The sequence below is a fragment of the Xyrauchen texanus genome, chromosome 32 (genome assembly GCF_025860055.1).
Source record: "Xyrauchen texanus isolate HMW12.3.18 chromosome 32, RBS_HiC_50CHRs, whole genome shotgun sequence".
In the NCBI taxonomy this organism is placed as follows: Eukaryota; Metazoa; Chordata; class Actinopteri; order Cypriniformes; family Catostomidae; genus Xyrauchen; species Xyrauchen texanus.
Genome location: NC_068307.1, coordinates 11,641,700 through 11,922,661, shown reverse-complemented (window position 1 = coordinate 11,922,661; position 280,962 = coordinate 11,641,700). Strand labels below are relative to the sequence as shown.

The window sequence follows — 280,962 nt, the reverse complement described above, 5'->3', positions numbered from 1 at the left end:
GCCCCAATATAAAAACCCATAGGAAAATCCAGAGGGAACCTATGGCAAATTCTCCTCTGGGTTTTTGAACTACAACCTGCGCAGGTCCCGTCTGTTGTTGCTCAAAGTCAGATAATCCCGCCCGGCAAATGATGCCATTGGTTGAGTAATGTTGTTGGGTGGGGTCTAAGCGGGACTCTCGAAACAAACACAGGAATTTTTATAGTGCCTTAAAATTTTAGAGAAAATGTATCTATGAGTGATTACTTATAATTGTCTCTGCATAAAAAGATGGGATAGAAGATAGTATTTAATGCTGAAAAAGTTACATAATTTAATGTAACTTTAAATTATGCTTTAAAATCATTAAGCCCAAAAATGCTGTCTAGGAAGGCCACTCACTGTTTTGAAACACAGCCTGTTACTGTACTTCACTCAGTCAAACTGCAGACAGATGCTAAACCAAGAACACAATACGAACCACAAGCAAAATAAGGTGCTTTTCAAACCGTTCGGCGACCAGTTCCGTTAGGAGTTCAATTAATTAAATAATGCTTTAGGTTACGCCATTAACTGACAAGGCAGCTGCCTACGTTTTCGGATGCAGCCATGGTGATACGTGCAGAGGGTTTGGGTCATTTGCTTCGCAACAGAGGCGGGCGCTGCCAGAGATTCTTTCAAATAATATTCAAATCTTGCAACTCAGCTCTCCCATAGGAGAGAGCGTAACAGCAACTAGCATGTTCGACAGTAAGCCACCATTTGCGGATATCAAACAAATGAATTGAGATAGCCGTAAACTGACACCTAACTATCGCAAAATTGTTGGCGTCACCTCTTATAAAACAGCGATTTTATCGTAGTAAACTCCATACATAGTTAATTCCAAAATTATTGTTTAGTGTACATATAGTTACGTATTGTCGGACAGGTGGTAAATTTACTAAGCAATTAGCTGTTTCCTCATTAAAGCAGATTATTCATCGCCTTGAAGCATCTCCTTCATTAACATCCATGAAAAAAGAACAGCCACTGGTCTCCTCGCCAGTGTGCCGCCGCGCAACGCTTTGTTTGCCTCCTTGAAGGCAATATTAAAAGGGTTCTGGCGCCGCTGCCTTTGTTTTACATGTGCGCGCCTTCCAATAAAGTTTTTTGACAAACGCCAGCCTTGGATACAGTTTTGGACAAATGGGTAGCATCACAGATGGTAAGAATTTCTTAGAGTTTTGGTAACTATATTTGTTCGTTTACTATGTGGCAAATCAGTACGATTTATTACATCGGTTCCTGACTCAATTTGTGTTTTTGTACACTAAAATGACTCATTACAAGTATGAAATCGAGTTAACATTATGAATCAAAGCTAGTTAGCCATGTGACGTGCTAACCAATAAAACTATGAAAAACAAGCGCTATATAAGTGCAGATCAAACACTAAAATGATTTCGCATATGACGCTTCGTTAACTTCATTACGTGATATTGAAAAATTAAGTATGATTTTGCAAGGCTTTTCTGATGTTCATTATTTAATTGACAATGTTTGGTTGCCAGTACTGCCATGTTTATTCGCTATTTGAATTTTTCTAAACTTTTACACGTCCATAACCTCTTTCATTAGGTTTTAAAAATTGAATAAGCATGTAGGATCTTTCAACATTGCTACTACATGTAGCTTAGCATATTAGCATTGCGTTAGTAACCTCAGGGCTGAACAGTAAGGGTTTTTTATTATTATTTTATTTATTTTTGTTCTGCTGTTCATATTTTTACCTGCCAACATCCACACTGGCCCCAACACAAAATATTTGCATTTTGTATGTGCCAGAATTATTAAAAAAAAAATTCTGGTGACAAAAATATACTACTTTTAAAATTTGCAATAGCTGGAAATTATACAGCTATTATGAACTGCTGGAAAACTGGTTTATGGTGCAAAACGGTACTTATTGGTTTATCATTCTCATAACTTAATACAAACACATATATAAAATCAACAAATGTAATAAGACGTGAGAACGCAGCACTTGCCCATTTTGGGCAGTGATTGTTCCATCAACTGGCTTGAAACTTTCTCACACTGGCTCGAGCCAGCGGGTCATCCTTATTGTTGAGCCCTGAACCTGCAACATCAATTGTTATTAAATTGATTCGTTAGTTAGGCTCAAGCAAGGACCAATTCCTACACTTATTACATTTGGCTCTCCCATTCTTTTTTCTTTTCATTTTGTGGATTTTCTCCCCAATTTGGAATGCCCAATTCCCAATGCACTCTAAATCCTTGTGGTGGCATGGTGACTTGCCTCAATCTGAGGGGCAGAGGATGAATCTCAGTTGCCTCCACTCCTGAGTCTGTCAATCCTCTCATCTTATCACGTGGCTTGTTGATTGCGTTACCGCGGAGACATAGCGCCTGTGGAGGCTTCACACTATTCTCTGTGGAACCAAGCACAACTCGCCCCACTGAGAGCGAGAACCACATTATAGCGACCATGAGGAGGTTAACCCAACGTAACTCTACACACCCTAGGAACCGGGCCAATTGGTTCATTAGGAAGCCTGATTGGAGTCACTCAGCAGAACTTGCGACTCCAGATGTGGTTGTCCGCGTCTTTACGTGCTGAGCTACCCAGGCCCCGTTGGCTCCCCCATTCTTGAATATTTGGTGACATTGATGATGCTCAATCATAATTCTCAAATGGTGTCATCTTAATTCCATTCAGTCTGTTGTGTATCTCTTCATAGATGAGGTTATTCGGAAGCGTCTTCTTATTGATGGAGATGGAGCTGGAGATGACAGACGCATTAATGTACTCATGAAGACATTCACCAAATGGTGCCACTCCAATGTCTCGCCAGACGAAGGGTAATTTAAATGTTAAGACCATCTGTGATCCGGCTTAATAGTAGATTTTAATTCAGATTGGCCCGTTGCCTAGTTTCACTTGGCTATTATTTGAGCAACAAAATTTATGAGCAATTATTTTCAGTAGTTTTAAATTTGTGTCTCTTGCATATCTTCATTTGAATATTGCTGCAGGTTTGTGCAGTATCAAAGGATGCTGACATCTTTAGCTCAGTGTGAATACTCCATGGGAAAGACTCTGCTTGTGTATGACATGAACCTGAAAGAAATGGAGAATTATGAAGAAATCTATGCAGATATTGGTAAAAATGTCCAGTTGTTTTGCTTGTTTTACTTTGTCATGTATTGTCACTAGGGATGCACCAATATAAACAATTTTGACCAATAACGATTTTGACATCAGATCAGTGTTTTTCTTAGGAATGCTTAAAAAATTTACAAAGAGGTACAAATGTGTTTCACTGTTCTAACACTAAAAATTTTACATTGAACATTTGATCTGTTAAACACATGACCGGCCAAAAATTTAAAGAGCGCTACAATGTAAGATGCATACAAGATAAAATAAAATAGACTACATATGATTGATAAGAAAAAGTTCTTGTAGTTTAAAATGCAGCCTTTTAAGGTTTAGTAATCGCAACAGACCAAATTGGAATTTAAATCTTAATTCAACAATCATGCAGCATTAATTAATATTATATAGATATCTCAGAAGTCAAGAGTCTGCTGGTTTCAAAGCATTTTGAATAGTTTCCCTCATCATGTATCCTATAGGTAAGTGCTGCTTTCACAGCTGTCACGTCTGTTTATGCCAGTTTTTCCGCATTAACGTGAAACTGAGAGAATTCAAATGAAGTATTACATGTTCTTAGGAGTGCTAACCCTTCTAAATATCGTGGCTTTTGTTATATCTGCATTGTGCATTTCAATTCACTAAGTTTTTACAAAGTGTGTTACAGATTAATTATAAATAAACCATCGGTTTTTCATATCAGCGTATTCATGCTTTTTACAGATATGCCGATAGTTTTAATTTGGTCAATAATTGGCTGATACTTCGGTGCATCCGTAATTGTTACTACTTGTTGACTTGTTTGCATAGCAAAATTCTCTTGTTTCCCAATATAGGGAAAAGTATTACATCAGCACATGAAAAGATTGTAGAGTGCAAAAAAGAAATCCTGAGAGCAAAAAGGATACGCAAAAATCGTCAAGGTGAGATGATCCCTAGATACAGTCATACAGCTCCTTTCATCACTGATTTCGGATTTCTATAACTCAAACTGTCTCATTTTTAGAGTATGATGCTTTGGCCAGAGTTATCAAACAACATCCAGACAGACATGAGACCTTAAAGTAAGTTTGCTTAAGCAATTTCTTGTTAGGTCATAGCACAGCTGCTGTAAACTGCTGTTATGTTTAAACACAGTTTCTTGTTATTAATTGATTGATCAAGCTTGCATAGCTGTTTTATTACTTATGTTTGTTTTCAAAATGTGAAGAGAGCACCAGAACATTATCAGGGGACTGAGGGGAGGTGCAAATAATGATCAATTCAAGTAAAGCTACAAATATAAAACGTATATGTATTTATTCAAAGGGAACTGAAAATGAATAGTAGTAATAATCAAATATTTCTTAGCTTATTAAGCCCTAGTTGTGCCTCCCATAAATTCATGCAAGTGCTCTGCTTCTGTAGGTGTATTTGCACTAGGTTTGCGTGGTATATCATTTCTAATGAAATATCACGATTACAACATCCTGTCGCTAATCCCTCTACCATACTACAGTATGTTGCTATTAGCAAAATTTTACAGGATGTGTAATTTTTTTAGATTAAATCAATGACAGTTTGGCAACTAAGATCATTTAAATCTCGAAATGGCCAAGTGTGATCATTAAACAGCAAAAGTATGTAATTTAATTAAATAATAAACAGTCTGCATGCGCTGTGAACATTAGAATGGACGAGAGGTGCAGCTGTGATCCCTGACAACTACCCCACACACATACACATATATATATATATATATATATATATATATATGTATATGTATAAGTATCTCACAAAAGTGAGTACACTCCTCACATTTTTGTAAATATTTGATACCTTTTCATGTGACAACACTGAAGAAATGACACTTTCCTACAATGTAAAGTAGTGAGTGTACAGCTTGTATAACAGTGTAAATTTGCTGTCCCCTCAAAATAACTCAACACACAGCCATTAATGTCTAAACCGCTGGCAACAAAAGTGAGTACACCCCTAAGTAAAAATGTCCAAATTGGGCCCAATTAGCCATTTTCCCTCCCCGGTGTCATGTGACTCGTTAGTGTTACAAGGTCTCAGGTGTGAATGGGGAGCAGGTGTGTTAAATTTGGTGTCATCGCTCTCACACTCCCTCATACTGGTCACTGGAAGTTCAACATGGCAAAGAACTCTCTGAAGATCTGAAAAAATAATTGTTGCTCTACATAAAGATGGCCTAGGCTATAAGAAGATTGCCAAGACCCTGACACTAAGCTACAGCATGGTGGCCAAGACCATACAGCGGTTTAACAGGACAGGTTCCACTCAGAACAGGCCTCGCCATGGTCAACCAAAGAAGTTGAGTGCATGTGCTCCGCGTCATATCCAGAGGTTGTCTTTGGGAAATAGACGTATGAGTGCTGCAGAGGTTGAAGGGGTGGGGGGTCAGCCTGTCAGTGCTCAGACAATACGTTGCACACTGCATCAAATTGGTCTGCATGACTATTGTCCCAGAAGGAAGCGTCTACTAAATATGATGCACAAGAAAGCCCGCAAACAGTTTGCTGAAGACAAGCAGACTAAGGATATGGATTACTGGAACCATGACCTGTGGTCTGATGAGACAAAGATAAACTTATTTGGTTCGGATGGTGTCAAGTGTGTGTGTGTGTGTGTGTGTGGCGGAAACCAGGTGTGGAGTACAAAGACAAGTGTGTGTGTCTTACCTACACTCAAGCATGGTGGTGGGAGTGTCATAGTCTGGGGCTGCATGAGTGCTGCCGGCACTGAAAAGCTACAGTTCATTGAGGGAACCATGAATGCCAACATGTACTGTGACATACTGAAGACGAGCATGATCCCCTCCCTTCGGAGACTGGGCCGCAGGGCAGTATTCCAGCATGATAACTACCCCAAACACACCTCTAAGATGACCACTGCCTTGCTAGTGAAGGTGATGGACTGGCCAAGCATGTCTCCAGACCTAAACCCTATTGAGTATCTGTGGGGCATCCTCAAATGGAAGGTGGAGGAGCACAAGGTCTCTAACATCCACCAGCTTCGTGATGTCATCATGGAGGAGTGGAAGAGGACTCCAGTGGCAACCTGTGAAGCTCTGTGAACTCCATTCTCAAGAGGGTTAAAGCAGTGCTTGAAAATAATTGTGGCCACACAAAATATTGACACTTTGGGCCCAATTTGGACATTTTCACTTAGGTGTGTACTCACTTTTGTTGCCAGCGGTTTAGACATTAATGGCTGTGTGTGTTATTTTGAGGGGACCGCAAATTTACACTGTTATACAAGCTGTACATTCACTACTTTACATTGTAGCAAAGTGTCATTTCTTCAGTGTTGTCACATGGAAAGATACAATCAAATATTTAAAAAATGTGAGGGGTGTACTCACTTTTGTGAGATACTGTATAGTGAAGTCAGAAGTTTACATACATTTTTTAACCACTTCACAGATTTCATATTAGCAAATTATACTTTCAAATTATAAAGTTGATTAGGACATCTACTTTGTGCATGACAACATGAGTCATTTTTCCAACAATTGTTTACAGACAGATTGTTTAACTTTTAATTGACTATCACAAATCTAGCCTGTCAGAACTTTATACACAATACGATAACTGATTATTTTTTTTTTTGTGGACCTCCGCAAGTCTGGTTTATCCTTTGGAGTAATTTCCAAACACCTTAAGGTACCACATTCATCTGTACAAACAATAGTATGCAAGTAATCACCACGGGACCATGCCATCATACCGCTCAGGAAGTAGACGTATTCTGTCTACTTGAGATTAACGTAGTTGGGTGCGAAATGTGCAGATCAATCCCAGGACAACAGCGAAGGACCTTTTGTAAGTAAAGTATCTATATCCACAGTAAAGTCCTATATAGACATAACCTGAAAGTCTGCACTGCAAGGAAGAAGCCACAGCTCCAAAACTGCCATTTAAAAGCCATACTACTGTTTGAAAGTGCACATGGGGACAAAGATCTTACTTTTTGTAGAAATGGCCTCTGGTCTGATGAAAAAAAAAATTAACTGTTTGGCCATAATGATTATCATTATGTTAGGAGGAAAAAGAGTGGGGATTGCAAGCCGAAGAACACCATCCCAACTGTGAAGCATGGGGGTGGCAGCAGCATTTTGTTGGGGGTGCTTTGCTGCAGGAGGGACTGGTGCACTTCCCAGAAAAGATGGCATCATGAGGAAGGAAAAATTATGTGGATATATTGAAGCAACATCTCAAGACATCAGCCATGAATTAAAGCTCGGTCGCACCTGGGTCTTCCAAATGGACAATAACCCCAAGCATACCTCCAAAGTTGTGGCAAATTGGCTTAAGGACAACAAAGTCAATGCATTGATGTGGCCATCGCAAAGCCTTTCTATCGGTCTGATAGGAAATCTGTGGGCAGAACTGAAAAAACATGTGCGAGCAAGGAGGCCTACAAACCTGACTCAGTTACACCAGTTCTGTCTGGAGGAATGGGCCAAAATTCCAGCAACTTATTGTGAGAAGCTTGTGGAAGGCTACCCAAAATGTTTGACCAAAGTTAAACAATTTAAAGGCAATGCTCCCAAATATGAATAAATTGTATGTAAACTTCTGACCCACTGGGAATGTGATGAAAGAAATAAAAGCTGAAATAAACAATTCTCTACTATTATTCTGACATTTCACATTCTTAAAATAAAGTAGTGATCCTAACTGACATTAGGCAGGGAATGTTTTCTAATATTTAAATGTCAGGAATTGTGAAAAACTGATGTATTTTGCTAAGGTGTATGTAAACTTCTGACTTCAACTGTAAGTTTTGTTAGAGGTGAGGCCCAAAACCCCTGTATTACTTGGTCCACTGTGTATTAGATCAATAGTTTATTGGCCCACCATCTTTTAAATTGCTATTGTGATCTTATTTCTGCAGACGGCTTGAGGCTTTAGACAAAGAGCTCCAACAGCTTTCACGGACCAAAGAGAATGTGGAGGACAAGGTGAGGGAAAAATGTATTTATTTTTTAAATGTATACTATGCCATAAACATCAATATTAACTCTAATCTCTCTCTTATCTGTCTTCAGTTGGAGCTTCGTAAGAAACAGTTCCATGTCCTTCTCACCACCATCCAGGAACTTCAGCAGACTTTAGAGAGTAAGTCCGAAAAAGACCTGTGCTGTTTTCCAAGGCAGGATAACAGAATGAGGCTAAGAGAAGCATATTAATACTGATCCTAGACTGTACTTCAGTTGCCAACTGTCCTTTTTAGTTCAAATCAGGTGTAGGCCTTTTGTTAACCAAGGCCTCTGCTGAATAAACAATCCCTCAGTGATACAGGATTTGTTTTACTTGAAAGTCTAATGGTAAATAGTATTGATCCACCGGTAGTCTAGTCTTGCAGAGCCAGACTTTATACTATTGGCATTAACTTTGGTCCACTTTGCAACTTTTTCTGGCTAGAACCACACACTTGGGCCAGAAGAAACCGTCTAGTCTCATGAAGTGACCAGCTACAGGTTTTGTTGTTACATACACTTTGGAGCATATAAATCTGAAATTGATGATGCCACAGTAATAGATGGCATGTAAAGACACTCAAAGCAGGGCTCCAGACTGCGACTAAAATGGTTGCAAAATAATTGATTGCAACAATTTAAAATCTAGTCACCATTGGTAACAGTCGGATTGTGTGCGTTCATATGCAGTTTCGTCAGATATCATACATATTTATTATTGAATTGTTATTGAATACATCTTTAGAGCACGCACCACCAATGTGTCTCGCGGCGCTTTTTGACCCATTCTGCGTGAGACAGTCATGTCCAAATTACTTTTGAACTGCGTCTTTTTCATGAATCACCCGAAAAGAACAGAGGGTATGAACTCTGGGGCTGTGTCTGAAACGTAGGCAGCTGCCTAATCAGTTAATGGTTTAACTGACAGCTGTTTTGAATGATTGGATCACTTAAGGAAACTGGTCTCTGAACCGTTTGAAAAGCACCTTATTTTCATCCCGCCTCTGTACACAGCCTCCGAAGACAGCATTTTCCTGGATTTGGATGCAGCTGCTTTTTTTTTTTTACACAGCCAGGAAAGTTATTTGACATAATATAATGGTGCTGTATGGTTTATGTATGTAATGCCCTCATGTGGACTAAGGAAACAACATTAATTTAAAAAAATTCAGCTGACTTTAAAATTAAAATATTGGAATTTTTAAAATATTTAAGGTAAAAATTAGAACTGTTTCTCTGCTCAATTCACAGCCCTACTAGTGACTAGCCAACTCTTGCTGTTTAAGTGTACATTTTGCATCAGACAGTTCTTGTGGGCAGCCCATGGGCATGCCGTCTGAGACTACCAGCTGTAGCTTGATGTCACAGCCCATGAATTCACAGCCATCCCAGTACTGCATGGTCTAAATTAATGTTTTCTAATTTTATTTTTTAGATGATGAGAAGATGGAAAATGATGATTCCCAGGAAAGCCAAATGGAAAGTGGAGACTAGGCATTTGTGTTTTTCCAGTTTTTCTGGTTTCGATTGTTTGGATGATATCTTATTATCCCGTTATTTGCCATGTGTTCCAAAACAGTCTTTTTTTTTTTTTCAAATTTTAATGTCATTTTATTTTGAAGTTTACAGTTGATTGTGTACAGTTTTACGATTGGCATGACACAATAAAGTTATTTTACAAACTGGATCTTTGGATTTAATTTAAGCACTGTCCTGCTTCGATAAGTCACCTCTAGCAGAGTGAAATAAATGTATACATTTAGGGTCAGATAACTAGCTTTAAACTTATTGTTAATGAACAGAATATGAAGGGAATTAATGATGTTCAACTTTGCCATTTCACTGAATTACATAGGCTTTGCCCCTTTAAACCAGCAGATGTCGCTGCTGTCACATAGTTTAACACGACTGACTGAAAGTACAAGATTATGAGACAAATGAGGCATTTGAAGGATTCTTTATCTTTCAAGGATGTTTTTAAAAATATATATATATGTAAAGGTTTCCAATTAATATCATTCATATACTCACCTTTACCATGAATAAGTTATTTCATGAATGAGTTTAGCCTCCATGTAATTTTATTTATCTATTGTCGGTCTGTGAAGGATTTTAATATATTTGATGGCAAGGGTTAAACACTAACAGGATGACATTTGCCCTTCCAAAATCACTGTTGTTGAAAGCAACTAAGAAAGCTAATAGAAATGGAAGAGATGGACATGTGTGAGGTATTTACAGTCAATTTTCATATTAATTTAATATAAAATCCTTTTTTATTTTTTTTTATTTTAATGTTCACCATAACGTGATTTTTAAATGGATAATTTATAGATAGTACTGGTTGTTAGAATACTGTTGGTTTATACATAATTATTCAATAACCTCCTGAGACCACGCATCCACATGTGTGGACATTACGTTCTGGCTTCACTATAGGCTATGCATATTACATTTCATATAAACCAACTGATCTCAGCTCAGAAGATTCTAGGCTGTCATTAAAGGGTTAATCTTTTGACACCTAGTCATGTGACAATACAACATGGCGCCGATCTCAGCTGAGTTTGTCTTTTTGTAAGAAACCTTTAAGTATTTACGTTGAAATCTTTTTGAGTCAGAGTCTATAGTTTCATCCGATATACCATTTTAATGATTTATCGCAAAATGGCATGCTGTTAAACACTATGACCCCATTGTGGACTTTATGCTCATTTTCTTAAAATATCCTATATTCACTGTGCATTATCACATTTTGAATCAATGGATTCATCCTAAAGCTGGGAAAATTTTGCTTTCAGAGGCTGCATATGGATTTAGGATGAAAATAAGGTGCATTTCAAGCTGTTCTGAGACCAGTGCAGACAGACAACACACTGGAGGATAAGTCAGTCCCTAATTAGGGAGCATCCTATAGCTTTCCTATGCACCCAAGTGCATTCACTCCTAACATCTGGTTAAAAGTTTAGTTTTAGGCTGCAGATGATGTTACAATTGTAATCGGTACATTGATTAGTCCTGCTGTCCACATATGTGGACATCTATTTTTAGTATTTCTTTTACTTTTTTTTTTTTTTTGCATGTTTCTTAGGGGCTACTAGTTACAAATCAAAAACAGAAATGGAAAATGTATAAATTATATAACTCATAAATTATTCAGACTATGTATTGCTCAAATCAACAGAAAGATGAAATCAAAAGAGACAGGCTGAATTTTTCATGTCAGCACCTCTTTTCTACATTATTTCACATAAAACTGATACAATGTTGGCCAGTTCTGCCATGTCAAAATAAGAACCAAATCTTCATTATCTGTTTCATTCAACACAAACCCTGTGTACAATATCCGATACTTCCACAAACAAATTGCAGCTAAGCTATGCTGCTCTGAATGCACAGCGATAGATGTAGAGAAGCGTATTAAGCATTCTGCCATATCCTATGTCTAATCCGAAGTCCCAGACGTCAGCTTGAGAGCTCAGGATCCCCGTGTTAAAATGTCTACAGCAGCCAAATAAGTCGTCCTGCCTGAACAAAATGCAGATTGGCTCTCAAGAAGACACATGGGAGCCTTATAACTCAGACTCAGAGATAAAGATTGAAAACTTTGTTTCTTCAGGTAAACAAAACTTTCCCAGCATACTCTCACTCGTTGTCATCTGGGATGCTTTTGCTCTTTGATGTTTGCCTGAGGTCGCCAGTGATAATGGGCCAATCATACACTTAAATGTCACAAGGTTCGGAAATGGAACACAGTTTCACTATGTGTCAGTGTTATGATGTTTTTCATTCAATGGAGAACATTATTTAGTCTGGGTGGACGTATGGGCAAATGCAAGATGCAGATTTTCTGCCATGCAATGTGCTGGGATAACTTAAAAACATCCTAATGTGCATGCTTTGAAAGCTGTTGTTAGTATGTGTTATAGCTACAAAGGAATTTGAAATTGTTACTATACTATACTACTTTTTCTATCCTAAATTTTAAGATTATGTTTCTAGGTCACAAATCAAATAAACACATTTGTGATGTTAACTACACTAAAATTGTTCTTTGGCTGAACTTCAGTTGTGGACAGTGGTTCCATGTGTTTGAAATTCGTTTTCTTAATTTAAAATTACTATGAAATCTCAACACAAACACTTTGTGTCGAAAGGGCCTAGTTGATTTGGGCACACCCAACAAAAATGTCAATGTAACAAAAATAAATATTTTATTTCTTTATGTACTAACAAAACATTAAATACTAAAAAGTGTCCCGCTTTATGTTCATCTTGCACAAAAACACAGAAAATAACACTTTATTTTAACATTTAATCACAATAACACCACAAAAATTATTTATGTTGTCCCAACTTAAATGGATTAAGTAAACTTCCTTTTTACAAATTTAATTGGATAGAATGCAATTAAGTTGTGCCAAAATGTTCTAGAATAGTGTTGCTTTAGTTTTAATTAAGTATATCGAACAAGCGGCAAAAATTATAATTTGTTTTGATGAATGTTAACTCCATACAAACAGTCAGATTTCCTTTGCTTCCATTAAGGCACACAATATGGTCTTCTGAACATTCTCAAATCAACTTCTGGGGTCCATGCCAGCTCATGTGCATGCTGTCTCTAAAGCAAAAGCTTGGCATATCAAATATTAAGAAATTATGACATTCATGTTGATTCTCCATCTCAACATTTCACGCAAATTGCTATGCTAACAATATAATTTGTAATGTTAAAATGGTAATACATTAGAATAAAATAGTTATTTTATTTCTATGGCTAGGTAAATGACCAAAGGTCACAAAACTAATCTATTTTGTGCCTGTGCTTCTTACTCCAAACACTATCTAACTCCGTCTTTCTCTCCAACTCTATGCACTTTAACTTTTTTCCCCAGTATGAATTTCCAATGCAACTCCAGGTGGTCATATTCTTCCTTTCTGAAAGATAGAGCTCTTCTCCCTGAGTGACTATAACATGCCATGACACATCTTTCCATTGCTATGGTAACGGCACTGAGGTGTACATGAAAATAAGTCAAACCAATTTGCTGTAACACAGAAATATTACATCAGGACTAGGTTAGAATGGCCCGCCATTGGCAATCCATTCACCCACTTGGGCATATTACACTATGTGAAGTACCCATGGTTTGCATGTCGCGAGCTGTGTATCAATTAACTTCTTCACCAACAGAGAATCATACATTAAAAGTGCATGAAAACCTCAATTGTAAATCTGGGATTCAAAATCTAAGTTAAATATGAAATAAGCAAAGCTTTAGGAGTTCAAACATGTTTAAATAAATCAAGTTTATGTGATAAAATGAATAAGAGATATTTAAGATTCTGCACTAGGTCACTAATCAAATAAGCAAATTTCTGACATTGATCATGCTAACTCTTTTGTACAAAAAGGTCAGACATCCTTGCTTCCACTGAAGCACACAAGCAGCTCTTTTGAACATTCTCAAATCCTGTTGGAATATCATGGATCATCAGAAAAATGCAAAATACAATCATTAGTCTCATACTTTTCGACCCCACTCAGAGCTTGCATGCTTATATAATATTTAAGATGGATATGGAATGGGTAGACAGATTTATCGTCCATATGGAGTGGTGTCAGCATGAGGCATGACTCAGGCTTCCATTAGGAACTTCATAAAAAACATGGCAGTGACATTTATTTTGGTGTGAAACAGAATAGGAACTGTCACCACATATCTTCTATAAGCAGCAAGGTTTGTGAGAAACAAGACATACAGTGCAGTTCAACATGGAAAAGGGAATATTGTATAAGAGACTGGTATATTGCACTCTGTATGAGCAGTTGTCTGCTACTGATCAATTTAGACCTGATTACTAACTTTTTACTACTGACACAGGCAGATTCCACTGTTTAGCTACCAAATCTGTTTAAATAATATAATAATAATGAATAATAATAGTTCCTAGAACAGAAAACTATAAAGTGTGTGGCATTCTACCATACCGCTCTGAATATTTCTTTAGAATATATGTATACAAGAGAAAGCAGCTCTATTGAAAATACTAAACCAGAACACTTGCGATCAACTTAATACATTTATGTTTGAAATAAGAGCATAATTATATTGTGTAAAGTCCAAGTGATATTCAACACAGTCATCAAAAATGATATGATCACATTGCTATGAAATAATCAAATTGATTCAGAGTTCTAATGGATGGTGTTCACTCAATGTAATTTTTACTGCATGCTCAATTAACTTATTTAAAATGATCTAATGCAACAAATATTTTTAGCATTTGGTCTCAACTTGATTTCATTGTGTACAATTCATCATTGTTGTTGATTACGGCATGCATTCATCGTGGCATTGTTGCGACAACCTTATGCAACTTCACAACATTTAATTCCATCCAGAGTTGCATGCATTTTTGGCCGAGATCTTGTTTGATGATGACAGAGTCTAACCACTCTGCAAAGTCTTCTCCAGCACATACAAAAGACTTTCAATGGTTGGGTTTAAGGTCAAGGCTCTGTGGTGGCCAATTAATGCTTCCTCATGCTCCCTGAACCACCCTTTCACAATTTGAGCCCAATGAATCTTAGCATTGTCGTCCTGGAATGTGCCCGTGCCATCAGGGAAGAATTGATGGGATAACCTGGTAATTCAGTACATTCAGGTAGTCAACTGACTTCATTTTATTGTTGCATAACTTTTGCTGAGCCTAGACCTGACCAATTGAAGCAACCCCAGATCATAACACTGCTTCCAGAGGCTTGTACAGTTGGCACTATGCTAATGAGGCATCGCATCATGAGCTTCCCTTCTTACCCGGATCACTTTGAAATAGGGTACATCTGGATTCATCTCCACAGTCCAATCTTTATACTCCCTAGCAAATTGAAGTTGTTTTTTTCCAATTATTCTCACTAACAAGTGGCATTCTTGTGAACACAGAGCTGTTAATCCCAATTCTGTAAGTTATCTTTGCATTGTGCATGTGGAAATGCTCTTACTTTCAATATTAAACATAGTCATGATTTCTACTGTCGATTTTTTACGAAACGACTTCAGGCATTTTAGTGATCTCTGATCACGATCATTCAAGATTTTTTTCCGACAGCATTTCTTCCACAAAGCTGATGGATCACCACTATCCTTCCAGGTTTTAATAATGCGTTGGACAGTTCTTAACACAATTCCAGTGATTTCAGCAATCTCCTTAGTTGTTTTCTTTGCTTGATGCAGGCCAATAATTGGCCCCTTCTGAAACACAGTAACATCTTTTCCACAATCACTGGATACATCTTCTGACATGGTTGTTTAAGAAATGAGAAGCTACACACTGCATCAGTTATGGTTAAAAGGATTGTTGCAGCTGAAACATATTAATCACTGCAATAATTATCCAATCATAGGCTCTTAAGTATCTGCTCATGTAAATCCAAACGGCAACTTTTGTTTTGGCCAGGCTGTGTATCTGTCAAGTTACAGGGATATTTTATATGTGGTGTTCAAAAAGATTACTTACAGCACCTTTAAGCATGGTGAACAAAATATAACTCAATGCTGAGTAAAGAGGAAACATCTAGACAAACGTGAAAACTCATTAAATCAATGAGTAGTCCGGTATGTTTAGTCCAGAGGAATGTATAATATCTTTATTGGCATTGCACAAAATGCATCAAAGCATACACACTCACTGATTGAAAATGCTAATATATCAAGACACATTGAAATGCAACGGCAATCAGAACAAGAACATTACTGGGGTGTTTTCTTCTTGTTTTATAGTATTTGTGTTTAATAAAAATCATGCATTTTAAATGAACCAGAAAATAGAAGTAAATATATATGACTGCTGGGAATGTAATCATGGATTGTATTTATTATAGTACAAGGATTAATACCTTGCATTTAAATCACCTTGTGATCATAAAGGCCTATGAATAGACAATATGACCCTTTTTGTAAGGAAAAAAAATAATTAATTATATGCAGTTTAAGTAAGGTTATTATGGCACAAATCCATGCAGTTCATCAAAACAGTTTAAACATTAGAAAGCCATATAAATGTGGACCACATATTTTAATTAACGCAATAGTGCAAACACAATGACCACTTGCATTACATTATTCAGGGGAACAAACAGTTGTCTAACATCTATACTAACAAAATAATTCAAAAGTATGTTTTCTGTAATACAGTGAGGGAAAAAAGTATTTGATCCCCTGCTGATAATGTATGTTTGCCCACTGACAAACAAATGATCAGTCTATAATTTTAATGGTAGGTTAATTTGAACAGTGAGAGACAGAATAACAACAAAATAAATCCAGAAAAATGCTTGTCAAAAATGTTATAAATTGAATTGCATTTTAATGAGGGAAATAAGTATTCGACCCCTCTGCAAAACATGACTTAGTACTTGGTGGCAAAACCCTTGTTGGCAATCACAGAGGTCAGACGTTTCTTGTAGTTGGCCACCAGGTTTGCACACGTCTCAGGAGGGATTTTGTCCCACTCCTCTTTGCAGATCTTCTCCAAGTCATTAAGGTTTCGAGGCTGACGTTTGGGAACTCGAACCTTCAGCTCCCTCCACAGATTTTCTATGGGATTAAGGTCTGGAGACTGGCTAGGCCACTCCAGGACCTTAATGTGCTTCTTCTTGAGCCACTCCTTTGTTGCCTTGGCTGTGTTTTTTGGGTCATTGTCATGCTGGAATACCCATCCACGACCCATTTTCAATGCCCTGGGTGAGGGAAGGAGGTTCTCACCCAAAATTTGACGGTACATGGCCCCGTCCATGATTGATGCGGTGAAATTGTCCGTTGTCCGGTGGGGATGGTGTTCTTGGGGTCATAGGCAGCATTCCTCCTCCTCCAAACATGGCGAGTTGAGTTGATGCCAAAGAGCTCGATTTTGGTCTCATCTGACCACAACACTTCCACCCAGTTCTCCTCTGAATCATTCAGATGTTCATTGGCAAACTTTAGATGGGCCTGTACATGTGATTTCTTGAGCAGGGGAACCTTGCGGGCACTGCAGGATTTCAGTCCTTCACGGCGTAGTGTGTTACCAATTGTTTTCTTGGTGACTATGGTTCTGGCTGCCTTGAGATCATTGACAAGATCCTCCCGTGTAGTTCTGGGCTGATTCCTCCGTTTTCATGATCATTGCAACTCCACGTGGTGAGATCTTGCATGGAGCCCCAGACCGAGGGAGATTGACAGTTCTTTTGTGTTTCTTCCATTTGCGAATAATCACACCAACTGTTGTCACCTTCTCACCAAGCTGCTTGGCGATGGTCTTGTAGCCCATTCCAGCCTTGTGTAGATCTACAATCTTGTCCCTGACATCCTTGGACAGCTCTTTGGTCTTGGCCATGGTGGAGAGTTTGGAATCTGATTGATTGATTGATTGATTGATTGATTGCTTCTGTGAACAGGTGTCTTTTATACAGGTTAGGAGCACACTGAGTGCTCCTACAGATGCTTTATACAGATTAGGATCACAGTGAGTGGATCTCACTGAGTGCTCCTAATCTCAGCTCGTTACCTGTATAAAAGACACCTGGGAGCCAGAAATCTCTGATTGAGAGGGGGTCAAATAATTGTTTCCCTCATTAAAATGCAATTAAATTTATAAAATATTTGACATGTGTTTTTCTGGATTTTTTTGGTCTCTCACTGTTCAAATTGTAATACCATTAAAATGATAGACTGATCATTTCATTGTCAGTGGGCAAACATACAAAATCAGCAGGGGATCAAATACTTTTTTTCCTCACTGTATACTCTAAATTACAAACACCAGTATTACTTCCTGTAGGTGATCATCATTATAGGACAGGTATGCTTAAGGTGCACTCAGCAATTCCTGAGAAACACTGTTAATATTCAAACTCAACTGCCAAAACAAACACACCCCTCCCTTCAGTGCTCCTTTGAGCACACAAATTAATTCCTATTACCTCTCAGAGGACTCTCCACTGCAGAAAAGCTCACCGATGTTGACGCAGCTCCTAGCCCTAGACTTATCATAATACATATTTTTTTTAGTTTATGAATTTTTTATAGTCGGACCTTTTTCTCTTGATCTGTTTCTCAGCCATTTGTCCTCCTTGGAGTTTAGAAAGTTCACATCAGCCAGATTTGCCCTCGTTCTTCTAATGAATTTCCCTCCCACTCTGCCCCTGATTGGCTGCAATAGTGTTGTGTGGATCAGTCCGATCCACTTTGTTTTTGCTCCATTTACAGAGCCAGGGCTGTGCACAAATACTAGATTTTTTTTCAGCCCACCCACAGAACGGAGAGCTAGCAGACTGTGAGGAGATAATTGCAGAATTTGACAAAAAGTGTATTGGATTAGAATTACTGACTGCACCCTTTAACTCTACTTGCACTTAGTTTCACTTTTGGATGTAATGACCTTAGTTCAGTAAACAGTGGTATTTCACAAACATTTAGAGACATGTAAATTAGAAAATTGTACAATGCCTCTGAGGATCCTTGTCATTAATATTTAAAAAACATATTATTCTAGACAAGCGATAGCCTTTACATATTTTGTTTAATCAGAAATAAAAGATGAATATTAATATATCTGTTAAATTCATTTTATCTTCCTCTTGTGCTAAATGTTGAATTTTGCCCTTAGAAATTGGTCCCTTCTGATTACACTTATTAGGCAGAGGGGGTTACTGATTGGTGTAGGAGATAGGCCCAGTTGAAGCATAATTTCCCACCTGGCTGTACTCTGATTGGCCGAAGTCCCCTGTTCCAGTAAAAGCAACTCCTGATTGGTCAAAGCTTCCCTGGTTGTAGACCTGTTGGTTGAAGGCAGTGCCCTGTTTTTCAGAGGACGAGACAGGATGCCTCGCTGCACCTCCCTTGTGCCATCCAGTCTCTTTAAACACAAACCAGATGTTTCCAGCCCAGAGCACAAAGTTTAAATACCCAAATACCTGTGAATGAATGGACACAAATGCTGTGGTGAACATTGCTGGGGAAGTTACTAAAATCCACTACCTCCACTGAAATTGTAATCAGACTAAACAAAAATTTTATTAGATTGTAATTCACTTGTAATCAATTACTTTAAAGATTACCTTACGGAAAAGTAATATTGATAACTATTTTACTTAGAGGTTACCATATAAACTCCTACAAACTTACAAAAATACAAATGTCTCACACAATAGTACTTTAACACTAAATGAACACAATAGCAAAAATATAAACTTTGCAATTGCACATGGCGGATCATGAAGGGCTGCACAGCCTCTGGGTTTGAAAGCTCTGAAAGTGTTTTTAAAGATTTCCTAAAATTAAAGCCTAATAACTAAAAAATAAATACAATTAAAAAAACATCTTGGTATCATTGTAAAGAAATCTTTTCATATTTTTTAATGATATAGATTAGGATACATTCTGAGACTCAGCCTAAAGCCCCATTCATACTGCCAGTGACTTTGTAGCTTGGTGTCACTAGACTACGATCTGTGTCACTATTGGGTGTTCCTACTATTTGACGCTGTAACGTTATTGGAAGACTGCACATCTGGCCATAGCTTTTGAAAATTGTATCAGGGATGAGACCTGGCTCGGCGATCCACTGAGTGAGACAGGGCCAAATCAAATCTGGCCAAATTTCTGAGATCATCCGATAAAGATCTCATTACGTGAGGCGAGGAGTAAAGGAAGTCTTCTTGGAAGAACCACAGCATTTTCTTATTGGACGAAGGATCCATGGAAGGCTTGGAGCAAGGAGCCGTGGAAGGCTTGGAGCAAGGATCCTTGGAAGGCTTGGAGCAAGGAGCCGTGGAAGGCTTGGAGCAAGGAGCCGTGGAAGGCTTGGAGCAAGGAGCCGTGCAAGGCTTGGAGAAAGGAGCTGTGGAAGACTGAATGAATCAAACTCACTCGGAATGCAGACCATTTCTGACATGCTTTTCCACGCTTTATTGTTTTATTGTGTGGTTACAAACAAATTATCTAGAACAGTAAAAATCCCTCACAATGCCGAAACTTGATGTCTTGCCTGCACTTGTCTCATTCTGCTAAGAGACAGATGAAATGAGCTCCGCTGTCTTCACTCTCATTGGAAGTCCCTTGCGAATTTCGCTCATCATTTGGATAATATTGAAATTTTCTAAACTTGTCTTGTCGCTCTCCAATGGCGACCTTTGTCCAATGGCCACGGCAGCTTGTGTCACCGGAAGTCGCTATGCTCTCAGTGAAAATAAATGGGATTGTGTTGCTGTCTCAAGCGATGTCACTGGCAGTGTGAACGGGCTTGTGAAACAGCTGAAAATCAAAACTGTTTTATTTTTCTTATTATTTTTCCTGATTTTGCATTATAACTCTCTGGGTGTAAATAAAGTGGCTCTAAAAATCTGCTTTTGGTTGGTTTCCAATCATGTCTACTGTACCTGAGAATAAAATTGTGTTGATACACAAAGCAATACAAATTATTTATCCTAGTGTACAAAAACCTCACCAAGTGTCCGAACAGCTCTCCAAACAAATAAAACATAATAATTGTACATAAGAACTAATTATGCATGCAAACACAACAATGACTAAAGGTTTGCATAACATGCAGACATAATTTTACTAATGAGATTTCACAGAATGAGTTTCCTTCTGTGCCATTTGAGTCATCATTGAGTCTGTGTCACTTGACGCCGTATCCTGGTGGCCACATGTAACAGTCACCAATCACATGTCTCTCTTCCCAAATATGGAAGATTCCGATCTGAAACCAATACGATTGGTTTAGCGTTTCATGGCACTACATCATTTTCGATGACGTCATCTGATCCAGGAAAGCTAATGTTTCCAGCCAGATTGCAAGATGGCAGATAGCCAGATGTTGTGTGCACATTGTGCTAAGTATGGATTGTCTAATGATCTATGCATCTAATTGCCTTGTGTGTGGGCTCATTTGAAAGATAATTGCCTCTAAGTAATGGTATGTGATATTTTATGTTGTATTTATTTTTAGTTATAAGTGACCATTTTCCCTCACGGGACCACTGGTGGGCCAAAAGTTAACAGAAACACAAAAAGACCCACATTTGAATGGAATAATGTCTTGAATCTATTCCACATAAAAATATTATTCTCTAAACAAGGAAGAAGTACTGTAATTTAAATTAAGTTAGTAATTGTAATCTGATTACAGTAATTTAGATTTAGAACATTACATTACTGACAGTACATTATTGAGTTTTACTACACGGCTCTATGGAATACTCAATGCTGTTTGGTGAATCGTACAATCTCTAGTGGTCTGATATTTCTTTATCTTTTTTTTTTTTTTGGCAAGTAGTCATGTAATTAAGTGGGATAATAAACAGTCCGACAATACATTTCTCAACACCAACAGGACCCTGACACTAACCGGAGGTGGATTTCAGCTGTTTCTTGAAACTCTGCAGTCTCTTCTCACATAAACATTTATTTATTATTTGGTAAGTAGCCATGTAATAAGCAGAATTATCTATAGTCAACTGGTCATTATGGTAAAATAAACCCCTTTATGATAAACCCTGTCAGGCTTATTTTGTGATAATGACCAACTGAGTGTAAAGTATCCCTTATGTAACGCATTACTTTCAGCACTGGTTATGAATACAAGAGATAGTTACCGTTTCATCCTAAAGTCTAATAAATGGAATTTCACACCTTCATTAATTATTACGATGCAAGAAAGGATGTTTTATGACATACAGCATAATGAGGTATAGAGATGATTTATTACCATTTCTTACCAGCAACACAAATAAAACAAACATGTGTGGCTAAAGTGGTAAAATCTTACCACAGACGTATTCAGACCAGACCATCTGGGTCCATATAATGTACTGCACTTGTTGGCCTGCACCTTACAAGCCGACAAGAGCAGAACCACCTCACCAGGATCAGTCGCTGCCTTTACATCTGAAAGACCTTTTGCCCAGGCAGATGAACTCACTAGCCACATAAATGAGAACACCACGGTCACTACAAAGTCCTGTGAAACATAAAGAAAGCACGAAAGTGTTACAAACATTTTCTGCAAATCTGAATTCTTGTTACTAATGAAAAGGTGAAGTGTGAAGATATGGCACCACCAACGACACCAAATGGAATTGCAAAAATAATTACTGTTCTCAACAGTTTTCCCCAACCTACCCCACCTGTTGTTTGTTTAGCGTAACTGATAGTCCCACCCCAAACTCATGCCATTGGATTCAATGTTTTTGTGTTGGGGTGGGCAGGAGTAATATTTGGTAAGTGGCACATAGCCAACATTTACACTTTTCAAGGGAAATCAACCTCCAAATGGCTCGCTTATAGTTGTCTCTGCATATTAATCTGGGATAAGGAGTATTTTAACATCAAACAATGAAACACTTCAAAATTAAACTATGTATGACAAAGTACAACTTTTTTTTTATGTCTTATGACTAGATTTAATGTGGGTATTTAATGAATAGAAGCTTGTTTTTTGTTCATCAGTCTTTCCCAAACCACAGTTTCCCTGAACATTCACTGGGCGCTGCCATGAGGATTCAGATTGCTGCTGGACTGTTTTCTGGTTCCGGTCTCCATTTAAAGCCATTTAAAAACTACCAAAACGAGTATTCAAGGCAGAGGACAACAACAATTTTAAGTGTTAATTGAAGTAAAAAATATAGTTCAGGCTCAACTTGTGCAGTTGTTAGCAGTCATTACAACTCGACGTAGTTAACGTATCAAGGTAATTAACCTGCCAGTCATCGCTTCATGTCATCTACCTACTCCTTAAACTTGGATGGGTGAGGCACTGTCAAAAGACAGTCATCATGCCTCTGTAAGTAATAGTTTTTTTTGCCAATTTATACAAATGTAATCTGCTAAACATTAAAATATCTGGTAAATAGCATACGCTGATGCGAGTTAATAAACTGGAGACTGGAAAATGAAAACAGGATTCTGGTATGAATCTTCAGCATTCAGGAAAAAGGTATCCGCAAGGCATTTGTGGACGTAGGTTGTCTAAAATAACAGCAGTGCTCACAATGAGAGGTCCACGGTTGTTCTCACGGTACTTATTCTGGAAAAAGATGTAGACCACAGTGGCCAACAGGGAGTAGAGGAAGGCGAAGACAGCAATGGTGACAAAGAATTCGGCGGAGGAGGAAAAGTCTCCGATCAGGTAGAGCCGCTCTTGCCTCCTACCTTCACACATTGGCACGTAAAATTCCACCCGGTTCAACCTGTTACATACCATACACAAAGATGTCATACAAACTATCACGAACATTCAGGCCAGCATAATGTTAAAGATTAGGCTGTTTCTGCATTTAATTAGGTAAATGGAATAGTTCACCCAAAAAGTTTAATTTTGTCATAATTTACTCAACCTTAATGTCATTCCAAACCCTTGTTTCAAGTCTTTTAAAGCATTTTGATACATTTATGTGAAGAACAGAACAAAATGTCTGTTCTGCTGAACACAACAAAGATTTTTAGAAGAATATCTCAGCTCTGTAGGTCCTTTCAATGCAAGTGAATGTGGCCAGAACACCAAAAGCTCCAATAAAGAGATATAGTCAGCATAAAATTATCCATAAGACTAGAGTTTAATCAATGTCTTCTGAAGCGATCCAGTTGGTTTTGGGTAAGAACAGACCAAAATATAACTCCTTTTTCAATCTCAGTTTGTGTTCAGCAGAAGAAAGAGGGCATCTGGGATTGCATGAAGGTGAGTAAATGATTTTTGAGTGAACTAACCCTTTAAGTTTTTGTATATGGTCTTGGTCACTGATATATATCATATGAAATACACTCACCTAAAGGATTATTAGGAACACCTGTTCAATTTCTCATTAATGCAATTATCTAATCAACCAATCACATGGCAGTTGCTTCAATGCATTTAGGGGTGTGGTGCTGGTCAAAACAATCTCCTGAACTCCAAACTGAATGTCAGAATGGGAAAGAAAGGTGATTTGAGCAATTTTGAGTGTGGCATGGTTGTTGGTGCCAGATGGGCCGGTCTGAGTATTTCATAATCTGCTCAGTTACTGGGATTTTCATGCACAACCAATTCTAGGGTTTACAAAGAATGGTGTGAAAAGGGAAAAACATCCAGTATGTGGCAGTCCTGTGGGCGAAAATGCCTTGTTGATGCTAGAGGTCAGAGGAGAATGGGCCGACTGATTCAAGCTGATAGAAGAGCAACTTTGCCTGAAATAACCACTTGTTACAACCAAGGTATGCAGCAAAGCATTTGTGAAGCCACAACACGCACAACCTTGAGGCGGATGGGCTACAACAGCAGAAGACCCCACCGGGTACCACTCATCTCCACTACAAATAGGAAAAAAGAGGCTACAATTTGCAAGAGCTCACCAAAATTGGACAGTTGAAGACTGGAAAAATGTTGCCTGGTCTGATGAGTCTCGATTTCTGTTGAGACATTCAGATGGTAGAGTCAGAATTTGGCGTAAACAGAATGAGAACATGGAGCCATCATGCCTTGTTACCACTGTGCAGGCTGGTGGTGGTGGTTTAATGGTGTGGGGGATGTTTTCTTGGCACACTTTAGGCCCCTTAGTGCCAATTGGGCATCGTTTAAATGCCACGGCCTACCTGAGCATTGTTTCTGACCATGTCCATCCCTTTATGGCCACCATGTACCCATCCTCTGATGGCTACTTCCAGCAGGATAATGCACCATGTCACAAAGCTCGAATCATTTCAAATTGGTTTCTTGAACATGACAATGAGTTCACTGTACTAAAATGGCCCCCACAGTCACCAGATCTCAACCCAATAGAGCATCTTTGGGATGTGGTGGAACTGGAGCTTCGTGCCCTGGATGTGCATCCCACAAATCTCCATCAACTGCAAGATGCTATCCTATCAATATGGGCCAACATTTCTAAAGAATGCTTTCAGCACCTTGTTGAATCAATGCCACGTAGAATTAAGGCAGTTCTGAAGGGGAAAGGGGGTCAAACACAGTATTAGTATGGTGTTCCTAATAATCCTTTAGGTGAGTGTATACTCATCATGGTTTGGAACAACATAAAAGTGAATAAATGATGACAGAATGTAAATTTTAGTGTGAACTATTCCTTTAAAACACAATGGCATTGAGTCTAAGTCAATACTGTGTATGTCTAGAGAGTGTAAAAGGGGTTTCTCCTTTCTTACCAATTTCAATCTGTATATTTTATATATAAATATATATTTTTTAAATACTGTCCAAGTTAAATTTATTTATGTCTAGTCCTGCTCTAACATCTATGAACTTGAAGCCCAGTGAATGCAGAATAAACTTGAGGGCTACTTCAAACCATCATGCTGGCCAGGACATCTTGTGTGTGCACTTGACTTTTTGGGGCAAAAGGCAATGCAAACAGCCTGTTCTTGCAAATTGTTGTACATACAATGTTCTATTAAATAATATTTGTCTGTCAAAAACAATAAAAACAGTTCTGATAGAGAATAATGCAGATTCATTAATGTGACATATTGTCCTCTTTTGCTTAAAGGAATATTATGGGTTCAATACAAGTTAAGTTACATAATATTGGGTTCCAGTGAGGCACTTACAGTGAAAGTGAATAGGGACCAAACTGTAAATGTTAAAATAACATGATTTTAGTGTGATAAAATCGCATACTGACTGACAATTGTGATAAATGTGATAAATAGACAATTTTACGACTTTGTTGCCATGACGATGCAATGTCAACAAGCCCTAAAACCCTAAAATGACTGTAAAAATTACGATTTAAAAAGATTTACAGCTCATATGATACATGAGTATTAACAGAAGAATTAAATACACTATATAAATGTTGTTTTGTAAGAAATAACCCTTTAAGGTTGTCGCAACAATGCCACAATGAATGCGTGCCGTAATATAAACTAGAGGTGGTCCAATGAAATATTAGTGTATGCAACTTTTGTTTTGGCCAGGCAGTGTAGGATCTAACATTTGATTGTATTTTAAATGACTAGCAATCGTTATGTCTTATATCATCATTGCCTATGTTTTATAAAACTATTTATTTAAAAACAACTGTTTTCAATAAGTCAAAACAACAGCGGAAGATATGCTACTTAACTGCTCTTAAGACATATTTTCGGATATTCATCTTACTCTTCCTTACGTTATTTATTTATTTTTTGAGGGCAGGGGGCGAGTTTTGTTGTCGTTAACAAAGATGATCACCTGTAACCATGGTTACTCCTCAAAACATCAGATTCATCCGCGGAGAAGAGCAGAGTCGATGCAAAACTCATGTAATTACAAAAATAATGTTCCTCCGCAAGCAACCTGCAGTTCCCTCTCGAGAGGTCTCTCCTATTGCGTAAGTAGCTTACGTTATGGGAAAACTCCGTTTCTCGAGAAATATTGAAGTCTTTATGTAAAACGCATTGCAGCTGCACAGCATACAGCAATGAGCGAGGCAGCTCGGTCATTGGCTGTGCTGTGGCAACTTGCTCGAACCAATGACGGGGCGACTCTGAACGCGCGACCAATGGACGCTTTTGATTTAAGTAAAAGAGCAATTTTTGAGGCGTTGTTCCAAATGCCTTTAACCTGCGCCTCGTGCAGAGGCCCTCTTCCTGACGGGGACCGTCACGTTATCTGCACTCGCTGCCTGGGACCTGACCACGCAGAAGCTGCTCTCATTCAGGGCGGATGCCGAGCTGCGTGCTCGCTTTGCCGCCTTCGCCGCAAACGAGCCTGCTTCCACCGTGCTGCAGTCTCCTCCATTCGAGCCGCGCAAGAAAAAGCGCCGCTCACAGAGGCTGCCAGAGCACGCGGAATTCAGTGACGTCATGCCGGGCCAGTCCCCGCGTGCTTCACCACTACCCAAGATCTCCCCGCCGCCAGTCCATTTCACGCAGGCGGACCAGCACCCCTCCAACAGAGCTGTGGGTCTCGTCTCGTTCGGCGCGTCAGGGGACGACGGTGAAAAGGATGAAAGCCTTTCTATTGATGCTGCATCCGACGACTGGCTGGGCTCGGCCTTCGACCCCGCGGCGTCGACATTAGAGGACACGAGCACGGGCACCAGCATGGACTCTGAGATCGTCCGCATCCTGTCCAAAGCCGTGGAAGACCTCGGGCTCGACTGGTCTTCTCCAGAAGAACCCGCCCACAGCCGGCTGGACGAGTGGTTCCTGCAGGGGCGCCGGCAGGCCCCTCGACAGAGACCCTCCCCTTTCTTCCCCGAAGTTCACGACGAACTCACAAAGTCGTGGAAAGCCCCGCACTCTGCTCGTCTGAAGCCTTCTTTCTCTTCCTCGCTCTCCTCAGTGGACGGCGCGAGAGAAAGAGGCTACGAGGGAACCCCGCCCCTCGAGGAGGCTGTGGCCAACCATCTGTGCCCACCCTCCACAGCTGGATGGAAAGCCAAAGCTTCTCATCCCTCGAAGCCCTGCCGATCTACCTCAGCTCTCGCCGGCCGCGCATACGCCGCCGCTGGCCAAGCTGCGTCAGCGCTTCATTCCATGGCTGTTCTACAAGTTTATCAGGCCAAACTTCTCCGCACCATGGACGAGTCGGGACCTTTCAAGGACCTGCGCAGCACTACTGACGTAGCCCTGCGAGCCACAAAGGCCACCGCCCAATCCATCGGCCAGGCCATGGCTAACCTGACTGTCCTTGAGCGCCATCTGTGGCTGACGCTAACAGAGATGAAGGACGCGGATAAGGCGCCATTTCTTGACGCGCCTATCGCTCCAAGCGGCCTGTTCGGACCGGCGGTAAAAGAGTTTGCTGAACGCTTCACTGAAGCTCGGAAGGATTCGCAGGCTATGCGTCACTTCCTGCCCAAGCGCTCCAGCTCGTCTCAGAGCCGCCAGAGACCGCCTCAGCAGCAGCAGCGAGCCAGGGCGGCGCCTCCCGTCTCCCAGCCAAAGAGCAGACCTGAAACGGACGCTCGACGCCGCTTGCATTCCGCTAACCGAAGGAAGCCGCCTGAGCAACGGGTCCTCGGCCCAAGATCGTGCTGAACCCGGAGCCTCGTAAGTCTTCCTAGCAATAGGAAGAAAAAGAGAGAGTGCGTGTCTCGCAAAAGCCGGACCACTCTCTCTAAAACGTGTGAAACATTACCAAATGTCTGTACAGCAGTCAATGGGCCAGTCACAGAACTCGCTCACCTGCAATCAAACGCCGTTTTAACGGCAACACACAGAAATCACAAAAAGAGTCATTTTCTGCCTGTGTCACTAAGGGGTCACGTGTCCATACTAAAGTGCGCATTCCCACGTATCAATACTGTCCAAACAGTGCCGAATACTTCCCCAGCTCCAGCTGGACGCACCATATATGTAGATCGTGTGCCTATTGTCATGTATGCACCACTACACGCAAGCACTGTTCCCACAGTTATAAACACTTCCCCAGTAAAAGCGGGAAATACTATAAAGGTAGCGCGCGTGCCTGCTGTCCTGCATGCACCCCTACACACAAACACTGTAGGCCTATGCATAGCCAAAAACCCCCCGCCGCGAGCGGGAGGCTTTATGAAAGTGGCACGTGTGCCTACTACGGTATATGCACCCCCACCCATAAGCACTGCCCATACAGTTTCAAACAGTTCTCTGTCTCATGCCGCAAGTGTAACAGGGACAGAAAGTGTACTGTTAAAACATATGTATTATTTATTATAATTCACACAAAATGTTTATTTTCATATATATCTGGTATACTTGCCTAAAGAATTAGCGTTTTTCCCCTTTAATTGCTGTGATGTCATCATGAGCCTACACAATTTACTGTTTTGTCTCCTCCTTTTCCTCTTGGCATTGTTAATGCACTGAAGAGAGCAATATAAGGGCGATTTACTTAGACGCTGCTCTTGTATGTTTTGTGTATCAGTAAACACAGTGAAACCGCCGCCTGTTGTCCCGTGTCTGTCTCCACAACGCTTCACAACGCAGACAAGTGTTTTCATAACTGGTGTCGCGAGCCACCGGTTACACAAGCATCACAGATGCGACGCGCGAGCCAAGAAACTCCCCGCTAAGAGCGGGAAGCTTTATGAAAGTGGCGCTCGTGCCTATTACAATGTATGCACCCCCACCCATAAACACTGTCGATACAGTTTCAAACATTTCTCTGTCTCATGCCGCAAGCATCACGGATGCGACGCGTGAGCCAAGAAACTCCCCGCTAAGAGCGGGAAGCTTTATGACAGTGGCGCGCGTGCCTATTACGATGTATGCACCCCCACCCGAAAACACTGTCCATACAGTTTCAAACATTTCTCCAGCTCATGCTGTGAGCATTTCGGAGATAGTGCGCGTGCCTGTAATCTCACACGCACCCCTGCACTCGGCACTCAACAAGGCTGCTCAGCGCGTGCCCGCGCCTCTGACAGCTGTAAGCTCAGTGTTAGCACAAGGCAATTTGCCGGTGGGGCCCATACGTCACTGCGACACGCTCCCAGCCAGCATTCAGCCCACATCTGTGCGAGCAAAAGCCTGGGAAAAAATCCCTGACATGCCGAAATGGGTTTTGAACATAATAAAACACGGTTACTCGCTTCAATTCGCTCGCAGACCACCCCGCTTTTCAGCGGTGGTCGAGACGAAAGTGAGGAGAGATGTGTCACATGTTCTACGCACCGAGGTGCTCAAACTAATAGAGAAGGGCGCTATAGAAACTGTTCCTCCCTCTATGAGCGAGGCAGGTTTTTACAGCCGCTATTTTCTCGTCCGAAAAGGGCGGTGGCCTCCGCCCCATCCTAGATCTCAGACATCTGAACAAAGCTTTAATGATTCAGCTCGTTCAGAATATTAACGACCAAACATATCCTCGCGCAAGTTCAGCCCGGGATTGGTTTCTATCAGTGGATTTGAAAGGCGCTTACTTTCACATTCGATAGCGCCTCATCACAGGCCTTTTCTGAGATTCGCTTTCGAGGGACAGTCATATCAGTACACAGTACTACCATTCGGCCTATCATTGGCCCCCCGTATATTCACGAAATGTTTGGACATAGCACTTTCCCCCCTGAGACAGCGGGGAGTGCGAATACTCGACGATTGGCTAATCATAGCACAATCAGAGAGTCAGTTAACGACGCACTGATCTTGGATTATCAGCCATCTAGAATGCCTGGGTCTGAGAATCAATTTTGCAAAGAGCGTGCTATCCCCCAGCCAGAATATCTCCTTTCTGGGAATAGTGCTGGACTCAGTGCAGATGACGGCGCGCCTCTCATTAGAGCTGCGCTCTCTGTCGACGCCTTGCAACATCATTCAGACCGGCGACGCTGCGCCCGTCAAACGATTTCAAAGGATGCTCGGTCTCATGGCCTCGGCATCAGCTGTACTCCAGCTAGGATTGTTGCACATGCGTCCTCTCCAACGCTGGCTCAAGAGCCGTGTCCCCACTCACGCGTGCCGCTCGGGCCACTTTTTAATCAGAGCAAATCACGGCTGTATAAAAGCCCTGATGCCCTGGAAAGCCATCGACTGGTATCGAACCGGCGTGAGTCTGGGCGTGAACACATGGAGAAAAATGATCACGACAGATGCCTCCAAAATAGGATGGGGGGCCCTTTACGAGGGCAGGCCTGTCTCCGGCTTTTGGTCAAACCCGGAAAAGCGCCTACATATAAACTGTCTGGAAATGAAAGCGGTCGCCTTGGCTCTCAGAGCCCTGCTTCCGTACCTGAAAAATGAACACGTCCTGGTCTGAACGGACAACATGACGGTATATTGTATATAAATCGCCAGGGTGGACTCTATGACCAGGGAGCTCATCTCATGGTCACAGCACCACTTGCGCTCGCTGAGAGCAGCACATGTGCCAGGCGTCCTGAACCAGGGAGCGGACATGCTGTCCAGAGACAAGGTTCTCCCAGGAGAATGGTCTCTCCACCCCTGGCCGGTTCAGTGGTTATGGCAAACCTTTGGCAAGGCGGAGGTCGACCTCTTAGCCTCCAGGGAAAATGCACACTGCCCCTTTTCTTCTCAAAGAGAACGGACGCTTCGCCCAAGTCTGGCCGAGCAGCCCCTTGTATGCTTTTCCCCGATCGCAATGCTACCTCAGGTCATCAGTCGGATCAGGGAAGTGAAATGTGCAGTGCTCCTGGTAGCCCCTCTCTGGAAAAACCAGGCGTGGTTTCCAGAACTGATGCAGATGATGCAATCTGCCCCATGGCCGATTCCGCTGAGGCTAGACCTCCTCAGGCAGGCCAACGGGATGATTCTTCATCCCCGCCCGATCTGTGGGCCCTCCATGCATGGCCCCTCAACGGGTTCCCGAGAACCTCTCCAGTGGAGTTTTGAGAACCATCACGAGGCGCTGAGCGCCCTCTACGAGACGCTTATATGCCCAAAAGTGGAAAGTGTTCAGTGACTGGTGTGATACCAAGAGCTTGAACCCCAAATCGTCGCGAGATACCAAGTGTACTCGCCTTTTTGCAAGAGCTGCTGGAGGCGGGCGCACACCCTCCACGCTCAAAGTCTATGTGGCTGCCATAGCGGTGTCACACAATCCTGATAAAGGACGTTCATTAGGGAAAAACGACCTAATCATTCATTTCCTAAGAGGCTAGGAGGATGAACCCCCTCGCCCCCTCGGTGCCAATCTGGGACCTGGCCCACGGTCCTGGACGCACTCAAGAGTGCCCGTTCGAACCTCTCCGAACCGTGCACCTTAAACAGCTCTCGCTCAAAACTGCGCTCTTGCTGGCGCTCACCTCAGTCAAGAGAGTGGGCGACCTGCACGCGCTGTCATCAAGCGCTGCTTGCCTGGAATTTGGACCTAACGACTGCAGAGTTGTCCTTAGGCCAAAGCACGGGTATATTCCTAAAGTGCTCTCCACACCCTTCAGAGTACAGGTGATATCTCTGGCAGCCTATCGTCCCCAGCGGACTGAAGCGGCGCTAATTTACTCTGCCGGTCAGGCGCTCAGAGTATATTTGGAACATTCTGCCTTGTTCAGACAGGCGGAACAATTATTCAGTATGCTTTGGCGGCCGCACTAAAGGTCTCGCAGTTTCAAAGCAAAGAATATCGCGCTGGATAGTGGATGCTATAGCGCTGGCTTATGAAGCCAAGGGCCTTCAATGCCCCTTAGGCGTCAGAGCTCACTATACGAGGAGCATGGCCTCCTCGTGGGTGTGGTCGAGTGGGATACCCATTGAAGATATTTGTGCGGCGGCAGGCTGGGCCTCGCCTTCGAAATTTATCAGGTTTTATAACCTACAGGTCCCCTCATTGCATTCCAACATTCTATCAGCCTGACTGTAGAATGGACTGGAGTATGTATATGCTGAGCATTATCTCCTCCCTTATAGGTCCGTCTCTGACTGACTTAGAGGATTTTTTATGCATATCAATACATAGAAAAATCAGTACATAAGTTATGTGCTTGTGTTTTTACAACGATCGCCCCACCATGGACCTCCTTGGGGCAAAGGCGCTCTGTATTTTCCCATTATATAGCTCGCCGTTGGCGGCTTGTTGGATAATCACTTTGCTTTAAGGCTCAGGCATCCGCCTCTGGCTTTATAGAGCTGAAGTCAGCACGCACGGCGTTTTGCATGGTGTTCCCATAGCGTAAGCTACTTACGCTAATAGGAGAGACCTCTCGAGAGGAGCGACTCGGTTACTAACGTAACCTCGGTTCCCTGAGAGGAGGGAACGAGTATTGCGTAAGCTGCCGTGCTTGTGCTTGGTCAGTTCGCTTCAGTCGATTGAACCTAAAGAACTCTCATATTGAGACCATATTGTTCTGTCATTCGTGGTCAGTTGTTCTGTAATGAAGCAGACAAGGAGTGAGGATCTAGATGCAGTTTTAATGGGAAAACAAAAGATGAACAGGATAACTCGGTGAAACAAAACAACACAGGGAACAAATAAAATATCCACGATGGGAAAACCAAAATATAAACAAGAGAAACATCCACGAAGGGCACGGGTAGGAACACATTCAGGAACACATTCAAGAATTGCATTACATTTAACAACTGACCACGAATGATAAAACAATAAGGTTTAAATACACAAAGGATAATGATTAAATGACACACAGGTGAGAACAACGAAGTGCTGTTGGCAGTGATGAGGGCAGAAAATTATGGGAAGTGTAGTCCGGGACAGATGACAAGGGAGAAACACAGGGCAGACAACAGTGAATCGTGACATAACTAATATAACTTTTGATTTAAAAAATCTATTAGTATTTCTAGAAATTAACATTAGCTTAGATTAATAAATGCAGTAAAAGTATTGTTCATTATTAGTTCATGCTAACTAATGTTGTGAACTAATGTTAACAAATGGAACCTTATTGTAAAGTTTTACCAAAATAATAATTATTAAACATGAAAAAGAAATATATATCTTAATATTAATCTATTGTGTCTAATTCATATAAAATTATATTTAAATATAATATATATATATATATATATATATATATATATATATATATATACATACATACATACACTGTATCCATACAGGATCATATTAAAGCATTCATAACATGATTGTAAATAACTAATGGGTCAATTTGTTGTAATTCACTTTTTAGATGTCAAAGTATATTTTATGATCAAGTTCTTGTTTTACCTTCTTTGCAGCTAATATCATTTTAGTGTAATTTAACATATTGCTATCTATACTGGACATATACTATACATAATGTACTAGGCAGGATAATAAGCAATTCTTATATGACAAGAATAGCAATAGAGGCAGTGGCATGAACCATCCACTTTGGCTATTGTATGAAGCTTTGATGAAAGTTACAATATAATCCACATGTTTGGTGTTTGAAAACATATAGTTGGAACCACTATAGAGGGTTATGGCCTACTATGGCTGCAATAAACCTGTGTCACAAGAAACATACATGTGTAAATCATGTTAAAACATTTGGAATACAGTCGATTGTGCTTATCAAGAGAAAAGACCTGTAACTGGCAGAATTAAAATATTCACAAGGACTCAAGAGAATGTGAAGCTAAAACCCTTATCACATTAGCACATGCTCACATGGGGATTAGAATACTGAATCAAAGCCAGATAATTAACTTTTGTTTTTTCTCTAATTATCTACCAGAAGTACTCAGGGAGCTTCAAGCTAGCCTTACCTGAATGGGTAGGCAAAGTTGATGCCAATGCTGAGGTTGCTGTCAGTCCGGTTGACGCAGTCCACGCTAACCCGCAGTTGCCCAGAGTAACCTCCACATGTTGCAAATGCAAAGATGGCAAAAAGCTGAGAAGAATTGGAGAATTGGTGTTTTTATTGATCACATAACATAATTATTATTGAGAATGAATAAACATTATTCCAAAGAAGAAGAAAAAAGTATTTATTCATCAACAAGTTGACTTTGAGATGACCTTTCTTTTCTTTTTTACTGTCACCAATACCAATATCAATCAATCACCTGTTGGATAGAGACAATTTTTCACAATTCAATCAATTCCTAATGGATAAAAAGTTCCACTCTACCTTTTTCCTATTAAATATCCAATTTCTCTTGGAAATATGTCACATTATGAAAGCAAAACTGTTTCATGTTAACTCTACGGTTAGAATAAGTGAAGGGTGATACTGTTTTCCAACCAGCTTAAAAGAACAGTTTCTAACTTTGGGTTCATCCCCTAATCACTTATTGGTTATTTAGATACTGGACCGGCTGCAGCATGTGAGACTGTAGTCAATTTTAATTAAGACGGTGCCTTTGTAAACAGCTGATTAATTCTCATCTGCTACTGCTGGAGGTGGAGGTCTGGAGGTGTTAACTTATCAGTGTCAAGCTCATATGCAAACACTGAGTCAAACTGTAATATCTGAACAGCATTCTTAATAGTGATCACACCAAGAGGTTTTCTCTGCCTCTTTATCACACATCTCATCTTCAACATTTTTCTCTTTTACACAATTTCTCCACAGCTACATCTCTACCTAACCCAATCCCCTTCTCTCTGTTTCCCACTATTTTTTTCTTTATATGTCCATTAAACAGTGCCGACTTTCTTAGGCCCTGGTTCTGTTGTGAAGGATAGCCTTATTTAGCCCAGAGGACATTTCTCTGATTGCAAAACTGATGTTGACTTGTACATTTTATTTAAGGGGGATGGTATAGTCAAATTCAATTAAATGGAACAATATATGTAAGAATGCATTTACACACAAAATTGTTCTGCTCATTTTCATGAATAAGGCCCAGTACATGTAAAAATAAAAATTAGAATGGGAAATCAAACATTTGGCCTTATTCATGAAACACAAGCTTTCATTTCACTGTGACAATTTATGTAAGAACATGAACAATGCCCATGGAATTCATACTTTGTGTGTGTCACGAATGAGGCCCATTATTTGTTAAATCTAAAGGTGAAGCGTGTAACTTCTGTTTCTTTAGGAACATAAAATGGAATTGCAAAAATAAGGACTGCTTTAAAATAGGTTTCTGAAACATTCTTGTCTTCTTTTCTTCCATTGGTAGTCCCGCACAATTTATTCAGTCTGAAATTAGATGAGAAAATTATGTGACTGTGGCATTTTTGTCATTTTTGTCATTTTAGTGCCTTTTTTACCAAAAACCAAAAAGCGCTTTACACTGTGTCCCATTCACCCATACACACACACATTCACACACCAATGGCGGCAGAGCTGCCATGCAAGACGCTAGCCTGCCATTGGGAGCAACTTGGGGTTCAGTGTCTTGTCCAAGGACATTTCGGCATGTAGAGTCATGTGGGCCGGGAATCGAACTGCCAACCCTGAGATTAGCGGCCGACCCGCTCTACCTCCTGAGCCACAGCCACCCCAAATATGAGATGGTTAAAGTAACCACATCATGTTGTGGTGCTTCTATAATACTTTTGGATCATGTCAACTTGCATGCTCTTCAGGACTCGTACCCTGCATGGTACTTTGCACTGCAAGTGCCTTGTGTGGCCAACTAACTATTCCTGAACACCAAAGGGGACCCATTTTGTCTATGTTTAATTATTTGTTGTATATAAACATGCAATAGACAGACGTCCTTGACCATTGTCATGTATCTCGAGCAGCTTTAAAAAGACACAGTGTCAAGCTACAACTCTGAAAAGAAGACCCCATTCTGTTGGTGTATGAAAGATAGATGTCTGACCATTTTGATGCAGTTCTGGACGATACTGTATGTGTGTGCATCTTGCTTTATGATTTGGATTATGTATGTGTTTTTTTCGGCTCATATTAGCATGGATTGCTTGTGAACCAGTTGTAATATGATTTAAACTTTACAAAGGAACTGTTATTGAAGGATGAGACAGTGAAAAACACTATTGGACCCAATCACAAAACCATAAGTATACAGTTTCATTCATGACTATTTCAAATGTCATGACTGTTTGATAGTTTATGGTGCTGCTGTGCTTGAGTGAACAGTTTAATGTATTTGAATGCAATGTGTTGGACGTGCGTTTTGTAAATCCTGAAATTTTGTTTTGTAATATTGTGGACCTTGTTCATTCTCTTCCAATTGAGTTTCAAATGTGGCTGTATTAGAGTGGCTGCACAATGTTAGCTAGTCATAACAGTGGGCGTTTACGTTGAAGTTTAAGGGAGCTGCTTAGACCAAAACCGAGTTTTTCAGACAGAGGGCCAGAGACAGGATGGAAAATTATCATATACTGTATTACTAAATTATGACTGTGTTGGTACAATAAATTTTACTAAAATTATCAGTGGACCTCAGGGAAGATAATACAATGATAAATGTCATGACCCCTTTAAACAAGCTGGTAAATGTAGCAAGTTAAGTAATCTAGACATTACTGTATGTACTTTTTACAAGTTATACACTATGGTAAAAGTGTTTTGATTCTATAAGATTGCATTGTGTGAGGAACAGATTGAAAAGTAAGAGTTCACGAACTGTTAATCTGCCATTTTTTTCTCGTGATTTGTGTAAAAGTGAATAAAGGTCATTGTTGTAGCATCCCTAGTGTTCATTTTACCAGGAAACTGTCATGATACGTACATCAAGCCATGTAAAAATAATTTTGCAAAAATGTAGGTAGAGTTATGTAATTCTATGAGTCAGTGTTGCTATGCCGAGCCTCTTAAAAAGAGCAACATTGAAAGTGCCACAGTTGAAACATTTTGGAAAAGTCAACCTATAAATGGCCTACATATATTTCTACACATTAAACTGGGATAGGAGAAATATTTTTAGCATAAAAATGACATAGTGAAGTTTACCAACAAAAACAAAACCTAAAGCAAGTTCCTCAGACTTCAGAAAACAGTTTGTTTCACTAAATCCACCCACTTTACTCATATAAAGTGCTCTTAATTAGTCCAATTTTGTATAGTTTCACAGCCTATTACTTTGAAACTCACTTTATTTGGGATACAGGTATGCATTTCAAGCATGATACCTGGAACTGTTAAAAGCCAGAATGTCACCATGGTAACCTAAAGGCAGATATGCAGTGAACTCCTTCAGCAGCATATCACTCTACAATAAATTCAACTACAGAAATCTCTTGGTTTTTAACCTAGTTTCTGAAACATCAAAAGGGTCACAATAGCATAGTCTGTAAGGGTGTAGGAAATCTGATCTATGAATGTCTACTCTCAGATACTTTGAGATATACTGGATGGCTATTCTCCTTTTTGCATAGCATATTCATTGATCATGAATATTGACTCATTTATAGGCTAACAGAGAAAGGCATCTCACTCATTCAGAATTTCAAATTCAATTTAGTAGAGTAGTAGTGCAATGTTAGCAGCTAAACAGTGTCTGGCACTGAAAAATATAATATTTAGGTGGGAGTGTCATACATGCTTCTGCTTTAGCAGTCTGGTATGTTGTTTTGGTATCAGTGATCCAAATTGCCTTGTGAATTCACCCTCTCTGGATAGCTTACATTTGCGGCTCTAAATAATTTAAATAATTTATTAGAATACAATCTGGATTCCAAAAAAGTCATGTTAACCTATACATTTTAGGTTTGAAACTGCTAAACTTACAAGAAAATTCACAGAATCTCACATCTTATTGAAGAAACATCTGTTATAGAATAGTTGTCAAACTGTCCACAACTATGTATCACCTATACCTGCTACAGATACATAAAGATTATAAAGCAAGGACTTACCGGTGCAAATATGACCATACACATTTAAAAGCAAAAGAGATGTCCAGCTTCAGAACACAAGTAATACTCTGTTCTCATTTAGATGCTCCAAAGAGTCAGAATAAAAGCAGCTTTTACGTTATCTTCTCTGTTCTAGCTTCTTGTCTTGTAGTGTGGATAGAGAAGGGTGAATGTGAGCTCAGCAGAGTGAGACAGAAGAGGGCTGGTGTTTCTGTGTGCTTCTCTAAGTATTACCCTATGCACACTCCTTTGCTCTGAGCACAGGGGCTGAAACTGCTTTGGAGTCACAAACACACATGCAAGCAGAGTTTAGCTGATGCATGGTCACAGGTGTCCATATATCAGATAATTAACGATGTTTTTGAACTTGGTTCATCCAATCGGAATTTAGAGATGGAATCTGTTTAATAATTGCCATTTTCCAATCCATACCATATGATTGTTTCTGATCATGTATAGTCATCGATAGCACAATATCAAAGGTTGCTGCAGTTCTGGGGGAAAATTGAATTGAAAGGAGTCAAGCAGGCATTTGTTTTAAACCTTCAGATCCCTCCTTTAGAAAATGGGGATTTATGCGTTATGGCTATGGAATGCATTGAAAAAGACAGAACCTTTATAATTACGCTGAAAACTGTTTTAGCCTAGTAAAAAGTAATATACCAAATTGTATTTAAAATAAATGTATTTCATGATATGTATACTACAAATACATTAACATATCTATGTACTAATTAAAAGTACCATGTAATTGCACTTATTTCATGCTCTTCAAATGTACACAGAGAAACTTTTACCACTACAAATGAAGATAGCTTTTACAGATGCAATTAGGGGAAAAATACATTAAGTTCAAATATAGCATACTTTAGAAAGGTACACTGGTTAGGTGCTTGTTTCCATCTTATGATTCTTCAACTTGTTTGAACAGTGTTAAAAGCAACTGTCATAATAATGTTCTCCAAGCGCAAAAAATATTAGTAATATGACTTTAATACTAATATCCATACTTTATTATAGATATTTTCCTAATAGTATACTGTATATTTTTAAATTACACCATGTCTGTTCTGAGAACTTTTAAAATAACTTTTACTGTTATCATACAGAGAACAAACTCTTTATTTGTCTATTATTATGTTTAAAAAGATTTAAATCTGCTTCCGCTGAGAGAGACTGGCTAAGTGCTTGTCATTATTATCAGTTCACACAAACCTGCTCAACAAAATGATATGCTGTCTGTTAAGCCATTGATGATGATACTACTGGAACACTGAATTGGTTCAACTGCGGGATCTTGTGTAAGGGTTTCTCCTCTTTATGTATATAGTAAAGTCTCAATTAGATATTTTTTGTTTGTTTCTGCATTCAACAACGTTACACAAGTACAGTATGCCTTGTGATTTATTCAATTTTTAAAGCGGCATATTGCATTCAACATTGAGTGACTTGATGAGGTAAGGGTTAAAGTAATTTCTTCATCACCAATAATAGTGTATAAAGCACTATTTGCTCATTAATCTACTTTGTCTAATGCAGCTAGTCTGTTCAATCTTGTCTTACTTTGAATTGACAAATTTCCCTCTTGAAAGAAAAATAAACACAAAACCAACAGAGAATGTAAAACTGTTAATTTGCCATATATATACTGTAACATCTGTTGATGTTTCTGCTTGGGGACTTATTATTGGCTGTTGTGTTTGCATAATTAATGAGGTAGGTCTGTGTAGATTTTGGTGATTGTTTGGGTTTGTTATTAAATAACATTTAAATGTAATTGGGGTTATAGTTATGTTTTGAGTTCAGCTTAATGTTAAATATGTCGTTTTTTGTTATGAAAAGGGATTATTATTTTTAGTTACCCTAGATGAGATTAGTGTTTATTTGATATAGATGTGATCCTGTAGCTGTTATAAGAAGATTAGACTTGACTGTGATATTTATCAGTGATTTTTATTGTTACCAGCAGAGATGTGCCATATCAATATATTTTTTATTAACCCAATAACAATTACTTAAAGTCCATCATCGATAACAATACCGATAGTTTTATTTAACAATTTTTTACAATATTTATTTTGTGATTTCTTGGGATGAAATAGCTAATTTAGAATATAATTTTTAGTCTGTAAAGTAGTTCAATGGAAAGGAGGAGGCGAGAACCGCCTTGTCAATATAAATAATATTTGAATGATAACCTTAAACAAAAGACAAAAACACACATGACGGACATGTTCGTAAACGATCTCTCTCTCCTGCACCACCGTCCGCAATCGGCCTTTATCCCTCTCGGAGGCTTAATTAACCTGATAAGGAACCGGTGTGTATAATCACAACCCGTCCCGCTCTCCGCCCTGTCACATAGTCATAATTCAATCCTACATTTTTAAAACATTTGAGAGCCTAAACAGAAAATTTTTAGACTTCTGTTTTGTTTACCCCTTCAAAAATTAACCATGGTTTATCTACAGTAACTATACCATGGTATTTAGTTCAAACCATAGTTCCCACACAATTGACCATGGTTACTATTACAATATTACTGTAGGAAAACATCATGGTTACTGTTGTAACCTCCGTTCCCCCGAGGGAAGGAACGAGAAGTTGTGTCAAATTAAGTCACACAAGGGGTCTTACTGGGAGGCCAAACATACCTCTGAACCTGAAGGCCAATGTCAAGTTGGCAGACATAATTTGCATGCCCCGCCCCGGACATACGGGTATGAAGGGAAGCGGGGCAGCGAGTGCCAGTCAGGATTTTGCACTGAGGAGCCAAAAATAAGGTACGGCCATTTACAGTGGTAGGTCTAGTGCTGTGGCAGGAGGGACATAACGTCTCGATCCTTCCCTCGGGGAACAGAGGTTACAACAGTAACCATGACATTCCCCTTCTGTCACTCACTCGACATTGTGTCGAATGAAGTGACACAAGGGGTCTCATATAAAAAACGCAATGCACTGACCGTGTTACGTGAACTGCCGAGACAGGTGTAAGCAGGCTACTGCATGCTAGAGGCAATTGTGTCGGCTGCACGTAGCCCTCCCCAACGCCCCAAAAGAGGTGTCACATACAGACCTTAGGTTCCCGGCACCCTTGAGGTGCTAAGGTGCTACATGACTTGCATGGGAGAACGGCGCACACCGGCTGTATAACCCAGGGAGTAAGGAAATCGCTCTTTATTGAGAATGTGGGTGCTGCAGCCCGAAGGCGGTGTGGCAAATGAAACAAGGATTATCCTCCCGGCCTTCCACCGGGGGACGGAGTGGTTTTGGTACCAGCTCTGGAGCAAATGTCTGACTGCCTGGGTCGCCCATCTCAGAAGCGCTTCGGAGCTTTCCTAGTCCTGTCCAGTCCAGCCTCTCACTCACGGTGCCCGGGAAAGCATAGCGGACATCTGTGCGTCAGCCTCAGACTGGGCGAGCAGACCCGAAGTTGGCAGCCCAGACATGTCATCAGCATCAGATGCCGCTGTGACGCTCTCCGATGCAGCGGCGATGTCGTCATCCAATTCTGGGGGCTCAAGGGAGAATGCCGAGCTCGGACGGAAGCAAGCTAGCGTGCCGGCGGGCGGGTGGTTCGTGGGATTTACCCGGCGAAACCGAGCCCGTCGTCATCCCCAAATCACCTTCATTGCCAGCCGGGTCATCCTCAATCCCGTGGGAAGAAAGAACGAAGTGGGGGGGCGGCTCAAATGGCTTTCTCTCGTGAGAAAAGAAAGCCGCGACCGCAATGTTGCCATGGCTATGTTCTCACACTGAGAACATGAACCATTCATACAACAGCAGTGCTTAGCGCCAGTAGAGGTGAGTGGAACAGTGGTGAACTCAGCTTGCTGTTGCACAACTGTTTGGCTCCGAAGAAAAATTCTGACTGGCACTCGCTACCCCGCTTCCCTTTAGACCTGTATGTCTGGGGCGGGGCATGCAATTTCTGTCTGCCAACTTGACATTGGCCTTTTCTCAGGTTCAGATTTACATTTGGCATTCCAGGAAGACCCCTTGTGTCACTGGGGTCACAACGTCGAGTGAGTGACAGAAGGGGAACTGTGGTTTCAACCCCCCCCAAATGTCACCATTAGATATGCTGTTATTTTAGTGTGAATTTTCTCTAGAAGCTGTTTGTCTGATTTACTATCATCACCTCTACATGATACTGATGCCTATAGTTTGAACGATTTTTCTGACAGTGCAAGCGCTTGCCTGCTTGTGTCTTTGTGCCTGTTTGTGTTAAAATGAGCGGAAGAAGAAATGAGTACCCATCCTGCACAAATATTTGCTAATATAGCCTAATCCTTTTTATTGCACTTTGAAGATTATTGTTCTTGTTTATGGAAACCAAATTATATCTCTAGTTAAAACATTTTTTTATAATCGCTATTTTTGTGTGAGGATCGGTATTTTTGATACAACATCAGTATCGAAAGTATCGATACTTTAGAATCGATCCGCCCATTCCTAATTAACAGTGGGTTAAGACTCACTATTAGAAATGGGCGATAGCACTTATTTTCTTTTTGATCCGAACCCAATAACTTTAAGTCCAATATCGTCGATACCAATACTGATACTTCTATTAAATAGATTTTTTTTTTGCAACAAAATGGGTCATTTAAAACATGTTTTAGTCATAATTTAAGTCATTATTTGTAATTTTTTTTTTTATTATTTGTGAGCCTTAACAAAAAATTATTAGACTTCTGTTTTGTTTACCCTTATAAAAATGAATCATGGTTTCACTACAGTAACTATAGTTTAACCATGGTTACTTCTACAATATTACTGGAGTAAAACCATGGTTTCAGCCCAAAAAACAAAAACAAAAAAAAACAAAGCATGGTTACTACAATATTACTTTTGTAAAACCATGGTTAACTATTTTATTTGACTATTTATTAACAACAATTGCCCACAATCTCATTATAAAAAATTTCACCTTTAGATATGTTGATATTTTAGTGTGAATTTACTCCAGAAGCTCTTTATCTTATTAGCTATCATTACCTGTACATGATACTGATCCCGAAGAAGAAATAGTTCCCATCCTGCACAAGTCTTTGCTAATATAGACTAATAATTTTTGTTTCAATTTGAAGCTTATGATTATTGTTCATGCTCATAGTAAACAAATAATAATATCCCTAATTAAAAAAGAATAATTTAAGAATTGCTATATTTTTGATACAACATCAGTAAAGTATCGATACTTTAGGATCGATCTGCCCATCCCTACTCACAATGCTTTTCCCAACATTCTTCCCAGTATTACCCATGCTATAATAATTTTAATGCAAGCAACAGAAGTACATGCAGTATATTAATGCCAGATGAAATTCAGTTGTGGTGTGGTTCAGCAGTATATTATCAGTATAACATTAATATATGTCCAGCACTCTTACAGTGTGATGGATTTGCAATTCTAATGTCACCAAAATAGATTATAACTTCACACTGAGTAAATTCTGTGTATGTCAAAAATTAAATACAAGGGTAGATATTTAAAGTGTACTAAAGTATACTTGAAATAGTTCCATTTTAACACAACCAAGTATACTGAACACATATTTAGTTGCACCACAGCATTGCTTTCGGGTAACTAAAGTAAAAAAAAAAAAAGGAGGAAATTAGTTGTTCCAATTTAGCAGACTTTATACCAATTTATAGCTTGCCAGCAATACACTTTAGAATACTGAAGCACACATGAATAAAGTGTGCTTAAGTATATCATTTTTTCACTAGGGTAGTAATATAGGAGATAGGAACTTCTAATGCCAGGAAATGAATTGGGTGATACCCAGACTTTCCTATGGCTGAAACAAATAAGATTCTTTATTACTGTAAAGCCTTGCATATCATATTTGATACATGATTTTCTAAAGCCTCCACCTCACCAACCTGATGATTACTTGGCTAAACAATTCTGTTGTATGAAATGTCCTATGTCTATTCCTGGTAAAAGTTTCAGTGCTCTTTTGGAAGTAGAAAACCTTGGTTGAGTTCCACATGGCATAATACCTATACCAGTGTTAATATTCAATACTAGGATGTCGATTTTTGAAGACCCTATTTTGACCAAATCCCAGATTTCTTTTAAGCTGATAAAGTGGGACACAGGGAAAATTATTCTCTTGAAAATGTCTACATCTACTTGAAATACATCTTTATATTTTCATATACACTTTCACATTATAACATTAAGTTAACTTATACTTTTTTATAACCTTAACAAGATTTACCTCATTTTCATTTTCTTAACCATTACTTTTCCCACCAGTGGTCATGAAATTAGTTCTGCCTCACATCCCAAAGTAAAATCACCAATTTAAAACCTCAAACAGATAAAGGGACAGTTGACACACAATTTTTAATTCTCTTATCATTTACTCAACCTCATGCTCCAACAAGCACATAATGGCAGGATAAAAGTTATCCATAAGTGGTTTAATCAATGTCTTCTGGAGTGATCTAATCTGTTTTGGGTGAGAACAGACCAAAATGTAACTCCTTTTTCACTGCACACCTTGCAATTGCAGTCTACTGAACAGATCATTATTTCAAGCTTGATTACACTTACGAGTGCTAGATGGTGCTGGGAAACACAAGCTTGAAATCATGATTGCCAAGGAGACAGCTAATGTCAAGATTTACAGTAAAAAAGGTCTTAAATATTGATCTGTTTCATATCACTTATGAAGACATGGATTTAATCACAGAGTCTTATGGATTACTTTTATCCTGCCTTTGTGTGCTTTTTGAACTTTAAAGTTTTGGCCCTTAAAATCACACATCTAGGATGGTATGAGGTGATGAGAGAATTAACATTTTTGGGTCAACTATACCTTTGATTGTTTACTCCCCAAAGATGAATTTAGTAATGATTTATAATAATTTAAGGAAATACATATGGATACAATGTGGATCAAGCTTAAATGTCTTTTGTCACATTACCCATATTCACCCTATATTATGAAATTTGCAACATTTACAATCCACATTAAACATGAAAACACCACTAGATAGAGGTGACACATGACTGCACTGAGAAATGTAAACGTGTTACAGGTTTACTGTGTTACACCAGAAAACGCTTGGCTTTGACGGTCAAAAAAAATACTAAAACTAAAATAAAAACTAACTAAAACTACAAAACACTGAGAAAACTAAAATTAAATTAAAACTAACAGACAAACTGTGAAAATAACGAAAACTAAAATACATTTGTCATATTATCATAATCATAATTTTATGTTAAATTATAATTAAATCATAATTTAATAGAAAAAATAAATAAAAACTAAATTAAAAATACAAAACTATAATAACTCAGACCCACACTACTCTTACTATTTAAAATAATAGTCAGAGTTGTATGTATTTCCAAACTTGAAATACCATTTCCATAATGTCAGTCTTCATACTGTGATGCATATGTCTTTTTGCTGTGAAATATTTTTCTGATTTTGAAATACAAGTAACAATCAGGTTTAAGTTGTTACTATTATTTAAAAATGAGTATTTCCTTAATTGAAGCAGCTTGTGCTTGGATAAACTTTTGTCCATTATTTTATAGAAAAAATCACATAAAAAATGTGTGTATCAAATATGATCCAATAGGCTTGTGAGGTATATCTCTCAATCATCATTCCATTCCATTTATGCCCACCACAATGAAAAATGCCAAGCTTTGAAAATACTGAAATATAATTTTGTAAGATATATTTAAAGTTGGAAGCATTGAGACCGCAAATTATAACATTAACACAAAGAAACCTCGGAACATGAATACACAGGATCAGGTTTGGGGAGTAACGGAATTCATGTAACAGGATTACATATTTAAAATACAAAATATTAGTAACTGTATTCCACTACAGTTACAATTTAAATAGTTGGTAATCAGAATAGTTACATTCAAAAAGCATTTTGATTACTGAAGTGATTACTTTTGCATTTAATTCAAATTTTTCTAATTGAATATTTAGTCTATTCAGTTGTAAAACATTTATCTGTACATATGATGCGTGGAACGTTTGAACAGCAGTGTAACCCTTTCTTATAAAGTGTTACATTCATATGAGCAGACAGAGGGCGCTTTTACACTGTTATGAGTGAAAAGGTGGATATGATGTCATTGAGGAAAAATAAGTGGCTGTGTACACTCTGTGGAGTTTTGAAATATGTTCGGAGCAGCAGATATAGTTAACCTTGTGTACATTTTCATGTGAGCATTTAGCTTGATGCTAAGATAAAATTCTATTTCTATCCTTTTACATGCATGTTACCAGCCCCGATTAAATTAAATGTTCGATCATACATATATACAGTATGTCTATTTTTTCTCTCTCTAGTAAGACCTTTGATATTAGGGCAAAGATATTTTGCAGTATATCTTTGCCCTAATATCAAAGGTCTTACTAGAGAGAGAGAGAAAAAAGACACACTGTATATATGTATGATCGAACATTTAATTTAATCGGGGCTGGTAACATGTATATTATTCTTAATGATAATTTTTGTTTTGTTTTCCTAAAATTAAAGCAAGATAAATTTACTTTGCATAAGATATTTAGGCTTTTTTCAGAATGTATTTTTAATATAGTGTATTTTGTCATTTTACTGGCAGCTTTCACTTGTTATTAACTTGTTTATTGTCAAAAAAAAAAAAATTCTGCGAGTGCTGAAGAAGTAATCTAAAGTATTCAGATTATGTTACTGACCTTGAGTAATCTAACTGAATACAAATTACATTTTACAGTATGCATTCTTTACCCAGAGTAAAGTATGAACAGTGTGAATTTTGAAACTATCAACTATTAATATAATTTTATACTGCTTGTCTGGCTTTATAGGGTTAAAAACATGTAACATCAGAGAGGGCTGATCTGAATAGTATTGGGATGTGAAAGTTCACCTTTATGTAAGGCAAAAGTTTCCGCCTTATTGTTAAGTGTTGTCTATGTTATGAAACTGTGTTAGATGACATGGAGAAAGTGTCAGAGTAAACTGTTAATGTCAGGTTAAGGTCTATTTCAGATGTATGGAAAATGACAGCCCTGCAAATAAACTACATGATTAATTACTGCAGGCAATAACTCTTTATAAGAGGCAGCACTGGCCAGCCAATATTGTAAAAACAATGATGCTTTCAAAAAGCTAACCAAATGCCTGTTCAATGCTTAGGTAACAACATTGTAAAGCTACTGAGGCCTATGTCTTATTCTCTGTGGGAATAAGAATAAGGGTCTCATGATGTGCATTATAAAACCTCAACACACCAGAATTGGTGCTGAATTCCACACACACAAAAGATGTTTAATCCCAGCGAAACTATCTGTTACTATGGGAGCTTTAAATTGACCTGCAAACTCCATAAATGTAATCCTAGCTAGGGCACTATTTTTCTGAAAATACATAAACTATCTGCTACTAAAGTTTGATTTGGCTTGCTGCCTTAAAGTCTTCTGTGGATTCATGATTTTATTTTTAGGGTTTTGGTGACAGATGTAGTAGGTAACAAATTAAAGTTAGATTTAAGTTTTCATATGCATTTTGTTATTTGTCACATTTTCTATAGATATAAGCGACATAAATTTACAGGTCCTACCTACTTGAATGGGGGAGGACCGAAACCTCCAAATTGGTTGGTCAAGATTACCATCACATAGCATATTTCAAATCAGGAGTAAAATCTGACAACAATGGTACCATACAGTAAATTTAGCTTCTTTTGCTTAGGACACGCTAACAAAACTTATTTTTCAGGCTAGTCCAGCTAATGCGCACATCAAGTTAATTGATCTAAAACGTAACCATCTCTTTTACCTGTACCTGGATTTCCTAGTCTTCCCAGTATACTTCCACATTTTACTCTTATCATTTAAACTCTTTACTATTTTTTTCATATTTATATTTTCTCTTCATCATTTGTTTTGCTTAACATAAGTTTTAAGTCATTAGACTCTTTGTGGTCATTAGATGCACTCCGTAACTTTTGTCTTTGTGTCATCTTGGACATACACTGACACCTAGTGGCTTGGATGCAGCATAATTTAAAATCAATAGTTTTCAGTTTCCGATGCCATGGCCCATTGTAGAAATGTAGAATTCACATTCAGCCATGATTACTTTAATCAATGAGTGAAAGTGTCAAATAACAGGAGGGTTAATTAGATTAAGCGAGTAGTTTTCGGCTGGTCTGGTGAATCTAACATGGCAGCCCCCATGTGCGGACCCTCTCCATGTAGAATAAATCAGCGATTATACGGTTTCTGGTGTGACTGGCGTCATGAGATCCTATATATATTGCAAAATTACAATTCATGTCTTTAGGAGTTAAAAAATTTAATGAGAAAAAATAAATAAATACTGAGTGCACCTTTAACACCCAGTCCAAAAGCTGAGTTCATATTATGACTATGGATTCATCCACACACCAAAAGGAGCCAAAGCAGGGAGTCTGTGCTGAGGCAATCAAATACAAATGTGTCTGACAGCAGGAGAAACACGCTTCTCTTTGTCAGAATCTTATGGAAAGGTGATAGAAACCCATGGGACAACTGGTGAGCAGTGCGTAGGTTCTCAACAGAAAGTAGAAAGCAGGGTTCTCTCACAGTGACCCATATGTTCACAGCACCTGTTGAGCTGGTAATGAGCAGAAGTTTTCCCTCTTTGTCTGTAACTGCCAGCATATTTCCACCCACTACAGTCTCTAACCAGAAGAGTAATGAGTCGAGTTACAAGTATGTCAGACAGAAACTGTGTCATGTTTCTATCTTCAGTGGAGGGTGTATGTGCACCTGGTGTTTGGGGGATTGCCTCACTTCAAATTTAAGATGAAGAGGTTCCACAGAAATAGAAGACTTTTTTTTTGTGAAAGATGGGGGTGCATTTAAATCCTGGTGATCGATCTGTAGGTCCTCAAATCCTTAGAGAAACTCAGATTCTCTAAATGTATTTAATTCAAAAGGACGTATAGAAAAAACCCTACCTCTGTTGGGATTAAAGGACATTCTAGTGGCTGTCCTTAAGGTGCACTCAGTAATTTTTTGTGTTTTTCAGTGTACACTGCAGAAATGAATTTGTTAGGTAACCTAAAAAAGTGATAGATGTGATAACAGCTTGTGGACATGTCATATGGATTACTATGTAATGTACTTTTTTATGCTTGTTCAAGCTTGAACACCCCAGTTACTATTCACTTTTGTTGTATGGAATAGAACAGCTTGGACATGCTGCTAAATATCTTCTTCATAGTGTTCCACAGAAAATAATAATAATTAAAAAAATGGTTTGGAGTAGATGATGAGAGAATTTTCATTGCTGTGATAAACTATCCCTACTCTGTCTTGGTTCTTGATGTGCAGACCACATACTGGATACATAAACACACATATATTTATCTTAATACATGAATCCCAAAAGATTTGCTATCGTGATGGCATCACGACTTATCTGTTGTTTTGCATTAAGTGTATGCTATTGTTTTACAGTTATTTCATTCAGACCAGTAGAGGATTACTCTAATGGTGCCCTCCGATATAATTTATAACTATATTTGATACTACATGATACTATAATTATATAGAGCTTTCATCTTAGACATACACAGGCTAATGTTTGGTTTAAAAAAAAAATAAAAAAAAATAATTACTTAATTGTAATGTGAACTTGAGCCACAGTTTAATATACAATTAAAATATTTTCTTTATGTAAATATGTCTTCTTCTCTAACTGTAGCCAGTGTTGTCTTCATGTTCCGTATTTGGTCTTTCAGCCTTGCTGTAAAAATAGGTAATAGCGTCATCTGGTGGTGGCACTAAGATGAGCCTACAAGTTGTCAATAAATACACCTTCAATTTATGCAACTGAACACAGACACTTGCATACAGATGGTGCAGAAAAGCTTAATGTGTCAATCAGACAGAGCTGGAAAGTAGCGGATTACAACTAATCTTGTTACAGAACTGGAGTACATTTATCAAATTTTTTAGGTATAAATAAATAATAGTACTTTTACTTGAGTTGATTTTTGAAGTACAAATATTGCATAATATTTAAGAATTTTTGGGAAGAATAACGTTATAAGCGCTAAATCTTTTTATAAGCTAAAATGCGCTGTGCACGGCACTATGGAAGCCCACAGGGCACAGCATCATGAGCACTGTCATAAGTGTCCTCTCTTCTCTAGCTACTCCAAGACTTTCTGCCCTGTCACTAGACAACTTGTTGTTAACACTTGCTACTACATTTCTAAAACAAACTTTTAAATACTTTAAAAAGATAACAATGCTAATAGTGATGGAAATGAAAAGGGACTGGGGCAAAAATGCCATAGAAATTGACAAAAATATCCCAGAAATTCAAAAGATTGGGGCAAAAATTGCCCACGCAATGAGTTTCCGTGTTTTATTAATAATATCTGATATAGTTACAGTTACATACATTGGGATCTTTTCCTCCCACATCAGTTCAGTATTGTACTCCTGTGTTAAATTCTGTTAGCCCCTCTTGTTCAAAATAAACTGCCCTAGCGGATAACACTCTTGCTCACGGTGCTGTACTGTACTTCCCTGCCCTCTGCTGCTGTTTATGTGTCTGAAAAGCCTCACCCGCTAGAGGCCAAAAGTGCACAAGGGATGGATTTTATATAAAGAATGTGTGAGAAATCACAAAACATAATGTAACCGAATGCTACAATTTACTTAATAATAATAATAATAATATCTCAATATGTTAAATAACCATAATGTTAATTAAGACTTTATTATTACAACTGTAATACAATAAAACAATCATATCTCTCACTAAACACTGTGTGAAATGTTTATTTTTGCCTTAAATTTTATTCAGTTGTAGGAGTTGATAACAGTTTGCTTAATAATCTCATTCCATATCTGGATAATTGCAGCAGTATCATGGCGGATAAATGTCCTCCTCTATGATATTGCATTATTTTAGTTTTGTACAGTACGTTAACTTAATAGCCAAAATACAGTACTGTGCAAAAGTGTTAGGCACATAAGATGTTTCACAAAATCCTTTGTCTTAAGATGGTTATTTATATCTTCAGCTTTAGTGTGTCAATAGGAAATATACATGTTACACTACCAAAAATTCCTTTTGCAAATATATAAGAACAGAAAAGAAGAACAGGGAACCCTGCAACAGATGGCATGACCCCAACAGAACCCCCCCACTGACCATCGAGTCAGTCTTGGATTGCCTGAAGAGATAGAAGAAATGGAGACAGCCTAAATAGATGCCAAGATGCTTGGAACATCCTATTTACCAACAAACAAGAAGGTCCAGGTGTACCTATGATAATTGGTTCTGTTTTGAAGGCAAAGGTGGTCACACCAAATATTGATTTAACTTGTTTTATGTTTACTGCACCTTGTATGACATTAATTGATATATGAAAACTATTTATGGCATGATTTTTGAAGACATCAGTTTTCACAAGTGCCTAAAACGTTTGCACAGTACTGTACTTGGACATACGGTAATGAGAATAAACCTGAAATAGGAATGTGCTTCAGTCACAATGCACATTATGTAGTTTAGAGATGATTTGGAGTCATTTAGAATATCACAAATGACTATTTCTATTTAAATAAATGTTGTATTCTTAAAATGCAGCAATGCAGGTCTTTAGCATTTAGAAGCTGCTTGTTTAGGACCTGTGAGGTGTCAGTTTCTCAAACTAGAGACTGTGGTTTACTTGTATTTTTGTTGTGCACCTGGCCACCCACTCCTCTCTCTATCCTGGTTAGAGATTCTTGTAATGCATGGAATAGCCTTCATCTCTCTAAAACAATAGTTTAGGAGCAAATAGAATTTCAGGAGATAAGTGTTTGTGAAAATTATTTTTTTGCCTTTTTTTTTGTTTAGTTTTTTTGTGCCTTTTTTAAAACCAAAATTTGACTTGCGAGTGAAAAGGAACTTAATACCTAAGCAAATGGGCAAAAAACCCACTGTATTGGGATTTACGTATGGTAGCGCAACCATTTTCAATTGTTCTAATAATACGAATTTCCTGAGTACCAAATTAGCACTTTAGAATGCTTTTGTAAGAAATAGGTACATATTTGCCATCACGGGTAAAGACATTTTTTTCCTTAAAACAATTATTTCAAATCTTAATAATTATTTGCAATTATTGATTTTGGCAGTATTTTTGATCAATTTAATGCATCCTTGGTGAAAGGAAGCATCAATGTCTTTCAAGAACAAATATGTCTTTGTGTTCTAAAAATGGAAGCATATATACTACAGATAATATCATTTTCATAAAGTAATTCGTAACATAATTACTTGAGACTTATTTACTAATATTTAAGTCATTCAAGTGAATTATTTCTTCAGTAGCAGTACTTTTACTAAATAATAATAAAAAAAAATCTGTACTCTTTCCACCACTGCAGTCAGAACACTAGAACTCCACTTTTGGCACTATGCATTAGTTCTGAAAAGTAGGCTGATATCACGCCACTTTACCACATCCTCCACATTTCATTATTAATAATAAAAACTATATATCCTTTCTTATGCTAAAATTAGAACTTTCCTGACCCATGACTTATATGTGAAATAAAACATATTTTATATCTAAAAAATAAACATTTTATTTTTCCATTATTTATCTTCTTCGTCTTATCTATGTACACATTTTGGTTGGTTTAAAGGTTTTTCTGTTATTATTATTATTTATTTTATCTTATTTATTAAAAATAAACTGTACTTCACCTGTACTTCTTGTCTTTATGTGACTTTTCATACATAGTTCGATCTGGGTAATATTTCACATCTTATTGAACATTTATCTAGACAAAAATCCACAGTTTTAGCACAATGTGTGGACTTTTCAGATGGTCCCTTACCCACTGTAGGCAAAATTGATTTCCGATTTCACACTGACACCATCTGACAGGTGACAACCCTAGAACACTTTTCCTGACTTAATGGGTGGTTCTTGGCCAATTTAAAATTCACAATTGTGAAATATCTGGCAAATCAAGATCTTGTTAATCACTAGAGTTAGCTTTATATAAAATCAATAGAAGTCTAGGCTATGTCCTCATTTACAGAAGATACTATAGTTAAGTAAACGTACTTGTGGTGGTTAACTTAGCTTTTAGAATTTAGCTAAATCTGACAAAACCTCCATTTGGGGATATCTTGGGATATGATGAAAGTTTTCTTTAAGGGGTAGGGTAAGGGTAAGTCCATTGTATTTATAGCCAGTGTTGGGTAAGATACTTAAAAATAGTAATCCACTACAAATTACATATTATTGATCTAAAAATTGTAATTATTATTTAAAATATTTAATTTTAATCAGATTACTTTTCTAATTACTTAATTGGGAAATCAATAACATTTTACAGGTTAATTTCTAAAACACTTTTCCGCTCTACAAATTCAAAATAGTGTGTATATTTCTTCCTTGTTCATTGTAACACACAAGCTATACACACAGCACCTCACATTTCTCCTTCACAATGACTCTGACAGGACGATAATTAATGTATTCTACATAAACAAATATATAAGAAATAAGCATAATCCTATAATGTACTTAAAAGAAAATAAATTAATTGAAAGTCAGCAACTGTAATTTTTCCATGCTTTATGGGGACTTTTAATAGACATAATGGTTTTTATTCTGTACAAACTATAGATTATATCCTCTAACCCTAACCCTAACCCTACCCCTAAACCTTACCCTAATAGAACTTTCTGCATTTTTACATTTTCAAAAAACATCATTTAATATGATTTTTAAGCTGTTTTCCTCATGGGGACCGACAAAATGTCCCCACAAGGTCAAATATTTCAGGTTTTACTATCTTTATGGGGTCATTTGGTCCCCACAAAGTGATAAATACATGCTCACACACACACACACATACACACATACACACACACACACAATTTCCCCAAAAACACTAGCTTCCAGCATGGTGAGAAGCTTTGGAGACCCAGCCCCTCTCCCCTCTTCTATTACAGCTGAGTTCTCCTCTCCATCCCTCCACTCTCAGTCTCTCTCTGTTTCAATCTTTCTCACACTCACACGCTGGTGTGACTATGAATGGTTGATTGTTACGAGGCCACAGCGTGTTTATCAAGCTTTTCCAGCTGTGTTCTGCAGGGCAAGGATGAAGAGAGCAGAGAGAAGAAGAGGAAGAGAAGATTACACCAAAACAGACAAACAGAACCACTGCCTTCACATTCACACAGCTCTATACTGAGCACAGAAAGAAAGAGAGAGAAACAGGAAAATAATGAAACAGTGAAAGGAAAAGGATTTGATTTATGGAGAAGAGGAAAATGAAGGACCTAATATAATTTTTAAAACAACAGCCTAAGGCATGGTGAAAAGAGGAAAAGATGGAACTAACAAAAAAGTATCACGGTACAACCATGGTTTTTTGGAAATGGTACCATTGTCGTGCAGTGGTTTTCTTTGAGGTACCTTTGAGTACCATGTAAATACCAAGGTACTAATCTTTGGTAACTACTTACAATAATGCAATGGTGTATATCGGGGTGTCAAAGACATGGCCAAATCTAAGGAAACCGATTGTGATGAGGAGTAGGGTGTGGAAAGGCCGTGATGGACCCCTGCCAGCACTGCCAGCACTGATCGGCGGGAGAGTGAGATAAGGGGCGGCCAGAGACGCCGGTTTGAGAGTGAGAAGCGCACGCGGCTGTGCTGCATGTTTGTATGTGTTGGTTTTAAGTTTATATCATTAAAATTTATGTTTATTGTTCAGCCAGTTCCTGGATGGGCAAGGATGAGGCAGGAACTGGCTGAACAGTAAACATAAACTTTAATGGTAAACTTACGGACCGGCCACGCCCTCCTCCTTGTCACACTGATCTATACCACAGTATGACATTTTTGTTAAAGTAAAATTCACCAAAGGTTAATTTCAGTTATATAGAACATTACATGTATTATCCTGAATAAGGATGTTTCTGTATGGCCCAAAATGTATATTTACAGTACCACAGTATTGCCATCTGATAATGTCACTGCACCATGTTAAAGCCACAGTCTTATTTGTAAGATGGGAAACAACTGAAACAGCTAGTGTAATAATTGCTTGTGGGTGTTCTTTGGGCTTTAATCCTAAAAAGACTGTAGGAATATTGAAATAAAACCCTCGGAAACTGACGAGTTCTTCTCTTAACCCTTCACCGTTCTTTTCTTTGCTCTTTTTTTCTTCTCTACTCTCCTTTACCAAACACCCCGTCATAATAAAAGTCCTCACAACAACATCCACTACAACACAGAATAGATACTGCTGAATTTACATCAAATATTCAAATACAACATCAGCATTCATCTTTCAACATAATCTGGTCAACTCTTACACCAGTATAGACCGCCTAATAGCTGTAAATTGACTAGAGCAATATTATCAAACTTTGTTTGCTCTTTAAAATTATCTTATTGGTTTTGTTCAATGAGGAAATCAATCAGAATGCACCTGCGTCCCATTAAGGCATCCACTCAACCACTATTCCAGCTCCCACAGCAACGGGCCAAAAACACACACCGAAGATTGGTACTGAGAGCCCTCAAGAGTAATGTATCTATTGACTTCTGTGCTTTCAGCCTGTATAGAACACGTCAACATCACTCCCTGTAACTGTAGCACTTCCTGAAAGTTTCAGGAAGGTGATTAAATCCTGTTCAATGCAAATCCATATATACATTCAAACACAAGTGCGTTATGCAAATTGTGCCCCCAACTATTCCATCCCCCATCCACTGCATTCATGCCATGCTTCATTCCAATGACTCCCAGTATGTGGGGAGTGCAAAAATATGTTTTGCACTTGTCTCAGCCAATCTTTACAATTATTTCTTCTTGAGATGTCAGGTTGGGCTAGCAACAGTGATTTTGTGTTAACCAGATAACCTGATGGATAAGTGCACTATGTTTGGTGGTTTTAAATACATCTGTTTTGGATTTAAAACTAATTCTTTTTCCATGTACATGAATGTGTGGAAAATGGTTAAGTTGCTATCCAAAACTTTTTAGACCTCTATGTTGTTGAAATGGAACAAAATGGAACATTGCATGGCCCTGTTGTTAACTGCTCCCAGTTGTTCTTGCAAACTATAAGATTATCTATGTTAAAATGACAGGACAATGCCACTAAGATTTTCTTATTGGTCGGTCCCAAAGCTCATTATCTTGCTGTATAAAGCACTCGGGCCTATAACAGCCAGTGTGTATCTGGGCACTCTTTGTATGCTTCCCTGATCATAAGTAGGCATAAAATCTCATTTAATTTTTAAGACACCATCCTACTTTTTCTCAGTTGGTATCTCCCTATGGAGTTGCCATATGACACCAATGTCATATGACATTATGAAGCCCCTCCCCCTGCCCTGAGGTGACTGTCACAGCGGTTAGTCAGACTCAGCCACCAGACCGGGATGCAATCCGACTGTATATTTGAGCATGCATTTGTGTGTATGTTTGTATGGAGGTAGGTTGTAGCTCATGATGTTGCTGGTGCTGCTGGCTTTTGCCAATTGTATCCTAAACGTGTCTTTTCTTTTCTTTAATAAAATCTTACAGTGAGACACTTAAAATGGAAGTAAATGGGGACAATTTTGAAAGGTTTAAAATGCAGAAATGTGAAGCTTATCATTTTATAAAAGCACTTACATTAAATATAAAATAAATTAATTGTCATTTTACAGTAGTTGTAGGATTTTTGCTGTTACGTCGTCATAGCTATGAACTTGTAAAATTTGGAAAAAAGTTCACAAAAAATGTTAGTAAGCAATTTGATCACACTTAAACAATTGTAAGTGCCTCACTGTAACCCAGATTTGTGAAGAAAAGTCAATATTAATATTTGTGTTATCAACATTATGCCTTGAATGCTGTCGTTTGAGCTTAAAGGTATGGTTCACCTAAAAATGAAAATTCTCTCATTATTTATTCACCCTCATGCAATTCCAGATGTGTATGACTTTCTTTATTCTGCAGAACACAAATATTTTCAGCTCTGTAGGTCCATACAATGCAAGTGAATGGTGGCCAAAACTTTGAAGGTCCAAAAAGCATATAAAGGCAGCATGAAATTAATCCGTATTACTCCAGTGGTTTTATCCATGTCTTCTGAAGAAATATGATAGGTGTTGGTGAAAAACAGATAAATATTTAAGACCCTTTTTATAATTAATGTCCACTTTCACTTTCACTTTCACATTCTTCTTTTTTATTATTAGGAAATTTACATTCTGCGGGCATGTCACCACCAACTGTACAGGGAGGAGAATTTATGGTAAAAAAAAGGGCTTAAATATGGATTTGTTTCTCATCCTTTAAACTACCACATTACCACATTATTCCTTTTATTTTAGTTAAATACTAAAGAACAAGGAACAAGGAATACATTAGGTAAAAAAACTGTGCTGTAATATGTTGTGATTCAGTGTAGCTCTCCAGTCTTTCCTCTGTTTTGTCTTATCCATGTAACAAAAAGATGGGCCATGAAACCATTGGCTCCTGTGAGTGCAGACTGGAGATCAGAAAATACAGTGAGACAGCCAACCTTTCACGGATGAATTTCTGCACATTGTGCACCAGCAGCCTAAGCGCATGTGCCCACAGCCAGTCAACCTTTTCTCAGTGAATTGAAAGAAATATGATCACCATGTAGTCAACCAACCATTCCTCTGTGAATATGTAAACCCGTGACTACACCTCACTGAGTCACACCTGCATATTCTCAGTGGTCTACCAAGTGTAATGTCAGTTCTGGAATTCAACTTAGAATTTTATAATGTCTAAATTAATATCTACCATCAGTCAACAACCCACTTATTGAGACAGGTAAAATATTAGATTTTCAAAAGGTATTCTAAATGTAGTTTAATAAGCTCACTGAGACAGATCTAACAGATCTAGAATCAAAGGTACCTTGCTCAAGGTTTGCCAAACAACCTTTATGTGTAATGTGTATTGTTTGAATGGGTGACACTTGTCTTTCAGAGCCATATCACTTCTACACCCCAATAATTGGTTAATTATCACAAATAATGGCTCTTGAGAGAAGAGAGAGAGAGAGAGAGAGAGAGAGAGAGAGAGAGAGAGAGAGAGAGAGAGAGAGAGAGAGAGAGAGAGAGAGCTGTGCAGGAATCACTGAGGGAAAAAACTAAGAGAAGTCATTTTGGCAGAGAGGGAACTAGAGGGGCAGAGACAAGCCAAAGACCTGCAAATAGTAAGAGAAATAAAGACAGAGAAAGGAGAGAGAAAAGCCACAGTGTGACCAAAAGTAATTAAGACTGCATGTTTCCCCAGAGATAAGATACTCGTTTTTGCAGAGGACACTTCAAATAGAGAGCAGGGAGATTAATTTTCTCAGGAGAAGATGCATCACTTTCCTTCAATTCAATTGCAATAATTATCCAAAATACAGTTGCCACTTATGCCTGCCTCACATTTGCATAGCTTAGGGCTGTTTATAGTTGCTGTTTTTATTTTTCACTATTTCGTCCATGCTTATAAAGGAAACAGAGTGTCTATTTGCAGCTCGGAAGCATCTGCCACACAGCAGAGATATTTGCACCCCAATAGTCTGATGGAACCACAGAAATATACCACAAATGAATCAATAGATGTTGCTGCAGTGATGAGGGGTGTAAAGACAGTGTGTGAATGCGTACTGTTGTCCTAATGACTGCGGTTCGAATCTGTGCTTTGTCCCATTCTTTTTTCTATCCAATTTCCTGTTTCCACTTAATATTTCCTTTAATACTGCTTATAATAGTTAAAAATGAATATATATGTTGATTTCATCACAATGACTTGGTCACGGTGAATGTCGAGGAGTGCAGAGAAGGGTTTGATCCGGAGGCAGGGTCTGTCTATCGCACTCGTTCCTGCGTAAAAGTATGGTTACTATAGTAAAACCAAAGTTATTTTTGGTAAGGTAAAGTTATGGTTAGGTTAAGGGGTAGAGGTTAATGTAGTGTTTCTGTGGGACTCTAAATATACACACTGCAGTGATGCCCATACTGTATGATAGTATTTAAATATTGGTGCAATTAGTATCTACCATTATTTGCACCAGGGTTGGGGTGCAAATAATATCTACCACTATATGCACTGGGTTGTAAATAGCAAACTGTATACTATTGTTTGCACCAGGGTCCAAATAGCATCTACCTAAAGAAAAAAAAGGGGTCTGGAAGAGCACTTGACCTTGTGCAGTTGCTGCAATAGGTGGCATTTGTGAAGCAAGAGCAATTGTTCCTATTGAACATAAACTATGACAATATGTGACATGCAGTAGGTAAATTTAGAACTACCGTTTTTTGAAGTAATTCATAAAAAATCTGCAACCTGCAAATTAAGTTACAAAAACACATTACTAATTTTAACATACTTCTATTCTATTCCATTCACAATTTCATCTGTAAGCCAGGCTGTACAAAGTCAAAATGCAGAAACATTGCCATTGTGGAGTCAAGCAGGTTTTACTGAGCTGACCTAGCACAGGGCACCTGTTGTACTTGACGCAGTAACATTCTACTAGTTTTTTTTTTTACACAAAGAAAAAAATATACCCGAGTAATAGCTAAGTATATGTCTTTGACATACATGTTACATGTAAACAGGTCTTGCTTATTTGCCGCGTTTCTGCTTATAACTTAGAGGAGGTGATTCTCTTTAAAATGAGCCCACACACAATGTAATCGGATGCATAGGTCTTTAGATAAAGCACACAAAGCACAATGTGCACGCAGCAGTTAATGTGCTATCTGGCTAAAACCTTTCCTGGATCAGATGACTTTACCGCAAATGATGTAGTGAGTTGCCCAGCATCATGGATTGCTAAACCAATTGTATTAGGATTCAGATTACTGCAAACTGAGGTGGAAGTCATCCAAATATGGGCAGAGAGGATTGTTCACTGTATACGATCACATGGCTAGCACTATATGACTGACTATGTGATGCTCAAATGACACAGAATGGAACTGAATGAGATCTTGTTACTCATGGCTGCATGCTTTGGAGAGAGAGAGAGAGCATACTTTTAGTCATTGTTGCATTTGCATGTGCAATTAGTTCTCATATACAGTTATTATGTTTTATTTGTCTGGAGCAGTTTTTGGACACTAGGATAAATTATTTATGTAATGCTATAACTTTTGATAGCTTTGTCATATCAACAAACAAATTGATACTCACCTACAAGTGACACTCACAAACTGCCTTATTTACAGGGGGTTATTAAAAATAATTAAAAAAAATAAATAAATAAAAAAAATATATATATATATATATATATATATATATATATATTTTTTATATAAAGTAGAACAGATCTAAACCAAAGCTCTCACTTTTACATATTTTCCAAAAAAATAATAAATAAAAGAAAGCAAAAAAGTTAATATTTAATGATCTCACTGGTAAGTCATGTATCTGTAATAATACATTTCCAGTTCTCTCAATGAAATACTTAGCTCAGAGGTCAGTTTTGGCGGTCATCTCATAATTTACTCAATAATACATTGACTAATTGTTTATGTTTGGCACTTAAATGTCAGTAAAAACAAAACCCCCGCAACGTGGTGACTGCTGTAGCATTATATAAACCCCAAGACTTCAGTCCCTGTTCATGGGATGTGCGTGCGTTAAATGATCATGGCAACAACGAAAGATCCAATATGACACTAACTTATGCGGAGTAATTTAAACGTTTAATATAAATCACAAGGTTGTACAAAGCGCATTCAGTACAGATATACAAGATTCCCATTCAACATGCCCCATGTAAACCTGATTCTTTGTGCGCGCGCGGATTAAGTGTCCAATTATAATGGCTTTATTGCATATATTTAGTCAAAACTGGCTACAGCACATGAGACACATGATAAATCAGATACACACCTGGACCAAGTTTAGTGAGCCAATCGAAATAATGGTGAAGGAAAGATAGTTAGAGACAGGTGAGAGGAAAAACGCGTGCTTTACGCACACTTACCCATTCCACAACACGAATAAATCCCAAAGGTAATTTAAACACTTGGAATGTCCCCAAAGATACAACCTGTAATAACAGACGAATATGTTCAAGCGCGCAATTTAATGTAGTTTGAAAGGTTTTATTAGATATATTTCTGTACAATTTGAAGATTTCTCTGCATTTCTGTAAGATATGATGCTGCACCAACAATAGGAACTAATTCTTACTTGGTTTGCGGTTTCCATTTTCTTGTTTGAGAGAAATTCGCTGGAGAGTCGGATAGGTCAAGACCAAAACAACGCTAAGTGAGTGATGTGCCAGCGTCTCAGGCGCAAAGCAAGGGAATCGGATGTAATCGCTCTTACATACGGAAAAAGCCGAGTGTCTTCGGCATTAATCGCTACTCCATACGGAAGGAGCCGGATATCATCGACATAAATCGCTCTTTGATATTTACAGAGACGAGTGTCTTCGGGAATAATCGGTCGTCAAAACGGAAAGAGCCGAGTATATTTGGCATTTGGAGACACTCTGGGGCTCCTTGGAGATTTACAGGGATTGGATTTAATAAAATGAACCGTGGCCATAATGTCTGTTTTTTTTTTGTTGTTGTTTTATTTTTTTATTGGATAATTATTATTTATTTGCACTATAAAATATAGTGTTTTTGACAATAGAATGGTTTGTTTTGCTGACTGGGCATCAATTATTATTTAAATTGTTTGAGAGAATTCGCAAATAAGTGGGACGAAGCCAGCTATTACTCTCAAAATCAGCACATAAGCAGTTTTTGTGTTGCAAAATAAATACATAATTAAAATATGCTTCATGTTTACTATGTTTGTGTTTTTTTTCTGTTTAACATGCAGATTTCATGTGTCCAGTGACATTTTCATAGGGCTCACTCAAGTGTGTGGAAACATAGTACAGAATCTAACTAATTTGTATTGCATAACCATGATCTCCTTCAACTCGACTGAGAAGGCTGGAGAGAGAATCAAGATAATAAAGTGAAAATATGCTTGAAGATGTAATGCATATTTTGACAGACCAGACTGAGAGCTGCATTTGAAGCTTTCGATTTGAAGTATATATATATATTTTTTTTTTTTTTTTAAAGAATAGTTACTTTAAATTAATAGATACTTTTTAATTAGCAAAACCATTCAGTGAAAAAGGAGATGGAAAAAGAAGTCAAGGGGAAAGGTAAGAAAGAAAGAAAGGAATAAGTGTAAATCTGCCCTTACAAAAATTAGGCTATACTGTGTGTACACTAAATGTCCATCCATTCTTGACGTATATTATATACAGCACTATACATTTTATACTGTAAACACTCTTCACAGTTTACCAAACGCACAAAGAAAAAAAAGCTGAAATGACAACAATTTCTTGTTTTAACACACAAACTTACCTAATTTCACTTAGATCATGTGCTGCTTAGAGGGACAGTCATTGAGAATATGAGGAGAAAAAAGACATGCGGAAGTTTGAATGTCAGAGTAAAGCCTACAGGGACAGGAACCCTAAACAGCTTTTTTTTTTATAAGACACTGTTCATTTAAAGTTTAGTGTGTGTTAGTGTTTGCATGTGTACTTGCATTTGTATTTGCCAAAATGTCCAAGGTCAAGTCTACCCCAATCACTGTCCTTTCAGTTATATGAGAAAGACCCTAAAGACACACACACACACACACACACACACACACACACACACACACACACACACACACACACACACACACACACACACACACACACTATAACACCTGATGCCATCTCAGCTGTAGCCCTTGCCATTCTTCAACACAAACAAAGGACTCTTGGAATCCGCAAAATAACATTTTATGAAATTGTGTTTCCATGTAACTGAAGTATAAACCTAACAACCTGAGTTCATCAGCACACTGACCTTATTACACACACAGACAGGTGTCCACACCATTGACACTTTTAGGTCTGAGACAGCAGAACACCCGTGTTCAGCTCCCTTAGAGGACAAACAAAAGAGAATTGGTTATTTTTCAAAGACAATTTGGCACACTCAATGCAACAGTTAGAATAAAACATACAGAATATTCCTTATAGGAGTGTATCATATGTACACACTTACAAGGACGTAACCACATATTCAGGATTGGGAGGGACCAAATGTAATAATTTAATAACAAACCATGGAAAACCCCCATATAAGTAGACCACCATTATAAATATTTTGGGGGACATGTCCCCCTCAATATCTATGGTGATTGCGGCCCTGCATACTAGTATATCACTAAATGCAATTACTAAGTAGATAGGAATTAATTTATTTTAGTTTATTTTATTTGTATTATACTCTAATAAAAAATGCATTATTCAGTGTGATTTATTATTATTATTATTAATAAAACAATTGTACTTAATTAATCGCGAATAATACTCGCGACAGTAATACGATTTTTCCGTAAACCATTAGAGCAATTTTAAGCTTAAAGTGCAACATCCGTCTGAATTTTTGAATTTTGTCTCAGTCAGCAGGGTGCTGTCAGCGCCGCTTCAGCTGTATTGGTAACACGGAGCTGTACATCTGATCAAAGACATCTGGAAGTAGCAGAGCGCAGTGTTCTTGAGATGGGTTTTGTAAAGTTTCAGACTACATGTATCTTCACAATGTCCTAAAAATACGCCGTTTGTGGCTAAAGATGCTGATAACCAGTATAACGGGATGCAGTAACAGTGGGAGCACCAAAAATGTTTGTCTGAAACATGTATATATGAAACACAAGAAAATGTCCAGACAGATTCATATAGGCTTTGGACTGTATGCCAGTGATAGCAATAATATATACAGTATATTATAATATATATATATATATATATATACATATACTGATGGGCAAAATTTTGCTCTTATGGAAAGAAATTGGTACTTTTATTCACCATAGTGGCATTCAGCTGGTCACAATTTATAGTCAGGACATTAATAATGTGAAAAATTATTATTACAATTTTCTTTTCTTTTCAGAACTTCTTAAACTACCTCAAAGAGTTCTCATCAAAAAATCCTCCACGTGCAACAATGACAGCTTTGCAGATCCTTTGCACTCTAGTGGTCAGTTTGTCCAGATACTCTTTTCACATTTTCACCCCATGCTTCTGGTAGCACTTGCCATAGATGTGGATGTCTTGTCGGGCACTTCTCACACACCTTACAGTCTAGCTGATTCACACAAAAGCTCAATGGGGTTAAGTTCCATAACACTCTTTTCCAATTATCTGTTGTCCAATATCTGTGTTTGTTTACCCACTTTTCTTTTTGTTTTTCTGTTTCAAACGTGGCTTTTTCTTTGCAATTCTTCCCATAAGGCCTGCACCTCTGAGTCTTCTCTTTACTGTTGAACATGAAACTGGTGTTGAGCGGGTAGAATTCAATGAAGCTGACAGCTGAGGTCATGTGAGGTGTCTATTTTTCAAACTAGAGACTCTGATGTACTTATCCTCTTATGTAGTTATACACCTGGCCTTACACATCTCTTTCTGTCCTTGTTAGAGCCAGTTGTCCTTTGTCTTAGAAGACTGTATTGTACACCTTTGTATGAAATTTCAAGCATTGTGTAGCCTTCATCCCTCAAAACAATGATTGACTGATGAGTTTATAGAGAAAGCTGTTTCTTTTTTTGCCAGTTTTGACCTAATATTGACCTTAGTACTTGCCAGTCTATTGTACACTGTGGCAACTCAAAAACAAACACAAAGACAATGTTAAGCTTCATTTAACAATCAAACAGCTTTCAACTGTGTTTGATATAATGGTTGATATAACTGTTTTTTACATCAGTAATGTCCTGACTAGACTTTGTGATCAGTTGAATGCCACTTTGGTGAATTAAAGTACCAATATCCTTCCGAAACAGCAAAATCTGTACATTATTCCACACTTTTGGCCACCAGTGTATATATATATATATATCAAAAGCCACGTTTTGTGTCATCTGATCAATGTTTTGCTGGTCTGGCAAAATAACGCAATGCCTTTAAGGTATCTGAAATAATTATATCATCAGATATCCATATTATTATATTTATTACATATTACATCTATAATTAGGCCTATTTTTATTTGTATTTATTTGGGGGCCTTTTTCATAAATATTGATATATGCAATTAACAAGTATTAAATAAAAGTAACCGATTACATGTAATTTGGATTACGTAATCAGATTATGAAATTCACGTGTGATTTGATTAAATTATATTTTAATATTCTCGTAATCAGACTAGACTACAGTTTCTTTTTATGGATTACATGATTACATATTAATAAGGCAATGGCAGTATATTGCTCATAATTTATTGATCAATATAATTTTTTCAAAGTTTTCACTCTAAATCAGCCTTCCTACGATATATGTTCTGTAACTCATCGAGAGTTTTTGGAAGAGAGGGAGAGGGTTGTGAAACTGCACACAGACCTGATACTATGGTTGCCATTTGGAAGATATTGCTTCTATGATCATTAAATTCGTAATGTTGCAATTGTTTTATGCACCTAAAATGAACTTGATGTCTTAGTGTAATGTTTAATGCACTTTCAAACAATTTTACAAGGAGCTGTTTTAGTGAGTTTTTTTGTTGTTGATAGCAATAAAGAATGGAATATATTTTCCTTCCTCTTTGTATTTCTATGTCAAAATGACACAAGATTATTCTACTCAAATGCAAGTGACATAAAATAAAAGAGTTAGGTTGGAAGTAATCCAAAAGTAATCCAAAAGTAATCGGGTTAGATTACCCTGGATACATTATGCAATTTTTTTTTATGTCATTTGTAATCAGTACTGGATTTCAATTCAGAAGTAATCTGCCCAGCACTGGCAATTAATTGTGAATAATTCTATTAAAAAATCTGCATATCATGTAATTAACTGCATATCATGTAATTAACTGCATATCATGTAATTATCTCTTAATTGATTGACAGCCCTAAATGTAAACAATACGTAATGCATTGTGGTGGTGGTGTAGTGGTCTAAGCACATAACTGGTAATCAGAAGGACAATGGTTCAAACCCCACAGCCACCACCATTGTGTCCTTGAGCAAGGCACTTAACTCCAGGTTGCTCCAGGGGGATTGTCCCTGTAATAAGGGCTCTGTAAGTTGCTTTGGATAAAAGTGTCTGCCAAATGCATAAATGTAAATGTAAACAATTCATAGACGATTTCCAGTAGTTTAGACTTTATAACACAAGGTGCCAGTTTCACAGTTTGTAACACAAATAGGCACAACAACAAAATAAACCTCTAATTAAGCCAAATTTTTGTATACCTCCTTCTAGTTACGCTTTTGATGGACATTTGCAATGTCCTCTGCTGATGTTAAATTTCTAGCAATAACATATATACTTACAATCATTTCAAGCATTCGTTGTATACTATGTCATGTAGATTGTGTTATGTAATACCCTTTTACTATGTTGCCATTCACCCTCAGGTTCAGCAGAATAAAATGTGAATATGTTGGCATAGTGCCACTGGTCAGTCCTAATTTATCTGCTTGAACAGAGGCTGTATGTGGCATGACTGGCATCTGGAGAAAGTGCTGCACAATAGAACAGACATAAGCCCCAGGAATCTGCACGCATGATGGAGCGACCTGGGGAACAATCAACATCCTTCTTTTTCACACTGCAGCACTCGCCAAGAAGTTATTATGGCAGTGGCCAAGACAGTCACTTAACCTGCACTGAGAGTCTGAGAGGCACAGCACAGCTCTCAGAACAAATACGACATGGTTGGATGTCATCATTGAGTTGTGTCAGCAGTTGCCATGTTGAATTAGCTTGTAACTCTTATGGTGATACTGGTTTTGTCTTCATGCAGACAGTGCACCTGAGAGGCAGAATGAAACATTACATGGATTTTCCTTGACTTGTTAAAGGAAGAACATTGTTTGGTTCTGTCCAAGCTTTGGCAATTTAGTTGAAATAGTTCACCCAAAAATGTACATTCTGTCACTGTTCACCCTAATGTCACTCCAAACTTGTATAACTTGTTTTCTTCCATGGATCACATAAGATACATTTTTAAAAGGTCTTCACAAGGTTTATTTCCCATAATACAGGAGAATAACTACTCCGGTCTGTCAAGCAGGACAAAGGACAGAAAACAAACAAATAAAAAACACAATAAAACCACAGTAAATGTAACCATATGACTCACTATTTTTCAGGTTTCCTAAGGTGATATGATCACTTTAAGTCAGTGTTCCATTTTTGGTTGAACGTTTCCTTTCGTGCTGACATAAAACCATGACATTTTTAATCATGGACCCATTCTACACAGTTTTCTTTAGCATGCAAGCGGACCGTGGTTCAAATCCTGACCCCTATATACACCTTTTGTGTATATTACACCTAAAATATTTTAATTAACTGCATCTAATCTTGAGAGCCAGTAATCACCATGCATTTTCATTTTATGGAAAATGAGCCTTGACATTTTGATAATAACTCTGTGTTCCACAGGGGAAAATCCTGAGGCACTTAACTCCAGGTTGCTCCGGGGGGATTGTCCCTGTAATAAGTGATCTGAAAGTCGCTTTGGATAGAAGTGTCTCCTAAATGCATAAATGTAAATGAAACACCCATGCATTAAAGGCAGGGGCATAGGAAACTTTATAACTGAGGGTGACCCCTCACTTTTATAAAAAAAAAAAAAAAAATTGTGGTTTGATTCTTTGGTTATGGCTGACTGGACCAATGTTTGAAATGTTTGACAGGAGTAATTCAATTAAATGAGAATTATTTTGTTTAATATGAAAATTGTTATATATACATGGTTTCTACGTTTTAGTTCTAATGATTAAAGTAATATCGTAAAAAAAATGCTGATGTTCCTTAAGAGTTCAGTTGATATGCTTTCATTCAAATGATATCACATATTCTTAAAAACATAAAACTAAATCTAAAATTCTTTAAAATTGTGGTATTGTGAAAAGAGGCAGATGAGAATTAGAATGTGTCACCCCCAGATTTCAGATAATTCCTACACCCCTGAAAGGGTTCAACCTAAAGCAAAATGTGAGAGACTGGAATTGTACTGGGTAAATGCATCATCCATCCTCTTATTCTGCATCACTAATCTGGCGGAAATAATCAGGATTAAAATTAGCATTCTGGGGGTGAAATGAGCATAAACGAGAGAAACCAAATGATTAGCAGTTACACAGACACAATTAATGTAACAGTGCAGCATGCTCACATGCAGGTGTTATTTGTTGATTTTAGATAAAATTGAATGCTGCTCATAAGCATGTCTACACAATGCAGCTGTCTACCATGACACAATATCTAATGAAAGGATGCAAACAGTCTTGTTGATGACATTTAGACAATTGCAAATGTCAGGCAGGTGTGACACAGTCATTCTCAAACATCCTTAGTTTTAGTGTTACCTCCACCCTTATCCTGTTATCAGTGGTCAGCAGAGGGCATCCCGAACATTTGAATCCATGACAACACGCTTACCAAATAGGTTGCTTAGCAACTAATCCAATGAGCATTGCAGCCAATCAGTAGCGACAATGTTAACCAATTATCTTATTGTAAAAATGCTTTCCTTCATGGCCTTTGCTCTGATCTGTGGCAACTGTGTCAACAATTTTGATTTTAAAATGCCTGAATGGCATTAAAGCAGAACAGCTAGCCTTGTTTTTGTTACCGGCAACAGAGACACTACAGTAGCAGCATAGTGAGTGAACTGTGATTCAGTGAATGGAATGTTTCTGTAGTTTGCTTAAAACAAAATGATTGGTATGGCATGCATAACTCTGATCCAAACGCTTTCTAGGATGATTAGTCCAGTGTGCCAGATAAGAGAACTGACACTGGCATTCACAATTTGTAAATAAATTTAATTGTCACAGGTTTTTGTGCAGTTTCTTAGTAAGGATATTGATACAGAGAATAATAAATGATATATTTTGTGTCTAGAGCTTAATGGAAGTACAGTAACATTTTATTATGTTGAGTTGTAACTTTAGACTTGCTGAAATGGATTCTTCTGGTTTGAAAGGTGAGAAATTAGAAGTGCACTTTTCAAAATCATCAGTATTGGGCACCTTTTCATTACAGGATCTGGTATATGCACTCTAAAAAACATCTCTGAAACTTTGATCAAACAATGTTTTCTTTTTATGAAAAGTATTTGGATAATTTGGGTGGAATATCACATTAAAACAGTGTGGGATTAGGCTATAAATTTCTTCAGAAATATGTTACACATGCTATAAGAGGTAATCACACTGTCAGAGATTGAATATCTATATATCTAATGAGCTTACAACAATTATGCTTTCTTCGGGTGTGTGTGTATATATATATATATATATATATATATATATATATATATACATACACACATATACACACACTGATGATCCAAAACATTATGACCACCTAGTCGTTTTTATTAACAACTTTAAAACTTGTTAATGTGCGTGCGTGCGTGCATGCACCCCCCAAAAGATTGTGATCGTTATGCCAACTCTACATGGGAATAACGACTAATGTGTGCTTAATAGGCACATAGTCTGTATAAATTACAACCTGTGGGCACTTTTGCCACATCCTTAAGCGAGTGTTGTTTCGCGGTTAAACGCTGCACATGCCGCGATGCCCTCTGTCGGTAGGGAATAGTAAAATGACCGCCAGAGCACTTCCGGTAGCTTCACCTACTGCTGGCAGTTTAGAATTCTATGAGCAATCCAGTTATATATATATATATACAGTGAGGAAAATAAGTATTTGAACACCCTGCTATTTTGCAAGTTCTCCCACTTAGAAATCATGGAGGGGTCTGAAATTGTCATCGTAGGTGCATGTCCACTGTGAGAGACATAATCTAAAAAAAAATCCAGAAATCACAATGTATGATTTTTTAACTATTTATTTGTATGAAACAGCTGCAAATAAGTATTTGAACACTTGAGAAAATCAATGTTAATATTTGGTACAGTAGCCTTTGTTTGCAATTACAGAGGTCAAACGCTTCCTGTAGTTTTTCACCAGGTTTGCACACACTGCAGGAGGGATTTTGGCCCACTCCTCCACACAGATCTTCTCTAGATCAGTCAGGTTTCTGGGCTGTCGCTGAGAAACACTGAGTTTGAGCTCCCTCCAAAGATTCTCTATTGGGTTTAGGTCTGGAGACTGGCTAGGCCACACCAGAACCTTGATATGCTTCTTACAGAGCCACTTCTTGGTTATCCTGGCTGTGTGCTTCGGGTCATTGTCATGTTGGAAGACCCAGCCTCGACCCATCTTCAATGCTCTAACTGAGGGAAGGAGGTTGTTCCCCAAAATCTCGCAATACATGGCCCCGGTCATCCTCTCCTTAATACAGTGCAGTCGCCCTGTCCCATGTGCAGAAAAACACCCCCAAAGCATGATGCTACCACCCCCATGCTTCACAGTAGGGATGGTGTTCTTGGGATGGTACTCATCATTCTTCTTCCTCCAAACACGGTTAGTGGAATTATGACCAAAAAGTTCTATTTTGGTCTCATCTGACCACATGACTTTCTCCCATGACTCCTCTGGATCATCCAGATGGTCATTGGCAAACTTAAGACGGGCCTTGACATGTGCTGGTTTAAGCAGGGGAACCTTCCGTGCCATGCATGATTTCAAACCATGACGCCTTAGTGTATTACCAACAGTAACCTTGGAAACGGTGGTCCCAGCTCTTTTCAGATCATTGACCAGCTCCTCCCGTGTAGTTCTGGGCTGATTTCTCACCTTTCTTAGGATCATTGAGACCCCACGAGGTGAGATCTTGCATGGAGCCCCAGTCCGAGGGAGATTGACAGTCATGTTTAGCTTCTTCCATTTTCTAATGATTGCTGCAACAGTGGACCTTTTTTCACCAAGCTGCTTGGCAATTTCCCCGTAGCCCTTTCCAGCCTTGTGGAGGTGTACAATTTTGTCTCTAGTGTCTTTGGACAGCTCTTTGGTCTTGGCCATGTTAGTAATTGGATTCTTACTGATTGTATGGGGTGGACAGGTGTCTTTATGCAGCTAACGACCTCAAACAGGTGTATCTAATTTACGATAATAAATGGAGTGGAGTTGGACATTTTAAAGGCAGACTAACAGGTCTTTGAGGGTCAGAATTCTAGCTGATAGACAGGTGTTCAAATACTTATTTGCAGCTGTATCATACAAATAAATTATTTAAAAATCATACATTGTGATTTCTGGATTTTTTTTTTTAGATTATGTCTCTCACTGTGGACATGCACCTACGATGACAATTTCAGACCCCTCCATGATTTCCAAGTGGGAGAACTTGCAAAATAGCAGGGTGTTCAAATACTTATTTTCCTCACTGTAGATCAGTGATTTGGACCCAAAATGTACACAATACCTAGCCTTGCTAGACAATTCTGAAAGTTGTGATTACTTTTATAACTGACAAATTAATGATTATAGCCTGATGTTCTTTTTAAAATATGTGTAGTGATTTGTAATCACTTATAACTTGTTACGTTTGAGCAGCGAGGAGAGAGGATCCAAATGCAGTTTAGACTTTTATTAAATGAACAAACGAATAAAGGAAAAACCCACAAGGGGGAAATAAACTTAAACGGAGAACCAGGGCAAACATAAACAGAGAACTAGGGCAGCAAACATTCATGCACATACATCAAACAACGATCGACAAGGACTGAACAAGAAACCAGGGTTTAAATACAAGAGGAACAAACAAGGGAATGAGGGACACCTGGAAGAAACAATCAAGGGAACACTAATCATAATAACAAACTACAAAGGACTACAAAAAACCAAACAGGAACCAGGGGCTAAACTAAACTTCAACATAAGAGCACAACATCAAAAGACACCAATGAACATGACAGAAACTAACAGGAAACAGGAAACAAGGACTAAACTGAACTTCAAAATAAAAGCACGAAGACAAAAGACACCAATGAACATGACAGAACCCCCCCCCCCCCTCAAAAGGATCGGATTCCAGACGATCCAAAAAAAAAAAAAAAGACAAAAAAGACCCACAAAGAAAAAACAAAATGAGGGCACCAGGGGCAAACAGACAGTTCAAGGGGGCACAAGGGGCACAGAGACAGTTCACGGGGGTACAAGGGGCACTGAGACAGTCCACGGGGGCAATTAGGCAGTCCAGGGAGGTGGAGAGGGTAGACAGGCAGACCAGGGAGGCCGAGAGGGCAGGCAAGCAGTCTATGGGGGTGTGTCAAGGGGCCGGGGTCAGGTGGCCTGGGGGACATCCACTGGGTAGGGACAAGCTTAGGAGGCCAGGGAGGCGTCCACAAGGCAAAGACCGGTTCAGGGGGCCTGGGAGGAGGAGTGGCCACCGGGGAAGCTGGTGGAGCCAAGGTGGACTTCTGAGGCGGAGCAGTCGTGGCCTTGGGTGGCGGCGCCGAAGGAGGCGAATCAGCGTTGGGCGGAGCCAAGGGAGGCGATGGCGGAGCTGGGGGAGCCACTGGAGGCGGAGCCGAGGGAGGTTCAGGAGGTGGAACTGAAGGAGGCTCTGAAGGCGGAGCCAAGGGAAGTTCAGGAGGTGCAGCTAAGGGTACCTCAGGAGGCGGAGCCGAGGATGGTGGCTCCGTAGGAGGCTTTAGAGGTGGAGACCTGGAAGACTCTGGAGGCGGAGCCGAGGGAGGTGGCGCCGTAGGAGGTTTCAGAGGCGGAGCCCTGGAAGGCTCTGGAGTCTCTGGGAGCAGAGCCGTAGGAGGCTCGGGAGGCGGAGCCGTAGGAGGCTCTGGGGGCAGAGCCCTGGGTGGCTCGAGAGGCTTGAGAGGCGGAGCCCTGGGAGGCTCGAGAGGCTTGAGGCGGAGCCCTGGGAGGCTCGAGAGGCGGAGCCCTGGGAGGCTCGAGAGGCGGAGCCCTGGGAGGCTCGAGAGGAGGAGCCCTGGAAGACTCGAGAGACTTGAGAGGCGGAGCCCTGGGAAGGCTCGGGAGGCGGAGCCCTGGGAAGCTCGGGAGGCGGAGCCCTGGGAAGCTCGGGAGGCGGAGCCCTGGGAAGCTCGGGAGGCGGAGCCCTGGGAAGCTCAGTGGGTACTGGCTCTTGGACGGTCATGGCCACTGGCGCTGGCTCTTGGACGGTCGAGGCCACAGGCGCTGGCTCAGGGACATCGGAGGCTACCGGCGCTGGCTCACTGACCTCTGAAGCGACAGGCGCTGGCTCACTGACCTCTGAAGCGACAGGCGCTGGCTCACTGACCTCTGAAGCGACAGGCGCTGGCTCACTGACCTCTGGGGCTAAGGGCTCTGGCTGGTTGACCGTGGCTGAAGAGGGCTCAGGCTCGCTGACCGTGGCTGACGAGGGCTCTGGCTCGCTGACCGTGGCTGACGAGGGCTCGCTGGCTGTGGAAGGTGTGGAGTAGCGAGCAGAAGCTTCTGCCCTCCTCCTCCTTCGGGCTGACGAGGTTGAGCGCGCTGGCGCAGGAGCAGAGGAAGCTGGGCACACCGGCTCTGGAGCGGACCAAGCTGGCGACGCTGGTTCGTGGATTAAGGCAGGCGTGGAGGTTGGCTTGCTGGCAGGTGGGGCAGGCGCGAAAGGACGAGCCATGGACGACTGGAGGGTCACCACTGCGGGAGGAGAGGCAGGGTCCTCCTCAACAACGCCCACAGTGAGTGACGAGCCGCAGACCAGCAAAGTCTCTGCCACGAATTCCAGGAGAGTCCAGCCGCGTCGCCGGTGGCAACCGCTCCTTAGCTTAACTGTTCAGATTGCCCCTGAAGAAAGCCACCAGGGAGGAGTCTGGGAAGTCCGCGACACTCACCAGCTCGAGGAAGTCGCGGATGTGGTCCTCCACAGGACGGTCCTCTTGTTTCAGGCAGAGGAGTCTGAAGTTCGCCTGTAGTACTGCTGGATCCATATGCGGTCGATCGTTCTGTTATGTTTGAGCAGCGAGGCAGACGAGGAGAGAGGATCCAAATGCAGTTTAGACTTTTATTAAATGAACAAACGAATAAACAAAGGAAAAACCCACAAGGGGAAAATAAACTTAAACAGAGAACCAGGGCAAACATAAACGGAGAACTAGGGCAGCAAACATTCATGCACATACATCAAACAACGATCGACAAGGACTGAACAAGAAACCAGGGTTTAAATACAAGAGGAACAAACAAGGGAATGAGGGACACCTGGAAGAAACAATCAAGGGAACACCAATCATAATAACAAACTACAAAGGTCTACAAAAAACCAAACAGGAACCAGGAAACAGGGGCTAAACTAAACTTCAACATAAGAGCACAACAACAAAAGACACCAATGAACATGACAGAAACCAAACAGGAAACAGGAACCAGGAAACAAGGACTAAACTGAACTTCAAAATAAAAGCACGAAGACAAAAGACACCAATGAACATGACATAACTGACATATTGATGATTATAATCTTTAATCTTGTGTTATTCATGTCATTTTTACTAATAATGGTAACTATTCAGGATAAAACACCTCATGTTTACTATCATTTAAATTCTTTCTGCATTTCAGGAATGTTTATGTTAATAATTTTTGGATATATTCAGTTGTATCCAAGATATAAAAGTTCATGATTAAACATGCACTATTATGAGCGGGAAGTTTGCAAGAATCCTCCACACAAAGGATTGTAAATCAACTGAAAAGGACAGACCAGTTGACCATGTGACTCTGAAAAGCCACTTCTGATTGGCTCAAGACACCTTTGGGGTGCAGACAATTTCAGTTCAAAAGTTTCCTACAAAGGAAGAAATTTTTGGTGTTGGCTGTCGTGGCTTGGAGCCTCTGTGTCATGTAGAGTCCAAGAAAACTCTGGACCTGAAGTCCCAAGGAATTTACTGAAAAATGTGTGCAGTGTGGCAGGGCACATTATCCTGGTGAAATAGGCCACTGCCATATGGGAATACCATTGCCATGAAGGGGTGTACCTGGTCTGCAATGATGTTTAGGTAGTTAGCACATCAAATTGACATCCACAGACCCAGGGTTTCCCAGCAGAACAATGCCTAGACCATCACGCTCCCTCCACCGGCTTGTCGTCTTCCCACAGTGCATCCTGGTTTCATCACTTTCACAGGTAAACAGCACACATGTACACGGTTGACTACGTTATGTAAAAGAAAATTGGACTTATCGGACCAGGCGACCACTGCTCCAAGGTCAAATTACAGATGCTCACATGCCCATTGGAGTCACGTAAACATTTAAAAAAACTAAATCAATTTTTGGTGTGACAACTCTATGCCTTTAAAACAGCACCAATTCTCCTTGGTATACATGCACACAGTTTTTCCAAAGTTGTTAGCAGATAAGTTGTTTCAAGCATCTTGGAAAACTTGCCACAGTTCTATGTATTTAGGCTCAATTGCTTTCATCTCTTCATGTCGTCATAACTAGACTGGACTACTGTAACTCTCTCATTGCAGACCTCCCTGCATGTGCAATTAGACCTCTCCAAATGATCCAGAATGCAGCAGCACGTCTGGTCTTTAATGAACCAAAGAGAGCACATGTTACACCACTCTTTGTCTCTATCCACTGGCTGCCTGTTGATGCACGTACTAAATTCAAGGCCCTGATGCTGGCATACAAAACAGTCACTGGGTCTGCTCCAGCATACCTAAAAACATTTATGCAGAACTACACGCCCACCAGAAGCCTGCGGTCGGCTAAGGAACGTCACCTTGTCGTACCAAAACAAAGAGGCACCAAAACACTTTCAGTTTCATCATACCACATTGACATTCCCAACTCCATCCGTGAAGCTGACTCACTCTCTGTCTTTAAAAAACTACTTAAATCACATCTTTTCCATGATCACTTAACCAGCCACTAAAAAAACAAAAACATTCTTGTTGCACTTTAATCTGTTTTGAATACTGTTCTGATGCCAGTGAAACATTGTATTATGGCACTTTTCATACCACTGTCTCCTTAAGATGATTTGCTTATGTTTTCCTCTTTTGAAAGTCACTTTGGATAAAAGCGTCTTCCAAATGAATAAATGTAAATGTAATTCCAGATTGATTCAATGATGTTGAGTTGAGATTCAGGTTCTGTCAGGGCCATATCCATCTGTTGATTGACTACTTGTTCTACTATATTCTATTTGCAAAAGGAATGTTTGTAAATCTAAAATGTATATTTCTTATTGACACTAAAGCATATACAGAAATGAAACATACAGCATATTGTGCCTAAAACTTCTGCACAGTACTAGGTTTTAAAGTTTTTTTTTTTAAAGCCTTCAGAGGATGTAAGTCTCTTTTAACAAACACATATGAAGCCTTGTCTTTCTGTTTAAATAGAAATAGTGTGACTATTTTGGTCTGTGACTGTGAACAAAATGGCATAATAGAAATATGCTGCACAGGATAAACAGAGCAAACTCTGCTCTGCAGTGACATCCTGCTCCACATAGAAGAAGAAAAAATAATAAAAAATAAATAGAAAATACCATGTCACTGAAATGTTTCTGGAGGCATAATTCACCTAAATACAATATCTGCGAAAACATGTTAAACAATTCAACTACCTCTAAGTGTAAGAGTTTAAACAGATTGAATATAAATTTAAGTATACATTTTTGCACTTACCATAACAAGATGTAGGGCAAAGTGAAGCCACAAAACGGTTTTCATTCTGGAATTTCACATTTCTTTTTTTGACATTCCATTCCTGATTTGCTATGACAGCTATGAAAGCTGTTGTTCAAAAGGGAACACCTCTATTTGTATCCAATTAAAAACTGAGAAAGAATCCAGACGTAGTGCCATGTTTTCAGCCACCACTGCATTTGGTGGATGTACTTCATTTACAAAACTTCTCAAAACTGCAAAAACTCATCATAAAAAGAAAGGGCAATGTTACATCTCAAGATGAAGAAGCTATATTTATTATCATATCTTTTCCTTTTTGCTTGTCTTTTTGTCATACAAAATATACATTTTGTAAATTTAAAAAAATGCAACAGGAAGGCTAAAATCTCAAAACAAAGTTCATAATTCAAAGTACAATTAATGAGTATTTACACAACAGAAAATGTGCCATGTAGGTGTAATTATTATTATATTAATGTACAATAACATTGGTTAAAAAAGAGGTAGGGTCAACAGCTTCATTTCAGATGATCAGATCAAACAGGAACTATGTCATTATGACACAACAATGTTCACTGTAATTAAACTGAATGCATGTCTCACTCAGCATCAGCATCAGCATAATATAGGTGTCAAACATAATGGAAGCTTGACAGAAAAAACATAAGGCAATGGCAAAAAATAGTAATCACTGAACAGTCATTCATATGTGAGTCACATAGAACATGAGTAAGGACTGGTAAAGGAGAGAAACTGAGAAGTGCTGCCAATACTAATTGTGGAAAAATAAAGAGAGGAAACGACTGTGCAAGAAAGAGTGACCGGCACTGAGGTCTAAGTGGTTTTTAAGGCACCATCAGCAGCTGTATGCAGACAAAATACTAGGACATCTATAACCAACTCCACAAAATAACTTTTTAACTATTCTCAAGAACATTCTTCCAATTGCTTTTTTATGCAGCATTAACGTCAGGTACAGGCTGATTAAAAAAAATAGGATGAGAACACAATCTGAACACAAAATCCTTAACACCTGATTTTGTTTTGGAAAAATGCTTAATTGCATTGATAATCTTTTATGTGCACCTGTGATTCAATTTAAAGTCAAAATCTATTTAAAGAACATTAAAACCCTAAAATAAAGTTAGACAGAGAGTGATTCCAAAAACAAAATAGTAAATGTATGCATTTGCAGAGTTTCCTTCATTTTCAATGTACTAAAGGAAATAGAACCACTGCCAAAACCCGGACTTTTGCATACTCATGAAACATATTTATGTTAAACAAAGCACTTACAAATATTTTTGGCATCACATAACAATGAGAAACTATTAATTTGAGGAAAAAATTTAAACAATCCAGTGACCCAATGCAAAAATTTAGGGGTCACCTCAAAGGTCTAAAAGTCAGATTTGATATCAAAAGATAGAGTTAAATCACAACACTGTGATCTGCAGTTCTAAGAATGACTGCTAGTGTTTTTGTGAACAAGTCAGTGGTTGGTCAGTAGGGGGCAGTGATGAGGACAGTGTGCATATTATGTGCGCTAATGCACACCATTCATGATGCGTTTTTGGTGAATATCCAGAGTAGTGTCATCATCTTGGTTGTGCTGGGCAGGGGTTATGTCCTCCTCCCAAAGCTGAGCAGCTTTACGGATTTCATCCAGAGTGTATTCCTGCAGTATGCTCCCATTTTCAAACACAGTGACCAACATGTCCTACAAGAGAAGATCAGATGATAGATAGTACTGATGATTACTCACCAACAAACTGGCACTGGCACGACAGATGATATTCAAATGCAGTAATTTCCATCATTTAACAAATTCAAAACAATTCAATAAGGAAAATTCAATACAAGTTCAATCGACAGCATTTGTGGCATAATATTGATTACCACAAAAAATTATTTCGATTAGTCCCAAAAAATCTGGGTTCCAGTGAGGCACTGAATGGGACCAATCAGTAAACATCAAAATACTCACTATTTCAAAAGTAACCCTAAACGACTTTAAAAATGCTTTACAGCTCAAATAATACATGCGTTTTAACAGAAGAATTACTGTAAGTGCTTTTATAAAATTATAAGCTTCACATTTCTGCCTTGAACCCCTCCAAAAATAGGCCCCATTCAGTTTGATTGTAAGAGCCTCACAGTAAACTTCTATTAAATGTTTTGTTTTTATTTAAATGGAAAAATACTCTGAGCTTTTTGGTTGGTCTCTACAGAATTCTTATTGTGTTTTTTTTTTTAATCATTTTGATGTCTTTATGATTATTCTAAAAAATAGCAAAAATAAAGAATGAGTAGGTATGTCCAAACTTTTGCCTGGTAGTGCACCTGCAATAGGATATAAGGATTTCACCACTGGATATGGAGGGTTGTAGATTTAAATGGCAGATTCAAACACTACAAGCACTGATATGCGCCACATTCCTTTATGCTATTAAGATGGACACCTTACATCAAGTAAATTACATATTAAGATTAGCAGCCAGATGTTACACAGAATAGAGACACAGTTTACCTCTTCTGGTTTGCCGGCTCCTCTTTCCACCGTCTCTATGAAGCCATCTGAGTTTCTTCTCAGAGAGAGTCGACCACGCTTGGATCCTTTAGATGGGTCGGTCACTGGCTGCTTATAAACATCCATCTATTGGGTGAATACAGGTAAAGTGTACAATATATTGTGTATTATATAATTTGAGATTACACTGATGTAGGTATCTGGATTATACTGAACTTTAAATCATGCCATTGACAAATTATAAGAAAGTGTCTCCCTTTACCTGTATTCACACTAGAATCACAAACACAGAGACACCAATAAACCGTTTACGCTTCTGATTTTGTTTCTCAAGTATTTGGATAATAGTTAGCCTGTTTTACATGACTTTTCTGATTACAAATAGGATTTTTGGAAAGAATAAAAATCAAACTCACGCCTTTGCCGTTAGTCTCCACATAGCTGCACTTGAAAGCACAGTTTAGTGTGTCTCTGTTGATTTTCTGCAGGAGAGCGCTTCCACAACCGAAGAACACATTCTCTACACTCCAGCCCTCATCGCTAAGTTTCTCCAGAATCTGCGCAACCAAAAAACAATACTGATCAAAATATAATCACTCTTTACCTGCTGTGATCAATAATATTGTTTATAAGGGAACAGTTAGTCATAAATAGTAGATCACTATTTAGTGGTACCACTTTACAATAAGGTGCCGTTCGTTAACATTAGTGAATGCATTAGGTATCATGAACTAACAATGAAAAATATATTTGTTGCAGCATTTATGAATCGTTGTTAATGTTAGTCAATAAAAATACAATTGTTCATTGTTATTTCAATGTGCATTAACTAATGTTAACATATACAACTTTAATAAAAAATTAATATATATATATATATATATATATATATATATATATATATATATAGAAATTATTAACATTAACCAAGATTAATAAATGCTATAAAACTATTGTTCATTGTTACACTTAATGAGCACTTTATTAGGAACACCTGTACACCTACTTATTGATGCAATTATCTAATTAGCCAATCATGTGGCATCAGTGCAATGCATAAAATCATGCAGATATGGGTCAGGAGCTTCAGTTAATGTTCATATCAACCACCAGAATGGGGAAAAAATGTGGCTGGTTTGAGTATTTCTGTAACTGTTGATTCCCTGGGATTTTCACGCACAACAGTATATATATATATATATATATTTTGATAGGCCCTCTCCTAAACTGTTGCCACACAGCTGAAAGCACACAATTTTCTAGAATGTCACTGTATGCCATTGCATTTGTTTAAGATTTTCCTTCATTGGAATTAAGGGCCTAGTCAAACTCGTTAGAGGTATCCACACCCTTTCTGTACTTCTTGCATTTCCAGTTAAACAAAACTAGCAATTATTTTTCTTTAATGTCACTATCTTGTTTTATGGTTTAGTTTACCTCATTAATCGAGTTCAGATCAATGCCATCCCCCTGGATAATGCGCAGGTATGGTGGGAGCACCTTGTAACCCACTGAGTTCAGAGAACTGCCAAAACACTCCTCCAAAATCCTTAGAACCTAAAATAAAGAAAGATAAAGACAAATGAGAGCGCAAGAAATAGAGTTATTCAATCTGAATTCCTTAATTAGTTTCAGCATAGCAACAAACTAATCTGAAAGCGATGCTATGCCACAGTATATGAAAAGAAAATCCATATCAAGGAGCCCTGGTCTCAAACAGGAATCAAAGCAACAGATGCAATCCAAATCCTTCAAGCCCTGTCAGCCACAAAGTAGTAGTGTTGGAGAATCATTCAAGCAAACCTTGTTTGAGTTCTAAGTCTTTACTTCACTATATAAAGCTCAATCACTGAAAAAGCTGCCTTAAGGTTTGTATCAAACAGCTCTAGACTTCAGTTATCTGGTATAGTAATACACACCTCAAGGAGGGTCTCAGCAGGGTCCCCGGAGTCCGGACGGATAATGAGAGTTGAATCCTCGCTCCTCTCCATCACCTTCTCTTTCAGCTTGTTCCCCCAGATGTGCTTACAAGCCTTAAAAATGTCATAGCTGTCGCTAACCACAGCTACAGGCCCAGAGGGGAACTGGTCCAGCAGACACTCAAATGCCTCCTTCTCTCTGCTCCTGCCCCAGGAGATGATGGTGCTACAGAAACATCAAAAATCAAAGAGTAACCAACTGTGGATGTGCATGAGAAATCGATTAGTCGAGTATCCATTTTGTGCATTTTTTCAAGCTTTCTTTTTGTTTATTATACTTTTTTGTGCTTTATTATCATGCACCAACACACTGATGTAATGATTGATGTATGCAGTCATGAAATCAGAGACCCTCTTCTCGAAATCCGAACACAAGTGGTCAAAAGAGATGCATAATAACAGGTGCAAATGGCGATGGCGCCATTTAATACGCATCTTAATACCAAGGATTAAACAGGCCACACACACACTCATAGAGTTACTCAAAACGGATGTACAAGGTTAAATTGATTTTCTTCTTTCTTTTTGTGTCAAAATGACTGACAGCATTTGGAAATATCCATCAGTTTAAAAGGATCGGAAATGATGAAGAATTATCGGTTAACACAATCCCTGGTGAAGTCAAGGTGACCCTCAAGGTGTGCTTTCAGGCGCATCCAAGAGTGGCAATATTTTATTATATTTGCAAGCATTCAACTTGAACTGGATCTGCTTTTATGGTGGAAATAATATACACGTGGTCTTATTGTGAAACGATAAAAGTGTGATAGTCCTTATATAGACAATTGTATAGAGTTTTTTTATGTGCATTACCCTAATGGAGGCATTCTTTTTAAATTAGTTTCTATGTAAGCTCCGGTTGATTGCATGTTTTTTTAATTGTTATTTTTAAATCATGATGTTTTTATTAAAGCATAGTGTTAATTTAAGTTTATTAAAGAAAAGTATGGGTTAATAAAGTTTGCTTATTTTGAAAAGGTGACGTAGAAGTATCATACTCACTATTTATAACTTACGGTACACTTTCAAATAATTGATTGCATGTTTTTAGAGTCCTCAACTACAAAAATTACTGGAAATACCATTCCCTTCAATGCAAGTAAGAATTGCTTAAAACACTAATTAGTGACCTGGAATTTCCGTACACTCCAACTCACTTTATTTAGATTGCAGGTGTACTGCGCTGATGTACTAAAAATGAATGGTTTAACTTTGCTAATTGACCATTGAAAAAGATCATTTGCAGCAAATGAGTCATTTACATCTAATGACAGATTGAGTTATAAAAAGCAGAGAGTGATTAATTTGTTCTGGATGATTGAGACCTGGAATATTGTTATGGGTACAAAAACCTTAATCTGAATTTAAGGAGAATTACATCATAGAAGTATTGTGATTTTAAATAACGAGTGCAGAGCTATATTGATGAAAGTGCAAAACAAACAGACAAAAGGCCCAACAGCTGCAAAATGAGCGTGTAGCTACTAATAGAACAAATTAGGACTAACAGAACAAATGCAAATTAGATTTGGATTGCCTGAAGGGAATACCAGTGCTTGCAAAGTAGAAATAAAATGGTGTTCAAGTTTAAGGTAAAATGGTAGAGAAAAGTGGTCAAATAGTAGTAAAACTCAGATCAAGACAGATATTGATCGTAATATCTAATATAGATAAATAGACAAAGGCAGCTTTTGTGCCTTTGCGGGCTTAAAATAAATGGAACATTCACAATTCATTATGTAAATAAGGACCAACTGCAATTCAGTATGGAAATATTAAGATGTAATATCTGTATCAATAAATCAAAATGGAAGATAGTCAAACTTTGATCTTAAATTTCTTAACAAGTATGGCTTTACACCCACAAAAATAGATACATATAGCACCTAAGGCTAGAATGATCTGCAAATCAAAGTTTGAACAAAGTATGTACATTAAGCAGTTTGAGATGAATTAATTGCAGATATTTAATACTTAGGGTTAGGGGTTTAGAAAAAACCTAATCAAAATGTTCATGGTATAAGAACAGCTTTAAATCAGAACACAGTCAACTTAGAATTTAACTAGTTATTTTTAACCAATTAAAAAAGTGCCCATTATGCATGTATGTGCTTTACCTGTGCTCTGCAGCAGGGATGGAGAATCCAGCCATAGGGCAGCCATAGTATCGCTGTGTCATGAGTACACCAGCTACTGTGTCTGTGCCGCTAAAATTCACCAGGTGAGCAGCTCCGCCAAGTGCTGCTGACTAGTATGTAAAGAGTGAGAAAGAACAAGAGAGAATTGCCTCAAAAACAGTAGTCATACAGTCATTGAACCTAAATGGCAAATCCATAGCTCCTGAAGTCTTTATTTAACAGTAACACAAAATATCAATGCATTTCCTGCACTCCATTTAGATTTTCACTCCATTAGACAATTCACATTAGTGGTATAATGATCCTGTTTTTTTTTTTTTGTGTAACTGAATAAAGGATAGTGGCTTTTAAGAAGCAAATCAAATGACCTTTGAAGTCACATGTGTCCATTCAAATGGGCAAAGAGCCATTTTATATATTCCCCTGATTTAAAGCTGAGTCTGTGTCTCAGATCATTCATTGCAGGGTCACAGTAATCGGGGGAATTGCTCTTTAGAGGTACTAGTCTGGGGAAAGCTGTTGCTCTGAAAAGCAAACATGTTTGATTCCAAGAAAAAATCTGAGATAGGAAAAGGGCTGTCAATACGTCTTTCTCCATTACAAGGTGAATATCTTTGTGTGGGTAATTTGTAGAGTCTATATCATTAATCTTTAATCGAAGAACTGATGAGATCTGGGCTTCATATTAAACCAGGGAAATTAGAACTGTATCAAACCCCTGTTGTTTTATGCAGAGAGGCTGTATTCTGTCACTGTAATTGCAGCAAGGGCCTAGGGATCACCTCCAGTAATTGTAGTACATTATCAGCGGCACAGCTCTACACATCATGATGATTAATTGATGGAGTGTTTATATGTTTTTGGCTGATCACACACACGCACACACACACACACACACACACACACACACACGCTCCAAAACTGATCCACATGCATAAAACCATAGCATGTTCAACAACTTTCATAATGTTATTCATGATGTTATATTTTGTTATCATATGAAATCACACTTCCATTCTTAAATCTAGGCATACAGCCAAAATACTGACAAGTACTAAGCACACTCTGAGACACGGGTTCTGGTCCTATACAAGGAACCAGGAAGTAATTTCCAAGAGGTGGCACTTATGCTCTAAAATGACCATTTTACGCCACTGACATTTAGGTTTAGGGTTGGGGTTTTGGTTGGGGTATAAAGAGAGGTTAAATTGGGATTTCGGAGGTGGGGAAACTCTATAATCAGCTTATGTTCGGACCATGGCGTGGTACAGAACCGGAATGCGCGTCTATACGGGATGCATGGTCTGGTGCCGCTCTAGAATATGTTGCCTCTTCCAGTGTCCGCAACTGACTAGAGTGAAGAATAATGAGCTTGAAATATTTTTGAACAACTACAAATCGCTAAACAGAGATGGAATGTGTAAAGAGGATCAAACAAAAACTGCATCGGATAATACAATAAATGGGATGGATTGACAAATAAGCATTTGTTTTCTTTTAACCCCTGGGTGTAAAGTTAATCAAATATAAATTCCTGTTGACTATTACATAATTTATAACAAAAATAAAACTTTTGAGCACACATGTGCACATAGGTTTAACAACACTTCCAGCTTGGGCCGCTGAAGGGCAGTCATTTGAATTTTGGTTAGCACAGACCCATTTCAGCAGCTGAACTTTCGAACTACCTCCACCGAATTCACAGTGTGATTAGTCTAATATGAAGATAGACCAGACCACAATTGAAAATGTCAGATTCAGCTGTGATCATTCACACTGTCATCCAATCAACAGAACTGTGTCATATGTGAGGGAAAATCAGATTTGGGTCATATTCAATTGCGGTATGAACATTGCCTAGAAGACAGTATGCTCACAAGCGAAGACCAGAAGGTAAGCATTTTCCAACCGCTTCATAAAGACTAAAACAGGATTCCATCTATCTCCATGTTTTACCCTGATCAGGAGAGAGTGATGATGGAGAGTGAGTGGGAACCCCAAGATTCAGAGACATTAAACTCTGCTTGGCATCATTAATCTCCTCTCGAAGCCATCATTAATCTAGTCAGCCATAACCTAAAAAATACACTATCAATATCCCACAGTCCCCAATGAAGATTCTGCAGTTCTGCACAGCATGGTTCACTGTTATCAGCTGCTAAGGAAGTAACGCTTCAGGCTTTTCTAGATCTCACACTGATTTTCCTTTCATTCCAATTCATCCAGTTGTTTCCAAAGAGCATTTCTTGTAATAGTTTTGCACATCATTTCCCGATAAATTCATGATTTGGAAACATCATAAAATCTCCAGTGATTAAATAGGCTTAAACAAACAATACCACAACATTACGATGACAATTTGCCAGGAAATTTCTCATACACCCAGATATAAAATCACCCTTGATTAGGATGACCAGATGGCCTGTTTTTAATGGCATAGTCCTATATTTGAGACTCTTTGGAAAAGAAAGCTTTATAGAAAGTATTAGGTATTAATTTAGATTTCCCGATTCAATTCAGATTCACAAGCTCACGATTCAATTCCAACTTGATATCGATTCATATGGGTATATTTTATTCAGTTATAATGTCTTTTGCTTACATGGAGGAAATTCTCTCCTAGCTAATCCTGTTATTTATACAGGAGTCCCTCAAACTAGGTACATTATGAAAATAGTAATTATATTTGATTAGTTTTTCCTAATTTTGGTCACATTTTAGCTTTTTAAAAATAAAAAATAAATGAATAAAATTCAATCAATAAATATGAGAAATATTTTTTTGCTACATGTTTATTGTTTAATTACATATTTGTACTTTTTACAGGTATTTACATTGATTTGTTGAACAAGTGTTAAAAACCGGTACAGTCTCTTTAAGAAAGCCAGCATTTCTGTAAAGTGCGTCTGTATATGAGCGCATGTTAACGAGAGACACTCTAACAGCTTTATCTCATATGTCCTACATGTGATTGGAATGAAATGTTTATTTTTTAAACAAATCCTGACTGTAAACAACAGAAAGGGTATTAAAAGAGACATTAATAAAAGACAAATGGGTTGCGCGGATCTCGTCTTTGGACACTCATTATAAAGAACAACCTTTACTCTGAAGTCAACAAGCAGTTAAAGGATCTCGCTGCTGAATACTGCACAACTATAGTACACAATCACAGGTAAGGGAAATCTAAACATTTTCCAGCCAGTTGCTAATATACCTTTTACTTGCAAAGCTCGAAATTTGGTTGCTAATGTGAGCAAATGCAATTTATTCTCATTGTAGTAGAGGGATGCGCATAGAGTAAGAGATCGATCTTGGGATTTAAGAATTGAAATCGAGATCATTCAAATGAAGAACGCAATGCATCGTAAAATGTGTTTTTACCCAGCCGTATAAATGGCAATTATATATATTCAAAACTTTTATATCATAGCTTTTGAACTAATGACCCATAAATAAAAGTCAAAGTTAATTTTCATTCTGTACCCTTATTCTTCTTAAAAATGTGGAGCTATCCAGAAAAGATTTGGAGCTACGGCTTCATCACACCAGGTCTAGAAACAACCCCAGTTATCACCTTGCATCCTCTACATTTGGACAATGTTTCTCTAGAGACTTGAAGGAATGAATAGCAAGTTCCCAATTTCATTACAGTAATACTGCTATACAATAATGCCAGATTACGGTTTACATTAGCTACAAAATCAAGTTCCAGAAGATGTGTTTTCTTACAGCCTTTGATATGATCTAAACCTTTGAGTTATTTTTTTATTGGATCTTAATTAAAAACATAAAATATTACTAATCGATCTGATCTCTGGGGTGTGGTCTATGAAAGCTGCGTCACCATCTCCAGTTTTAGATCAAGGCATACTTGTATAAAAGGTCACCACAGAGGGGTCGTGTCACACTTAATCAGTATCCAGTGGTCTCACGCTCACACACAGAAACACACAAAGGTCTCCTGCATTCAGCACGCCCAGCCAGACAGCAACAGACTCACAGCTTATCACAAGTCTCCCAACACCTGAACTCGCCACTGTGATATAGATGAATCCTGGCAGTGTTGACCTTTACATAGTGGACAGACTGATTCAAGAGCCAAACAGTCATCTTTACTAACACAACCCTTCAAATAGCATCACCCGATGACCCAAAACCCATCAGTGTGACAACCTCACTCACTTTAGCACCCCCAACATCTCGGCTTTTACCGGAGTTATATAGAAATTGAGAGCTGTCTGTATCATTTTCTTTTCTTATGCAAAAAAGGTCACATCTGATTAAATGGAATGGCCTAATCTCATAATGAATCTATTTTCCACTTTCACCAAAACATGTCAGATTTAATTTGCCTCAGAAGAACAGGTCTCCTTAAAAACCCACTGTCAGCTCATACTTTGATTTCAAAGCTCACTGCTTTTAATGGGTCTTCTTCGAAGTATGCCGTCAATGGCTATAAAAACGAGACATTCATATCATCGCATATAACTGTAATTTATAGGGCTGGGTAATATATAGATTTTTCGGTTCATTACGATCTTTGTTTGAATGATCTCGATATCAATTCTTAAATCCCAAGGTCGATCTTTCACTCTATATGGCAACCTTCTCTAAGGCAAGTAAATCACTCGCACAAACAACATATGCTATGCGATTAAAAATGTCTATGATTAGCCACTGGCTGGTAAATATTCAGATTTCACTCACCAGTGATTGAGAAGTATAGTGGAGAAGAAGTTATTAGCACAGAGGTCCTTTCACTGCATCAAAGTCTTTCTAACAAGTCAGTCCACTGTTGGCTATCGTTGGATCGCTCTCGGGAGGCTATTTCCAGTCATGTCAGTGCATATCCTATCCACTTGAATGGGTAAACACCGGAATCTCCAAAATGGTTTGTCAAGATTACGATCAAATGACATTTTTTAAATCAGCAATAACATCTGACAATAATGGAATCATAAATTGTGCATCTTTACCTCAGATAATGTTAAAAATGCCATTGTCCCGGCTTGTATATCTAATGCGCATGTGCGGTATCAAGTTGATTGACAGGTGATGTCTGTATCTAAAAGGTGATTTGTTCTTTAACTGTAAGGCGGGACTTCCTTTCTACATCCGTTGACCGATGGGCATTCCAATTTCTCCCATTTATTTTAATAGAAGTGGCCTGTCTTTGCTAAATAATCTCTGACTGCATTTTGAGGGTAAAAGCTTGGTTTGACTCGTTATGTGTGTCCAAAGACGAGATCCATGGATCCATATGTCATTGAATAATGTTTCTTTTAATACTCTTTTTATTTTCTTACAGTCAGTAGTTTATAAAAAAACATGGACGCACTAAAGAAATTACGCATGTCTTTTCCTGCATATGCGCTTACTGGCTGATGCTGGTAGTCTTAAAGAGACAGTACTGATTAAGCACTGTTTCTACATATTAATGTAAATACAAAAATATATCTGCAACATAATATATGCAATGTCAAGACAATAATTGATGGAATAGACAAAATGTGTCAAAAGCTAAAATGTGACCAATTTGATAAAAACCAATGATAAAATATTATTTGTAAATTCATATTTTCTTACTGTACCTAGAAGGGTTGTCTAGAAGGTTTCATTATAATTAAGAGCATTAGCTGCAAGATAATTTATTTTACATGTAAGCAAAATGGACATTTCATTTTGCTTACATATAAGAATCGAAAGCTTATGAAATGGAATTGAATTGGGAAATCTGTATCAATACCCAGCCCTAGTCATTTAAAAATCTTGAAACTCATAAGATTGTGTCTTTGTAAGTATAAAAATCACATAAAATCATACAAAAAATATATATTTTTTAAATATAACAGTCTTACAAAAAAGTAATATTGTGGCTGTAAAATCTTGGTACCATGACATATGCTATATTGCATGTTTAGTGTATTCATATACCATGGAATTTACATAATCAACTTTTTTTTAAATAATACAAATGGTATTACCATTATAGTAACATTGTGGTACTTGTTGGTGAGGGGAATGTTTTAAATATTGTACAAGAGTTACTAAATATGAGGAAGTGGAATTATTGATCCATCATACCTCTTGTGAGGACACCCCTCTGTAGCCGAAATCATGCAGCTTGATGTCCAGACCCTCCAGGTTCCCTGATGTGGCCTTCAGATGCTTGGCCAGAATCTTTTTGAACTCCCAGGAGATTGTTGCCACGGTGATTGGGTACCACATTTGAACCAGCATAGTCTGTGGGCACAGAGTGTACACACAGTCACATGTACGTCAGAGAGCAGACCAAATATGGCTCATGATTGCACTCAATTTCCATGGCACTGACAACAGAAAGCTCAATTTAATGACTATTTTACCCATTGATGTGTGGCCCTTTAAGGATGCAAGATAACACAACACAAGTAACATATCGAGTGATAGATATTTGTTTGCATGTTAAACAACACATGAATGATTACAAAAAATCAGAAAAGATTTGAAGAATTGTATATATTTATATTATCAGGATTTTTGATGGTCTTAACATCAAAACGTAAACAGATATGCACATAAGGCATGAACATATTGAATAAGCTGAGAATAATAATACAGCTGTTATATGCAAACAAAATTAGGCTAACAGACAAAATTCTAGGAGTGCTAAATGGGTTTAGGAGTGATCACACAGAAGCTCAATTGGGTTAAGATCTATAACACACTTTTTCAATTATCTGTCCAATGTCTGTGTTTCTTTGTCCACTCTAACCTTTTCTTTTTGATTTTCTGTTTCAAAAGTAGCTTTTTCTTTGCAATTCTTCCTATAAAGCCTGCACCCCTGAGTCTTCTCTTTACTGTTGTACATGAAACTGGTATTGAGCGGGTAGAATTCAATGAAGCCGTCAGCTGAGGTCATGTGAGGTGTCTATTTCTCAAACTAGAGACTGTATTTATTTATCCTCTTGTTTAGTTGTATTCGGCCTCCCACATCTCTTTCTGTCCTTGTTAGAGCCAGTTGTATTTTGTCTTTCAAGACTGTATTGTACATCTTTGTATGAAATATTCAGTTTTTTAGCAATTTCAAGCATTGTGTAGCCTTCATTCCTCATAACAATGATTGACTGATGGGTTTCTAGAGAAAGCTGTTTCTTGTTTTTTTTTTTACATAATAATGACCTTAAGATATGCCAGTCTATTGCATACTGTGACAACTCAAAAACAAACACAAAGACAATGTTAAGCTTAATTTAACTAACCAAATAGCTTTTAACTGTGCTTGATATAATGGCCAGTGATTTTCTAGTACCAAATTAGCAATTTAGCATGATTACTCAAGGATAAGGTGTTGGAGTGATTGCTGCTGGAAATGTGGCCTGTCTAGATTTGATCAGAAATTACTTTTTTCAAATAGTGATGGTTCTGTTTTTTACATCAGTAATGTCCTGACAAATCTTTGTGATAAGTTGAATGCCACTTTGGTGAATTCAAGTACCAATTTCCTTCCGAAACAGCAAAATCTGTACATTATTCCAAACTTTTGGCCACCAGTGTATATATTTATTAAATATGAATTGAAAAAGCAGCCAACAAGTTCCCAGCATGTATGGAAAGTCCATATCCATGGATCTTCAGACAGGCAGCAACACATATTTACAAGATGAAAAAATGTGAGGTTGCAAACTGCTGTTGCCTAGAGTCTGAAGGGCTGCAGGCCAGGTCAGTACTTAATGACCTCATGCCCTCACTGACCCCCACTGAATCACTCACAAACCTCAACATAATTGGTGAGCCAGAAGAAATCTGGATCCGTGTTCTCCACTGTGAAGAGAACGTTCCCTCTGGGAATAATCTTCCCCTCAGGAACCGCTTTGATACGGATTGGAAGGCGACCATCATATTTCTGACAACACAATTAGCAAAAGGAAGAAACCAGGTGGTTGTTATCATCCTATGCATTCATCTCTAGAACAAAGCAAGTAGACTTAAAAAACAACTTAACTTGGTGAAATATTTGCTTAAGAAAGTTTGACTTTGATAGGAACTCGTTATTGTACCTCTAAAACTTTCCGCCATCCCTCTTCATCGAACACTGACTGTTTAAAGTGCATCTGAAAAAAGGCTTTCGCCTCCTGTATCTTCTCCTCTGTGATGACTGGACCTGCAAGACATTTGTCATGAATATATGAGATCAGTGATTATATAATGAACAGAAACAAAAAATAGACTATCACTGTCTTGTGTTTTAGAGATCTGAACATTAAAGGTATATTCCGGGTTCAATACAAGTTACGTTCATTCAACAGCATTAGTGGCATAATGTTGATTTATACAAAAATGTATTATGACTTGCCAAACAATTTAGGTTACAGTGAGGCACATACAACAAAAGTGAATGGGGCCAATTTTTGGAGGGTTTAAAAGGCAGAAATGTGAAGCTTATAATTTTATAAAAGCACTTACAATAATTCTTCTATTAAAACTCATGTATTATTTGAGCTGTAAAGTTGTTTAAATAGTCATTTTTAAAGTCATTTTGGGGTTTATTGATATTACATTGTCATGGCAAGGAAGTTGTAAAATTGCATACAACTTTACACAGAAAAGGTTAAGAAGGTTTAGTGTGATTTTATCACACTAAAATCATGTTAACATGCATTGTTGATGTCTTATGGCTTTACTTTTGAAACAGTGAGTGTTTTAATGTTTAAAGATTGGCCCATTAACTTTCATTGCAAAAGTATTTTTGTGGTATTCAATATTATGCTACAAACGCTGTCGACTGAGCTTAACTTGTATTGAACCCGGAATATTCCTTTAAGCATGTGCTCTTTATAATTTACATTATTCTAAGCACAAGGCAGTTCAAACTGGCAGGCCAATATTAATACAGCAACAAGCACCTTTAGATAATGATTACACAAAGTTAGATCCTTGGGCTTCAAGTAGCACTCTCTCAGTGGTTACAAATGGCACCTCAAAGCTTGCAATTAATTCATTTCAGCAAAATGCTGTGCAATGCTATCTTTGTACTATTCCAAGTCAAAGGGGCAGCTTAAAAGGGAATTAACCTTATGTAACTGTTTGTCTGCAGTATGGTGGTTTTATGTATTTATTCTTAAGAATTTACTCTAACATAATGGATGGCTTCTGTTCATGGTCACTCGCTTTAAATATAAAAATAGCCAAATATAGGCTTAGACTTACATGGAAAAATATGGTGTTAAATCTTAAGCCTTACATTTTTAAAGTCTTGGAGCTTGATTTGAAAATCAACTGTCCTTGAAAGTAAACTAAAATCTGTTTTGGAAAAAGTGTTCCATTGCCCAACGTTAGTGATGTTATGTTAAAAAATGTGCTTGCCTTGTCGATGCCAAAAAACACACAAACACAAAAACAAACAGTATGTCAATGTTAGCCAAGTGGGGCTTCACAAAGGTTTGTGAAATAGGTTGCTGCACAATAATAAAAGTAACAGGACTTACCTGCTAGATATTTCTTCAGAAGATACTGGAGGCCAAAAAACACCACCTCACTGAACTGCGCCCCCTTTTTATGCCGGCACTCAAAATAGGAGTATACCTTACTGACATTAGGTGGGTATTGCTTGTAATGGGTAATCTGAAAAGGAGAGAGGAAGCTTTATTAGCACAATTGAATAAACTAGGCAATTATAAACTACACGGATATAGCAAAGTGACAGCTGGGGAGGGGTGAAACAGCACCTTGCTTTAGGAGTACAAACCTGTTATTATATTTTCGTAGATACAAATTCAATAATAAATAGCGACTACCCTTCGGTGCACTGTAGCATAAACAAAATGTACAAACACTGCCTTGAACCTGATAACGGATACTTTTGTCATGTCATTCATGGGGGGTATAATCAAAGGAGAACAATATGTATTTCCATTAGTTCTATTTCTGCTACTTTAAGGGAATCGTTCACCCAAAAATTAAACAAATAAATAAAAACATTCTCTCTTCATTTACTCAACCTATGACTTCCATGGAACACAAAAGAAGATTGACTGATGATAAAATTCTGTCTAACATCTAATTTTGTGTTCTACAGAAGAAAGTTATACAGGTTTGTAACAACACAAGGGTGAGTAAATGATGACAATATTCGTATATATACACATTTTTAAGTGGTTTGTGAGGAATAGATGGACATCAATGACTTCACCCACTGGTTTACTTGGTTTCCACTCCATACCACATTAGCCAAAACCTGATTTACCCGCAAAGCTGGCCACTTGTTACTTATTTAGATCTATAAAGGAAGAATTTCAATGGGTCACTAGAGGAATGTTGAATGCATTGTTCTGTTCCATGTGGTTGACATCAAAACTCTTTTGATATAATAAAAGTAATGCTACAGTTAAATAAAATAAAAAACACAAAAATACTGGTTTAGGAAGTCCCATGGGAACCTAAATGTAGATGTTTTCATGCATATTAATAGTTTTCCACTTTCCCACTTGCTGAGGTAAAGTTTTAAAAATCTACGACAAGAGCGCAAACTAAAAAGTATTTGAAGTTTACATAACAATAATACACTGACTGACCAAATTTTCTTTGCATACTCTAATATTGGGACCACCTTTAGCTTTGATTATGGCACGCATTCATCGTGGCATTATTTTGACAACCTTATGCAACGTCACAACATTTATTTCCATCCAGAGTTGCATTAATATTTGGCCGAGATCTTGTATTGTTGACAGGAGACTCCTTAACCACTCTTTCACATTTTGAGCCGATGAATCTTGGCATTGTCATCCTGGAATATACCCGTGCCATCAGGGAAGAAAAAATCCATTGATTGGAAAACCTAGTTATTCATTACATTCAAGTAGTCAGTTGACTTGATTTTATTGCCACAGAACTTTGCTGAGCCTAGACCTGACCAATTGAAGCAACCCAAGATCATAACAATGCTTCCAGAGGCTTGTACAGTTGGCACTATGCATGACGGGTGCATCGCTTCATGCGCCTCCCTTCTTACCCTGACAGGCCCATCACTTTTGAATAGGGTAAATCTGGACTCATTAGACCACATGACCCTTATCCATTGCTCCACAGTCCAATCTTTATACTCCCTAGCAAAATAAATTCATTTTTTTCAGATTAGTCTCACTAACAAGTGCCTTTCCTGTGGACACAAGAGCTGTTTAGTTCCAACCCTGTAAGTTTTAACCACATTGTGTGTGTGGAAATGCACTGAATATCACTATTAAACATAGCTGTGACTTATACTGTAATTTTTTATGATGTGACAACACCAAGTGTTTTAGTAATCTCTGATCACGATCATTCAAGATTTTTTTCGACCACATTTTTTTTCCACAAATGTAACGGTTCACCACTATCCTTCCCAAGTTTTAAAAATGCATTGGATAATTCTAGATCCAATTCCAGTGATTTCAGAAAATCTCCTTAGTTGATTATTTTGCTTGATGCATGCCAATAATTTACCCCTTCTGAAACACAGTAACAATGAGAAGCTACACACTGCATCAGTTAGAGTTAAAAGAATTGTTGCCAGCTGAAACTTTTAATCACTGCAATAATGATCCAATCATAGGCTCTTAAGTATCTACTCATTTAAATCCAAATGGCGACTTGTATGTTGTGATTATATCAGCACATGGGTCTCTTGAAAGATTTATCTCTAATCCAAATAAAGCTTTTGTTGAAGACATTTATTGAACCTCAGCCTTAGAGATCCAATCATGTGGAAAAACAGTGGTTTCCAATGCTCTGCAAATCCTGCAATACTATCCTACTAGCCTTCATTTTGTAAACTATTTAACAAATCATAATTTTTATTTTATAATTAGCATTTTAATTAGCAGTTGGACAATGGGACACTTCTAGCATATTAGTTTTGTCTTAAGCAGTTGTGCATTTATATCTTTTAACTATTTTATATATTTTTAACTGTGATTTCCTGTTAGTAACAACAGAAACAGATCAAATGCAGTTACTGGGGTAGGACATTTATGCATCAGCTGCAGCATAATTCATTTTTTAGCTGAACACTCTCAGAAACCAATCACTGCTTTGCTAAACATAATAAAGCTTTATGAACATCTATACGAATATTCTATATGATCATTAATGTTTTGTTTAATTGTTTATATTATTTGTACTGTACATTGTTTATATTGCAATTGTTATTTTGAGAGAGAGAGAGAGAGAGAGAGAGAGAGAGAGAGAGAGAGAGAGAGAGAGAGAATTACGAGTAGAATGACTGACTCCCTGCACGTACTTGGCGAAGCTACACGAGGTCACGGTTTCATACAGCATAAGCCCCGCCCCCAGCATTCGATAAATGAGGCATCATCACAACAACAAGAAGAATTCTCATTTATCGCAGTTCTCATATATCTGTAGGTTATTGCGGACCATGTTTTCATTTATATTCCAACGCACGAGGTGGAAGTTGGCTTTATCCGCACATACATGTCATGGCTTAACCAATAATGCTAGTGTCAGAAAGGCGAAAGTATGTTATGCGTTCATTGTGCTTCTGTTGTTGGACAAGGTCTAGGGCACGCAAGATGATTCTTACCTTATAAGAGTCCGTCGCTAGTAAAAAATTGTAATCCTGAACTGCCATCATCAAGGACAAATGAAAAACCAAACAGAGAAGCTCCGCTCTGGTTATTAGGTGATACGAACCGCGTGACACCGGGTCGGGGAATCGGTCTCAGTCACCTTCTTTTTAATACCTTTCGGGTATGCCTGGAGCAAATGTAGTGAAATACGACCACCTCAGTATCTTGTGTATATAAGAGTGCGCACGGATGGGTCGCATCGTACACTATCGGACACAGCGGGGTGGGAAGGGGGAGGAGTCAGAGCAGACGTTTCAAAATACGCGAGCTCACGTTCAATGACGAAAAATGGGGCGGAGATATACACATATGAAGTGCCTCAACGCTCTGAAACTTAAAAAGCACTGTGCAGCCTGTTGCTTTGAACGGCCAAAGTTTCGTTTTCTTGTAAAAGGTATTGAACTATGGACTACTGAGGATATCACTTCAAGAAGTCCCTTATGTAATACAAATGCTTTCAGTTTTGCTTTCAGATTCAGCGTTTGCAGCTTATCTGTCTTCACTTACATAAAACGTATTTTATATTAAGACTAGGAAGAGATTTAATACGACATGAAAATGGTTGATAATAATAACAACGTGACGAAAGAGATACATCCTTTAAATAGGAATTACTTCAGGATATCAGTCCAATTATAACACTGTTTAACTTTTTTTTTTTTTTTTTTGGTTCCTGGGTAAGGGTTATTTCCTAATTGCTTATGCCTCAAAAGTATAGAAAATGGCTATTATTCCCCACAAACTTTGCTTCTGTGACCAGGACAGTGATATTTTGAAATGTACCTATTTCCAATTATAAAAATGGGCTAATTTAGTCTTTTCGTTCACATAAAGTCTGAAAAAACAACATATGAATCCAAATGAACATGTATTTATACTAAAGTAATACAAAAATGACTAAAAAAAGAATCAGCCCCCAAATGTAGTCTCCCATCATGTTCTCGTTATACTGTCCTTGATGGACAGTTCAAAATCCAGTATATCCTGATAGAAGTGCTTGCCTTGCTCCTCCAATATGCTCCCATGTTCTCCTTGAATTTATCAAGATGAGAATCAAGGATATGGACTTTGAGGGATTTCAGAGGTGGAGCTGAGGAGAGAAACCCATTACTACCCCAACCAAAAAGACCTCAATTACTTGATTAGAGATCTTGGTCTCACCGTCTAGACTCAAGCAGTGGAACTTGTTGGATGAAAGTGTGCAAGTCGCAGATCAGAGGAAGCATCACCAACCTTTTCCCAATGTCTTCACGCGTCAAGATAGGCTCTGCTTCTGCCACAATGTGACCAGTCTGTTCGAGGCAATCAGAATCGCCTGTAACCAGAATGAGTGGTGCCTCTTCATTGACAGCTCATCCAGGAGCCTTAAAGCCATGCTGCTCCATAATTGTAACAAGTACCCATCTCTTCCCCTGGCTCACTCAGTGCACCTCAAAGAGGATTACAACAGCATGAAGACTTTGCTGGATGCATTGAAGTATGATGAGTAGGGCTGGGAGGTCATAGGAGACTTCAAAATGGTGGCATTCCTAATGGGTCTCCAAGGCGGTTTTCCCAAGTTTCCCTGCTATCTTTGACTTTGGGACAGCAAGGACACCAATGTGCACTACCACAGGCGGGACTGGCCACAGCGGACCGAGTTCTCTGTTGGGAGGAACAACGTCAAGTGGGAGCCACAGGTGGACCCCCAGAAGGTGCTGATGCCACCACTGCCCATCAAATTGGGCCTTATGAAACAATTTGTCAGAGCTCTAGATAAAGAGTTGGCAGCATTCAAGTACCTTCAAGACTTCTTCACCTATAAGCTGTCTGAGGCAAAGGTCAAAGCTGGTGTCTTCGTCAGACCACAGATAAAGAAGAACCAGGAGTGCAATGAATTCCCCAAGAAGCTCACTATTAAGGAGAAAGCGGCTTGGAACAGATTTGTTGCAATGGTTAGGGGCTTCCTGGGTAATCACAAGGCGGAAAACTATGTGGAAATGGTTGAGACTCTGGTGAAGAACTATGGCACAATGGGCTGTAGGATGTCCCTCAAAGTCCATATCCTTGTTGCTCATCTTGATAAATTCAAGGAGAACATGGGAGTGTACTCGGAGGAGCAAGGTGAGCGCTTCCGTTAGGATATACTGGACACTGAATGCTGCTACCAAGGACAGTATAACGACAACATGATGTAAGACTAAATTTGGGGGCTGATTCGTGAAAGTGATTTACTGTATAATCTCGATCTTTGTAGTCCTTTTTGTGTTACTTTTGTATAAATACATGTTAATTTGGATTCATATGTTGTTTTTTTCTGACTTTATGTGAACGAAAAGACACAAATTGGCTTGTTTTCTCATTGGAAATGTGAAATAATAGCAATTTTCTATACTTTTGAGGCATAAGCAATTAGGAAATAACACTTAATACCAAGGAGCAAAAACTGTGTTACATAGTGTAATCTAATCTCGTTCAATATCATAAAAGTGTACAAAAACAACCTTTGTCTGGGCATATTAATAATCAGTAGTCCTATGTGTGGCCAGTATCACTTTCGATTTCATATGTGTCCAAAAACAACATTTATCAGGCCATAGCTATAAGCGGTAGGCCTATATGTGGCTGCTTAACCATTTCGATATTACAAAACTGTCCAAAAACCACCTTTATTAGGTCATTGCTTTAATTGGTAAGCCTATATGTGGCCACTATCTCTTTCGATATCAAAAAGTGTCCAAAAATAACCTTTATCGGGGCATAGCTACAGTATAAGCGGTAGGCCTATATGCGACCACTAATCTCTTTCGATATCACAAAAGTGTCCAAAAACAACCTTTGGCATAGCTATAAGCGGTAGGCCTGTATACCTACCGCTATCACAAAAGTGTCCAAAAAGAACCTTTATCAGGGCATAGCTAAGCGGTAGGTAGCTGCTAATCTCGTTCGACATCATAAAGGTATCCAAAAACAACCTTTGTCGGCATAACCACAGTATAAGCCGTAGGCCTATATGTGGCCGCTATCTCTTTCGATATCACAAAAGTGTCCAAAAACAAACTTTGACATAGCTGTATGCGGTAGGCCTGTATGCAGCCGCTATCTCTTTCGATATCACAAACGTGTCCAAAAACAACCTTTATCAGGGCATAGCTAAGCGGTAGGCCTATATTAGGCACTAATCTCTTTCGATATCACAAAAGTGCCCAAAAACATCCTTTATCAAGGGATAGCTAAGCGATAGGTCTATATGCGGGCCTCTTAGGGCCCAGAGCCACCAGAGGGCAATGCAAAGCAAGGTCGGTTTTTTTTGTTTTTGTTATTTCTTTCTTTACTATTATTTTTTTAAATATACTAAAAGACAGGAGACCATTCGTGGTTGGGCCTTTTTTTGTCAAATTCAGTTTGACCAGAGGAAATCAAATTCCATTGAATAAATGAACCAATAAGATTCTGATATGATTGGTTATTATTATTAATATTATTATTATTAATACTACTATTATTATCTTTTTTTTATACTTTTATAGTTGTTTATTGTTCTGGCTATTACCGTTTTGCTATCAAAAGCGGCTGGTGTCACCCATTAGTTTCTAATTAAGGATGTCAATCCATACACAACGACGCAGCTGAAATCTTTGTAACAGGAAGCCATGTTGTGGATAAACTCCTAAACTAGGTTTTATATAGACTAAATTCTGATTTCAAAACTAAGAGTTGACTGTATAATTAATTAGGATTAATAACCGTCGATTAAATACGGAGAATCTCGATGTTCAAGAGAAACAGCTATAGTGGCTCTCGCGGAAACCACGTCAATGACCCCCTCCCCCTCCAGCGATATGATTCGCTTCAGTTCAGAACCATGGTCAGCTCTCAGCACGCGCTCTAGTGAAGTGGCCATTATCAGTACATTGTCAGTAACATTCGGCACTAAATTGAAAGACTGCTGGAGGAAACCTAAAAAAACCCCTAAGAAAACACGCAATAATTTATTTCGCTGGAAGACTACTGGCTGCTGGACAGATTTTCCACTCTCGTATAGGGTAAGTCACACTTTTATCTCGTTTTTAGATTGCAAACTGTGATGTGGACAATTCTACCATACTATTCCCTCCATGAAACGAGTCATAGATGGCCTTTGTTACTCAACACGCGACATATTTTCTCTTTTGGTGGTGGTATCAACAATAATTTATTTGATTCCAGAGAAGCAAGAACTTAGATAAAAATGTTGGACCCATCATCGAGCGAGGAGGAGGCGGATGAGGTTGTGGAAGAAGAGCGCAAAGTGGTGGCTGCGCCCAAAGCTGGTGGTCCTCGGGTGTCTCCAAGCAGGTCCAGCGAAAGCTCTGGTGGTTTACAGCCAAGCCGAAGCGCCAATGGCCGTCCAACGAGTCCGTGCCCCTCCGTCGCGATCGATAAGGAAAAGGATGATTTGGAAAAGCTGCAAAGGGAGGAAGAGGAGAGAAAGAAACGGCTCCAGCTTTATGTCTTTGTGATGCGCTGTATCGCCTACCCATTTAATGCGAAACAACCGACGGACATGGCGAGACGACAACAAAAGGTAAGACCACGGCGGAGAAGGGAAAAAGCACATGCAACAGATTGCATCTTAAAATAAGAATCGGTGGCCAACATGATTATAGCATATAGATGACATGGCAGATTTATGTCTAAAATATTAAAAGAACGACTGTGTGCGCAACATTCTCTGCACACTGTCAAATCAATCAGACATACTGAGAGAAATATGAGAGAGATGTTCACCAAAGGCCTTGAAAGTTGACCACAGAAACTACCAGTTGCTCCAATGCACTACCATGTTTGATGCATTTTCTAATACATTGTCTTTTCAATCACAATCACAGAGCTCATGTTCTCCTCTAGCTAAACCGCACTTTGTTGAAGAGAACAGTGGAAGCTCTTACACACACTGAAAATACATCTAATCTGATACTGAAGTTGTCTTGTTCTTTTTTAGAAGTGCACACTGTTAGAGGCTCATCCTACTCCACCCGTGAAATGATGCCCGTTAGGTGGCGCTTGAGTTAGGGGAGGAGAGCATCCAAATAACCTTTTCTATGGGGAGAGTTTGGGTTGTTTATCTCTACTTCATTTTTGTTATCCTCAGGAAAAGCAGTCCAAAACCTCCTCGATATGCTTTATGTCCCACATATTTAGTTAAATATATCAAGTTGCATAAATTCAGCATAGGTCTTTTGTTGTTCAGTGTAATTTAAACAGACCAGGCAAGTTGTCTTAAAGGGATAGTTCACCCCAAAAACAAAAATTATCTCATAATTTACTCACCCTCTTGCCATCACAGATGTGCATTACTTTCTTTCTTCTGCTGAATATAAACAATATTTATAGAAGAATAATTCAGCTCTATATGTTCATACAATGCAAGTGAATAGTGGCCAGAAATATGAAGGTCCAAAAAGCATATAAAGGCAGTAATCCATGTCTTCAGTAGCTATATAATAGGTGTAGGTAAGAATCAGGGGCCGGTTGTGCCAGCTGTGCGTAAGTTCAAACTTAGATTACTTGTGGCGTAAACGGGCAATAAGTCACAATTTATGCACTACTAAATATTTTAGGGTTGCACCATTAAACTTAGGTAGAACGTAACCATGCATATATACTAAATATTTACGGAAGCCTCGCCGGGTGTAACAGATGGAATAAAAAGCAGACTGATATTTTATGACATCAATGAGCTCATGTTTGCGTGACAGGCATCAATCCTTTCAACAAACATTATGATGTTGACATTTACGAGTTAGAGAGAGAAAAAATACACTTTTAAGCGGCTCTTCAGCAGGAAACTGATCTAGCGTTGCAGTTTTCAGGGTGTGTCACCCGGTGTCATGTTTCAACACATTCAAAATATGTATAGGATATTAAAATGAAAATGTTCTGTCTTTCCAGCCTGTTGTATTAGTATTTATTTAAAACCCCTCATTTATTTTGGATACAGTTCCTTTAATATTGTTATATACATAGGGCAAATATACTATTTATCAAATCTACTTTCATTACGTATCATATTTTAATGGAGATATAATTTATTTTAGCTGACAGTTACATGAGCAAACAAGGTTTGTTCATCAACTGTAACAAGATCAAATTGAAGTTCACACTTCTGTGTATAAATCTGAAGGCTGTTTATTGGATAAATACAAGTAAACGTCATAATATGCACTACGCATTACTTTAGGGAGAGCTTACAAACTACTAGTTAAGTCTTGCCTTAAGAACAGGTGGTGCAACCAAATTAAGCACTGACTTAGTTACAAACTAACTAGTAGTTACTAAGCCCTTAGTGTGAAATTTACGTCCTAACTTATGTTAGAACTTACACACAGCTGGTGCAACCCTACCCAGATATATTTTTAAGTCTTTATTTTATCCATAAATCTCCAATTTCACTTTTACTTACACATTCTTCTTCTTTTATTTCTGCATATCGCCACTAAATGATCAGAGAGGATAATTTATTGTAGATAAGGACTTAAATATTGATCTGTTTCTAACCCACACCTATCATATCGCTTCTGAAGGCATGGGTTTAACCACTGGATTCATATGGCTTTTTGGACCTTCAAAGGTCTTGCCACCATTCACTTGCATTGTATGGACCTACGGAGCTAAAATATTCTTCTAAAAATCTTTTTTTGTGTTCTGCAGAAGAAAGAAAGCATAAGTGTCAGTGTGTTATATAGCAACGAAAAGCATATTCTTTGCACTAAGTGCAAATAGAGTTAGATGCTATTTACACCCCAATGCAAGTAGTGGCAGATACTATTTTCACCCCTTATTCAATACTAACCTCTACACCTTAACCTAACCCTTACGTTCCCTTACAAAAAAATTAACCATAGTTTTACCACAGTAACATAGTATCACCATGGTTTTTTGTAGTAAAATCATAATAACCACCAAATGTGACATGGTTACTATGTTAACACCATATTACTGTAGTTACAACATTGTAAATTGCATTAAAACTATGGCTTCTGCAAACAAACGTGATTACTAGTAAAACCATGGTTAATTTTACTCAGATCAAACTTTAATAATTTAATATGGTTAATTTTACTTGGATCAAACTTCTCTATAAATTCCTCGAACTTTACCTTAAGAAATTACAATGAGGAAATCAAGCTTTATATACATTTGATTTATTATTAAATGTAGTATTAAAAAAAATTAAGAGTGCAGTCAGGAAAGAGGATGGTTAAAAGTGGGACAAAAGGCAGAATTGAACCCAGGTTGTCTGCATGAAAAAGCACATCCACATCGTTGTTATACCCCAAGTTACTTTTAGCAACACTAAGGGCGCTATTTGTCTTAAATTTCCATGTTACCACCAGACTATTGGAGTGCAAATAGCCACGATGTATGACAGGTGCTATTTTCACTTATAATAGTAATTCTGAAAAAAAATTATGGCAACATCCACATCACCCTCATTATATATGTATAAGAAGAGAAACCAGATTTGTTTAATGCTTTCATGGCTTTCAGGGGTTTCTACCAACAATGGTGAATGTATCCCTTGTGCAAATGACAATACTGCTGGGTACTTAAATCCTATGAGAAAAAAATACTAGATTGTTATTCAGGAATGATGAAATCACTTTTACTAGTTGATTATCTCTCATGGCAGAGTAGATTTCAAGGTGTTGCACACAAAACATGCCTCTGAATAAGAAGAATTAAAGTGTTTATTTAAAGCTTGTTACTTGTCAAATGTAAGACAAAATCATGTTTCTGAAAGCTCCCAAGCTCTTTAATCCCAAAAACTAACAATGAGGCAACTTGATGTTTGAGATCGAGACATTGTGGTTGAGACATTTGGGGTAGAATCAAAGGCAGAGCTCTGAAAGCACTAAGTTGTCTTTTATGTCAAGATCTTGAATTATTTATGAGTGTTCATAATATTAATGAGTGCCTTATTCAGAAACGTTTATCATATATAGTAGCTTGGAGGATTTATAATCCTAATGTGTGCATTTGCTGACCAAAACATAATATATAACTTGGATCCAGTTCTGCCTTGTTTTAAGACAGACTCACTGCAAGTTCAATCTGATACATTCTGTCTAAAAACAAGTCTGTCTGTTTTATTTGATAATGTCTTCTGGGGCTTGTTTGCTTGCTGCTATTGTCTTCAGAGACAGTGCCTTGGGACAATAAAAAGAGTCTCTGTGGGAAGTTATACTCCAGCCAGTATTGTGTCCTCACAGATTAGACTCATGTGACACAAAACACCAGGCGCCACCAGGTTTCCTTGGATATGCTATTGTTGTTTTGTTTTTGACTCACAGTTGTTCAGTCACACATGCACATATTTCCTTTTATTGTTATAATGGACCCTTTTCATAGACTGATGATGTGTTTCCCCCTTATTTAGCAGTGTAAATCTAGAAAATATTTCAGATTGTTTAATGTAAATCTGTAACATTATTCTTTGTGTTTTTAATCTGGCAATAATGAAAAAAGTCAACACTGCTGTGATGGGGTTTTAAGTATGGCTGCTGATGGAGCGACCGAAAATTTGGCATCTTTTTTTGGCATCCCAGGGACCCCCAAGCAAGGCAGAACTGTAACACTTTATAGTAACTTTCATTAATAGCTTTGGCAAAAGCTATCTCTTCTATTAGTATTTAGTAGTTAACACAATATGTATATGACATATACCACATAGCTATTTGTCAGTATACTTGAAGCAATAGTGCTGCTTCCTGCTGATTATGTGGTAATAAGTAATATTCTAGTGAATGAATGAAGAAGACCTGATTTAGAGACACATTTACATGCATTTACATGCATTTACATGCACTTTAAAAGTTTGATTTCAGTCTGACTTCAGTAATAATTCGTCTTTTTTAAATGTCACGTTAATGCTTTAGTCCTACTAAAATATAGTACCAGTTTTTGCAAAATTGAAATAACAGACCTACTGTAGATATTGTGATTGTAGCTTGGCTTTGTAGCGCATGTATACACGTTATTCGGAATATAATTGGCCTCGTTATGCGCATGCTCAATAAAAGGTGCCACGTGATGTGTATTTAACCCGGACGTTGAACACAACACAAAGCAGAACAGAAGAAGAGCAACAACAACACAAACGTCCCAGCATACCAAACATGATAAATGAGCCTCCAAAGAGCACTTAAAAGGGAGAACAATCATGATGGTGAAATACGAGATCATGACGCTGTGAGATCACTTCAAACAGAATGTCCAATAAAAGGTGAGTTCCAAATAAACTTTACTTTTGAGCCCCACACCGTTCAGCCCTCCAGTGTTCTCACAGTGTATGGTAAAGCCTTTGAAGATAATCAGACATAGCGATGGTCACTTTTGAATGCAATTGCGAATGCTAGAAATTTTCATTTTTGGACAGATCATTAGTCTGTAAGCCATTCATACCTGTGACACATTGATATCCCTCTAATTATACTTCCTTTGATCAGTATTCTACCCTACTCCTCTTATCTGCCTGTTATAGTAACACAAATATCATCCAACATCCATCTTTGCAGTAGCTACACATGTCTTTCTTTAAAATTTTGTGGACTTTTTTTTTTTTTTACAAATTCCATCATAAAATACAATAAAAGAGGGTAACAGGGGTATACTATGGCCAAGGTTAGCATGCTAGCATTAGCGGCATGAATGCATAATGTAAACATTACAAATACACATAATCTACTGCAAACCTCTTACTTTCAATTGTCACTGAGTGGTTGTAACAGCTCCTTTTACATAACTCATGTGGAATCCATTCATAGAATTGTGCAGAAAGCATGATTTGTATTGAATATGTAGTCTGAAGCAAATGACAGGTCCAGTGACAACAATTGATATACAAACAACAAACCAATAAAAACCAGCAATCGCTCAGAAAATACAGACAAGCCATATATATTTTTTTTAATCGTCTATTTATTCATGACATCTCTCCTCAGTCTTAAAATTATCATTAAGGTTTACACAGTGTGAGTGAAGCAAAGCAGTGCTCATGTAGGTAACACAATCCAGGAGCAAATTGCCTCATCTTCTGCCTTCGGACATCACCACAAGAACAACATAAAATATACATCTGATCTGCACCAAAATCAATGCGTAAAGAATGTTAGAAATGCACGTGGCTGTAAAGTTTTCCATGATGTTGTGGACCCCACAGCCACCACCATTGTGTCCTTGAGCAAGGCACTTAACTCCAGGTTGCTCCGGGGGGATTGTCCCTGTAATAAGTGCGACTGTAAGTCGCACTTATTTGGATAAAAGCGTCTGCCAAATGCATAAATGTAAATGTAAATGTTGTGCTTGTTGTGTGCATCTCGCTGATGACAAGCTATTTAGCTGACTTCTTCCATGCGCTACTATGACGCAAAAGGTCAACCAGAAACCATCTACGTAACCTCCTCATCTGACATCCTTTCTTTAGTTATTCGATTATGCATGGTGCCATGGATACTTGGATAGAGAGACAAAGATTGTAGCTCAACTATACACAAAAACCTGGATAATAACAGCCCATGTAAACGTTCTCAGTGCCTTTTAAACAGTGGCATTTGTATACATTTGCATCTTTGATTATCTATTATTACCAAAATATGAACTACCATACAATAGTTGCCATTTGTTTATTTAATTGGACAAGTGTGCTGATGTTTCTAATAACAGCTTTAGCTTCTTTTGGGCCTATTCTCATTTGCAGAGCAGAAATTAACCGAATAACTGCCTACATTGTGTCTAAAATATAAGCAGCTTGAAATACACCTCTTCTTTATACATCTGGTATATAAAAGCAATCGTAGCTATGCTAATATTCAGTATAACAACAGTAATGCTTATGTGAAATGGCTTTGTATTGATGTTGTTGTTGAAATTAAGTTCTTGTAATTATTGTCTTGGTCTATGCTTTAATTATAAAGCAGTGACACTCTGATTCACCCTGTCTTATAATATAAGCAAGTCTGCTATTTTTATTCATGTAGGATATGTGGAAACTCCTGGTGCTTGTTGCTGTCAGCTTCAAATATGGTAGTTTAGTCAGTTTGTTAGTCATGATGACAAGGCGCATGCTGTTGCATACTTATTGATCACTACGACCATGTCAGATGTCTTACAGTGCCCGCTGTCTCACACACAGACACCCACATCCTGACAGAAGAGCCTAATTAAGAAGGCTATTAACAATATCTTCTGCAATTTCTTCTCTCTCTCTCTCTCTCTCGCTCACTTTCTTTCTCATTCTCTGTTTCACACACACAGACAAACAAGAATACACACACATAGTTGTCACAACAGAATGACTAATCAGGAAAGGTAGTTACAGTGCACATCCAAAGTCCAGTCAATTATGCCACTAATGACTTTTGCATAAAATAAAAAATACAAAACAAAAACTCCACAAATAGAGATGTTAATTATGGCAACTTACAACTAAATGGAGCATTTATATTTATATTGCTGGCACAATATGTAGCATTTTGTAACTCCATTAACCTCAGAGCTAGATATGATGACCATTAGTGACTATGGCGGTACATTTATTGAGCTTGGGCATGCTACCTTAGTCTTACATATCACAGGTGGCATCTTCAAAGATGCTAGAAGAATCTAAATGATAAGCTTGTGGTGGAAGATGTTACAACACAATTGTTAGAGACATTGCAAATGCTGCTATCTGTGTAATTTGATGCCTTTACAAAAGTGCTGATTGAGTTAATGTATGACATCATTTACCACAATCTACTTTACAGAGAGAATATTAGCACCATGACAATAAATAGTATTATTTGTGAGGTGATAAGATGATCTGATCTGATCACAGTTTCTGTTAATCCTACTTGCATTTAATATAGCTACAAACATGATGTTTCGAGCAGAAAGTTATTTTAGTGGAATACATGTATTGAGCTTCTGATGTGTGTGCTTCTATCTGTGTCCCTACATGTTGAAATCAGCAACACTGAAGAATTTTGTACACGAACGTGTATTTGCTTTTTATTTTTTATTATTTCCGATCAGATGGTTATTTCTCTTTAAATCCACAGGTAACATTAAATTCACAGGTAAAGTTTAAACTCTTCTTTTATTAGGCTGTGCTCAGCTGCTGTGTGTGTGTTTGTGTTTGATAATGGGATTGAAATGGACAAATCTCAAAATGTTTTGGACACGTAACAGCTGTCTTTAGAGTTGGCCCATTTCAAACAGATTGCCTAAAACACACTTTAATATTACGATAATAAAATTAATTCACAAACTAGAGCCCGTTTATTAGGTTATATTTACTCTAATATATTTCAAATACATTTTTGGGGTTAAACACTTTTGACAGCATTTGTGACATGTTTATTACCACAAAAAGATAAATGCTATTCATGCTTTTGATATTTTTCAGATTGTACAAAATGCCTTCTGTAAGGGTTTTGTAATTGAAATATCAAGCAAATAATATTGTTGATTGAAAAGTGCATGGCATATGGATTTTCATAGATGGCTTATTTGCACAACAGACCATTCATGGCAAATGTGCTTTGAATAATTTCTATTGTGTTTATTAACATTATAATGATAGACAGTAAAGATGGGACAGGAAATGATGAAAGAGGTGGAATGAGATTGGGACAGAATAAAAGCAGGCCAGAAATAAACCTGCATTGCCCTTGTGAGCACCACAGTTCATCATGTCTAGAGCACATGTGTTAACGGCTGGAACACAACTCTGGAATGTACTGTATGTTCATTAAATTTACTTGTTAATTTATATTTGTTTTTGAAAAGTTTTGGTGCAAACTTCACTGAGTGAAAGCACCCAGCTTAAAAAAACTGCCACATTCATGCATACTTGCACATGCAGATTCAGCAACATTATCTGTTGACAGTAGCACTAATGAGCATACCGAATGCAAATACATGTGTATCAATGGTGATTTTATTTATTTGTATGGACAGGTGTGTGTGTGAGATGTACTTGAATAAAGTGTGTGATAGACCCCTTTGTGTGCTCTTTGAATCTTGGATTACACATCCATTTGCCTTCTCTGATCTGTTACATAAGAGCCTGTATACAGTATGTACAAGAGTTTGTTGTGTCTGTGAGAGAGGGGAAAGGTTCAAAGTTATACATTAACACATACTATAAATGGACAGCTGTGTGAATGTATGTTTGGCCAGGTGTTTGAGAGAGAGGTAGAGGATGAAGGGATGATAAATTACCAGACAGACATTGATAAATGTCAGAGATTGATAAATAAGAACTGTTGTTGGATTAAGAACAACATCCTTGCCAGATGTATTCATGTTAAGGGTGTCTCAAACGAGCACACCATTTGGATTCAGAGCTACATTATTATTTTGTTTATAGAATATCATCAATATCATTGCTTAGAATCTCAAATGTTGCCTTGGTCATTCTGAAATGCTGGAGCCAACAACATAGTCACACAGGAAGTCGGCATGTTGTGTTCTGAAAGACTCACTGACAAGCGACATCTCCCATCAGACATTTTTTGCATCGGCTCAAGCATGTTTACATTCCCTTGTGGTGCGCCGGAAGTGCATTGTGTCAGCAGCGTAGGAGAATTGGGTTTGCATCCCACGTTGAAACCAGGAAGTAATTGCATTTGCATAATCAGCGACAAGCGTGATTTGGAGGTTGCATTTTTCCTCCAAACATTACATTTTAATTCCACTTATGGTTAGGTTTATGTTGGGGATTTGGGTTTGGGGGGTACAGGTTGTAAAATATGAATTCCTCTTCACTGTGTGTTTATAGCTGAAAACAGCTCACTTTACAACTCGTTTTTGGCACCCCCCTTTGGACATTATGCCCAGAAAATTGAGCTCACATGTACCCATACTCCCAACAACACTTACCACTTTGGCCACTGGGGGCAATGTTTACAATTTAATTGTGCACAGACGTTGCAACACATTCTCACACCCCAACTCGTCACATATGGACGAAGCGTCCAGGACCCCTTGACGTCACTTCCAAATTCAATGATTTGTCTGGAGACAAAGGCTGTTATAAAATTATTGGCTATAATTATCCCCCATTACTGCATGACATGCTTTCGTTCCCAGATATAAGGAATCTGCCGCCGATCACAAGCAAACACTAGGTTTGAGAGAGAGTTTTGTCTGCACACTCTAAACTGCAAGTAATTAATCATATTGAATAAAAGAGCCTTAGTGAAAATAGCCTCTGCCTTAAAAAAATTATCCAACATAGATTGAAAATCGATTTCACTTTTATTTTAGTTAACGAAAAAAAAATTCCACTGCTTGTTTTCATCTTAGTAATCATTTTTAGAAGATAAAAACCTTGGTCTGGAATGCAGTGAGCACAGAGAAGCGGACAAATGCCCTTCTTGATGAGACATTAATGTAAACGCAATTGGTTTGGTCTGATCAAATTTGTGTTTGCATCAAAGTGTTGGACTTGAAGTGTACATGTAACCGAATTGAGCACTGTCTAGTAGGCTATGTCTTATAAAGTATATTAATCAAACAACAATAACAAAAAGGAAGAAACCACTCACTACTTTTGGCTGAATAACTTGAGTAGTTATAAAAGTATTAATGTAATAGAATAAAACAGTGACATTTTTTAATAATAATGTTATTTTTTTTATTAATACCGACCCCTGATAGAGAGAGTGTTCATTTGTATAATAAATTACTAGGAAAGTAGAGATGATAAAATACATTTGAATTATGAAGATAGTTATAAGCCTTTATAAAGATAGAAAAGTATCAACCTTTGCAGAGCAATACTTAAGGCAGAATATTCCACCAGTCACAAACATCAGAAAATTGTGCATCATGCATTAGAATGAGAACACAACTATTGCTGGGCTTAAAAGATACAAGAACTAAATCAATGTGGAACATTGTATCTCAAAAGGAGGACAGTGTGGCCCCCCATGAGCTACTTAAAGAAATAGTTCACTCAAAAATGAAAATTATCTTATTTACTCACCCTCATGCCATCTGTATATGACTTTATTTCTTCAGAACACACATTTTTAGAAGAATATTTCAGCTCTGTAGGCCCATACAATACAAGTGAATGGAAGTCAACATTTTAAAGCTCCACAAAGCATATAAATGCAGCATAAATGTAATCCATATGACTCCAGTGTTTAAATCCATGTCTTCAGAAGTGATATGATAGGTGTGGCTGAGAAAAAGAGAAATATTCACATTTATCTTTTATTATCCCATTTACAAGTACATTTTTGCTAGAAATTCTTCTCCCAGTAGATGGTGATATGCATGAAGAATGTGAATCACCAAAAACAAAATGAGAATGTGAAAGTTAAAGTAGAGATTGACTGAGCAGGGAGGAGAATTCATAGTAAAAATGTACATAAATATTGATCTGTTTCTCACCCAACCTAGCATATCTCTTCTGAAGACATGGATTTAACCACTGGAGTCACATGAATTAGGCTACTTTTATGCTGATTTATGTGATTTTTGGAGCTTAACATTTTTGGCACCCATTCACTTGCATTGTATGGACCAAAAGAGCTGATACATTCTTCTAAAAATCTTAATTTGTGTTCTGCTATAGAAAAATACACTTTTTGCCTTTCTGCATTGTTTTGAACAGGTTTTATGCACAACAATAACTCACTCAGTTGGCATTAAGGGAAATTTAGACCCTACACATAAACTGATTTTAATGTAATTGTTTCATACATTATGATATTGAAATATAACCTTTTCATCTTTTAATTTCTGTAATCATGTCGACCTTTTATTTATTTTCCCATTAGATTCATGTAGTAATACAGTATTATACATATAAAATACCTATATTTTTTATTCTTTCTGCAAACAGCCATAAAAGGGAATGTAAATTGTGTGCAAAATTTTTAAAATGCAGGATAGTGTTTTATTATAAAGGGGTATAGATTTTGCAACTCAGTACTCAATACACACTACTCATGAGTACTTTTAAATGAGCTACTCTTTTACACTTTTACAGCAGTTTTTAGGACAGGTACTTTTACTCTACTCATACTAAATGTTTTAAGATGTAACAGTACTTTTTCTTGAGTATTATTTTTCAGTACTCTTTCCACCACTGAATATCTGTACTCAGGGCCGTTTCTAGGCATAGGCGAACTAGGCTTCAAAGAGGAGGCCCCCCACCAGCAATAGGGATCTGCTAGTGAAACAACCCTGTCTGTTAGACTCATGTCTAACTGTTCTGACTATGCAATATTACTCTTTAAAGAACTGGCTTTCCAATCAACCATCAACACAGCCAGCATTGCTCATAAGCAGAAAACATCATCCAGAAGACATGAGAATAAAGAGTGAGACAGACAGGCAGAGACAGAGAGCAAGAACTCATGGGATATGAAAGCCATGTCTCTCTACCCCAGGCTCAGGGATCACTAATGGGACTCTGTTCTCAGAGCGAAACCACAGTCGGCCATTCCACGCAATCAACATGAGCCCAGTGGGCAACTGGGGAACACAACACACAACCACACATACAAATAGGCACATTCCATCATGAAGTCAAAAGGATGTGATAACAATGACAGGCAGTCTTATAGGTGCACACAACCGTAAATAAATTACACACACATGCAAATGCAGTCTTTAGCTGCAGTATGTACAGGCTAGTGCCCTCTGTTAGCATTGCAATAAGCTGTATGTAACAAGATTTGTAGTCCTGAGTTTATTTATTGTACCCGAAAGCTGATATTTAAATATGCCTTTTTTGAATTTGTTATTGTTTTAGATGTGCTTTCAAACAACAGCAAAACAGACTCAAATAGGAACAGATAACCTTTAACCCTCAATAAAATACTGGTTAAATATAGGTTAAAGTCAACATTAAATCAATATTGAACATATTTTCTTTCTTAAATTCCAGTTGGATCAAATGTTTTTTCCTAATTTAATATAACGTTGTATTGTAAATACGCCAGATCATGGAAGTAAAATGGGTTTCGAACTTTGTTTTATTTGAAATGTAAAAAATTGCAGGTCATTTGAAGTGAAAAATTCATTGATAGTAATTTGATGAAGCATTGCAGATTCACCTCAATGTAGAAGCATGTGACTTGTTTTAAAGGAATCTTCCAGGTTCAATACAGAAGAACACGCAAAATAAATGAAGGGAAAAAACATTCGAGGACACATTTTTGTTTGCTGTTTACAGAGAGAGTGAGATAATTCAAGACACTTATTTAATTAATATATTTTAGGTAGCAGTCAATTTTTTTGCATACCTATACATAAATAAATCGCTTACAGCACATTTATGCTCAATTGACAGCATTTGTGGCATAATGTTGATTACAACAAAAAATTATTTCTACTTGTCCCTAATTGAGGACACAGTGAGGCACTTACAATGGAAGTGAATGGGGCCAATATTTTTAGGATTTAAAACTCAGAAATGTGAAGCTTATAATTTTATAAAAGATATACATTAATTCTTCCGTTAAAACTTGTATATTATTTGAGCTGGAAAATTGTTTAAATAATCATTTTTACAGTCGATTTTGGGTTTAAGGGTTTGTTGACATTACATTGTCATGGCAAGAAAGTTGTAAAATTGTCTTTAACTTTACACAGGAAAGGGTAGTAAGCGATTTTATCACACTGAAGTCATGTTATCCTGCATATTGTTTATGTCTTGTGGCTATACTTTTGAAACAGTGAATATTGGCTCCATACACTTCCATTGTAAGTGCCTCATTGTAACCCAGATTGTTTTTTTAAGAGGAGGGGCAAGTCAAAATTCATTTTTGTGGTATTTAATATCATGCCACAAATACTGTTGATTAAGCTTAACTTGTATTGTATTAAAACATTTGAAGTGGCTGGTTTAAAGGTACAATATGTTATATATTTACTGAACTAAAGCATAAAATTATCATATTATGTTATCAGAGATTTAGGACACATGATAAGTTGACATACTGGCTTCTCTGAAAACAATGCTACAGCTAGTATATTCTACATTGAAATATCCATTCCAGGCCAGAATTTCTGTTTGTGTTTTGGCCTGTGTGATCCCACCCACCGGCCATTTCCCAATAGTATTTCGACACCCTGGGTTGCCAGATTTGAAATAAGTTAGCGGACAAACACAGCATGCTGCAGCTATGGAAGCCAGCAATACATCTAGCCAACATTGACATAGTTATAAAAAAATCCACATGAGCTGGTTTATAATTTGCAAACAATAAAAACATTGCAAAAGTATACATTAGCTGATCAACTTACAGTGTAAGTAACTTGTCGCATGCCATTGTCAGTTTGCTCGTTCCTGTTGCGTGTCCGCAACCTGGCAACCTGCATGAGCTTTCCGTCTAGGGAGGAGGGGACCGGGGAGATGTCTCTCTCCAATATTTAGAATTTGGACAGCAGTACCCATTTTAAACGCCTGATGTCAATGTTACATATTGCTCCTTTAAACTTCTGCCTGATCTTTATTCAGTGTATTTTTAGATCTACATAGCCGTAGATGCTGGAAACTGCATAATTTTTTTGCCCCTGTAATGTAATGCCTTATTGTACTGTAATGCTTGTGAGCCAAAAAATACAGTCTTGCTTTATCTAACCGAGCAACATATGGCAATCCTTTCTTCTCCCCAACAAGCTTTCTTTCTCTCATTATTCTCTCTGTCTCTCTCACTGGTAAACAGAAAAAACCTATGAACATGGGATGTTGACTATCCTGTCGAACAAAACCAAATCTGATTCTCTATTGAGCGTGAAGGGAAGGAGAGAGTCTGGTCTATGGAAAACAGCTCTTTGCGGGGCGCATGCTTTCTGTGGAAGAGCACTTGCTGAAATTATGCACTAGCAACATCCGCATTAAGAAGGTTATAAAGCGAATCAGCACTTTAATGGGAGGAAACACTGTGAGGACCAACAATTTATAGAGACCATGAGTCTTATGTGGCCTCCTAAATAGAAGACAACTCGATTTAAATTAGTAAAGTCCTTTCCACTATGAGTGGAGGGATTAGGTCAGCCCTAATGAGGTCTTTGGGAGTCAATCTTATCATCTTTTTTTGTGTTTTTATTTTACATCCCCACAGCATGTACCTTTTTAGATGGCTATACAAATATATATGCTTCCCTTCCCCCAATATATCCCCACCCCCTCTTGGGAGGCTGAAAACTCTGGATGCTAGCAAGGTTTTAGTGGCTTGATATGACACAGCTTTTGCTTCTATTATCTAGGATTCCAGTTAGCGAGTGTGTGAGCGTGTGTATTAGTAAATTACTACGCATGGATTCTGATGACAAGGCTCTGCGTTTTGTCAGTTTCTATAGTAACCATCAACAGGCAGGTGTGAGGTGGATCTGATGTTGTATGTGTGTAGCCAGTACCAATTTACTATTAGCAGATAGAAAGACTGGAAAACTAATTTGCACTGGAGATTACTACTTTATTTAGCTTCAGTGAATCTGACTTTGGAGTTCTTCAACAGATGTGTGACTAACATAGAGACAGAGAAAGGGAAGGATCTGAATTGAAAGAAGGAGCAATAGAGAGAGAGAGCGAGAGAGAGAGAGATTAGCCATAGTCATTAGCAATATGTATTACAGCCCGAGCACTCCAGCTGCAACAGTGTGTGCCAACAGCATTAAAATAGCTATAACACCACGCTTAACAAACACGATACCGTTAATCTTTACAGGGAGGAAATTAGCCATGTCCAAAGAATTAAAAGAGATGAATGGATAAATGGGAAAGAATGAGAGATGGAGAAACAGATAAAGTTGAAAGATTCATTAAAGATTTCTTAGTAGATTCTGCTCAATCATTAGTTACATGAGCATTTGTTTCTGAGAGTCTCCAGTGACAGGGTGTTCACTGATTATGTATGATTTACACCCTTGATATTCAACACTGATATAATTTACAATATGTCATATGAATATGCCAACTATGGTGTTGAAACCAAATCACATTACACCAACTCAGTTTACATTAAGGTAGATTTTATATTGAGGTTTGACATTCTGGACCTACACACAGAATGTGAATTGAAATACAATACATTCATGCATTTGGCACATGCTTCTAACCAAAAGATAAAAGCAGTAGTTTAAAGCTTTACATTTCAATCTGTTCTCAGAGAATCACGTAACTATACCTATATTTTTGCAAAATTATTTTTATGTGGCTCACTGTCAGTGTTGGGCAAGCTACTCAAGAAGCTTATTCCTAAGATGTTTATCAATGCCATGGTACAGCATAGTACAGTATAGCGCAATACAGTATACAGTATGGTGCAATATAACATGTACGTATGTGCATGTAATAACAAACAAGTAAATTCATACTATATATATATATATATATATATATATATATATATATATATATATATATATATATATAAACTACCTATACAACCCCATGTGTACAATATACAAAATCGACTATTTTTTATATTTAAACTACTACTACTACAAACACAAAACCATTTGAACATACAGTAATTTTTCTTTGAACAAATGTATGTCCAGATACTATTTATCTTATCCTGCAACTCTGTGTCTAGCTGTTGTATTTCTTTATGTACTGGAAGATTCTGTTCAGAGGCAAAATTCCTTGTGTATGTGAGCACATCTGGGCAATAACACTCCAATATCTGATGGTATCAGATGGTAATACCATGGTACTTTGATGTACAATGTGGCGGAAAAACCCGCTTGTAACGTATTGTAGCTGGCAATGACGAAGACGATGACGATGAAATGAAGAACCCAAGTGCAGTTTAATAATCAATGTGAAAACCAAAAACCCTAACTATAAACATGAATAAAACATAACATAAACTTGAAACATAAACATGAACTTGGTTGGCAAGGCTTAAACATGACATGAACTTGACAAGTGCTACACAAGCTAAAATCAACCAATGAACAGACCGAACTGTAAACAAGATAACAAGACAATAACAATGGAGCAATTACATAACAGAACTAATAAACTAAAACCAATGACAAACTAGAACTGATAATAACGTAATGAAACAATACACCAATGAAAACAAGACACATGAACATGAAGGGAAAACAGGACATCACATGACTAGGGAAAAATATGACATGAAACAGGAACTAGACTTTCAAAAAAAAAGACATGAAATCAAAACATGAACAAAAACACATCTAAACATGACACCGTTCTTCCCTCTCATCATCGTCTCCCTGCCTCTTAGGGTCATTCCTCAGCCAGGCTCACAATGGGATTGGGCTGGAGACGAAGAGAGGCGCAACTTTATGAGCCTCGTTTAGGCAGTAGATGATGAGGCACACCTGATGTGAGTGGAGCCTCATCAATGCTGCCATAAAAATGCAGAGGGAGAAACCTCCTTGGGGACCCGGCTTCTATCTCTTTTTGTGGACACACTGGTGCCCTAGCAGATCCAGGAGCAGAGCTGGGAGAGTACCGCCCAAATTAGATGCACGCCGGACCCGGCCCCCCAGACAGGCATGGATGCCGGGCAGTGTTGGGTGTAACTCATTACTTTGTACTGTAATTAAATTACTTTTTTCCTTGAAAAAATTAAGCAAGGCATTACTCTTTTTAGTAATTTAATTACAGTTACTTATGATGTTGCCTACTTGCGTTACATACTGTATAGACTTTAAAAAATGTCATTGAAAATCTAAATTTAATGTCTAATGATAACATTTGTTTTCTAATTCAACGCGGGCCCCTTTAAATGCATTGGCAATTTGCCTGTGCATGTGAGCTTGCGCCACTATGTTGAGAAATCATTTAAGTGAAAATACAAATGGCTGTTTTACTAAATCGAAATATCCCCATTACTAAGAGTTTGACAAATGTAGATCCGAAGCACAAGTACCTACTGAAGCACTTGACAATGCAACATAGATATGCACTTTTAAGAGGTCGGGGATCCTTTTTGTCCCAATTTGGAATGTCCGATTCCCAATTTTCTCTAAGTCCTCATGGTGGCGTAGTGACTTGCTTCAATCCGGGTGGTGGAGGACGAATCTCAGCTGCCTTCACGTCTGAGACCGTCAACCCATGCATCATGTGGCTTGTTGAGCACCTTGCCGCGGAGACCTAGCACGTGTGGAGACCAAACGCCATCCACTGTGGCATCTATGCACGACTCACCACGTGCCCAACCGAAAGCGAACCACATTATAGCAATCATGAGGAGGTTACCCCATGTGACTCTACCCTCCCTAGCAACCGGACCAATTTGGTTGCTTAGGAGACCTGACTGAAGTCACTCAGCATCAAGGGCGAGTCTAGCCCCTTTTTAGGGGTGCTTCAGCACCCCTAAAAATGAGCTCAGCACCCCTAAATCTTGGAGTAAGAAATGTTGTTATTCTAAAAATTTTGTTCGTCTTTGACAAGGTTAAATAATGTCCAAAACATACTCCGTAGTTTGTGGTTTAAAATGTATGTGTTAAGGATGAAAATGAAAACACCCCCGCTTAGCAAATGGTATCATCCTCTTCTCTTCTTCTACTTCTCCTCTGTACCTGCACCGCTGCTCAGGACGACCGTCATCCAGCGCGAAACACACGCAGAGTGAGGACCCGTTATGTAGTGTTGTGAATCAACTAAGTTGCTCCAAAGCTGTGTCTCACACTTCTTTCCTTTTACCTAGAGTTGTTCCGATTCAGAAACCATATCGGTGAGTACCGGAGTCACCTGAATCACCATGGTACACCTATAATAAGTGTTTATTTTCGGACTATTTTAGTACAGCGGGTCGCCGCCGCTGTGGAGTAGCACAGGACCTGGGTGACTCGTCCATAGTCATAAACGGAGAAAACGGAGCGTGAAACAAAAACAGCAGCGCGACAAATAAACTGCGTACCCGTGTAGTGTGTACGTGTGTCTCTGTTGTTAAAGTTTATCGTTAATTTGATACTCATTTTAACAATCGGGAGTCATGTAAACATGACATCACGTGCGTCTTTTCTGGTCAGTCGTCATGGAAACATGAAGCCCTGGCGTTTGGACCAGAGTGAATTGTTATTCATTCCTAGATTTATATCTGTTATTTTTCAGTTGTGGCTGACTATCAAACTAGACAATAAAAGAAAGTTTAATGTGTTTCTTTTGCTGTATTTATTCATTCCTCACACACAGAGGATTTAACCTGAACCAGGCTTAACTCCTGAACTCCTAGCATTACTCTCTCTCTCTCTCTCTCTGTGTGTGTGTGTGTGTGTGTGTGGCCTGCCAGTGAGCAATGGACATACGACAGTTCTTTAAAAGAAAAAAGACAGATTCAGGTGAGAGACTAGGGACAGTCCATAATGACCTAGGTCTTGTTTTTTGTTTTATTTGTTCTTCTGAAAAGTGTTAAGCTAAAGTAACAGATAATGCAAACCAGCTATCTGTTGTTGTATCAAATTACTTATCTAGGCAATGGTCCCCTGCTTTTATTTTCTTTATTTATTTCAAACCCACATTGGAGAATACAGCTTCTCTTGTGAAAGGAATTTGTGATTTAAAAAAGTTTCTAAGCCCAATAATAATAATAATAAAGACATTTAAAATGACACACCTCTGTGTGCCTTTTGATCATATCCTTAGAATCTGTAAATGGTCTCCATGACATTTTTGTGACATGACAAACTGACCTCAACTCTCCTGCCTACAATATATTTGTGTATGATTGTCAGTGCCAAGGGAAAGAGAGGGAGATGGAGAGGGAGATGGAGAAGGAGAGATGGAGAAAGGAAGGAGAGCATGCAGGAAGAACCAGGTGAGGAAACAACAATAAATTGACATATAGTGAATAGTGGCAAGCAAAACAGTAACTACTCATATTCCTATACTAACTAATTAGCATTAAGTAGCCTATATTACATTTACTTTTTGTAACATTATTTTACACCACATTTTTTCATAATAAAGGAGGAAAACAACAGGGAGAGTCCATAAGGGATGAGAGGGAATTACATTTTGTTGTCCAAGTACCTGTTACTTTGTTCAATGACAATAAAGTTGAATCTAATCTAACCAATCTGATGACTGTTGATACAAAAGGAGGCGTGTGGAGTTAACGGTCAGGAAAAGTAGCTGAGTGAAGAAGGTTTTGTGTTTGTTACAGGGGGCTGTCTGTGTGAACTCTCACAATTAAGCTGGTGCTCTGAAAAGGTCTAAAAAAAAAGAAAAAAAAAATCTGGATTTTGGAGTTAGTTGAACCAATGTTAAAATGATAAAGTTATTTTTCAATAGACATATTTTTAGTTTTTGTGTGAAAAGAGGGTGGGTGGTGGCAGTGGGGCTCATTGGGTGCTCAGCACCCCTAAAGCTCTGACCGTAGAATCACCCCTGCTCAGCATGCTCTGGGATTCGAACTCACGAACTCTAGGGGTGGTAGCCAGCATATATACCACTGAGTTTTACCCCTTTTGCACTGTGTTTTTAATGATTTCAGTTTTCTGATGTAATCATACGCTAGACGGACATCTTTGACTGCTGCGGTGCATCTTGCTGTTTCATTCAAGTCTTGCGCAGCACTGACGTATTTTAGACACCATGTCAAGTTAAAATGAGGTTCAATATTTAAAAATGCACCTCGAGACACCTGCGTTCTGCTTCATTTGTTGCGCTGCGTCTAGCTTGTTTTTAGCGCAGGCGTCATTAAGATTCGATGTTCTGAAGAAGTTTGGGTGTCAAAACAGTCTTCATGTGGCTGTTGCACCGCTACACATGATGGTAAAGTTTCAGTCCAAAAAAGTTTCAGTCTGTGATAAACGGTAGGCCAAAATTTATTCCTTTCTGCTCTGGTTTGCTGAGGGGCCTCTGTGCCTTGTTATAACTGTTTACTGTTACAATACTGTTATAAATGTTACCTACAAAGCTTACATGAAATACAGCCTTTTGTAACAAATGTACTTGCTGGGAGAATAAATTATAAATAGAGTGATCGATTTTGAGTAACAGATTTTATTAAACATTTAGGAACAGTTGAAGAACAGGTCAAGAATAATTTATTTTATGTTATAGGATATATATGAAAGAATGAAAATAATAATTTGATGTCTATCTATTTGATGTTATTTTATTGTCTATCTGATTAAAGTAAATAAGTGTTTTAGAAAAGTAATTAGTAATGAGTTGTTTAATTACATTTCATACAAAGTAATAAGCACAGCAATCTAATTACAATATAGAAGATGTAATTAGTTATTAATGACTTTTTTGGAGTAACTCACACAACATTGATGCCGGGCCACCTTCCCTTCACTCTCGCCGCGGCCAAGCTAAGCTGTCAAAGGAGCTGTCACCCCTCAAGCCACGGACCACGGAGGGGAGCGCAAGTGATCGCCAGATCCTGAATCCTGCAGTGGATTTTTTTCACAACAGTCTTTAGAGTTTACTCAGAATGGTGCCAAAAACAAAAAACATCCAGTTAGTGGCGGATCTGTTGATGAAAAGGCCTTGTTGATGAAAGAGATCAATGGAGAATGGCCAGACTGGTTCGAGCTCACAGAAGGACTACGATAACTCAGATATCCACTCTGTACAATTGTAGTGAGTAGAATAGCATCTCAGAATTTACAACACGTCGACGTTGAGGCGGATTGGGTACAATAGCAGAAGACCATGTCTGGTACTTTATTAGCACCATAATGTTCCCAATAAAATGCTAAGTGTATTGTTACCATATTTACATTGTATTAAAATTGTGCTTCAAAGTACTTTAGAGAATACTACCATAGTATTTTGATATATGGTTACAGATTCATTACAATTGTATATAAATGGTGCTTCAAGGTAATTGAAGCACCATGCATATAAAATAAACAAAAATACCTTTGTTTATTGTGTTGTAAAGTATTCAGTTAGTGTGTTGGTGAGTGAGAAACCACTCATAATGGTTCAGGTGATGCGCATGAGTCACTCTGATTGAATTACTAACTGATTCAGACCTCTTTACAATAATGTGTAAGCAATTCACTGTAAAGGACCATCTCAAATGTGTGGTTCAATTGTGAATCAAACAACTTTAGTTCTGTATGGTTATATAGAAGGTGAACCTGCAATTCTAGCCACAGAGGGAACAATTCAGCATGTCAACCAGTCCACCAGGAAAGATGGCTCATTAGACCATGTCACAGGACAGATCATTGTCTATGAGACCTGATTCTCAATTAGAGTTATGACTAAAAGCAGCTCATAACTCTCTATGAGAGCCTCAGAACCTCTTCTCTGGTGCGATTTGTCATGGTGACTGGGTTGGGTTTACGATGTCCGAGGCCCAGAGCAACCTACCAACCCGGAGCCCCATTTCAAAACTTTTGCTTAAAAAATTCCATACAATTTATTTAAAATCCTAATTTTTAAGCCATTGTAGCCAAGTATATTCAAAATGTTTAATGAAATAAAAATCTGGTTCCAGATAATGAATGCATGTTTTCCAGTTTTTTCGACAATACGGTGATAAAAAAATAATATTATCCTAGATTTATTTTCCCAGAACATCATGTCACCCATCAAGCAGTTTTTGCTGAGCTTTCCCCAACGACCGGGCCCCACGAAATTGCGTGGTTTGCGTGGTGGGTAAATCGCTAATGGACGTATAGAGAACATTATGATGAGAGTGTTTTGAAGATGCACTTTAATTGCTCTATATCAATGACCCATCCATTGTAATCACTACTGCAATTACCACGGGAGTAATGGAGCTAATGCAGCTGCCTCTCATAGTTATGAGGTCACACTGCTTAATAACCTGAAAGGGGGTAATGGGCATCCGTTTGTATTCCGTGACCACGGCAACATACTCTAAAAGGAGAAACACCTGGGATTTTTAAAAACACGCACACACACACACACACACACACACACACACACACACACACACACACACACACACACTGATCCCAATGCTGAAAGGAGTAACCATATGGTTTGGGACTCTGGGGGTGGACACACTAACATATCAAAGGCCTGCTTCTGTTTATCAGTCAGGTGTAATAAACAAAAGAAAATGAACTAAATTCAATACCTCGTTCAGTTAAATCAATGGTGAAATGAAAGGAAATTGTGTTTACATTGATCCTCTGCTTAACAGTTCACAGTGTGTGTGCTTGTATGCCAAAGAAACAGACAGAAAGACAAGAAACTGAAACATAAGCAAACTTTGAATAGCATGTCTGTATAAATGTAATAACAAATGTATCAACTTACCCATAAGTAGAACAATGGAACAAATGCCGTTTGATTGATACATATTATTTTTAAATGTTGTATCATGTTTGAGCTTTAATGCAACCACTCTGCTATCATTTCCATTGTTCTCTTTTTTTTGTTCTGTACCACTTATCTCAAGGTAACATGACTGACATTGTAGCTAACCTTCTATGTACCATGGAGGACCACAAGTCACCTATGTCTATTGTCAATATGTAACGTTGATCTGTTTTGCATTTATTTAATCAATGAGGTTGTTTAAAAAAAAACAAGAACCACGCTCATCTTTTATGTGCAAAATAACAAAACCATTGCTTAATCAAATCTGTTTTCTTAGTTAGCATAAGTTTTATCCCTCTAATTAGTTGTTACTCTAATTACTCTATAAAGCTCAGATTTTAAACTGAACGACTTAAAAATCCTTATGGCACGTAGGAAAACATTTTTATGAAGGAGAAGGATGCAGGATAAGCTCTATAATTTTCAATTCCTGATTCAGCCTCTTAATAATTTTTGTGTTGTTTATGTTAGTGAAGAGGAGAACACCTCAGTGTCATGGATAGAACATGAACACATGGTTAACAGGTTCTGTTAACAGAGCTCTGCAAACATTAGGAAAATTAGACGAGGCTTAACTGTTAAAAAGCCAAGCTTTCCAACACAAAGAGGATCTTTTTTATAGCCAAATGTCGCAATATATTGAGCAAAACACATTAGCAGATGCAGCACTTTGTGGGCAATCATGTTGGAATTCTGTAATCTAGATGCTTGCTTCACATTTCTTCCAATTCAAAGTCTCTATAGTGTTATAAAATGTGCATTGTCTCTTATTTTCAGTTGTCTAACGGTTTTATGTGTGTTCCTGGTTTACATTTGATCCGTTTCTGTAATTTGAAATGGGTAAGCGTTCTAATACTTACTAGCAAAAAGTCTGTTGAGTGGGGGTTGGCCTTTTTTGCAGATCGAAGGTCACATTCATCTCTACAAACTCTAATAATAACAAAGTCAAACTGATCTGTCAGAGTAAAAACAAGAAATGGATGACGCAAACAGAACATTGTTGCTGATTAATTCTGGTTCCAGGCTAGAACTAACAGATGCTATTAACATCTGGATGCTTTTTACTTTCATTTTTCATTCAAGTCACATAGAATGAAAATGTCTGTGAAACAAATAAATGATTTCCAACTTTCTGATGCCTACTCACTTATTTAAAGTCATATTTAAAGCATTTGAGCATTAAGCTTCTCTTCTCTTCTCTTCTCTTCTCTTCTCTTCTCTTCTCCTCTCCTCTCCTCTCCTCTCCTCTCCTCTCCTCTCTCTCTCTTCTCTTCTCTTCTCTTCTCTTCTCTTCTCTTCTCTTCTCCTCTCTTCTCCTCTCCTCTCCTCTCCTCTCCTCTCCTCTCTTCTCTTCTCTTCTCTTCTCTTCTCTTCTCTTCTCTAGATCAGTAAGCAGCAGCTTCAAACAGTGAAAGAACGTTTCCAGGCCTTCCTGAATGGAGATACTCAGATTGTAGCAGATGAAGCATTCATCAACGCTGTCCAAAGCTACTATGAGGTATGATGCAACAAGTCTGGGCTTACACTCCCAATGAATGTTAAGTGTCCTCAGAAGTAAGGTGCATAAGCCTTTCGGCACCACCACTGTTCCAGAACACATTTTCCTGCACAAATGCTTAAAGGTCCACAAACTACTGTATGTTTTGTTTCTGTTCCACTCTAGCTCTTGTCTTCCAAATAAGACAGTGATCTTGGACTTTATACACCATATAGTATGTAGAGGTCTGCAACCTGACCCACTTTTTCTTCTTTACAATGGCCGGCGTTCCTGTCGTTACATTATTGGGTTTAATTTGCATTGTAATTTATTGAATTACAATTGGACTTTTACGAGAATGGAAGTTCACACAGTTGTGAATGCTGACACAGACTGCCACTCAAGTCATCAATGCTGCAGCATCAAACTCTTTAAAGTGAAACACCTTCTTTGCTCCGCACAGTGGAAAAAAGTATAGTGTCATCACAAGGCTATCGTATGGCGAAGAGAGTGGCTGTGTCCGAAGTCGTTCACTCATTCACTCATTCACTAATTCCTATATAGTGAATGGCTATAACCTATATAGCAATAGCTATGAGTGCACTATTTCTCAGCAGTGAGTGAATGAAATGAGTGAGTGAATTCGGACGCTGGCGGATACACCGAGTGTCAGAGCTCTGGGGCTGTCTCAGAAACAACATCACATATGCACTTTTAAAATACTTGGGCCTTACTTGTTATTCTTATTAATTAATATATTAATAAAATAAATGTTCATTCTGTTTGTAATTTTTTATATATACTGTGTGTTAATATAAAGAGTAAACAAATTTTTTCAAATAAAGAGTACATTTTAAGATATTTCTGTATGTTTTGCCTCTCTATATGTTATTATGTTATTTTAATCAAGTAATGATTTGTCAAAAAGGAATTTAATACATTCAGCATGAAATGAAGAATTGCAGGAGTGAAGGAAGCAGAAAACACCCAGCTTGTACATCTTCCCTGCAGTGAATTGTGGGCAATTAACCGTTGTTGACTGTACATCAAATGTACAGAACTAGACGATACTGCCGTTCAAAACTAATGATCTAAATTCTTTCGACACTGAAAACTATAACTACACTGAAATAAGAATCCACACAGGACTTTAAAAGCTATGCAATGGCTAAAGTAGGCATTAATAAAGCATGATCTTGCTTTGAGTTATATTTCAGCTTTATATATAATGTCCTTGTGGGACATTTTCACGTTTTCACCAATAATTACTAGAAATGTTTCCAAACCTCTCTTCTTATTATCAAATTCCTCTAGGTCTGATAAGAGCCCTTAAAGGGATTGTTCACCCAAAAATGACCCAAATTAAAAAATTATAATTTTGGGGTGAACTATCCCTTTAAAGTGATAGCTCAGCCATAATTTAATATTTTGTCAAAATGTCCCTACCCTCATGTTGTTCCAAACCTGAGAGACCCTTTGTAATATGTGGAACACAAAATATGTTAGACTGAATGTTAGGGACTGACAGTCTCAGTCACCATTCACTTTCAAAATATGGAGAAAAAAAAAACATTCACTGAAAGTAAATAGTGACTCAGGCAAACATTCTGTCTAATATCTCCTTATTGTGTTGCAAGGAAGAAAGTAATACAGGTTTGGAACAACATGGTGGTGAATGATGACATTATTGCCAATAATACTAATTCTGTAATACATGATAAATGTGTATTATGTAATGGAATATAAGGGAGTTAACATCTATTATGCAATTTGTGAAAGTAACTAGTTACTCACTACTTGAGCACTCTTTAAATTGGATACTTTTTTACTCTTACTCAAGTAATTATTTATTTTAGTACTTTTACTTGAGTAATTATTTTTTTTTAAGTAATTGTACTTTTACTTGAGTACAGTTATTGGCTATTCTACCCACCTCTGACAGCTAGTCACAAAGATTTTATGCACAATTGTAACCTTCAGATTTACAATAAAAGCATGGATACATCTATAAATGAATGAAGGAATGATTGAATGTTACATTTAAATAGTGCTTTTCTGACACTACACTCAAAGTGCTTTACACAGTGAACAGGAGACTCTCCTCAACCACTACCAGTCGATAAAGGAATAGTTCATTTCTGTCATTATTTACTCGCCTGCATGTCATTTCAGACCAGTATGTCTTTCTTTTTTAAACTATAATGAACATCCCGGACTGTCTTTTCAACACAGTGGCAAATAATAGTGACTGATAAAGCTTATAAAATGAGTCCATGCAACTCATGCATTGTATTCCAAGTCTTCTGAAGACAAACAATATGTTTTGGTGAGAAACAACCCAAAATGTAAATAATTTATTTGTGAACATATTGACGTCTTTTGCACGTTTATTTATAGTTGCTTGTGTTTATGCAAGGACTAGCACTGAAAAATGCAAGTGGACTAGCGACCCACTGTGAACAAGCATTTCTCATAGCACTCATGACTGTGCAATGGACAGCAAGACCAGGATGTTTTAAAATGTCTCCTTTTGTGTTCAGCATAAGATTTTTTGGGTGAACTATGACTTTAAGAGTGTTGACTGGGGAACAAAACCTGATTAATATTACGCTTATTTTTAGACTAATCTTAATCAACTTTTTTTTTTTATATATATATAAAAAAGGACAGTAACCAACTTTCATATAATGAAGTAAAGTGCTGACAGAAAATTATTTTCCCCGCAGGTGGTATGACAACAGTAAAATCTAGCTGAAGCGAGAATTCAAGTTTGAATAGGTTATTACAGGAATATGAGGTTGAGGTTTTGTTCATGTAGTTGGTGCACCAAATATATATTTTTTCCCACTCAACAAACACATATACAACATGTGTTTAAACAATGAGAATACAGAACAGATGCGTGCAATAACACATTCTGTGTGAACGGCCCCTAACTCGTCCATTCACACGTGTCTGTGAGTGAAAGCGTGGGTGCAAAACACGTTCGGTAAGCTTGTTTATTCCTTCATTAATTACAAACCCTAACCCGACCCAAACCCGAAGTCCTACTTGAAAAACTTCACCAAACCCAGCCCGAAACCCATTGGGTTCTCGGGTCCCATTGGACCCGGTTCAGGTTGCAGACCTCTACATTCTATATGGTGTAAAAAGTCTTATTTGGAAGATAAGAGCTAGAGTGGAACAGAAACAAAACATACAGTAGTTTGTGGACCTTTAAGCATTTATGCAGGAAAATGTGTTCTGGAACAGTGGTGGTGCTGAAAGGCTTATGCACCTTATATCTGAGGACATCTAATCATACCCTCTGTCACTTTCATTAAAAAAATGCAGTTTAAAAGGGATTGTTTAGAAGTTATTAAGCTGTCTGCCTTAAGTTGATTTGATGAGAAGAGTAATCCATGTCTGTGTTTATGCTAAACATGTACAGTAGGCAAACGGGCAAAACAATCTTTAAAAAAAACTATAACAATGAAATAATTTTACACATATATTCACATATATCAATAAAACATAACTTCAGTGCTTGATGAAGAGAATATACCTTTTGCCTAATACTAATAGAAAGATACTAAGACTTTGCCTCTGTGAGAAATAAGTAATCGCAAAGTGACACATAACGGCCTTTAATGATTGTTAAGGTGAGATATTATCTTTTATGATCTAGAATAGGTGAATCAGGAATAAATTACTGGAAAGGCTTAGGTACTGGATGAAGAGGAGGCAGGGTGGTAATTTAATGAGGTAAAATTAATGAGCAAAATGCTTTTGTATTCAGTCACAGCCGAAGCCAGCATTTTCAATTCAATTAAATCATGATACTCTTATTGAATTTGTGCTAGATATTCCCTCTCTGTCAAATCATCTCCCCTGATTATCCAGGCACGTAAAGGGAATTGTGTCCAATGGAGAAAGAGACAGAGAGAGGGACGCATAGAGAGAGAAACACGAGAAACAATATTGAGAGGTCAATGGTGAGAGTATACAGAAAAAAGAGAGTAAGAATAAGATATTAAATTAAGATTAAACCTTAAACCCTTCATTTACAAGATGTTGGCAAGCTGCACTGCCAGTTGAATTCCCACCAAGTTTGTCTGAGTTATGATTCAGGCCTTGACAAAGATTGTCTTTATGATACGGAAAATATTTCCTGATGAAAAAAAAACTACATGTCAAGTGCCTCAATAACGATTTAACAAGGTTGTGTTGACCTTAAGCCAATACTTTTGAAACCAGAAAAATTGCTTTCTGGAGAACAGAGAGAAATAGCCTTGACTAGAGGAACTACACTGTTAAAAAATCCAGTTGTTTTTACAAAAAAAAATTTAAAAAAACTGGCAGCTGTGGTTGCCAGAATACTTATGTAAAAAATACAGTAAAAATGAAAACAACTTGTTTAAGACTGTTGTTTTTATGGTACGTTTTACAGTGCAGTACCATAATTTATATTATTAAATTATAAACTTAAGATATTAACCTTCTGAAACTGTACAAAATCTGCTTTTCAATTTATAATGTATTGTTAATCACTGTAGTAATTACAGAAGAACATGATGATATGAAGTTCATCAATAGTGGCGCTTCCTGGAGTAATGACCAATAAACATATAGAGATATTGCTCAATGTCACTCACACAATCACTTAACACCATTAGGGTAACATACAGTATGTGAAATTAAAATGATACAATAAACATTAACTAAAATACATAAAATCTAACACAGAACACCCCAATGTACGTAACTGATATTAAAAATAAAAAGAAACATAACTATTCCCATAAAATATAATGAAATGTAATGGGTCATGCATGGAATTCTGGGAAAGTTTTTTTACCAACATTTTACCATAAAAAAGTACATATCCTCTCTTGTTGAACATAATATAAATTTTAACCATTAATTATACGGGAAATACATTTTACAATAAAAATTACAGACATTTTTTACAGTGTAGCATTGGTGTCTAATACTCTGAGCACAACCTCCGTATTCGAATCACATCTATATACACAGATTCTATATACACTTGAAAGTTTGCTTGGTTTAATTAAGACATTATCCTTCTCCTCAACACTTTTGGAAACCCATGAATAATCTGATGCTGTTGTACAATGGAAGTGTTTTAAATTAATCTGATGTCAACAAAACCTAAAAATAATACAAATACATTGGGTTACAAAAGTTTGAGATCACCAAAAAGCCTCTATTTTGCATTTTACAAACTTAATATCAAATTCAAAGGGATAGTGCAGCCAAACATTTTTTTTTTTTTCTCATCATTTATTTACCCTCGTGCTAATAATAATTATTCATAAGATTTTGTAAGCCTAAATGTGAAAACTCTTGTGCCTGTGTTGGTACTGGAACTGTTGCTATGGTTACGGATGTTGGCCGTGTAGTGCTTAGCCAGGTGTTGCGGACTGAACATGAACTTTCAATTCACGTGAAACCGGGGCTACTACACACAAACTCCAAAATATAACAGAGGAATTCAATCTAACAGACTCAGATCCACCAAAAAAAGCGACTTAAATCGGCTGTTAGGGAGCATTTAAATGACTGACTGAAGACGACGGATGTAAATTATGCAGACAGAAGTCATAGAAATAAACATCCTGTAAATGGGACAGGATGCTCCACACTGCGTTCAACAATAAATGTAAATTTAAACCTGCTGTGAGTAATGTTCTCATTAATATGCATAGTCCACAGGTTTATTTGTAAGGTGTTGTGGACAGTAATTTTATAGAGTCTGTTGCCAATTCTTTATGTTGGAGTGTCTGACCTACAACGGATTGCTTTAATAAACTGTTGCTAAAGAAAAAAACCTTTGGATGCCTTGAGGCTGCATGTTGCACATCCACAATAATTTTACATTTACTCACTTTTGAAGCACTCTGATTACATTGAAGCACATCACTGAGCTTGGGATGCGCAGAAACATTGTCGTGCCCTAGATTGGAGCGTCTCTTAAATACCTCTTATTTCTTTTTTTTTGTGTATTTACCAGTATTCTTATTATAGAGCTGCCCTTAGCGTCCACATATCCCCCAAGACAAATGTCCACTAAGATGTTCAGTTGTGATATGGTATGCATTTTTTGCATCATTGCTGTTGTTTAAAGCTGCACTATGTAACATTGTGCTCTCTAGCGACATCTGTGGTTGAAACTGAAAATTGCGGAAGCATACATTACGTCAGTCGTGTTCTGGCACTGCTCTTCTGGTGGATGAATCTCCCAGTTTGAGCTTACCTGGACATCACCTGTGTGTGATCATGACTGGAGCCGTAGTCATAACATGCTATTTTCATGTTGATATTATGTTATACGATAAAAGATTTGAAACTGAAATATTACTTGCTGTGATTAAGATAAACAACACTCTTATTTACATATTTGAATGAATATTACACTTAAATCACATTTCTGACACTACACTCAAAGCACTTTTAAAAAGAGAACAGGGGCTCTACTCAGCAACCACCAGTAGATGTTAATATGATTATTCAAGTGTTTTATCTCCTATTAATGTTTGAATTGTTGTACTACAATTTTCAATTTAAGAGTTTAAACTTGTGATATGGCTCTCACAGCCCGGCCACACCCTCCTCCTCATCACACTCCTCCCCCGCCCAATTCAGGCACAATCTGGACTGACCAACATAGCCAGCGATTTCACGTTAAATCGAATCCAACATCTTAAAATATGAATTATTTTTAATTAGTATCATTTCAGTATCATTTTAATCAGTAGTTAATTGGGGTAAGGTAAGGTCATTATTTTGAAAATTGATTGTTGACGTACTCAATCAATAATGGCAATTTGTTTATTTTTAACCAAAAAAATCTTACATAGTGCAGCTTTAATAAAAAATTACAACATTTTGTTAAACGGTTTTACGATTACAAACCATTTAACAAATGTTTTTAATTTTTCCCGCGATTTTCCCGTGATTTCTTTCTCAGATGGTTATCTCACTGTTAAAAACTACACCATGGCATTCTTAAAGCGGACTTGGGTGCTGCTGTTAACAGGTTTAAGTGATCACAGACAAGTGCACCCAAGTTCGGAAAACAACGTTTACATCATCCAAACGAATCAAACTTTGTCGTCATTCGAACCTGGGTTAGGGTTAGGTTAAGTTTAGATGCTACCAAAAGCGCTAGTGTGAAAGCACCCTTATAGTAAAAAGGACTTAAATATTGATCTGTTTCTCTTCAATTTTCACTTTTTGTAAAGCTTTTGAAGATATGACTTACGGATTACTTTTATGCTGGCTATTTTGACCTTCAGATTTCTGACCACCATTCACTTGCTTTTAAAGTACCTTCAGAGCTAAATGTTCTCCTAAAAATCTTAATTTGTGTTCAGCAGATTAAATAAATTCATACACCTGGGATGGCATGATAGTGAGTAAATGATGAGAGAAGTTGAATTTTTGGGTGAACAATCCCTTTAATTACAAATTCTAATATCAGTTTAACAATTAAAAGTTAAAAGTTGAATTGAAAAATGTATATCAATTTCAGAATTTCTTAAAATATTTGGTATGTCCCCTTTTGCTTTAATGCCAGTACATACTCAAGATGGTTTTAGCGAAACCTAATGATCCATGTTAGCCCAGCGTGATTTGAGAATGCTCCAAAGAGCATTTTGTGTGCTTCAATTGAAGCAGGGTAATCTGACCTTTTGTACAATGGAGTTAACATGGTCAATGTCTCACATATGCTTACATTTGATTAGTGACCTAGAAATAGTGCAAACTTTTAATGCTTTCTTACCTGCGGATTTTAAATCCCTGATTTTTAGTGTGGTCTCAAACTTTTCAACACTAGTGCTTATAAATAAATGTATACGTTATTTCATATTCTGTATTAAAATGGTGCACGGGGAAAGATTTGACACCTTATTGTAACAAGATTTATGGTTGATCACAGGTGTTCCTCAAAAGTGACCGTGTGTGCCGCATGGTCCAAAGTGGTGGTTGCTCAGCCAATGACTCCCGTGAGGTCTTCAAGAAACACATAGAGAAGCGTGTTCGCAGCCTGCCTGAGATCGATGGCTTGAGTAAGGAAACGGTCCTCAGCTCGTGGATGGCCAAGTTCGACACAATCCACAGGGGCGAGGAAGACCCACGCAAGCACCAGCAGCGCATGACAGCCAGTGCTGCTTCAGAGCTTATTCTCAGCAAGGACCAGCTTTACGAGATGTTCCAACAGATTCTTGGCATTAAGAAGTTCGAACACCAGCTGCTGTACAATGCTTGTCAGGTAAGCAGTGGACATTTATGCAAGTCACTTCACTCTCATGGAAGCACAAACTACGTGTTTTAATAAGGTGTGACACAACAAGTTTTCTCAGATTAACATAGAAGAGATCGTAACTTGTCTCATCATGCTTGGTTCGGATACGGTGTTATGAGGATTTGCTACAGGATAAGGAATATATATATCTGATAATCTGAGTCTGGTTTTGGCTTTGTAATTGGATTTTTGCCATTTTAAAATGGATTTCTTGTTTTGGATGAAGAAGACTAAACCCAAAGTACCCAGCAAGAGTCCTGAAAGAAAGAGTAATTGCGTGTTCTTTTCAAATCACTTGAAACTGGTGTAGAAAGCATCTGTCAACACCTGTCGAACCTCTTATAGCAGGCTGAAGGAGAGTGACAGGGCCTTTGCTGAGGAGGTGAGCATTTAGCAAATCATCCTTCAGTTAGAAGAGCTTTCATTAGACCAGCTGCAGAACTGTGTACATGTTTCATACACAAATCAGAGGGCCACCCACATTGATACAGCTTCCTTGAAAATCCTGCCAAATCCAGAAATGTAGCCCTGTCCACACAGTAAATCACTTCGATACACAGAATGATGGCAAGAACGTCAAAATGACATGCTGCAGTCAGATTCAGCATAAGCTCCATGTAATGTGCGAGTTTTGTGGCAAAGCTATATTTACAGATTACCGCAATCATGAACAACTTGGAAATATTAGCCAATTGTGATCCTAGCCTGGGAAAGTCATGGAAATATCTATAGTTAATGTACAAATTTCTAAAAATATATTGCATTTTGTGAGTGCAATATCTTTATTCAGTAATGATGAACAATGGAAAAGTCATATAAATTCATTCATTAAAAGGTGTGGAAACCCTATATTTACAACGACAATAGAAAAAGTGGTGAAACAGTGACTCAGAGCAAGAAATGATGCTGAATAGAATAGTTGAGCACTGAAGTGGCTGCAGATGGAAGAACAGGCAATGAGTGGGTTCCAGAACAATAGAGAAAGACAGAAAAAGAGAAAGAAATCAAGGACAAAAAAGAGGGGCGCTGAACAATCATGTTTCTAGAGGGTAATCATAGTCTTATCTGTGTATTTAGCTCATAAGAACTACAAAATCTATAGATATTATAGTTTTATATGCTATATCAGTGTGGTAAAGTTAGTTTTATATTTGACATTTTTTTGACATTTGCGACAATACTCATAAAATCACATTTTTAATAGGTTTTCTTTGCCTAGCACAAAGCTGAATTAAAAAAAAAGAGATTTATTTTTCATATCAATTTTACAAGCCCTATAAATCAATTAAACAATCTAACCATTTGATATTATGACATCACAACAAATATCAAATGTTCTTAAAAATATCAGTTTCATGACATATGGCTGTTTGTGGAAATTACATTCTATATGTTTTCAAATATATATAGTGGTGTAAATGTTTGTAATATTCTAATTCCATTAAACTCAATGACTGTTTGAACTAGAGGCATGAAGCCAACTGTAAAACACTCCAAATATTATTCTTTGTCTAGCACAAACCTGTTTTTGGGCGTAAATGTTCAGTTCTATTTATACAGATTCAATATTCCATGTAAATCTATTAAACTCAGCGACTGTAGAATTATAATATCTGCATAAAATGACTGAATTGAAAGTTCAATTAACTTGGTTTTCAAGTAGAGTGAACTTAACTATTTCAGTTGAGTTAAGTACATGCAAGTAGACTTAACTCAGATTTGAATTTAAATATTGTTGTTTCTACTGTTGTACATTTTAATTGAAATTATTCAATTTTAGATCAAACTAAAGCACAGCTGAAATAAAGCTGATAACTGATTCTAGGTCAGTTATTAAATAATTCTTTACAAAAATGCATATATCAACTTCAGCTGCACATGCACAAAGAGAACTAAGATAGTGTGACCAGGGTCCAACTTCACCAAAGAGACATAGATCACTCTAATGGTGACATTATACCAAGCAACTATTTGCAACAAAGCATAAACAATACAACAAAAGTGCTAAAACATCTATGAATTCTTAATAAAAATTATTTAAATTCCCCAGTCTGTTCCCTCTGAACAAGGAAACATAATTCAAGCACCAAGGGATTGTGGGTATTCCCCGTAGCCTCAATTTTGAGTTAGTAACACTTCAAATCTTAAGTCTATGGATTTTTAAGTTTCAATGAACTTCATTATTTGATTTATGAGTCCAAAACGTGACATTCCAAGTAATAATTAGACAACTTTATTTTTACATTTATGAAAACTTAAAGAGTTTACAGTGCACATTAAAGCAGAAATATGCTATCAATCTTTGTTAAAAGGGTCCATATGCATTTCTGTTCTGCTGAAATTAAGATCAGGAAACACCTTCATGCTGAATTTAATACATTTTGACAATTCTGGGATTTGTGGCCAGCGAGAAGACAAAATCACCGGATCCGGAGGAGTTGGCTATTCATACGCTACTGTCCTATGTTTACATTGGAGCCAAGTAGGCCCATTTGAGCATGTGTCATCTTTATTATCTTTTTATTAGCCTTATGAATCCTACTTTTTATGTGGGAATGGTAACAACCTGGTAACCATAGCAACGTCAGACTCACCAGCCGGATCCTACCCTAAAATCAAACCCAACTGCACCACAGCCCTGTGGTTGCAAATGTTGGTGTATTGATTTCTGCTGTATTGTTCTATAGCTTTGGCTCTCTATAATTCTCACTACTAGTCTATGCAGGGTGGTTATATATTTTATTTGTCACAGAAGGTCATTATTTCTGTTTTTCCACTGAGACCTTTAAGTTCCTTCCTGCTTTTAAATTAAATCTTGTTGATAGGCAGAGTCTGTGTTAAACAGCCATGTGTTGACTGTGTGCGTGTGTGTGTGTGTCAATGTGTTTAACAGCATTCAGCATCAGTTCATTGGTTGCCTCCCAGGAAGTAGAAGTTTAATCCAATATATCGACTATTTCCTGAGGGCATTTCAGGATACAGGCTGTGGATGGCATGTGAATGACTTTAAAAATGACAATTAAAAATCGCTGCATCACAAATCAGTCTATCACTAACAAACAAGAACCTATAATTCTTTTCGAGCCCTGCAACTCCCTCAAAATGGCACTTTTGTGCATCTGGTGCTTATGAGGCCAGTTATTTCCCCCTGGGAGGTTTATACTATAAATATCTCAGTGTGTATATAAAGATACATTGCATACTGAAGTGACCCAAGTGATTAATTAAAGATTAAATCAAGTCAATTGACAGATTTGATTGTTAAAATGTGGCATTCTCAGTGACTTGCCAGCTAAGTTTATGATTCATGATGAACTCATGTACTGTTTGCCATGTAACAAGCTACTGTCATAATGCCGATATACAGTATACACACAACATGTTGTTAAAAGCTAGTTAATCTTCAAGTTAAACTTCTAGTCTTTTCATCACAACTACCCTAGGTAAAACACTTTATTACATTATAACATTTTTGTTTCCATCAATTTAACTTGTCACAATAATTAAAGTATGCAAAAAGTGCAATACACGATTTTTTTGCTGGTTGTCACTTTGTCACCACTTTCAAGGCAATAATTAAACTGAAGTTTTCCATTTTAATGGGTTGAAATGTTTTACAGTGAAGTCAGAGTATCCAGAACATCTGTTCACATACAGAGAGCAATGCATTAAATAATATAAATTTGAATTTAAGAAAGTAAATTTAAATGGAAAGAAATTGAAAGAACTTCTAAATAATATACTCGACTACTATGAGTGTAGTTTTTATAATACATTACATTTTTCTTCTGCAAAATGGTATTAATAAATGTTAAAAAAAATATATATTTATTCAATTTGTATTTAATCATTATATTTAATAAATCAACTATCATTTTATGGACAATGGAATTAATTATTACAAATAGGGATTTTGCGGTGGTTTATGGATAAATGAAATCTTTTTTAAAATGTTTTTAATGTCTTAATAATTTTTTGACAGTATTCAACAGTATAACAACTTCAGTTGCAGACAACTGATGTCTAATAAGTAAAAAGTGAATTTTACATTTTAGGTAAAAAGTTGTCAAAATCAATTTTGTTATTATTTTTATTTTGTCAAAAATCTTTTATTGGACTACTGAAATCCCTTTTATCACTCTTTCTTTGAATTGCAATTCAGTAATTTCCTCACTCTGTCATTTCCAATTCAAAATTACAATTCAATATTATTTTAAATTCCACTTTATGAACTGAAAGTGAGCTAGTTCTTAAAATGTTCCCAACTCTTATCTATTGTTCCTGCAATGGCAGTTATTGATTAACAAATGCATTTTATCCTGCAGTGATGACTATAATTGGAACTAATTGGATTTTAGCCATTTGCTCAGGATATACGTATTGTGTGGGCATCTTTACGTGGGAAGCTTTATTCTGTTGAATAAGATTTCTTATGATGGCTTTGGTTAATGAAAGCTCAATCTCATGTAATTGATATAAACAGCAATAACAAGAGAAGCAGCAAGGTGAATTGACTAGAATGTGTGCTCTTGATGATTTCTGTTTTTGTATGTAAACCACGCACACACGCATGCGCACACACACACATATGTTGGTGCAGCTATTATACACACATGTTGGTGCAGCTATCATTATAAGGACTCTCCATAGACATCATTATTTTTATACTGTACAAATTCTATCCCCTAACCCTACCCCTAAACCTAACCCTCACAAAAAACTTTCTGCACATTTACATTTTCAATAAAACATCATTTAATTTCATGTTGTTTTTTAAGCGATTTGAATTATGGGGACACTCGAAATTTCCTCAAAGCACATTTATAGCATAATACCCTTGTAATTTCCAGTTTGTAACCTAAAAAAAGTCTTCATAAACCACTTAAACCTGCCCACACACACACGCACGCACGCGCGCGCGCACACACACACACTTTAGCAAACGGTATCAATAGTTGTGTGCATTCATGACAGAGACACTCTATTCATTGCCAAAAGTCAACACAGAAATGGCTAAACAACTACAAAGCCTTTTCAAAGGCTATTCTTTAGACGCAGCTTAAATGAGCAGACGTTGGAAGTATGGTGCGGTGAGGACAGCTGTTACCACTCATTTACTGTCATCAAACCTCATTGAGTTATCTGTATTCTGTTAAATGCAGATAAAACAATGAGGTATGAAAGCTCTATACATAAAAGCCATGTATGTGTTTTTGTTTTTCTTTGCTGAATCCTTCTGCTCCTATGATATGTGTGCTTAATAGTCCGTGTTTGAAGTATGCAGCTGGATATGCACGGTTGAGGGTCTATGCGTGTTAAGCCGCTTGTTGTCTGACAGAAACCACCTCATCAGCCCTTGTATGACCTGAGGCAGTTGTCATGGAGACAGTAAACATGCAGGGTTTTAAACACTCTCTTGCACATCAGCTGTTCTTCCCATGAATACATTACAGATAGTAACCTTATAATTTACTCGCTTTCACTCTCTCTCTCTCCCCTACGGTCTCTTTGTCTTTCTTGTCAATCGCCTGAGCTGTCACTCTTAAAATTCTCTGTTGAGGTTTATACCGAGTATACAAACAAACAGCAGTTGTCCTCATCAGGAATGTTTTTCATTTTTCTCAGATGCAGAGGTACAATAATTTACATTTTAACCTTTTTAATTAGTAAATTGACTGAGCATTTTTATTAGGAACACCTGTACACCTACTTATTCATGCGATGATCTAATAAATCAATCGTGTGGCAGCAGTGTAATGCATAAAATCACTCAGATACGGGTCAGGAGCTTCAGCTAATGTTCATATCAGATTGGGGAAAAAAGTGTGATCTCAGTTATTTTGACCGTGGCATTGTTGGTGCCAGACGGACTGGTTTGAGTATATCTGTAAGTGCTGATCTACTGGATTTCATGCACACCAGTCTCTAGAGTTTACTCAGAATAGTGCCAAAAACAAATAACATCCAATGAGCAGCAGCTCTGCAGACAGGCATGCCTTGTTGATGAGAGAGGTTAACGGAGAAGGGACAGACTGGTTCGAGCTGACAGAGAGGCTACGGTAACTCTGATAACCACTCTGTACAATTGTAGTGAGCAGAATAGCATCTCAGTATGCACAACACATCGAACCTTGAGGTGCATGGGCTACAACAGCAGAAGACCACATCGGGCACTCAGCGTTTGCACCCCCAAGAGTACCCCTCATCGGGGAATCAAGATACAATTTTCATGCACATCATCAGGGATCGTTCTCGGCATACAGGGGTTGGTTATATCCATTAAATTAAGATCATGCTCTCACATTTCGTTGGTCGCTCCCATCGCTTGTTAAATTACAAAGCTTTCTTGACTACACATGTTTACATCAGTATTCAATTAAAGAGGCAATATTATATGTTGCTTTATCACAAACGTTTGAAATTCCAAGCTTAATTTCTCAGTTTCCGCATACATTTAATTTCTGCATACATTTCATTTTGTGCAAAGGTTGCACAAACAACATCACTCTTATCTAGGGCTGAACACAAAACATCTTTTGTCCTCCTGCAGGGGTATTGCACAAACAACGTTCAAACTTTGCTGGTGTATTGCACAGATGATGTCACCCTTACTGTAGGGCTCAAATGCAAAATGTTATTTTGTATCTTTCAGAGGCATTGCACAACCATGCCCACCTTTTCTCAATGGCTCATTCTAAGCTAAGGCATTTTCAAAAACATTGTTTACCTTTCCGAAAAGATATTGCACAAACAAGGCTCACCCATTCACAGGGGTTCTACAATTCTCATAAGTTAACCTACCCTTCTGCAGGGTATGGCACAATAGTAGTATGTTCTATAGTATCAGGCTTATGTTTATATCATATATTTATATTTCTTCTTCTTTCAGATTTTTCCCTCACCTTCTGAAGACCTGATTGTTGTCCTGAGCCTAATTATTTGGTTTTGTATTTTCTTTTTGGGAGCATAGGTTAAATTGGGTTCTAATTCCTTATTAGGTTAGCTCCGCTGCCCTGCTGTTATCGCCTCCGGCAAGATCTTACGGTTCAAGCAGTATCTGAGCACTGAACTGTAGGACGGGGCTTACACAAAATGATATAAGTATCTATTTGTTTGTATTAATTACAATAATCTCAAGTCTTTCTGATATAAATATAAGCATAAGCGTAGCTCTAGTAGGAAGATCTCGGATTTATCTATCAGGCATCTCCTTCAATCACAATACAGCCTCTGCTTTAAAAGCTTGCCAGCTGTAATAATACCAATAATCTCTTTTTATTAGAACTATCCATTTTAATCTTATTCCACAGATTCTTGATTTTGATTGGTTGACACCTTCCTAGGGTATTGATTAACTTTATTGAATTGATTTTGGGCTGTTTCTAAGCATGATGCATACTGTAATCTGTGGCAAAAGGAACAAAAAGCAAAAATGTATTCTGATAAAAACTTTTACATGTGGCAGCTGTGGTATAAACTGCATAAATGACTTGGGACGTGTGAATGACTGAGAATTCAATGCACACCCAAGGTGTACTTTTTAGACATTTCTGTTTTTTCTGTGTCACTGGAAGCTGAGAGGAAATATTAAATCCGTAAAAGCCAATTTTGGAAAGGGCCCCTGTTGACCATAGCAGTGATTCACTGTTGCTAGAGCAAGACCAGGGTCTATTAGGTGAAATGTACTGTAATGACATAATAGAGCTGATATGAAAGCAGTTCAGCCTCTGGTTTCTTGCACTCTGCCACATTAGGTTGTCTATATTAACCTGCAAATACGTGTTGGCCCCAGGTAGCCTTAGTGTGAGTGTATAATGATTTTATTAATTGGACCAAGAAGCCTCATGGCTCCCATAGCTCATGAAAAGAAATTATTTACAGATCTAGTGAATTAGATTAGCTGGACCCTGTTCTATAAGTGTGCATGTGTATGTGTGTCCATGTGTTGAACATTCAGACTCATCTGCGTAAAGACAGGTCAGTCTGCTCTCTGTTTCTCTCTTTGTCTCTGAACGATTTGCTGATTGCAGTTGTAAAGAGTTATTAACTAAGGAGATAGAAAGTCCTCTCCTTCCCTCTGTTGTCAGCGCTTGCACTGTTTTTCACCAGCTGAAATCTCTGTCCAGAGTAATGGGATTGAATTGGATAGTCGCCATAATAGAGCTACAGTAAATACTAACAATATAAAAAATTGCCAGGAAAGCTGCATAGCCAACAGGGATTATATTATGATTTTCTTCACCAAAGCCCCCAACAGAGTTTGCTCTATGGGTGACAGTCTTTCAACCAGTGTGCAATTGTTTTTCACAAGCACTGATCTTTGAAAAGTTTGATTATTTTCCCCCCAGAGAATCTGCATTATTATATAAAATAAAAACAGGAATATAGGTATTATATTGTTATTGAATATACTTTAGACATAGCCTAAACTTTAATACTGTCTTCCTATTGGTTTCTTGTAAATGGTTTCCATATAGCATCTATTGCCTTCCAAAAGCTTATTATATACTGTATTTCCTTTTATTGTTACCCTCTACTGTAAATCCATTACATTTTGTTTGGTTTTATGTAATATGTACTGTATCTAGTTAAGCAATATATAGTGATTGGTGCAAAAACATGAAAATGTATTCAAAATAAAAACACAAAATATCTCAGTTTAAATGTATAAAAATAAAATACCAAATACTGTGTGGAAAACAAATTATTAAATAAAATACAATATTTTGTATCTTGAAAAATTAGCCATTCAATTAAGTATCACTATTAGGTATTATATAAGAATATGTTTAAGTTATATAAAATAATATAAGAAGTATTAAATGTAAAAGGTTTTACACATTTGTAGTCACGTTGTGCAAAGATCTAGGCAGCAGATATTTTATAGTCTGTCATATGTCTTACAAACATACTTGTTGACTCCAAAGAGCAATACGCTTCTCATCCAAATGCAGTTCCAGTCGGCTTTTACAAGGTTATGTTTTAAAATGGACCAAAACTTAAAAAATTACATTGTGGTTATTTTTATCTGTCATTAGTTGCTTTTGCATTATTTCTGCATTGAAAAGTACCTGTTCTCACAGTCACGGAGCTCTCTCTTCCTGTCTTTTCTGGCGCAGTACAAAATACGTGATCGTGAAGATGGAGTAACTCTTCCTTGTGAAAGTGTGTGATAATTGTTTATTGATCCAGTTTACTGTCCTGAATTTAAAACGTTTTTGGTCATGAAGTTCGCCACTGTGACATCATTGTTTCCATTGACTGGTGGGTTCTAAGGCAACAGTTTACTTCTATAACGTTTCTGCAACATTATACTCGCCGTATAATGGGTTTTGGGCACAGCGTATAATAAATTGTATTAAAAACCTTTGATGTTTCACCAGTCTCAAAGCCCATGGCACGTGCTTGGTATAATGTGCTTTCTTGCCCATAGCCTTATTCCTCATGCTTCTATAATTGTCTTTATGCATGGATTCACCACATGCATTTTTGATATGAGCATGTAAGCCATTTTCCACTCTTTCATCACAGTAGAACTAGGCTAGTCAAGTTCCATTTGCCATTCACCTTGCTCAGTACCAGTATATATCACCTCTTATTAGCCACCTACTTTCTATTGATCAGTACCATATCCCTGGGCAGTCAGACAAGTTTTTCTCTCCTATAGCCAGAATAATTAGCTCTGTCATGATAGATATCGATAGTGTCCTGTTATCAGCCTCTATTCCTCTGGCTGGTTTTATTAGTCTGATGATTAAACTTGTGACCCTGTCTTAGACAATCTTTCCCTCTGAAAAGTAGGATGAAATTGCCATATTGATACAGTCATTCTTTCAGTTCTTAGGTGAATCATGTCAGAACCTATCAAATTTACCTGAAAATCCAAACTGCCTTGTGGCTGGGTGGTGTACGCTATAGTTATCTAAAGGGATAGTTCATTCAAAAATGTTCATTCTCTTCAGGCCATCGCAGATGTGTTTGACATTCTTTCTTCTGCAGAACACGAACGATGATTTTTAGAAGAATATCTCAGCTCTGTAGGTCCATACAATGCAAGTAAATGGTAGCCAGAACTTTAAAGATCCAAAAAGCAAATAAAGGCAGCATAATGTAATCCATATGACTCCAGTGGTTAAATTCATATCTTCTGAAGCGATTTTCTAGGTGTGGATGAGAAAAAGATGAACATTTAAGTTATTTATTACTATAAATTCTCTTCTCTGCCCAGTAGGTGGCAATATGCACCAAGAATGTGAATTGCCAAAAAAAAAAAAAAAGAAGAGGAATATTTAAGTGAGAGTGAAAGGAAATAAATATAGATTTTTTTTCTCACCCACACATATTATATGGCTTCTGAAGACATGAATTTAACCACAGGAGTCATATGGATTACTTTTATGCTGCCTTTATATAGTTTTTGGACCTTCAGTTTTCTGGCCACTATTTACTTGCATTGTGAGGACCTACAGAAATACTGAAATATTTTTCTGTAAATCTTCGTTTGTGTTCAACAGAAGAAAGTCATACACATCATGAATGGCATGAGGGTGAGTAAATGATAAGAGAATTTAAATTTTTGGGTGAACTGTCCCTTTAAAGTTTGAGTGCGTAAGTTTTGCAACACTAGAGCCACCAAACAGAACTGTAACCCTTTGCTGAGGCTGTACTGTTCTCAGATTCCAGAAAAGCCTTCCATTTGTCGGAAAAAACAGATCCCACCCATAAACTTACACCATTGGTTAAAGGGTGCTTAAACAAACAGGACATGTTTTCATAGTGCAATAGAGCCTCAGGATTGACACTTTTGGGGAAATAAACCTACAAATGGCTTACTTCTAGTAGTCTCTGCATATATTAGGCTAGGATAGGAGAAAGTATTTTAAAATAAGCTTTAAATGGCAGTTGATTATTCTCCAGTTTTTGAAGCTTGCAGTTGCAGTGATGTCTAACCATACAACACTGTATACATTTGCGTTCATTTTACAGAACTATTGTGGGTGTGATGGCTATATAACTTAGTGCCTTGAAATCAGAAAAACATTCAATCAGATGTCTAGCATTAAAGTTCACCCCCTGCTAGTTTTATACGCCTCCATCATGCAGTTTTGGACGCTAACCACCGCTACACCTACGATAATCAGCACTCCACTGAGTTGCCTCCATTCCAGAAGAACTAACTTCACCAAACACTGTAAATATTTAACTACCATGTTTTAAGAAGCACATTTAAACATTCTAAATGCACAGTAGCCCATGAGTTTATACTAAGGAGAGAAGGACTGTGTTGTCTGTTTGCTCTACTGTTGGATTGAAACTTACTAAAATACCTTGATATATTCCATGGTACTGAATAATGGTACTACCATGGCATTGTTTGGTATTTTTTGTCAGTGAAGTCGAGAATGGGATTATAAATTAGATTGTAGTATCAATCCTAGTTTACACATTATGTGTAAAAGAGGGTGTTCAGTTATTCATTGTAAAACACAGGCTTCCGCTAACAAACACGTTTCATGTCACTTTATGTTTCTTTTAAACTGTACTGTACCCACTGCACTTTCATAAAGCACAGTTTTTATGTCTTATTTTTTTAATTTTAATACATTGAATGGGACTTGTATACTGTTTGAATTTAAACACAGACTATACATTGAAGCTTAAAGGAATAGTTCACCCAAAAATGTCTTTCATTATTAATTTACCCTGATGCCATTCCAGATGTGTATGACTGTCTTTCTTGAGCAGAACACAAATTAAGATTTTTAAGAAGATAGAGCTCAGTCAGGTCCTTATATTAGAAGTACATGGGTGCCAGCACTTGGATGGTCGAAAAGTCACTTTTAGCCAGCATAAAAGTAATCTATGTGACTCCAGTTGATCTTTTGAAGCTAATCGATATGTATGTGTAAAACATTTTATTGATAATTAAAACGCTATTAACTTTTAAAAAGCACTTCCTGACAGCAGCTGACGTAAATGTGTCGGTTAGGTCACAATCGTGTTGGCTGACATGTCATTGGAGGGCTGCAAGGGGGCGCTAGAGGGTCTGCAGTAAATTTAAACAAATATGAATTATAAATATATATACATTTACTTGGGATCTTGTCCCAGCAATGAGGTTTTGCACTGAGGTTTTGCATACAAATATTAGCAAACACTGTACCGTAGTCGGATACGTTGTCAATCCACCAAGGCTGAATAAGGAAGAGAAATGTGAAAGCACTTGACTTGATTCCACCTCCAATCTGATTAGCTGCACATGTGTGCACGCTTCAAATGAACATAATAGGTTAACAACATAGTAACTGATATTGAAACATTGTTAATATTTCCAGTGTGATTGTACAGATTGATTGTTGCTCAACTTTTTCCATCATGGATGTCTAAACCCACTGAAGACCATAACTGGCTTTGGCATTCTATGCATGCCAATGAACAGTCTTAACTGTTATAAAATGTTAGTTATGTGACAGTTATGGGTTCTTCATATCATATCATATGGATAAATTGGAGAATCAAGCATCCACCGCTATTTTTACCATGATGACTCAGCTAGATAGCTAATTATTGCTTTGTTCTGTGACGTGCTTCAAGTGTACTGCATCTAAAGGCAACATTTGGCAAGTTATAATTTTGAAAAATTATAATAAAAAAAAAAAAAATTTTTTAATGTACTTTACATTTACACTATGTTGACACATTTTTTTTTTTATTGCACACCTGTAATGAAAATACTTTCATTTCTCTAACCAGATTGCCTGGCATTATAAATAAGAACATGCTTTTTGAATCATGTTGGAGTTACTGTTAAGTTGAGTACATTCAAAAGATGTCCTTAAGTTTATTTGTTATTTTATTTAAAAAAATTTTGCCATACAGTATCTTCCAGCCCTAATTTACCGGTACCTATTACTCACTCAACACTAGAACACACAGGCCAGAGTCTCTCTGCCTTGGCTGGCTTAGATTAGGCATATTAATTTAATTACACACGTCTTGTTACATGAAATATGACTGGCATCAGGGGATGGCAGTACAGTTTGTTTCCTATCTAGTGTTTCACAGTTATAAATATAATGGCTATTTGTTTGTTCCTCTTCTAAGGCCTTGCTTGGCAGAACCAGCTGTTTTATCCAGCCTATAATAGCCTCTTTAAAAAGTGTATGAAATGTGTTATGGTAGTTGGAAGCCATGCAGTCCCCTACCGAATGACGGACAGCTTATAACGAAGTCTTACATTATTACTTACTTACGATATCTTGTTTACATAATTTTTTCCTTTAAGGTCCAATCAGATTAATATATAAAGAGTTGAATACAAAGCTTCCCAGAACAATGAGCACATTGGCAGTTCCTTTCATGTTCACAGGTTTATCAAAGCAATGTCAACACAATGAGAAAGACAGCTGAGATGTGAGGCGTGTGTGTGAAAGTCTGAATGCTGATTCATCATTATCATTGACTGGCTCAGGCTACCAGAGCAGCAGGAGGAGAATCATGCTGTGCTGCTCAGTCTCAGTCAAGCTAATATCGCTGTTAGAATGCTTGTGGCCAGATTCAGAATGCCATTTAGGGAAAATAGTATCATTATTGCAGCATTACTGGAGCAGACATGTGTTATAATTTTCACATTTTATTTTTATAGTAGGTTCTGACGTGGTCTTCTGCTGTTGTAGCCCATCCGTCTCAAGGTTCGATGTGTTGTGCATTCTGAGATGCTATTCTGCTCACTATATTGGTAGAAGTAGCAGTAGGTGGTAATAGATAAGACATTCACAGTTGTATAGCATCATGCATTTAACATATCTTCAGTCACCTCTCCATTCCTACAGCTTGAACCACTGTAGTTGAAAAACCCACCTTACTGGGTTTTTACCTGGCTTATTGGAGAAACATGGACAGGGTTTTTCCAGTATTTTTCTGCGGCCGTCCAAGCTAAATATTCTTCTCAACTGACACACAAATGTTTCACGTGACCGTGACATGCGCTGTCTCTAGAGCTGTGATGTGCACGCGAATCCAGCAGGCTTTCCGATATTTGTGCTCCAAACAGGAGAGCTCAGAGCAGGATCACTCATGCTACTCAATCATTTTTGACTCAGGAAAACCTCAAATGGTGAACAAAATCTCCACAAAATGGGACGACTCCAAAAGGAGCTTGTTATTAAAACAGGTGCGGCATCTATGGTGTGGGTTCACAAAAGCCGACACAGAGCAGAAAATTTTTATCTGCAAACTGTTTCGCATGACAATTATCACTCGTAATACAAGTAATCTGTTTTACCACCTCAAAATGAAGCTCGCAAAAGAATATTATGATAGCCAAAAGATTAACTCCGCATTAATTCGGTCATTTATTTATTTAGCTAGAAGTGATATTTATTAGATACTTATTTTCTTCAAGATGTGTTTATTTTTGTTGGAATTTTATTTTATTTTTTACTTTTGTTTTGTTTTTCGCATTACTTTGAAAAGATACGTTTATTGAGCAAAGTTTATAATAATAATAATAATGATCAACAACATTTTAATCTGAAATGTGGCATACTGTTATATTTAGCATTTAGGTAAGGTTGATTTTTAAAAACATGTTGATTTTTATTTATTTATTTACTTTGACATGGTTTGTCATGTTCCAAATAAAGAGGAAGTAGTATTCATTTATAAAGTATTTAATTCACTGACTGAAATTCCAAAAGCAAACATTACAGTATGGTTATTTAATAAATACAAAAATTGTTGGAAGAACATGAGGGTGGGATATGATGATATAATATTAATTAAATGCTGAACTCTTTTAAAGATGCAGAAGATTTGGACGAATCTGTCAATTAGAAGAGAAGCTTGGAAACATTTTTCAAGTAATTCTTATGGAGAAAAACGTGAACAATGTCACACAGCCCCAAATTATATATAAAGTTTAATTATACACTGATGCAAGATCATGCTTTATTCATACAAAGCTGCCCGCATCTGTCAAATGCTGTGCACGTGCCAACATTGGACGTGCAGATATGCTCACAATCGCGAGAGGCAGGGCAAAACATTTGCACTGGATTTAAACAGTAGGCACTGATATGTCGCAGCATTGATATAAACATGAACATAGTAACTGAGGTCATGAAAGCCCACAGTTACAGATTCACGTTGTAAATGAATGAGTATCACCATGACACAGACAAGCCCACATTATCACTTACCTCACTGGGTTTTCTTAAGTTGGAGCTGCAATTTTAATCTTGAAATGTATCATTGTCTCAAATGTATCAATAAAATTAAGGCATTGTGTGTTTTTGCATGATTGCACGATTGCTTCTGAAGTTTTGAACGCGACTCGAGTGACAGCATGCAGATGTGAAGTTCCTCTGTCGTAAAAGTCTCATTCAAAAATCTCAATAAATTACATATTTATTAACACTTATTAAATTAAAACCAGTAATGGAACGACAGGGACGCTACCCATTGTCACAAAGTTTACTTGAGTAAGAGTGTGTACCCAACAAAAAACAAAAGTTACTCAAGTAAATGTAACAGAGTAAATATAGCATGTTACTACCCACCTCTGGCTACATACATGCATATTTTGCAGTTTTACATATTGTGTTAAATAGCACAGACCTTTGGTGAGCATACATTATTCTTTTTTTTTTTATATATATATATGTGTCAGGATCAGAAGTTCATGCATTAGATTCGAGAGCAGCACTCTCACAATGACATGATGACAAATGGCTGATGGACTTTGGCCTCTAATCTAATATCAGGCCAGTTAGACAGAGATAAAGAAGGCTTTTAAATGGACAGAGATGCATTTATATGAGATGGAGGCTTACAGTAAGCAATTTACCAAAGCAGACATTAACCATTGAAAACGACTTGGATGAGGTTTTAATGTTGGTTTACATTATATTTGTATTATATAGGTATAAAACACTCTACAGGCTATTATAATTGAAAATCAATGTTATGTCATGGTTGTTTAAGGCTCATGAGTTGCCATAAATAATAATAAACATGGATCTCCAGCAATTAGTAATTATTTTCACACACCACTTTCAACACTGATTTTACATTAGGGACATTTACATTTGATTTCATCAAATGTAAATGTCAGTATTTTTAACTTTAAATCAAAGTTCCTTTTAAGGTAAGTCAGTCCACTCGGCGGCCATCTTTTATGCCATTATATAAACTAACAGCATAAAAGTACAACTCCTATCAACTTGAATGATTAAAGACTGGAATCTCAAAAATGGTTGGTTAAGATTATGATCAAAGAACATCTTTCAAATCAGCAGTAAAATCTGACAAAAATGGTAGTATACATTGTGCTTCTTTAGCTCAGGTCACGTTTAAAGGTGCTACATGTAAGATTGACAACAAGCGTTTGAAATGGGTACTGCAGTCCAAATTCAAAATATTGGAGATTTGTCTGCCCTGCCCCAGACTCAAAGCTCATACGGGGTGCCAGAATGAGAACACGCAACAGGAACGAGTGAAACTGAAAATGTCAAGTGACGAGCTTTACACTAAGTTGGTCAGTGTAACACAGTTGAAGGATGGGCAAGGAGGAGGCGAGAACCGGCTTGTCAACATAAATTATATTTTAATGAGAAACTTAAACTCAAAAACACATAAACAAACACACATGACGGACATGTCCGTAATTCTCTCTCTCTCGAACCATCGTCACCGGCCGCCTTTATCCCTCGCGCGCCTCATCAGGCTGATTGGGGACCGGGCGCGCGATATTCCGACCGGCCCCGCCCCCCTCCGCTCCACAGTCAGCTAATGTATATGTTTACAATGTTTTTATTGTTTGCAAATTATAAACCGACTCGTGTTGATTTTTTCATGATCCAGTTTGTTTGCTGGCATCCATGGCTGCAGCACGCAGTGTTGTTTGCCTGCAAACTTATTCAAATCTGGCAACCCAGCTGTGTTGAAATAATATTGGTTAGCGAGAGGTGGGCAGGATCACAAAGGCCAAAACACAAACAGAAATTCCTGCCCGGAATGGAAACTACAAAGTAGAATATACTGGCTGTAGCATTGTTATCGGAGAAGCCAGTATTTCAACTTAGCATGTTTCCTAATTCTCTAATGACATATTATGGTCATTTTACGATTTAGTACAGAAAAATATTACATATAGCACCTTTAAAGAATGTTATTTTTCAGGCTGGTTTAACTATTGCCCAGGCACGTTGATTGTTGACTGACAGGCAATCTCTGTACTTAATTCAAAAGAGCTGATTGGCTCTTTTACCTGTAAAGCAGGAATTCCTTTTCTATATCCATTTAGCATTACAATTTCTCACATTCATTTATGGAATAGAAGTGGTCTGTCTCTGCTAAATTGTCTCTGAATAAAATTAATATTTTTTTTCCTGTAAAGTCAGCTTTGGTGATCTACTGGTGGCAATGGATGCATATATGAAACACTTTCTTTGCCAGCTTTGTCTGAATATGATCTATATCTCTCTTTTATGGACATTTAATAAACCGTTTTTCACGTATTCACAGTGAATGTGAGTACTGGAAGAAGCTGACCTTTTCAGCTCAACTGAGACATTTTTATGCTTTTTATTTTGTGTAATGGTGAAGGTCAGAAATGGGTTTCCTTGGCTGATCTTGTATCAGGAAAAAAGCTATTTGAATGTCATACAGTAAAATATTTGTGTTTACAGCTGGATAATCTTGATGAACAGGCTGCCCAGATCAGAAGAGAGCTGGATGGACGACTCCAAATGGCTGATCAGTTCACAAGAGTAAGTGTTATCCACCATCTCAATCAATTAGACATGGGGCTACAGGAAACCACTTTGGGTAAAACCATACTTTATAGGCTTATACACTGTAAATACTAATAGCAATCTCAAATTGTACAAAAATAGTTTACTCAACTTAAGCATACATTTTTACTATTACTAATTTTAATTAGGTTACCTTTACTCTCTTAAACCTAAAGTTGTCATTAATAAACACATTTAAGTGGAAAAAAAAGAACATTCCTTTAAATGTCACATTTTGGAATCGTAACTAAAATATATACATTCTTTAAACTTTGGCTTCAAGTACTACTACTAACTCAAAATTACCAAGTACAAAACTGCAGCTGCGTGGAATACCCATAAGCCTTTGTGCTTGAATAAATTAGGAATGTTTGGTCAAAACAAGGGAACTTATGTAGAAAAATAATAATTCTTATTTGAAAATGTATTTAGTTTCAATTTTTTTTGTTTTGTTGAAGCTGGTTGATAGCTGAGATTTTTGTGTACTGAGTATACCCAATGTGCCATATGCTAACCAAGTCTCCTGTCATAATTTCCCCTAACTGTTAGATGTGATAACTCCATTTAAATATTTATATATACAAAACACAATACTTTAATCACAGAGGAGTTAAGTTGACTTGTAACTAGTCAACGTTACTTAAACAAATTTGTTCAGTTTACTTGAATCGGTTTGCATGCTTGTTCTAAGATACTAAGTAACTTATTCGATGTTACAGTGTAGAGTATCCTAAGATTCAGAACACAATGCTTAAAGCAAGTTGTGTAGCTTCCCGAACTACAAGCTATTCAATAACAATAAGGATCCCAATTAGGGTGACAGCATTAATCTTGAACAGATAAATGTAGGCTACACTAAATACAAAAAGTCAATAACGTAGTGATCAATTTCAGCATTTAATTTTATATTTCACAACACAAAATATGTTTAATGACACACACTTTTACTCGTGCAGGGACTCAAAAGAATCAACACTGAATCATTTGGTATTGAATTAGCTCATTGGTCTTCAATGCGACACAGTTAAAAAACTGTTTTGTTGCTCTTGACCAAATTTTGGGGAAAAGTTGGTGCTGTCATGCTACTGAAAAACATAGTTAAGTTAGTAGCATTACTACTTTTAGTTAGCTAGTCTACAACACTGTGTATCCTATCCAGAAATGTACACTCTTCTATTTGTTTCTGTTGGCTGGTTGGTCTTAAAAATTGACTCAGTGTCTTTTTCTCTCTTTCACTTCTTGAATAGGCTGGCAAGTTTCCTAAGTTTGTGTCCAGGGACATGGAGGCCATGTATATTGAGGAGCTGAAGTCATCAGTGAACCTTCTGATGGCCAACCTGGAGAGCATGCCAGTATCTAAAGGAGGAGAGTTCAAACTGCAGAAGCTCAAGAGAGGCCACAATACTTCCATTATAGACATGGGCCAGGAAGATGAGAATCAGCTCTCCAAGTCTGACGTGGTTCTGTCTTTCACTCTGGAGGTACTTGTTCTTATTTAAGATAATCAGTTAGGGTCAGACCTTGTTACGCATTGGTAGAACATCTGACTCCTGATCAGAAAGTTGCATTTCAGCTATAAAACCAATTGTTCCAGTCCTTGATGCTTACATTTGTAAATACAGCATTCCAGCCATGCTAAAATCCACAATATAGTAACATTATGATACAAAAACCTCAACATATGACATGGGGTAACCTCCTCATGGTCACGATTCGTGGTTCTCACTCTCAGTGGGGGACATGGGAAGTTGTACGTGTCTCACGGAGAATGGCATGAGCCTCCACATGCTATGAGTCTCTGCGGTGTCATGCACAGTCACGTGACAAGATGTGCAGGCTGACTATCTCAGAAGCAGAGGCATCTGAGACTTGTCCTCTGCCATCCAGATTGAGGTGAGTAACCGCGCCACCATGAGGACCTAGTAAGCAGTGGGAATTGGGCATGCCAAATTGGGGAGAAAAGGAGCTAAAAAAAAATGGAAATGAGAATTTGTGTGAACAAATTAAGCAAACAAATGCTTCATCGCTCAGCCTTTTCTCCTTGTTGCGACACTCTTTTTGTAGGTAGCGATTTGAAAGAAACAGATTTGATCATCACTCCCAAACAATGTCCTGATGAAATAAGTAAAAAGATTTCAGTGTTTCCTTTTATCAGGTGAAACTTTAACCTGCACAGCTATTTCTTTAAAAATCTCATTACAACATGTTGTGTAGCACCATCTAATATTACAGATGACAAAACCATGTTGGTGAATTTGCAACATATTGCAGAGAGGCAATTGAATATGTCACCTTCTGTGCATGCCATTGGTTAGAAATTGGATAGACAAATTCTGAATTTGTGAACACCAGATAAGTCTGTATGTGCAGACAAGCCTTATTTAAAATCCTGAGTGGCACTGACAGCCTGCCATATAACCCCGCTTTAATCAAGTGACAGTATCTGAGACGAGATATTCCCTGAAGAGGAGGCCAATAAAACCATGTGATGTATTTTGTGTGTTAACAGCTCGTTCCCATTTCACTGATACCTTTGTGATGATGGCTTTATCTGACACATATCTCCCCCTGCTTGGCTGCTATGTGTGCAAGTCTGGATAAAAAAATCCATATTGGTAGATCTAACTTATATCTCTCAATTTTAATTAAAGGAGCAGTTCAACCAAAATAAAAGACAATATTAGAAAATAATTTAGTCACCCTCATGTTGTTTCAAACTCCTATGCTGTTATTTTATCCGTGGGACACAAAAGGATAATTTTTTGAAGAATCTTTAGTCATGTCATACAATAAAAGTTTATAGTGACCCTGGCTGTCATGCTCCATAAAAGTCAAAAGAAACCACCAAAAAATATAAAAGTACTCCATGCGACTTAGATATTTCAGGTCTTCTGAAGCTATGCAATATTTGTGAGGTACAGACCGACATTTAAGTTATTATTCACTGATAATCTTGCACATGATTCTTGTCAAGATTATTGGTGAACAATGACTTTGTTACTGACTAAGGACTATCCTATAGATTCAGAAGACTTGGATTATACAGCATACTGTAAACTGTCATTGTATGGCAAAAGCTGCATAAATAAATATAAATTTTGTGCTCTACTGAAAACAAATAGTACTGGCTTGGAACAAAACCAGTGTGTGTGAGTAAATAATGACAGAATTTACATTTTTGGATGAACTATTCCTTTAATGTGAATTTTTGTTTTACTTAAAGAGATAGTTTACTCATGTTTACCCTCATGTTGTTCCAAACCCACATTACTTGCTTTCTTCCATGAAAAGATGTTAAGTAGAATGTTAGCCTGTCACCCTTTCATTTTCATATCTTTTTTGCTTCCTCCATAAAATTAAATTTAAGGGTGTATTTTTACTGATGAAAAAAAAAGTCATACAGGTTTTGAACAACCTGAGGGTAAGAAAATGATGACAGAGTTATTATTTTAATACTCACACAACCCCTTTACTAATTATAACCTTCCACTTTATTAGTTTTTGGCATTATAGATCATTTGTGTAACATTCACTAAACAGTTTGCTTTGATATTTTCTTCCCTACATCCAACACTTATGTTGTTTGAAAGGTTATCTTTATAGATGTCTATTTGTTTTCCTCCAGGTGGTGATTATGGAGGTGCAGGGTCTGAAGTCTTTAGCAAAAAACCGAATTGTTTACTGCACCATGGAGGTGGAAGGGGGACAGAAACTGCAGACTGACCAGGCAGAGGCCTCCAAACCAACGTAGGTCATGTCGACCATATAAAAACATTGCAATACATTATGCTGTATCTTGCTTCCCTTGGTCTGATGTTAACACCCTAAACAAATGCTAGTTAAAGGAGGTTTCTTTTTTTTTTTTCGATGCAAAAGTTATATACCAACTTAATATGCAGAGAAAGCTAAGACATTTGTAGGTTGATTTCCCCAATGACACCATTTCACAGTGCCGGCACTACAGGGGGCATCGGGAGGCCATGCCCCCTCACTTTGATCACTGTGCCCTCTCACTTCAACCACATTGCAGTCTTGAACTGTTGCCCTCTTAGAAGTTCCAAATGCTCCCACACATATTTCATCATGGCGCCGACTCTGCTCTTACAGTCTAATTAGATCAGTGAATGTTCTGAACAAACCTAACACAAATACACAGTGGTTTGATTACTTGTCTTAATTGGCTTAACTGGCACAATTCATGGTATTCAAAGCTGAAAGAACTTAAATCCCATCAAATGGTGTTTGCTGAATCTGTGCATGTGTGTAATAGCTCATTACATGATACATTGATCTTATTATTGTGTAGACAATGGGCTCATTCTGTTTGTGGTGAGATGTAACGCTTATTGACGTAACAATTCTGGGTATGTAAACAGTTACGAAAACCATACACTGATTGCACTACTCAACTAGACTTACCTCATTCATTAGTTTGTGAGGAGCCTTTGAGTCATATTGCTGTAAGATAAAGCAGAATCAGTGGTTGACACACAAAAACACTGATATTTACTGTCTCTTCTGAACGTATACAGTACTCAGTTGCTCTTGCATTCACTCACACTCATTTCTCTTGGGCTTGCTGTAATGCTAAAATCCTGCCGGTTCACTCGGGTCACGTGTCACAGAAAAAACATTTCAGTTTTTTCTTTTGAATACATTTGCAAAGTTATCAAAAATATGGGTTTTGCTTTGTCATTATGGGGTATGTAGTGTAGATTGATGTGAAAAAAAAAAATAATTTAAAGCATTTTAGCATAAGGCTGCAACATAACAACATAACAAAATGTGAAAACATGAAGGGGTGTGAATACTTTTCTGAATGCACTGTCAGGGTTATTATAGTTTAGAATTTTATTTTATTTTTGTAGTCCTGTACTTTGGTTTTCAGTTTCAGTTTAGTTGTCTTTAGTTTTAATGGTGCATAAATAGTGTTTTTTAATTTATTTGTCATATTTGACAATTATATTTTGTTTGTTTTAAATTAGTTTCAGTATGGTTCCCCTTATTATATGCCTATGTCAGCCTGCCATGCCTTAACGCATGGGCAGGCTGAAGCTCAGGGGTCTAAAGCTCCCATGGGGCCCAGCTTGCGGCCGTGGGGACCATTTTCCCCTATTCATGTTTGCGGGAGGAGCACATTTAAACGTTTACAGCGGGAGACGCATTTGTTGACAAAGTAACAGTGTGCAACCATTAAAAGTTCATTAAAAGGGGGCCTCTGCGGACCAGCGAGCCCATGTGCCCAGAGTTACCTTAATGCACCCCTGATGTCCATTATAACAGCACCAAAAATGTATTCATCTGCCTGTGATGACATAAGTTTTTGATTGAGGCCATTTGAATCGAGATGCACTCATACAATATATGTGCCAATACTTGATTATTTAGATTAGAACAGCATCTGCTGATACTTATATCTCAACATGTCTTCCATATTTAAGAGTAACTGATCGCTGATGCAGTATAAACAAAACAGTGAAACAAAAAGCACATTACTAACTCACATTAACATTTTTAACTTACATTAACTGAATTCTGGATGATGAAGCTTGTCCATTTTTAGCTGAAGCAGCCTCCACTTTAGCTTGAACTAACTCATCATATTAAGAATACTGTACATTTATTGACTGAAAAGACATTATTTTATTTAGGCAACCTCTCCAGACCCGGTCGCTTCTCTTGTGAGATCTGGCAACATTGCAACTGTTATGTCACCCACCCTTAACACAGAGTACTGTCATTTTAAAAAGAACATTATTAACCGTTCTTTTATTTCGCTTTGAGGAACGCCAGAACCGGACTGAAAGAATGCGATTTCTTCTCAGAACAAACCGAATGAAAAACATTTAGTTTTTTAGTCCCTGCTTGGTAATAGCTTTTGTCGACAATAATAACCTTGATGTGTGTAGAGTTATGCGTTAGAGCGTGTTGGTTCTATTTTTGGATCTAGCAGTAGGTTTTAGCAACTTTATGGTGATTGATTGAATGCTGCCGTGACCTCTTGCACCTGCCTGTTGAGCCTGAGTTTTTAAAAAAAGAGAAAATGGCCGGGTTGTTGTCAGTAGGTCATTTGTAGGAGGTAAAATAAAACTCAGACTTTAATAGTACTTTGATGTACAATCTGATAGATCCAGTTGTAAAAAAATTAATATTTTTTATAAAAGCTTTACATTTAGTAAAAATGCAATGGAAACAACACATAAACTTGTATATGCTACAAACACAAGCCTCATCTGATTTGAAATGTATGCTCTGTTCTGTTACACCATGATACTTCACCTGATCTGTTGCACACTTTACATTAACAGAATAAAAATAAAGGCTTATTATATTGTATTATTGATTTTAAGATCCTGGTGGAGAGAGGTTATTTAGAAATTATGTTGCAATGGTCACAAGTGCTTAAGTAATTTTTAGTGTTTACAGCTTGAACTGACAGGCTCAAACATGAGAAATGAGAGTAGTGTTTAGGAAAACTGTTCTAAAAATCCTTCTCACACTGCATCATGAAATATTGATGTGCTTTTTCTGGAAATGTAAGCTCCTCTACTACCACCTACAGTCTCGATGGACACTAGCAGTACTGTGCAGTTTTTGAGACAGAAACTCATTTATATGCAAATGATTACATATGGCTCAATCTGTGGCAACACTGATATGGAAACCGCTGAAATGGGTTTGGTGGAATGCATTTCTACATATCCAGTGTCACTTTTAGGAGATCTGTTTAGGGATTCTCTTCATTTTTTGTAATTTTTTTTTATTATGTAGAATATTTTCTGTTTGAGAGTGTGGCGATCTATTCTGTTATGGCTAATCTGAGATGCCAGAAGTGTTAAGACTGAGACGTGTGCAGCCAATCATAGCACTCACTCTTATTGCCAGATTAGGAATATTTATGCCTTTCCTCTGGGCACCACACATTTAGCTCCCAGTTGAGATACATTCTACTAAAACTGCTAAAATAATACAGCCAGTTTCTAAACATTACAGCATAATATGATGTATGACTTAACTTTGCTTCATCTAACAAATATTTATTCTGTGATATATTATTCAGAAAATATAAGAAGTGAAAAGGCTCTTTGAACATTTGAGACAATCTGTGAGAATAGAAAATACTGGAGAAACTTTTGCTGTTATTAAATAAATGAGATTAAGAGCATTAAATACTCTCTTCGTCTGTTATATATAAGGTAATACCTTCAATCTTTTGTCTTGAAGTCAGGATTTACTCTTTCTTTTATTAGAATTGAAAATGTGAGTCAATAACAGTGAGATTGTACAGTCTTTATATGATTATGTTTGGCCTTGAAAACAGTAACCTACTGAAAATATGTGTCAGACACAGACCCAGTCTCTGAATGTCTTTGGTGTGAGAGCAGTAATGTTCTTCCACTGTTTGCAAATGGTCACAGAGTGATGACTCATTGAGCAAATGGAGAAAAACCAGTACGGAGCGTGTGTGAGTGTAAGAGAATTTGACACACATGCACCTTAATAGCAGGCTTAATAGCATTCTGAAAGACTCGCCTCACTATGTGGTGGATCAAGTTTAATTTATTCTCAAACACACACACACACACACACACACACACACACACACTTACAGCTTCCAGTCATATAACACTGTTAGTATCATCAAGCAGCTGTGTAGCACCAGGCGGAAGATTGTTTTTGTTTGCGATCCCTATCCCAAACCCTAACCTTAATTGAAAACTTTTAGCATTTTTAGAATTATAAATAAACATTATTTACTTATTTATTTAGTTATTTATATAACATTTGTACATATGTCCCAAAGAGAGGTTTTAAGACTGTAGATGGGTGGCCAAACAGAAAAAAAATATTATAACTGAATATTTGCACATGCTCACATACACATACACATACACATACACATACACATACACGTATAATACAAATTGTTGAAATATTATTTTTTTTTTTTTAACAAACCTTAAAAAAAAAATTCAATCATCATAACTGATGAAACTGATTTGGAAGAACATAATCTACTCTGCAACAGGTGGCTACTGATACTTCACTTTATACAGACACATACACACAAACAGATACACAGACTCAGAATCCATGTACCCAGAGACTCCCAAGCATTCTACAGGGAGACAGGCTCAGAGGGGGTTGCCATGGAGACACGTTTATTGTGCTCTCTTCCCACAGTGCACTGTGGCCAGATGATTACCCTCCTCATCTCAAGGGTTCACAGCACTCACAAATACCAGCAAACTCACATGCTTGCCCAGAGTAACACGAATCACAATGCTTTCGTTTGTACATACATCAAATGGGTCAACAACACACATCACACACACACACACACACACACACACACACACACACACACACACACACACACACACATGTTGTGTTTCCATGTTTTATGGGGACTTTCCATAGACATAATGGTTTTTATACTGTACAAACTTTATATTCTATCCCCTAAACCTAACCCTACCCCTAAACCTAACCCTCACAGAAAACTTTCTGCATTTTTACATTTTCAAAAAACATAATTTAGTATGATTTATAAGCTGTTTTCCTCATGGGGACCGACAAAATGTCCCCACAAGGTCAAAAATTTCGGGTTTTACTATCCTTATGGGGACATTTGGTCCCCACAAAGTGATAAATACACGCTCACACACACACACACACACACACACACACACACACACACACACACACACACACACACACAGTTCATTGTCACAAGCACAGCTACAAATCTATCAAAACCACAATACTTGTCCACATGGTTAAAGCTTTCTGCACAAAATATAATGGGTGATCCATTTAGTTATTTAGTGTAGAAACTGCACATTAGCTCAAAATCTACCCTCCTATAATGAGTATACCCGCTAAATGGAGATGAATGTGTGTACTGGAGAAACCCAAATGAACTGGGGTATTTAAGGAAATGGGTTGGATTGACCAGCAAACTACCATTATTTTTTGTTGGAGTAAATAACATGGTTACTTCAATATTACTATAGTAAAACCATGGTTATTTTTACCTGGATCAAACATTTCAATCATTTCCCCAAACTTCACTGTGACCAAACCACTGTTGAGGATATCAACCTTTATATTCATTTTGTATTTATTATGAAATAGCAAGAGTGGAGACAGAATGGGAAAAAGTGGGACAAAAATGTAATCAAAATTGGAAAAAAAAGCACATTCACACCGATGTTACACCCCAAGTCACTGCATCGACACTAGGGCCTCAGTTTGTCTTTAATGTCTGTGTTTCCACCAGACTATTGGAGTGCAGTTATACACCTTCTGTAGCAGGTGCTTTTTAAACCTAGTGCAAATATTCACACTGTATTATTTATTTTTTCTTCTTTGAATCCAAATTGCCTGAACACTGTTCCAGATCGTTCTGGCCCAAGTTCAACCTGACAGTCTGGTTAGCAGACTCTCAGGTAGAAGGATAAGATCTGATATAATTTAAACTCTCTCTCTCTCTCTCTCTCTCTCTCTCTCTCTCTCTCTCTCTCTCTCTCTCTCTCTCCTTTTCGTTAGTTGGGGGACTCAAGGAGACTTCACCACTACTCATCCTCTCCCAGCGGTAAAAGTGAAACTTTTCACTGAGAGTACAGGAGTACTTGCACTGGAGGACAAAGAATTGGGACGGGTAAGAAACCCACACACGCTTGCACAAGCACACACACATACATTTGATTTCCTATCATAGGGACTTTGGGGACATTCCATTGACTGCTGTTGTTTTCCTACTGAGCTAATTATATTTCTATCCCCTTATATGGTCCCCACTATGTAGGCAAAAACTGACCCATCATCACTTATACATCTCTTTTAACAGTGAGCACTGATCTGATCTCAGTTCTGCCGTTAGGAGGTGATCAGCTCTAAAAATTATTTTGTAAAGCTTTCCAAAATGTGCAGGCCCACTGTGTGTGTATAGCGGTTATAATAGATTTATCTATCCACTGAGTCAATGAAGCATAGAGCTGCTCTACCCCCCCCTCATCTCTCTCTCTCTCTCTCTTGCTCTAAAAAATAAGCCTGCAAAGAAATAAAATCAGAAAGATAAGTGGCTGATTTCGACTCTTATGCTAATGATAGATGAATTCAAAGTGTAGTGAGATATAAAGAGTGTAAATGGAATTTGATTTGCATTGAATAGGAGCACTGGTGGAAAAAGTTGTTACTGAAAGCTGCAGTGCCCCACTTTTTTACTTCCACCTTTTGAGATATGTAATCTACATTCAGTGGGGTCCAAAAGTCTGACACCACATTTAAAATATGGGATTCAAAATCAAATTGAAATGTGGAAATAAACCGGTTAAAAGTGTTATGATCTGGGTTCCAGTGAGGAATGGAAGTGAATGGGGCCAATCCGTAAATGTTAAAATACTTGCTATTTTAAAAGTATAGACACAATATGTGTGTTATATATGATTCTAGTGTGATACAATCACTTTCTAACCTTTTCTGGGTAAAGTTATAGACAATTTTACAACTTTTTTGCCATGAAGGTGTAATGTCAACAAACACTAAACCCCTATAATGTCTAAAAATTATGATTTAAACATCTTTACAGCTCAAACAATACACACATTTAAACAGAATAATTAATGTAGTGGTTTCATAAGATTATAATCTTAAAATTTCTGCCTTTAAACCCTCCAAACATTGGTCCCATTCACTTCCATTGTAAGTGCCTCACTCTAACATAAAAAAAAAAAAAAAAAAAAAGGAGGGGCAAGTCAAAATATATATTTTTTGTAACATTATGCTGTCGGAATATTCCTTTAAAAGCACCCTACTTTATCCAGTATGTTCTGTATTTATAATGTAAATTATGTACACTGTTTTCATTCATTGACAATCATAAGAATTGTGCTTATCTTTGATGCGATTTTAGGTTGTGTTACATCCAACACCTAACAGCCCCAAACAATGTGAGCTCCATAAGATGACTGTTGCCAAAGGTTGCCCAGATGACCTGAAGATTAAATTGGCTGTTCGTATGGACAAACCACAGAACATGAAACATTGTGGGTAAGTGACGTCTGTGTTCTACTGTCTCATTTTCTCTGGCATGCTGTTGCGATTTTCAAATGGTTCCAGAGCTCAGTCTGCTACTAGCATGGACAATGAACTGTACACTGGTCCATAACCTCCACTTTGTCAACTCTAACTCTGAATAGACTCTGCACAGACTCAAGACACTCAACTGTTCAAATAGTTACCTGTGTCATAACATCCTGTTTGCCTTATCAAACAAGTACTGTGATCCTTTGGCTCCATCTACTGGACAAAGTAACACATTTTTTTTAAGTGCAGAACTTGGCTGACATGCAATGAACCATTGAGACCTGAAAATTAGATCATCTGTACAACACTTTTGTATGAATTGTACAGTCTAAATGATATCAAACAAAATTGTTTGCAGGTAAACTTTGAAATAGATGGTATGTATTATTTATTTCAATGCCATTCATTGTTTTTTGAAACTGTTGTTGTAGAAATCACATGCATGTGTCCATTTTATTTATTTATTTGGCAGTTTTTCACTGTTTCTCCTGCTCCTGAAATTTGTGACATTGTATACAGTATGTTGTCACAGTACTGTGCAACTCACACATACTCACTAATGGGAAAATTCCCTTAAGAAGATTGAATTATTCCCTATGTATTTATTCAAAGATATTTATCAGCTGATACTGAGGCTGTTGCATAAACTACATTAAGTACTGTAATAATGTCAATTGAAATTGCTACGTTGTTAATCCTAAGGAATGTCTAATGCTGTTAGTCCTAGTCTGGGTGTTCTTTTTCTAAAAGTGCTAAAATGCAGAACACACAGTGGGGTCTGAATCCATATTTTGCCTTTTTTCATTTAATACAGTTTTTCATTTAAAATAAGCATAATCTGAATTAAAAGTTTAAATGCAAAAATCATATTTTGCACATCACTGATTAAAGGCATAGTTCACCCAAAAATGAAAATTCTCCCGTCATTTACTCATCCAAATGATGAGTAAATGATGATTTAGATTTTTAGAAGAATATTTCAGCTCTTTAGGCCCATGCAATGCAAAACAAAACAAAAACCACATAAATGCAGCATAAAAGTAAGACTCCAGTGGTTAAATCTATATTTTCAGTAGCAATATAAGGTGTGGGTGAGAAACAGATCAATATTTAAGTCCTCTTTTACGATCAGTCCACATTTTCAATTTCACATTCATCTTCTTTTGTGTTTGGCGAATTTCTCCATGCATTTCACCACCTACAGAATGTATAGTAAAAAAGTACTTAAATATTGATCTGTTTCTCACCCAAAGTGATTGCATCACTTCAGAAGACATATATTAAACCACTGGAGTCGTATGGATTACTTTAATGCTGCCTTTATGTTATGTTTTTATCTTCAAAGGTCAGATTACCAATCACTTGCATTAAAAGGGCCTTTTAAAAGGGAGATATTCTTCTAAAAATCTTAATTTGTGTTCAGCAGATGAAAGAAAATTATACTCGTCTGTGATGGCATGAGGGCGAGTAAATGATGAGAGAATTTTCAATTTTGGGTGAACTATCCCTTTAATGAAGAGAAAAAGTAGAAAGATGGAGGCAGAAAGAAAGAGAGCATAGGTTGAGATAGAGAGAACAAGATTCTTAGAGAAAACAAAAGTCAAAACAGCATGATGAATCATTGGTGCTCCAGTTTACCCAGAACAGATCCTCCTTTACCTGCAGCTCAATTTATTTATTTTTTAACCACAAGGGGGCACTATATCTACACCTGAAAAATCCTTAGTGTTCACATTCCTGTGATATTCCAACTCACTCTACTTGTTGAGGAAGACTAATATCTCCCTTTTGTTATATATATATTTGCATTATGTTCCGTAGCAGGGTATATATATATATATATTTTATATTTCTATTTATATATTTTATTAATTTTATATATCTATTTTATATATAAAATAGATATCTCAACCTTAATTAAATATGATATATTAAACTATTAATTAAAAGATATATAACAGACAAATAGATTTTTAAGTATACATAATATGCTCATAATATATATATGCAGTACTGTGCAAAAGTTTTAGACACTTGTGAAAAATGTTGCGTGGTGAGGATGTCTTCAAAAACAATGAAATAAATAGTTTTCATTTATCACTTAATGTATCACATACAAAGTCCAGTAAACATAAAAAAGCTAAATCAATATTCGGTGTGACCACCTTTGCCTTTAAAACAGCCACAATTCTCCTAGGTACAACTGGATAAAATGTTTCTAGGCTGTTGGCAGATAGGATGTTCCAAGCTTCTTGGAGAGTTCACCACAGTTCTTCTGTCCATTTAGGTTGTCTCAATTGCTTCTGTCTCTTTATGTAATCTCAGACTGACACAATGTTCAGTCGGGTACTTTGTGGGGGCCATGACATCTGTTGCAGGGCTCCCTGTTCTACTCTTTTCTATTTGCAAAGTAATGTTTGGTAGTATAACATGTATATTTCCTATTGACAAACTAAAGCTGAAGAATAAATAACCATCTTAAGACAAATATTTTTGTTAAGACTTTTGCACAATACTGTATATATAAATCTGCTTGTGTGTGTGTGTGTGTGTGTGTGTGTGTCTGTGGGCGGGTTTGGATAGTTTATGAGGAAATGTTTTTAGTATTATGCTATAATGTGGTTTATGAGGACATTTTAGTGGCCCCATAATTTGAATCCCTCAAAAAAAATATTTTTGTGAGGGTTAGGTTTAGGGGTAGGGGTTAGAATCTATAGTTCATACAGTATAAAAATCATTATGTCTATGGAGAGTCCTCATAAGGATAGCCGCACTACATATTTGTGTGTGTGTGGGCAGTTGTGGAGAGAGTGGAGTGTTTTCCATACCTGGGCAGTGTGCTTATGACCAGCTCTGGTTTGACAGCAGAGGTCTCACTCTGAATCAGTCAAGCGGCATTATCTTTTCATTGGTTGCGTATCGCTGTGTGGAAGCTACCTGGTTTGTCGCTCCGCACGAAGCTTCAGGTATTCTCGTCCACGGTCATTCCCTCCCTTCTCTATGCTTGCGAAACGTGGACTCCCTAATGGTCTTCCATCTTCGCCGGTTAGATACATTTAGGCTGGCCTCCTAAGATCCATTCTGGGTTTAATCAGGCTGGATTGTGTGAGGAGCTCACAAAACAGTGTCAAGATCGGCCTCTTTGGAGGAGGCTTGTGAAGGACGCTACTGGCCAGTTGGAGGAAGTCGCCCTCCAACAATGGTGCATCAGCCAGTCATCTCAGTCAGTCGACCCGTGTCACCTGTTGGATCTGTCCCGTGGCCTCCTGTCAACGGGCGTTCGACACTTCACGTGGCCTTAACGTGCACATATCCTGGTATAAGTGTCGTGGTGATGTCACCGCCACTTAGTGGCGAATGCCGGTTGTTGTTGTTGTTGTGTGTGTGTGTGTGTGTGTGTGATGTAAATACATACCTGAAATAATTTATCCAATATACAATTATACTGTGGATGAAAATCTAAAATAAAGGCAATAGTTGCATATTATCATTCAAATGAAGAAAAACACATCCAGCATGCTATATCTTGACACTATGATGCAACATCTGCTCTGTGTCTGTTCACAGATACCTCTGGACTGTTGGGAAAAACCTGTGGAAAAGATGGAAGAAGAGATTCTTTGTCTTGGTGCAGGTATGGGCTTTTTCATCTCAGTGTAATTTCTAATGGAGGCAGTTTCCTCCCCTACTTTTTCATAAATTGTTGCATTTCCATTTCCATTGTATGTGTAAAAATTGGTTCAGTGATGTAGACTAGATTCCTGGCTCTTTCTAGTATATCACTACAGCAGTGTGTGAGGTACTTCGATGGAGCCTTTTTTATTTCTGTCCTCATTGTGTGCACTTCAGTCAGCTCCTCTGTGGCGGGTTGTAACATGTCTGAGAGCTAAAAGTTGACAGGCGGCTTGACAAAGTAAAGGACCAGCACTCACAGCTAAAAGAGCCCACATCACACGCCCACCAGTCGCTCGCAGCTACGGCTACAGCAAGTGACAAACAACAGTCAATACATTGACATTATTTATTTACCTTAGTGTTTGTGTGCATGTGTGTCTGTGTGGTTGTGTGCATGTGTGTCTGTGTGGTTGTGTGCATGTGAGCGGAAAAACATTACGTGATTCCCTGTTTGTTAGAATCACAGAGGGTAAGAAAATATGCCAGAATGCGCTTTTCCTGTTTCTGATTTCTGTTTTGGTTTTTATTTGGCTATGCTGGTTTCACACTTTTTGTTTGTTTGTTTGTTTGTTTTTTCCTTTCACTTTTTGTTGTTCTTTCTACTGTTGTTTTTGTGTCAGATCTTGTGCAAGTATTCACACAAACATCAACACTTCCATCTGTCTCAGTCCTTGACTTGTAATTTTAAGTGTTTATGTAAACAAACGTATTTTCATATGACATCAGACATATTTTCCATCATATGCAAAACAACTTAATGGTATTTAAAATGCCCATAAACAATCAATAAAACTGAAGAATGTACAGCAAGACCTACTCTATGTATGGCTGTTTTCTTTGGTATTGCCAAAAGATACATTTTGTTTACTCTGAGACATCATTATTATACAATGCTTACTGAATAAATACAATGCCATTAACATCATATCAACCCATTTCTCAATATTAATATTAATATTGTGAATGAATTAATTTTGTTTGCGTGTATTCCTTATTGAATGACTAGAATTTTGAATGACCAGAATTTTGATTGACACTCAGAACAATTCTTTGTAAATGGCCCTGCATTTAATGTGGGGTTTGTGTTACAGGGTGAGTGTGAGTTTACTGTTGCATTATTCATAGATAATTACCACACCATGTAGACCATTTAGGGCTCCTGTTTGATGGAGGCTGGCATTGAAACAAGGTGTCATAAAGAGGTGTCTTTTCCAGTGGTGACACACTTCCCTGTGGTTCTGCCGTGCCTTTTATTTATTTATTTTTTGCAGTATCGCCTAGCTTTTATATATATATGAGGCTATTTGATGTATAACATGTCCATGAAGCTTTTAACATCTAAAATATAGATAATTTATTTTTTGAATGTTAAAATCTCATATGCCATCTTAATATGCCAATTATAAGTCAGTTATAAGTAAGACATTCTTAGATTAATCATGCATAAATTGTAACAATGTGTCCAGGGAAGATTCTAGGATTTTAAGCAATGACACTATAAAACAGTATGTGCATGTCTAATGTATTTCACTACATAGATAGTTGCATAGATAGTGTTTTGTTTTTCTAAACTGTGTTTACACCATTTAAGCTAGCCAGCTAAAATGTATTCAGAATATTGTCATTTTCTATAATAAACCCTTATAAAGAAATAAAAGTAATTAACACCATCTATAGAACCATAGACCCAGACAAACCATGTATTATTGTAACTGTCAATTTATATGGCAACATGTTTCATCTGTCCTAATTATATAACATGAATCCATTTTTAAACTTCTGTAGATTATATTATATCAAACACCACAAAAACCTAGTATTACAATAAATGGCACATTTTGCTTGGTCATTATTTAGTGCGGTGAATTAACTCCAGATGAATTTCCTCTGTCAGTCATTAGATCGTAACTCGAGATTTTTGAACCTGTTCAAAAGTTCAGATTTGTTCATTTTGGCATAATTCGCTCAGTGACCATTTTTGTTAATCACACTTCTACACAGTAGGTGGCAACAAATGAACCTCTTTTGTGTTTTGAGTGAGCTAGTCATTAGACATGAGTGTAATTAGTCATGTGACATTATTGAGAAATGCATCAAGTTTAATATTTGCCAGTCTACAAATCTACTAAGAGACTTCAGCAGAGTGTTTAAGCAGCATAAGCATTTCCTCGCAATGACAAGAAAGCATATCTGTCATTTTGTGAACTGCTGTGCATGCTTATCAAGCTATACAAAAAGACAACAATATTATACATTTCAATTACACCCTGATGTCATTGTAATGTCATCATCTGTCACTTTTGCTCATAATTTATCCAGCCCCTTCTTCTTGTTGTTAAATGGGATTACTGAACTAAACGAATGACATCCCTCATCTGCTTCAGTCGATCAACAGACGCTTGTTCTCGCTTGTTCACGAATCATCTCTACTGGTTCAGTGAAAGGGCGTATTCATTTAATGGGTCAAGCAGACATGAATAGGGTCTAGCAACGCCTATGACTGTGGCTCTGTGGTGCAATTGAAATATTTTAATGTTTGTTTGTTCGTACAACCAATGGAAGATAGGGAGGTTTTCTATAACCTTTGAAAACTGTGATTATTTGCGTTTTAGTTTAGTGATGCTAGAAATTACACAAGTCAGTTTTTTACCATAATCTTTTTTTTTCTTTCTTTCTTTTTCTTGCCTTTATTAGTTCATTTTAAATGGTCCTATGGTTTGATAAATTAATTATAAAAAGTATAACTATTCCATATGGTCTTTCAATTAATATGTTCATACAAACTGCATATGTACAAATTATAAAAGAATGGGCAAAATGCTATTTAATGTCATTTTATGTAGAGTATATCATGTCACACCACAGGACGTCAACTTTTCAAAAGTATTTTATGTCAAGACTTGGTAACACTTTACTATAAGGTTCCATTTGTTAACATTAGTTAATGCATTAGGTATCATGAACAAACAATGTGTGACGAGGCAGGCAAAGAATGAGGATCTAAGTGCAGCTATATTAAAATAAACAAGAAAACTCAGAATAACGAAAAACACAGGGAACCTAGCACAGAACATAACAAAACATGCAAGAACTGACAAACTATCAGGGGAAAACAAGGGCTTAAATATACAAGGGAACAAACAAGGGAACGAGGAACACCTGGGGAAACAATCAGGGAATGAGAAATAATCAGGGAGAACCAATCAAGGAATAGAACTACAAAGGACTACAAAACTAAGTACAAAAACAAAAGACAACAGGGAATATGACACAATGACCAATATATGAACAATATTTTGTTTACAGCATTTATTCGTCTTTGTTAATGTTAGTTAATAAAAAAATTGTTCATGTTAGTTCATAGTGCATTAATTAATGCTAACAAACAACTTTTGATTTTACAAATGTATGATTATATGTTGAAATTACCATTAACTAAGATGAATTAATGCTGTAAAGTATTGTTCATTGTTATTTCATATTAACTAATGTTGCTAACTAACGTTAACAAATGGGACCCCTTTTTATATATAAAACATCTATTGCCTCTACATGGTTCTGCATCATTCAATGCTAACACTGCTACTCCATGCTCTCCTCTGGTCGCTATCGAGCATTGATATCTGTAGTTACTAATGCCTCTGAGCGCCCATTCTGCTCTCGCAGTAAACTGGAAGCATAAGGCCCAACATAATGATTCAACGTGAAGTCTTAATTATTTTACGGTTGGTAGGCAATATGACAAAACAGCAGGCAGACGCTCTGTGCTTTCTTCATCTCCTCGTCTCTCCCCTCATCTCATCTCTCTGATGCGCCGACTCAGGCATGCAATCTTACGCATCTGAATATGGTAATGTGTTTGAGTGACCTGGAGGGGCTTGGGTAGAGCGTGGTGGGTCTATCTGAGTTTCTGTTCTATATTTCCACCGTTGCGTCCATCGATTCCCACTGCCGTGTTTCACCGCTCTCCCTCTCTCTGTCCACAATGCAGTTTGCACAACATCGACAATAACAAGGTTATTTAAAAGAGCAAAAGCATGCAGGGGTAATCAGAAAGCAAAGTCATTTAAAATCCTTTAACTGTCGGTTTGACAGCGGGTTAGTGGCCCCACCAGCAACATGGCGAGCAACCACTCCATCATAAAGCCTCACCAGCTTCTGACATGCCCAAACTTTAGTGCTCAAGTGTGTTAGAAAGGGTTGATGTGTACAGAGTGTGAGTACATGTGTTTGTGTGAGTGGGTGGGGTGGGGGTGGGGGGGTGCCCCGGTGGCGTCCCGAAGGCACCTGTGTGCCACCAAGCCAGATTGGGGCCCCGAAGCCAGCCCAAGTGCCCGTCACTCACATGACATTGAATTTATCATGTCACTCGGAGGCACAGCTCTGCGCAGAGTGAGAGAGGGCTGCCACTTTCAGCAGAGGTGATGGAGGCACTGGATTGGTGTAATGCTGCGGACAGGGCTGTGGTATGACAGAGAAAGGCTTGACAGCAGTGTGTTTATGTGTGTATGGTGTGTGAGAGTATGGATGCATGCGTGCTTTGTGTGTGACTGGCACCTAGCTGCACGACTCACATCTAGAGTGACAGAGTGTCATCCCACACTCATCTTTCAGTCCCGTTTGATTGACAGGACAAAACCTAAGCCAAATCCCACCCCACCACTGACCAAGACAGCCCCCTCTGAGATACCACAAGCTCTCTCTATTTGAACCCTCTCACTAACCTACAGTGGACAAAATTTCGGTGTCGATTTTGCACTTCCATTTTATAGGAGAGGATTTAATGTAAATTATTAACACTTTATGCAAGTGTCCTCATTATACGTGGAGTGTTTTTTTGCTTACGTCTCAATATTCTCCCTAGGTGAGCCAGTACACCTTTGCCATGTGTAGCTACAGAGAGAAGAAAGCAGAACCTGTTGAACTTCTCCAATTGGATGGATACACTGTGGACTACACCGACCCTCAGCCAGGTCAATGCAGCCAATCAGAATAAATTCTGATAAATTGTACTCACCCTCATTTTGTTCCAAACTCATAAGACTTTATTTCATATGCAAAACACAAAAGGATCTTTGGCAGTCTTTTCAATACAATGGCAGTAGATAGTGCCTCAATTTAAAGCTTACCCACAAAAGACCCAAAAGTGTTATACAAGCTATATACAGTACATAGCTCTCATTACATTTCACTTACCTGTTTTACTGGCATGCACAGAGGTACCAGCAGGTGGCATGTGCTTCTATGTTCAATACTTATTAAGGCCCTAGAGATAAGTGGCTCATTTCATTAGTGTTCAACATACAATGGTAATTATCTAGTTAAGATCAATTATTTTTGAACGAGACCTTTCTGAATCTTTGCATATAAAACATGCACAGTGTATCTTGGTTATGAACAAATTAAGAACACAGTGTTCTGTCATTTTTATGTTGTTGATAATTTTAAGTATGTTTGCATTGGTCTGCTTTAACCAATGCATCAATAGTAGTTTATTAGTATATTTTGTGAGGTAACACAATTGTTCTTTATGAATGCACTTCTATATTAATCAGATCAAATGTATTATTTAATGATTAAATCCATCTGATTATGTTCGGAAACACCAACAAAAGCATTTTTAAGGGTCAGGTAGAAATAGCTAATTTCTTTAAAATTTTATTTATTTCATTTTTAATTAAAGTACAAAATATGAATATATTAAATACAGGTCTGGATGGTGGTCGGACTTTCTTCAATGCTGTGAAGGAGGGAGACACTGTGATCTTTGCCAGTGACGATGAGCAAGATCGAATTCTTTGGGTTCAGTCGATGTATCGTGCCACGGGTCAGTCCCACAAACCCATCCCCCCGACCCAGGTGCAGAAACTCAACTCAAAATGTGGGACAGCACCACAGATGGACGCCCCCATCTCTCAGTTCTGTAAGTATGGTTCAATCATTGATTACTTCTACAGATCAACTCATGCTGGTTGCAGTGACACACACCACACAGGACTAGACCTGCATTTAAAATGAAACATTATTTAACATTCTAAATATTATGGGCCAGCTTTCAAAACTATAGGTTAAACAAATTCCCATCTTTCAAAACAGCACATTGTGTCTGTGTATCTCTTTTGAGACCCTGTTTTACTTTTTTGCCCATTCATTACCTGTGAGTGTAATTAGACCTCCTGGGTTAGTGTGGAGTCAGTGGGCAAAATAACTAAATGATAATGTAATGAAAAGAGAAAAACGTTTTTCATCTATGTCCCCTGGTCTGTGTCCATTCTGTCCTTTTATTTGTTCTTTCTTTCTTTCTTTCTTTCTTTCTTTCTTTCTTTCTTTCTTTCTTTCTTTTCTTTCTTTCTTTCACCCCTCCCTTCTCTTCTTTGCCTTCAACATGTGGGGGAAAAAATTATATTTCAAAGTATTGCTATATGTATTAAAAGTATTACCTCACATTACTGAATTAATATATACAAACTAAGCTTAGAAGATAAAGAATTTGAGAAAAATGTATACATGGATAAATATACATACAACTAATAATTAAATACATATCTTTCTCCAAAACATGTTTGCCACAACTATTGGCACCCCTAGAAATTCTTATGAGTAAAATATATCTGAAGTATATTCCCATTCATATTTAAAAATAATTAGTACACCTGTGTGACAATGAACATGAAATTGTTCAGCAATGTCTTCCTGTTTCACATGGGTATAAACATGAGGTAACACACAGGCCAAATTCACTTATTAATCCTTAAATTAAGTTATGATGTGCAGCAAAATGTTGTTGAGCTTCACAAAATGGGAAGTGGCTATAAGAAAATAGCTAAAGCATTGAAAATACCCATTTCCACAACCATGGCAATAATTAAGAAGTTCCAATCAACTGGAGATGTTACAAATTGGCCTGAAAGAGGACGTGTGTCTATATTGACTCCATGCATGGTGAGGAGAATGGGATTGAGTGGCCAAAAATTATCCAAGGATCACAGCTGGAGAATTGCAGGAGTTAGTTGGGTTTTGGGGTCAGAAAGTCTCCAAAACTAGATGCTCTCATCCAACAAGAAACTCAAGCATCTTCAGATTGCCAAACACTAATGGAACTTCAAAAGGGACAGGGTTCTATGGTCAGACGAAACAAAAAGAGAGCTTTTTGGCCGTAAAATCCAGAGACGAGTTTGGCGCGCACAGAGAGGTAGCAATATGGAAAAGTACCTCATGCCAACAGTTAAATATGGTGGTGGATGTTTAATGTTGTGGAGCTGTTTTTATGAAAGAGTCCTGGACATCTTGTTCAGATACATGGCATCATGGACTCTATCAGATACAACAGATAAAACATAAAAACCTGATTGCCTGAAGCTTAATATTGGCTGTGGTTGGATATTCCAGCAGTTGGATATTCCAGCAGGCCAATGATCCAAAACAAAAATCAACACAAAAATAGTTCAATGACCACAAAATCAAGGTTCTGCCATGGCCATCCCAGTCCCTGACCTGAACCCTATAGAAAACCTGTGTGGTGAACTGAAGAGGAGAGTCCACCAGCGTGGACCTCTAATTTGGAAGGATCTGGAGAGATTCTGTATGGAGGAATGATCTCAGATCCCTTGCCATGTGTTCTCCAACCTCATTAGGCGCTATAGCAGAAGATTCAGAGCAGTTATATTGCAAAGGGAGGTTGCACAAAGTATTGAAAAAAAGGGTGCCAATAATTGTGCCACACATATATTTTAGAAAAAGATTTGTTTTTAGATAAAACTTGTGTTGTGTTTGGAATTGTTGATATCTATTGGGGATATATTTTTGAGACTATTTGGAATGAAATCCAAAAGGATAAACAATAAGGAAATATTTTTAACATCCTTCTTTTCTCATATTTACCAAGTTGCCAATATTTTTGGCCACCACTGTATATATAGCTTTTATGTTAAAATAAACACACAAGAACCATGGTATGCTTTTCTCACAGTGATGAGATTTGCTTTACAGTGTTTCTGTGGCTCTACGATAAAGTAAAAATAAACTAGGCTCTCCAAAGTCCAATGAAGTTTACTGAAGAACAGTGGCTTAAGATCGCAACATATCACCGCTTTCAACCACAATTTACTAAACATCAATTATATTGGATCATGGCCCAGATCTCAATAAAATATTATATTGCCTGTCCCTCCTGATTTTTATTCCTCTTTCAGATTACTATTTCTGTGTATCACGACCTCCTTCTGTCATGATTTGCTAAATGTACATTATGTATAGGGAACTATGCTGCTCTCTTTCTATATCTCTCTATTTCTTTCTCTCTCTCTGTTTTTCTGCTCTTTTCTGCTCCATGTGAGTGTATATGTCACTCTGGTTTGTTCCCTCTTACCCTGCTCTCTTGTAGCCGGACTGAAGGGTAAGTGTTTTCCTGTAGCAGGCACAGATCAGATAAGCCGATACGGATTATCTGACAAAAGCAATGTGCAATTCGCTATTCCTCTTCAAAAACTCTCATTACCTCTAAGGTGTCTCTCCTGACACTTCCTACTCATCCCTCTGTTTTATATCCTTAGGTTTGAAATACAAATTCACCATTTATAAGACCAGGCTGCATGTGAAATTTTATTTAAGAATGTTTTGGTCTGATTAGCAGTTGCATACTTACCTTCTCTCAACATGATTCTATTGTGTCATCATCTTCTAAATTCAAAGCACATTTTCACACACATAAAGGAATATTACAGTCATAAAATCAAATCCATCTGTTCCCTGTTGGCCAGTATATTGTTGGATGAAATCCACAGCAGTTGTCTTTATTTAACAATAAAGATTTCAAACCAAATTGAGATTTTAATGAATTATATAATTGTAGTGATTTTTCTCTATTAAGGTTGTTGATTTATTGTGCTAAATGAATTCTAAAAAACCACTGGCGTGCTCTGCACCCCTCAGCAGCTGTTAATTACCATGTTAAGAGTGACATACTATGAATAAAACAGTGTGTCTGCACCCTGATTATTTCTGGGAGCTATCAGTAGAATGTTACCAAATAACTACTTGCTAGTTCACACCAGTTTCTCTCATCTGTAGAAAGTAGTGTTGTCAGTGTTTTTGTTTTTTTCTCTTAACCTTACGACAGCGACAAATTAAATTGTTGTGGTTGCAGTTTTAAATGTGGGGATAAAGATGTAATCAGAAAACACTGGCTGTTTGTTTTCATGCATACTCCAGATTTTATCTAGTAGTGAAAGCAGTGGACCCTATGCTATTTAACATCATGCAATTATTAAAGCACTAAGCTCCTTGATTTTGAAGACCGGACATTTTTGTCCCTCATTTTCTTTATTTTCTATAGAAAAGAGAGTTGGCAAATATGTAGCTGGAATATAGAAAATGTCAGCAGATGATATCATACCATATGATATAACATATCATATGTTTCTTTATCATACAGTTCTTAAGATGATGTCAGAGCTGTATTTTAAAGTAAACATGGACTGAAATATACACTTAGACAAGGACAAACAAATTCTTAAAAGATAGTAGCACTTTTCTGTAGTATTTCTTGTGTTTTCCTATAGAACTACTAACAGTTTCAGACTAACAATTTCTTTCCTTACCACTGGGAGAATTCTAAAGTCTGCTCTATGTTAAAGCCATACTCTTGCACAGGTACATTCTAGATGTTTATGGGGAAGTTTTTTCACAACCTGAAGTCATTGATTCTTTGAGGTCTTGTCAACTTGCAAATCAGATAACAACACAAATGATATAATAACATATAGCAAACATGGTGCAAAGCAATTTTACTCCATTCTTGATCTGTTATCAGTGAGTGATGAAAACTTAAATATTAGATAATGGTGACAACTGATAATATTAATAATAATAATAAATATAGCTGTAAGCAGGAATGATCAGGGCCAAGCCCTAAGCACATTGCAAAGACCTCCTGCATAACAGAGTCACAATGTCTATACCAGCTGAGGCAGGTATCAAACTGGGGTTCAGTCCTTTGAACTGAAGCCAAGAGCTCTAACCACTGCGCCACAGTTGAGAATATACAGAACTATTTCTGTGAAAACAGTTACAGCCTAATTTATTTTAAGTTAAGCAGGAATTACGCAATAAAGTACAGTGTGCATTGTAGTAAGCACAATATGAATTCTCAGAGATTTAAAAATGTTACAAAATTAATTAAACATTTTAAAACTGACTTGCCCTAGACTTGAACTCGAGAGGTTATATGGCTGATGTCGGAAAAAATTATATTGTTGAAATTCTCATGATCAAAGGAATCCAAAGACACCAAACAACATAGGGTTATCATTTTTGGACAAACGGTTCAAAAGTCATGGGCAAAAATAGCCAATTTTGACATTTCTTGACCCATAGGTGGTGCTGTCACCAAACTTTGCATGTTACCTCGGATCATGGTCCTGATAAAACATACCAAATATAGTTTCGATAGGACGAAGCATTGCCGAGGTACAGCCTCAAATAATTTTTTATGTTGAAGTCATTAACTTCAAGTTGGCATAATTTCTGAACGGTAGCAAAAATCTAAATCATTTCTGGTCAGTTCTGTGCGGCTCGGTCTGGAGATTATTTTGAGTTTCATTTTTTGGCCCCCAATAATAACAGCGCTGTGGCCTGGTGGTAAGCATGTGTCCTCCTGACAATTTGACCCCTGGTGTTCAGACAGTACATGCATTGCAGATTGTAACCTGGCCTGTGACATTTCCCAAGCCTGATTCCACTTGTTCTTTTTAATCATTTTCTTCCCTTACTCTACTGTCTCTAATAAAAAGTTGCAAAAGACACAAAAATAAATTAATAAAAATATGTATAATTATCATTTAAATGATTTCAAATCATTTCAAATTTATTCAGAAACAAAGAAAACAGTAATTGATCATCAATATCAGCCAGAGTGCAGGTTTTCTAATCCAGTGGAATAAGGACTGAAATAGCAACAGCAATAGCCTCATGTATGGACTTTTATCCATTTTATCCATATTTTCTTTGGGGGCAGTGGTGGCTCAGCGGTTAAGGCTCTGGGTTACTGATCAGAAGGTCGTGGGTTCAAGCCCCAACACCACCAAGACACCACTGTTGGGCCCTTGAGCAAGGCCCTTGAACCTATCTGCTCCAGGGGCGCCGTATCATGGCTGACCCTGCACTCTGACCCCAGCTTAGCTGGGATATGTGAAAAATAAATAATTTCACCATGTATATGCAGAAATGTATGTATAATGTGTGAAAATTGGTCAAATTAAATTAAATTAAATTAAATTATCTGCAGTTCTAATGAGGGTGGCCATATTTTGTTGGAAACAGAGGTTAGGAGCAGATACAATTAGAAAGCACTTAATAAAGTATGTCTGTGCTGTTCCTTTTTTTCTTCTCTCCTTTTCTTTAACTCCCTCTGTAAATCCCTCATTCACAGAGGAGCTCCCGTCCTGTCAATTGGTCCCTTCAGCCCTTGTCGGCCCAGGGCCGAATCTCAGGCTCCCGAGCTGTCCATCGTGTGTATTTGTGTGAATACACGCATGAAAAAAAATCAAGGGCTAAATAGCCCCAAATATTCTGCTCTTCGGACTCTCTGAGATAGAGGATCTATAAATGAAGAGAATCCATCAATCAGTGTCATTTCTCCTCTGCCCCACTCGGACAGAGCCGACTAATGTCATTGTGTGTTACTGTCCAGAGACCATGTCCTCTCTTCCAGTGTCAAAAAGAGATGACACAATGTCACCTTTCTGACTTGTGGCTGATGTCAAGGGGTCATTCTACTCCAACATATTTGCTTGGATCTATTCTAACTCCCTTTCAAGACACAATACCAAGATTTAATACAAAATCAATAACTATCACATAAGATAAAGTATACAGTAACTGTACACTATAATAACTTTAATAAGTCTTTAAAAATCATTATATGTTTAAATAATGCTTAACGGATCTGTAGTATAAATATGATTAAATGTTTCATAACATCTGTTAAACCTTACGTCATGTTATAACATTTGTTAACGGTATTAATGACAAATATTATAAAGTTTGTAACACATTAGAACATGGTTCTATACGTTAACATTAGGTAATGCATAAGATAATGAACAATATATTTTACAGCATTTTTTATTTTGTTTAATGTTAATTTATAAATATACTATTGTTCATTGTAAGTTCATGTTAGTTAATAATATATTAAGCAATGTTAACATATACAACTTTTAATGTTAAACTGTGTATGTAAAAATTGAAAAAGATATTTAAACGTTGTATAAATACTGTTCATTGTTAGATAATGGTAACTATGTATTAATGGTAATTTATAGGCCTACAACCTTATTGTAAAGAGATACCATAAAGTCATACCAAAATTAAAATTTTTAAATAGCATATATTAAATGTATGCAACCCTGCATAAATAATCATTAAATCTAATGTAGACAATTATTGGTTACATTTTAAAACAAGGTTCTAGTTATGAACATTGGTTAATGTAATAGATATCGAGAACAAATGATCAGCAATCATATTTTATAGCATTTATTAATCTTGGTTAGTACTGTTCATTGTTATTTCACATTAAGTAAGGTTAAGAGGTACACCCTTATTGTAAAGTGCTACCAAATTATTCTGTATTTTGTTCAAGCAAAATGTATAACTTCCATTATACAGATAAGCACTTTTAAGTCTTGTTTCTGAGTTAACCTGTAAAGCGCAGACGCTATGGAGGAGGGTTGTGTTCAATGGCTCTAAAGCCTTTGGGTGAATTAGAATAAGAATGGCCCCTGACCAGTGGCAGGTTTAAGAAACGGCCCTGCTTATTTGTGCAGACCCAGATGTAATACCTAAGCTTACTGATTACAGAGGAAAGAGAAAATGTGTTGTTGAATTTATTTAGTCCCTTTAATTGACAATGCCTGGCAAGTGTAGGGGGGCTCCACGGCTGGCTCTCTCCCAGTCCGGGGTTTAGAGGCACTGGTTTTCTTTAATTAGGGTTGCCCTGAGGGGGGGTAGTGGCCTGCGGACAGGGCAATGAATGGGGAGGGAGGGGAAAGCGTGAATGTATGCTTGTTGTTTGATTAGCAGGGCCAGACTGAGAGACACTGGCTCAGACAGGTCCTTTTGGATTACCAAGCCAAACCAGTGAGGTTCTCTATTCAGTCTAAGACACACATTAAAGTAAAATATACCAGCAAACAGCACACACAATTCAATTGCCGCATAATTTAAATAACTTTACAAAATTATACAATTAAAAAGCATAATTAAACTAATCCACTGGATCTTATAATGTAAAATTTATGTATTCTAATAAAATTAAAGGATAGATATTTTATACTTATAATGCTTATAATGCACCTTGAATTAGGCAAAACACTGTAATGCAAGCTGACAATGACTTTTGATGCTCACTTCAATCTATCTGGCTCAGGTGAGAAACCTAGGTGTATTCTCTTTGTATGTTGTGTATGATTTTTAAGCATGTCTCTCTCTCTTCATACACGTGCACACACACACGCACGCACACACAAACACACACACACGGACACACACACGCACACACAGATGCAGACCGAGCACAGAAACATGGAATGGATGAGTTCATCTCTGCTAATCCCTGCAATTTTGACCACGCTTCGCTGTTTGAGATGGTTCAGCGTCTGACACTGGACCACAGACTCAACGATTCCTACTCCTGCCTGGTAAATTAGCTTTCTAATCAGTCAGGGCTATGGCTATCCAATTTGCAATCATATATAATAAAAGCCTGGTTAACACTACCCCTTTAGTGTCTATTATCACAGTTTGATTCAATTTAGTTAGCTCAAGGTGGCTTTACAACACAAACTTCTTGAGGATTGCCCATGCAATTGTGAAACGTTTATCTTTCTTTGCTTTTGCTAAGGAAGAATACGTCACAGATTTACAGTGCAAATACAGTACATTGCCAAGATATCTGTGAAAGGTGCATCATCTGGAAAGCATCATATTCTAAGTCTTATTTGTGTACAAACATCTGATAAACAACTAATAATAGGCAAACATACAGTACATACAGTGAGATCCAAATGTCTGGGACAAGCATTTGTTTAGCATTTTTCCAATTAAAATAATAATAATAATTACAAATGGTTTTATCAAATGGTTGAAAAATAATATAGAAATGTATTTGGATTTTCACAAGTTTTTGCAAAACCTGATGATCCATTTTATCCTAACATGAACTGAGAATGCTAAAGAGAGAATGATCTTACAGGCTTCAGTGGAAGCAAAGTTAACATGGTCAATGTCACACATATGCTTATTTGATTGCTGACACACTAACCGAAGTAATAGTGCAGGAATAGTGCAGAAACTTAAAGATTTCTTCTTCAGCTCAAAACTCTTAACTTCTATTTGTATAGCTTTATAGCTTATTGTAACACTTAACTTTTGTTTATTTCCACGGCTAAATAATATTACAAAAAACAGATCGTAAATGTTGCTTTAGACATTTGAAACCCACTATTCATTCTACATGATAAATGTTTGAAAAAACAACTGCTAAATATCATTCTAACTTACAACTGGAATGTTTACGCGACATATTGCAAATAAAGAAACATTCTAAAAATTTAGATGAAAATGAAAACATTGCAAAGACAATTCAGTGACGTGTGTGTACTACAATAAAAACAATGTAAATCTAAAAATGTGCTCTATGTGGTCAATTCTAAATGGCTTTGTTCAAGTAAAAAATATAATTTAACACTACTGAATCAATCTGACTAAAGTAGGTTTCACCAAAACTCATTTTGAGGGTTAGATCAGGTATAAAATAGTCCCTTAAAGAGATAGTTCACCCAAAAATGAAGATTCTCTCATCATTTAGTCTCATGCCATCCCAGATGTGTATGACTTTTTTTCTTCTGCTGAACACTTTTTAAAATAATATTTCAGATCTGCAAGTCCTCACAATGCAAGCGAATGGGTGCCAAAATGCATATAAAGGCAGCATAACAGTAATCCATAAAACTCCAGTGGTTAAATCTATATCTTCAGAAATGATTTGATAGGTGTGGGTGAGAAACAGATCAATACAAAATCATTTTGATTGCATGAAGAATGTCAATAACCAAAAACAAAAGAAGAAGAACGTGAAAGTGGATATTGATGGTAATAAAAAGGGCTTAAATATTGATCTGTTTCTCACCCACACTTATCATATCACTTCTGAAGACATGGATTTAACCACTGGAGTCTTATGGATTACTTTATGCTGCCTTTACGTCCTTTGGGAGCTTCAAATTTTTGGTACCCATTCAACAAAAGAAAGAAAGCCATACACATCTGGGATGGCATGAAGATAAGTAAATGATGAGATCATTTTTATCAGTGGGTGAACTGTCCCTTTAAGGTAATGCTGTGTACCACTTTTTACACTGTTTCACAAGTTTGTCCGGCCACATGCTTAGTAACTGATGATCTGAAAACACTGCATTGTGTTTGCTTTTCAGGGTTGGTTCAGTCCAGGTCAGGTGTTTGTTTTAGATGAGTACTGCGCCAGGTACGGGGTAAGGGGATGTCACCGGCATCTGTGCTACTTGAACGATCTGCTGGCAAGGGCCGAGAAAGGGTCTATGATCGACCCCACACTACTGCACTACAGCTTTGCCTTCTGCGCCTCTCATGTGCATGGCAACAGGTACTGATAACCTCCAAATATCTACCCCATTTCCCCCTTTCTCGCTCTCTCTATTTCTTAAAGGGTTAGTTCTCTCAAAAATGTAAATTGTGTTATCATTTACTTACCATCATGTTGTTCCAAGCCAATATTACTTTTTTCTTCTGTGGAACACAAATGTTATGTTCTGTCAGAATGTTAGGGACAGACATTCTCAGTCACCATTCACTTTCATTGTATGAAAAAACTCATATTCATCGGAGTCTCATTTGTAACAAAATAACATTTTTCAGTCATTTATATCTCACTCTCTCTCTCTGTCATTCATCCTTCTCTCACCTGAAGTTCCTCTCTTTCTCTTCCACCTAAAATCACTCCATCTCTCTTCACCCTCCTCCCTTTTTATCTGTTTGTCCATCCACGGTCCACTCATGGGCAGAAACAGAGGTAAAGTAAAACAATCAAAGAACAAAAAGTCTCTATGGCTGCAAAAGGACTAACTATCCTCAGCGTTTCGTAAAAAACCCATCCTTTCACCTCAAGCGTCATTACTGGTCACAGGTAATAATGCTTCTCTCCCAATATCCCGCTGCAGTTTCATCACTACTCAACAAGGATCTCATGTTGCCAATTTGCTTTCTCAGTAGATCTTTCAAATATTTTCTCAGTAAAATGTTTTGTCAGAGAACCTAAAAATGTGTTTTATGTGGTAACATCTAAATTAAGAAGAAGAAGCCTTTATTTTGTCACACATTATACATTTGCACATATACAGTGAAATTATTTTTTTCCGCATTTCTCAGCTATGCTGGGGTCAGCCATGATACGGCGCCCCTGGAGCAGATAGGGCCAAGTTAACTGGTGTTATTCAAGTCAAAAATATGATTTAATATGATGAATCAATTTGACTATATTAGGTCACACCAACAAAAGTATTTTATGGGATAGATCAAATAGAAGTATAATATTAAAGAAATAGTTTACCCCAAAATGAAAATTCACTCATCATTTACTCACTCTAATGCCATCCCAGATCTGTATGACTTCCTTTCTTCAGCAGAACACAAACAAAGATTTTTAGAAGAATATTTCAGCTCTGTAGCTTCATACAATGCAATTGAGGCATCATAAAGGTAATCCAGTTGCTTAATCCATGTCTTCTAAAGTGATCCATTCGGTTTTGGGTGAGAACAGACCAAAATGTAACTCCCTTTTCACTTTAAATCTTGACACCAGCAGTCTTATGGCAAAGATTTCAAGCTCGATTATACTTCCTTGCACCATCTCAGAACAAAAGGAGTTATATTTCGGTCTGTTCTCAAACAAAACTGATTGGATTGCCCTGAGCCCTTGACCCCTTAAACCCCTCTAAGAAATAGAACAAAATCATCGTTGTCTGGAGAAAAAGGGACTCTAAGTCGCAGGTGGTCACAAGCCCCAGAAGGTGATAATATAAACACAATTCTCTCTTTTGGGTGTGGTTTTGTGTTCCCATCCCCAACCTTTGAAACTGGGACATCTAAGTGAAGCAAGGTGGCAAATTAATTTAAACCTTTTCTTTGTGTGAGATTGTTTGTGTTTTGTTCAATTGTGTTATTTGAGAATGTGCAAAGTAGCAAAGTGTTCATAGCAGTGGTTCTCAACTGGTCTTGCTTCAGGACCCAGATTGTATTCAACCCAATTATCACACTAAAGTCAACAAAAATATCCTTGGAATCAAATATGTATTTGAAATGTATTATTATCATTAAAATGAATACAATATTCAATTGAGTTTGAAACAAACCTTGTTTATCCTAATGTGTGTGCCTGTGTGAGAGAGAAGACAGAGGGTGAGACAGGCAAACAGAAAGTGATAGACATGTGTCGAACCAGTGAGAAACAAGAAGGGAGAGATAGAGAGAGAAAGATGAGGGACAATGTGCCTTAAGGTCAGGGCTGACAGGATGAGAGGTCATCTCTCTTTCTCCCCATCACTCGTCCCAAGTTGTCCAAGGCCTCAGTCCATCCTGTCTACTCTTGCCAAAACCATACGTCAAGCCAACCGCTCTCTTTATAACTGACATGGCCCTCAACCTGCACCTTGTGGCATTACACTCCAATTCTAATATTAATAGCCAAATAATCTACAAGTGTCACAGACAGTGACACTGTGGATTTGATGTTGTTTGACATGATTCGACTGCACAATTACCATATCTGGATCACCATATTTGCAATCATAACAAACTACTATGAATATGCATGATTCATGTAGTGTGTTTAAAATGATAGGAAATGGTTGAAATACCAATATTTCCATGGGACAGAATTTTCTTAAAATGACACTTACAAAAATGTACTGTGGTGGTACCATGGTGAAGAAATGGTATCAGATGGCAATATCATGTACTTTATATTCCATACTCAATCATTAACCTTTTCTTACACCATATGGTATTTACATGGTAATCAATGGTTCGTAAAAGTATAGGTAACACTTTATAATAAAGTTCTATTTGTTAAAATTTGTTAATGAATTAGGTATCCTGAACTAACAATGAACAAAATATTTTTACAGTATTTATATAAAATAGCCTACTGTTGTTCATGTCAGTTTATAATGAATTAACTAATATTAACTCATACAGCTTTTAATTTTAACCTTTAAATGCATGGGAATTTCACCAAACACTCTCACATATTCAGGTCTTTAAAGACACGGCGCGTATATCTATCACAAATGTATGTTCAAAATGCCCAGATAGTGTAACATAAAAAAAATATTATAATAAGAAAGATTAGTAAACAATATGATTCATATATCCATTCATTATCATATATCAGAGAGATAATGCAACAAATCAGACAAATCTAGAAGAGGATTCATGACTTTCACACTGAAATTTCATGAAACGCAGCTGGCACAAGCACATATTGAGTTTCACATGAAACACTCATATTTTCTCAGGCACTTATTGAGTCTAAATAAATGCACAACTTACATAATTCCAGTAGTACCACCAAATGACATTAGTCATATCATACTGTTCATGTGTTGTACTTGCTATAGTTTAATAAAATGTTGTTTCAAATAGCAATGTCAAATGTAAATCAAATCAATCTCTGAAACCTCAGAGTCGACGTATGTCACCTGCACGCAGTTTAACACACACATACAGACACACATACATTTTTTAAGCAGAGTGTGACTAAAGGGCCCGGCTCCTTATCATTTGTGACATGGTAGATGGAAGGAGGGCTGTGAGCAGAGTGTATGTGACAGTGGAGGCACGGGTCGCCGTGACAGCGGTTTGAGGAGCAGGAGACATGACACGCTTCTTGTCAGTCCGCTCCCCGTGTCAGCCCAGTGCATGGTGAAGGACAGCAAGAAAAAGAAAAGGAGGGGTAAGAGGGAGGGAGGGATTTCAGGGGTACCACCATGGCTGTCATGTCAGACGGGTTCCAGAGATCGGTGGGGGTTTTAGGGGGGAGGTTTGTGACAGGGTCACCGCTTCATGTTCACAAAAATACTTAAAAAGTGACCTCTGTTGTATGTGTCAACTAGTGGAAAGACATGGTAACTGAGAGATAGTGAGAGACATACAGAGAAAGTGAGAGGTGTAGATGTCACATATGATGCACAAATCAATTGGGTTTGACAGGTTACCATAAGGAGATCAGTTGCAGTGTAGTGGAGTCACTCATCTATACATGGAATGAGATTGGATAATGCATTTAAAGTAGCATAGGGAAGATCGTGGTTAGTTGTCACACTTTTTATCCAGTAAATATTTGTCGGATAGGTTTATATTTGAATGTCAGTTTGTGTATAGGCACATACCTTAAAGTCTTGGCTACAAAAAAGCTGGGGTATGTGGGGTAGGTTTTCATGATGGAACGGCTATTAAGCAGCCTATTATAAACTTTTCAGTAACAATAAAACAATTATGAAATTAAATAATTCTTGAAACAGCATAAATGTATACATACAGAAATATAGTTTTGGTCAACAAATGTTTTAATTAATATTTGTAACATTTAAAACACACCTGACTAATTGCTACAATAAAAATGTTCTGAGACCACAGTCATTCTGTTAGAATAATATAGTTGTCATATACTTTATAATATAGACCCTTGCCTGAATGTACACCCGTGTGGTTTTATTGAGATCACTTGTTTACCCAAAAGCAATATATTACTATAATATTTAGATTTTAATTTGGAGGTTAAATTCACAAAAACTATTCTTATTTAAAAGAGGTTTTTTTAACCTGTGTTTGAAACCAACATACTGTACTTAACCACTGTAAGAAAAAAACACATTTTCACAATTAGATTTTAGACTCAAACCTGTATCAGAGTGACTATTAAATAAATAAATTTGAAGATAAAGCTTGATTTCCTCACAGTGATTTGTTCACAGTTAACAGTTTTACTATAGTAATATTGTGGTAACTATGTTTTTGGTGGTAGCCACAGTTTTAATGCAATTCACCATAGTGTTACTACAGTAATATGGTGTTAATATATTAAGCATGTTTAATTTTGTGGTTACTAATCATGGTTACATTTTTTAAGGGAAGGTTAGGGTTAGGTTTAGGGGTTGTTGTAGTGTGCATGTTGGACACAATAAATATGCAGCAGTAATGCTCCTATGCTGTATGCTGTATTTAATTAGGAGAGCAAATAGTATCTGCTAACATATAAATATATTTGCGCTTAGTGCAAAGACTCTTTTTGTTGCTATTTACGCTTAGTGTAAATAGGATCTTTTAGTTTCCCTTGTGGCAACTACACGCAATCTCCCCTATACAAAACAAACTTGTTAATCCCAACTGGCAGATGACGTCATAAAGGAATCTATATAACGTACAGGAAGTGATGAATGGCAACATGGTAATTTGGCTAATTCCAAGTATGGTAAGGAGTGGCACTAGACATATCAGATTAACTATTTCCCACAGTCTCTCTCTCTGTTATAGAGTCACAAAAAGAAACGTGTGTGTGTGTGTGTGTGTGTGTGTGTGTGTGTGTGTGTGTGTGTGTGTGTGTGTGTGAACACTCCCAGGGACTTCCTAATTTGGAAAAAAATCCATTCTTAAATAAAAGAAATTATGTTTTTCGATTTTATTAGTTAATTCTAAAAATGTGTTTTTGTTTTTCTATTAAGGTTAAGGTTAGTCTGTAGTTATTATTATTAGCCCTATGATAAACAATCTATGCTATGTCCCCATTTACAGTAGATAGACAGTCAAGTGTGTGTTTGAGTGTGTCGTCCCCTCCTTTTGGAAGGGCCTAACTCAGACCCCCTTCCCTGTTCATGGCCATATAAAGAGTCCTCCACAATACAAAATACTTGGCAAGGATTAACACAGCCCCCTGCTATCAGTACACAGGGGTTCAACCTCTCACCACACACACACACACACACACACACACACACACACACACACACAAACTTGTTTTTATATCATTGTGTGGACTCTCCATAGACTTCCATGCATTTTGTGGATTTTATACAGATCTAACAATAATTTATATCCCCTACCCCTAAACGTAACCCTCACTTTTTGCATTTTTACATAGAAAAAAAAACTTAGTTTAGTATGTTTAATAAGCCATTTCCCTCATGGGGACTACTGGGTGGGCCCCACAAGGGAGGTGATCTCAGGTTTTACTATCCTTGTGTGGACATTTTTATTCTCCACAATGTAGTATAAACATGTACACACACACACACACACACACACACACACACACACACACACACACGCACACGTTTTGTGACCTTTTTTTTGATGACATGCCTGAATAGCAGGGGCAACATTTATAAAGTAAAACAACTATGAAGCACAAAACAATTCATTAAACTACCAATATGGAAAGGGTAACATTTATGATATAGTTGACACTTGCATTAATGTGGTTTGATTATGCCAATGTGGTTTGATTATGTTCTCTTGTTTATGCAAGAGCTGTAACAAAAATATGTTATATAACATATTATATAGTCCAAATAAGGACCTGGGACAAACAAAAAAAATTCTCACCCTTAATTATTATTTTATTTTTTTCACAGTAGTAGTCTATGTGGTTAATTAAGAAGCCAAAGGCACTTTCTCTGAAATTTCTAACACATACCTTCTAAACAGCTTATTCAAACAGCACAGCCATAAATTGAAAATTATTTATAGTGTTGGAGTAATATAAATGTGTCTGGCCTGTTCGTGATCCCTTCACGAGACGCTTTGTTTGTATCTGTGACCCTTGTTACCCTAATGAGTGGAGCAGTGGCATTCATTTCTGTTTGTGTGTGTTGCCTCAGGCCTGATGGAATCGGTACTGTCTCAGTAGAAGAGAAAGAACATTTTGAAGATATCAAAGAACGACTGCGTGTGCTGCTTGAAAACCAGATCACACACTTCAGGTAAGTCACTGCTAGTCTACACATCATCAAATGTACCACCTTATTAACAGCTAGAGATAATAATGGTGTATGCAGTAGGCTATAAAATTTTTCAGATATATATATTTTCTCAGTAGTTGTGTGAAACTGCTAAATGCATAAATGTAAATTTTGTGTGAAACTGGATTATACTAGGATATTCTTATCGTTTCTAGCTATTTTAACTGGGGATTTGTAATGTCGCACTTCATATCAGTTTTAAATATACTATAACATTTTCTTTCTTAAGGTATTGCTTTCCATTTGGACGACCAGAAGGAGCCTTAAAAGCCACATTGTCGCTGCTTGAAAGGGTGTGGTGCCAGTTTTATTTTTGGCTCATTTTTATTTGACCAAATAAACTATTTTGATGTTATCTTGCATGAATTTTCAATATTAAGCAACCACATGCAATATTGAGTCTTTGGTGATTTTAGATTTTGTATTTTTTCAAGAAAATTCACAATAAACTACTGTGTGTGTGTGTGTGTGTGTGTGTGTGTGTGTGTGTGTGTGTGTGTATATACAATATATATATATATACTGTATAACAGACGATAATTACTCATTTCTTTTGGGTTTTGTAGGTACTGATGAAAGACATTGTGACACCTGTACCTCAGGATGAGGTGAAAGCAGTGATCCGTAGATGTCTAGAGCAGGCAGCTTTGGTTAACTACCAGCGTCTCTCAGAATATGCCAAGGTGGAAGGTAGGGAGCACATATTCTTTTCTTGCACACATTTTCTCCTTTCTACCCTGTCTTCTCAATGTTGATAGAGTACTAAATAGTACTTCACATATTCCTCTCTTGGATACTGTGCTTAACAACAGTGATGCTCAACTAACCCGTATTCCACTCTTGGCGACAGTGCTGACATGACATTGATGATGTACTATTGTTTTTGTCATCATAGAAATGCTTAGAATGGATCAGTAGTGAATTCTTAATGGCTTATCTTTTGTGGTTTCTCATATATAATGATACTGTGTACATTTTATATAAATATGTTTTGTGATGTAACCTAAAAATGTGCTTCATGTGGTAACATCTAAATTAATGTGTTTTATTCGAGTGAACAATTGGATTTCATCTGATTAAATTTACTTAACAAATTAAGTATATATATATATATATATATATATATATATATGTATATACAGTATATATATAACTGGTAACACTTTATTTAAAGGGTCCACACTAATGTACTAGTTAAGCATGAATAAGGCGGTAATTAATAATTAACTCATTGTTAAGTAAGGCTATCTTAGTCATATTTTACAACTTATTAAATATCTTATTTTTGTTTAGAAAGTAATACAAATAATGCTCTATTTCAGATATCATATACACTCACTGAGCACTTTATTGGGAACACCTGTACACCTACTCATTCAGGCAATTATCTAATCCAATTGTGTGGCAGTAGTGCAATGCATACAATCAGGCAGATATAGGTCAGGAGCTTCAGTTAATGTTCACATCAACCATCATAATGGGGAGAAAAGTGAGAAATCAGTGATTGTTGGTGCCAGACAGGCTGTTTGAGTATTTCTGTAACTGCTGTCCTGAGATTTTCACACAACGGTCTCTTGAGTTTACTCAGAATAGTGCTAAAAACAACAACCATCCAGTGAGCGGCAGAAACGGAAAGGCCTTGTGGATGAGAGAGGTCAACGGAGAATGGTCAGTATGGCTTGAGCTGACAGAAAGGCTACAGTAACTCAGATAACCTCTCTGAACAAATTAAGTGAACAGAATAGCATCTCAGAATGCACAACTCGTCGAACTTTGAGGCGGCTGTGCTACAACAGCAGAAGACCACATCGGGCACTTTATTAGGAACATAGTGTACCTAATAAAGTTCTCAGTGAGTGTATATCATATATCAAATTTACTTAACAATATTAATACTGTTTCTGACTGTTGTCAAGGTAGATAAAGTGTTTATTTATTATTTATTATCATTATCATTAGCGCTGAAACTATTAGTTGACGCTATCGACAACGTCGACAATAAAAAATTGCCAACCAATTTTTTTTTTTGTCTAATAGTCATTTGATCTCATTTAACGTAACAAGAGATCATAATAAACTTTAATGATGATAGGTGAGAGCAGCACTGCAGCTCGCACCTGACTGAGGAGAGGAAGAAATCACAGCTCACAGTCCAGATGCTCTTGCATTTTCAGGTGATGTAGATCACAAAGTATGAGGGAATTATAAAGCAAAAATACAAAAATAAGATAAATATAGAAGCACTCTCATTGTGGAATAAGTGGAGCTGGAGCTGCCACGCCGCTGAAGCAAAACTTGTTTGTCAAACGTCTTTAAAGGAAACACCCCGGTGTTACATCTTTAATGCAGTTATATTTAATGTGTTATAGCTTTATTCAAATTCAAATAATAAGAAAGCAGATCATGTAAATAACTACAAACTCCGAAACTGGCTTTTCTCTGTGCGGTCAGCACCTCTTGTACGAGCTGCGCGAATGCCCTGATCTAAAGGGGAGACATTGAAACTGCACCCGACTGTTGCGTGCTCTTGCGTGGGGATGCTCATCCCTCAAGCACGCATGCTTAATGCAGTTATAACGTGATGGCTCATGACTTATTGATCATAATATATGTCACTGTGCATTTCTTATCGTGAAGAAAATACACAGGCAATAGACAGTTTTATTTATAAGAGAGTGATTGTTTTTTTGTGAGTTAAAGATGGATTGATGTGAGCAGAAAGGTGAGAGAGATAGTATTCGCCCCATTATACACTGCAACAAAATATGTTTTTGATTTGTTTTTGTTTTGGCTTGTTTTCCAATATAAATATCTAAAACTCTTTTAAAACAACATACATTTTCTTTAGCAGCTTGTGGCAGCTCCTAACCGCTCCTAACCTTCTCCCCTCGCGGTCAGCGGCCGCCGTCCTCTTCCTGACGGCCGGGCTCCTCGTCCCCCGGCAGATGGCTGCGGCTGCTCCATTGGGGTGGACGGTAGTGGCGAGAACTCTACTATGGCGTATCCCTTCTCCTTCCCGGGTTTCGACACCAGTGTAAAGCAGTCAGTGGAAAGGAGGAGGCGAGAACCAGCTTGACGATAGAAATAATAGTTTAATAGTTTATCTCTCTCTGAGGCTTGATTAGCCTGATAAGGGACCAGGTGTGTATGATCACGACCCTGCCCCACCCTCCGCCCTGCCACACAGCTATACTCCAGAAGAAAAAATTGTTATCTGAGGATATTGAATATAATATTAAAAATATAAATATTTTTAAATATCTAAAAATCCTTTAAAAAAAGTATATTTTGTCTTTACCGCACTCGCAGATGTATAACCAAGTACAAAATACACTTACTGTATATTTAAGATACATTCTCTTAAAGAAAGTCTAAATATCTTATATGCTGGTTCTCATGTAAATGTATCTTATTTGAAGGATTTGTAGACCATTTTAAATGGAAGACAAGACAAAAACACCTGATAACAATAGGATTTTCTTTTTGCAGTGAATTTCTTAACTGAATTAAACTTAATAAAACTTTAATTCAGTGAATGTCATTTATAGGTATTTTTAAAAGATGATTTTGTCCTCTTTATTGTTAGTAAGCACGTTTAATACAACCTTTTAAGTCAGCACAAGCTGAATAATCGGTTAAGAGCTAATGATTAATCATTGCAATAATCACCATATAATCGTTCTAATTATCGTTTGATTTATCGGTTATCAAAATAAACATTAGTTGCAGCCCTAATTATCAATATATTTAATAATAATAATAATAATAATAATAATAATAATCTATTTTATCCCATCCAACTTCAGCTTGTTCACATATATAGCAGCTTAAATCCTGTTAAGAAGAGATGTTTACATGATTTTATCTGATTCACCAGCCTTTAGACTGCTCCCTCTCTTTTTTGAATATTTTTAGGCCCAGATTTGTTATTGTATTTTTATTTTTCATTCAGTATTAAATCTGGTTCTAGAAATGTGTAAGTAAAAATGCATTCAATTCCTATTCTCAAATCCTGGCCTCTAAGCCATATTGGTCTGCTCGATGGTTTCTTGCTGCCCTTTGTGGATCTTTGCCTCTTTCCTGTGGTTTAGCTTTTAGGTTTAGAATATTGTACAGCAGCAAATGTACTTTTCCTTTCCAGCTATTTATTGCCTTTCCAGCTCGCCCGCTTCACCTGTTTAGTGCAGAATCACTACCTTTTTACTAGCTGCATTGTCTTTATTCTCTCTCTCTTTATATCTCTCTGTCTCTCTATATTCGCTCCCTCCATTTGTGCGTTACTCTTGTTTATTGGCTTTGGTTCTTATTTGGAGCCCTTTCTTGTTGAACCAGTTTGACAAGCCAATATACAGTGCAAAGCTGGGATTGCCCACTCAAGCAACACACATTTGTGATGCTTTCTTTCATAGACATGGACAAGGACAAGCTGTGGCTCAAATACAGACGGTCTAATTGAATAATTGTTTTGATGTCAAATAATGGCCAGCTTGATTGAGCATCTTGTTTGTTTGCTCAACAATGAATTATGTTTGTGTGGAATTTACATTTATAAATTTTCTCACGATCATTTTCAGTGATAGTCCATGTCCATGAACAAATAGGTACTGCAGATACTGAAGAAAAACTCTTAGTATCTTTTTGCCAGAGAATGTTTGTGTTGTTTCCTAATGACCTTTTGTATTAACCCAAACTGACCAAAAGACATCCTTTAGATGTTTCTTTTTCAATATCTTTGAGCCCAGATGTCAGGCTTGCTGTGAATAAGCCTTAACAATCTAGCACCTGATGCTAAAAACAATCACAAACTACTGGTATTGTAGGTTTGGTTTAGCAAGGTGTTTTCTGTAGTTCTAGCCTTAAAAGGACAGTTCACCCAAAAATGAAAATTCTCTCATAATTTACTCAGCCATGCCATCTCAGATGTGTATAACTTTCTTTCTTCTGCAAAACACAAATTAAGATTTCCACTCTGTGGGTCCATAATAATCCATACTTCATAATCCAGACTCCAGTGGTTAAATCCATATCTTCAGAAGCATTATGATAGATGAGGGTGAGAAACAGGTCAATATGTAAATCCATTTGAACTAAAAATCTCCAATTTCACATTCTTTGGCATACTGAAAGTGAATGTGAAAGTGGAGGTTTATAGTAAATTTGATTGAAATATTAATCTGTTTCACACCCAAAGTGATTTCATCGCTTCAGAGGACATGTATTAAACCACTGGAGCTGTATGGTTAACTTTTATGCTGACTTTATGTGATTTTTGGAGCTTCAAATGTCTGGTCACCATTCACATGCATTGAAAGGGCCTACAAAGCTGAGATATTCATCTAAAAATCTTTGTTTGTGTTCAACAGAAGAAAGAAAGTCACACATCTGGGAATAAATAAAGAGAGAATTTTCATTTTTGGGTGAACTATCCCTTTAAACATTGCTGACTACAGAACATACAGTAACATGACTGAGTGATCCCTAATATCTCCAGGTACTTCTTCCAAAGCCACATTCTGTCCATTCTGGCCACAAAAAGGATGCCATACATGACCAGACACAGAGCAGTGTCTAAAGGCCAACTTTTGTCAGGCAACTTTGCACACAACTAATTTGGTCAGGACACTGAGCCCTTTAATGCACATGCAGCCGTTGTGCTTCTCTCTCTTTCTCTTTCTCCTCTGACCCCTTGCTCTTGCATGCACCAATCCTCTTTTATAGGGAAAAAGAGAGAAATGTATGAGCATCCTGTCTTCTGTTTGGCGTCACAAGTGATGGATTTAACCATTCGTGAGTACCCTCTCATCTGCAGCCACTCCATCACTTTACCACCACCCCTTCTACTCTTTTATGGTTTCTCATCCCGTATACAACCACACATACAAGCACATTCGCAAACGGTTATTTTTTCACACCCTCCTCTCCCTGACCCTGACCGACACGACCCTCTTCTCTTGCTTGCAGTCTGCTTGCCTTTTTCTTTAAGTGTGTTGCTTCCGTCTGTTGGATCTTAGGTTGAGTGATTCAGCCACAGGTCTTCCTGTCAGCTTTGGTCTGTTCAGTCCTTCTGAGTGTGTCAGCTTCCAAAAGTGTGTTCTTTTTGTTTTCTGCATATTCTACTGTTTGTGACTTGAATGCATTTTTACTTTGCTTTGGTGTAAGTCACTCCTCCCCACCTTTTTTGATGTGTCCTAGGTTTACACAATACTGGTCAGGTACAGTGTGAATTTATTATGTGAAGCTGATTAAAGTGACCTCCATCATGGAATCAAGAAACAAAACAGGGATTCTGACAAAGGGGTCCAAGTATGTGTACTTTGAGTCATTGTGTTTCTAACCACAAGTGTTGTACGTTTTTGTCTGTTATCCACTCCGACAGCTTTTCACTGTGCGTCTTTACTGTGATTTTTCTGTGTATGATTTTGAGTCAAACTTTTTTTGTCTGTTTTTTTGTCCAACCTAAAACAACAACTTTGTAAAAGTTTCTTTCACATAATCCACCACTTAATGATAAAGTGGATTGCAGGTCTTTCAGAATCAGACAGTTGTGAGAGACTAAAACCTTGGCCTTAAATTCCTCTTTCGCTTTCCTTTTTCCTTCTCTCTGTCTTTCTCTTTCAACTCTCACTTTTGAAACAGAATGAAAGCTAACCCTTACTTCCTTTTCTCTTTGCCTTTCTCTTCCCCTTTCCTTTCCCTCTTCCTTTCTCTTCCTTCTTCCATTTCTTTTTAGTAGAGAAATCTCAGAAGGATCCAGGTGACATTTTTTGTCTAACTCATTATTAAATACATTTTAAAACAGCCCCTTTCCCAAATCAGCAAAACATAACCAACTCATAGCATTCACATGGCACCGTTAACAGAGATAAAGATAGCCATGGGAATGTTGTGACAACGTTATTCCAGTGTCTCCAAAAGTCTACCATGCATTGCATCCAACTGAAGATGCATTTTTCCATGAGCTGGTAAGTGCTTTATGGAGCCGTTACCAGTCTATGGAACATGAAGAGTGAGTATTTCTTTAACTCAGCATTATTCATAATCTTTTTATGTCATTAAAAAATGACATAAAAGTTTTTTATAATTTTTTGGTCATTTTTAAATATGATTAAAGTGATACTCTCTCTGCGCTGTGTGTGTGTGTAATTAAAAAAAACCTCTAATGTGCTAAATGGCAATGATGATGCAAGGTTATGATTTTATTCAATCCACATCATATTGCTGATTTTGCTCCATTGGAGTAAATATGGTCACATTACCAGTGGTAACACCCTATGAAGTGATGGTTTCTGAAACCTGGACAGAAAAAAACTAAGTAAATTTAAACCACAAGCTGCAGTTCAAATCCAGATAGCTAATGGACAGATTTAGAAACCCTCCCTTTCATTAAAAGAATATTCCAGGTTCAGTACAAGTAAAGCTCAATCGACAGCATTCAGGCATAAATGTAAGCGCAGCGTAGTTCTAGCGGGAAGACTAGCAGCTGTACATCATCGCACCATTATCTGGGTAATTCCTAGCCAATCACATGTAAGCTGTTGCTTTATAAGTCTGCTCACAATCTATCACATTGATGTTTCAGTGTGCTAACACGACAACCTCCACCACCCCACCACCACCAGTTGAGTCCTGTCCTGCTTGTGGGTAGGCTCCTTGCCCCTGCCTCCTATATCTGGCAGGATATGAAGGTTCCGATTTCAACTTCTTCGGACCGCCAGACGGGTCTACACCAAAGAGAGACATTACCTTTCTGTTTTATATTCATCAAATAAATATAATCTTAAATCTCACTCAAGTCTGCAAGTCTACCTGATAGAATGTTGATTACAAAAAAAAATTCGACTCAACCTTCCTTTTCTTTAAAAAAAAAAGCAAAAATAGTGGTTACATTGAGGCACTTACAACTGAAGTGAATAGTGGCAAATTTTTGCTGGGTTTAATGACAGTGAATGACAGAATTTTATAAAAGAATTTACAATAGTTCTTCTGTATAATTGAAGCTGTAAAAAGCTGTAAAGTTGTTTAAATCGTAATTTTTACAGCCGTTTAGGGTTTGTTGACATTACATCATCATGGCAACAAAGTTGTAAAATTGGTTATGATTTTACACAGAAATGGTTAGTATGTTGTTACAGGGCATAGGGCGGGCCGGGTCGTGATTCCACACACCTGGCCCCTAATTAGGCTAATCAAGCCTCAGAGAGGGATAAAGGCCTGCTGGTGACTGCAGTCGGACAGAGAGAGATTTACAGCTGTCCGACACCTTTGTATGTTTGTCTTTTTGATTCAGTTTTATATTAAAACTATTATTTATATTGTCGAGCCGTTTCTCACCTCCTCTTTTCTGGATTCACCACCAATGTAAAGGAATTAATGGCAAGGAGGAAGCGAGAACCAGCTTGAAAATATAAATAATAGTTTTTATATAAAACTGAAACAAAAAGACAAACATACAAAGGTGTCAGACAGCTGTCCGTAAATCTCTCTCTCTGTCCGACTGCAGTCACCAGTCGGCCTTTATCCCTCTCTGAGGCTTGATTAGCCTGATTAGGGGCCAGGTGTGTGGAATCACGTCCCGGCCCACCCTCCACCCTGTCACATAAGTTTTTTTTTATCACACTAATATCAAGTTAACGCACATATTGTTAATGTCTTGTGGCTATTCTTTTGAAACAGTGAGTATTTTAACATTTATGGATTGGCCCCATTCACATTCCACTTCCAAATTTATGCTTTTTTTAAAGAAAAGAAGGGACAAGTCAAAACTAATTTTTGTGGTAATAAATATTATGCCACAAATACTGTCGAATGAGCTTAACTTGTATTGAACCCGGAATATTCCTTTAAGGCCTAAAATGTCTTGAATCAGGCAAATCAGGTATTTAAATTTTTGTTTGTGTACACAAAAGAAAGTTTCCTGATGTTTTGGAACATAATACAAAGATAAAAAATGCTAATGAAAAATTCTTCCCTTTGATATTGAAGTACCTGATATTGCACTACATGACATTTCTCCGACAAAATGTTAAAAACCCTGCATGGACAGTAATCCTTAATTGACCATAAATGTGACTTTTTTTAAACACGATTGTACCAAAGGAGCAGAAGATGACTGAGATACAATTTAAGGAGAGGTCAGAGGGTTAACTCACAATCAGGGGCCGTGTGATTTGACTTTAGTGATGAAGGCACTGTTGACTGAGAGGAGGGTGTAACTCTTCCAAATGATGTTAATTTTGTTTTGATATTCATCACTTCATCACTTATTCATCAAAAGCAAAGATATTTCTTCGTCTTTGTGTTCCTCCTTCGAAGTGCCAAATAATGACGCTCTGAAAGACCTCAAAAACAGGCACAGCATAAATAATTCTTTGACAATTATTTGTTCAAAGCTGACAACAGCCAAGCAGTTTTTGCAATTTATCTAGGCAAACAAATCTGATGTGTAGTCTACAAAAAATACAGACACTCTCCTAATATTTCGAAATGGTGTCCAAACACCCTCTCAGCCAATACTGAAGCTATATAGTTTGTATATAAAAAAGTGTATACATGCACCACGGTCTCATCAATGTGTGTTTACTTTGCAGTCCCATCTTTAGCCAACAGTACGCCACTTGAACTGTTTGCTTCACATTTTATGTTCTGTTGTGTATTCATCATGCTAAAAAACATAGAACATATTTCCATATTCACCACAGCCCCCTATTTAGTCCTTAAAAGTAGTTATTTAATGTCAGAATATTTGTTCTTTAAACTTTACTCTGGAAGCTGAAGAGACGTTTCCTGTTTGAATTACTTCTGTCGTTCTTCGCGTCATCAGCTGACAGAAGACATCTTTTAAGTGGTGAAGATGAGATAGACGATGAAGGGTACATTATAAGTATGACATGTTTTAATGAAGTGAAAGTGTATTGACAGAGAGAGAGAGAGAGAGAGAGAGAGAGAAAGAGAGAGAGAGGTAGGAAATGAGATGACACCACTTCCTGCATGTGCTGAACATTATGCATGATGACTTTAACATACTGTATTTATTATAATTTTTTTTTTTATCCTATTTTTCCTCAGTTCCTTGGTTTGACTCATTATACTTGCATTGCTCTTTATTGACTCATTATGGTTCATGTCTGCAGAGCTGAGTGTTGACAGAGTGTCAAGATTATGTTAAGTTGTTAACTAAGACAGCAGAGTTGATATATGCAGTTGCTAATTTGTGGTTCATTAAATCATTTCCCGCCCCAGAGATTGCATTTATGAAATTCTAATTTAAATGTAGAACTTAATCGGGAACTTTAGCTTTCCTCCTCTGTAATTAGAATTTTAATCAAATAATTTTTTGTCCTTTATAGCACTTATGCTTGTGATTTGACATTTGTTGTATAAGGCTTAAAATAAAGCTTTAGCCAATTACAAGCATTAAGATATTAGATATATTTTCTGTATTGCACTAAATGGTAGACTTATTTACACATTAAGTTTAAATATCCCAGTGCAGCGAAATTGCATAAAAAAAGCAGCAAGTATGTGTGTGTTTGTCTGTCTGACTGTGTGTCCAGATTAATCGTTTTACCTTTGTGCCGCAGAAAATGTAGGGCGCTTAGTCACACCTGCTAAAAAGCTTGAGGACACACTCCGTCTGGCCGAGTTGGTCATAGAGGTGCTTCAGCAGAATGAGGAACATCATGCAGAGGTGAGTGTGCCAGAGATATTGTGAAAGACATTTTACATGCCTCAATAAATACGAGCATGCAAAGAAACAAGTTTACATAACATATCAGGCAAACATTTGTATGATGCGAACAATGCTTCTAGAATAATAAGACACAACTCTTAAAAACATGAACATTTTGACACCACTAAACCGCCCCCGAAATGGCCTCTAGCACTTTTTGTAGCATTTCCCTTTAGAGCATCTTTCAACGTCTTGACCGTAGAGTATATATGTGTTCTGTTTTTTTTTTTATTATTGTTATGTGCTCCACAGGCTACAGGGCCACCAATGGGAGGTCAGGCGGTACAGTATTTCAGACTTTTTAGTTTTTCCTGAATGCCTGCCTCATGATCTGGCCTGCCCTGAAAAAGGCATTACATGGGCATAGCAAACCAGGAGTCAGGCACTTGCAGGGTCTGGGTTTTTAAATTTCAGTTTGGTTAATTCTGAAGTTCTGAGATTCAGAATTAAGTTCATTTGGAGTTATTTGTTCCTTTTTTTTTAATCCATGATACTGGGGCCATATCATAATGAGATCAAATTACTTAGATAGATAGATAGATAGATAGATAGATAGATAGATAGATAGATAGATAGATAGATAGATAGATAGATAGATAGACTGATTGATAGACTGATTGATAGACAGACAGACAGACAGACAGACAGACAGACAGACAGACAGACAGACAGACAGACAGACAGACAGACAGACAGACAGACAGACAGACAGACAGATAGATAGATAGATAGATAGATAGATAGATAGATAGATAGATAGATAGATAGATAGATAGATAGATAGATAGATAGATAGAAAGAATTAAAATTCAAACTGAAATGAACTCGAAGGGAGTCAGTTCTTAAATTCAGAATTCATCCCAACTCTGTTAGATAGATTTAGTGCAGAATTGACTATTAAACTTCAGAATTGGCTAAACTGAAATTACTGTCTTATGGCATGAGTGCATTACAGTTTTTAGACACCATAGTCAATGGGCAAAATTACTAAGAAGTGATTTTTGCATTTGTGTGAAATATTACATTTATATAAATATAAATTACATTGTTAATTTCAAGTCTGTTATTACAACAGACTTTAGGTTTAAAGTTTAGTTTAGTTTAGTTCAGTTCAGTTCAGTTCTGTCCTGTCCCATCCTGTTCCATTTCAATACTGTTATTCCAACAGACTTTTTGTTTTGTGTATTGTTTTGTTTATTAAAATACTATTTACACTTCTGCTGTCAGTTTTACTAATGCATTTAACACACGCAAAACCATTCTTAACCAGACACCTAAAATGCATGGGATTGCTTGAGGTATTTTATGAAGTGCATTCATTAATCACGTCACAGAATGTGCATGTTCAAATGTAAACATGTACAAGATATTCATGCACAATACAATTCAATCAATCTGGCAGATGGTGTTGAATTTTTATAGCATCTGTAACAATTACATAGAGTTTGAAAACTAAATTCCAGAATCATTACATGTGTACTGAACTGTTTTAAGCAAAACACTTATTACTATTCTTTTAATCCTTTTGATCAAGATTCACTGTCAAATTTCTTTTCACTCTTGACTGTTTTCATATGTGTATAATGGTTTTCAATTTGCATCTTTAAATATAATATTGAAATATTTATGATGATGACGTACTCATACCAAGACATAGGTACAAGAAAATCTCATTGTAACTCTCGTTGTTTTTCATTACTTGTTTGTTGGCTGGGAAACGTTGGACAGGGTAAAGAGGTATGTAGACCCTAGAGCCCCCTTCCATGTGCATGACACAACACTCCTGCACCATGGATGGAGGGAGTTCCTCCTCTTCCTCTTAATCTTTACCCTGCATCTCTGCCTGGACACCCCATCATTTCCCTGGTTAACTGTCCCTCTGGAGCGTTGAGCAAGTGGCTTGTGTTTTCGCAAGCATGAGGATTAAAGTGCTTCACCTGTAGAGGCAGTCCTCATAAACCTCAATGAAAATGAGACTGGTCTCATTTTCACCCTTGCACAACCCCAATAAACTCCAAACTCTCCTCTGTTCTGTGTCCTCCAGCTTGGTATGGTCTGCTAGCTTCACTTACCAGCTGTAGCTACAAATATTCAAGCCTTTTTATAAATGCAGTTTCTGTATGTTTTGATGGTGTTGCAAGAAAGTCGAACTGCAGTACTGATCTCAAGCATACTGGTATGGAAGTTTTGTTTGATTGGTCAATGACAAGAGCATGCTTTTTAAAGGAATAGTTTACTCAAAACATTTTGTCATCATTTACTCACCCTAATGTCATCCCAAACCCCTGTGCTGTTTTTCTATGGAGGATAAAATGAGAAATATTTGAAAAATATATACGCAGCTCTTGCCTTTAAGTACAATTCATAGGGACTTTGGCATCAAGCTTCATCAGTTAATGTAACAAGGTGACTCATGTTGCGTTCAGTTGCTACACATGTGGGAAGCAATGTTATTTTGGTGTCAGTGATGTTAATTTTTCATTTTTTAAAGCTTTGACAGAGGTTAAGATTATAAGTAAATAACAACTTAACTCGCACTGGTCATTATTATCTGTTGTTGTATAGCAAAAGCTGCATTAGTAAATAATGACATAATTTTATTCTTGGGGTGAACTATTCCTTTCAGGAGAGAAATCCATGATGTACATTTTCTATTCATTGAACATGTTTTTATGGACTAAATGTGCAAAAAAAACAGCAGGGCAATTGGATCAGCAGCTGAAATCTCACTTGATTGTCATTACAGAAGACGGTGTGATATTGCACCAGTGCTCATCAAATTATTATGTTGTTGAGCTGATAAATAATACTGACAAACTGAGATTGTTCTGCTAATCACAGCGACTGCTGCTTGCTGGGAATATTTCTGGGACAAGGGCGTAAATTCCTATGCATGGATTTATGGGGCATGAAATAACCTCATGACACTCCACAGACCCAATAATAATGAAATCATAAAATTTCACCCCTGTTCGCTGCAACAGAATGTGTCTCATATGTGTAAATATCAGTGCTGTTCAGGAGTCTCTGGAGACCACAGTGTGATTTTTAAAAAGTAGCTAAGATAACTGCCCTTAAATATTGCAAGAAAGCTGATCCTTAATGCATATCTTTATATTACACAACTGATTGCCCATTTTTTGTCTTTCTCATTGCAGGCATTTGCATGGTGGTCAGATCTGATGGTTGAACATGCTGAGACGTTTCTGTCTCTCTATGCTGTGGACATGGATGCAGCACTGGAGGTCCAACCCCCAGACAGCTGGGACAGCTTCCCACTCTTTCAGCTGCTCAATGACTTCATGCGCACTGACTGTGAGCATTTTACAAGAATATGTTTTTCTGTACTGAGCCATTTTAGGTATATTCCAGGTTAAATACAAGATAACCAATAGCATTTGTGCCCCCTAGACCTTCAATGTAAATGCATTGCTGTCAACGTTTTGCAACACAGTTTTACAAACTGAAATAGAAGTCAAAATTACGAGTCAATTACTACAGTAAATTTTTTCAATCTTAAGTTGTATTTTACCTGGTAAATTCATTTTAATGCAAAATATTAAACAAAAATGTAAAGTAAATTATGATTTAAAAATATTTGCAATAGTAAAGGAAAGCAGCTTGATTTTCTGAGCAAAGGAGTTTCGTGCATATATTTTTCAGCCCATATTTATTTCATTATAAATTGGAAAAACTTCAGAATAAGGTTGTGATTGTTAAAATTAGATAACAAAATTAGTTAACATGAACTAACAATGAACAATACTTTTACAGCATGTATTAATCTTGGCTAATGTAAATATTTCAGCATATACCAATACATTTCTAAAATCAAAAGTTGTATATGTTAACATTAGTTATTAATTATGAACTAACAATGAACAATTGTATTTTAATAAGATAATTAAACAAGATTAATAAATGCTGTAAAAAATATATTGTTCATCATCCATTGTTAATGCATGATAACTAATGTATTTACTAATGTTACCAAATGGAACCTTATTGTAAAGTGTTAACAATATATTCTCAATGATTTGTCGGAACATAAAAGTTAAAGCGAGCTAAATATATTTGTTGACAAAAAATCTATTTGTGACTAATATTATTATTAGTAATTTTTGATTGTAATAGGCTAATCATCAACTGCATCTTCATTCTCATGATAAACTTATGGCTTTGGAAATTGTTGACCATATCCTCAATCTACACATGCTGTTGTTGTGCAATTTTGCAAGGAAAGCATATTACATGCCTACAGTAATTTATGTAAATTAAGTTACAACAAAGCAGGACTCTAAGGGACTATATAGAATAATTAAGGGCCAAATAATATAACCTGTAGGGGTTCAAACCAACTCATTAAATGTAAACAGTTTGCTCAAGACCTTATCACGTCTCTAATGAACTGAAGTCAATGGGGTGCTGTCCATGGTGCTAAAGCCACATTGTCATGGGCTGCAGTGACTAATTATCCTAGTGGCATTCTTTGTGCAGCTTGACAGGTTGTTGTCTGGTAACCTATTCTTAATTAACCAATAAAATTAGACATAATTTTTTTTTCTTCCATTCAAAATTTGCTCTGAAAAAGCTATGACAGCTGTAACTAAAATTTCTGGCAAGTGACCATGGTATACGTGGGATAATCCACGGCTCTTCGCCTCCACGTTATGCATTTAAAATTGTTTAAGGTCACCTAGCCGTGGACTATCCCTTACATACAGTTGAATTCCAAAGTTTACATAAACTTAGGTTGAAGTCATTACATCAAATTTTTTAAACACTCCACAGATTTAATATTAGCAAACTATAGTTTTGGCAAGTTGTTTAGGACATCTACTTTGTGCATGACATATGTAATTGTTCCTACAATTGTTTACAGACAGATTGTTTCACTTTTAATTGACTATATTACAATTCCAGTGGGTCAGACGTTTACATACACTAAGTTAACTGTGCCTTCAAGCAGCTTGGAAAATTCCAGAAAATGATGACAAGCCTTTAGATAATTAGCTAATTAGCTTCTGATAGGAGGTGTATGGAATTGGAGATGTACCTGTGGATGTATTTTAAGGCCTACCTTCAAACTCAGTAACTCTTTGCTTGACATCTTTGGAAAATCAAAAGAAATCAGCCAAGACTGGAAATTCTGGAATTCCGGACATCCACTGGTCTGCTTCATACTTGGGAGCAATTTTCAAACACCTGAAGGTACCACATTCATCTGCACAAACAATAGTATGCAAGAATAAACAGCATGGGACCATGCAGCCTTCATACCACTCAGAAAGGAGACGCATTCTGTCTCTTAGAGCTTAATGCAGTTTGGTGCGATTTATTTATTGCTTCATTTTTTTCCACATGATCTGTCACTGAAAATGACGGCAAAATGCTGCACCTGTAGAATAGGACATACTGATTTGCAAAATCATGCACGTTTATAAATTGATGCAGCATTTTTGCAGCAGTTCACAAAATGCAGGAATTTTTGTATTTGCTGGGATTCAAAGATATCTGCTTGCCAATTTACAGTATTAGTCTTAAATATTCAATTGAGCAGGGGTGTGCAATTATTTTGGTACGAGGCCACATCAGCCATTAAGTAGAACATGGAAGAGAGAAGATAAAAAGTTCTGCATATTTGTATCTTTTAAGCCCAGAAGTAGAAGTGCACTCATGCATTCAATGAATGATGCACAATTGTGTATACAGATTAATGGAACCATTCTGCGATTGCATTCTGCATAGTTTTGCTGCTATTTGTGTTAGTAAAACTGATTAAAGGCTGAATAAAATTATTGATTATTTTATCATACTTCAATGCAGTGGTACTTTAGTATTCAATTTAACACTCTAAATCAGTCTGGTTTAATAGTAATATAAAATATTTGGAAATGATAGATTCTTAAAGCTTATTTTAACGTTTGCCGCATAATGGATAAAGTTGTTTTATTCTAAAAACATTATCAACCCATTTACACGGGGCAGTGGTGGCTCAGTGGTTGAGGCTTAGGGTTACTGACCAGAAGGTCGGGGGTTCAAGCCCCAGTACCACCAAAATGCCACTGTTGGGCCCTTGAGCAAGGCCCTTAACTCCAGGTTGCTCTGGGGGGATTTTCCCTGTAATAAGTGCACTGTAAGTCGCTTTGGATAAAAGCGTCTGCCAAATGCATAAATGTAAATGTAAATGTAAATTTACACGCTCATGGGTTATGATATGGGTCTTGTCAATGGTTTGTTTGGCATCCCATTCAGCACACAACTGAATAAAACAGGCTGCATGACACTGATAAATGATTACTGCCAGAGTAACATTCGCATACAGGTGTGAGGGACTTCAGCATTTCACAAATAACAAACTATTCCTCTCTCGCTTGGTTTTGCTCACGTGTCCCCTCCTTGTGTGAATGATGCGAAGATCTACTGGGATTTTACTAAAGTTCATAACTGAAAATGTTCGATCGCTGACTTGCCACTAAACAGCACACGCAGCCTCATGATTGGACACGTATTGTCTGCATAATATCGCACTATTGAGTGCCAAGCTTCTTTTTTTTCCCAAAGAGGAGAGAGAAAGCACGCACACTTGAATGCATGGTTGCCAGATTGCATAAAATACGTATGACATTAGGCAAAATATTTCCAATTTGTGGAAGTACAAATCTGTGATCGGTGTGTTGAATCTATTATCTGGCAACCCTGAACATATTAATAAAGTTCATGATAAATCGACCTATGGGCAGGAGTTTGCCCTGGTTTGCTCAAAGTTTCTTAGCACCCTCAAGCACCCCCGTAGAAACAACTTGGACATCCACAAGTCTGGGTCATCCTTGGGAGCAATTTCCAAATGCCTGAAAGTACCACGTTCATCTGTACAAACAATAGTACGCAAGTAAAAACACCATGGGACCACACAGCCATCTAACCACTCATGAAGGAGACGCATTCACATACTAGTCCTAGTAAATGGTAAATGGTCTGCACTTATATAGCGCCTTTTTAACTTTAAAGGTATTCAAAGTGCTTTACACTGTGACACATTCACCCATTCATACACCAATGGCGGCTGAGCTGCCATGCAAGGCACTAGCCTGCCATTGGGAGCAACTTGGTGTTCAGTGTCTTGCCCAAGGACAAGTTATTCGAACCACCAATCCCGCGATTAGTGGCCATCCAGCTCTACCAACTGAGCCACAGCCGCCCCTCTTTTTCCACCTCTAGTCTCCTAGAGATGAATGTAGTTTGGTGCGAAAAGTGAAAATCAATCCCAGAACAACAGCAAAGGACTTTGTGAAGATGCTGGAGGATACAGGTAGACGAGTATCTATATCCACAGTAAATCGAGCCCTATATCTATAGGCTGCTCAGCAAGGAAGAAGCCAACGCTCCAAAACCTTCATTAAAAAGCTAGACTACAGTTTGAAAGTGCACATGTGGACAAGGATCTTACTTTTTTTAGGATCTTACTATCCTACTGCTTTTCTACTGCATATATCTTTTCAAGTGTTCCCATTTCTCTCTCACTCCCTCATGTGCTTTTTCTAGTTTTTGCTCTCCCAGCAGAATATATATATATATATATGTATGTATGTATGTATGTATGTATGTATGTATGTATGTATGTATGTATGTATGTATGTATGTATGTATGTATGTATGTATGTATGTATGTATATATATATATATATATACATACATACATACACACACACACACCGATCAGCCACATCATTAAAATCACCTGCTGAGATGCTATTCTTCTCACCACAATTGTACAGAGCGGTTATCTGTGTTATCATAGACTTTGTTTGTTCGAACCAGTCTGGCCATTCTCTGTTGATCTCTCTCATCAACAAGGCATTTCTGTCCACAGAACTGCTGCTCACTGGAAGTTTTTTGCCGTGTTAGCACACTGAAACAGCAATGTGATAGATTGTGAGCAGACTTATAAAGCAATGGCTTACATGCGATTGGCTAGGAATTACCCAGCTAATGGTGTGATGATGAACAGCTGCTAGTCTTCCCGCTAGAACTACGCTGCCCTTACAGTCCAGTGACCTTGAGGCGAGGCTCGGACTATCATACTTACATTGCTATTTAAAACATGTAACCTTCCATTTGGAAAACAATCCTATTTGCATACTTGTATACGAGATACTGTCATATTATTTATGTAATAACTGCTTAAATTAACAGTTTCAAATGATTCCTAATAGGTTCATTCTCTTGAAACAGAAACTGCTAAGATTGTAATTTATAGAGGGTATTTTATGCAGTATTCCAGCAGAAAAAGACCAAGCCAAACTTTTTATTAGAGAGCTCTTCTCAACACAAAATACACACACTAATGTAAATCAACTGCTCTAACACTAGATACAGACACACATAACAACACCCTCTGGTCCTCTCACACCAGCATACTCCCACAAACACAAGCAAACACCAACAACCCACAGCCTACAGCGTGCACTAGATCTGTGGAATAGGACATTCAACATGGAAGGTCACTATCGTCCTTTGCCTGTAGCACTGGGCTAGGCATGAAATAGCCTTAACACCAGACAGGCGCTAAAACAGATGCCATTCATGCTGCTAATGATGTCTAAAACAGAGAAAACTGGAGACCCCACTGCCCTGGCCATTCACTTGCGGACAAACACAACAAAGTGTACAACCTCCGCCGCTCAAGTGGCTAATTGGAACAGAGCGATCGGGGAAGCAAACAAACATAGCACCTACTGTGTATGATAGACCTTGAGTACAGTAAGGGAGAGAGAGAGAGTGAGAGAGGGATGAGTGTCTCTTATCACTAGTCACCAAAACACAACACACAATTCCATCATCATTCTTTCAGATTCGTTGTGCATTTACTTCTATTATTGTATTTCAGCATTCATTCACTATTCTCTCTCTCTTTCCTACTTTCTCAGATAATTTGTGTAATGGGAAGTTCCATAAGCACCTGCAAGACTTGTTCGCCCCTCTGGTGGTGAGGTATGTGGATCTAATGGAGTCCTCTATAGCTCAGTCTATACACAGAGGATTTGAACGAGAGTCTTGGGAACCTGTCAAGTAAGATATTTTTTATTTTTTTTATTATTATGTCTTTTGAATGTTGATTGTGCAAAGGTTTGACTGTAAGAATGTATAACTAATGCCATCAACATGCACTTTAGCAAAAATGCTTTGTGTGTATTTTCTCTTAAAATCAGATCCAAATTGGTGATGATATGATTCACAATTCCCCTCTCATTTGCACATTTGCACCTCTACAATCACATCTTTTTCCTATCTCTGAATTAATTCCTCATCTTGCACTCTAAATCCTGTTTTTTCTTCATCACCCCAAATTCATCTGTGTATCTGCATCATATCAGCCTTTTTTTTCTGTGTTTATTCTCTTTCCACAGGAGTTTAACAAGTAATCTTCCCAGTGTCAACCTACCAAACGTGAATCTACAAATGCCTAAAGTACCAAATCTACCAGTGTCAGTTAATCTGCTGGCAATGCAAATGCCTAGCTTTTCCACCCCCAACTGGATGCCGGGTTTATCAGAAACAGAGTGTGTACTGAGTCTGTACTGGATTCTAATACATGCATGTGTGGCCTTAGCATGAACATATCAGGATTAGTACATATTAAATTCAATAAGGAATTACTCCCAATCAAGAGCATACAGATTTAATTCAAACAACATAACTGAGAAAAACCTTTTGCTTTAATTATTATTATTATTTTATCTTAAAACGATGCCTCTAAGTTAGTGTTGGGAAGTCTGATTCATTTTAGCGAATCGGTTCTTTAAAACAGTTTGTTTCATTAAACCGGTTAACCTTTTTTATTTCAAATCGAGCTATCACTAAATGGTTCCCAGAAGTCTAAATCTTATTTTTGTCACAGTAATAATCACAGCATTTTCACTATTATATTGTGTCAATAATATATTGTGTCAAATGTATTTAATTGTTTCCATTTTGCCATTTTTTCCATTTTGCTAGCAAAATTGTTCCCATTTTACAGTTTTACTCCAAAACAAAATCATTCCATACATTTTGGCGACCTGCCAAAGCTTGGAGAATTGGTTCGATTGAATTATTAAAAATAATCGTTTCAACAAAATTATTCATCACTATCTAAGTTTTCAAATGCTTTGGATTTGCTAGGATTTCAGCATACATTTACATTTCTAAAATCTGATGTAATATTAATTCAAATCATGTATAAATCGTACCATGAATAAATATGTCCCATTTAAATCATCACACAACATTGTGAAATGCCATATATTTCTGTTGAGCAAACAGTTTTTTCTTCTCTCCCCTGTTTAACCTAATCTGTTGTTTATTTACTATGTTTTGGAACATGTACATGTGTAACAATGCACATCAGGGGATAACAAAGACAAACAGATGCCTTGACATTCTGTCATAGATAAACTGAGACTTTGCAAGAGCCCAATATCCTTAAGGTTCACAGGATTTATCCAGTTTATTTTATTTTGGTCAATAGAGATATGGCAATGTAAAATATTATATCTGTTGCTGTAAGTTAAATATGTAGATTAAGCAGCATTTTGTACATAAATCCATGTAATTCCAAGGGGTTCAAAAACTTTTTCTCAAAACTATACAAATAGAATCCACAATTTTCTAACACGTGTAGAAGTTTTCTTCTTACTAATTGCATATGAATTCAGCTTTTATTGTTAAGGAGTTGACAGAGGTGAGCCAAGGGAATTTTATTATATATTTAGATATAATAATTAAAAACAGATTCTCTAAACCTGAGGATATTGCCATTATCCAAATAAGAGTGAAATAACTTGTGAAAAAAACAAAACAACTTGCGCACACATACACACTTATACATCCTGAATGACACTTCATGTAAACATTCCATGTCTAAGGTGTAATGGCAGGTAAACACCAAAGCTTGACAAAACTAGCTGAAGCCAAATCACTACACACAAAAACAAAATGTGTATCTTAAAGGGATAGTTAACCCACAAATTAAGCACAACCCCATATGTATAACTTTCTTCCATGGAACACAAAATTAAATGTTGGGTAGAATGTCCATACAACGAATGTGAATGGTAACTGGAACAGTCCCTAACATACTGCCTCTACACCTCCATTTGCATTCCATGGAAGAAAGAAAGTTATCCGGGTTTGGAATAACATTACAGTAATGTTGACAGATCTTTCAGTTTTGGGTGTACTAGCTATTTAAAAAGACCTTAGACCTATAATTTTTCAATTTCAGTTATGTCATTGCTAAGGCCACAGCATGGAAAAAACCCATAGAGAATCTTTACCCCTAAGCATGTTGAAGGGTTGGATGATACAAATACCATGCTATAGAAACATGTTTGGGATTTGATCAACCTGGTCTCATGGAATTACGATACTACACCTAACTTTTCGCAAAAGGATTTTTGTGGCCTGTTGTACGTATCGAAGCAGTTACCTGGTGAAATAAACACTAGAGGCACTATAACAAAAATGTCTTTTATTCCCTTTCACATAAATCTGAAGTAAAACGGCAGATTATCAGTTTATAAACACGTAATTTTTGTTTTATGACTTGTAAGGCGATAGACGTTTGCAGTACATAACCATCTACATTTACAAGCTTGTTCAAGTGAGACCAAATTTTGATATAGCTCAACTGACAGAGTGTTGCACTTGCAATGCAAAAGGATACCAGTCATGGAGAGCATGCGAGTTGACACGTGAGACGAAAGTCTCATAGAAGCACCACAAAATGATGTGGTTGCCTCAGCAGTAGGGATGTGCCCGAAGCCGAATACCTTATTTGGAAATGCACCAATTATGACTTAAAAACGGATTCGTCCAAATAACATAACAAATATTTGTATGACTGATTATCCAAGAGGCACACGAATAAAGTGACATTTTAAATAACATATACAAAATTACAAATAATTTATGAATCTGTGCAGCCAATATTTCTAAAGTGTAAACCTTCTGAATGAAAATGCGCACGTTGTGATTTCAGATCGAATGCCGCGGTCTCAACTCCATTTGCAGGCTCTCTTAATTGTGTGCATCTGGATTTTGTCAAGTGTAACATTATCTAAGATACGATCATATACACGTTCTACTTGAAATGTCTATGTTAATGTATCACACGATTCACATAATTGGCATGTATTCATTTATAGTCTAACCCTGATTGCAATGTTAAATTCCTGACCTGAAGTAGTTTAACTTCGGGGCTCGTCTATCTGTCTCTTAAAGTTGACCACATTTATATCCATATCAGCAATTAAGGTTATTGACTGGTTTAGACTTTATTCTGAAAAAAAGTTCAGATTTTCCATAGAGTATTCATTTATTAGGAATATTCCTCCTTATGTAAAACAAAGAAATTATTTTACAATTATTATTAATATTATTTAACTAAATAATGGTGTCTTATAAAAATTCCTGATAGATGTATGGAGCTTTCAAATGTTTGTTGGCTATATTGATATTATTTTAATTTCCTTTAATGTTTGAATTTATATTTATTATTCACTGCAAAATGTGTGCTTGACATTTCACATTTTGCTTGACACCTCCTGCCTTCAGAATAACGTTGTTATACATGCACAGACAAACGAAAATTCAGTTTCATGCAGATATTAATATCAGAAATACCAGGAGAAACCACAGTTAACAACATATTCCACAGTTAATGTAGCCAACAAATGCATCTTCATCTGATAAGAAAAATTTTATATTTTTTAAACAATAGTTGTATAATAATAATAATAATGATGATTATTATTATTATTATTATTATTATTATTATTATTATTAGGCTATCATTATGAAAAGGCATATACAAGGCATATTATTTATTAACATATAATTAATAATTATTTATTGACAGAAACTATAAATAAGAGTGATATTTAAAAATTGGCATTTCATTTTGTTTTGACACTCTTCCAGTTTAAGCTCCACCCACATTTGGTTTAAGACAGATACAGATAATTTTGTCATATGAACCGATACAGATACAAATACAGATAATGGCATCGCTCCACACCCCTACTCAGCACTATTAGGTAGATTTAGTTTTAAGGTTTAGGGTAGGGCGGTAGATTTTGTTGATTTAAAATTCGATACAATATGAACCTTCAAAACCTCATCAGCTGGAGAAAATTGAACTTGCTTTAGGCGCCACACAGTGTGTATTTCACCTCGTAACTGCCACAATACATGTAATGAACAAGGTAATATTGTTTTGAAAAAATTTGGCATGAGATCAGGCAGGGTTTGATAGCTAAGCATTTAAAGTGAAGTGTGTCATTTTTATGCCACTAGCGGCACCAAAGAGAATAGCAATAATAATAACTGTTTTCAAAACAACGTTCGGCCTAGTCGGGTCACTCAAACAAACAGATTGCAGTTCTGTTTGGTGCTGCTGGTGGTACAGAAATTATACACTTCACCTTTAAGCAACAGGATTATAAACACCATGGTCAAATGATTAAATGCTCACCATTGGCATCTGGTCATGAATCAGTCTTAAAATGTAACCTACTTTTAATCATGGTGCTTACAAGTCTTGTATCTCTCCAACATCTTCTTCCTTTCCCTTTTTGGTATAAAATAGGATATAGGTGTTGAATGTAGAATGTTGCTGGGTATAAATGCCCTTGGGTAGCAGCAATCTTCCTGTACCCTGTCTAGGGATACAGGATGCAGAAGTTGGGAATATAGAGAAAGATCACCCCGACCCCACTCTTGGTCCTTTCCCTTTTCCCTAATCTATGCTGTGACAGAAAATGCACTGAAGTGAGACACAAGCTTCAGTGCAACAGGCATCTCCTTTCAGTTGAAACCAAATGGCAGGACTCTAAAAGGAATTTGGTGACTGGCGACTGTTAAAATATTGTGTGAGAAACCTTCAATGAAGTTGTATTTTAATTTTATTCTTAATTGGATCCATATTGCAAATATCCAACTGCCTGAAACATTCAACTAGTTTCAGTCATTTAAGATTTACTTCTATTTTTTTATTTACAATTGACATCATTATTAGATGACCCTGTTTAGTAGAACTGAGTTTGAACATTTATTCCAGTCTAGAGGACTTTTCATAACAGCTGACTAAAACTTAAGTACAAATAAATCTGCAGTGATTTGGAAAACCTTTAAATGAACCATGTGTGAAAGTGCTCTTAGAGTCTTCTGACCAAATGTGTACCCAGACTGAAGCTCCCCTCAATGCTTCTGACATTCTTAAAGCTGTTTCCACTGAAGATGCCTTGGCCTACTGGCTGTTTGAGGATGCTTTGCTTATCAATGTAATTGATAAGTTCAATTATTTTTCACCATCTGTGAATCCCCTTTGATCTCAGTGTGCTTGTGTTTGCCTTTCCTGTACTGAAAGAACCAGGCAAAGCCTGATTGGTTATCAGTTGTGTAAGGGCTAACCACTTATTTTTACTATGGAGCGATCGTCAATAAGGTTGGTTTGAAGCCTCAAGGGCATCTTTTCTGTTATAACTGAGTAACTATGGAGAAGTGGTAAACATTACAAAATCAAATGTCAAATCATCCTGCAGTGTGGAGTTGAAAGTGTTTTTTCTCCTTTGACGCCCTTCCCACCCCTTGACCTTCCTAAACCTTGACCTGTTCTTGAGCTGTCCCTCCTAATTCTTTGGTCCATGACTTTAACTAAAATAACTAACAGCATATCCCTCTTACTGTCTCCTCTGCACCTGTCCTGGTCTTGGCAGTAATGGTTCAGGGACGTCAGAAGATTTGTTTTGGAAGTTGGATGCCCTGCAAACGTTCATCAGAGACCTGCACTGGCCAGAAGAAGAATTTGCAAAACACCTAGAGACCCGACTCAAACTCATGTCCAGTGACATGATCGAGTCATGTGTAAAAAGGTAAGACTTGTGGTCATTTCGACCAAACAGCTCCAAGTGTTTCAGGTGTCCAAACCTGTTTACAAAAAAAAATTAAGCCTCCAGTGTAGTGTTGTGCCAGTGGATACCTTGTCTGCTTGTTGGGATAGTCCATACCAAAATGAAAATTCTCTCATCATTTACTCACCCTCAAACCATCAGCAAGTGAATTGGTACCAACATTTTTAAGCTCCAAAGCACATAAAAACATCTGCATAAAATGAATCCATAAGACTCCAGTGGTTAAATCTATATCTTTAGAAGTGATGTGATAGGTGTGGGTGAGAAACAGATCAATATTTAATTTATTTATTTTTTTACTATAAATTATCCTCTCTGCCCAATAGGTGGCAGTATGCACAAAGAATGTGAATTGCCAAAAACAAAAGAAGAACGTGAAAGTGGAGATTTATTGTAAAAAAAGACTTATATATTGATCTATTTCTCACCCACACTTATCAAATTGTTACAGAAGACATGGATTTAACTACTGGAGACTTATGGGTAATTTTTATACTACTGTAACGAAGTTCAATGGGAAGGAGGAGGCGAGAACCGGCTTGATAATATAAATAATAGTTTAATTGGTAAACTGAAACAAAAGACAACAACACACGCATGACGGACATGTCCGTAAACGATCTCTCTCTCTCCCACACAATCCTCCGCTGTTGGCCTTTATTCCACTCGGAGGCTTGATTAGCCTGATAAGGGACCGGATGTGTAGAATCACAACCCGGCCCCGCCCTCCGCCCTGCCACAGCTACCTTTATGTACTTTTCAAGCTTCAAAGTTTTGGTACCAATTCACTTGCATTGTATGGGACCAACAGATATTTGCTGAGATATTCTTCAAAAAATCTTCACGATATTGAGATTGCATGAGGGTGAGTATATAATGACAGAATTTTCATTTTTGGGTGAACTTTCCTTTAAGAAACTTCTAAAAAGGTTATATGAATACCTTTCCTTGCGGGAGAAAAAAGCATCTAGAATGCAAACAGGACTACATTTAGTTGAGTTGATTCTTCATTAGGTATTTTTACAGCCACCATAAACACTCATCAGCTTTCTTCTAAGTTATTTCTTCTAAGAGCTCTTTATAAAACAGCAAATCCACCTGCATTGTTCCTTCCTAGTTACAGAGGATAAATGCAAGCAGTAAAACCATATTTGACAAACCTGTTGGCCTTTCCTTTGGAATTACATAAAAAGGGCTGATTTTCAATGCCCTTTTCCACATCTTGTAATCCCTCTACTTAAAGTGTTGTCAAGCATCTTGTATCTTCTTAGCAGCATTCCTCCAGTTCATCTAAAGGCATGGTGAGTTCTTTGTCTGTACTTGGTGTGAATGAAGAGGTTTGCTGCAAGAAGACTTGATTTGAAGTGCTTTAAGAAACTGTTGCAATTAATGACAGTTAGTAGCCAACATGTATAGTAATATTTGTGCATATACGTACCCTCTTGTTTTAGTTGAGTTAATCTTTTTTCCATTAACACTAGCTACTGTTTAAAGGTCCTCGATTGGTGGCCACAACATGTAACATACTGTGTGTTCTTAGATGTTACTGCAAAACTAAGTATGATATGATTGAATTTACTTTGAAATCCAAAGTTTAACTTTGTACTAATATATTTTTGCTCCCCGATTTTTTTTTCAGAACCAGAGCAGCCTTTGAGTTGAAATTGCAGAAGAGTCCACGTACCACAGATTTCCGTGTCCAGCAGTCTTTATGCACCATGTTCAATGTCATGGTGGACGCAAAGGTTCAGTCTGCCAAACTATGTGCCATGGAGCTCAGCCAAGAGGTAGAGAACTCAAACCATTTAAATTTTCCTTACATTTCTCATTTTCTCACTCTCTGCTTCTCTTTTCTCATCATTGCAAATATACACCATTTCCAGTAAAACACAGTGTGCTACATACAGTATGTCATTTTTCAGTACCAATTATATTGGGAAAATCCATTATTCTTGGATTGGTCTCTTTGGAAATGCAGGAATTCATCATATGCGCCAGTCTATAATATATGCAGTAGGTATATATGAATTGAAAGTATATTTTTGGTTGTATACACACATTTTGTATTATTGCAAATAGACCATTTACATGCACTAAATGCTATAAAATTATACACCATCATGGCAATTTTCCATTGTTTCTGAATTTTTATTTAATTTGACTCTGTGCTGGAATGAGACGTTTTCTTTTTTGTTCTCTCTGTTACTCTCTAATTGTCACTGTCACCTTGTCTGCTGTATCTTTCTTTTCAACCCTTTTCTCAATCTTGTGAAAGTTTATTAGAGAATGGGTAAGTATGGCTAACAATTCAATTGAATTCTCACCTTTATATCCCAAAGGTATAATTAACAATCCTAGCAGTTTTCCCCATTCCTCTGACACTTAAATTGTTTTGATTATATTACCATATGTGATAGCTGCTAGAAGTGAGACATCTCATATCCGTAGCATCTTGAGACAGGCAATGATCAGAACAGAATTAATTACCCAGACGTCCTTTATGAGCCGAATAAAGAGACAAAGGGATTCAGTTTGCACAGATTATCCCACATAAAACCCCCAAACAGCTCATAGCAACACAAAAAGCAACCTTGCAACAATGATTACTGATAATATATATTTTTTCTTTTCCAGAGACAGTACCACTCGCAAATTGACGATCTCATAGAGGAGATGGTGAAAGAAATGATTACTTTACTTGTGGCAAAGGTAGCATTGTGAGGAAAAGAATATTAGTAATATGTGTTTTTATATCCTCATACAATTGCCTCTTTAAAAAGAGTTTAATAAAAGTAATACTGTTCTTAATGTATATTTGTGTATTAAATCTCTATTCAGTTGAAATTAAAATGTCTTAATAACAAAATCTTAATAACAATAGTTGTTTTGCTGTTTGATCAGTTCTGCTACTTTCACAAGCATTTGAAATTTTTCCATTTTAAGGAGCATTATGTTCTCATTATTAAATTAATATGATTTTTTTTTTTTCTGTGTTTTCAGTTTGTTGTAATCCTCGAGAGCGTTCTGGCTAAGCTGTCACGTTACGATGAGGGCACACTGTTTTCCTCCTTTCTGTCATTTACAGTAAGAACAAATCATGTGTTTACAACACACACACAAATAAACTTTTATCTTGAGAACTCCAAAATGCACTATTTCTACCAAAAACCAAACAAGGTATTTTTCTCCTTCGTAAATAAATTATTTCTAAAGAAATATTGGTAAGACTTTCTATGAAGCATATATTTACAATGCTTTGAAAAGGCATTATAAATTCATTATTCTGCATTAATAATACACCTTGTAGGTTATAACTTCTCATAAACAATTATAACTACAGTTATAATACATTATAAGTCTTCCTCTATTCATAGTTACACTTTAGAGTATAATGCATTATAACACAAGCAACATGCATCAGAATATAATAAAGTTAGTGTAAGTGCTGTATAATGTAAACAGTCAAAAGACTTTATGACGTGATCATATTATAAGTGGTCTTTGCCTGCTTTAAGTAAAGTTAAAAAAGCAATATCTTATTTACAGCCATATCATAAATGTGTAACATACACAACACTACAAGTCAAACTTATACAGTGGAAGTTATTTATAAAATAGGTCTCCAAATAAGATGCACAAATATTAAAATGTATTTAAATTGAATTCTTGGGTGTGTTTACACCCAACAAGATTGGCTACATGTGTGATCAACAAACATATTGTTTCTTGAAGCAGTGAGTTTCTTATATACCTTAACTTTGTAGCTTTAAAAGTGTTTTTCTTATTATCTCAATTTTACATTGAATGTGTGTTATTTTGTATTTAATGTATATAACTTCAAACATGTCTTATAACCACTTAAAACCTCTTATGGATGTTTATAAGAAGACTTTTTCTTTTGCCAATTTACTTTACAAAGCATACCTATTATATATACTGTATATTACAAATATATACAGTAAAGTACATTATAACTTCTGCAGATAAAATTGGATGTAGCTTGTGTTATAATGCATATTAGGTGTATTATGAGACAGGGGCTCAGGTGGTAGAAAGGGTCGGCCACTAATCGTAGGGTTGTCGATTCCCGGCCCACATGACTCCACATGCCGAAGTGTCCTTGGACAAGACACTGAACCCCAAGTTGCTCCCAATGGCAGGCTAGCGCCTTGCATAGCAGCTCTGCTTTCAGTGGTGTATGAGTGTGAATGGGACACAATGTAAAGCCCTTTGGTAACCAACGCGATTGGTAAGGTTAAAAAGGCACTATATAAATAAGACCATTTAGCATTACTAATGCATTATAATGCCTTTACAACACTTTATAAATATGGGAAAAACATAGAAAGTGTTACCGAAATATTGTTTATTTGTTATTTAACACTTTGCAGTATTGTATAGGCAATATTTACATTTAAATGATTATTTTGATTGTATTATGACATGTTAAACTTGTATTCTTGCTTCAAATGTCCCTTTTATTTGTAGGTAAAAGCTGCTTCAAAATATGTGGACGTACCTGTAAGTGGCATTAACCTTATTTATTTTTTTTCTTAAAATTACATTTTTATTTTAGTTTTGTCAGTTTACACAGTTTTTATCTTTGTTTGTTTATGTAGCCATACAAAACTAAGTTTTGAAGATAGATTAAACATAATGTTACTCTTTACTTTCATATGCATTGTTATAGTTTAAAGATAAGGCTAGTAATTGCTATGGCCTGCTGTGCAGATAGTCATCTCTTAGTCCCAAATGGCCATTCATATGTAAGTTGGAGAAAGTTGGATGGGTAGTCGGCGCTTTGGAGATCTCTCCTCCACACCAGACAGTGTGATGTGTGTGTTGTGCAACAAAAGCACGTTGCGAGGATGCCGTGGGGTCCAACTCGTTGCATCCTGCATTCAGCTTCACATCACTAATTTACTTTAACTGCCAACAAATTTGGTCTAAATGTGAGACTTTTTAAATTAAAACCCTGTCAATGAATGCTGGAAACCTTCTCTCTCTCTCTCTCTCTCTCTCTCTCTCTCTCTCTCTCTCTCTCTCTCTCTTGGTCTGAGGGTCACAGAATCTTGTGTTTCAATTGTAGTTGTCATAATTCACAAAATAAAATTGCCTCTGCAAAACTTGCTCATTTGCACCCTCTGAAAGAACTCAGAGATGTGTGAAGTAAGTTCAGTTTACAGCCTATCTGACAATTACCAATTCTGATGACCTTCAGATGCCGGCTGAGAAAGAATTGTGTTTAAATCTCCTCTGGGGCTGAGCAGGGGGGAAAAACACCCCCATATGATTTGTTATGGGTTGATGTTTCATTTGCTATTTAGTTTGAATATAATAATCCTAATCAAATAGCATTGTTCCCCTGCCCAGACTCTGAAAATGACAGCTCATTTTACACACATCAAGTTTTGACTCTCAGAGATCTAAGAAAATGAGAAAGAAAACACTTTTTTATCTGATTTAACATATGATGGGTGAAACGTAATTTGTTAAATATGAAGGAATTTCAACGCCATTAATCCACGCGCGTTATTGACGCTCGCACACGCGATAGTTTAAAACCACGCGAGGAAAAAGGAAGCCCTCGCGCGCATTATTGACACTTGCGCAGAGTAATTAATTGCCGCACGAGGAAACGAGAAGATCCCGTGCGCGCATGACATCTCCTGCGCGCGCAATACAGGATCTCGCACGCGAGGACATGTCTGACAGCACGCGCAAGACAATTCCCCAAAGTCTCCCGCTCTATCTAACCACATCTGCTGCTTTTGCTCGCTCAAACACTTTTATTTTTGTCAGTCGTGGGGTTAGCTTTACTCTTTTAATTGTAAACTAAAATACCATTGGTTACTTAACCTTTTAATAGTAGCCTATATAAAAACAAGTACAATATAATAGTAATTGTTGGTGAAAAGCAGATGGTTTTACAGGGAGTTTAGAAATGTCAAAGTCACACTGTAACAGAAAACTTATGCCACCACATTTTTTAAATACAGCTGAAGGAATCTCAAACCAGAATGAGGACTCATTATTAAAAAAAATTAAGCTTGCAAGCCAAATTCAAAATGTCAAAGTCAATCGTCTTAAGAACTACGTCTTCATAATATTTAATCATGTTACTTTTACGTAGCCTATATAATGACGTTTCCTTTTCCATATAAAATCAAAATTTAATTTATTTATTTTGTCCTTTTAGCAGAATCTGGTAGTGAGAAAGACGGATAAATGAATCTAGAAAGACTCGCCACTTTCGTCAATATAATTCTTCCAAATATCGTTATGTCTCTCTGCATCCAAGTATTCATAATTAATTCACATTTCTCTAAATTTTTATAAAAATGCAAATTTTCTAAATTATCCACCGACTTAGATATCAGATACCTAAATATTTAATGTCGTTTTTAACTGGGATATTATAGGCCTACGATGTTCTATCAATAACTCACATTTTGAGAAATTAAGTTTTTGAGAAAATCTTAATAAACTGAAGTGCTAGGGGTATTTGCTCTTCATTAAAAAAAAAAAAAAAAAGAGTAGTGTCATCAGCAAACTGACTGACAATAAATGTACTGCCTTCTAAATTAACGCCAGATATGTTGCCCATTTCCGGAAGTCTGTTGTGATTGGATGACTGTTATGAATGGATTCATAACAAGCTCAACTTCACCTTTTAGATATGGCTTCACCAACGGTCCCGCTTCATGTGAGTCACTGTTTGAGCGTGCAAAAGCAGCAGATGAGATTAGATAGAGCTGGACATTTTGGGGAATTGTCTTGCGCGTGCTGTCAGGCATGTCCTCGCGTTCGAAATCTTGTATTGCGAACAGGAGATGTCATGCGCGCGCGGGATCTTCCAGTTTCCTCGTGCTGCAATGAACTACTGCGCGCAAGTGTCAATAATGCGCTTGAGGGTTTAAAACGCGCGCGCGAGTTCTTCCTGTTTCCTCGCGTGATTTTAATCTATCGCGCGTGCGAGCGTCAATAACGCGCGCGAATTAATGGCGTTGAAATGCCTTCATAGTTAAAGTACTACAAAGCTTCATACAGCTGCAAATACTGTACTTCATTACCACGTGTGATTATATGTCAATATATTATTTTAGTTGAAATTGTTTGTGAACATACTGTATGCATTATTAATATGCAGTAAGCTTCTCTTTCTCTCTATCATTTGCAGAAACCTGGGATGGATGTTGCAGACAGCTATGTGACATTCGTTCGCCACTCTCAGGATATGTTGCGGGATAAGGTCAATGAGGAGATGTATATAGAAAGGTTATTTGATGTAAGTAATGTCACTCTTCTCCCTCTGTGAAGGGGGAGGCCCTTCAAAATGTGACATATATAACAGCCAGCTAGGAGGGATAAGTCACATTTTGAGACCTAGATTATTTCTCTCCTTACTACTTTCTTTGTTTCTACCTGTTTCTCTTTTTTCTCTCTCTCTCTTTTTCTGACTCTCTCTTACATTTTCTTTTCTGGCTTAACCCTTTTCTCTTTGCAGTGCTATGCATCTTTCTGAATGCTCTGGCTGTAATTTTCCCTTTGCTCGGCTCGTCTTTAGTGACATGCAGAATTCTATAGGATTATCTTAAGATGTGTTCTCTCACAAAGGGACATGCAGATCTGAGCTAAAGCAGTACCTGAAGCTACCTAAAACAGACATGCAATCAAAGATAGAAACTGAGAATTTACAAGTAGACAAAGAGGTGTTAAAGGAATATTTCGGGTTCATTGCAAGTTAGGATCAATTGACAGCACTTGTGGCATAATATTTATTACCACAAAAACATTATTTTGACTTACCCCTACTTTTCTTAAAAAAAAAAAAAAAAGCAAAAATCTGGATTTCTTTGAAGCACTTACAGTGGAAGTGAATGACGCCAATCTGTAAATGTTAAAATACTCACAATTTCAAAAGCATCACCACAAGACATAAACAACAGGCATGCTAACGTGATTTTGTGTGATAAAATCGCTTACATTTTCTGTGTAAAGTTATAGCCAGTTTTACAACTTTATTGCCATGACGATGTAATGTCAATAAATTATATGACCCTAAATCGACAGTAAATATTAAGATTTAAACCATTTTACAGCTCTAATAAATAACACGATTTAACAGAAGAATTAATGCAAGTACTTTTATACAAATTTTAAGATTCAGGTTTCCACCTTTAAACCCTACAAAAAATTGGCCCCATTCACTTCCATTGTATGTTAAATTGTTTTTGTGGTAATAAAAATTATGCCACAAATGCTGTTGATAAAGCTCAACTTGTATATAACAAGGAATATTCCTTTAAGGTATAAATATATAGTAAGACTTTTTTATAAATGCAATAAGTCACGAAAGGCTGTGCATTACAGTGATTTTACCACCAATAAGGGGTGTAATTGGGCACGATAAGACTTGAGTAGCTTATTGCTTTTATAAAATTGCTACAACATCGATATGATAAAAGACATCAATGATCAAAAGATCTATCCATGTTATAAAAAAGGTTTTATTTATTTAGAATGGCTGGCAGTTTAAGAGTAGAGTAGAGTAGAATGATAACAAATTGGATATTCTAAAACAGAAAGAGTGTGAAGAACATCATTGTGTTCATTTTAGCTGATAGTTGGTTTGGAGGGTGTTACAAAGGCAACTGCCCTATTTCCGGAGTAAATCTCCTTCTATGGCTATCCAAATAGAAAGAAGCCCTCCAAACCTCAGGCTTATTGTGATCAAGGCTTAAAGAAAAGGCAAGAATGAGGAAAACACTGAGCAAAAGAAAGAAGGACTGAATAAAAAACAGGCAGGGACACAATAGAGAACACTGTCTTAAGGGATGGCCAGGGCCATCGTGTTGGTTATAATCCTTTGTGCTTTCTGTAGACCAGTTTGTTAAGTGTGTTCTTGGAGAGGTCTGTTTGCATTGTGTGGCTGAATACTCAGACTAGGAGTGCTGGTCTGGGATCAGGTTTCCTGATATGTATTCTTGCGAACTCAGGAAAACTGATCTAAAAACAGTGCATCCATTCTGAAATGTTTGTGAATATGGCTGCTTGTGTCATATGTGTAAAATTCAAGTAAGAATCCTGATCTTGGTTCAGTTGTGAATTTCATTTCCTTGTAATTAAATGGAGTGTGAAAGCTGCCCCAGGATCAGTATTCTTACTATGAGATACTTTAGACATATGAAGCTCTGGTATGTGAGTGTTTGGAGTGTCTAATAGAAAGCTAAACTGCTGCCTTTGCTTTATGCCATCTTTTATAAGTAGAAATCTCTTGTTCTCTTTATTAGTCTCTTCAATGACTAACTATATTTTTTCCCTCTTTGAGGGTGTCTGAAATGTTGTGTTTATCTTTTCTTTCTTTGTTTGCTCAGAATGAGACAGTGTCGCTTATTTTCAGCTGCTCTGCGCATTTGCTTTCATTCACCCAAATGCAAACAAGAAAAAAATAACACCTGCCCTGTTTTTTCATCTTTCTCATTTAATTTCAATTTTCCTTCCTTAATTTTCCTTTTGAAATGTTCCACCTCCTTTCTTTCTTTCTTTCTTTCTTTCTTTCTTTCTTTCTTTCTTTCTTTCTTTCTTTCTTTCTTTTCTTTCTTTCTTTCTCAACCAAAATGAAACTTATCCTTCCTGTCAATTTGTTTTTGTCACATTATGCCAAGTGGCGTGATTGAGAGTCAAATAATCTTCCTTTGTACATCTACTAGCATGGCCCATGTCCTTAGAGACTCAGCCCCTACATGCACTTACAAATCATCCACACAACTAGTCAGCCCTTCACTTCCACAGCCATCCCCAAACTCCTCCTCTGCCACTCCACACCACCGTCAACCCCAGATGGGCATGTATGGCATACACCCCCCCCCACCACACTGAAGTGGTTGGGCCTCCATAGAGCACTGCCACCAGGCAGTTAAAAAAGACAACATGTGTGCATGCATACAAACATGCACGCTCACAGTCTCGCTCTCTGTCTCGCACACACACACTAACAGCCGCATTGGTCTTCACTGTAATGCTAAACAGCCATTCAAATAGAAACACTCTTTAACAAGGGCTCCAGGCAACCTGCTCAAATTCTTGTTACTTTGTCATTTCAATTGTTAAATATGTCATAACATCCTCCACAATGAGCCATAACACCACGTGCTGTTGTTTTAAACCTGCACACTATTTAATCAGTCCTTACAGTTTTGTTATGAGAGACACATACAGAAGAATATAAATCGCTAACAATTAATTAAATGGGTTTAAAAGAACAGACTTTATTATTTTTATTTTTTTTACTTTATCCATTGTAAATTGTGGTGGACGTTGGACATTTGATGCAAATAAATATAGAATTAATATATGAAAATAGTTTTTAAAATAGATCTGTCAGACCCATTGGCCTTATCAGTGAACCTTAACTATTTGCTGCTTTATAGCTGGTTACGGTTCTTAAATGTTGTTTTTGAACGGGTCGCTGTAAGTTCAAGGAAAATTCTGGGTTCAATACAAGTTCAGATCAATCAACAGCATTTGTGGCATTTTGATTACCAGATTGTCCATCGCTTTCTTTAAAAAAAAAGTACAAATCTGGGTTACGTACAGTGAGGCATTTACAATGAATGTGAATGTGGTAAATTCATAAACATTAAATTACTCACTATTTCAAAAATACAGTATAACCACAAGATGTAAACAATATGAGGGTCAACATAATTGTTGTGTGTAGTGTATACAAGCTTTAACAGAAGAATTAATGTAAGTGCTTTTATAAAATTAAACTTCACACACTAAAAAAATACTAGTAAGATTTAAAAAAATTCTAAATAAATCTCAGTGATATTAAACTAAGTAAAATCGATTTAACATTATGAAAAAATATTGATTAAAGAGCGTAAGTACATTCAACTTAAATATTTTAGAAAATTCAGTAACTTTTATTTAAATGTATGATATACACTACCATTCAAAATGTGGGGTCACTTGCCTGAAATGATTCTCATGATTCTCAAAACTAAAATTTTATATATAAAAAAAAAAGGTTTTGAAATTGATGACCCCTTCAATACTTTTTGTAAAATCATCCCAGGGTGATACCACAAGAAGTTGGTTGAGAAAATGTCAAGAGCACAGGCAAAGTATGGCCACTTTGAAGATGCTAAAATATAACATAGTTTTGATTTATTTTGGACTTATTAACACAACATAATTCCCATATTTCCATTTCTATTATTCCATAGTTGTGATGACTTTACTATTATTCTAAAATGTGCAAAATAAAGAAAGAATAAGAAAGAATGAATGAGTAAGTGTCCCTAAACTTTTGAACGGTAGTGTACGTAGTCCCTAACTGAACTTAGTAAAAATATGCTAATTAATTATTCAAGCCCAGTGCATGCTGGGAACACCAGCTTTGAAAAGTTAAAGGATTAGATCACCCAAAAATGTAATTGTTTACTCACTCCAGTATTGTTAAAACCCTATATGACTTTCTTTCTTTTTCTTAATTCAAAGGGAGATTTTGTGAAAAAATTGAATGATGTAAATTATTCCATGAGACTCATGATTGGTATTAAAGCATATGATAAGATTTGGTGAGAAACAAACAGAAATCGAATTTATTATTTATTGAAACTGTTCACTGACCGTTGATCTCCTTTCCATGACAGCACGAGAACAACAGTTCAATCATAAATGATATTTACTTATAAGCTAGAGTATTAATTTTTACACGTTTGAATGTATAATTTACTTAATATTTTCAAGTTCACACTTTAACTTATTCAATGAAGATAGTATATCTTTTCTTCTCTATATTTACTTAACCCCAAAATATTCTTTTCAGTGCATTTCTGCCTTAAAACTCTCAAAAAAGTTGCCCCTCTCACTTCCATTATAAGTGCCTCACTGTAACCTCAATTTTTGCTCTTTTTTTTAAAGAATAGGAGAGAAGTGGCAATTTTGTTTGTTTATGGTAATCAACATTATGACACAAATGCTGTCGATTGAGCTTAACTTGTACTGAACCTGCAATATTCAATGTTCAGTAAGGCTAGCCAATGAGAGTCATCTAAAAGTGTTCTCATTTGAGTGTATTTCCCCCAAATATCAAGATTATTTAAGGTTATTGCACAATGAAAATGCCATATGATAAAGTTTGCAGCTTTATTTGAATAGCCTTTTTACCTCTACAGGGCCTGCATTGCTCATCTGTCTTGCAGTATTGTGGTTATTGTGGTTTCTAATTCCTATTTGCCTAGTGTTTGAATCAGCCAAAATCTTGCTTTCCTTTTTCATTTTGGGTCCAATAATCAGAACATTCTTCGTGACCTCCTCTCCTTTATACAACCTTTTTTCATTTTTCAATTGTTTTAAGTAATCCTCTTTGAAATGATCTGTTAGGTGGGTTTAGTATAATTGCTTAGTGGTTCTTGGCTGCTTGTAATAATGAAGTATATGTGGCCCACACTAAGCTTGAGGTTAATTGGGGTCAAGGATGCTGATTTCTCACAGATGGAGATGGCACACTGGTCAGAGTAAGAAGATTATACTTGCTGTTTGACTCATTTAAAATATGTCAGTATTCTGCTTTCATAACAGCGTTTTATAATACAGAACATTCAACCATATGGGCATAGATATAAAAAATGCAAACAGATACAAATGGATAAACTCTCAATCTGATGATATGCATGAAAAGGATGGAGAGTAAAATAATACTAATGATTATTAATATAATTTTATAATTGGTCAAATTTGCCATTTGAAAACATTCCTATTTGAAATTTTGTCTTTGCAAGAAATTGTTGGTTTAATTGTAGTTTCAGATTAATGCATTTTTTCTAAATATATATTTTATGAAGTAATATTAAAATTACTTAATTTAGGACAAAATTAAGATTACAAAAATACCTAGATACCTTAATTTCCTAAGACAACTTTACTTGCAAAACTTTTAGATTTTTTCCTATAGTATACTAAGACAAAAATTTGAGGTCTACAATTTAAACTCTCTGAATGCAAAAGATGTTGGTTTTTCAGAAGGTCAGATTTCACATACAAGCTGCCTAAGAGGCAAATCATGTGCCAGTGGATGGATGGATGAAGTTTGTTAAGTTCAGGAGTATGGTGGATGAGAGAAAGAGGGATAGGAAGGGGGGTGTGGGGGGAGAGAAAATTAATTATTTCACTCCGCCAGCCTGCAAGTCCTTGAAAGAACAGCTGAGGAGAGCGGGATTAAGGCAGCTGTGCTTAACGTGAGGGCTCATCTGTCAGATTGGGGTGGAGCGCAGAGATCATTGATTAAAAAAAGCCATCTCCAAATCCAGCACTTCACTGATACTACTGTCCTGCCCTGGCTATTCAGTGTATGCACGTGTGTATGCATGCATGCATGTCTGAGAGCCAGCAGAGAGACTTGCAGATTACACAGGTCAATTATACACTTAATCTGCCAGTAGAGGAGATTGCGGCCTACCCTCATTGATTGTTTTGAAGTATTTCCGTTGACCTTGGCAGTTATCAAATTGCACTTTATTACGATGGCTAATGCGGTTTAATCATGCCGTTGCTGTTAGCGCAAGGAACAAGTAGGGTCAGAGATACTGGAAACAAGCCGGGTTTAGATTGAACTGTTGTGTCTGTTGCATTTCACAGACCTGCAATACCACTTCACTGTCTGGGACACATAACTACAGTATTTGTAAATCCAGCCAACCCAAGTGAACAGTTTGCTTTAGCTTGCATGCAGTATCAATGTAATGGCATTCTATGGTGTAGAAAATTGCTGGTGGAAAACAAGAGTTTTATTTCCAGAATTTATTCATTTAAATACTGCAATAGAGAGGCAAAATGAAAAATTAATACCATTATTATTTTCATTATTGCCTTGTTTTTATTATTATTTTATTTTTTAAGAACACTATAACCTACAAATGTGCAGAATAAAACAAACGTGGGGGAAAATAATAATAATAAAAAATGTTTAGCTCTTTATTCAATTCACACTATAAGCAATCAAAAAGATTTTTATCACAACAATTTTGTTTTGAAAATATTCTTGAGGTTTTATCATGAAAAACAGAACAACAAACAAAAATTTGTGTTTTATTTATTTCAGTCAAGCTTCTGATTGCATTTCAGTAATCATACGATATAGTGGGTCGATGCACGCTTATTGTTTTTCTCCCCAGTTAATCCTTTTAGTTTTTGAGGTAAACCAATTGAAAAAAAAAGAGCTTTAGATGAATAATCTGAATGCTAGTAGGTCAGTATTAAAGAAAAAGGCTAAAAGGAACCCAACAGGTCTTTTCACAGATACTGTTCAAAACATGTAAATGGGGTTTGGCTATTTCAGAATGCAGGGCAGATGTTAGAGGTTTAAGTTTCTGATAATTATAGTGGTCGGGGTGTTTTCTTTTGTCACTGTGAAATGAGGTCAATTTAAATAAATCCACGGCAGCAACACTAACGACTACATATTTTGGAATAGTAAATGTACAGCAAATTGAGCCAAATTAGTGTTTTTTTTTTCAACATCTTTGCTCTTTACTGGTTCTATTAGCAGTCTTTTGGCTCTCTCCATCTCTCGCGCTCTCCGTGACATATAAGTGAAGTATGGTGGCATTTGTTTGATTAACTTGTCTGACAAAAGTGACATCTGCTAGCAGGTTCATGTATACGAGAGGCTCAGCGCGGGTCCGCCTTTGTACATCTGTTAGCACATAGGCAGCGGCAAAGGGTGAAAAGAAACAAATTGGTCCCAAAAAACAACCCATTCACCTTCTGCGCTCCCCCCTCCACCCCCCTCCCTCCCCTTACCCATTCAGGTGCACTGCGGGGCTCTCAAGTGCTCGCTGGTTTTTTCCATTTCGTTCCCCCCATTGAGGCCGAACCCCACAAGTGTTATGCTCCTCATTCCTGCTCAGCTCAATCCTCCCCTAAGCGTTCCTTTGTGAGCAAAATGGCTCACTTTGCCCTAGGACCAAAGTCTTTCTTTCTCTCCCTCTTTCTCCCATTCCTTTTTTATCCCTCACCCCTTTTTTCCTTCATTGTGTGTTTACTCAATGACACGATCACAGGCTGTAATTCCCGCCGTTTAGTTCATCTTGACAAGCTCCTTTCTTTCCAAGCATGTTTTTCTAAAGAAGGGCCCTGTTTGGACACTGTTAGTAGTTTAGTTGACGACACGCATAAGCACTGGTTTCAACAGCAGTAATGCATTATTAGCCCACCTGGAACATGCATGAATTTATAGACTTAAAACTGATCTGTGTTATTTTTTCAATGTTAAAATAATTTATTGCGTCTGCTAAAAGACCAGCTTAACTAGCATTTCCCATGCTGGTCTAGGATGCTTTATGCTGGTAAGTGCTGGTTTGGTGCTGGTTCCAGCTGGTGGACCACCATAGCCATGTTGTTTACCAGAAAAACTTAACTTGAGAATTTGGTAGGCCTGTATATATATTTTTTTTCTGGTAATGCTGGTTAAGCTAATACAGGTCACCAGCTAAGCTGTGCTATTTATTTATTTTTCCAGCGCAATACACAGACATAATTATATCAACTCATATAAAGTATATCAAAACATTCCTCTGTTTTTTTTTTTTTGTTGAGTAGCCCGACACCACAACACTGGCTCAACCAATGATGTGAGTTCAAGGTGGATCACTCTTTTTTGTACAACCAATGGAGGACAGGTGGAATTTTTGGAATTTGTTAGAAAACATTGCAATTATGTATGGTGACACTGGCAATTACACATTTTTATCTTCAATTTAACTTTTCAGAGTTAAAGACTGTGATAGTTCAGCCGCTTCTGAAGAAGCTCTCATTAGATCCTTAGGTTGCTAATAACTATAGACCAATCTCAAAATTCAAATTCAAAAATAAAAGTGAAAGCATTAGCTAAGCAGACTGTTGGAGGTAGTGAAGGATTTAGGAGACATTTCAGTCAGGATTTAGCGAAACCACAATACAGAAACTACCCTTCTTTGGGTGACAAATGACTTATTGATGGCGGAGGAAGCTGGGGAGTGCTAAATTGTATTGTTGCTTGATTTAACTTCAGCTTTTGAAGCTATTGATCATTCAGATTTAATTGATACATTGAAGAGATGGGTGGGAATATCTAGTGTGGATTTAGATTGTTTGTTTCCTACTTGCTGAATAAGAAATTTGTAGTGTCTGTTGGAGATGAGATGTCCTCCTCTTCAACATTAATTGGTGGTGTTCTGCAAGGATCCCTCTTAGGGCCAATTTTGTTTTTCTTTATATACTGTATATTACCGATTGGTTCATTGATTCGAAAATACAACGTAAATTTCAATGCTATGTAGATGACCTACAGCTTGTTAAATCCCAATGATCTGTTTATTTAAATGTTCTTTAAGCTTGTATAGCAGATATAAAAAACTGGTTGATGTAATTTTCTTAAGTTAAATGCTGATACAACAGAGGTTGTTATAATCGATCATGGTTTTAAAAACCATGGTCCCAAATATTCAGCAGGTGGTGAGAAATTTGGGAGTCTATTTTGATACAGATTTTGAATATCATGTCAGGAAGTTGGTTCAGTCTTGTTTTTATCAATTAGGAAATATTTTCAAGGTGAGACATGTTTTGAATTTTAGGGATACAGAGACGATTATTCATTGCCTAGATTATTGTAATTCTCTTTTCAACTTTAAATCAACACACTTTAACATGGCTACATGTTACATCAGTGCAAAATGCTGCTGCTAGACTTTTGACAAGAACTAGGTCTTCTAATCATATCACCCCATTTTAGCTTCCTTGCATTGGTTGAAAGTTTATTTCAGGGGTGTTTTTTAGATTTTATTAATAAATTATAAAGCATTACATGGTTTGGAATATATGGCTGGACTTTTAAGACCTTACGAAACCATTAGGCCTCTTAATTATGCCACAGTTACTTCCTTGCCACAGTCGCTTTCAACTGGGGTTATTAATACAATTATTATTTAATCACTTATTTTTAAACATGATAAACAATCATATTTTATCTAATTACACAATGATTCATCAACATTATAGACATTAGTTTTATCGTCTGTTAATGCCTTATCTTCTGTAAAGCTGCTTTGAAACGATGTGTGTTGTGAAAGGCGCTATACAAATAAAATTGGCTTGACTTGACTTAATTTTACTTGTCATGAACTTTTGGCTGTTCCAAGATCCAGATGCAAACCAAAAGATGATAGACTTTTATAGTGAAGGCCCCGCGATTATGGAAACATCCTGCCCTGTGATATTAAATCTGCTGAATCTGTGTTCGTTTTTAAGTCTCGTTTAAAAACTAATTTGTATAGACTTGCTTTTACTACTTTGTGAATTTTCTTTACTTAATGTGTTTTGATTTTATGTTTTGTAAAGCACTTGGTGCTAATTTGCTAAAAGGTGCTATACACATAAAGTTATTATTATAAAATACTTAAAATCCTAGTTTAAGAGACAATTGTAAGTAAGCCATTTGTTGGTTAATTTTCTCGAAAACTGTAAATAATATCTCGTTGGCAATATAAAAAATCCTTTGTTTTGCGTGACCCGTTCCAGCCCCACACAACAACACAGACTCAACCTATGGAGTGAGTTGGGGGCGGGACTATCTGTTTGTTCGATCAACAACAGATGGTGGGCGTATTCAGAAAGCTGTTTGAAATCAATGTTTATTTTTGCAATTCCGTTCAGTTGTGCCTGTGGTGCAGAAATTATACTTCAAATTTAAGATAACAGTTTACAAATTTTGAATGTTAGTTTGTTGCCTGCTTAAAAGAAAATAGCTACACATAATGCTTATTTTACCAAATATTTAATTTTTTATTTTGGTGCAAAAAAAAAGAGATTAAAACATTTGAGATACTTAAAAGTGTAGCAGTGCTTGCACAGAAACAGTGATGGCTTGTTCCACTTAAGGATCCAGTGAGGTGTATAAATCCTAAGCAGGGTTCTCTTTGTATCCACAACACAATCGCAAGCAGTTTGAAGCCCATGTGCTTGCTGAGCCTCAAACTTTATTTTCAATTCCGCCTTTCAGAACACCTATTTCAGGAGAGAGAAAGAGAGAGTGCTAACACAGCAGTGCATCAGAGGAACATGTTTAGGGTCATGTATTTCCTACATAAAGTTTTTCCGTGAGGTCGTAGGGTCCCGTGGCGGAGAGATAGTGAGCACCAGGAGGCGTGGGGTTACCGGTGTGAGTTACCATGGTAATTGGGTTCAGTCATCCATGGACCTCCTCTTAGGATGGATGAGGCAAACAATAACAGACCAATGGCAGCCATGAACAGCAAGCAGGTAGGATTACCCCAGCCTTTTGTCCTAAGTGCATAATGTCTTGTAGTCAGATTTAAAGACTCCTCAGCCCCTGGGGCCTCCTTCACTTGCCCAGCGAGGGGCCTGATTCACTCGCCTGGTCGGTGAGAAGGACGAGTGCCCTACAACCTGCTGGCCTTAGAGAGAGGGCACAGACAGCTCTATTAAGAAGAGACAAAGACACACAGATGCTCTTGCCCTGAGTGGAGAGAGAAATGTTGGATGTTCGATTCCATTCCTACTCTTTCACTTGCTCATGGATTTTTGTGGTTTCTTGTTTGGAATGTTTTCTGGTTTTTGGTTTCTCATCAAGCGAGAAGGGATAGGGTGCACGGGAAGGCAGTAAAGAAATCACTGTGGAGTCAAGGAGCGACAGCCCCTCTCTCACTCTCTCTTTCTGTTTTCATCTCTGCCAGGCTGTCGCTTTGCATTAACATCAGCGCTACAAACCATCATCATTCCATCCCTACTGCTAATTGCAGACACAGCTGGGTCCCAGCAGGAGCAATTCTTAAACAGCCTAGGCATCAGAGAGCAGGCCTAGTCACACACATACACACACACACACACACACACACACACACACACACACACACACACACACACACACACACACACACACGTGCACTCTCTCTCACACACACACACACACACACACATAGAGCCACTACCACCAGCAAAGGCAGAAAGAGGCAGAGTCACAGGTTGCTTGTAATCCCCCTGTACCCCCCACAGAGACCCCTGCCCCCTCCTCAGCATTCCTGCTTTTGTAAGAGATGTTTTTGTTTTCCAATCTCGGCCCTTACCAGCTCTTTCTTTCTCCTACCCCTCATGTAGGAGCCACTAGCCTTCAGGTGCTTTAGGGTTTGATAAAGAAAGTTGTAAGTGAGTGTGTGTCTGCTTGTGTGACGGGGGTGGATGAATGTGCAACCTTACACTGAATTCTGTTTGTTGCCCCCCTGCTAGGCGCTATGGCTTCCTGTAACATGTCAAAGATGAGAGTGTGAACACAAGCTTAGGAGCACGGCTTTTTCGCATGTGTGCATGTCTGGTGTGGCAGGGGGCAGGAGGTCGCTCAGCCGCTCAGCACTCCCTGATAGGGGTGTGGGGGCCCTGCAGATGTTCATGTGTGTTGTATTGGTGATGATAACACACGACCAACAGACACAGGCATATACACGCAGCCCTTACACTTTCTGATATCAGATGGAACTCGTTAGATGATCACAGATTTTTTTCTCTTCCCATATCCGCTTCTTTCATTATACATTCAGAGTCATGATACTCCTATTTTGGCTAGCAGGTATTGCCAGCTTCCCGCTGCTCAATATCCAAAAAGTGCCACAGTACATAATACGCTCTCTGAGAGTCTTCTGTTTCTCTGCTGACAGCTGAACAATGTCCCACTGCCAGCAATGTTCATTTCACAACCAAGACCAGAGAGGACACAGTCGTCCTGGCTGAGTCTCCCAAATTTGATTCAAAACATATTTCGACATATTAAAATATACTCTTTCTCAGCCTTGTAACCACAACATCATTAGATTTACTCTGTGATTAAAGCTTGAATCCGGGCCTAAATAAAATTTAGATTTTTACTCAGTGGGAATGCATGTAAAGTGGAACCCTTTCTAATGATTTGTAATTGCATATGCTTTAAAATATTCACACAATAACATTTTAAATTGCAAAATCTCTCCACTAGACTATACAGAGGAATCAGGAAGAAATATTAAATATATACAACTTCATTACGTGAACCGATAATTATAGTAGCTGTTTGGCTTTGTAATTAGTTATGTGTTTAAGAGACCAATGAATCTGAACAGAAGCAAGGGGCGTCAGGCACTGAGGCCAAATTGCTTATAATGAATAGACATTTTACATTGTTCAATTGATAGTTCAATAAATAAAAGTTGTTGAAAAGGGAGAAAATGAAGGGCTGAGAAAGTTATTATAGGAACAAATGTAGGAGATGCAGAATGAGCATGAGTGTGAGAGAGAGAGCAGTTGCTCCAGGTCTGGCCTCCCTGTGGGGGTCCATCGCGGCCCTGCTGCCCGATCTTTCACAGGCACAGAGCACCAGCACTCACAGAGCACTCACCAAGCTCTGATTCAGTGCTGGGATGAACCACTAATCACTAACCCCCTTAGATCTATTTCTTAAAACGCCTTCAAACACACCTTAGCACCACAATTTTAATAATGTACCATATAACTGGTTAAAAATATAGATTTTCCAATGCATCCTGATCTTCATTTGATCGATATCTATTCTTAAATCCCAAGATCTATTTTTTACTTTCAACCCCACATATGTGAGTAAATAACTCACATATGTGACCAAATTTGGTGCTATGTGGCTTAAAATGTCTGTGATTAGCCACTGGCTGGTAATGGTTCAGATTTCACTCACCAGTGATTGGGTAGTATAGTGGCGAATGAGTTCAGCAGAGAGACCCTTTAGGTTTTATTTGACTTGTTTTATGTAAAGGGCCCGATATACTTCTGGAGAAGTTATTTTTCAAGGGTAAAAAAAAGTTCTAAACAGCTAAACAGGTATACTATTTGAGAACATTCTGACACCGGCCACACCACTGTGGGAGGTGTTTACAAGTAGAATTCACATGAGGTCAGTAAAAGATGCTGTTTTAAAAAATGGATGATGATTTAAAGTAATATATATGCAGTAAAAAAAATGTATTTGTCTTGTTTACATTCATAATTCATGACGCTAATGCGCTAACACGCTATATGCCGCCATAATATGTGCCTATTAAACTCTGTTATTGTAAGTTATGATGACACTGATACTACTGCAAAGATGGATGTATAAAAAAGTGTCAGTGTTCAGAATACAGACAAAAGACAGAAATGACAGAGGCATATCTTTCTTTTGGCAGATGTTTGAATGGCTTTCACTGCAGATGGCACATGAGTGATTAGGCACTTGACAGTATTTGAGTAGATTTGTTTCCTTTTGTAGACTAATTAAACAAAAAACCAATCGAATGACATTCATGGAAAATATCTGATACATTTGCACCAGCTCACTAATAACTCTGCACGCTGGTGTGTTCATGTTGAATACTGACTGGACAACATAAACAAAGAAGTAGATATAGCTTCAGGTCACACCTATGAGGAATGTTGACCAATGGCAGTAAGAAGGTGTTTAGCAGCCAGTAAGAATTTTTCCTAAAAGTTCACACAAACGAGCTGTTATGAACCACCGAAACTAACTCAAAAATACCTTCTTTTTGGTCATATTATGTTCTAAATTACATCTTAGCCATTTATTCTTCGATTTCATATGAAGAATATCAGGGCTTTGATGTGTGTCCAAAGATGATATCAACGCAGTCTATTTATACTTTTAGTACCCTAACTGGCATGAGGTGCCATGTTGAACTTCCAGTGACCAGTATGAGGGAGTGTGAGAGCTATGACACCAAATTTAACACGCCTGCTCCCCATTCACACCTGAGACCTTGTAACACTAACGAGTCACATGACACTGGGGAGGAAAAATGGCTGATTGGGCCCAATTTGGACATTTTCATTTAGGGGTGTGCTCACTTTTGTTGCCAGCGGTTTAGACATGAATGGCTGTGTTTTGGGTTATTTTGAGGGGACAGCAAATTTACACTGTTATACAAGCTGTACACTCACTACTTTACATTGTAGCAAAGTGTCATTTCTTCAGTGTTGTCACATGAAAAGATATAATCAAATATTTACAAAAATGTGAGGGGTGTACTCACTTTTGTGAGATACTGTATATACAGTTAAATTCAAGTCATTTTTATTTGTATAGTGCCTTTCACGACACACGTCGTTTCAAAGTAGCTTTACAGAAAATCATGCATTAACGGAAAATGAAACTGTAATATCTATAATGTCTTAGAGTCATCACTGTGTGCAAGTCAGATGTTTACATTACACCTTAGCAAAATACATTTCAACTCAGTTTTTCACAATTCCTGACATTTAATTGTAGAAAACCTTTCCTGTCTTAGGTCAGTTAGGATCACTACTTTAAAATAAAGTTAAATTGTTTAATTTGGGCCAAATGTTTTGGGTAGCCTTCCACAAACTTCTTACAATAAGTTGCTGGAATTTTAGCCCATTCCTCCATACAGAACTGGGGTAACTGAGTCAGGTTTGTAGGCCTCCTTGCTCGCACACACTTTTTCAGTTCTGCCCACAAATGTTCTATCGGATTGAGGTCAGGGCTTTGTGGTGGCCACTTCAGTACCTTGATTTTGTTGTCCTTGAACAATTTTGCCAACACTTGGAGGGATGCTTGGGGTCATTGTCCATTTGGAAGACCCATATGTGACCGAGCTTTAACTTCCTGGCTGATGTCTTGAGATGTTGTTTCAATATATCCACATAATTTTCCTTCCTTGTGATGCCATCTATTTTGTGAAGTGCAGCAGTCCCTCCTGCAACAAAGCACCCCCACAACATGATGCTGCTACCACCATGCTTCACGGTTGGGATGGTGTTCTTCGGCTTGCATGCCTCACCCTTTTTCCTCCAAACATATCAATGGTGATTATGACCAAACAGTTAAATTTTTGTTTCATTAGACCAGACATTTCTTTGTACTCTTGTGCACTTGCAAACTGTAGTCTGGCTTTTTTATGGTTGTTTTGGAGCAGTGGCTTCTTCCTTGCTGAACAGTCTTTCAGGTTATTTCAATATAGAACAGATTTACCGTGGATATAGATACGTGCCTACCGGTTTCCTTCAGCATCTTCACAAGGTCCTTTGCTGTTGTTCTGGGATTGATTTGCACTTTTCGCACCAAATTACGTTAATCTATAGTAGACAGAATGCATCTACATCCTGAGCGGCATGATGGCTGCGTGGTCCCATGGTGTTTATACTTGCGTACTATTGTTCGTACAGATGAACGAGGTACCTTCAGGCATTTGGAAATTGCTCCCAAGGATGAACCAGTCTAGTGGAGGCTGATGTCTTTTGATTTTCCCATGATGTCAAGCGAAGAGGCACTGAGTTTGAAGGTTGGCCTTAAAATACATCCACAGGTACATCTCCAATTCCGTACACCTCCTATCAAAAGCGAATTGGCTAATTTTCTAAAGGCTTGACATCATTTTCTGAAATTTTCCAAGCTGCATAAAGGCAGTTAACTTAGTGTATGTAAACGTCTGACCCACTGGAATTGTGAAATAATCAATTAAATGTGAAACAATCTGTCTGTAAACAATTGTTGGAAAAATAACTCATGCACAAAGTAGATGTCCTAAACGACTGACCAAAACTATAGTTTGATAATAGAGATAGATAGATAGATATGCATGCATTATAATATATGTAATTTCAAGACATCATATTCATTCATGGAATACATGGATTTGTATATTGTAAAAAAATGTGACCATTATAATGACAAACTAATGATAAATATATGTAAAAATATAATATGTAAAAATAATATTTTTGTAATGTACCTAGTTAGAAGGTACCCTGTATTATTAACAGCATTAGCTAAGATACATTTTGTTTCATATTTAAGCAAAATATAAATTTGAACTGAAATATACTCATATGAAATTCAATTTAATCAATATCTAATCAAATCGAGAGCTTGTGAATCCGAATCGAATTGGGAAATCTGTATCAATACCCAGCCCTAACGTACCACCGTCTAATGACTAAACTTGTGACTTTCAGCGTTATAGGTTACAATGGTGACTTGCTTGGAACCAATGGAATAAATTGCTTATCGAGTAGTATAATACACTTGAGGCTCTGACCACAAAAAGGTGTGTTGGTTGACATGAATGTTACACTTGTATAAGGTCATGGCAATGCTGGCTGTGTGAAAACAAATAATATGTAACCCGCTCAATCAATTTGAATCACTTTGACCCAGAAACAAATTTTCAGTTTTATACATTAAAGTAAAAAGGAAAGTCTCTGCTTTCTAATGCTGTAACTATTATGTTTCCATTTCAAACCGTTGCTGAGATATAATGTAAATCATTTAAATGTTGACTGAGAATTTTTACTATTTTACTTTAGAACAGAAAACTAAAAATTTCAAAGTGACTCAAAATATTGGAGCTGGTCACATTTGTACTTGAATGTTGTATAATTGTATGTATGAGGCCTAATATTGATACTGTCAAGAGTGCTGCAGTTATCCAAGATCTCCTGACTCTCTATTTAGTTTCCTTTATATAAAGGGTGTAGATTTGGGGTGGGTTACAGTTTGAAGAATTTACTGTTTTAAATGTTTTTTATGTTTTTAATGTTTTCATCGATCATGGTATTAATATTGGGGGGTTATACTTTCTTGTTTTTATTAACCCCCCCCCCCCCAAACCCCCTGGAATCTATGCCCCTACTTTAGATTCTAAACCATTGAGACTCAGTCAGCTCAGATTACCATCAGCCCAGCTCAATCATAACTAATCAATTAAACTTAGAACGAGATCCTCCCCACAGTCCAACATCTGCAGTCCAAAAGCTAAATGCACTGGCTATTTGTTAAGGGAGTCTCATATAGTGAATAGGGAGAGCAAAACATAGAGACTAAAAGGAGGATGGCTCATTTAAAAAAAGTAAAAATAAATAATACTTTAGCCACGGTTACATTAGCGAGCTCATTGTGACTGGGTAAAAACAACATGTCCACTGGGAATGATGGATGTTTGGATCTCAATGTGACAGAAAGTGCCACAGTTTGAAGCAAAGACTGAACGTAGTCTAAGGGCAGGATTGTGGCTGCCATAACATGGCCAACATCTCTCATGATCAATGTCCAAAAGCAGCACAGGAGACAGCTGATGGGATCCGAAACTGTCAATTAGCAGTTCCTGGGTGGAGCTGTGGAGACAGGGAGAGATTTGGATGAGGATCATGACTGTGACAGAAGGACTTCCTCCAGGGCAGATCGTGTTGGGACCTCTTTCATTAACAGCCCCCCTTTTAATGTCACCATTGTGCTCTCAGTGCCTCTTAAAGCTGTACTCTAAAAGTCAATTTCCTCCTTAATATGCCTCTACAACTGAAAATATTCTGCCCAGCATAGCTTTATGCTATATTTGGAAAGCTCCAAATTTAGCATCTGAAATTAGTTTATGCGTAATCCTATAAATTGACGACACAGCTGACCAGACCTATATCTAATACATCCAAATATAACAACATTCAGTTTATAGGTTGTCTTATTAGTTTAGGTTGGTGAGCATTTTGGAGGTCTTATACTTTGAGGATTGGAAAGGCTCTGGAATTTTGTTTAAAATAATCTGATATTGGTGTTTTCACATTTTTTTCTTCATACAAAACTACTACCTTCATATGTGTTTATTTGTGTCATGTTTAGATGTGTATTAATATGTCTTTGTGTGTGGCAGCATTTATATGTGTGTTTGTCTTTGCTGGAGAACAATGTATTTGTGTTTCAGCAATGGTACACCAGCACAATGAATCTCCTGGGCACATGGCTAACAGACCGTATGGACCTGCAGTTGCACATGTATCAGCTGAAAATCCTTATCAGAATTGTAAAGGTAAACTACAGAATCGATGACCACTCCCATTAGAAATGTCACAAATGAGATCTCTTTAATATCTAGTTTCTCAATGCACACATACCAATCAATCAGAATGAAACTACAGATGTGGATCAGCCAAGTAAAAAACCTCGCCAGCCTCCGCTTGTACTCAATGTTTCAGCTAGATTTATCTATAGGATGTCATAGTTATTCACGTGCATTCATGGTGTGTGGATATATCTCAGGCAAAATATGCCTGTTTATGCCTTTCTTGCTAAACAAACATAAAGGAAGGAACTTTTTTGTACCCCACACAGATTAGGTTTAGTACTGGACTAATAAAGCCTCTCAGCAAAGAGTTGTTTTTCACAATAGCAGTTGGCCAAGACTAACAGTTTCTTATACAAGTAACCTTACAAATATTTTTCTAGTTGTCTTGTTTAAGTATTAAAACAGTAAAAAAATAAAAAAAAAAAAATTACATTTCTTGTTGCACTTAAATCTGTTTTGTATACTATTCTGACGATAGTGAAACTTTGTAATATGGCACTTTTCGTACCACTGTCTCCCTAAGATGATTCACTGATGTTTTTCCTCTTTTGCAAGTCGCTTTGGATAAAAGCGTCTGCCAAATGAATAAATGTAAATGTAAATGTAAATATTACATGAGCTTTGCTTTACATTTATTCTATTAGTTTTGCTACCTTTTTGGTAACACTTGTGTCAAATTTATTTAACACAAAATTTGGGATATATTTGTTCCTTTTGTATGATTATGTTTCTTTCTAGCAATAAATAAATAAACATAAAGATTAAAGAAAAAACAAAACAATAAAATAACTACACCAAAAATGGGTAGCAGATTTAACCCTAAACTAAATCTAGCAAGTTAGTGACCTAATATTGTTATTGATAAATGTACTGTATATGTCCCATAAATTAAGCATTTTTTAATCTAATATATACTAATTTATAAAAAGTTGTACATTTATGTAGCTAATGAAAATCCCTGAAATGATCATACTTATTTCAGACAAAATACCTATTTGTAATTGTTAAGTTTTGTTCGAGGTGATTAAATCAAAGGATTTTGTATAACTGTCCAACAAGTTAAAGGATAGTATTGGGGTAAAAAGCCCCCCCCCCTGCTCTTTTTCTTAAGTGGGGGGGAAAAGATTTGTTAAGAAGAAAGTTTCAAATGCGTTCACATCGACTGATCCAATCACAGTGGAGCTTAATTTGTTTATAGAATACTTGAGATGTTATGAAATGTCAAATGTGATTTGAAAATCACAGGAAATGTTTAACCCTTTTTTGAAGTGGTTATTTTGAATAGGCATTATCTTAATTTTTCTTAAAGACTGAAAAGTATTTCCCTAATTTAATAAATTTTGCCTAATAACTATTCTCCCTATATTTAGAGAATGCCAATAAAGCCCCCTCTCAATAGCCCCCATTTAAAAAAAAAAAAAAGAATCAATAATTTAATCAAAACAAACTTCTGTTATAATATATATTCAAACAAATCTTGATCCACATTTTGACCAGAAAAAAAAAAACTGATTTTCCAAAAGGTTAGCCCTGTTGTACCCTATATATATATTTTTTTCTTTTCTTAAAATAACAAAAGGGATTTGTCTTCCCGCTGTGCTGTTAAATGGATCCAAATGAAGCTACCACTTTTCTTCAACAAGAAAACATGTGTTTTTTGCCTCTAATGGTTATAAAAAGTAATGTGACACCATATATACTATATACATATAACCTATTTTTGGAAAGTGCCAAATATAAAAGGTGTTTAACATTTCTGTTAATGCTTATATAATAAGTAATGTTATCTAATGAAAGAAAAGCCAGCTCCACTTTATCTTTATGCAACTCTTTCAACAATCATCTCTGTTCTTGCAGAAAAAGTATCGTGATTTCCGACTACAAGGAGTGTTGGACTCCACTCTGAACACCAAGATGTATGAGACGGTGAGAAACAGGCTGATTCTTGAAGAGGCTACGGTATCTGTAAGAGAGGGAGGGATGCAAGGAATATCCATGAAGGACAGCGATGAGGAAGATGATTAGATCCCGTCAAAGACAATTAGGTGTGGACTGTTTGGTCAGCCATGTTTATCATGGCCTAAAATGATGCATGTACACTGCTGTCTTTCACTTGTACATGTTTGGATGTTATTAATGTCATGTGTTATGACTGAAAAGAGACCAACTTCAATTAAAATGATGGATCTAAAAGGTATATTCAACTCAATTCAGATGACAAACAAACAATACAAATTAAATTATTGACACTGTTTAAAGTTATTTGGTGAAAGAAATATCTGAAAATGCATTCCTAAATGTTTCTAAGCAATATGGAGTACCATTTGTAAACCATGTTGTGTGAGATGGTAAGGAATAATGCTTGTTGTGTCCCTGCTCAATGCAAACTGTATGGCGCTTCTTAAACGTTTTGTAAATACATTAATAGTACATAACTGTGACCTATTACTTGTTTCGTTTGGAATGTAGGCCAACTGATATGATTGTATGAACTTCCACAATAAGTCAATAATCCACAATGTGTTTATCATCCAAAATGTTTTAAGACACCTTTTTCTTAACAAGTTAGGTAAGGTGATATGTTTGTAGGTGTATTTTAGAGATGCAATATATTACAAAAGCTTTTTTGTGATATACTTTAACTGTCATCAACATTTTTGTTGGTTTTTAAGCCATTCAAGAAATATTAAAACATTTATTTATTCTGCATTTGAGGAAAATGGCAAGAAAGCATTTTGTTTATACCCTTCTCTTCAGCCTTTGAAACAAAGCATTTAGCCATGAAACGCTTGCCAGTTTCCATCATCTCAACAATTGTTTTGTGTATATACCTCTTTAAATTCCCCTCTGTGCAGTAGCTGCATTTCCCAGTTGTTGGACAATCTTAGCCAAAAGCTTTTGGTTTTGTGGAAAGTAACTGGTTGATTCATCTTGCTTCTGTCTTGCCACAGATGGAATGGAAGACTTACAAAAATAAAATAATTCAAAATAATCCGTTTTTGTTCTTTTATTGATAATAGCAATAATAATAAATGTATCAGTCAAGCCAACTGTTCCAGTGGCAACTCTTGCTTGGTCTAAGCCAGCACTCAAAAAAAAAAAAAAAAAAAAGTCCTATGGCTGAATTTGATTTAATCATGGACAGAGGTTCCATTTGTTTGAAATGAGTTTACTTAACTTAAAATTACTATGAAAAGAGCTTAGTTGAATTGGGCAAACCCAACAAAATTAGACGTTTAAATGTAACTCAAATAAATATCTTATATTTATATATTTAACAAAACATTAAATACTAAAAGTATCCCCCTTTATATTCATTTTGCACAAAACCTCATAAAATAACACTTAATTTGAACATTTAGCCACAAAATGTATTCTTGTAGTCCAAATTTAACCACCTGAGTGAGACCCGAGCATGACTGCTGTGTGCATTATCCATTCCTCTTTTTGATTTGTTACTATTAGCCCCTTAAAAAGCATGCAGAAGGATTTTTTCCTTTTTAGGCAAAATAGTTTTCCTATAATTTGATGTCCACATCTGTGGACAGTGGGACTAAGTTGAGATATTTTAAATAATACAGAGCTATAAAAAGTCTGATTTTATTTCTTTCCAAATTGCTTATAATTTTTCCAGGAGTATTGGTTATTTATGTTTTTGAGACATTACAGACATTACATCAGAAAACAGCATCATTAATTCAAAGTAATGGCCAGCATCATTCAATCACTGCCAACCATGTTAAGATAAAATTATACATTGTAAATTCTGAATCTATGCACTGATTACCATTGCCCCATGTCTGCCAACCATGTTGAGTAGTCCAAACATCATCTGCAGCCTGAAACTGAACTTTAAATTGGAAGTTTGGATTGAATGCACTTAGCTGCATAGCAAACTATAGGATGTTCCTTTGTTCCCTATTTAGTGAATGACTTAACCTCCAGTGTGCCATCTGTATGCACTGGTCTCAGAACAGTTCAGAATGCACCTCCTTTTCATCCTAACTCTATATATTCAGCCTTTGAAAGCGACATTTTCCAGTTTTTGGATGCATCCATTCATTCGCAATGTGATAATACACAATGAATATAGTATATTTTAAATGCAACTGAGCATACCATCCACATATGTGGTCATTGTGTTTAACAGCGTGCCATTTCACGATAAATAGCTTAAATTTAAAAAATTGTATGAAACTAGAGAGACAAATTTTTTTAATCAAACAAGTTTCAATGAAAAAACTAATCACGTTTCTTACCAGATGTAGTTTTATTGCCGTTTAAACCAAAAACAAACACAGCTGTGATCGATGCAATGTTTTTTGGTCACAAGTTTAACACTTTACTGACAGCACAGAGCCTCCTGAACTGATATCTGTCAGTTTAAATGAAATGAAATTATGCGTTGTGTATAGCAAAGCCAAAATACAACATCCACACATGTGGGTGTGGGGTCGCATGATGTTAAATGGATAAAATCCAATTAAATCAAGTTGTGTCAAAATGTTCTAGAATTGTGTTGATTTTGTTTATTTTAATTAAGTAATTTGATCAAGCAGCAAAAATCTTTTTTTTTGAGTGAGCTGTAGTATGACTCCCATTGCTCTGACAACACCTTATCAGTTATAAAACATTTGTCAGTTCATGCAGAAAAGTCTTAAAAGATAACCTAAATTAGACCATTGATTTTTACACTCACCAAATCCAACACAGGCTTCGTTTAATACTTTATAACAGCACGCAGTACTTGCCCCCAACCATGACTTGCCCACTTCACACACCCTCCCACACAGCCACCAAAAAAAGAAAAGGAAAGAAAAACGTCTGAAGATTAACATATTAGGATTAAGTCATAGCTCAGCTTCAGTGCCTATATTGCTGGACAGAAGGAGATTGACTGACGAAAGATGACACAGACCAGTCCCAAGGCAGATCTTCTCAACCAGATTAACATTTTTTATATAAGATTTCCAAAAAAATTCCATCTGGTCTTCTAGACAATAAATAATATTCAAGGGATTAGATAATAATACCATGACAAATTAAATGAAGATGCAACATCTTATGTATATCATAGCTTGAAAACAAGTCTGCAAGGATAAGAAAAACAACCAAAATAAGGATTCAAATGCTCACCGTTCACTACCAAACAAGATTCTCTAATGTATCATTTCATTAAGGCTTACATTTACATAGTTATCTTTTGCATTACATTGCATGTAGTGTCCATTGGCACATTGCTTAGTATAACCGAGGTGAAGCGTTTCATTTAACCCCCTGGAGCACTGACTATGGGCAATAATGCAGCACTCAGAATGAGAGAAAGGAATGGAAAAGCTTTAACTAGGAGATGGAAATTGCCTTTTCATTTCCTTACCCTTTCCGATCCAAACCCATGGATACAATTTGGTCTGTTCCTCGGTGCAGGGGCACAGGGCAGGGAAAGACAAATGAGAGAGGACTACTGTAGAATATGTTCCTGTGGCCTGCTGCTGTGACCTAATTGTGGCAATGTACGCTTTCTCAGAAGCCCACTCTCGCTCTGATTTCAGTTTAATCAACAGAGGAGGAAATATATGCTCTGCCGCCATGCACAGAGTGCCATAAGAGGAGGCTTGGATATTATACATTTAATTTTCTAATAAATCCCAACACAATGCAACAATTTTGAGAGGGAGAGGGCCTAGCAACAAAATAATAGGCAAGGAGATTTATTCTGGCACGATCTGAGCTGCTTTGGCTTTTAAGCCTCAATCAGGTTAGGAAATAGGAATGGTAAATGTATCCAAATAAAAGATTTTCCAATTGACCGTCACAACAAGAACTGGCCCCAGGTTCACACTTGCATCTGTACGGGAGAGAGGCTTAGTGACGTGGATACAAGGTGGGCCCCGACTTCAAGCACAGCGTGTGACCTCAGAACGAATGTGGTGGGCAAATGAAAAACAGAAATTGCAGACACAAATATACAGATAAAGTAGCACAAGATTACATTTGTGTGCCAACGTTGTGTTAGATTTAAACATTTCAATTCAAGACCCAGCATGTGTGGTTTCAAACTGCCTAGGTGAACAGATGTCACTGTGTGATGACAAGCCAAAGAATAACTATATCCTAGGCTATAGCCGACTTTTCTCATAGGTAGAACTGCTTGTGTTTAGGAATTTAATGGCTGATCGAGTCTCCAAGTAAACCCTCTAAGTAAACAGGTAGATGTCAGATCCTTCAACAAGGACAATTTAAAGCCTCTTATGGTTTTTAAGACTAACCACAACCGTCTTATCTCCGCATTAGGACAGGAGTACACTGGGACTGATTATTTTTTCATCTTTTTTGTGAAATGAATAGCTTAATGTTTGAAGCAATCTCACATCATGTTCAGCTCATGAGAGCACCATCAGGTTGAGAGTGAGAGAGATGAAGATTATTATCAGATGATCATCCTGCTTTAATCAAAAATGGCACAGAGAATAAAGTGTGTCATGTATGGTCCTATGAATGGGATTATGCTGAGATCTTACTCGCCTTATACCACTATCTTATCTGCCCTTTTGGGTTCATGCATTGAAATTACTTGTAACACATTCACCACCAGTCCAACATTTGGACACACTTGACTGAATGTATGTTTCTCATGATCTTATAAAGCTTTTATTATCTTGGTTATAAATTAATCTGCTGGTAGACTGTGGCTATCTGCTTTGCTACAGCAATCGTGAAGCTGCGTTCAAGATTTGCATCAAGTGCCACTTTGAACTCCACATGAAAAGCACTTGCAGACAATATCTTATTCTGCATTTTGGTGATAGTTAAGACTTGATGTGCTTCTGTGGTAATTCAAATGTGCCTCGCATAGGATAAAAAATACTTTTACTATTAATAATTTTAGGGCTTGTTTTGTACATCAAATAGCATTAAGTGGTCCTTTCTACATCATTTTATCGCTGACACAGAAGCGCTGATTTGTGTATGTTGTGAATTGTCGTCCGTGTAATGACTTTGGGCATACACATCGCAAATGTTCTGCCCTTCCAACCAGTGTTTATGCTGGTTAATGCTGTCCATCCATCTTCTATAGCCGCTTGACTATGTAGGGTCACAGATAGTGTTGGAGGCTATCCCAGCTGTCTCTGGTTTATGTTGTATTAATGGTAAATGTGTTAATTAAGAAAAAATAACACGTTAAATTTTTTAAATAATCACATGCGTTAATGCGTTAATTATGACTGCTCTACTTTTTTGAGTTGGGCAGAATAGTGAAGGAAAAGCAGCCAACAAGTGTTGCATGCATACATGGAAACTCCTTGAAAAAGGATCACAGCTGAAGTTTAGGGTCAGAGTTAATTAATTGTGTTATTGTTCCCATAGAGACCAACCAATCAACAAACAGAATTTCAAATTGACATTTCAGCTGGCCTTGTTTACTATATTAGTAAACAAATTTGGTAACTCATTCCATATTTATTCCTGCAATGCGCTACAAATAACTGACATATATCAATAACCGGTAATAAGGTTCCCTCATCTCATTCCAAACTGCAATGTTTTCTCCAATGAGCCTACACGTACAATTTCGTACTATTTTGCAAACTCATACTATTCTTACGACTTGTAATTCCCATTTGTTTTCCCATGTGTTAAATAATTATTTCAAATAAACTGCAATATAATACAAAACATTTGACAATGACTAGATCACCTGAGACATATACAGAATCTATAAGAAAGGGAATTTAATTTAAAGAAATATTCCAGGTTCAATAAAAGTTAAGCTCAATTGACAGCGTGTTTATTAATACAAAAAATATTTTGACTTGTCCCTCCTTTTCTTAAAAAAATCTGAATTAGAGTGAGGCACTTACAATGGAAGTGAATGGGGCCAATCCATGAACATTTATATTAAGTTTCAAAAGTAAAGCCACAAGAAGTAAACAATGAGTGTTAACATAATTTAAGTGTGATAAACTTGCTTACTAACCTTTTCTGTGTAAAGTTATATCCAGTTTTACAACTTCAATGCCATGATGACAACAAAACACAGTAAACCTTAAAACGACCGTAACAATGATGATTTAAACCAATTTACAGCTCAATTAATACATGAGTTTTAACAGAAGATTTATTTAAAGTGCTTATGCTTCACATTAGAAGCTTCACATTGCCTTTAAACCCACCAATAATTGGCACCATTCACTTCCATTGTAAGTGCCTAAATTTAACCTCAGGAGAGACCATTCAAAATAAATTTCTGTGTAAATCAACAATATGCCACAAATGCTGTTAACAGGGCTTAACTTGTAATGAACCTGAAATATAAGATGTAAACTTAGTTTATTATGCAAAAGGAGAATCAGGAAGTGAATAGTGCATAAAAATGTAAAAACAATAATGGCATTTTATAAATGCTATTGCTTGTAACAATGAAATGGACTTTTAAAGTATTAACTAGTCATTACTCATTACAAGTGTTGCGTTGTACTACATGGCCTCTCCACACTAATGTCATGTGAGAGTCTGATAACTTAAGAGATCTAAACAAAGAGACACAAATATGCTTCAAATATGTATAAAGTGGATAATCAGGCCCTTGAGAGCAATGAGCTCACATCCTCTAAAGCCAATCAAATCTCGTTCCTATTCGTCACTCATCCACCTGTTCTTTGAGCCTGAAGTGAATATGTTAATGTCCAGCCTTACAAGACACGTTGCCTGCGTTCCGCAGTGTCTTCCGTCCCATAGCACTGGAGGGGACATTCTCTTGTCCATTTTGCAGACCATATTTAATTTGGTCGACAGATGAGGTATGTGAATGGTGAACAGGAAGGTGAAGTAGGGTTACTCAGGTTGCCCTGCACCCGCGGCTTTGTCAGGCTTCCTCGCCATTGTTTTGGAAAAAAGCATTCAAACCTTTTGCTCGGAGCATCAAAGGTGCAGTTGAGTCCCCCCTCGCTTTGGAAACCACTGCGCCTTTCAGAGCTGACATTAAGGAGAACCAACTGCACATGGGTCAGAAAAATAGAGGCAGTTTGAATGAGCAGGAGTAAAAATGGTTCACTAAGCACTTGAATGTTGGGACTTGAAAAGGAAAATAGAGAAGACAGGTGCACTAAAAGACAATTTCAAAAAGAAAAGAGCTGGCTAAGAGAGCATGCACTAGATAGGGCGTGGTGTATGGCTATGAGATGACCACACAATCGCAAAAATCTATTGAGAAAATACTATGTCCATGCATGCAAATGTTTGGCATACTGTATGTGCAGATTTGAGTGATTGTGTCTTGTTTCTATGTGTGTGTTCTGGGATACTGAAGAGAGGTGAACGGACAGGCAGTGAGGTGAGAGTTATAGAAAGGGCAGGTGAAAAATAGAGGCTTTGACATGGTGATGGAATGCAGGCAGGCTTCAGGACAGAAGATGTGGCTGACAAAAGGACTCACACGAGACCACTAAAACAGACTTTTTTTTTGCAGTCCACAGCAACTACCTGACAACACATCTCATTTTTTTTTAGCAACTTCGACAGCTTCCTTTTTCTCTTACTATTGCTAAATTTTTGTTTGTTTATTTATTTGTTAGTCTGTATGTTAGTTAAAGCATATTTCATTGTTGTTGAAACTGCCATACTATTTGCAGAGAAGTTAACCTGGGGATTCATGAATGTGGTTTAGTGTGACACTTCTTAATCAGAGCCTTGGATGTATGAATGGATGGACACACAGAGTAGATAGATAGAGAGACGGACAGACAGACAGACAGATGGACGGACAGACTAGATAGATAGATAGATAGATAGATAGACAGTCAGATGGACGGATGTACAGACAGACAGCCGGATGGATGGATGGATGGATGGATGGATAGATAGATAGAGTTAAAGACAGAAGTTTAAATACACTTAGGTTGAAGTCATTAAAACTCATTTTTTAACCACTCAACAGATTTCATATTAACAAACTATAGTTTTGGCATGTCGTTTAGGACTACTTTGTACATGACATAAGAAATTTGCCCTCTTTGTCTGCTGTTTACAGACAGATTGTTTCATTTTTAATTGACTATATCACAATTTCAGTGGGTCAGAAGTTTACATACAGTAAGTTAACTGTGCCTTTATGCAGCTTGGAAAATTCCAGAAAATGACGCCAAGCCTTTAGAAAATTAGCTACTGATGGAGGTGTACTGAACTAGAGGTGTACCTGTGGATTTATTTTAAGGCCTACCTTCAAACTCAGTGCCTCTTTACTAGACATCATGGGAAAATCAAAAGAAATCAGCCAAGACCTCAGAAATAAAATGGTGGACCTCCGCAAGACTGGTTCATCCTTGGGAGCAATTTCCAAATGCCTGAAGGTACCTCCTTCATCTGTACAAATAATAGTATGCAAGTATAAACAACATGGGTCCACATAGACATCATACCGCTCAGGAAGGAGATGCATTATGTCTACTATAGATTAACGTAGTTTGGTGCGAAAAGTGCAAATCAATCCCAGAACAACAGCAAAGGACCTTGTGATGATGCTGGAGGAAATAGGTAGACAAGTATCTATATCCACAGTAAAAAGTGCATATGAGGACAAAGATCTTAATTTTTGGAGAAATGTCCTCTGGTCTGATGAAACAAAAATTGTACTGTTTGGCCATAATGACAAATGTAGACAAGTATCTATATCCACAGTAAAACGAGTCCTATATCGGCATAACCTGAAACCTCAGCAAGGAAGAAGCCACTGCTCCAAAACACCACAAAAAAGCTAGACTAAAGTTTGCAAGTGCACACAGGGACAAAGATCTTACTTTTTGGAGAAATGTCCTTTGGTCTGATGAAACAAACATTTTACTGTTTGGCCATAATGAACAATGGGTCATTTTGATTATAAAAGCCAATATCTGTTTCATTAGAGAACATTTTTGTTTGCTGCATAGGGGACAGTTAAAAAGAGTGGGCATTTCTGTGATATCAACCTTGAAATGTAGGGATAAACTCCTGGAAACTATTTGCATTCAACCAGTCAGCCATATCTTGGATAGTCCACTGTTAGGTTACTACAAGGGTATGCTATGAATGTGGTTTATGAGGACATTTCTAGTGTTCCCATAATTTAAATAGTTTAAACACATTAAACGATGCTTTATTTGAAATGTAAAAAAGCAGAACGTTTACTGTGAGGGTTAGGTTTAGGGGTTGTGTTAGGTTTAGGGGCTAGAATAGTTTGTACAAAATAATTATGTCTATGGAAAGTCCTCATAATGATATAAGGTAGACCAACATGTGTGTGTGTGTGTGTGTGTGTGTGTGTGTGTGTTTGTTCCTATTAAATTATATTTGGGGGACAACTTTGTACCCTAAAGTTAGCAATACCTTCTTTTGGTGACATCCCTGTTTGTAAAAAATATATATAGTTAATAAAGATGTTTTAAAATTGTAAAAATGCAGAAAGTTTTTTGTTAGGGTAAAACAATAGATGTATGGAATGTCCCCATTTAGATAGCTAAGTAAACCTGTGTGTGTGTTTGTGTTCTGTAGCATTTGTGCTGGTGTTGTCCTACTCTCAGTTTGTTTGTGCATGTAATAATTATTTGTACAAAATGCTTTATATGTGTAATGGGATTAAAGAATGTGAAATAATAATAATAATAATAAAAATATCCCAACAGTCCATCGTGGAAAAGGTTAATAAAGGAATAGGCCAGGATATATGAACCCTTTGGCCAAAACAAATGTTAAAAAAATAACTGTTAACCATATACAAAATAACCACGTGATCTTTATCGAACCTATAAGTTCAACTTTGAACCTTTCTGATTGTTAGAAATGTATATTTGAACTTTAAAAAATTGTAAATCTAAAGGTTCAATATCTTCTAAGAGTATCAGGGTTTAATTTATTTACACAACGTGGACACAGAAAAGTAGCCCTGCTGGGGATGAGCATTCACTAATTACATATTTAATATGTAGATTGACCATTGCAAATATAAATATTTATATATGACAGGGTAACTTTACATTATAGTGTCCACGTGAGAACGGGTTAAACATATTACATACCAAACTAATTAATAAAAACAGCAATAACAGTGTGCAATAACAAGCGGTTTCAAAGAGTAATTTTACATTAAGTTCAAATTAGTTACTTATGTAATACCATTGTAACATGGACGCTATAGGCTAATGTAAAATGTGACTGATGTTCACTAAGTGACAAATTTAGCAAAAAAAGTCCACATCAAGTATACAAAAGCAGCTAATAGTCACGAAATGAATATGGCTCAATGTGCAGCTCACATTTATTTATGCATCTTGGCTGTTCAGCCCGATCACTTAAAAGAGATGATGGGCCGTGGGCCTGTTGGAGTGATAAAGCATAGAATAATAAGAGCATATTTATTAATAAAATGCAAGCTATTGGTTTTCCGGACTTATTAAATTAATATGTTGTGCTCATTTGAAGATGTAAAAACTTGAAATGTTTAAAAACTGTGTGTGTGTGTGTGTGTGTGTGTGTGTGTGTGTGTGTGTGTGTATATATATATATATATATATATATATATATATATATATATATATATATATATATATATATATACAGTAAAAATTATTACAGTAAAATGTTTAAAAACTGTAAAAAAATAAAATAAATACAAATACAAATAAAAACATACAAATAATAATAACAAATGTGTTTGGTAAAATAAGAAATTAACCCGCATTTTACACTTTACATATAAATAAACTACTGATAAATGTATCTGCAAACTTCAAAATATAAAAACTATTCCAAAGATTTCTGACGAAAGAATCATATCAACATTCCACTCGATGTAACTTAATTTTTGGTACTGACAGTTTTAAAGAGAGAAATGCAATCAAAATGCAATCATTTAAAAAAAGAATAATAAAAAAAAAACAGCATAATGTTAACTCAGTATCTCCATGCAACACTTTGTGAGAAACATCAACCATATTCTTCTCACAGTAAAGATAATCACTGTGTTTGAACTTGAAACGCTTCTCTTCGGGCTTTTTTTTTGTAATAATCTGTTGTGAGTCTCAGGTGAAGTCTGCAAACAAATGAATTCAAGCTGGCTCTCTTAAAAAAAGACGAGAGGGCTACTGGTCATTGTAGCAAGCACACAAAACTCTGGATTCCAGCAAACTTTTTATACAGCTTTAAAAGGGGCTTTTTTTCCATTTTGTGGTATACCTCTGTCCAGGCTAAGTCTTTTCTTCCCTCCTTTAATCCTTCCCTTTATTTCAGAAAAACACAAAACCAGGTTCCACGCAGTGCTTTAGTAGCTAAAAGTGAAAGAGCTGCCTCTTTCGGGGCTGAACTCTGAATCTGGAAAATTGGTTCCTCTGAATGGGAGAAGGAGGAAAGACGTTTAATAGGATCCGAGGGAGGTTCTGCTCTCGTAATCTGCTCTCTAAACAGGTGGAAATGGGACCTTCTCAATTGTACAAATAGTACGTATACTGTAAACCAGCATGGAAAAGCAATTTCAGCGACAAGGATTAGCAACTTGCAATGAAAATTGAAACTAGCCGGACGGTCCCCAAAATCCATCTCATTAAACCAACCTGTGAGCAACACATTTTCTGTGAAACTGAGTAGAAAAATCCCAAAATGTCAAAAAAAAAATATATATATAATTATCTGAATTTATGGAAAGGTAAAAATAAAAAGATAATGCTTAAAAATGTTGCTCATTTTAAACATCTAAAACAATACGCTATTTATTTTGACCCGGGTACTTTTTAACACGATAAACGTTAGGGCTATTGATCTTTTTTTTATTATTATTTAAAACCAGTAATAATAAAATAATAGTCACGACAATAATGTCAATAATGAGATATAGATTACTGGTAGTTTTCTTTTAATACACTCCATCTGCACTTCACGGTCATGCATGTGAACTGTGCTGTGGATGTGTAACAGACGATTTGGGACAAGAAACTTAAATAATAATCTGTAGTATCTGTCATGAATACCACCCCCGTGGCCGTGTATAAATAAGCGGTAAGAAAGGGGACAGTTCTGGTAATGGCGTTTCCTTGTCACCCTGATAAGAGCAAGAGCAGGTGATGTCAGCTAAGCGCTCCAGACAGTAAACTGGACGTCTGCGAGTAAAATGTGACAGTGCAGTCACGCAGTTATCTTTGAATACATCTGCTGTGCGCTTTGGAGTAAAGGTAAACTACAACATCGATTCTCGGGCGTAAGTTCACTGTATGATTTTCGCAAGTGCTGAATAGGAATCGACTCTGGGAGGGGTTTTGTCTTATTCTCTGCTTAACGAGCTCTGTAATGTCCTGTTAATTTTGTGTGTACTAGTTAATGAGCATTAATCGGGTACCCCTGGATGCTATTGTTCTGGGGATGGCCATTTGAATGCAAATGGATGACATTGTAAAAGCAAGGTGCTTATTAAACTGGTGCGTGTCCTGGCTTCTCTGGAATTCAACAGGAGAGGACGGGGTGGCTGGTCGATGCTCACACCAAGTTCGGTAGCGATGGCGAGTTATCTCCCTCTTGAAGCAGTGATGTCCTGCCCGAGACTAGACGACAGGAGCGGGGCCACGGCGGCACCCAAGTCCCTGGCCTTTTCCATCGACAGAATCATGTCCAAGACTTCGGAACCGAAAGCAACCACGGAAGAACGCAGAGGACTTGAGGGATCAGAAGGGAAGAAGACGGTCGGCTTGTGCACCCCTTTTCCATGCATGATCCCAATACAGCCGTTCAGCTACGACCTGCAGGCCAAGGCTTTGATGAACTATTCTGAGTTTTGGAAAGTTAATTTCAGGGGAGCACTATGCACTTCAGCGGCAACGTGTAAAGCCAATTGTGGCATCTGCAGCAAAATGGATTCAGGCATCAAACACTCTGTATTGCCGGGAAGCCGGGTTATCAAACCCCAGGTTATCCACCAAGCGCTGGCCATGCCTACCAACGGATCACTGTGTTATCTCAATTACCTGGACTCTGCTTATCATCAGTCCGAGCTACTGAGCGGACATTTATTTTCCTCAGCAATTGCAAACTCTCAAGCACAAGCCATAAGCGCACACCAGAAGCTCCTCTTGCTGGAGAATGCAAAACTTGCCTGTGCTTCACCCGAGAAATTCCCCACACCTCAGTACCCACATAAAGAGCATCTGCCTGGACAGCTGGACCAGATTGTGCGGGGGAATCACAGTTTGACGGAGAAGAACGGAGTGAAAGCGCATAACAAGACGAGTAACTGTTCTTCTGACGGGAAGCCCAAGAACTTCACGTGTGAAGTTTGTGGAAAGGTAAATTGCAGAACGTGCCAGTTTTAAAGGGATTTTAGTGTACATGCAAACATGACAATTATGTTAAAACAGACCTGGTAGCCTTTGATTTTTAAACAAGGCCATTTTGTTTTCTAGGTCTTCAATGCGCACTATAACCTCACGCGTCACATGCCGGTACACACAGGCGCAAGGCCGTTCTTGTGTAAAGTATGTGGGAAAGGTTTCCGGCAGGCCAGCACATTGTGTAGACACAAAATAATTCACACACAGGTAAGTAAATGCACATTGTGGTTTTAATAACATGCATAGCCTAAATATGTATTTGCTTTCTCGAGATGTCATATGTGACCAAGATTTGTGACTGCGTTTACAGGAAAAACCTCATAAATGTAACCAGTGTGGAAAAGCTTTCAACAGAAGCTCGACCTTAAACACACATATACGAATTCATGCGGGCTACAAACCATTCATCTGTGAATTTTGTGGGAAAGGCTTTCATCAAAAAGGTAAGCATTCAAGCTCTGGATTTTCCTTAATTAAATTAACATTTAACATTTTCTCATATAAAATGAATAAAAACCAAATCGGAATGTATTGTATAACGATTAGATATTTTTTTGCTGTTGGAGGAGCAAGGCCTTAAGTTTAAATGAGATCAATGTAAACACGACTTGTCAGTCTGGTAACTACTTACCCTTACCAAGATTTTAAAATTTCATGTGGGTCAAGACACAGACCTTTCACTCCTTTGTACGCCGACAGATCTCGGCTGTTTTGGCTTTGATATTAACTAAGTTTGACAACTTCTTGACTTCAACACACAAAATGCTGATTAAGGAAGGCTTGAAAATGAAACTCTTTTGTTAAATGCAACTTAATTGTGAACTGTTGACCCCCAGAGAGAGAGAGAGAGAGAGAGAGAAAAACTTATTGCATCTAATTTTTGCAGTTGAAAATGCTTTTATTTACTTCATTCGTTTGTATGATTATTTTTCAGGTAATTACAAAAATCACAAACTGACGCACAGTGGAGAGAAGCAGTACAAGTGCTCAATCTGTAGCAAAGCCTTCCATCAGATCTATAACCTCACGTTCCACATGCACACGCACAACGACAAGAAGCCCTTCACATGTGGAACCTGCGGGAAAGGCTTCTGTCGGAACTTTGACTTGAAAAAGCACATTCGGAAATTGCACGATAATGCCAGTTGTTTATCTACCGGAAACGATTCTTCCAGAGGACACAAAAACTAAGACGTGGACAGCCTTTGACTGAACTTGGACTGATGAACCACTCGATTTTTGTGGCGCTTTAACATCTTCCAACGACATGAACGAAGATGAACGGGATGGGAGAAATAACGTCATCGAGGAATTGTACATATATTAAAATCAAATATTATTTAATCAAACCACTGCCATACGGGACTATCAAGCAATTATTTGTAGGCAAGATGGAACAAAGGCATTTCATTAATAAATGCAATCTATGTGTAAATAAAAATGTTTGATAAATTTGTAAATTTGTTGACGACTGTTGACGCAGTAAAGTACATCTGCTAAAATAAAATCGTAAATACTGCAATAATGTCGGATCTTTTTAATGTGAAGGAAAATTCACTTTCAAATGTGTGATTTTTATTTCAAATGTGTCTGCTTATTTCAAGTGATGCTTAATTGCTTAAAATGTATTCGAAATGGTTTCTTCGTTGCTTTCCCATATTTGAATGATTTGGGAACTGTGAATGGCATTTAAAGATTTTTGGCTTTTTTCCCCCCCATTCAAAGTGTGCTTTTGTTTTCTATTTTAAAGGATTTATAAATGGAAAACGCTGTCAATCAAGATTTACGTTGACAAAACTTTCGCCTTCATAAACAAAAGTGAACGCGATTGCGACAAAATTGCGAACATTTTGAAAATATAATCAGTCACAGTAAATTAGCCAAATAAACCTCATAAGAGCCTACTGTGATTTCACAGTTTCAATAAATAAATAAATACATAAAATAAATAAATATCTCAACACAACGTATCGATCGCATATTATAAATGTGACGAAAAAGCTGCAAACAAATAGCTATTGATATACTGCTTAAGTCAGTCAGTCCACAGTTAAATGACATTTCTGGTGGACTTCAAAGCCTGTGGTTTCACTCATTCGATACACGACTCTGTGACCGTACACTTGACTTCCGTTTAATGGCTCAAATTATCAGATAAAACATGGACTCTTGAAAACCTATTACGTTAATCAGCTAAAGAGCCTCATGGGAAGCGTCAGCGCATCAAGTCTTGTTCATCAGAAGGTGGAAAATTGACTACACTTCTCCTCGTCACCGCAGCTTTAATAAACAATAATGTATTCTGGGCACGGATCCTGGAACAATATTATCCTTACACGCTAACAGAAATTCTAATGAGAGACGAGCGCGTGATCCCAAATCTCTGTCTCCCAATTACAGCCCAATTAGCAATTATGCCCACGTCTTGGGACCATGAAGAAGACTAATATTACTAGTTGAATGGCCTATTCACCTATTTGGAAGCAAGACTTCTAAAAATGTTTTTGAACAGAAGTGTCTTTGTTTCATTCAACCGCATTCGAATCTCGTCCCGTGTGGAATACGTGACTTTATAAAACAAGTAATCATGATATGTTTCGAGAGGGATAACCAGGTCTCGAGAGCGTTACAACCTGCCATATACTGCATTAATTTAATATAGACTACAGACGTCCTAATGCATATTTAATGAGTAAAGTCACATTTTCAGATCGCGAAAATAAATAAGATAAATTAAAGTTTAAAGAGACCAAAGCCCAATGTTTATAAAATCAGCAGTAATAATAATAATAATAATAATACATATTTTCTTAATAATAATAGTTAAAATAATGTTTGGTCAAATGCATCAAAAAGCAGAGGACTTGAAGGGGATGAATTAACGGCTTATGTATTTCCATTGCAATAGAAGCATGTTCGCTGCAAGTTGCAAAACATTTCTATTATAATTTCAACAATAATTTCTATCGAGAATCTACATACCATATTGCCCGTTTACAAGTGGGGAACAATTATTTTTAGTGAACTCGTATTTTATATAATCTCTTGACATCTTAATGAACAAATAAGGAAATTATTGCAATGGCACTTAAATGAATCGAATCATCCCAGTCAAACATCCGTCACGACAATAACGCCTTAATTATTATTTTTTCCTCCATTCGTACCCTAATGAGACCATATTGCCCCGCTTTTTATTTTAACTCACATATCGGCTAATCAACTTGAATGCTTTGACAAATGATTGCTGTTGCTATGAGGGTGGACTGATAATCTACAAAAATTATTAAGAAAAAGATCAGTGAAACATTTCTGGTCAAGAGGTCTGGGAAAATACCAGTGAGGGGTCTCACCACGTTTGTGTGGGGTACAAAAAAAGTAATTTTTGTGCAAAGTTGCCTATCATGCCTGTTGCCTAAAAAAGATTGCAGTGAAGAAAACAACCTAAAGGCAGACTCGTTGCCCTTTTTTCTGCACTTACCTCTCAAATATCTGAGCAACCAGCTTTGCTTCTAGAAACATGTTAATTGACAACGGAGCTCATTATTGCATGCACATGTAACGCGGCGAGAGGGATTACAGGGACAAGAGCCCATTAATGAACTGTCAACAGCAGAGAGCATCTACACGACAGAGATCAGCCGAAATCGAGGCATTTACAAGCGACAAAAGCTCGGCTGAGACAGGAAGAAAAGAAGACCCAGACTTTTGTTTAGTCAACTCAATTGATAGTAAATGGAAGATTAACGGGGGTAGCGTCCGCATTTTTTAAGGGGGAGAGGAAGAAAAGGCCCCAATTAAGTCCACCAAATGTTAACTGCATCGTTTCTCTCAGTTTAGCCCAAATGAAATTCTAATTAAACCGTCCTCCTTCCATCATTTTAGAAAGCAATTTCTCTCCCAGTAGGAGAAGAACGGGCTAGCTGTAGTACTTGTTAAAAGCTCTCGCGAGGCGCATTGCAGCGCGCCAAGGAGAAAGTTAATGAGTGTCAGGCGCGCGCTCTTTGGATCGGTTCCTACAGAACGGTGTTTAAAAGATGAAGTCAAGCGACGGCTTGGTGATCAGCATACGTAATTATGTCAAAGGTGATCATGATAAAGGAGGTCAATCTGACAATATGTTGTTCAATCGAGTTCATTCACAGAAATGAATTTTCATTCAACGTAGTTTCCAAAAGAGATTAAATATGCTTTATATGTATTCACATTCCAAAACGTGGGATCAGATATTACCCACGCAGCGCCCACTGGGTCCATGAGTGGCAGGCGGCGGTGCCCCCTTCTCTACGTTCAACCTGCTCGTCAAGGGCATGCTCTGAGAAGGAGCTTTATTGCTTTAAGGTCTCAAGGCAGCCGCGTGGTAGCCGAGACTGAATTACATCAATGTCAGTCTCGGGTATGACCTCCATTCAGAAGCAGTCTTGAGGGCTTCGGGCCATGCAGCTGAAGGGGACCTTCTGTCCCCTCGTCCAACATTTTACCAACTGTGTCTTTTTAAAAGAGATGAGGGTCTGACCTCAAAACAATCTGTTTCACAGTTATCAAATCTCAATGGCTCAATACATAAATATGAATGCAAATTATGTATTATTTTAGAAAATAAGACCATGGCTGTCCCAAAGATTAAATTTAAGTCTACTCGGCAGAACTCTATTAAAGAACTGTTGAAATTGCTGTATTGGCTCTATTGAGGACAGACCTGAAATCAGTCTCATTGTTTGGCAGGATCAGTAAATCTGGGATGTCCGGTTCTAATCTTTTGACCCAGGATGCCCTTTCGAGACAATCTCCACTCCCTGTTTCCCAATGGATGCGTCTTAATTAACTCAGACCAAAAACCCTGCTGCTAAGCTGTTACACTCTTCAATACACCAAGTTACAATGCAGGGGATTTGAAATAATGTGAATGTCACTGACTGATCCCTCTGTAGGTGATTTTTACGCACAGCACAGATTTGCTTTATGATAAAAAAAAACAGTCCAATCCATATGAAATTAAGTTATTAAGCATTAAATAAATAAGAGTGTTAGTGAAAACCAAAGTCTGTTCCGCCACAATCATACTTATGCTCAATTACACACACACACACACACACACACACACACACACACACACACACACACACACACACACACACACACACACACACACACACACACACACACACATGTTGTGTTTCCATGTTTTATGGGGACTTTCCATAGACATAATGGTTTTTATACTGTACAAACTTTATATTCTATCCCCTAAACCTAACCCTACCCCTAAACCTAACCATCACAGAAAACTTTCTGCATTTTTACATTTTCAAAAAACATAATTTAGTATGATTTATAAGCTGTTTTCCTCATGGGGACCGACAAAATGTCCCCACAAGGTCAAAAATTTCGGGTTTTACTATCCTTATGGGGACATTTGGTCCCCACAAAGTGATAAATACACGCTCACACACACACACACACACACACACACACACACACACACACACACACACACACACACACACACACACACACACACACACACACACACACACACACACACACACACACACACACACACACACACACACACGTCATCATTGAGTGGATGTTTTGACTACCGGTACTTGGATTAGCAGGTTCCAATAAGGAAAGGAGTAAAACAACCATACTGAAACTCAAAATCAAAATCAATCCATAACAGAATTAAGTAAAAGTTAGCCAGAACAAAAACACAACAGTCCTCCTCTTATGATTCGCACAAGTGCTGGAATAATAGTTTCAAGAATGGAGAGATTTTCCCAACAGGCTCCCAGGTGAAAGCTATTTGTGTTTAAGTGCACTACATTTACAAAGTTATGAAGGATCTTTAGTTGTGAAAAGCTCTTTTGGGAGCAATGGGTGGTATGTTTCTGATAGAAGCATAACTTGTTTTGGCAAGGTGAAAAAATATGTATTATTTAATTTAATATTTATAAAGTTTCTGAGGGCAGAGAAAGATTGATGTAATATATAATTATCTGCAATATATTTAGGATTTCTTGAATCAATGGTTGCAAGTGCAAGTGCATTTTCAAAGATGCAAGATATTATATCTAAGCTGTGGAGATCTGGCTGATGCAGGTATCTGAAGCCCAGAGCTCAACTACAACATTTGGCCTTGGCTCTGAAAACCTCAGTTGGCAGTGGAGTCTGTAGCCAATTTACCTCAGGGCTTTCTCCATTAGAATACGTAATGCAGAGCTAGTCATTTGGAAAGCGTCCAGATCGTGCTCTTCAAAACTCTTTTAGATAATTTGCTGTCTTGCCCTCTACCCACACCCAGAATTCTTCACCCCTCTACAACAGCCCCCCATTTGGAACCCTCGACTGGTGCCCAGACCTCAGGGGCAGGAGTCCCAGCTGAGGAGGAAGGGCAGCTGCCAACCACCACCACTTCAACCCTGACCATCCAGATGATCGCGTTTGTCAAGCCGCCACTCCGTGTCACCTTGTACTGTTTGATCATCCAATTAGGATAGGTCAGGGTCGGCCATCTCTCCCTCCACATAGAGACAGAAAGACAAGACCAGGAATGAATGATAGAAAACATGGAGTGTAGCTAAAAGTATATCCTATAATGTAATAAATGCACTTTAAGCATCTGTAACAGATGAGACCCGAGAGAGTACATTTTGACAAAAAGGAAAACAGTATAGTAATATAGGGAGGATGTAAGCCATTGAAGATGTTAAAAACTATGGAAAACGTGATATTGTAAATGGGAAGATAATATGTAAAGTTAAGGGAATATTCCAGGTTTAATACAAGTTAAGCAAAACTGACAGCATTTGTGGCATAATGTTGATTACCACAAAAATGTATTTAGACTTCTATCCTTTGTTCAAGGAAAAATCTGTTACAGTGAGGCACTTACAATGGAAGTGAATGGGGCCAATCCATAAATGATAAAATACTCACTGCTTTAAAAATATAGCCACAAGACAAACAATATGTCTGTTAAAATGATTTTTTAAAAGACATAATTTTCTGTGTAAAATGACCACTTTACAACTACTTTACAGATCAAATAATACACGTTTTAACAAAAGAATTAATGCAAGTGCTTTTATAAAATTATAAGCTTCACCTTTCAATCTTTGAACCCTCCACAAATTGGCCCCATACAGCTCCATTTTAAGTGCCTCACTGTAACCTTGATTTGTGCTTCTTTTTTTTTTTTTTTTAAGAATAGAAGGGACGGTCTAAATAATTTTTCTGTGGTAATTAACATCATGCCACAAATTCTGTCGACTGATTTTAACTTGAACCTGTGGAGCTGATATTTGTTATGCACAAATTCACAAAACCCTTAAATGGATAAAACAAAAAACAAGCTTATTAAAAAACTGCTATGTGTCATTTTCAAAGTTCTAGTCAACTTTAAAAGAATATTCCAAGATCAATACAAGTTAAGCTCAATCTACAGCATTTGTGGCATAATGCTGATTACCACAAAAAAAAAAAAAAAAAAAGTTTGACTGCGTCCTTGTCTTTAAAAAAAGAAAAAATATCGAGGTTACAGCGAGGCACATACAATGGAAGTGAATGGGGGTTGAATTTAGAGGGTTTATTGACAGAAATGTGAAGCTTATACTAATAATAAAAAAAGCACATATTAAGTCTTCATTTAAAACATGTATTATGTGAGCTGTAAATTTGTTTAAATTTTTACAGTCATTTTAGGGATTTAGGGTTTGTTGACAACATAGTAATGGCACAGAGTTGTAAATTGGGTATAACTTTACATATAAAAGATTAGTAAGCCATTTTATCACACTAAAATCATGTTAACACCAATATTGTTTGTCTTGTGACTATACTTTTAAAATAGTGAGTATTTTAACATTTACGGATTGGCCCCAAATTCACTTCCACTGTAAGTGCCTCACCGTAACACAGATTTTTTTGTATTTTTATTACTGAAAATAGGGACAAGTCAACATACATTTTTGTGATAATAAACCAAAAATGCTGTCATCTGAGCTTAACTTGTATTGAACCTGGAATATTCCTTTAACACTCAATTAACATTAAGTGGCTGATCCTTCAATAAAGAGACAATAAAATGGCAATTATCGTGTGGACAGTCGAAGTGCTCAGAGAGGCTTTGTGTAATGGCAGTCATGACCTCATTGTTGCTGAGGATTCAGGTAGGAGTGTACAGTGTTTAGGGCAACATTCAAAAGCTCTCCATCACATGGATTTGCAAATGTGTGTCTTGGGACAGAGCAGCACTGCTTTCAAAGAAAACTTGATTTTTTTTGTCTAAGAAGGACATCTGAAAATATTCTTGATGGCCATAGTGACAATGCTGTTGATTCTCTACACTAAATAAATGAGATTAATAACCCTTATGATCAAAAAGCTCACAAATGCCTAATGCAACTTTTGTTGCCCAAGAATGGGGGAGTTTGCAAATAAGATGATGAATTGTAACTTTTTTGTGGAAAATATTTGTCTTGAAAATGTTTAATATGGGACAAATTATATGGACAAGCATTTTCTTTTTTACTTTAATAAAACAATTTAATAACTAACATACCTAATGCCAATAATAATATAATACAAATATTTGGAATGGCATAAAAATAATACCAATAATCGTAGGTAAAAAAATTATAAACAAAAAAAATAATAACAGGTAAAAGATTAATAGTTTTATGTCTTGTAGTTCATTCATTTATTTTATTGTTCTTTCCATGAACAGAAGACAGGATTTTGGTACTATTACAGAAAGTAAAGTCAGTACTGCCCCCATGTGGATATACTCTTAATTGTAAAAAAAAAAAAAAAAAATCCTCAATAATTACAATAAGCATCCATTCTGTATATAAATGCATACATTCTATATGTTTATATTTTATTCAAATTTATTATCATCTATATATTCCAGAATTTATTTTAAAATGTATATGTAAATTACATAAAAGGCAAGCTAATACATTTGTTTTTAATTTACAATGTAGAGTGAGAGTTCCTTTCAAGGCTATGTAAGTTACATACACTTGTGGCCAAAAGTTTGGAATAATGTACATATTTTGCTCTTATGGAAATAAATTGGTACTTTTATTCATCAAAGTGGCATTCAACTGATCACAATGTCAGGACATTAATAACTTGAACAATTTCTATTACAATTTGAAAACAATATTCAGAACTTCTTAAAACTACCTCAAAGAGCTCTCATCAAAAGATCCTCCAAGTGCAGCAATGACAGATTTGCAGATCCTTTGCATTCTAGCTGTCAGATTGTCCAGATCCTCAGGTGACATTTCACCCCATGCTTCCGGTAGCACTTGCCATAGATGTGACTGTCTTGTCGGGCACTTCTCACGCACCTTACAGTCTAGCTGATTCCACAAAACTCAATGGGGTTAAGATTCATAACTCTCTTTTCCAATTATCTGTTCTCCAATATCTGTTTCTTTGCCACTCTAAACTTTTATTTTCTGTTTCAAATGTGGCTTTATCTTTGCAACTCTTCCCATAAGGCCTGCAACCCTGAGTCTTCTCTTTACTGTAGTACATGACACTGGTGTAGAGCAGGTAGAATTCAATGAAGATGTCAGCTGAGGATATGTGAGGCATCTATTTCTCAAACTAGAGACAATTTATTTATTGTTTAGTTGTACATCTGGCCTTCCACATCTCTTTCTGTCCTTATTAGAGCCAGATGTCCTTTGTCTTTGAAGACTGTATTGTACGCCTTTGTATGAAATCTTCAGTTTTTTGGCAATGTCAAGCATTGTATAGCCTTTATTCCTCAAAACAATGATTTACAGATGAGTTTCTAGAGAAAGACGTCATTTTTTTGCAATTTTTGACCTAATATTGACCTTAAAACATACCAGTCTATTGCATACTGTGGCAACTCAAAAACAAACACAAAGACAATGTTAAGCTTCATTTAACAATCAAACAGCTTACAACTGTGTTTGACATAATGGCCAGTGGTTTTCTAATACCAAATTAGCAATTTAGCATGATTACTCAAAGATAAGGTGTTGGAGTCATGGCTGCTGGAAATGGGGCATCTCTTGATCAAAAATAACTTTTTTAAATTAGTGATGGTGCTGTTTTTATACATCAGTAATGTCCTGACTACACTTTGTGATCAGTTGAATGCCACTTTGTTAAATTAATGTACCAATTTCCTTCCAAAACAGCAATATTTTTATATTATTCCAAACTTTTGGCCGCCAGTGTATCAGACAGCTGATCTAGGTTTGGGTCGAGGGGGCTTACCCCTGCCTTGAGCAGGTGAGAGGTCTTGTTGCCTAGTTTTCAGTCTCGGTTGTTTAAATGATCTATCAGTCTCACTTGCCGGTGCCTGTCCTTTCCCAAGCAAATATTCCTCCCATTCTGGCAGTTTCCGTTCAACTGAGGCCCAATAACGTGTCTATGGTAGGACCAGAAAAGATCATCACAGTTAAAGGAGCAGTTAATTGATAAATATTTAGTTCTGCATTTGATTTTTATTCTGTTTCTCAGAGTAGGTTAAAAAAAAAATCTTAATGCTGCCACCTGCATTTCAACTGAGCAGCATAAATATATTTATTTTAAAACTGCTCTTGAGATTCATTATGATGGCCTTGAAGAGCACACAGCTGTTTGGGGGAAAATGCTGATGGCACCATTTTCAACATTTTCCGAATTAGGAGTTAAACATTTGCTCGTTAAAAATGAAAGAGTAGGCAACAATTTTATTTTATCTAACAGAAACTAAGGACGTAAGCTAAGGTTCAATACCTCAAGGTTAATTATATCTGGATGAAGAAGCTGTCTTGTTTGAAGACTTTTTTCAACAACCTGTAAATCCTACAAAAGACATGTACACACACAAATATTAATCCATTTGCATATCTTGATATCTTTTACACCATTATTGATATTACTGAAAATTACTTTAAAATCTATTAACATGTCAAAGATTTATTTTCATGGCAGTGAGGTGTCTAGTTTGAAATACAATTAAGTCTACCTTAAGGATCTGGGCATTCCTCTCCTTCGCAGCTTGAGACATCAGAGACTGCTGTTCTTTCTTAGCTTTCTGCTGTTCATAATGTGCTTCCATCTGCTGCAGAAGCAATGCTCTTTTTCCAAGTCTATAGGAGTATAATTTGATTAATTTCATTTTAATAATTCATGATAAAAATTCTGACTGTAAGACTAAGAGAGGCCTTTTAAGTTTATTATTTTTAACACTTCAATATTTTTGTTATTGAATCCGTTATGAAACTTACAGTTCATATTGACAAAGGTGCAATTCTTTTAAATGCAAACAAAAATATGCACATACAGTTGAAGTCAGAAGTTTACATGCACCTTAGCCAAATGCATTTAAACTCAGTTTTTCACAATTCCTGACATTTAACCGTAGAAAACATTCCCTGTCTTAGGTCAGTTAGGATCACTACTTTATATAAAAAAATTGAAATGTCAGAATAATAGTAGAGAGAATTATTTCTTTCAGCTTTTATTTCTTTCATTACATTCCCAGTGGGTCAGAAGTTCACCTTTGTTAGTATAGTATTGCCTTTAAATATTTTAACTTGAGTCAAACGTTTTGGGTAGACTTCAACAAGCTTCTCACAATAAGTTGCGGGAATTTTGGCCCATTCTTCCAGACAAAACTGGTGTAACCGAGTAAGGTTTGTAAGCCTCCTTGTTCGGACAAGCTTTTTCAGTTCTGTCCACAAATTTTGACAAAACATTTTTATTGAGGTAAGGGTTTTGTGAGGGCCACTCCAATACTTTGACTTTGTTGTCCTTAAGCCATTTTGCCACAACTTCAGAGGTATGTTGGGGTCATTCTCCATTTGGAAGACCCATTTGCGGTGAGCTTAGAACTTCCTGGCTGATGTCTTGATATGTTGCTTCAATATATCCACATAATTTTCTTTACTAATGATGCCATCTTTTAGTAAAGCACTTTAGCACTTTTGTTAAGTGCACCAGTCCTTCCTGCAGCAAAGCCCCCCCACATCATGATGCTGCCACCCCCATGCTTCATGGTTGGGATGGTGTTCTTTGGCTTGCAAGCCTCGCCTTTCTTCCTCCATACATGATGATGGTCAATATGGCCAATCAGTTACATTTTTGTTTAAATAAACCAGAGGACATTTCTCCAAAAAGTAAGATGTCCTCCTGTGCACTTGCAAACTGAAGTCTAGCTTTGTTTTGTGGTGTTTTGGAGCAGTGGCTTCTTGCTTGCTGAGCAGCATTACAGGTTTTGTCAATAAAGGACTTGTTTTACTGTTGATATATATATACTTGTCTATCTGTTTCATCCAGCATCTTTACAAGGTCCTTTGCTGTTGTTCTATAATTGATTTACACTTTTTGCATCAAACTACATTCACCTCTAGGAGACAGAATGCATCTCCTTCCTGAGCGGTATGATGGCTGTGTGGTCCCATGGTGTTTATACTTGCATACTATTGTTTGTACAGATGATGTGGTATGGCAAGCCGTTTTAACATTTAATCATTTTAACCTACTAGTCTCTATTTTCAGGCTACTAGTGCTTATTTTTTAGATACTAGTATCTATTCCATTAAGTACTAGTACTTATTCATTAGCTACTAGTGCTTATTCTTTAGGTACTAGTGCTTATTCAACAGATACTAGTGCTTAATCTTTAGGTACTAGTACTTATTCAATAGATACTAGTACTTATTCATTAGATACTAGTCCTTATTTATTAGATACTAGTACTTATTCATTAGATACTAGTCCTTATTTATTAGATACTAGTAACTATTCTTTTGTTACTAGTAACAAAAAATTTTTTTTTGCCATTGACTTCTATGGGGATCTGTCATTTAGATATCAACTATTCAGTTCTGACTAGTATCTATTCCAATTGTGACTAGTACATATATATTAGATACTGGTAGTTATTCTTTAGGTACTAGTACTTATTTTTTAGATACTAATACTTATTCATTAGCTACTAGTACTTATTCAATAGATACTAGTACTTATTCATTAGATACTAGTACTTATTAATTAGATACTAGTACTTATCAATTAGCTACTAGTACTCATTCAATAGATACTAGTACTTATTCATTAGATACTAGTACTTATTCATTAGATACTAGTACTTATTCATTAGATACTAGTACTTATTCAATAGATACTAGTACTTATTCAATAGATACTAGTATCTATTTATTAGATACTAGTATTTATTCCAAATGTTACTAGTAAGATTTTTTATTTTACTAGTAAGATTTTTAATTGAACTATACAGTGGCCGTTCTGACTAGTCATAACATAAGACTAGTAAAAAAGCAGTTATGACTAGTAAGATAAGAATAGTTACTAGTAACATCTGGAATAAATACTAGTATCTAATTAATAGGAACTAGTATCTATTGAATAAGTACTAGTAGCTAATTAATAAGTACTAGTATCTAATTAATAGGTACTAGTATCTAATGAATAAGTACTAGTATTTAATGAATAAGTACTAGTAATATTTAAAAAGATACTAGTCAAAATTGGAAAACTTACTAGTGATAAATTAATAGATGATATCAAAACAGAATAGCTACTAGTATCTATTAATTTGCAGATATCTTCAACCTCATAAGGAACTAGTAAGGAAATATTAGGAGATATCTTCTTTCAAGCAGATTATTACATAAACATGAGTACTCTCAGCCATCCAATCAGAGTTCATATGGTAATGCAGGCTAAACTACGGCAATAGAAGAAGCTGATTGGTTAAGGGAGAAAAGATGCGTTTAATATGACTTTTACATATAGACCATACTAAAGACTTAACTGCCAATAATAAAATCCAAACAACCGGTTCATAATTACCAGCCAAACAACCACAATCCAGAGATTGTGACTTTTGGAGAGCATTCATAATTCACATAAAAAATTTGGATAGTCTGCGTCTGATATGCGATTGAATGTCAAAATTAAAGTAGCATGCACTATATTAGGCTACATGCCTATTCATTATTATATTTTTTATACTGCTCACTCGCACACAGGTCTGCAACACAAGATTTTCATAAAGGTAATAACTTGTCATTTTGGTCTGCTTGGGTTATTTCACGACAGATTTGGTAAGATTTCATAAGGTGACTGAGTTACTAGTTCACAGTTCCAATACGTTTTTTTTATTAGCCTATTCAGCAATAGTGTAAAAGGCCGGTAAATAAAATACAACCTTAACATTGTAAACACAATAAACATGTAGCTATGCGAATTTTCCTTCCCCTTACTTTATGACAAATCCTTCAATAAATGGTATTCAGAAAACAAGATTTAAAAAAAATAAAGTAGCCATGTAGGCTATAATAAAAAATATACAGTAGTCTAAAGCCTTTTGTGCTCTTTATTACAAACAACATTTAGCCTATTTAAACGCCAAGGCTAAACGAATTTATTTGTATCGAAACTGAAATTGTACGCACGTTGGGTTCGCGCATCTCTCATTCGGTCCAAAAGTTTCCATATTTCCAATGTAACATTTGCATCTATTAATATAAAATCGAGTCCCAACATAGGCTAAATCTGCAACTTCACATCAAGGGATATGAGTTTGACTAACCGGCACAGCCTTTATATTTTAGGCTGACAAATTAAATTAAGCAACTTTTTATGTTTTGTTGACTGTTTTATGTGGTCTCATGAAAGTGCGTAACTATACCACAAATTTAATTTATCTTGCCATTTATACACCAAAAATAGTTTTTGCATGTAGGCCTAGCTATATGATACGCAGTTTTCGCGTGCATATGATATGGCTACTATAATACAGCCTACTCACGCACTCCACATCCCTAATCCCAAGAGATTTGCAGTGCGTAGCATATGCACGCAAAAAAAAAAAAAAAATATTTTGGCGTAGGCCTATACATAGCACGAGAAATTAAAGTTGTGGTATAGATAGTCTACGCACTTTCGACATTGTGTTGCAATGCCATGCCAGAAGTGAACTGATAATATTGTGTGAGCGTCGGCGCGGCATCATCACTGGATTTGTTCCTCAGGGAAATAACTTAATACACTGTCATTAGTCATACAGATAATATGACATCATTCGAAAGAGTAAAATGTATATTTTTATTTGTGTACATTCAAAATGACTACAAATCATGTCATGCCTTTGAAAAATAAAGAAAACATGCTTTAGCTGCCTCGGTCTCTTTGAACATCTTTCTGGCGACACCAAAAATTAACCAAAATACAGCAATAAACGCCTTCTTGGCGTGTCTATACTTCTGAAAGTCAACATTTAGATTATTTGAACGAAGTTAAATGCATTATATTGGCCTAAATCACTTTGGAATAAATCACAGCGTGTTTCATTAACCTATAAAAAAACGTGACTTTAGTTTACAGTCCGGAAAATACAGTATAGGCTGTTATCAAATTATTTCACACACCCCCCTGCACTTGAGAACTGCTGGTCTACACCAGTCTATGGTCTATACACAGAAGAAAATCCCTGTCTACTCTTCCCCGGTACGGATTATGTCTGGTTGTTTGATGAGAAAAAGATGAAATATAGTTGCAATAAAGGCGTTAAGTTGCAATAAAGGCGTTAAGAATCCGTACAAATGCAGCCGCGGAGGACTTTTATTCTGCTGTGCGGAACTGATGAAGGAACAATTTGATCTTCAGCTGATAAATCAGAGGAAAGGATAGTGTCTAATAAATAGGTACTAGTATCTATTGAATAAGTACTAGTAGCTAATTAATAAGTACTAGTATCTAATTAATAGTTACTAGTATCTAATGAATAAGTACTAGTATCTAATGAATAAGTACTAGTATCTATTGAATAAGAACTAGTTTCTAATGAATAAGTACTAGTATCTATTGAATAAGTACTAGTATCTAATATATATGTACTAGTCACAATTGGAATAGATACTAGTCAGAACTGAATAGTTGATATCTAAATGACAGATCCCCATAGAAGTCAATGGCAAAAATTTTTACTAGTAACAAAAGAATAGTTACTAGTCACTATTGAAATAAGTACTAGTATCTAATGAATAAGTACTAGTAACTAATGAATAAGTACTAGTATCTAATGAATAAGTACTAGTATCTATTGAATGAGTACTAGTAGCTAATTAATAGGTACTAGTATCTAATGAATAAGTATTAGTATCTAATGAATAAGTACTAGTATCTAATGAATAAGTACTAGTATCTATTGAATGAGTACTAGTAGCTAATTGATAAGTACTAGTATCTAATTAATAGGTACTAGTATCTAATGAATAAGTACTAGTATCTATTGAATAAGTACTAGTAGCTAATGAATAAGTACTAGTATCTAAAAAATAAGTACTAGTACCTAAAGAATAACAACCAGTATCTAATATATATGTACTAGTCACAACTGGAATAGATACTAGTCAGAACTGAATAGTTGATATCTAAATGACAGATCCTCATTGAAGTCAACGGCACAAAAATGTTTTTTGTTACTAGTAACAAAAGAATAGTTACTAGTGACTATCGAAATAAGTACTAGTATCTAATGAATAAGTACTAGTATCTAATGAATAAGTACTAGTATCTATTTAATAGGTACTAGTATCTAATGAATAAGTACTAGTATCTAATGAATAAGTACTAGTATCTAATGAATAAGTACTAGTATCTATTGAATAAGTACTAGTAGCTTATTGATAAGCACTAGTATCTAATAAATAAGGACTAGTATCTAATGAATAAGTACTAGTATCTATTGAATAAGTACTAGTAGCTTATTGATAAGCACTAGTATCTAATAAATAAGGACTAGTATCTAATGAATAAGTACTAGTATCTAATGAATAAGTACTAGTAACTAATGAATAAGTACTAGTAACTAATGAATAAGTACTAGTATCTATTGAATAAGTACTAGTAGCTTATTGATAAGCACTAGTATCTAATAAATAAGGACTAGTATCTAATGAATAAGTACTAGTATCTAATAAATAAGGACTAGTATCTAATGAATAAGTACTAGTATCTATTGAATAAGTACTAGTACCTAAAGAATAAGCACTAGTATCTGTTGAATAAGCACTAGTACCTAAAGAATAAGCACTAGTAGCTAATGAATAAGTACTAGTACTTAATGGAATAGATACTAGTATCTAAAAAATAAGCACTAGTAGCCTGAAAATAGAGACCAGTAGGTTAAAATGATTAAATGTTAAAACGGCTTGCCATATGTTGCACCTTAATTATTTCTCCTCTTCTCCTTCCGTTTCCTGTCATCTCCCCTTAATATGCAGTTGGTTCATTAATATTCAACATATTATTTGCATACTGATTATTTAAATAGTACTAGTATCTATTAAGGTAATGATATCTTTGATCTAAAATGTTACTAGTAACTAAAAAATAAGCAAAGGTTCTATTTTTTCTTAACAAGTTGGGTATAATTAAATACTAGACACTATTGGAATAAGCACTAGTATCTAATAAATAAGGACTAGTATCTAATGAATAAGTACTAGTATCTAAAGAAAAGGCACTAGTACCTAAATTATAAGCACTAGTATCTAAAGAAAAGGCACTAGTACCTAATGAATAAGTACTAGTACTTAATGGAATAGATACTAGTATCTAAAAAATAAGCACTAGTAGCCTGAAAATAGAGACTAGTAGGTTAAAATGATTAAATGTTAAAACGGCTTGCCAGCGATTGATATTACCTTCAGGTGTTTGCAAATTGCTCCTAAGGATGAACCAGACTTGTGGAGGTCCACAATTTTATTTCTGAGGTCTTGGCTGATTTTTCCATGATGTCAAGCTGATTTCTTTTGATTTTTCCATGATGTCAAGCAAAGAGGCACCGAGTTTGAAGATAGGTCTTAAAATACATCCACAGGTACATCTCCAATTCAGTACACCTCCTATCAGAAGCTAACTGGCTAACTGCCTACAGGCTTGACATAATTTTCTGGAATTTTCAAAGCTGCTTGAAGGCACAGTTAACTTCGTGTATGTAAACTGACCCACTGGAATTGTGAAATAGTCAATTAAAAGTGCACAAAGTTGATGTTATAAGCCAAAACTATAGTTTGCTAATATTAAATATGTGGATTGGTTAAAAAATTAGTTTTAATGACTTCAGTGTATGTAAACTTCTGACTTCAACTGTACTGCATGAGGTATAAATGTGGTATAAATATAAAAACACTTAATTTATGAGTCGATCCTCTCAGCTTTAGTGATTCTATATATTTTAATACGTTTTTGTCTAAAAGTGTGCAGTTTTCTGAATATAATCAAAAGCTACCGCTGTATTCTCTAAGTCAGTCAATTCCGAGTTTCCAAATCAAACAAACTGGAAGGACTTACATATCTTCATGCTTCTTGCTCAGTTCAAACTCTTCGTGTGTATGAGAGGCCATTTATGAAAGCCGTTGGTAATTTCAAATGAATAGAAACACTATCATGTGATTTTGAGTGCCTGACTGATACATTTAACAAAGGCAATTCAGCCAACACACCCAACCAAAACCATTATATTATCACAAGCCGTCATTTTTATATGCTGCCATACTACTACCCGAAAGCAAAGCTCCTCTCGAAAGCCTGTCGTAACCATGACTACCAGCTACCATGTTTGCGGAAATGACGGCTCACGAGAGAAAAGATTAGGAAACGCGCGCCGTCTACTGTTGGGAAGAGTAGCCTTGTAGTTGAGTGTAAAATACACTGTATTCTCTGACCTGAGGTTTTGGGACATAACTTTTATTGCTACGTAAATAAAAATGGAAATGCAATGCAAATTCTTCACACGCAAATGTAAAATTACACAGCTTCAAAAATCTGAGTTTTCTGTAAGGCTATAGGCTATCATAAATAATAAGCCCAACATACTGTACACACTTAAAGGTGCACTCAGTAATCTTTTCCTTGTTAAAAAAGTTTAACATGACATTAATTTTAATTTGCACACACATGCTAGATGTGGCTTAGTGTTCAAGCAATAGAACAAACCGGTGACTGATTCATCATTCTAGAGCTAGAAACAAACCCAAAGTTATTGTATAAAACTCAATCTCCATTTTCACTGACTTTTACATTCTTATTTTTTTGTTTTTGGCAATTCACATTCTTTGTGGATATCCCCACCTACTGGGCAGGGAGGAGAATTTATAGTAAATAAAAAACTTAAATATGGATATTTTTCTCACATACAACTATATTGCTTCTGAAGATATAGTTTTAACCACTGGAGGTGTATGGATTACTTTGTTGCTGCCTTTATTTGTTTTTGGGGCTTTAAGTATGCTTTTGGTACCCATTCAATTGCATTGTATGGACCCACAGAGCTGAGCTATTCTTCTAAAAAGCATGAGGGTGAGTAGCCTAAATGATGAGAATTTTCATTTTTGGGTGAACTATTCCTTTAATGTTTGGTAAAAGCAAAGTTAAAATCCTAATGGCATAATTTAAAATCCTAAATGGATTTTAGAGATGACACGTTTTTTAATCTGTTTTGTTTCCCTCTCATGTATTATTACAATCATCAGATTCTGGAATAAGCATGCTATCTATACTCTTGCGGACAAAAAGATCAAACCTTTGGCTGTTTATCAAAAGTGTTATTATATGTTTTATCATATGTATTATATGTAACATAAAATTGCTCAGGCTTGTTGCTCTATATTTGAATTTCCTGCAGAGAATTTAAGAAATTCTTTTACAATTACAGGAAATGGTGTCTGAGAACTATTCCCCTAATCAGAGGTATATAGTAATGAAGTAGCCTACAAATACTTTGTTACTGTACTTAATTACAGTTTTTCAATATTTGAACTTTACTTGAGTATAAACTTTACTTTAACTCCAATGAATTTCTCCAAAACCCTTCGTTACTTTTGCGACATAACACCAAAAAAATAATAACAATAAAACAATAAAAACAAAACAATAACAGGTGTACGTGCAAAAATGCATGCAGAGCCGCGAGTGTTGCGTGATTCGTTGAAAGAATCATTTGAGTCGAATCTTTTCAATTTTATTTTTTTGAACTGAACAGTCATTAAAAAAGCTGTGTGAATGATTCATTTTGCGAACCACGAATCACAAGCGAATCGCGTGCCAGGTTACGTGCTCCCCTGGGGAAGACAAGGAACTTCTCATGTAAGTTTAAATTTGTTTTATGACTAATTAATTTGCTAAGTTTAGGCTTAAACATTATGTTAAATGAAGTTATGTGCAATCAGTCTTCTGCATTTCCAGAGGACCTATTTTACATTTAACCAAGGTATGATGTGTATACTATTTACCAGTGCTCATGAAAATGTCCAACAATATTTATTTGATATTTTATGAAGATGGATGAATGGTCTTTGCCTAAGCAAAATCTAGTTTTCTAGTGGTTGCTAAAGTGTTATATTTGATTTGGAGCACATTTATGCTACAGTAAGTGGTAACTAGGGTTTTCTGGATGGTTGCTAGGGCATACTATGCAGTTGTCAATGTAATCTGCTGTGTGTTTTAGCGCAATGCTAAAGTATGTGGTTGCCAGGTTGTTACTATGCTGTTGCTATGTGGTTTTCTGTGCTTTTAGCACATTGATCTGCAGTTGCCGGGGTGTTCTAGGTGGTTGTCAGGTTGTTGCTATGCTGTTGTTAAGTTGTTTTAACTCTGTTTTTAGCACATTGTCATGCATAGTTGCCAGGGTGTTCTGAGAGCCCACCCCCACAAGACTCAAAATGTAACTCCTTTTTCGACTATAAATCTTGACATTAAAACTTGGTGATCAGGATTTCAAGCTCGAGGACATGGATTAAACCACTGTAGCAGTATGGATAGTTTTATGCTCCCTTAATGTGCATTTTGTAACTTGAAATGTCTGGTCACCATTCAATTGCATTGAATTGACCTATGGAGCTGAAATGTTCTTCTAAAATCTTTGTATTCTGCAGATGAAAGAAAGTCATACACATTTGGGATGGAATGAGGGTGAGTAAATGATCAAAGTGATCAAATAAGTTGCCATGGGTTTAATGAATTGTTCTGCAATTTATGCAATTTATTTGTACTTTTGATACAATCAAAATGTACTTTTAAGTAAATTTAAAATCATTTACTTTAATAATTTTACTTAAGACGTTTTCTCATGAGCTACTTTAACTTTTACTTGAGTCAATTTCCATGAAAGTATCTTTACTTTTACTCAAGTATGACAAATGGATATACTTTAAACAAAACTGCCCCTAACTGGATCTTTCGTGTACACGGTGAACAAAACTCAAATTTATTTTTGCTAGCGTGCTGCTTGTTTTGACTTTGTGGCATAAATAAAACATTTTTCCCACTAGACAGTATTATTCCCAAAAACTGACAGCACATTTAGGGCATTTTTATTATTATTCTTTTGAGAGCTGCAAGACAGCTGTGTTAAACTGTTTGAAGAGAATGCACACAGCCCAACATGAGCAACACACTGCTTCTCTTTGTGAAGCTCTCTTGCATTTGTTTGTTGGTCTACAAATAATAGTTTGTAGTTATAATAGTAAATAGTTAATTTTATATGAGCATAAATACTAAAATAAAAATATAAAAAATGGCCACCGCATACTTTGAGAAATGCTTAATTGCGTTTGCTATGAACATTAGAGATCTGAGCCTCATGCCATGCTGTACATAGGGCTGTGGTTCCCAAACTTTTTACAGTGGCGTACCCCTTCAAACATTCAACACTCAACTTTCGCATACCCCCTCTCTAATGCATAGATAGAATTCACACAAGGTAATTTGAAAATATGTCTGTTTAACACAATTATTTTATAAAACAACTCCATTATATATGTTATATTAATCAAATACATTCTGAATAAATGGATTACCGATTGAGATGGGTTTGCTAGATATGATATAACTGCATAACTTGAAATCTCCCCCCTCATTGCGTCGTGGTACGCAAGAATAGCGTTCGGCTCTGTGCCTGGAATTGCGCATCATTGCACGAACAATGCCGGCCGACTTCGAGCACTGAGGGTAAGTATCTATGCAATTGCGCTGTCAGCTCAAGGTGCTTTTTTATGTCACATTTGACACTGTAAGCAAGCTAGAATCATGGACGACTGACATGTGCGAGTCTGGTAAAACAGAGAAGTATTTTTCTTTCTATCACTAAGCTACGTCACATAGCGCTGGGCTGACGAAGAAAGATACTTGTGTGACGCACAACGCATGAGTAAATGCATTTTATTAACTGCAAAATATAGCATTATTTAATTGCATATTTATCTGACCTTTATGACACAACCATTTTGGTGTTTCTACTCTAGAGGGCACACAAAATACTTTTTACCAGTGAAAAATACACAATGTATGAACTGTTATCCCCTGGTGTACAGTTTGGGAAACACTGATATAGGGGATAACAGTTCAGGTGACTAAGAACAAACACTTAAATGTGCACTCAGGTTAACATGTAAATTCAAATGAAGACTCCAGTCATATCAGTAACCTTATAAAAGTGGTTTTATTCTGCATGGAGAGGGTCCGCACACAGGGGCTGCCATGTTAGAATCACATGACTGACGAAAACCGCTCGCTTAATCTCAGTAACCGTCCTGTTATTTGACATTTTCACTCATTGATTAAAGTAATCATGGCTGACTGTATATACAACATTTCTACAATGGCACCTGAAACTGAAAACATTGATTATAAATGATTCTGTATCCAAGCCGCTAAGTGTCAATGTAAGTCCAAGATGACACAAAGACAACAGTTACGGAGTGCATCTTTAAGGCTGTATAAAGATAGGGGCTGTTGTGAGGCACAAGAGTAAGGATTGCAACATGTTTGTTTGACATAATTTGACATTATATAAAATAAACGTTCAATAAAATATATTTTCTATAAATTGTTAAATAATTCAGAGCAGAGAAAAGTGTGAACTCAGACTTGCATTTACTTGTGTTAGTTTTCATATTACAGGCACACTTCTTCGACGTTTTGTTCACTAGTTACACTTTCCATCTCTCCACTAGGATTATCTACTTGGATTACTTCCTGTTTGCTCTTATTGGACTCCTGATCACTTTCTGGAGTTTCCTGCTCATGTTTTGTAGTGTTACTGGTGGGCAGGCTACAGGCTGAATGCTTAGAACATATGTGCTCTCCATTGGATTCTCCATCTCATTTGCTATTGCGATTGAATCTTTCTTCAGATAGCATGCATTCATCCTTTGTAGTACCCATGAATGTTTCACTTTTTCCATATTTATTCACATCACCTAACAGAATCTTCATGGGACCCCACACAAACTCGTCTTTTAGCTCAAAGTGCTTAAATGCAAATCTAATCAACTCCTTCCTCTTTGACTTGTCCAACACAGCAAACACAAAGTAATCCAGGACACAATGAAAATATTAACCTGTTGTAGCGTATGTAGGGGTTTCGATGAAAGTTCACTAACTGGTTAGTTTAGTGGTGGTGTGTTATGCTATTAGCTTAGCTGTACTGTGTTGACAATATTGTGTCGGACTCGGCGCATGTGCGCTTAGTTGCCCCGGAAGAGTCTCTTTAGGACTTCTCTTGAACTTTCGTCACCATAGCCACCGACACCAGTGATTTGTGATCTGGGTCAACACTAATGCAAACAGTTTCATCGATGCATATGAACGTCAGCACGTTCCATAATGCACAAATAAACAGTAATCAGTTAAAGTGCCCAGATTCTCACACCAATATATGTAGCGAATTTGGTATGATAAATGTAAACTGCACGGGTTAAATGTCGTGTACATTACCATTATTTGTAAGGGAAACAGTATGTGTGAGCTAGGAACACAATTAAACAGTCCTATTCCTACATTACTATGTAAGGAAATTTATAATGGAATCAGTCACATTTGACAACCGTTATAATTTAGATAAATGACAAATTACTAGATTTTTTTGTCTGAATAAAATTCTCCACCATTAAAATTATAATACAACATCTCTTTGTATCAGCTCACCATTTCTACTGTAGGGAATTAGCTTTAATAAGACAATTATGATTAATTCTCTTATTGGAGTAATATTATTCTCATGGCTTATTGACAGTAATATTACACATATAGGTATAGCTTTGAAGCAAAAATCTTTTAGAAACAGGGATGAGACTATTTATCAAAATATACCAGAGTCAAAATATCTTTAAAAGGGAAACTTAAATAATTAATCAGAAGGAGAACCCTCGTATATGGAAAAGGGGAAAGTGAAAATAAAATGAAACCGGAACAGAATAGGGGAAATGCAGTTATGGAAAAAGTCATTTTGACCATCTGAGTAAACCATCAATTACTTAATTTAAAAGCACCTTTGTTACAAAGGGGTTTTCATCTTATACTAAAACTATGTTCAGTTAGTTAATGGTACGATACTTGCAATGCCTTGGCTGTTGAGAGAGCGCCCGGATGCAGTCCCAGGAGAAAGTCTTGATGGTTCCTTGAGTCGATGGTGTTGAAGTTTCAACCAATTTCTTACTCATTGAATGAAGAAATTATGATGAACTTTGGTGTTAATCCACTCTTTGGTCAAGGTAGTTGCACATGGCTTGAGGTGTTGAGGCCTGCCGGCCTGCAACCTCAAGGTCAGCACGACCAGCAGCAGAGGGAAGAGAGTGAGTAAGAGGCGGAACGTGTCTTTTAACTTCTGATGGATGTCCCTCCTCTCGAGTCTGGCTTTACCAACGAGAAAGGTGCACTTTCCAAGCAGGAAATGTTCCTTTGTTTGGAAGCTGACTCATTTGCATGATTGGGGTTAGTTTAAGCCCCTTTATGCTCTGATTAATTTAGCAAGCATACAATGCATGCTGTCAGAATTATATATATACCATTGTGCAGGATGTCACACAAGGATTAATTTGGTAGGAAACATGATACTATATAATTTTACATTAGCTGGTAGTCCTGTCATAAGTCATGCATAAAACAGTATACAGTAAAAAAAAAGACACTTTACAAGACAGTAATGATCATATATACAATGTCCTGGGGATATAAATGTGAATTTATAGTTTGTCTATAAATGGATTAATAAAAATCTGTGTTCTGGGCTTTATGTCCATTTCCTATGGGGGAAAGGAGTGCTCTGGCCTGCTGCTAACCTCCCCAGTTGCTGGACCTTGTAAAGAAATTGTAAAGGCTTGATAATGATCAGTGGGGGAGCAGACATAATGGAGTCGGCTTAGGCCTACTTGGACCTTTGCTTGTAACAGTCTTGAGACATTTGTTGGTTTATTCATTAAATAATGAACAATTGTGTGTCTGATTGGTCCAGATGATGCACTGTTCAGGTTCCTAAAGTGATCTTCCCAGTTATCAGCATGTGTCACTTCTCCTGTGCATTCACTGACCAACTGCATGACATAGAAATCCAACATGAGCTTATATGATTTCACCAACGGTTTCTTTGCATTTACGTCTTCACGAAAATGCTGAAAAAGCAATAGATTTCTTTGAATTTAAACATCCTCTGAGTACCTTCTGAAATTAGAATAATAATTCCTTGTAATTATGATACCTTTGTCAGACAATTTCTTCATAAATTATAAAACCTTGTTGTTAATAATAGTCTAAAAAAACTATGTTCTACTAATCGTCTAACCACATGTTTTAAACTGACCTTTATTTCCTTTTTTGTGAGCACATGTGCATCCCAATTCTTTCCTGGCTCTTGTAATGGAACAACCTGCAACACAGTTTTGAAATAGTTAGTTTAAGAATAAGGTCATTCAAATTGTATTAAACACATTTATAAAATAGTTAAAAAGATTAAACAAGTGTTGAATTTTAACAGGATTTAACCACTGAATGTAGGTTTGAACTCCTTCCAGCCTGTCAGAATCACAGTTCCATTTCTTGTGAAATTCATGAATAAATATACCTGCAAAGATAAAAGAAATATATTAAAGTGAATCTTAATACTTACTTCCAATAAATAAATAAATAAATAACAGATGCTTTTATAGGTGCTTTTTGAATTAGGAATACAAAAACATAAAGTCATCCCAAGGGGGCAGTTTCATGAGAAGTGGTGCACTTTAAAGCAAGTTTTAAAAAAATTGCTCAGAAAAGTACAGACTAGAACAGAGATTAAAGTGAGTCATAGTGCGACAATAGAGCAATTGTT

General features: G+C 37.0%; 6 protein-coding genes across 8 annotated transcripts; 3 read left to right on the top strand and 3 right to left on the bottom strand.

Moving 5' to 3' along the window:
- The first annotated feature begins 1,012 nt into the window (after window positions 1–1,012).
- On the top strand, window positions 1,013–9,807 carry thoc7 (THO complex 7). Its single transcript, XM_052100918.1, has 8 exons — window positions 1,013–1,186; window positions 2,724–2,844; window positions 3,019–3,146; window positions 3,976–4,062; window positions 4,146–4,203; window positions 8,042–8,108; window positions 8,196–8,265; window positions 9,562–9,807. The coding sequence occupies exons 1-8, from the start codon at window positions 1,168–1,170 to the stop codon at window positions 9,618–9,620; spliced, it is 609 nt and encodes a 202-aa protein (XP_051956878.1). The 5' UTR covers window positions 1,013–1,167; the 3' UTR covers window positions 9,621–9,807.
- An 8,834-nt stretch (window positions 9,808–18,641) lies between these two features.
- synpra (synaptoporin a) lies at window positions 18,642–61,525 on the bottom strand. The gene is made up of 6 exons (XM_052100917.1): window positions 61,481–61,525; window positions 61,272–61,337; window positions 34,232–34,356; window positions 23,163–23,361; window positions 21,942–22,133; window positions 18,642–19,083 (listed from the first exon to the last, which is right to left on the bottom strand). The coding sequence occupies exons 1-6, from the start codon at window positions 61,496–61,498 to the stop codon at window positions 18,817–18,819; spliced, it is 867 nt and encodes a 288-aa protein (XP_051956877.1). The 5' UTR covers window positions 61,499–61,525; the 3' UTR covers window positions 18,642–18,816.
- Window positions 61,526–77,154: 15,629 nt separating this feature from the next.
- LOC127625625 (nicotinamide phosphoribosyltransferase-like) lies at window positions 77,155–96,348 on the bottom strand. Its single transcript, XM_052100912.1, has 11 exons — window positions 96,087–96,348; window positions 92,992–93,127; window positions 91,564–91,667; window positions 91,281–91,409; window positions 89,609–89,767; window positions 83,501–83,631; window positions 81,324–81,549; window positions 80,842–80,961; window positions 79,821–79,961; window positions 79,405–79,530; window positions 77,155–78,594 (listed from the first exon to the last, which is right to left on the bottom strand). Exons 1-11 carry the CDS (start codon window positions 96,135–96,137, stop codon window positions 78,421–78,423), a joined length of 1,497 nt encoding a protein of 498 aa, XP_051956872.1. The 5' UTR covers window positions 96,138–96,348; the 3' UTR covers window positions 77,155–78,420.
- A 3,713-nt stretch (window positions 96,349–100,061) lies between these two features.
- Window positions 100,062–242,416, top strand: LOC127625621 (calcium-dependent secretion activator 1-like). 2 transcript variants are annotated; one of them, XM_052100906.1, is made up of 30 exons: window positions 100,062–100,157; window positions 100,321–100,678; window positions 124,791–124,904; window positions 132,826–133,158; window positions 150,882–150,962; window positions 152,234–152,467; window positions 154,612–154,733; window positions 160,539–160,650; window positions 161,905–162,041; window positions 165,645–165,711; window positions 170,617–170,725; window positions 171,463–171,675; window positions 179,316–179,452; window positions 181,247–181,434; window positions 187,724–187,825; window positions 188,094–188,157; window positions 188,431–188,554; window positions 194,595–194,618; window positions 198,445–198,551; window positions 201,752–201,908; window positions 207,524–207,665; window positions 208,004–208,156; window positions 213,353–213,508; window positions 215,187–215,334; window positions 216,182–216,256; window positions 216,548–216,631; window positions 218,036–218,068; window positions 220,728–220,835; window positions 239,320–239,424; window positions 241,318–242,416. In XM_052100906.1, the coding sequence occupies exons 2-30, from the start codon at window positions 100,343–100,345 to the stop codon at window positions 241,483–241,485; spliced, it is 3,933 nt and encodes a 1,310-aa protein (XP_051956866.1). In that variant the 5' UTR covers window positions 100,062–100,157; window positions 100,321–100,342; the 3' UTR covers window positions 241,486–242,416. The 2 variants fall into 2 exon arrangements, with proteins under 2 accessions (XP_051956866.1, XP_051956867.1); XM_052100907.1 differs by lacking the exon at window positions 208,004–208,156.
- Window positions 242,417–252,832: 10,416 nt separating this feature from the next.
- Window positions 252,833–256,384, top strand: fezf2 (FEZ family zinc finger 2). 2 transcript variants are annotated; one of them, XM_052100913.1, is made up of 5 exons: window positions 252,833–252,926; window positions 253,931–254,759; window positions 254,877–255,011; window positions 255,115–255,247; window positions 255,739–256,384. In XM_052100913.1, exons 2-5 carry the CDS (start codon window positions 253,953–253,955, stop codon window positions 255,993–255,995), a joined length of 1,332 nt encoding a protein of 443 aa, XP_051956873.1. In that variant the 5' UTR covers window positions 252,833–252,926; window positions 253,931–253,952; the 3' UTR covers window positions 255,996–256,384. The 2 variants fall into 2 exon arrangements, with proteins under 2 accessions (XP_051956873.1, XP_051956874.1); XM_052100914.1 differs by lacking the exon at window positions 252,833–252,926 and having other exon boundaries at window positions 253,877–254,759.
- A 7,046-nt stretch (window positions 256,385–263,430) lies between these two features.
- On the bottom strand, window positions 263,431–273,407 carry c32h3orf14 (chromosome 32 C3orf14 homolog). The gene is made up of 4 exons (XM_052100921.1): window positions 273,171–273,407; window positions 265,810–265,933; window positions 265,578–265,646; window positions 263,431–265,227 (listed from the first exon to the last, which is right to left on the bottom strand). Exons 1-4 carry the CDS (start codon window positions 273,221–273,223, stop codon window positions 265,036–265,038), a joined length of 438 nt encoding a protein of 145 aa, XP_051956881.1. The 5' UTR covers window positions 273,224–273,407; the 3' UTR covers window positions 263,431–265,035.
- Between the last annotated feature and the right edge of the window lie 7,555 nt (window positions 273,408–280,962).

Coding starts and splice junctions, on each gene's coding strand:
- thoc7 (XM_052100918.1), top strand. Junction 2,845..3,018: donor AATGTCTCGCCAGACGAAGG/GTAATTTAAATG, acceptor ATATTGCTGCAG/GTTTGTGCAGTATCAAAGGA. Junction 8,266..9,561: donor ACTTCAGCAGACTTTAGAGA/GTAAGTCCGAAA, acceptor TTTATTTTTTAG/ATGATGAGAAGATGGAAAAT.
- synpra (XM_052100917.1), bottom strand. Junction 22,134..23,162: donor ACAACCGTGGACCTCTCATT/GTGAGCACTGCT, acceptor TATGTTTCACAG/GACTTTGTAGTGACCGTGGT. Junction 19,084..21,941: donor CTGGTCTGAATACGTCTGTG/GTAAGATTTTAC, acceptor ATTCATTCACAG/GTATTTGGGTATTTAAACTT.
- LOC127625625 (XM_052100912.1), bottom strand. CDS start 96,137: ATGATGGCAGTTCAGGATTACAATTTTTTACTAGCGACGGACTCTTAT. Junction 91,410..91,563: donor GATGGCGGAAAGTTTTAGAG/GTACAATAACGA, acceptor TTGTGTTGTCAG/AAATATGATGGTCGCCTTCC. Junction 83,632..89,608: donor GAGGGGTGTCCTCACAAGAG/GTATGATGGATC, acceptor TTTACATACTAG/TCAGCAGCACTTGGCGGAGC.
- LOC127625621 (XM_052100906.1), top strand. CDS start 100,343: ATGTTGGACCCATCATCGAGCGAGGAGGAGGCGGATGAGGTTGTGGAA. Junction 133,159..150,881: donor TGCTGTACAATGCTTGTCAG/GTAAGCAGTGGA, acceptor TTGTGTTTACAG/CTGGATAATCTTGATGAACA. Junction 171,676..179,315: donor CGCCCCCATCTCTCAGTTCT/GTAAGTATGGTT, acceptor ACGCACACACAG/ATGCAGACCGAGCACAGAAA.
- fezf2 (XM_052100913.1), top strand. CDS start 253,953: ATGCTCACACCAAGTTCGGTAGCGATGGCGAGTTATCTCCCTCTTGAA. Junction 254,760..254,876: donor CGTGTGAAGTTTGTGGAAAG/GTAAATTGCAGA, acceptor TTTGTTTTCTAG/GTCTTCAATGCGCACTATAA. Junction 255,248..255,738: donor GAAAGGCTTTCATCAAAAAG/GTAAGCATTCAA, acceptor ATTATTTTTCAG/GTAATTACAAAAATCACAAA.
- c32h3orf14 (XM_052100921.1), bottom strand. CDS start 273,223: ATGGCCTCTCATACACACGAAGAGTTTGAACTGAGCAAGAAGCATGAA. Junction 265,934..273,170: donor AGCAAGAAGCATGAAGATAT/GTAAGTCCTTCC, acceptor ATACTCCTATAG/ACTTGGAAAAAGAGCATTGC. Junction 265,647..265,809: donor GGAATGCCCAGATCCTTAAG/GTAGACTTAATT, acceptor TGTCTTTTGTAG/GATTTACAGGTTGTTGAAAA.